At 41.5% G+C, this 288,358-nt stretch overlaps 3 protein-coding genes, 1 long non-coding RNA gene, 2 other non-coding genes and 3 pseudogenes across 10 annotated transcripts; 2 read left to right on the top strand and 7 right to left on the bottom strand.

Annotated features, from left to right (window-relative positions):
* Positions 1 to 14,609: 14,609 nt before the first annotated feature.
* On the bottom strand, positions 14,610 to 17,884 carry LOC117084979 (annotated as a pseudogene). The gene is made up of 3 exons (XR_004437739.1): positions 17,778 to 17,884; positions 17,390 to 17,585; positions 14,610 to 17,303 (listed from the first exon to the last, which is right to left on the bottom strand). The product of XR_004437739.1 is annotated as a translation initiation factor IF-2-like (transcript).
* On the top strand, positions 17,790 to 229,208 carry WWC2 (WW and C2 domain containing 2). Of its 4 annotated transcripts, none has more exons than XM_033215760.1 (24): positions 17,939 to 18,013; positions 95,337 to 95,620; positions 114,710 to 114,819; positions 128,182 to 128,385; positions 129,212 to 129,288; positions 150,248 to 150,327; positions 155,705 to 155,834; positions 158,703 to 158,849; positions 159,908 to 159,981; positions 163,684 to 163,926; positions 169,510 to 169,599; positions 171,178 to 171,797; positions 175,258 to 175,387; positions 175,962 to 176,042; positions 176,139 to 176,225; positions 179,890 to 180,082; positions 182,379 to 182,540; positions 189,250 to 189,374; positions 191,207 to 191,405; positions 192,775 to 192,939; positions 194,512 to 194,604; positions 198,488 to 198,730; positions 222,969 to 223,096; positions 226,277 to 229,208. In XM_033215760.1, exons 2-24 carry the CDS (start codon positions 95,613 to 95,615, stop codon positions 226,341 to 226,343), a joined length of 3,456 nt encoding a protein of 1,151 aa, XP_033071651.1. In that variant the 5' UTR covers positions 17,939 to 18,013; positions 95,337 to 95,612; the 3' UTR covers positions 226,344 to 229,208. The 4 variants fall into 4 exon arrangements, with proteins under 4 accessions (XP_033071650.1, XP_033071651.1, XP_033071653.1 ...); XM_033215762.1 differs by lacking the exon at positions 17,939 to 18,013 and adding an exon at positions 64,999 to 65,126; XM_033215759.1 differs by lacking the exon at positions 95,337 to 95,620 and having other exon boundaries at positions 17,790 to 18,013; positions 226,277 to 229,101.
* LOC117086498 lies at positions 87,689 to 87,757 on the bottom strand (annotated as a pseudogene).
* LOC117086582 lies at positions 95,299 to 95,482 on the bottom strand (annotated as a pseudogene).
* LOC117086176 lies at positions 143,630 to 150,696 on the bottom strand. Its single transcript, XR_004438227.1, has 2 exons — positions 150,586 to 150,696; positions 143,630 to 143,969 (listed from the first exon to the last, which is right to left on the bottom strand). It is a non-coding gene; the product is annotated as an uncharacterized LOC117086176 (long non-coding RNA).
* Positions 185,787 to 185,890, bottom strand: LOC117086542. The gene has a single exon (XR_004438437.1). It is a non-coding gene; the product is annotated as a small nucleolar RNA U13 (small nucleolar RNA).
* A 464-nt stretch (positions 229,209 to 229,672) lies between the features above and the next one.
* CLDN22 (claudin 22) lies at positions 229,673 to 232,468 on the bottom strand. The gene is given in 2 exon segments (XM_033215764.1): positions 229,673 to 230,673; positions 230,676 to 232,468. Coding segments are annotated over 2 exon segments (660 nt in total). The 5' UTR covers positions 230,932 to 232,468; the 3' UTR covers positions 229,673 to 230,269.
* Positions 232,469 to 232,481: 13 nt separating this feature from the next.
* Positions 232,482 to 233,157, bottom strand: LOC117086177 (putative claudin-24). The gene has a single exon (XM_033215765.1). The coding sequence runs from the start codon at positions 233,142 to 233,144 to the stop codon at positions 232,482 to 232,484; it is 663 nt and encodes a 220-aa protein (XP_033071656.1). The 5' UTR covers positions 233,145 to 233,157.
* A 7,213-nt stretch (positions 233,158 to 240,370) lies between these two features.
* On the top strand, positions 240,371 to 240,474 carry LOC117086535. Its single transcript, XR_004438431.1, has one exon. It is a non-coding gene; the product is annotated as a small nucleolar RNA U13 (small nucleolar RNA).
* Positions 240,475 to 288,358: the final 47,884 nt, after the last annotated feature.

Here is a 288,358-nt window from a genome sequence, read left to right on the forward strand (position 1 = left end):
ATTCCAGCACTTGGCCCAGGAGTACAAGACCAGCCTAAGCAACATAGGGAGACCCCATCTCTACAAAAAACTCAAAAATTACCTGGGTGTGGTGGCACATGCCTGTAGTCCTAGCCACTCAAGAGGCTGAGGTGGGAGGATCGCTTGAGTCCAGGAGGTTGAGAGTTGAGGTTGCAGTCACCTGAGATCACACACACGCTCACACTTTAGTGTGAGCGTCAGAGCAAGACCCTGTCAAAAAAAAAAAAAAAAAAAGCCGCTCACAGTGGCTCACGCCTGTAATCCCAACACTTTGGGAGGCTGAGGCAGGTGAACAAAATGATGAAACCCTGTATCTACTAAAAATACAAAAATTAGCCTGGCACAGTGGTACACACATGTAATCCTAGCTACTCTGGAGGCTGAGGCAGGAGAATCGCTTGAACCCGGGAGGCAGAGGTTGCAGTGAGCCGAGATCATGCCACTGCACTCCAGCCTGGGTGACAGAGCGAGAGTGTGTCTCAAAAAAAAAAAAAAAATTTGTCTTCAGTCTACCTGAGCTATTTTTCTGTTAGTTAAGTCTTTACCTTGGAATATTCTGGACTTACAGAAAAGTTGTAGGATGAACCGTTCACATGCACACTTTCTCGAGTCTTCCCTAATGCTAAAATCTTACGAATCTATAGCACATTTGTCAAAGTAAGAAATTAACATTGGTACATTACTGTTTACTAAATTCCACGCTATATTTGGATTTCATCAATGTCTTTTTGTGTTTTAGCATCCAATCCAAATAGCATTTAGTCATCATATCTCCTTAGTCTGCTCTGTTCTGTGACCGTTTCTTAGTCTTTCCTTGTCTTCCATGACTTGTTTTATAGAATGTTCCTCACTCCGGGTCTGTCTAATGTTTTCTGAGGATTAGGCTGGAGTTAGGGATTTGGGGGGAAGCCTGCAGCAGGATGAAATGCCTTTCTCATCACATCATACCAGGGGTACATGCTACCAACATGACTTATCACTAGCAATATCAACCTCATCGCTTAGTTAGGTAGTGTTTGCCAGATTACTCCACTGTAAAGTTATTATTTTTCCCTACTCTATTTTTTTTTTTTTTTTGGAGATGGAGTTTTGCTCTTGTCACCCAGGCTGGAGTGCAGTGGCGCTATCTCGGCTCACTGCCACCTCCGCCTCCCGGATTCAAGCAGTTCTCCTGCCTCAGCCTCCCGAGTACCTGGGATTACAGGCGCCCGCCACCATGCCCAGCTAATTTTTGTATTTTTAGTAGAGACAAGGTTTCACCATGTTGGCCAGGCTGGTCTCGAACTCCTGACCTCAGATGATCCACCTGCCTTGGCCTCCCAAAGTGCTGGGATTACAGGCATGAGCCACTGAGCCCAGTTCCTACTCTATTTTTAAAAAACAGGTCACTAACTCCAGCCCACACCCAAGAGGGAAGGGATCAGGCTTTGTTTCATGGAGGGAGAAGTATCTACATGTGTCATTTAGAACTATGTGAGGAAGATTTGTCCCTTCTCCCCATTTATTTATTTATTCGGTCATTTATCTAATGCGTTTGGACTCATGTACATTTATTTTCTTTTGGGTTATAATCTGTGATGGTTATTATTGAGTGTCAACTTAATTGGACTGAAGGATGCAAAGTACTGATCCTGCGTGTGTCTGTGAGGGTGCTGCCAAAGGAGATTCACATTTGCGTCAGTGGACTAGGAGAGGCAGACCCACCCTCGATCTGGGTGGGCACCATCTAATCAACCGCCAGCACTGTATAATAAAGCAGGCAGGAGAAGGTGGGAGGACTTGACTGGCTGAGTCTTCCACCCTTCATCTTTTTCCCATGCTGGACGCTTCCCACCCTCAAACATCAGACTCTAAGTTCTTCAGCTTTTGGACTCTTGGACCTACACCAGTGATTTGCCAGGGGCTCTTGGGCCTTCAGCCACAGAATCAAGGCTGCACTATTGGCTTCTCTACTTTTGAGGTACAAAAGTTATTTTCTGAATCTATCATTCACACATATGTCATTTGAGTGTTATGGCTACTCTGTTTGTCTGTATCCAGCCTGTACTATTTTCTTTAAAGTTCATGGCTATTGCACTATTTTCTTTAAAGTTTCATGGCTATTGGTCCATAATTAAGCAAAGTTTGTATAGTTGGGCAAAACCAAAATATTGTAGAATGGAAGAGAATATTCAGAGTCAATCAGCGCAGTTTTTTATACATTACATGTATAAAACTCATTTAATCAAAGGAGTAATGTAGAACTTGCTCAAGAGAAGCTCAAGGTCATTGTTAAACACACAGACTCTCACTCCTTCCCCCGGAAAGTCTGAGGTAATAAATCTGAGCCTGGGAATAATTATTCTATTTTATTTTACTTTATTTTATTTTATTTTATTTTATAGAGATGGGGTCTTGTTTTATTGCCCAAGCTGGTCTTAAACTCCTAACCTTAAGCAATCCTCCTGCCTCAGCCTCCCAAAGTGCTGGGATTACAGGTGTGAGCAACTGTGCCTGGCCATGAATCAGAATTTTATTTTTATTTATTTATTTTGAGTCAGGGTCTGTTTCTGTTGCCCATGCTGGAGTGCAGTGGTACGATCACAGCTCACTGCAGCCTCAACCCCCGAGCTCAAGTGATGCTCCCACCTCAGCCTCTCAAATAGCTGGAACCACAGGTGCATGTTCCTACCCCTGGCTAATTTTTTTTTTTTTTTTTTTTTTAAGAGACGGGGTATCACCATGTTGCCCAGGCTGGACTTGAGCTCTTGGGCTCAAGTGATCCACCTTCCTTGACCTCCCAAAGTGCTGGGATTACAGGTGTGAGCCACTGTGCCTGGCCTGAATCAAAATTTTAAACAAGAGTTCCAGGCCGGTCGCGGTGGCTCAAGCCTGTAATCCCAGCACTTTGGGAGGCCGAGACGGGCGGATCACGAGGTCAGGAGATCGAGACCATCCTGGCTAACACGGAGAAACCCCGTCTCTACTAAAAATACAAAAAACTAGCCGGGCGAGGTGGCGGGCGCCTGTAGTTCCAGCTACTCGGGAGGCTGAGGCAGGAGAATGGCGTGAACCCGGGAGGCGGAGCTTGCAGTGAGCTGAGATCCAGCCACAGCACTCCAGCTTGGGTGACAGAGCGAGACTCCGTCTCAAAAAAAAAAAAAAAAAAAAAAAAAGAGTTCCAAGCCGAAAAACTGATTTAATCCAGATCCTGATTATATGAGAACACTGAGGCCCAGAGGAAAGACATTCTACCCCTCCAATGTTCATTAAGCATCTACTTCTATAGGGCATTATGGAAGTACAATGGGAATATATCAAAAGGTTTAGGACAATGCATTGCAGTGCATTTCTGGTGTACTGTAAGTTGGTACAATCTTTTGGGCAGACAGTTGGGCAATACGTATCAAAATATTAAACGTGCTTATCCTTTGATCCAGTAATTCCAGAAGAAAATAGAGTTTTCATTCAGACCACTTGAATCAGAACCACCTAGGGTTCCTGCTGAGGATGTAGATTTCAATGTCTCAGATCAACTGAACTAGAATCTCTGGGAGTGGGACCTGGCATTCTGCATTTTAACAAGCTCATGAAGAAATTCTGGCCGGGTGTGGTGGCTCATCATCGTTATCTCAGCCCTTTGAGAAGTCGAGGTGGGAGAATCTCTTGAGGTCAGGAATTTGAGACAAACCTGGTCAACATAATAACACCCTGCTTTTTTTTAATAAGAAAAATTAGCCGGGCATGGTGGCACATGCTTGTAGTCCCAGCTTCTCTGGAGGCTGAGGCAGGAGGATCACTTGAGCCCAGGAGTTTGAGGATACAGCGAGCAATGATCATGTCACTGCTCTCCAGCCTGGATGATACAGTGAGACCCTGTCCCTAAAAAAAAAAAAGGAAAGAAAGAAAAAGAAACTAAAAGAGAAGCTTATGTTCACTAATTTGTAAGAAATGCTTCCCTTTGTCAGGGAGAGTCCTGAGCTCAAGCGATCTTCCTACTTCAGCTTCCTGAATAGCTGGGACTGTAGGTGTGCACCAACATGCCTAGCTAATTTTTTATTTTTTGTAGAGAAGAGGTCTCACTATGCTGCCCAGGCTGGTTGCAAACTCCTGGGATCCTTCCACCTTGGCCTCCCAAAATAGTGAGATTACAGATGTGAGCCACTGCACCCAGTCTGGATAATTTATAATGAACGAAAACTTATTTGGCTCATAGTTCTGGAGGCTGGAAAGTCCAATATTGGAAGGCTGCATCTGATAAGAGCCTTCCTGCTGCATCATCACATGGCAGAATATATGGCATCACAAGGAAGCATGCACAGGAGACAGAGGGAAACTGGGCTTAAATCCCATGATAATTAACCCACCCCACTATAACGGCACTAATTCATTCATGGAGCAGGGCCCTCATGACCTAATCGCTTCTTAAAGGGCCCATCTCTTAGTACCATTGACATGAGTTTTCGAGGGGACATTTAAACCATAGCACAGGGCAAAAAGAGCTACACAGAGGGGCACCTGGGCATGGGGTATTAGAGCCCAAGAGGGATCTGAAAAATGTCCACAGGGATGGCAAGTAAGACAAGCAGGGTGAAGATGGTGTCCCCATAGAGGAGTGTACCTTGTGTCTGTGTGGGGTGTCAGAGCCCCGGAAGATGAGGAGATCATGCATGTGAGAGGACAGGGGGCCCTCGTATGGGTCCTAAGAGAGGGTGCCTGGGCAAGGGAGTGGCCTGCACAAGGTATGGAAGCCCACTGAGGGTAAGAGGGGGTCGGCCAGGTATGAGGTGTGGAGGCCTGAGGGGACAAGAAGGGCCTCTCTTTGGGGAGGAGACAGTGGCAGCTTCAGGAGATTGGCTACGTTCAGGGTGTTGACTAAATACATAAGTATTTTAAAGTTAAGGAGAGTCAGGTTTCTCACTGTTGGAGAAGGGAGTTCTGAAAATGGAAAGGAAACTGTATTACTTTGTTTTCATGCTGCTGATAAAGACATACCCAAGACTGGGCAATTTACATAAGGAAGAGGCTTATTGAACTTACAGTTCCACCTGGCTGGGGAGGCCTTGCAATCATGACGTAAGGTAAAAGGCACGTCTCACATGGCGGCAGACAAAGGAAGAGCGCTTATGCAGGGAAATTCTTGTTTTTAAAGCCATCAGATCTTGTGAGACTCATTCACTATCACAAGAACGGTACGGAGAAGACCTGCCCCCATAATTCAATCACCTCCCACCAGACTCCTTCCACAACATGTGGGAATTGTGGGAATTATAGTTCAAGATAAGATTTGGGTGGGGACACAGCCAAACCACATCAGAAACAAAACTAGAATGAATGCTGAGATGTTGGATTTGAATGGAAGGAATTTGGCATGAACTCGTGGTTTTCAATAGGTAAATAGATACTATGTACCTAGACAGTGTCTAAACCCTGTCTACTAAGAGGGTGACACTCCAATAGCAATGAGTTCTCCTGGAAGCCCAGATCTAAATACCTTTTCCCACTAAAGGGAACTCAGGCCCTTGGAGAGATGACCTATTCCAGCTCTGGAACAGGGAAATCGTAAGACGGCCAAAACATCTTCTCATGTCAGAAGACAAGGAAGTGCTCGAAGAATGTGGGAGCCATGTTAAAGGACATAGGAGCCAGCTTGTGGCCAAAGGAGTTCCCACTGGCCACATCTGAGACCATTTGAGCATTATTAAACAGTGATAGTGTAGTTCTCACGAACTGGGGAGAGAGAGGAATGCAGTTAGTATTGATAGGTATAGAGTTTCAGTTGCGGAAGATGAGAAAGTTCTGGAAATGGATGGTGATGATCATTGTACAACAATGTGAATGTACTTAATGCCCCTGAATTGTACACTTAAAAATGGTTTAAAAATAATTTTGTTATGCATATTTTATGAGAATTTTTTAAATGATGGCAATAGATTATAACACACTAAACAAAAAAATAATCTATGAGTCCTGCTGTGGACCGAATTGTGTGCCACAACCCTGCAATTTATATGTTGAAGCCATAACCTCCCAGTGTGGCTGTATTTGAAATAAGGAAGTAATTAAGGGTGAATGAGGTCATAACGGTGGGGCACTGATCTGATAGGATTAGTGTCCTTATAAGATAAGACACCAGAGAGCTTTCTTTTTCTTTCTGTCATGTGAAGACACAATGAGAAGGTGGCTGTTTAAAAGCCAGGAAATGAGCCCTCACAGGAGCTAAATCTGCCAGCACCTCAATCTTGGGCTTCCCAGTCTCCAGAACTTCAAGAACATAAATTTCTGTTGTTTAGGCCACCCAGTCAACAGTATTTTGTTATGTCAGTCCAAGCTAAGACAAGCTCCTAATGATTTTTTTGTTTTAAGATGGAGTCTCACTCTGTCATCCAGGCTGGAGTCTGTGGCATGATCTCAGCTCACTGCAACCTCCACCTGCCGGGTTCAAGTGATTCTCCTGCCTCAGCCTCCCAAGTGGCTGAGATTACAGGCATGTGCCACCACATCCTGCTAATTTTTGTATTTTTAGTAAAGATGGGGTTTCTCCATGTTGGCCAGCTGGCCTCGAACTCCTGACCTCAAGTAATCCACCCACATCGGCCTCCCAAAGTGCTGGCATTACAGGCATGAGCCACCATGCCTAGTGCCTCTAATGATTAAAAAAATAGTAATAATGGCAGGAAGGGATAGGAAAAGTCTCCCCACATAAAGATGCTGGCTCATAAATGCAGAAGAAATCCTGCCGTTTTGGAGCTATCAGTGTAATAATTAATTCAAGCATGGATCTTTAATGGATGTCAAATCCAATGAGTGAAAGATTTGATAAGGAAGAGGATATTCATAGTTTTACAGTATCATCCCCACAGACAGTTATTAATTACAGAGGGAAAAGATGCCTTTAAAATGGTGTCAGATATACCTGTCAGGTACCACTTAATGATCAAATTTAGTATCACCAATGAAGATGAGACAAAACTGACATTATGTACTTTTTAATGTGATGAAGGGAGAAGTATACAACCTCACCATAAAGTTTTCTTAACAAAAATTTGAACCTGAATCTAATGAAGAAATACTCTAAAACCAAATTGTGGGATATTGGCCTAGATTCTATGTCGTTGTCATGAAAGACTTTTTTTTTTAAAGGAGGTGAATGATCAAGATTAAAGGAGACTAAAGAGATATGACAACCACACTTAATGTGATGAACTTGACCAGATCCTGTTTTACACAAACAGACAAAAAATAGGCTATAGGGGGTGTCTTGAGGCAATGGAGGAGATTTCAATATGAGTTACATATTAGCCTGTTATCATACTGCTATGAAGAATATATAGCCTGGGTAATTTATAAGGCAAAGAGGTTTAATTGGCTTATGGTTCTGCAGGCTGTATAGGAAGCATGGCTGGGGAGGCCTCAGGAAACTTATTGATTATGGTAGAAGGTGAAGGGGAGGCAGGCATGTCTTACATGGCCAGAACAGAAGAGGGAGAGAAGGGAGGGGTGACACACACCTTTATATGACCAGATCTCATGACGACAGCTCACTCACTATCACCAGAACAGTACCTGGGGAAACGCGCCGCCATGATCCAATCACCTCCTACCAGCCCCCGGTTCCAACACTGGGGATTACAATTCAACATCAGATATGGGCGCGGACACAAATCCAAACCATATTCAGCTATATACTAGATAATATTTACTGTATCAGTTTTAATTTCTTAGGTTTGATAATAATACCATGGTTATAGGCCAGGCACAGTGGCTCATGTTTGTAATCCCAGCACTTTGGGAGGCTGAGGTGGACGGATCACCTGAGGTTAGGAGTTTGAGACCAACCTGGCCATTATGGTGAAACCCCATCTCTACTAAAAATACAAAAATTAGCCTGGCATAGTGGCAGGCGCCTGTAATTCCAGCTACTCAGTAGGCTGAGGCAGGAGAATCACTTGAACCTGGGAGGCAGAGGTTGCAGTGAGCCAAGACTGTGCCATTGCACTCCAGCCTGGGCAACAGAGTAAGACTCCGTCTCAAAAAATAAATAAATAAATAAATAATGATTATATAGGAGAATGGCCTTATTTTCAGGACGGAAGTATTTAGAAGTCAGGTGTCATGATGTCTATAATTTATTTACAAATTGTTGAACAAAAAAACCTACATCTCCATAGACAGAAATAAAAGCAACATGGTAAAATGGCAATCTCTCCTGGTGAATCTGGAACACAGATATATAGGTACTCCTTTTATTATTGTTTAAAATTTTCAGCAATTTTCACATTTTTCAAATGAAAAAGTTAGAGTCTAACTCTCTTGGATGTGTCTCAAGAAATACATAGGTCGGATTTCTTATTTTTTATTTATTTATTCAGAGACAGGTCTCACTGTGTCACCCAGGCTGGAGTGCAGTGCTGTGACCTTAGCGCACAGTAACCTCGAACTCCTGGGCTCAAGCAATCCTCCAGTCTCAAGTTCCCAGATAGTTGGGACTACAGCTTGTGCCACCATATCCGGCTAATTTAAATTTTTTTTTTGTAGGGACGGAGTCTTGCTTTGTTGCCCAGGCTGGTCTCAAACTCCTCATCTCAAGTGATGCTCTTACCCTGGCCTCCCAAAGTGCTGCAGTTATAGACATGAGCCACCGTACCTGGCTCCCTAATTTTAAAATATCAAAATAACAGTATTGGCCAGGTATGGTGGCTCACGCTAGTAATCCCAGCACTTTGGGAGGCTGAAGTGGGCGGATCACTTGAGATGAGTTGTTCGAGACCAGCCTGGCCAACATGGTGAAAACCCGTCTCTACTAAAAATACAAAAATTAGCTGGGCCCAGTAGCATGCGCCTGTAATCTCAGCTACTTGGGAGGCTGAGGCAGGAGAATTGCTTGAACCCGGGAGGTGGAGGTTGCAGTGAGCCGAGATGACGCCACTGCACTCCAGCCTGGGTGACAGAGTGAGACTCCGTTTCCAAAAAAAAAAAGTAACAGTATTATACCAATAAGATTACAGATTTTTAAAGCCATAAAAACAGCACAATATATGCGAATACCAAATTACTGAATCAGTATTACAATCCAGAAGGGAATGTGCTCTTATTCACCAATTAGTCTCCAGAACCCTGTGTGTAATACAGGCTCAGTATATGTGGAATAGGTGAGTGAGGAATTTATTTTATTTTGGGATTTGATGGTTTAAGTAGCTCCTAAAATAGGTAAAAACTAGCTCCTAAAATAGGTAAAAACTGGAATGCACAGTGTAGTTCAGGGAGCCTGGCCCCACTTGTTCCACCCCCCTATCCCCACACCCCACCACCAACACGGGAAGCCAGTAGAATAGCACTGGAGTTCGGAAACTGAGACTGTTAAGTAACTAGCTAGAGCATTTGTTGTGTAGGCTTATTGTGGTGCCGAATCTGTTATGGTTTTAAGAAGTTCTGGGACAGGATAACAACTTGAAGGATATAGCTTTGTTTTACAGAGTTTTCATGATTGGATCATATTTGTATATATGTCCCAAAATAATCTTGTAAGTAAATAAACAAGAGAACTCTTGGTCTATTTTTGAAAGAATACTCTTTAGCGCAGCATTTGCATTTATGTATGAAATGTGCTAATTACAAGTAATATTTTAAATCTATTCATTAAAGCATGTTTCCCAGGTGTTGGGAATTCTTCACACTTCGAGATAAAACTGGAGTATGTCTGTCTGTGGGGGTGTGTGTGTGTGCGTGAGAGAGAGAGAAAGAGACAGAGGGGGAGAAAATGAGGCATACATACAGAAAAGAGTTTACAACATACACACAGGGTTTAACAAATGAATAGCAAACAGGTAAATAAATAGAACGTTATGAGAATCACCCTCACCATATTCCTCTCCCCAAGCTCAAATCATCTCTCCCTTTATAGGTAAGCACTATTTTGACCTTTATGATAATTACTTATTTTTCTTTATACTTTTCATCCTTACATAGACATCCCTAACCAACATGGTTTGGTTTTATCGGTTTTTGTGAACTTTGTATAAATGAAATTATAGCATACAAATCTTTTCGTTTCTTGCTTTCTTTACCCAGTTGTTTGTACCAATTTGTACAAACCATTGTTTGTTGGTGAGAATTCCCAGTGTTCCATGTTCTTGCCAACACTTGAAATAAGTGTATTATTAAACTGTTTTAGTTTTTGCCAATCTAGGGACTATATATGGTACCTTGCTGTGGTTTTAATTTGCATTCTACTGGTAACTAATGATGTTGATTACCTTTCCATATATTTATTAACAAAATATACTTCTTTGAACATGTTTTATTACATAGATCTTCTTCTCCATTTAATTGGACTATACCCAAATCAATTTGGAAGATTATAGTGTAGCTAAATTTCTTCTTTTACTTTTTTCTTTTATTGAGACAGGGTCTTGCTTTGTCGCTCAGGCTGGGGTGTAGTGGTTTGATCATGGCTCACTGTAGCCTCAACCTCCCAGGCTCAGGTGATCCTACTGCCTTAGCCTCCTAAGTACCTGGTGCTACAGATGCACACCACCACACCAGCTAATTTTATTATTTTATTTTATTTATCTATTTATTTTGTTTGTTTGTTTATTTACTTATTTATTTATTTATTTATTTATTTATTGAGATGGAGTTTTGCTCTTGTTGCCCAGGCTGGAGTAGATGGCATGATCTCGACTCACTGCAACCTCCACCTCCCAGGTTCAAGTGATTCTCCTGACTCAGCCTCTCAAGTAGCTGGGATTACAGGTATGCGCCACCATGCCTAGCTAATTTTGAATTTTCAGTAGAGATTGGGTTTCACCATGTTGGCCAGGCTGGTCTTGAACTCCTGACCTAAGGTGATCCACCCACCTTGGCCTCCCAAAGTGCTGGGATTATAAGCATGAGCCACCGCACCCAGCCTAATTTATTTTTTGTAGAGACAAGGTCTTGCCATGTTGCCCTGGCTGGTTTCAAACTCCTGGCCTCAAGCGATCCTCCTGCCTTGGCCTCCCAAAGTGCTGGGAAAATGACAGGCATGAACCTCTGCACCTGTCCTGTAGCTAAATTTCTTAAAGCCACATTTACAGCATTAAGTCAGTATCAGAGAACCAAGAACTGAGGGGGAGAGAGGAGATGAAGTAGGGATAGAGAGATGAACTGACAAATAATAAGTAAAAATAAAAACTTAATGGAAAATTCAGAGAGATGGGAAAGAAGATGTAAAGTTGTTTCTAAAAGATAGGGATGAGGAACACAATCCTTTTTTTTTTTTAGACAAGATATAGCTCCATCTTCCAGGCTGGAGTGCAGTCTTGGCTCACTGCAACTTCCATTTCCTGGGCTCAAGCCATCCTCCCACCTCAGCCACCTGAGTAGCTGGGACTACAGGTGTGCACTACCACACCCAGCTAATTTTTGTATTTTTAGTAGAGATGAGGTTTTACCCTCTTGCCCAGGCTAGACTTGAACTCGTGAGCTCAAGTGATCCACCCACCTTGGCCTTCCAAAGTGCCGGGATTACAGGCATCAGCCACTGTGCCCGGCCCAATCCTGTCTTTTAAAGAAGATATTTTGGCCGGGCGCGGTGGCTCAAGCCTGTAATCCCAGCACTTTGGGAGGCCGAGACGGGCGGATCACGAGGTCAGGAGATCGAGACCATCCTGGCTAACATGGTGAAACCCCGTCTCTACTAAAAAATACAAAAAACTAGCCGGGCGACATGGCGGGCGCCTGTAGTCCCAGCTGCTTGGGAGGCTGAGGCAGGAGAATGGCATAAACCCAGGAGGCGGAGCTTGCAGTGAGCTGAGACCCGGCCACTGCACTCCAGCCTGGGCGGCAGAGCAAGACTCCGTCTCAAAAAAAAAAAAAAAAAAAAAAAGAAGATATTTTTCAGACTATAAAGTTGGAACAGAAAAAAAAAGATGCAAATTAAACATGGCAAAAGGAAAACAGAACTTCATATTATTTCGTTACATAAGAAATAATGTAAGCCAGGTGCGGTGGCTCATACTGTTATCAAAGCACTTTGGGAGGCTGAGACAGGAGGATTGCTTTAGGCAAGAAGTTCGAGACCAGCCTGAGCAACATAGTGAGATCCCCATCTCTATTTTTTATGTAATTTAAAAACTAATAATAAAAGAAAAAATCTACATGAATTAGTCACCCTAAAGCCCTACTCTACGAGAGGTGCCCTCTGAGACCTTCATATGTATAAAAACGTGGTATTTGAGCTTCTGCTTCTTTTCACTAATGAGACAGAGATTTTAAATGTTCACTTTTTTTTTTCTAGCAACCACAAAATTTGCCCAATGTTGGTGTCCTACCCACAGTAAATAAGGTAAAACAGAATCTGTTTGATGTTGCTTATTATTAAATGGGAATGACTTTTTGCCTAAGGTGTTGGTGTAATCATTAACTGCAAGGGAAGTGGTTATGGTCATTGAGGATTCTGGTTTGACCCAGCACTGGGAATTTTTTTTTCTTTTTCTTTTTTTTTTTTTTGAGACAGGGTCTCACTCTGTTGCCCAGACTGGAGTGCAGTGGCGCAATCTCGGCTCACGGCAACGTCCGCCTCCCAGGTTCAAGTGATTCTCCTGCCTCAGCCTCCCGAATAGCTGGGATTACAGGCATGCGCCACCACAACCGGCTAGTTTTTGTATTTTTAGTCGAGGTGGGGTTTCACTATATTGGCCAGGCTAGTCTCGAATTCCTGACCTCAAATGATCTACCCACCTCGGCCTCCCAAAGTGCTGGGATTACACGAGTGAGCCACCGCGCCTGGTCCGCACTGGGAATTTTTAAAGATCACATGCCTTTCTTCTTAAGGACTGTCTAGACAATAAAATTTAGAATTGTGGCTTGGGGTTACCTAATCACAATAATTAGAGATACTTGTTTTAACCAGTTCAGTTGCCAAGAAAAAAATAGTTTGATTAAGAAATAAAGAACGTTCTTTTATTTAGAATTTGAAATTTGTATAATCCCTGATCTCCTTGAAGAAACAAGGGATATTAAAATATTGAAAACCAGTTCATCTTGTCCTACACAGAGCTGATTCACTAGCATAGTGAAGACGTTTTATACACTAACAACTAATTTTCACACACATAACTGAAAATGGAGACCACATTGTACAAAGAAATAAAATTATATCAAATTATGGAAGGCCGAAAATAGGATTATAGATGGCTTACTTAATTCTATTTGACTTGCACTGATGTTTCCCTCCCAAGGTTCACTCCTGTATACTCAGTTCTCTACAGACTTTTAGGTGCTAGATATTCAGCCATATATTTGCAGTCCTGACCTTTGCTTCGAGCTTTAGTCCTGACCTTTAACTTTCTGCTGGGTATCTCTAATTTCTAAAGTCAACTGCATCTCACATCCCCCTTTGGACTTCCTCATTTTTTCCAGCTCTTCAACAGTCTAAAACCTTGGAATCACCTCAGATTCCTCCTTCTAGCCTATTTGCCTCTCTCTTCTTAATCTAATCAGTCGCAAATTCTTGCCAAACCATTTCTTTTCATCCCTCATTGCCTTATGTCTAATCCAGACCTTATCTGTCTCATACCTATACTATCACAACAGCCTCCTAACTGGATGGCTCCAGCCAGTCTTGGGCTCTTTCATGCTAGCTTCATCTTTGAACTTTGCACACCCGTTTCTTTCCTCAAACATGCCCCACCATGCTTGTCCATTTTAGCCTCATGTCTATGCTCATCTCTCCCCATCCTTTTTCTTTAATGATTATTTACCTCATGATACTTCTTTGATGGATCTCCCTGATAGCACTAATCCTCTATAAGAACTTCCTTCCTTTACTATCTGTGTTCTTCCTTTGACAGGAAGGAAGTGTACAAGAGGCTGTGTTCTTTACATTTTATGATTGGCCCCATCTCCAGAACTGACTGGATTGTCACTCCACTGAACTTAGCCAGCCAAGTGTCTTTTTGCACTTTGCTTTTTTCACTTAACATATATTGGAGATCTCTCCTTACCAGCACATATATGTTTACCTAATGCTTTTAAGATGTCTGCTAATTATGGAAAATTCATAATTTATTTAATTAGTCCCTTACTGATGGCTACTGGTGGTTTTTCTGGCTTTATTATCAAACACGCTGCAGTGAATATCCTTGCATATCTTGAGCAACTTTAATGTCACAGGAAAATAATTGTACTGCCATTGCTGGATTAAAGGTGTGTGTCTCTGTGTGTGTGTTTACCTATAAACACTATTTTTAAGAGCTGAGGTCTCCTTATGTTGCCCAGGCTGGAGTGCAGTGGCTGTTCAAAGGCACGATTATAGTGCCTTGAACTCCTGGCAAGTGATCTTCTTGCTTCAGCCTTCTGAGCAGCTGGGACTACAGGCATGCTTGATATATTTTATTTTTATTTCGTTTTTTTGAGATGGAGTCTTGCTCTGTCGCCCAGGCTGGAGTGCAGTGGCACGATCTCGGCCCACTGCAACCTCCACCTCCCAGGTTCAAGCCATTCTCCTGCCTCAGCCTCCGAGTAGCTGGGATTACAGGTGCCTGCCACTACACTTGGCTAATTTTTGTATTTTTTAGTAGAGACGGGGTTTTGCCATGTTGGCAGGGCTGGTCTCGAACCCCTGACCTCAGGTGATCCTCCCACCTCAGCCTCCCAAAGTGCTGGGATTACTGGCGTGAACCACCGCGCCTGGCCCACCTGGTAGATTTTAAATTTGTACATAATAGAATTATCTTTTAAAATAATTTTCACTGTCTACTCCCATTTTTGATATTACTAATTTTCCTGCCACTCAAGGCTTATCTCCACGAATTTAGCGCTGGAGAGAAAACGTAAAGCCAGGAGAAAAGAACATTTTGAAAGCCACAGAATAGGCTCTTCAGCGGCTAGAACACGCTTCCAGACTAGGGCAATATGGCGTCCTGACACCGGATTGCATCTTTCTTTGCCAAGGATCATCTGGAGCCCAAATCAAATCTAAATGTGTCCACCTCTAAAATGGGCATAATCTTCATGTTTCTTTTCCTTTTACAGATATAAATGCAATTTCATTGTCTTGACCATTAGGAATTCTCTGAAGGTCTGTTACTACATAAATTGTGTGAACTCCGAACTGCAGAGTTCAAACTTGATCAGAACAAAAAAGGCTAGAGAGTGGCAACTCTCCTTTCCGTCATTTTAACGGCTTTTGCATGACCAAATGTTTCCTGTGCCAATCAGTGGGGAAGAAGCAGCGAGCTTGTCTCTTATTTGCTTTAGAGTTCTGTTTGTCTATTTAGCGTTTCTTTTTGAAGTCTGAGGATTTATGGAACAATAAACGTCATTTAATGCTGCGTGCTATTTTGGATTCCTCACTGGTTTTAGAATGTGGGTAAAACTACTTAGCTGAAAGTTTAACAAATTTGAAATTACAAATATTGTAGAATAGAAAAGTTCATCTCAGTGACATAAAATTACGGCAGCAGCAAAGTTTGTTACTTTTTTTTTTTAAGTAGTAAGATGTAGACATTTTAGTATAACAAATGTTTTCAACTTGTTTGGGAAAAAATAAACTAGGAAGCAAGGTTTAAATAAGAATTGTTTGGTTTGGTTCTGAATGATGTTGTTAGTACACCACAATGCAGGCGCTGGCTATGCATTTGGGCCAATTTGGAGAAGTCCACAGCAATGCACATTCGCTCAGTAGTGTGAGAGATTAATTGTAGGCAGGTCCCATCTTTTTTATGGTATTCAAACATTCAACTTTAAGACCCCATAAGGGCGTCTCATTCCACCGGGAACTAGAGAAGCTTGACTTAACACAGATCCGGAGGAGGGGGCTTCTCTTCACCAAGCGCAAAGCCTACCTTCCAGAAGGCTGGCTGCACAAGCGGCCGCCCTAAAGGCGGTCAAAGCGGGCGAATTCGCCGTGATGCCTTCCTTCCCTAACTCCGGCCCACTCTGGTTGCTCCTTCCCAGGTGCTCCAAGCTCTCCAGAGTTTCTGGTGGTTTAAAGTTTCCGCTTCACGCCCAGACTGCTCTAAGGGCAAATACCACCCCTTTCCCCTTCTAGGATCCCTCCCGTGAAGTCTGTTCCAACCCTGAGCCTCTTCACCTTCGAGACTGGCCGCAGATACCCCGACGGAATGGCCTGGGGAGCCGAAAGTCGTCCCCAGCCCTGGACAGCTACTGCCCAAGCCGCTCAGGCCAGCCTCGCACAGTAGCGCATCTCCTTCCCGCGACTCCCTCGCCGGCCTGTGAACCCGCAGGGGAGGCGGAGGTCGGTTCAAACCCTGCGAGAGCCACTGCCCAGCGCCGAGTCCTGCACACGGTGGAAAGTCCTTTCGCATTAGCGGGCAGGATTAAACGACTTCACACCACGAGGTGCAAGACTGGGCTTCGGGGCCTTCCTCGGTGTTGCTATTTTAAAAGAAGCTGCTCAGTTACCCAGAAGAAGATGACGGGGAACGGTGGTGTAGACCCGGCTGGAGAGGAGTCCAGGGCCTGGGAGGCGCCCCTCAGACTGAGGGGCTGGGGACCCTGAAGCTGGGCGTCCAGGCCCCGCTAGCGCTGCTCTCGGCATTGTCCCGCCTGGGGCAGGCGTCCGGTCTCTTGGCAGTGCCGGCCAGCACGTAGTAGCTGCTGAATAAATAAATGCCTGTGCAACAGGGAACGTCCCGGCCCACCCGGGCCGGGTCAGGGCCTACGAAGGGCTGACGTCCGGCGCCGCCGTGGGTCCCTCCGGCGTGGCCGCCCATACCTCCTGGCCACGGCGGGGCTTTGGTGGGGGGATATCCTGGGGCGGGCGACTGGACGGAAGGGACTGGACTCGGGGCGCGTCCACGGCCAACTGCCCCGAACCCAGTGGGGGAGGCCAGGGACCGGGAGTCTCCGGGGCCCCGCGCCTGGAGCGCCAGGACGCGAAGGGGCGGCGGGTGGCTCCGGGCGCGGCGCGGGCGACTCCGGGGCGGGACGGGAGTTCCTCCGCTTTCCGCCGCGCGGCCCGCGGTCTCCGCCGAGGTCACCACGGGCCAGGCGCCCTGCGGAGGCCCCTCCGTCCCGGACCCACGGACACGCTCCCGGGGCTTGGCGTTTTCCCACCGCCCCGGACCGCCCTTGGGGTGCCGGAGGGGCTCAGGGCACGGCGTGGGGAGCCTTTGTGCCCTCTCCGCTTGTTGAGGTTTTTTTCTCCCGAGGAGAGGTCCCCCCGCAACCCTTTCCTCTTGAAAGTTTTGTGGTTTCCCTAAAAGACGAAAGTTGAGAAGGTTGCAGAGACTTTTTTGCAATCTTCCCAGTCCAGAAACACTAAAACCTCTAGGCGTTTGGCCCACGGGAGCTATCTGGGGTCAAGGGGAGGGAGCAGGCCGCACATTCCTTCGCCCGCCTCCCTCCCACCGGGAGCCGCGGCCCCGCTGGGCCAGTGCACCCGAGCTGGTGCGGCGGCGCCGGCAGCGGCGGGGTTAAGCTCAGGAATGCGGCGGGAGGAATGCGTATGCAGATGAGGCGGGCGGGCGCATGCTAATCGCATGCAAATGAGGGGCCCGCCGCTGCCGAGGCCGCGCCGCAGCTTCCCGGATCGGAGCCCAGACGGCGGCGGCTCCGGCAGCCTGGGCGCCGCGACCCTCGGCGGCCACAGGGGGACGAGGCGGAGGAGGAGGAAGAGGCGGAGGCAGCGGCGGCGAGGGGGAGGAGGGTTCGCTCGCCGGCTCCGACGCAGACATGGTGGACTGATCCCCAGCGGGGCCGCGAACAGCGTTTCCTGAGGCACCTCCCGCGCCTGGTTCCGCCGCGCCCCGCGCCCCTCAGCCCCTCGCCGGCGCCCGCGTCGCGGGTTGGCGGCCGGGCCGGGCAGCCGCGTTCCCGCCGCGTCCTGCGCCCGGTCCCTATGGAGGCGCCGTTCGCCGGTGAGGCCGCCGACCATGCCTAGGAGGGCCGGGAGCGGTCAGCTGCCGCTGCCCCGGGGCTGGGAGGAGGCCAGGGACTACGACGGCAAGGTCTTCTACATCGACCACAACACCAGGAGGACCAGCTGGATCGACCCCCGGGACAGGTGGGCGCCGGCCGCGGGGGCGCTGGCCCGTTCGGACGCGGCGGCTGTTGTCCCGGAGACCCGGCCGCGCGGGGGGCGGGGGCGGCGCCGGCCCGCGGTGGTGCCCGGAGAAGTCCCCGGAGGGGTGTGGGGCTGGCTGCTCCAGCGGGGCCGAGGAGCCGCCCGTGCCCGGGCCCCTCCGCCCACCGGCTTCCCGACGCCCCTCCGGGGACCCTGCGACACGCCCCGCCCCGAGGCAAGGCTGGAGTCGCTGCCCCCGGCCGACGCCGCACGCCAGGCTAACGGACCCGAGGGGCCACCTGAGCCCTGTTAGGAACTTTCCTAGGCTTCGAGGTGCCCACGTTGAGGCTGCAGGGCACCTTCGGCCTCTGGGCGGCGGGGGTGGGCTAGGGCCTCAGTGCCAGGTGGGGAACGAGCCCTCCGGGCCACCTGTGGCATCCCTCAGGCCGTCTTTGGCGCCCGAGCCTGGACTGCGAGCTCTTGGCGGGGGCGCCCAGCCTGGCCGGAGGTCCCGAGCTGGGAAGGGGCGCCCGCCCCACGCCGGGCCCTGCTAGTGGGTGTGGCTGGCTTTGCCCCTCAGAGTTTAGAAACGCGCTTTTGGGGGTTTCACTGTCTGGCGTTAGTCTTCACCTGAAAACTTGAACCGACTCCCAGATCGTGAACAGGCATATTCTGTTTGGAAGGGAGATGTAGTGAAATGAACGTTGGGTATTGAGGAACTCTGACTTGGGCTTCCCCTGGTTTGTTTTTTGTTTTTTAAATTAGTTCAGGAACTGAAAGTTCACAAATGTTTCTATATCCCATATTTCTTTTTACCGTTAAAATTTCTTAGAATTGTGGTAAGAATAATAGGAGGCATTCCTAATTTTACATTTGTAAATTATCCATTAAGGAGACATTCCTAATTGTACATGTAAATAACGTGTCACCAGGGAGAACTTCGACATTTGGACTTTTGTCATTTCTGAAAATTACAACTTTTTATTGAATGTGGTCTTTGGGCTTTATAACCTTTTTAGGTGCTTCTATTTAACGTGTTCCCTTTTCTCAATTTGAAGCTGAAATACCTAACTACTTTATATTCTCAGTTACTTTTGCCCTAAAAATGTTGTTTTTGAAAGCTACTAAAAAGCAATTACAAGAAAGTCATAAATAACATTATACATTTATGGAACAATCCTTGTTCAATTATCCATGAAGCTATGGGCTTAGGTTTCCCTCCTGAAATGAGAAAAGGCACCTGTGCTGAGGTTCGGTCTTGCCGCAGCCTGGCTGCCTGTTGCTGAAAATTGTGACAGGCATCACACCTTCACAGTCTTTCCAGACATGCTAGTTGTTGTCGTAAACTTCACGCTCCAAGCCAGTTATTTGACTTATGCCATTGCACTTTGAAACTACTTAACAGATAGTAAATGTCAGTGCTGATGGTGTGCACCCAACTGCGGCTTTTAAGGCACCTGTATAAATATTTGACTTTTACAGTCGGGTGGTAATTCTTTCTGCTTTCTGATACTTGGAGTTTCAGGTTATTGAAATAGCAATAAATTCTTGAAATATTTAGGCGTTCTAGGTTTTCTTCTCCTTCAGTTTACATGTTTTACTGTATTATCTCATTTGTGTTTACCAGAAAGGATTACAAGAATATGTAATGCCTGGGTAAAGTAAATAGAAAGTGGAGTGAAATTATATGACTTGGCGTATCCATATTACTACTTTTTTCACAAGTCAAGCATGTTTTTATTTTAAACTCTTAATGGATTAGTAATTATTATGAACTATTTTCAGGAAACTGGGTAAACAATTCATTGGACGGGGACAAATAGTTTTGACTAAGATAGCTTTTGATTTTTCCAATTTTCCTTGCAGCTGTTAGGTCTTAAATATTTAGAGAGATAAATTTGATGACTTACAAATTTCTGGATCTCAGTATTAGAGTTTTAAAAGATACTCTGTGAGATCAGAGTCACCATTATATACTCAGTTTAAATTTAATTATATTTTCTTTTAGGGCAATTAAGTGACTAAATCTTACTACATAGAGTAAGAGATGATGGGAACGTATATTTGGAGTAACTATTAACTCTTGTCAGTTTTGTTGCGCACTTACCAAACATATGGAAAGAGAGATGTTACACAGGCCAATAGAAGTGTGTGGATTCTTCTGCAGCATCAACTTACAAATCCTGAAAGAAAAACAACTTGATATACTATGGGTCTGCAGGACTTTTGAACTATTTAAGCCATTTAATTAGAATGGTCACGATGATTTACCTTGCGTATTTTTTATGTTATTCTGTTAAGGAAAAGAATTTTGTGTTTTTGATAGTCTATCAGAGTTTGTCGAATATTTCTGATTATACAGATAATTATGCTGATTTAGTAGGGGAGGCTAGGGGGGATTTTATAAGAACATAATTTCATTCAACAAGTAGTCATGCCAGAATGCTGAAGCATTATTCTAAAATGCTTTTAAGCTTTTGGAGGTAAATGACATCATGCAAACTTTGCTGGGATGTGATCAAAGCTTTTATTGCTCCACCTCTTACTCTTACTGACTAAGTTTATGTGAGTTTCTGAATCCCTCTAAACCTCCATTTTTCAGCTCTAAAATGAGGATAATATCATCTTCTTCGTAGGGGTGTTTGTGGGCTCACCATTAGGGCCCAGCCTAATTGTATTAGTGTAGTGTTGACATTCTAGTTTAGGAACTGAGTGACCCTGGAAATAGTAGAAATATTAGCACGGACAGTGTTTACTCAGTGTGTATTGTGTGCTAGCCACCCTGCTAAGCTCTTTAACTGTGACCTCATTTCATTCTCCCATTGGTTCTATGAGGTAGGTACTGTTGTCATCTTCCAGTTACAGATGAGGAAACTGAGTCACAGAGAAGTCGCCCTTGTTAAATGTGGAACTAGGATTTAAAGCCAGACAGTTTGACTCTACAGCATGTGTCCTTAATCATTCCTTTAAATTGTCTCGACACTTGGGCATGTTCAGGGCTCTTTGGGTGGAGTGCACAGAGGGGCAGAACCTTTTTGCCACTGTTTATTTTTCAGGCTGATTGACTAGGCTGATCCTGGGGAAATCTCCGTTTGTGATGAATTCCTTGTCCCCCTACCCTGCCTGCATGGGCCCGCTCCCTGAATGTTATTTTTGTAGGTTTACCTCCTCTATTTTTGCTCACCATGGACACCTTTTGACTATACCAGTTGGTGTTTATGGTAGGCCATAGGTCTTGGCCAAATGGCCTGGTGCTTTTTTTTTTTTTTTTTTAATTACATTCAACAAAGGAGAAAAAGGTGGCATGGATTGGCTTCATTGCCTTTTGGAGGAGTAGGGAGCTAAAGTGGGCAGGCCTCAGAGATAGGGTGAGTTGGCTTTACCAACTCCCAGTAGAATTTTGCTCATCTTCTATCCTTGGATTGAATATTACCCAGAGATACATGACTTTGTCTAGTTGAACTGAAAGATTTCACACCATACAGAGTGACTTTCCATTGGATACTCATCTGTGGCTTATGGCTAGGGTCAGATGTTGAGCAACCTGTACCTTCTAATTGAATAGAAATAATCTTGGGGGGTGGGAGGATGGGAAGGGAGGAAGGGGGTGCCAGCTGGGTAGAGCATTGAAGTCACAGTTAACGTTTGGCTCTCCACACCCGTTTGAGGCACATGATTAGGATCTGAGGAACTCTGTATTGTCTTTTTCTTTTTTTTTTTTTTTGAGACAGAGTTTCGCTCTTGTTGTCCAAGTTGGAGAGCAGTGGCAAGATCTCAGCTTACTGCAGCTCCTGGGTTCAAGCGATTCCCCCTGTCTCAGCCTCCCGAGTAGCTGGGATTACAGGCGCCCGCCACCACGTCTGGCTAATTTTTTGTATTTTTAGTAGAAATGGGATTTCACCATGTTGGCCAGGCTGGTCTCAAACTCCTGACCTCAGGTGATCTGCCCGCCTCGGCCTCCCAAAGTGCTGGAATTACAGGCATGAGCCACCGCACCCGGCCTTGTCTTCCTCTTTATTTTCTTTTTCTTTTTCTTTTTTTTTTTTTTTTTTTTGTGCAGTGGCGCGATCTCGGGTCACTGCGACCTCCGCCTCCCGGGTTCAAGTGATTCTCGTGCCTCAGCCTCCCAAGTAGCTGGGATTACAGGCGCTCACCACCATACCCAGCTAATTTTTTTGTATTTTTGGTAGAGGCAGGGTTTCACCATGTTGGCCAGGATGGTCTCCATCTCCTGACCTTGTGATCCGCCCACCTCGGCCTGCCAAAGTGCTGGGATTACAGCTGTGAGTCACTGCGCCCTCAAAGTCTAAGTAATTTCCTTTCTCTCTCTCTTTTTTTTTTTTCTGAGACAGAGTATCTCATTGTCGCCCAGGCTGGAGTGCAGTGTCACGATGTTGGCTCTCTGCAAGCTCTGCCTCCTGGGTTGAAGTGAAGTGATTCTCCTGCCTCAGCCTCCCGAGTAGCTGGGATTACAGGCACCCGCCACCATGCCCAGCTAATTTTTCGTATTTTTTTTAGTAGAGGTGGAGTTTTACCATGTTGGCCAGGCTGGCAAACTAAGTAATTTCTATCAACCCACTGCTAGAGTGTAAACTCCTCCAGTCCCTGTTTGCATATTACTGCGTTTTGAATCCTTTATACATGGTAGATGTTAAATAAATGTTGGTTAATTTAGTTAATGAAGACAGTTTGTTGAATTAATGAAAGAATATTAGTTGAGCTACTCTCTTATTTCCAGTTTCTTACTGTTGGGCTTTCAAAAAATAAACCCATAACCACCAACGGAGACAACTGACCTTCTAGGTAGATTTAAAATAATGAGAGAATTGAGCTGCTACATTTTGAGTAATAGTATAAATATGAGAATTACTCATAAGAGCAAAAAAGACAAAACGAGCCTTGATAGTCTTAATCACAACTGCCATTGTCAGACTGCTGGAATTGTTCCTCTCCAGCAGGCTCTGAGTCTGGGTGCCAAGTGGTTACTGTGAATTATTTGAGTGATTATAGTATTTGAAGTGGGGAGAGGTTGTTAAAAGAGGATTAAAAAAATCACTCTAGGAAGCGCTAATTTAAACTATGCTGTCTTCCAAAAATTCCAAAAGAAATATTCTTTTTAACACAGTTTGGTATAGTGCTTGCTGGAGTGAACAGTACTGTAGTCGCTTAGTATATTTGAAGGACTGAGAGTTCTCCAGTGACATTAATAATCCATAGCTTGCAGTGTAATTTTGTTGGAAGACTCAGGACAGTAATTGCTTTTTAAATAAAATAAATATTTTATTTATTTTTTGAGACAGAGTTCGCTCTGTTACCTAGGCTAGAGTGCAATGGCACGATCTCAGCTCACTGCAGCCTGTGCCTCCTGAGTTCAAGTGATGCTTCTGCTTCAGCCTCCTGAGTAGCTGGGATTACAGGTGCAAGCCACCCTGCACCCAGCTAATTTTTGTATTTTTAGTAGAGATGCGATATTACCATGTTGGCCTGGCTGGTCTCGAACTCCTGACCTCAAGTTACCTGCACGCCTCAGCTTTCCAAAGTGCTGGCATACTATTATCTTTAAATATGTTATTTGTTTTCAGCTGCAAATCCCTAAGCTTCATCTACGTAGTCAGCCATTGTGATATATGGCCTTCAAGCAAGTTGGTATTTAAATTTAGCCAGAGGAAGCCCAGGTACACCAGGAAAAGCATGGAAGTTGTCTGCTGGCCCACACTGCCGGGCCCTGCATTGCCTTGTAAATGGCTTTTGCTTACTTATTTTCAGTAATTGTCTATAGGAAAATGAGGTTATCCTTTTGGAGGGGCATGGCCCGCTTCTTCTTGCTGATGTAGGAATTAGCAGGAAACAGTGTTAGCCCTAATACACTGTGAATTCCTTATGATAGGGCTTGAGTTTGTGTATATGCCCTGGTTCCTATGAACTTGATTGAAATTGGTTGAACTGATCTTGTGTTAGAATTTTGGACTTGTTTCTTCATACATTTCTGAAACTCTTGTTACTGAAAAAGTGACCATAGAATAATGTAGAAGAGGAAAGGGATTTCTTTTTTTTTTTTTTTCTTTTTTTTTTTTAGACAGGAGTTTTACTCTTATTGCCTAGGCTGGAGTGCAGTGGCATGATTTCGGCTCACTGCAATCTCCGCCTCCTGGGTTCAAGCAATTCTCCTGCCTCAGCCTCCCTAGTAGCTGGGATTATAGGCTCTTGCCACCACGCCCAGCTAGTTTTTGTGTTTTTAATAGAGACAGGGTTTCACCATGTTGGCCAGGCTGGTCTTGAACTCCTGACCTCAGGTGATCTGCCCACCTCAGCCTCCCAAAATGCTGGGATTACAGGCGTGAGCCACCGCGCCTGGCTGAGGAAAGGGATTTTTAAAGGCACGGTGTGTATGTAGGTTGTGAGTTACAAATGAGTTCTCAAAATATAGGTTCACAGTGTTTTCAGTGTCTTCAGTGATTTTTCCCAAATATTTTATTTTTATTAGATAAAAAAAATTCCTCAGCATAAAATTAATCATTTTAATCATTTTGAAGACTACACCTGCGTAGTTTTTAGTATATTCATTGTTATGAAACCATAAACAGTGTATAATTCCTGAACATTTTAATCAGTCCCAAAACAAACCACCCCTTACCTATTAAGAACTCACTTCTCATTCATCTCCCATCTCTACAGCCTTTTGCAACAACTGATCTACCTTGTGTCTCTGGATTTGCCTATTCTGGACATTTTATATAAATGGAATAATAAAATTTATATCCCTTTGTATCTGGCTTCTTTTTTTCTTAGTTTCATTCTTTCAAGGTTCATGTTATAGCATTTATTGTGCTACTGTATCCTTTTTCATGACAATAATGTTCAGTTGTGTGGATATACCATATTTTGTACTTTCATTAGCTGATGTGCATTTGGGTTGTTTCTGCTCTTTGGCTGTTATGAATGATCCTGCTATGAATATCCCTGTACCGTTTTTGTATGAATGTGTGTCTTCAGTTCTCTTCAGTATGTACATATCTAGAAGTGGAGTTGCTGGGTCATATGGCAGTTTGATGTTTAACTTTTTGAGGGGACTGCTAGACTGTGTTCCAACATGTTCCATTCCCACCAGCAGGGTGTGAGTGTGCAAATTCCTCCACATCCTCACCAACTTCTCTCTCCTTCTCTTTTTCTCTCCTGCTCTCCTTCTCTTCCTTTCTGTCTCTCTCTTCTCTTCTCTTTTCTTTTTTTCTTTTATTTCTTCGAGACGGAGCCAGTCTCTCTTGCCCAGGCTGGAGTGCAGTGGCGATCTTGGCTCACTGCAGCCTCCACCGCCAGGGTTCAACAGATGCTCCCACGTCAGCCTCCTGAGTAGCTGGGATTATAGGCGCCAGCCACCATACCTGGGTAATTTTTGTACCTTTAGTAGAGACGAGGCTGGGCTGGTCTCAAACTTTTGACCTCAAGTGATCTGCCTACCTTGGCCTCCCAAAGTGCTAGGATTACAGGTGTGAGCCACCACACCTCGCCTCACTTCTTTCTTTTTTTAAAAAAGTTATTCTAGTGGGTGTGAGGTAGGATCTTACTGTGGTGTTGATGTGCATTTCCCTCTTCATAGTGTTTTGATAGGCGTAATTCGACCCAAGCCTTCCCCTTTATTCTAGCCTTTTCTAGCCATTGCTACTCTCCCCCGCCTTTTTGTGTGTGTACTCTCACTCTTGATCAATAAAAAGTTAGGTAAGAGAAAGTAGAAGTTTTTTTTCATCTCACATTGCTCTTCCCTATCTGATTGCTTTGAGTGATTATTTAATACTGACATTGTAGATATACATTAATTAACAGTATTTATTGTATCAACCAGCCAGGTACCCTGGACTCTGGGAGATAAAGATGGATAAGATTTAGTCCTAGCTCAGCTTGCCTGCAATCTAGTATGCATAATCATCATTTAAAAAGTGAAAGAAAATTTTGAGTGTTATTTGTTAAATTTCCTCTATATTCCTATAATTCAGCCTAAGGGTACTTTCTTCCTAAACACTCAGAGGGAAAACAGTTGAAGGAATTAAAAGCAATATATTGGCAAAGTATGTATTAATTTTTTTCTTTATTTCAAATGTGATATGTTTTATGAGGCATTGGTATGAGTCACATAATGAATCATGTGCAGTGTATATACATCAGCTTATTCAAAATTATTTGACATGCAAAGGGTTTTCCTTTTAGCTCGTTACATATGTGAAGAATTAAATTTATTTTTGTCCATCTTTTTTTAAAAAAAGGCAAGAGCAAACCTGACAAGCGCTGCCTCCATCAGGTGATCCCGGGGAACATCCAGGGCACTAAGTCCTGCTGATATACCCTTGATGTGATGTGGCCACAGTGGCATTTTATCTTTGTGGTCTTTCTCCCCCAAAACCATAGTAACCCCAGTCTGATCTTCAGAAAAACACCTACTAGATCCCAGTAGAGTGGCATCCTGTGAAATACCTGGCCAGTACTCCTCAAAACTGTCAGGGTCCTCACAAACAAAGTCCGAGAAACCCTCACAGCCACGAGGAGCGTAAGGAGACACCAAGACTAAATGTGATGTGTCCCAGGGGTGGAGGAGTCTTGGGCTAGAAAAAGGACATTAGGTGGAAACTAAGGAAATCTGAATAAGGTATGGATTTTAGTTAAAAAAAAAATTTTTTTTTTTTTTGAGACACAGTCTCACTCTTTCGCCCAGGCTGGAGTGCAGTGGCGCGATCTTGGCTCACTGCAGCCTCAGCCTCCTGGGTTCAAGCGATTCTCCTGCCTCAGCCTCCCGAGTAGCTGGGATTACAGGCATGTGCCACCACACCCAGCTAATTTTTGTATTTTTAGGGGTTTCACCATATTGGCCAGGCTGGTCTTGAACTCCTGACTTAGTGATCCGCCCATCTCAGCCTCCCAAAGTGCTGGGATTACAGGCGTGAGCCACCGCGCCTGGCCGGATTATAGTTAATTTTATTAATGTTAATAGATGTGCCATACTAACAGGGAAAAGTAAGTGTGGACTATATATGGCAACTCTCCACACTAATTTTATCCTTTTTTCTATACATCTAAGACTGTTCTAGAAAAATAAAGTTTATTTTAAAAGACTTCTTAAATATAACACAAAACAAAGTGATTTTCTTTAATGGAAGTATAACCACGTTTGTTTTTATGAAAATTCTGCTCCATAGGCCTCATTTTAGCCCTCTAGCTAAGAATGGGTTTTAAATCATGAAAGGTTGTAAACAAACAAAAATAAAGAAGAATATGTGACAGAGACTGAATGTGGTTCACAAAGCCTGGAATGTTTACTTTGGCCCTTTACAGAAGAAGTTTGCCATTGTCTTTAAAAATTTTATAGCAATAGGCTGGGCGTGGTGGCTCAAGCCTGTAATCCCAGGAGAGAGGCTGAGGCGGGCGGATTACGAGGTCAGGAGATCGAGACCATCCTGGCTAACACAGTGAAACGTCGTCTCTACTAAAAATACAAAAAAATTAGCCGAGTGTGGTGGCGGGTGCCTGTAGTCCCAGCTACTCGGGAGGCTGAGGCAGGAGAATGGCGTGAACCTGGGAGGCGGGTTTTGCAGTGAGCTGAGATGGCGCCACTACACTCCAGCCTGGGCAACAGAGTGAGACTCCATCTCACAAAAAAAAATGTATAGCAATATTTTTTAAATGTTTCTATAAATCTTAACCTTTTATGATAAAATGGCACATTTATTAGTGATCATTGCACATTCTGTTATGCCAGCAGTCCCCAGCCTTTCAGGTACCAGGGACTGGTTTTGTGGAAGACAATTTTTCCACAGAATGGGATAGGGGAGTTGCGGGGAATGGTTGCAGGATGAAACTTTGGATCTCAGATCATCAGGCATTGGTTAGATTCTCATAGGAGCACACAGCTTGGATCCCTCACACGTGCGGTTCATTATAGGGTTCGCTGTCCTATGACAATCTAATGCCACCACTGATCTGACAGGAGGCAGAGCTCAGGCGGTCATGCTTGCTCACACCACACACCTGCTGTGCGGCGCAGTTCCTAACAGGCCAGTGTACCAGTCTGTGGCCTGGGGTTGGGAACCCCCGGTTTATGCCACAAGGGATTTGGACTCGAGGTGCTATGTGGGACAAAGGTGAGTCAGACATGGGTACTGAATTTGAGGAGTTGTCTTGAATCTCATGTTACCTTTTTTTTTTTTTTTAACAACGAAATGCAGCATATTACCTAGTTTTCCAAACTGGTTCTTTGAAGTAGCTGGACCTAATGGTAGTGGGAATAGGTCTGTTACTCTTAAGGTAAGAATGATTTCACGGGTCCCTGGTCAAATGTAGCAGCCTGTGGATTCGGAATACCTCATGGTTATTTTGATGGAAAGTCAAGAGACATCTTTGGGCACCTGGCTTTGCCATGGCAGGGCCTAAAGTAGAGACTGTTTTTGTGGTGTAGAGACAGCTCAACCCTGGTCACTCAATAAAGTTACTAGATACCAGATGCTGCCATATAATTCTTAAGAAGAATTGTACATAGGACATGAGAAAAACAGGCAAAATGAGTTTCTGGAAATACCATAGTTGTTTGTTTATACTTGACTGTTGTAAGTATATAGTATTATGCTTTGGTAGTTAGAAATACTGACTTTCTTGTGGCATATTGATAATATTTATAAAATTACTAGTGATGATCAAGCAAAAAATTATTCCATATATTGTCCTTACTGTGCAGAGCTGATGCCTGTCACTTTCAAGCGTGTCCCAAAGACTGTTCTGTATAGCTAAATTTTTTTTTTTGCTTTGTCAGTAATTTTTCCTATACTGTTTGCCCTGATGTCAGTAAAGAAATCATGGTTCCAAAATGGAGCCAGCTCAGAAGTGGGGTAATCATGCACTAACAGAGTTATGTATTGGGAGCTGTTTTTTCATTGCTGTAGCTCATGAGGAATTATAGTAGTTCCAACAGAGCATTTGAGTAAAGGTGTACATTTAATGTACTTTGGTTTCACTAGGAGTGGAGGTAGGAAATTTAATTTTAAAGAAGCATAGACATTGTGTTATGAAAATAGTCATTTTAAGTAAGTGTCCCTGGTATTTTTGTGAAAATGAGTATGTCAAGATTTGGAAGGCAAAGAGGCTTTCCTTTGGTATGAACTTTGCTCCTGCTGCATGTGCAGTGTTGTTTTCTGGTGTGGCCTGGGTTGTATTGGTCTCCAGTTCTGAATGTGAACCACAGAAGTAAATGTTGAATTATAGAGATTGGTGCTACAAACCCCTGATTAAAATTCTGACTTACTAATGGACTGTAGAATATATTACATACTTTATTAACAGTTATGCATTTTATAATTGCATAATTGGTATGAAGTGGCAGTGATAGTCAATGAAGTTTAAAATGTGGTAGACAACTTTGCACAAGATTTGAAGAGCATGCAGTTTCATTTAGTGTGAAACTTGAATCTACTCTGCAGTTTTCCTTAGCATTATGGTTTTGAATAGAGGTACATTAGAATTCCAGTCTTTTTTTTTTTCTTTGAAACTATGACAGTGAATGAATGTGTGGAATCTACTTTGTACATAGTATCAGTGGGTTATCAGTTTTGTTGACTTACTGGTCTAGGTGTAATTTTGGGCTGGTCAGTAATTCTGTCCACACCATGTGTTCTTTTCTTATCTGCTGGTTATCAGCGTTTGAGTTTGATAAAAACAGATCATTTACTTTCTGGTTTTTTTTTTTTTTTTTTTTTTTTTGAGACTGGGTCTGACTCTGTTGCCCAGGGTGGAGTGCAGTGGTGCAATCGCGGCTCATTGCAGCCTCAGTCTGCCCGGGCCCAGGTGATCTTCCCACCTCAGCCTACCGAGTAGCTGGGACTACAGGGGTGCAGCACCACACCTGGCTGAGTTTTTTTGTACTTTTTGTAGAGTCACGATTTTGCCATGTTGCCCAGGCTGGTCTCCAACTCCTGGTCTTAAGCAGTTCTCCCATCGTGGCCTCCCAGAGTGCTGGGATTACAGGCGTGAGCCCCCGTGCCCGGCCAGATCATTTACTTTCTTCCCTCTTTGCCTCCCTTCCCCCTTTTCTGCTAAATGACATAGCTAATGATATTTCTCATAGGACAGCATGACTATAAACCAGTATTTAACTTGGCAGAATGTTTAATATAACATCAGTGCCCTGGTTTGCTATTGTAGATCGAAAGACTACAAAACTAACTTGATGGTCTAACTCTGCTTTCGGTCCCTTACCCCTAAAGGTATGCCTGTAGAATGTATGGAGATGCATTCTTGAGAGATTTCCTAATGTCTCATGTATAAGGAGCTTGTGTGTGTTTGCATCACTAATGTTTTCATAAAATTGATTCTAAGTTATTTGAGGATAGAGACCTGCTTTGTGTGTGATCCTTCATGCTCTGTGCTTAGATTGCCTGTACCCTTGGGGACACTTAACACGGTGGAGCCCTGTACCCATAGAAATGAAATATATGCATTTGAAGGACCTTCCCTTCTTCCAGTAACCTCCATAATTTGTCCCCAGCTAACTTTATTGACTTGACCACCTAGTCATTCACTCAGTCACTCATTCGTTCATTCAATCAAACTATTCGTCACACATTTATTGGAAACACTATATGCCTAGCACATATATTTTGGGGACACAGTGTTGAATGAAATAGGTAAGATCTCTGTTGTCATGGATTTTATATTCTACTTTGGGGAAGGCAAACAGATTCTAAAGAGAGTAGTGAATTTGCTTTGATTAAGATAAACAGGGTGAAGTGATAACAGTGTCAGTGGGAGCTGCTTTGGGTTAGGTGGTCAGGAAAGGCCTTTCTGAGGAACTGGCATTTAGCTGAGCTATGAGGATAAGAAGGAGCCATTCATGTGAAGATCTGGGGGGAAGAGCAGCCTAGGCAGAAGAAAAGGCTAAGCAGAAGTGCTAGCCCTGTGCTTTCCACTATGATACCTTCTAGGAGTATGTGGCTATTTACATTTAAACCAGTTACAATTAAGTTAGAAATTTAGTTCCACTGGGCGCGGTGGCTCATGTGTGTAATCCCAGCACTTTGGGAGGCCAAGGCGGGTGGATCACCTGCGGTCAGGAGTTCGAGTCCAGCCTGACCAATGTGTAGTAGAGACGAAACCCCATCTCTACTAAAAATACAAAAAGTAGCCGGGCGTGGGGTGCATACCTGTAATCTCAGCTACTTGAGAGGTTGAGGCAGTAGAATCACTTGAACCTGGAAGGTGGAGGTTGCAGTGAGCTGAGATTGTACCACTGCAAATATAGAACATTTCCATCAGCACAGATTGATGTAGGAACAGAGGGAGGAGGGTCTTATGAAATGAGGCAGAGTAGTATTAGGTTGGTGCAAAAGTAATTGCTTTCAATGGCAAAAACCACAATTACTTTTGCACCAACCTATAGAATGGGGTCCTATCGTGTATGCCTTGTAGACCTTCAAGATTTTAAGATTATTTTGGGAGCTCTTAGAGAGTTTTAAGTTGAATTGAGGTAAGGTGGGGCCCGTGTGTGTGTGTGTGTGTGTGTGTGTGTGTGCGTGCGTGCATGCGTGTGCATGCAACATGATCTTACTCATTTTTGTTTGTAGAGACAGGGCCTCAGCAGGTTGCCAGGCTGGTCTCAAACTCCTGGCTTCAAGCAGTCCTCCCCCTGCAGCCTCCCAGAGTGCTGGAATTTACAGGTGTGAGCCACTGTGCCTGGGCTTGCTTTTTGTTTTGTTTTAAAGATCTTATTTTAAAAAAGAGATCACTGCTCTATGGAGAAGGAATTACATTTTTTTTTTTTTGGTTTGTTTGTTTGTTTGTTTTTTTAGTGAGATAATCTGGGTGAGAAACAGTCAGAGCTTACACTAGAATGATGGCTTTGGCAGTGGGGAGCAGTGAGTGGATTTGTTTTTACCTAAACTATGTTTTTTTGGTAAAAGTGAAAGAACTTGCTCATGATGTGGGTACATGAGGCTTGAGGAAAAGAATAAAAGAGTTACTGTTAGGGAAAGACCGAGGGAGAATGTGGTTGGTTGGTATCCATTTGGATTGCTAATCCAAAGTTCTGTTTCCGTTATATAGGTGTGATAGAGTTTGAATATGCGTCCCCTCTATTGTAATTTGTAATTCCTAATTGTTGGAGGTAGGGCCTGGTAGGAGGTAGGGTAGTGAGTGAGTTCTTGCAGTATCTGGTTGTTGAAGTGTACGGCACCACCTCCCCCCACTGCCACCCTCTGTCTTGTTCCTGCTCTGGCCATGTGACGTGCCTGCTCCTCTTTTGCCTCCCACCATAATTGTAAGCTTCCTGAAGCTCTTCCCAGAAGCTGAGCAGGTGACTGGGACCATGCTTTCTGTATAGCCTGAAGAAGCCATAGGTCCAATTAAACCTCTTTTCCTTATAAATTACCCATTTCAGGTGTTTCTTTATAGCAATGCAAGGAGTACAAGGTGTGAGACCCTGTGAAGGCAATACAGAGAGATCTAGTAGACACCCAGATACAGAATCTGTTGTTCAGGAGACAGCTCAGAGCTAGAGATACTACATTTGGTTTATACATAGGTAGTATTTGAAGTTGTGGGATGAGATGAGATTACTGGAAGAGAGGAAAAGGTGAGGTTCCAGGATTGAGCCTTGAGACATGGCAATATTTTTTGTGAAATCTTGTTTCAGCTAAGATGGTTTATTTGTTTTTACTGGAACATATCTTTGTTTTTTCTTCCAACTTTTATTTCAGGTTCACAGAGTATACACGTGGATTTGTTATGGGGGTAAATAGTGTGTTGCGGGGGTTTGGTGTACAAATTATTTCGTCACTCGGCTAATAAACATAGTACCCGTAGGTTGTTTGTTTATTTTTGAGACAGAGTCTCACTCTGTTGCCTGGGCTAGAGTGCAGTGGCAAGATCTCTGCTCACTGCAACCTCTGCCTCCCAGGTTCAAGCGATTGTCATGCCTCAGCCTCCTAAGTAGCTGGGAATACAGGCGTGCTCCACCACACCCAGCTAATCCCCATAGGTAGTTTTTTGATGCTCACCCTCCTCCCACTTTCCACTCTCAAAAAGACTGTGATGTCTGTTCCCTTTTAGCTTCCATGTGTACTCAATGTTTAGTTCCTACTTATAAGTGAGAGCATGCGGTATTTGGTTTTCTATTCCTGTGTTAATTTGCTTAGGATATGGCCTCCAGTTCCATCCATGTTGTTGCAGAGATCATGATTTCATTCTTTTTTATGGTGCATAGTATTCCATGGTGTATATGTATCACATTTTCTTTATCCAGTCTACACTTGAAGGGCATTTAGGTTGATTCTATGTCTTTGCTATTGTGGATAGTGCTGCAGTGAACATAAATGTGCATGTGTCTTTATGGTAGAATGATTTGTATTCCTGTGGGTATATACCCAGTAAAGGGATTGCTGGGTTGGATGGCAGTTCTGTTTTAAGTTCTTTGAGAAATCTCCAAACTGCTTTCTACAGTGGCTGAACTAGTTTACATTCCTACCAGCAGTGTTTAAGCATTCCCTTTCCTCTGTAACCTGGCCAGCATCTTTTGACTTCTTTCTAATAGCCATTTTGACTGGTGTGAGATGGTATCTCGTTGTGGTTTTTATTTGCATTTCTCTAATGATCAGTGATGTCAAGAATTTTTTCATATGCCTTCTTTTGAGAAATGTCTGTTCATGTCCATTGCCCATTTTTTATGGGGTTGTTTTTTGCTTGTTGATTTTGTTTGTGTTCCTCATAGATTCTGGATATCAGACCTTTGTCGGATGCATAGTTTGCATATATTTTCTCCAATTCTGTAGGTTACTCTGTTGATAATTTATTTTACTGTGCAGAAGCTCTTTAGTTTAATTAGGTCCCTTTTACTGTGCAGAAGCTCTTTAGTTTAATTAGGTCCCATTTGTAGGTTTTCATTTTTGTTGCAGTTGTTTTTGGCATCTTTGTCATGAAATCTTTGCCAGGGCCTACGTCCAGAATGGTATTTCCTAGGTTTTCTTCTAGGGTTTTTATAGTTCTAGGTTTTACATTTAAGTCTTTAATCCAGCTCTAGTTGATTTTTGTATATGGTATAGGAAGGGGTCCAGTTTCAGTCTTCTGCATATGGCTAGCCAGTTAACCTAGCACCTTTTATTGAATAGGGAGTACTCTCCCCATTGTTCATTTTTGTCAACTTTGTCAAAGACCAGATGGTGGTAGGTGTGTGACTTTATTTCTCATTTCTCTGACCTGTTCCATTGGTGTATATGTCTGTTTTTGCACCATTCACTGGAGCATATCTTATACTTTTCACCACTTGCTCAAGATGATGATGATGACAAGTACCATAAGTTATGTGAAGAGCCTTTCATTTATTTATCTCAAGCTTCATGAGGGCAGGTATTGTGTCTGTCTTGTTCACTATTGTATTCCAATGCTCAGCTTTGTCCTAGCTCTTAGTAACTACTGAATAAGAGAAACTTTGATAGTTACCATTATTATTTCCATTTTAGGAAACTGAGACTCAAGAGGTTTAAGTGACTTGTCTAAGGGCACAAAGCTGTTAAGTGGTGGCGGAACTCAAGCGTGTCTGCTTGACTTCCAGGCTGTGCATCTAACAAGGTACTGCCTTTGATTACTGCTAGGAAGGGCCTTTGGCCTCCTCCCTGGGTTTGGAAGATATAGCCTCCTTCAGGATTTAGCTGAAGTTTCATCACTTAAAGTTTGCCTTAACAACTTAGCCACATATACATAATCTTCCAGTGCTTAATTCTTGTGCTACCTGTTTTTAACATCTGTATTAAAACTGCGTGTGTACTGTATTTTGACTCCTTGAATTAAGCTATTACTTTTTCAGAATTTATTTTTTATTTTTCCAAACTAGGTTATAGGCTCTGTTAAGTCATGCACAATATTATTTATTTATCCTGCCTTGCAGGATACCCAGTACAATGTCTTGTAGATATTAGTTACTCAAATAAATCCTAATTTGATTCTGTCATTTCTGCCTTGTTCCAGTGTTTTCAGTTCTTTTAGAGGCTGAGATCTATATGCTGTAAATCCTCTTCATTGCTGTCCTGTCTCTGGTTCTAAAAACGGTTTGATGTTATACCGCAGCTTCTCCCAATCTAGGCTTCTGTGGAACCATCTCCTTTTCAAATGTGCCACTTACACCATCTGCACTTCTGCATATCCCCTCCCTTTTCGTGACAAGTTGAACTGATCATGAAAGATAGAGAATTTTCAAAGTAATAAAGTGGAGTTCCAGCTCTTCCACATTCTTTTCTATAGTGCTCGTTCATTGATTTAAACCGTGGTGGATATCTACTATAATCCAAGAAAGCCTTGATTTTACCACAAACATGTAAATTACAAAACTTTATCTTTTTTTTTTTTAAACAAAGAGACAAGGTCTCATCTCACTATGTTGCCCAGGCTGGTCTCGAACTCTTGTGCATAAGGGATCCTCCTGCTTCAGCCTCCCAAAGTGCTGGGATTACAGGTGTAAGCCACCATGCCCAGCCCGCAGACCTTGATTGGGGATCTTTTATTTTTTTGAGATGGAGTTTCACTCTGTCGCCCAGGCTAGAGTGCCAGGCTGGAGTGCAATGGTGTGATCTGGGCTCACTGCAACCGCCGCTTTGCAGGTTCAAGTGATTCTCCTGCTTCTGCCTCCCAAGTAGCTGGGACTTTAGGCTCGTGCCACCACGCTCAGCTAATTTTTGTATTTTTAGTAGAGACAGGGTTTCACCATGTTGGCCAGGCTGGTCCTGAACTGCTGACCTTGTGATCCACCCACCTTGGCCTCCCACAGTGCTGGGATTACAGAAGTGAGCCACCACGCCTGGCCGGTTATGGATATTTTTTACCTGTACTCTTATAGTTGAGCCTCTGTCTTAGAGGAAAGATAATTTCTTTCAGTCAATGGCCACATTATAGTTTGCTTTAAACTGCTTAGATTTGGATTCAGGGTGAAGAGCCTTCATAAATAGGAAGTGATAGAAATTCAGAGGGCGTGTGGCATGTTTTTGATGTACTTATGCTGTGAAACTTACCTGGAAGTGTACAAGCAGTTATTAAACTATGGTTAAAGAGGAATCTTTTCATTTGTACATTCCTTATCCCTGTTACAGGTTGCTGCACTTTGTTTTTCTGTCTTTACGGTAGCTGGAAATATATTGTATATCTGATTCTGTGTTTTCCTGTGTTTCTACATTTGACTTGGTTTGAGAGCCAAGTTTGTGAATTTTAATTAAACGCCTAGATTATGCATGTGAAAAATCTTTTGTCCTATGTTGCTATGAGCAACAATTGTTAAAATTAACTTTTTTTTTCTTTTTTAGGAAATGTGGACAAATATATGAATCTTAACAGATTTTTAAAAAATCATCGTTTAGCATTGTGAGTGTTCTGCCTATAAAATAAATTGTTACTATGACCATAATTATCATGGTGAAGGGAGGAATGCAGTAGAAGTGAATAATCATCAGACACATTGACAAAACATTCCTAAAATACTATTCAAATGAGGAAAGACATTATGGGGCTGCAGCCGAGTAGCCAAGCGTTGAGTCCTTTTAGCCAGTTGTCTGACCGGGTTTACTATTGTGACCAAAAAGAAGCTGTGTGTAGTGGTTTGCATAGAAGGGCCATGATTTATCTGAAATATCTCAACTTTTTTTTTTTTTTTAATCCTGTCTCTCATCCCTCCCTGACAACACTTTACCTCATTCTTAAAGACTCCTTTCGTCCTGATGGTGATTGTTTCATGGCTTTCCTCCGTACTCCAGTCTCCATTTTACTGACTCCTAGTGATTGCTTAGACTTGCTGTTTGATTCTGTTGTGTGATTTTTGATTATACTCCTTTGTGCTATTTAAACTAGCAGCGTTTACCTAAATTAGTGGTGCTGGTGAAGGACACAGGTTGGCTCATTTGAATGAAAATTAAGAGCATTGCCCTGGCCCTGCTGTTGAGACAGGTTTCCATGAATTCCCTCTCCAGACGGGCAGTAGGAATTTGGCTGGACTGCGGAAGCCACTTCCCCAGTTAAAGGCATGGAGTCTGGGAATGACTTAGTTTAAGGATATATAGTGATAATGTAATTAATTCTCCCACTGAGAATATAGGATGGAGTGAAGAGGTGCCCTTTGTCCTCTTCCTGCATTCTCGCCTCTTCTTCAGCTCACTATTGAGAATGAACCCTGAAGCACTTGTCCTTTACACAGTTAGCAAGAAGAAAGCATGGCTTGCTTCTTAAGATTTTGGAAGAACCTGCTGGGTGCCTCACTTCAAGAGGGGTATAAAGCCCCTCCTCGTATTTGCCTCTCTGTGTAACCATGCACGTTGCCCATGTATGTTGGAAAACAGCGACTTTTTTTAAAAAAATAAAAGTTTTAATTTTAAAAACTTAAATTGGCCTTTTTTGGTTTTGTTTTTGTTAAGATGTCAGTTTTGAAAACACAGGTATAACTTAGGATATTAATTCCAAAAGATACTCTGAATTATGGGTGGGGACTTAAAATGAGCACATAGTATATTTGAGATGGATATTCATGTAACCTATTGGTGAAAGGGTTTATGTGTGAAGCATGGAAGACCATGTCTCTTATGCACTACATTCCTTTTCTTTCCATGATTTTCAGTTCTTCTGTCAGCCTTTAACCCCTGAATTCTTTACTCGGATATACATCCACAGTGGTAATTATATGATTGTTAAACAGTTCATTCACTTAAATTTATTTGTTGTTGGGTTTTTTAAATAGCCACAATGGAAATGGAAATCATTTAAACAACTGATTTCATCAAGATATCAGAAGGGATAGCCTAGCTGTAGATATGAAAAATTAACCTTTACAAGTATAGAAAGGATGTTTTGCTACTTTACGATTAAGTTAATAATTTAGGAAAGCTGGTATCCTTTTTGGCCTTGTAGAGGAAAATGAGGAATCAGTTAGTTGGAAAACCAGTTATTTAAAAATTTTCAATGTGAACTGCCTGAAAGAGAATGTATATAAATTTTATTGAAAAACACCTTTATTTATGTTAATTAAATCATGGCATATAGAATCAAATACTGTGAATTGACAACAAAGAAAGACGTATTAGTGCTCAAATACAAAGATCTCCACTATGATTATGTTTGTGTTAAAACGCATGTACACAGATTGATGCTGACATTTATGAACTGGAACCATTTTGAACAAGGCATCTTTATTAGTGGCTGCTTCTGGGGAGTAAGACTATAGACTAGGAGAACAACTTGGAGTTTATGGAGTTACTTTTTGGTTCACTTGAAATGATTTTGTGTGTACTATACTGTTTTAGAACTTTAATTTAAATGAAAATTCCCTTTATAGAGAAGAAAATGTTTAAATGTTCACATTTGTAACTACAGAGAAAATAGAAGCATTTGTTAAAATCATGATATTCTCTAAATTTCTGTTAATATTTAATATTATTTAATTTTACCTTTAATTTTGGGGAAATTCTCTTAAATTTTGGTATAAGTTGGATGTGAACAATAAAATACATTTATTTAATCAATGACGGGTCTTTGCTTTGTGGCCCAGGCTGGAGTGCAGTGGTGCGATCTTGGCTGACTGCAGCCTTGACCTCCTGGGCTCAGGCAGTTCTCCTGCATTGGCCTCCCAAAGTGCTAGGCTCACAGGCATGAGCCACCATGCCCAGCCAGAACACATTTTAAAAAGTAACATTGTGGCCAGGAGGGGTGGCTCACGCCTATGATCCCAGCACTTTGAGAGGCCAACAGATCGCTTGAGCCCAGGAGTTTGAGACCAGTCTGGGCAACATGTCAAGACCTTGTCTCTGTGAAATTAGCCAGGCATGGTGGTGTGCACCTGTAGTCCAGCTACTTGGGAGGCTGAGGTGGGAGGGTCACTTGACTGTGGGAAGTCAAGGCTGCAGTAAGCTATGATGGTGATCCTGCCACTACACTCCATCCTGGGCAACAGATAGAGACTGTCTAAAAAAAAAAAGTGACATTGTGGAGGAAAATAATTAAATTGTTGACGTGTAATTTTCTGTGATGATTGTTGTGCTAAGAGAGTTTGGGTATTCTTTATCTGAAATGCTTGGGACCAGAAGTGTTTCAGATTTTGGATTTTTTTTTTTTTTTAATTTTGGAATATTTGCATTATATACTTCCCAGCTGAGCATCCCTAAACCAAAAATACAAAATTCATAATGCTCCAGTGAGCAATTTCCTTTGAGTGTTATGTCGGCTTTCAGAAGTTTCAGATTTTGGAGTATTTTGGATTTTGGATTTTCAAATTAGGGATACTCAACCTAATAGAGGTGGGTCAGAGGTATATAAATTTATAGTTTTGATAGATTGTTTCAAATTGCTCTTCATGGAGGTTGTACCAATGTATATTCCCAGTAACCCATGAATTTGTGCCTGTTCCCCACACCTTTGTCAAGCATTATATTTCAAAATAGTTTATATTTTTTATATTTAAGAGAAATGCAAATTATAACTACAATGAAATAGCATTTTTCACCTGTTCTGAGTGAGGTTGAATGGTTTTTCACTTATTAAGAGGCATGTTTTTTCTGTGAACTAGATTTCATATTCTTTACTCTTTATTTTTGTTGGAAAGTTGCTATTTTCTTACTGATTTACAAATGTTATTTATGTATTAGGCAAATAATAAAATCAGTGGGGCAAGAATGGATTATTTAATAAATAGTGCTGGTACAATAGGCCATCTATTAATATATTAAAAATAAAATTCAGATCCCTATGCCTTCCCACACACAAAAATTGTACATCGATTTATGCCTAAAATCAACAAAGGGAAACAGATTTTAAGCTATTAGAAAATTACAGGTGAATGGATATCTGTATTTCATAGTAGTGGACGACAGTAAAATTAAAACTCTGACGTGACAAAAGGCATAAATTAAAGGCAAAGGGGAAATGTTTGCATATAATCAATAAAAAGTTAGTGTCCTGAATGACTAAAGATCTGAATTTTATTTTTATTTTTATTTTTTTGTGACAGAGTCTCACTCTGTTACCCAGGCTGGAGTGCAGGTATGATCTCAGCTCACTGCAGCCTCCGCCTTCCAGACTCAAGCGATTCTTGTGCCTCAGCCTCCTGAGTAGCTGGGATTACAGGCATGCACCACCACCACTGGCTAATTTTGTATTTTTAATAGTGATGGGGTTTCACCATGTTGGCCAGGCTGGTCTTGAACTCCTGTCCTCAAGTGATTCATGCACCTCGGCCCCCCAAAGTGCTGGGATTACAGGCGTGAGCCACCGTGCCTGGCCAAGATCTGTATTTTATTTTATTTTATTTATTTATTTATTTTGAGACGGAGTCTTGCTCTGCCACCCAGGCTGGAGTGCAGTGGCTGGATCTCAGCTCACTGCAAGCTCCGCCTCCTGGGTTTACGCCGTTCTCCTGCCTCAGCCTCCCGAGTAGCTGGGACTACAGACGCCCGCCTCTTGCCCGGCTAGTTTTTTGTATTTTTAAGTAGAGACAGGGTTTCACCGTATTAGCCAGTATGGTCTCGATCTCCTGACCTCGTGATCCGCCCGTCTCGGCCTCCCAAAGTGCTGTGATTACAGGCTTGAGCCACCGCGCCCAGCCCAAGATCTGTATTTTAATAAGTAAATGAGAAAGAAGAAAATGGGGTAAAGGTAGCAACCAGTTCTCAGAAGAGAACAGAATGATCAATGAATATATGGAAAGATCTCAATTTCATTAGAGGTAATAGAAATGCAGATGAAAACTGCAATGAAATACCATTTCATTTCCATGAAATTTACCAAAATTAATAAGCCTGACAACATCAGGTATGGAGAGGATGTAGGGAAATAGGAACTTTCATCATTGTCGATAGGAGTGTGAGTTGATATTACTACTAAGGAGAGCCGTTGGCACAATGTATGTCAGATTAAACATTTGCATCCTGTTCAGCTCAGGATTCCATTTGTATATCCTAGAGAAACCCTTGCATGTGTGTTCAAGTAAGTTCCATTGTAGCTTAATTTGTAAAAGCAAAACATTTTGAACAATACAAATGTCTGTCAGTGGGAGATTGTATTAAACAATTTTTATGGTTTAATTATAGAGTGCTATACAGCTGTTAAACTAACTAGAATCTTGCTACAAATACCAACATAGACAAATCTCAGTGATGGTGTTTAGAGAAACACAGCAAGTTTCAGGGGTGTGTGTGTGTATATATTTCATGTAAAATTTAAAACCCCACAAAACTAAGGTATATAGCATTTATAGATACATACATAGGTGGTCAAGATTTTAAAACAGGAATGCTCTACGCCAGTAGCAGGATAGTGATTGTCTCTGGGGAAGGAAGAGTGTAGGGAGGTCTATCCTGAAAGATATCTACAGTTCTTTATTTTTTAAATCCGAAGGCAAATGTAGCATAATATCATTTCTTAAATCTTGGTGTTATAGACAAACATGTTTATTTGCCTTCATATTTTTTGACATATATTCAATATACATTTTGAATTTTCCACATGCCTTTTCACTATATATAGTTTGTGCTTTATACTATTAATATGATGAATTTTATTAATACATTTAAATTTAAAATATTTCCTAATTTTGATATGAAGCTGGATTCTATTTGTTATTTTTTTTTTAGGATTTTTACATTAATATTTGTGAGAGTAGTCTAGTTTTATTTTCCTCCTCTTTTGATGCCTTGTTTACCAGATTTTGGTTGTAATGTTATGCTGACTTCCTAAAAAAATTTGAAACTTTCATTCTTCTCCATGTTTTGGAACAATTTAAGTATCACTGGAATTAAATATGTTCCTGCAGTTTGGTAGAATTCACATTTATAGATTATGAGATCTTGTACTTTTTCTGGGAGGGGGGTTGTTCTTGTAGATAGTCATATGGATACCCAAACGGTTACCTGTTAGTTATCTGTTTGGTAGCAGATAACTGTTTCGGGATCTATATGGCTGATTTTCTCGTCTTCAGGGGTCAGTTTGGTATTTACATTTCCTGGAAAAAAATCTTCAGTGTTTTCAAATTTTATTAGACAAGATAATCCTTTAATGTTCTTTTCTTTTCTACTGTAACTGCAATCGTTTTCCTGTTCTCATTTATAACTGTGTATTTGTGCTTTTTTTTTTTTTTTTTCCTTTCTCTAGTTTAGGTTACCTAACTTCTCAGTTATTTGGGTATTTTTTTCTTAAAGTAACCAGTTCTTGGACTTACTGATACAAATGACTCTTTTTCTACTTTGGTACTTTATGCTTTTGTCTTTATTTTTTCCTTCTGCTTTGTTTTTCTTTTTTTTTTTCTTTTTTTTTTTTTTGGTTTTTATTTTTTGTTTTGCTGAGATTACAGGCATGAGCCACCATGCCCAGCCTGCAGATCTTTTTTTTTGAGACGGAGTCTTGCTCTGTTGCCCAGGCTGGAGTGCAGTGGCATGATCTTGGCTCACTGCAACCTCCGCCTCCTGGATTCAAGCAATTCTCCCACCTCAGCCTCCCGAGTAGCTGAGATTACAGGTACCCACCACCACGCCCGGCTAATTTTTTGTATTCTTAGTAGAGATGGGGTTTCACCATGTTGGCCAGGCTGGTCTTGAACTCTTGACCTCGTGATCTGCCTGCTATGTTGTGATTTTGTTATCTTGTACTTATCAGTTTTGAATTATTTATTCAGAGCTTATAATCTATGGTAGCTCAAACTCCTCCACAAAAGCATGGAAATGATTAGACACACTACATTTTTCTGATGGAATGTGTAGCCAAAGAAATTGTCCCAAAAGCAGGAAGCATTCCCAGTTCTCACCATTGCCAGGGTGTTTGGAGGGGACCCGAGGCTATGAAGGCTGCGTGTAATGTATGAGACTGATGCAGGGATAACGGCTGGAGTTACAGGCTTTCCTTCAGGACTTCTTCATGTCCACGGTGCCTCAGGGATGGAAACTGTTGTATCAAATAAGGCCTGTTTCCTGGAGCGAAGATACAGGTGCATCCTCGGTTTTTACGGGTTCAATTTGCAGGTGACTCAGTTCAAGGGTACCATGAAATCTGCTTTCAGGTGCTGTGTTCAAATTATCTGACACATATTTCTAGCTATATATAGGTGCTCCCTGACATCTGTTCTGTTTTGGTATTGTAGCTATCATTGCTTGTAGCTTATAGTTATTGTCATACTTTAAGTAAATTATTTATCATTTACAAAAATGAATGTTAAAAAATTTTCAAGAATGCTATTTCTAGCAAAAAACACGAGGGCTCCTTTGCTTCAATTAAATGCTTGTTTGATTTAAGCCAGTTGTCTATGTGTTCCGTTGTGAAAGAAAATGAAAAAGATTTAGATTGGTATTGCATTGTGTAATACTGGGCCTCAAGTTTTATCCTGTTGTCTAGTCTTCTTGCTCCTGCCAGCCCCCATATCACATTAAGCCCTTTGAAAACTTTTCATACTCAACTTAGTATGCTTTTTTAGGAACTGTTTTAATATCCAAGTAGAAAACTCCATACAGTCGTTGAGTCTTTACTTGAGTCTGTAGGTGTTTTATTTATCTTCAGTGTTCCAGAAGAATTCGTGCTCATTCCCATGTTCCTCTCTCCATGGTAGAAGGGAGAAGACATCCCTCACTCCCAGCTGCAGGGCACTGAAGGCCTCTAGGACTGTTTACTGAACACACACAGTTGGTGAAATGAGAAGGACTGGCCTTGTTCATGCCCACGGCTAGACTAGGGTGAGGCAAGGCATCTCACTAAGGAAAGGCCCGGGCTGCAGAATTTAAGGAGGCACTTACTCTGCCATGCATGTAGAGGCGAGGTCAGCATGGCATAACCCTTAGAACAAGTGCCGCTTAATGTTGTGCCTTCGGACCCTGGCTTGCCTCACCCTGGTCCTGGCCCGGTTCAATTCCTCCATGTGTCCACTCTTTCCTCCTTCTGCAGATTCTCTCTTAGCCTGTTTATTCTCAAAGTAACTAGGAAGCCACTGCATTGTTCATTCGGGTATTGAAATACATTTTGTCCACTGCTGACAGAACTGGGTGAGAACAAGTTATTATTATGGATTGTTTGAGAGGTAATGTCAGTGCTTCTCTCCCTGGATTGCGTATTTAAAGACAGTCTTGCTACTGAGTGCTTGTTCCTAAAGCCAGTCCTCTGGGATCCTATTATGGCAGAGAAGGTTATCAGATGCAATGACGTCCTGGTTCTCAACTCAGCAGGCATCATGGGGCTTCTCAAATATCTAATACTTGCCCCCAGATATGACTTGGGTGATAGATATGTGTTCTTTCTATCCACTGTTGTCATTTTTGTGGCAGATAACACTAGGGGGTTCTTAGGAATAGGAGAGGACTCTTGTAGATCAAGTGGCAGCAGAGTTTCCTTAGCATTTTCCAAAACCTACATATTTTACTTTCAGGTCAAAGGATAGATTAGTTTTTACCTCAAACCTAGTAGAGTGAATATGAAGAAGAAGAACTGTGATTTGGAGAGTCTTCTGTGGACTATGTATGCACACACACTGGTTTATTTTATTTTATTTATTTTTTTGAGACAGGGTCTTGCTCTGTCACCTAGACTGCAATCATAGCTCACTGCACCCTCCACCTCCTGGCTCAAGTGATCTTTCTACCTCAGCCTCCTGAGTAACTGGGACTACAGGTGCAAGCCACCATGACCAGCTATTTTTTTTTTCTTTTTAAAGAGAGTCTCACTGTGTTGCCCAGACTGGTCTCAAACTCCTGGGCTCAAGCAATCCTCCTGCCTCAGCCTCCCAAAGTGCTGGGTTTATAAGCATAAGCCACCATGCCTAGCTAGGAAAGAGACCTTTTGATGAAGAAAGGGTCAAAGTCATGAGAATTACAAATGTCACTGGAAAGCAGAATTGGTTTGCAAAGGAAAGGTGAAGAGTTTGGCCTTAAGCATGTTAAATAATAAGGTAATATATTTCTGATGATTCAAATATTAAACGTATAAAATGATTCCTTAAAGAAAGCAAGAAGAAAAATAGATGAATAATCTTCAAACAGAGAAGGCCTTTCTAGGCATTTTATAAAACCCAGAAGCATAAAATACTGGGAAATTTAATTAATAAAAATTCATGTTCATGCCACAACACAGATGGACCTCAAGGACATTATACTAAGTGAAATAAGCCAGACAGAGAAAGAAAAATATTGCATGATCTCACTTATATGTGGAATCTTTAAAAACAAAAAGTCAAATGTATATATGGAAATTGAAACAGTGGTTATCAGGGATGAGCTAGGGGCTAGCAAATGGGGAGATGTAGATTCAAGGATACAAAGTAGAAGATATGGAGGATGAGCATGTCTAGAGACCTAACTACAACATGAGGACTACAGTTAATTATAGTGCATTATATTTGGGATTTTTGCTAAATGAGTAGATTGTAGCTGCTCTCGCCCCCACCAAAAAGGGGGGATAACTATGTGAGGTGATAGATGTGTTCATATGCTTCACCATAGTGACCATTTTACTATCTATATGTTATATACCTTAAATGTATACAATTTTTTAATTCAAAACATGAAACTATAAACACCCATAAAAATCTAAATTGAAAACATATATATATATATAACATATTACAAAGGGCCAACTGTCCTAATTATTTAAGAGCTTTTTACAGATCGTAAGAGGCATCCAATTTAAATATGAGACATTTTCCAAGGAAACTATGAGAACAATCCAATCTAATAAAGAAATGTACATTATACTAAGTGAAATTAGTATAAGGTCTTGGGTCTAGGAGTTCAAGACCAACCTGGGCAACATAATTAGGCCCCCATCTCTGGGGAAGAAAAAAAAAAAAGGCCAGGTGCTGTGGCTCACACCTGTAATCCCAGCCCTTTGGGAGGCTGAGGCGGGCAGATCACGAGGTTAGGAGTTCGAGACCAGCCTGGCCAATATGGTGAAACCCCGTCTCTACTAAAAATACAAAAATTAGCCGAGTGTGGTGGCGCTTGCCTGTAGTGCCAGCTACTCAGGAGGCTGAGGCAGAAGAATTGCTTGAACTTGGGAGGTGGAGGTTGCAGTGAACCAAGACCATACCACTGCACTCTAGCCTTGGTGACAGAGCGAGACTGTCTCAAAGAGAAGAAGAAGAAGAAGAAGAAGAAAATTCACTAGGCATGGTGGTGCATGCCTGTAGTCCCAGCTGCTCGGGAGTCTGAGGTGGGGAGGATTGCTTGAGCCTAGCAAGTGGAGGTGGCAGTGAGTTGTGATTGTGCCTGCATACCAGCCTGGGCAATAGAGCAAGATCCTGTCTTAAAAAAAATCAAAATGTCTCTTTTTGTGGCCCTTCTATAAGACATCCTCCTTGTTCTTCACCTTAATCATTTACTTTCTACTTGTTTTTTGATTGTGTCTTCCAACCCCTTAAAAATGGGTGTTTTTCAGAATTCTGGGTAGGTAGGGGCCATTTATCTTGCTACCGTTATATAATCAGGGCCAGCACAATGCTTGACACATGTGAGAAGCTGTATTTATTGAATGAATGGATGAATGTACCTCTGTTCTTGTCTTCCAACTGTTTTCAGGATTTTCCACATTGGTATTCAGATGTTGCCTCCAAAATAATGTGTCCCAGAACAGTCTTATGCAATAGATATAGTGTATCTGAACAAGGTATTTATAGCATTATTATGAAGAACGTAGTGAAATGTAGCCTTTTAGTTAGGCATACTAGTAATTGAGTGATTTATTGTATAAGTACTATATTGCCTGGTGGACATATAAAGGGAAAGGACTTAAAAGTTTTAATTAATTATTTGGCTCAACATAAGCAGAGTGTGACCTGATTTTTGAAAATGCTAACGTGATTTCATATGATCAGAAGAATTAAGTTTTTTTTACTTGACACTATACCTGAAATATTGTGTTTGGTTTAGGGATAGCAGTTACTTGGAGTTCGTTTACAACTAACGGCTTAAAGAGTGGTGAAGGGACTGGAAATTATGTCACAGGAGGAATGGTTGGTGGAAAGGTGAATACTTAGCCTGAAGAAGGTAATTTTTGGGGGGGGAAGGGTATCTCTTATGACTGGATGATGATGTAATTTATTGTTCAAACCAGGGCTCTTTGAGACTGAAGGTCAGCACTGTCTGTACTTATCCTGGGATGATGGGCATGGACTAGGACTATCTTAGCAAATGGAAACATGGTTACCTACTTATCTTCAAATATTTCAAGGTCTGTCTTGTGAAAGAAAGATCAGACCTCATTTATGGGAGATTTAGGACCAGCGGACACAACTACAAGAAGACCTGCATCTTTTTCCTTAGAACAAGCCATAATCCAGTTCTTCAGTTGTTGAAGAATGGAAGGGCTGCCTTACAGAGTGGTATGTTTCTCATCACTGTTGATGCCAAGAATCCATATAGTTGTTCTGAGTCTTGATAATGTACAGGTTAGATGAATCGATTTGTACCAATCCATCAAATGTTTGGGTATTTTATTCTTTTCAGGTACTATGCAGATGTCCATGTACTTATTACATTTAGTTTAATCATTTGAATACTTCTGGCCTTTTACCAGGGAAAGTTAGAATCCATGTCTTTGATGGCTTTTGTGATAGCTCTACGTCTGCAGTCATTTGATCACTTACGCCAGCTGCACGACTCGTCCATTTTATCTTACAGCACAGCTCCCTCTTTTCTGTTCAGCAGAGTGCAGGGCTGTTGTGTTTTCTTTCTCTGGCCTTTTTCTTCACTTTCAGCATCTGCCCTTCTTTTGCCTGGAAATGTAAGTGTATGCTCTTATTTGGTGTAACACTCTTCTTTATTCCTATCTTTTTTTTTTTTTTTTTTTTTGAGATGGAGTCTCGCTCTGTCACCCAGGCTGGAGTGCAGTGGCGCAATCTCAGCTCACTGCAAGTTCCACCTCCCAGGTTCACGCCATTCTCCCGCCTCAGCCTCCTGAGTAGCTGGGACTACAGGCGCCCGCCACCACATACGGCTAATTTTTTGTATTTTTAGTAGAGACAGGGTTTCGCCATGTTAGCCAGGATGGTCTTGATCTCCTGACCTCATGATCTGCCCGCCTTGGCCTCCCAAAGTGTTGGGATTACAGGTGTGAGCCACTGCGCCCAGCCATTCCTAAGTATCTTTAAAATTAAAAAAAAAAAAAAAAAAATTATGTGTGGCTGGGTTTTTATGCAAAACAAAAGGTGTTTATTTTGATCTTCATGGCAGAGTAGTTAAAGGGATGCAAACTTTGGATCTGTTCAGTTTGTACTGTGAGTGCTGTGGTCTTTCCTTGGCTTCCACAGGGCACTGATTATGTACTTGATTCTTTGGTAGCTTATTTAGTCCTTAACAGCAACTCTAAGAGGTAGACGTGACTATTTCCATTTTTTAAAGAGGGTTGGAAAGGTTAAATAATCTGTCTGAGGTGACCTAGCCAGGAGGTATGTAAGCTGGATGTGAGCCCAGCTTTTTCATTTGTCCGCGTATTTATTCGTTCAGCCACTGTCTGAGTGCTTGCACTGTGCCAGGCGCCATGCCAGGTCCTGTCTGCTTCTCTGAATTCGTACATAACCAGTCACCTTCTTCTTTCCCTGCAAATACACACTCTAGTCACATTGGGCATTTTCCTTTACCTTCTGAAAAAAGACTCAAAATGTACTATTTAAATGTTAAATCTCATCTGAAAAGTACTTTCACAGCAACATTTAGACTAGTGTGTGATCAAATATCCGGGTACTGTGTCCTAGCCAGTTTGACACATAAAGTGAACTGTCACTGCAATCAAGACAGTATGGTATTTGTGAAAGTTAGATATAGATCAGTGAGACATAATAAAAAATCCGGAGATAGACCCACACAATTATGGACATGTGATTTTCAAGAAAGTTCAAATGCTGTTTAATGAAGAAAAGTTACTCCTTTTAACAAATGGTATTGGACATCTATATGCAGAAAACAAACCCCTATGTAAACTTCACATCTTATTTGGAAATTAACTCAAAGCTGATCCTATATATCAATGTAAAATATAAAATTATAATTTTATAAATTTTACAATTTTATAAATTTTAGAAAATACATCAGAAAAAATCTTCATGACTTTCTGTTGGGCAAAGAGTTCTTAGACATGACACTAAAGCATGATTCATGAAAGGAAAAATGGTAATTGAGACTTCATCAAAATTAAATACTTTTGTGAATAATGCTGCTAAGAAAACGAGGTTGAGCATATTTTTGTATGTTTATAGGCCATTTGTTTCCCTTTTCTTTGAAATTCCTGAATGGGGTTTTTGTTTTTTCTTGTTTGTTCATCTTCTTATTGGTTTGTTAATGTTTTATTGATTCTTACAAGTTCCTTAAGTATTTAGGAAGCAAATCTTCGTGAGTTCTGTGTGCTGCAAATATCTTCTCCTACTTTATTGCTTGTTTTTAAACTGTCTTTGTGGAGATTTGGATGAATGGCAGTTCCAAAGTTAATATAGTCAGATTTGTCCATCTTCTTTCTCATTTGTGCTTGTGCATTTTGTTTCTTGTGTATCCTGAGGTCATGATGTCTTATACTACATTATCTTTGCAAAGCTTTAGAGATTTGCCTTTTATATTTGGGGTCTTCAAATCACTAGGATTTGATTTGTGAGTATGGGTTATAGGATGAGACCAATTTCATTTTTTTTCTCCTGTATGTCTAACTTGTCGTCACAGCTCTATGGGTTGAAAAGTCCAGCCTTTCCCACTGAGCAGCCATGATGCCTCTTCCACACCAGTTTCTTCTAGAAATCAAGTCCCCAAGTTTGTGTGGGTCTATTTTTGTGTTGCAGTTCAGTTCCTTTAGTTCCTTTATTCATTCCTTTTGCCAAAATCACATTGTCTTTAATATTATAGTTTTATAATATTGATAACAAATCTTGATATTTGGTAGGGAAAGTCTCCCAGATTATTTATGTGAAGACAGTGATATCATTTACAGATAATGACATTCTTGTTCTTCCTTGCTTATCCTTAATCCTTTTATTTCGTTTTCCTGCCATTTAGTACTAGCTCAGACTCACAGTACAGTGTTGAATTGAAGTAGTAATAATGAGCATCTTTGTCTGGTTCTAAATCCTACAGGGAGTACTTTCAATGTAAATAGATATTTTGTAGACACCCATTATCAGGTTAAGGAAGTTCCCTTCTGTTCCTAGCTTGCTAAGGGGTTTTTGTCTTGAATACATGGGTGTTGAATTTTATAAAAATATTTTCTGCTTCTTTTTAGGTAATCAAGTTATTACTTATTAAATAAGCACAAGTTATTTTAAATACATTAATTTATATTATCACGTCAAGCCAACTTTACATTCCTGGAATTAACCAAAATTGGTCACGAGTGATTGTTATTATTATTGCACTTGCTAGGATTTGACTTATCAATGCTTTATTATTAGCCCCTGTTCCCAAATTTAAAATGCATCCCTATTTCAGGGATATTAAGTTTTCTTTTCTTTCTTTTTCCCTTCCCTTCACTTACCCCTTCCCTTTTTTCCTTTTCTTTTCCTTTCCCTTTTTTCCTTTTCTTTCTCCTTCCCTCTTCCCTTTCCTCTTTTTCCTTCCCTTTTTTTCTTTTCTTCCTTTTTTTTTTTTGTAACCAGGTCTCGCTCTGTTGCCCACACTGGAGCTAGAGCACAGTGGTGTGATCCTAGCTTACTACTGCCTTGAACTCCTGGGCTCAAGCCATTGTCCAGTGTCCGCCTCCCAAGTGGCTGGGACTACAGGAGCACACCCCCTGGCCTGCCTGTTTTCTTTCTTCAAATGGCTAATGATAATTGTAGGATGCCATAGATTAAGATGTATTCTGGTTTTAGAGATTTAAACGTATGCCATAATGCCAGTTAAGTGTTCTGATTTTTTTTTTGTTTTATATCTATGTTCTCAGGTGAGCTTGGTTTACAATTTTACTTTCTCATGTTTTTCTTTTTCTTTTTCTTTTCATTTTTTTTTTGAGACGGAGACTTGCCCTGTCGCCCAGGCTGGAGTGCAATAGCACAATAGCTCACTGCAACCTCTGTCTTCCAGGTTCAAATGATTCTTCTGCCTCAGCCTCCCGAGTAACTAGGATTACAGGCGCCCGCTACCATGCCCAGCTGATTTTTGTGTTTTTAGTAGAGACGGGGTTTCACCATGTTGGCTAGGCTGGTCTTGACCTCGTGATCTGCCCACCTTGGCCTCCCAAAGTGCTAGGATTACAGGTATGAGTCCCCATGCCCGACCTTCTCATGTTTTTCTTGTCAAGTTTTGGCATTTAGATTATGTACCATGATGAAATGAATTGAGAAACGTGCCCACATTTTCTAGACTCTGGAATTGTTGGTGTAATATTTATTTCTTGACTGGTTGAACAAGCCCATACAAGCATATGGATGTGGCATTTAACTAGTGATAGCTTCTTTATTGCTTACAAAACTATTCAGGTTTTTCTATTTCTTCTGGATTCTGTTTTTTTTCAGTTTCATTTTTTAAAGGATTTTGTTCATTTCATGCATATGTCCAAATTTGTTAGCATAAAGTAACTCATAATAAATCAATATATGATTAATCTATATAACATCTATTGTTTCTCTCTTGCTTTTTTTTGGCAATTCTTTTTGTTTGCTTTTGTTAGATGTTTTATTATTATTTCAAAGAACTAAGTTTTGACACTGACATTGTTCATCTTTTTTGTAGTTTGCTTTCTGTTTCATTATTTTCTGTGCCTGTTATTAATATTTCTATACTTCTACTTTGAAGTACTGTTTTACTGTTTTTTTTTTTTGAACCTCTTAAAAGGGATGCTTAGCATCATAGATGTTGGTCTTTTCTCTTTAAAAGTTATGCTTATTAGATAATAAACCTAAGTACATTGTGCTTTACTTGAATCTCATATGTTTTTATATGTGGCGTTTTATTATTTAGTTTTACAAAGTTTGTAATTGTTCATTTTCTTTTACCCCTAACTATTTAGAAGTACCATTCTGGCTTTACAGACAACTGTTCCATATATATGCATCAGATCACACTTGTTAATTTTATTGCTCAGGTGTTTTGTCTTGTTGCCTCTTGTCTGTTTCGTCTCTCTCACCGTGAATTCTAGTTTGTGAATTTTTTTATATAATTCTCATGATTTTTGTTTTATATGATAATTTGTTATTAGGTACTTGCAAACTCAGAACTATTACATCTTCTTGCTGAATTGTCCCTTTTATTGTTATGTAGTAACCTTTATTTCTAAAATGCTTTTGCCTTAGAATCTATTGTTTCTATTATTAATGTAAGTACACTTTTAGTAATTTCCTTATTTCGTTGTTTAGATGTTTCTTTTGAACATGATATATTTACATTTAAAAAAATCTAGTCTAATATGATCTTTATTTATTTATTTTTTTAATTCAAGAGAGAGTCTCACTCTATTGCCCAGGCTGGAGTGCAGTGGTGCGATCTTGGCTCACTGCAGCCTCTACCTCCTGGGTTCAAGCGATTCTCCTGCCTCAGCTTCCCAAGTAGCTGGGACTACAGGTGTATGCCACCACGCCCGGCTAATTTTTTTGTATTTTTAGTTGAGATGGGGTTTCGCCATGTTGGCCAGGCTCGAACTCCTGACCTCAAGTGATCCACCTGCCTCGACCTCCCAAAGTGCTGGGATTACAGGAATGAGCCACCCCATCCGGCTGATCTTTATCTTTTAACTGGATGACTTAGTTTACGTTTATTATAATGATTACTAGGTTCATGTATATTTCTACTGTGTTATTTTAAACTTTTTGTTTCCCCTGCCTTTTCTTCCTATTTAGTTGATTGATTAATTTTTCTCTCTATGAGCTTAGAAGTTTGCTTTTTTTTTTTTTTTGGTGGTTACCCTAGAAATGATGAGGTTCATATTTACCTTTTTCTGATTCTATTAATAATTGGTATTGGTATCTTTATCCTCCTTTAGGACAAGTCTAGAACCTTGTAGTACTTAAAGTATCCTTTCCCAACTTACATGCTACTTTTGTTCAGTATGTTAATTATATATGTATATAGATACATATGTAGAAAGAGTACATGAGAGAGGACAAAAGAGCATTAATGCTTTATATAGTATGTGTTTGTTTAAGTCACTTACGTACCACTTTCTTGTTCTTCATACCTTCTTGCAACTCAAACCTACCAGCTGGGATCACTTTCTTTCCCTAATGCATACATTTTCAAGTGTCTTTTGTCAAAGATCTGCTGGTTGCACATTCAGTTTTTCTTGGAAAGTGTCTTCATTTCATTATCATTTTTGACAGATTTTTTGCTAAATATTGAGTTATATAGGCTGACAGTTATTTTCTCACAGTACACTGTTGATATAATTTCACTGCCTTCAGGCTTTTATTTTTGGTTTTGTAAAATCAGCTAACAGTATGTTATTCCTTTAAATGAATTTTCTGTTCTCTTTTTTTTTCTTCCCTTCCCCTTTTATTTTTTGAGACCAGGTCTCACTCTGTTTAAAACATTTTCTTATTGTCTGTGGTGTTCCTCAGTTTCTGTTTGATGTGTGTAGGTATAGGTATAGACTGCTTTTTATTGATCCTTCTTGAAATCCACTAGGCCTCTTGAATCTGTAGATAGGTGTCCTTTTTATGAATTCTGGAAAGGCTTTACACAGTATCTCTTTACATATTGCCTCTCTCCTATTCTCTCTCTCTCCTTTTTGGAGTTCTATTTAGAAAAATGTTACTTACTCTATGGTCTCTACCTCTTTCATATTTTTCATTTCTTTGGCTTTTGGGGCTTCCTTTTGGGTAGTTACTTCAGTTGCGACTTTCAGTTCACAAATTCTGTCTTTGATTGTGTCTAATCTGCTGTGAAACTTCTTATTTGAAGTTTTAATTTTATGTTATTTCTGGGAGATCTCATTGGTTCATTTTCATTTTCAAATCTGGTCATTCTTTGTTCATTTTTAAGACTCTCCTGGAAACATAGTACATGCTCATTTTATAGTCTGTGCTTGGTAATTCTTACACAGTCGTGCTTTGCTTAATGATGGGGATACGTTCTGAGAAATGTGTTATTAGGCAGTTTCATCATTGGGTGAACATCATAGAGTGAGCTTATCCAACCGTGTGTTGCCCAGGACAGCTTTGAATGCAGCCCAACACGAATTCGTAAACTATCTTAAAGCATTATGAAATTTTTTTGCAAAAATTTTTAAAGCTCATCAGCTGTTGTTAGTGTATTTTATGTGTAGTCCAAGATAGTAGTTCTTCTTCCAGTGTGGCCTGGGGAAACCAAAAGATTGGACACCGCTGTCATAGAGTGTACTGATACAAACCTAGATGTTACAGCCTATTAGGGCTATACCTAAAACCTAGGCCATATGGTAGAGCTTATTCCTCCTGGGTTACAAATCTGTACAGCATGTGATTGTACTGAATACTGTAGGCAGTTGTAACACAATGGTAAGTATTGTGTATCCGCATATCTAAACGTAGAAAAAGTACTGTATAGGGCCCTTAACATGAATGGAGCTTGCAGGACTTCCAGGAAGTTGCACTGGGTGAGTCAGTGAGTGAGTGGTGAGTGAATGTGAAGGAATGTGAAGGCCTTTAACATTACTATACACTACTGTATGCTTTATAAACACTGCATCCTTAGGCTACATTACATTTATTAACAATTTTTTCTTCAATAATTAATGTTAACTTACTGTAACATTTTGACTTTAAAACTTCGAATTTTTTGAACTTTTTGACTTTTTTTAATAACACTTAGCCTAAAACACAACCACATTGTTCACTTGTTCAAAAATATTTTTTCTTTGTGTCCTTGTTCTCTACGCTTTTTTTTGTTTTAAAATATTTAATTTTTTTTCTTTTTAAACTTTTTTGTTAACAGCTAAAACAACACACACATTAGCCTAGGCCCGCATAGGGTCAGGACCATCAAGATATCTCTAGGTGATAGGCATTTCTCAGCATATATATATATATATATATAATATATATATATATATATATATTTTTTTTTTTTTTTTTTTTTTTTTTTTTTTTTTTTGAGACAGGATCTCACTGTTGCCCAGGCTGGAGTGCAGTGGCATGATCTTGGCTCACTGTGACCTCGACCTCTCCAGTTCAAACAATCCTACCACTTCAGGCTCCTAAATAGCTGAAACTATGGATATGCACCACCATACCTGGTTAATTTTTGTATTTTTTGTAGGGACAATATTTTGCCATGTTGCCCAGGCTTGTTTTGAACTCCTGGACTCAAGCGATCTGCCTGCCTTGGCCTCCCAAAATGCTGGGTTTACAGGTGTGAGCCACTGTTCCCGGCCTGTCGTCATGACGCGGTACACGATTGCTTGACTTTTCGTTGTTGCTGTCTGATGATGCAGACTTGTTTCTTTTGATTCTTGTTCTTGCTACCTTTGTTTCCTGGTATGTTTAGCGATTTTTGACTGTGAGCTAAGTTACTTATTTTTAATAGAACTTTGTATGTATTAATCGTTTGAGGCCTGGCGAAAGATAGATTTTTTCAGAAAGGATTTATATTTACTTTTTCTAGGTGCTGAGGGGCTGTGCCAGTCTGGAATCACCTAAATTCCTATCTTTGCTTCGTTTTAGCCACCACACAGGGTAAAATTGGGCTGTAAAACCTATCTGGAAGTTGTATTGATTTTATGAATTCTTGGGGGAGGTAGGCTCCACCCTCCCCCTATAACCTTTGTGCCAGAGTTTCAGACAGGCTCTTTTTTTGCAGTTTCCTGGGGTTCTGGGATGGACGTGAGTATTAATTTACCATTGTAAGAGCATCTAGTCTCTTTGGCATCTGAACTTAATGGTAGGGTTTTGTTTAGTTTCCTCACTTTGGTCAAACTCTTGAGTGCGGTTGTAGATCCTAATTAAGAAAACTCATGCTTAGCTCAGGGGTTTGGACATTGTGGTCTGCAGACCAAGTCTGGCCTGGTGTTTTCTTTTTGTAAATAAAGTTTTAATGGAACACAACAGCATCCATTCTTTTATGTGTTATCTACGGCTGCTTTTGTACTTCAGTGGCAGAGTTGAGTGGTTTCAGCAGGAGACTGGATGGTCCTTTTTTTTTTTTTTTTATTATACTTTAAGTTCTAGGGTACATGTGCATAACGTGCAGGTTTGTTACATATGTATACTTATGCCATGTTGGTGTGCTGCACCCATCAACTCGTCAGCACCCACCAATTCATCATTTATATCATATATAACTCCCCAATGCAATCCCTCCCTCTTCCCCCCTCCCCATGATAGGCCCCAGTGTGTGATGTTCCCCTTCCCGAGTCCAAGTGATCTCATTGTTCAGTTCCCACCTATGAGTGAGAACATGCGGTGTTTGGTTTTCTGTTCTTGTGATAGTTTATATAAAAGTTTGCTGACTCCTGTGCTAACTCACTAACCTGATAGACACCCTATCTAATTAGGGGAAAGTCTTCTTTAGGGCCCCATTTCCTTTTCTGGTTACTGCTTTCCTTCAGTTCCTGGCCTAAACATTCTTTATTTTCTTGGTAGCTCATGGACAAAGGCAAGTTTTTTGTTTTTTGTTTTTTTTTGTTTTTTAAGTAACACATTTAGTTGTCTTAAGCAGGATTGTTGGTCTGGCATCGAGTCCTTCATGTGGCTGGAAATAGTCTCTATATATGTATTTTCATAACACAGCCCCAGTGATTTATTGTCAGACTTGGGATGCACTACAGGTAACAGCTGGATAGACGAGTTTGCAGAGAATGATATCACATGTACTTTGTGCCTTGAATTCTGGTCAAACTTGCAGAAGATGTGGGAATTGGGAGAGTGGCAGTTGACTGTAGTGGAGGTTCGTATCAGTAACATACTACTGATTCTGTCTCTTAGCAGCCAAGAAATTTAGGAGGGACCAGCTGCTTTGTAACCCCAGACTGCAGGATCACAGTGGTAACTCTTCTGCTTCCTTTAATCAAGGTTCAGTTGGGAGTCAGGAGGTAGAAGCTGGAAATCCAGCCATTGTTCCCATTTGTATGGGGTAAGCAGAATGAGGACACTTCCTTGGTGATCTCATCTAGTCATAGGTTTAAATTCTACCTCTGTATGCTCAGAAATCTCCAGTTTACATTGCTGGCCTAAACTTCAGACTCTCTAATGGCCTACTTGACAGGTCTACTTTGATGTCTAGTAGACCCCTCATCCAAAACATGTCCAAAAATGAACTCCCCATCTGTCCCCTGCATTTGGCTCTTTCTTTTCCATCTCAGTAAACGTCAACAACATTCCACCAGTAGGTCAGGCCAAAAACCTTAAAGTCACCACTCTGTACTTCTTTTTTTCCTCTTGCCATTTGCCAAGGTCCGTGAGCAACCCCAAAGAACAGAGCCCACTGTTGACAGATGATGGATATGATAGTGTGAGTGAGAAATAAACTTTGTTGTTTGAGATCTTAAACTTGTTTGTGGTCCTAGAATAACCAGGCCTGTCCTAACTGATACAGTTTAGTATGCTGTAAGCATATACACATATGCATTCACCCCTGCCCCTCTACCCCCCTCATCTGTAACCACAAAATGTTAGTTCTGAGAGCAGGGAATTGTTTTCTGCTTTTGTTTTTGTTTTAAATTGAGACAGAGTCTCATTCTGTCACCCAGGCTGGAGTGTAGTGGTATGATCTTGGCTCACTGCAACCTCCATCTCCCGGGTTCAAGCAGTTCTCCTGCTTCAGCCTCCCAAGTGGGTGGGATTACAGGTGCGCACCATGACGCCCTGCCACTTTTTGTATTTTTATTAGAGACAGGGTTTCACCATGTTGGTCAAACTGGTCTCAGACTTCTGACCTCAGATCCACCTGCCTCCGCCTTACAAAGTCCTGGGGTTATAGGCGTGAGCCACTGCGCCCAGCCTGGGAATTTGTTTTGTTTACTGCTGCATCCCTGGTATATATAGTTGCTCAATAAATACTTGTAAATGAATGAATGAATGTGTACTGTGTTGTAGGGATTGAGAACTGTTCAGGAATGTACAGTGGGGAGGAAGATAGATGTTTAACAAATATTACTCTAAAACAGTGAGTACACTGTGAACTGTGACCTTGGTCCAACGTATATCTGAATCATGTGGGCTGCTGATTAAAAGTGGAGATTCCTGTGGTGCCCTGCCCAAGACCTACTAAGTCAGGATTTCTAGATGTGGGGCTCTGGAAATCTTCCTTTTCAAGCAGTTATTGGCAATGATTCTTTCATACACAAGATTTGAGACCCCTGCTTCAAGGGGAGAGTGGTCTGGTGCTGCCAATAGATAAAGACAAAGCAGATTTGCCCTTGTGTTGTTAATGGGAAGATACTGACTCATGCGGTAGTATAAACTATTAGAACTTTTCTTTTTTTTTTTTTTTTTTTTGAGACGGAGTCTCGCTCTGTCGCCCGGACTGGAGTGCAGTGGCCAGATCTCAGCTCACTGCAAGCTCTGCCTCCTGGATTTACGCCATTCTCCTGCCTCAGCCTCCCGAGTAGCTGGGACTACAGGCGCCAGCCACCTCGCCCGGCTAGTTTTTGTATTTTTAGTAGAGACGGGGTTTCAGCGTATTAGCCAGGATGGTCTCGATCTCCTGACCTCGTGATCCGCCCGTCTCGGCCTCCCAAAGTGCTGGGATTACAGGCTTGAGCCACCGCGCCCGGCCAGAACTTTTCAATACTTTAAAGAATATATTGGGTTTAACAAGTATTTTTTTACTGCGTATAAAAAAGCGTTGTTTTTAATAAGCAGAATTACAGTTTTACTGCTAGATAAAATTATTAGTAAGACCTTACAAGAACAGCATGGAAAAGGAAAAATGTATTACTTTCTTGACTTGTGCCCACTGTTTACTAATTTTATAGTTTTTATAATAAAAGCCACAGCCTTTACTGAATTTTCACTCTAGGCCAGACACTGAATTTAAGAGCGTAGGCTCTAGAGTCAGACCGCCTGATTTCAAATTTTTACCTCTCTGCTTAATAGCTGTGTAACCTCTCTGTGCCTCAGTTTCCTGAAATGAGGGTACTAATCATGCCCACTGCATAGTATTGTTTTGGGAGTAAAATTGGATAATTGTGCTCCGAAGAAGAGTAGCACAGGGTGAGACAGATCCATGGGAAACCACAGGGGAGTGCTGAATAGGCAGAGGAATGAGCTGAAGGATTTCAAGGCTGTTAAGGAGCATCTGATTTCTATTCTCCATGTATCAGTCAGCTCAGGCTGCCATAACAAAATACCATTGACTGAATGGCTTAAATAACAGAAGCTGATGTTTTCCCATTTCTGAAGTCCAAGGTCAAGGGTCAGCAGATGAGGTTTGGGTGAAGGCCCTCCTCCTGGCCTGCAGAGACTGCCTTCCTGCTGTGTCCCCCCATGGCCTTGCTTACTGTGTGTGTGCTTGGGAAGGGGAGAGCGTCAGTTCTCTCTTGTCTCCAATTCTATGGGATCAAAGCCCTCCTCTTATGACCTCATTTGTCCTTAAATACCTCCTAAAGATGCTGTCTCCAAACATAGTCACATTGGAATTAGGCTTCAACATATACATTTGTGGGAACATAACTCAGCCCACAGCACTCTACTGCCACCCCAGGAGGCAAATATGTAGCATTCTCTAAGCCTAGATGGTTTCTCTAGTATCTTCTAATGAGTGTCAGTTAAAATTGTTACCAAGTGGCTAGATTCACCTTTGTATCGCCAAAAGACTTATTTCAAAGTATTTGGCATTTCTGTAGGTGCTGGTGTGTTGCTAAAATAAGGTAAAAACACCCTGGGAGTAGGTCTTTCTGTATACTGAGAGATGTGTCATTATGTAGATTCATAGTTCTGATATCTTCATGAATTATATGTGACAGCTTTATGTTATTTTACATTTCTAACTAAATAGATATTATCTAATAGTCATTTAACAAATGTCTATTTGTCCTACTGTATGCTAGTCACTGCTTATAGCCTTGAATACTACAGCAAAAAGCTTAGCAGAGACAAGGCTCTGCCTTCATGGCATATAGACTATAGCAGGGGACACGTGTTAGTAAGGAGCAAATAAATACATAGCTCAATGTGTATGTGCTGTGAAGAAAACACAGAAAGGTATGGTAATTGTTGAGGAAAGCAGTTTGGTGGGTGGGAGTGCTATTTTAGAAAAGTGATAGAAAAGCATGGGCATTCATCAGGGAAATATTTGAGAAAAGAACCTTTTCTGGACAGAGGGGTGAAATACCAAATACAGAGGCCCCCTACCTGGGATATTCTTGACAAGTAGTATAAGGGTGACACCCCTTGGTTCTGGAATTATATTGCCTGGAAATGTTCAGTATTGCTGTTACTAATGTGAATAAGGTCCAGATTTAGCTGCAATACAAATTTTTCTGTCCCAAATATGCTTTTTTGTGTGAGACTAAGTTGTTACAGGTATTATAGGTCACCACACCTCCCCTTTTAAAATCAAGATAACTGTTAAATTTCTGAGTCAGTTTTCAGTTTGTGCACTCTAATGGAGTAATGTGTTGCTGAGTTTTCAACCCAAGTACAGTACTCTTAATGGAAAGAAGGTTGACCCTGACAAAGAGAGTGTGTGTAGGTCCTTCTAAAAAGAACATTTCTTTGTAATCTTTTCATTTTCTTCTAAAGCTTCGTGTCAATTTTGTATTCTTTTAGAGAATATATTTGTGTCTATTTTAATTTTGGAATAATGTTTTAAATGGTGGTTTGGGGAGCTGTGCCACGTCTGTCTTGTGGATTTGAATACCCTTGCCCCCAGGCACACTCCTGGCTTGCACCAATATGAGAAGCCCTGGACTAGAGCCATGTGGTGTATGTTCTGGCTTACATTCAGCAGCAGGCTAATGTTACCCAAGGGCATTAGGGTGTGGGCTGGGTGGTTTTACTGTTCAGTATCCTGTAAAGCAAAACACAAATGTTCAACTTCCTTCCATAAATTATATATAAAATAAAAACCACAAAAATGCTGTTTTCTTCCCAGAATGAGCAATATAAAGTGAAGCATGAGAAAATCCAATCTCCTGTCAGGAATGAACAGTGAAATTCATCATCCTGCCACTGTCAGAAGAGAATCACCAGATAGAAGGTGTAGCAACAAGCATTGTCCCCACACTATGTTTATTTGGCTTTGGAATTAATAATGAGACACTCATTTTTGCAGGCTAATTTTCTTTTTAAATTATGGTTTATTGAAATAACATTAAAATTAACTTAGCAGTTTCTGCGTATTTATCAATATTGGGTGTAGGTGACTCAAGCATGGCCTTGGGTCAGAAAAAAGCCAAACTCTTTGACATTTTGCCAGAAAAAAACTATCAGTGATGGCATAGGTGTGGCCCCTACACTCTTGACTTGCGTTGCAGTCATGGCATCTGCTTTCTCATAGTCCTTCTCAACAGACTTCCCCAGAAAGTCATTACTAATTGATGAGAACTGCCTAGAGATGAAAGTCATTTGTCAGCTCTCTTCTGTTAAGTATAGATGAACCCTGTTTGGATAATTAGAAATGTGCTATAAAGTAGTGAACTCTGATGATCATTTTCAAAGTTTCATTTGTTCTTAATAATATACCAACATTTCTTTGGCTGGGCCTGGTGACTCATGCCTGTAATCCCAGCACTTTGGGAGGCTGACAATGGTGGATTGCTTGAGCTCACAAGTTCAAATCCAGCCTGGGCAATATGGCAAACCCCGTGTCTATAATAAATATGAAAATTTAGCTGGGCGTGAGGTGGGAGGATTGCTTGAGCTCAGGAGGCAGAGGTTGCAGTGAACTGAGATTGTGCCACTGCACTGTAGCCTGGGCAACAGAGATAGACCCAGTCTCACCTCCTCCCTGCAAAAAAAAAATACACGCAAACATTTTAAGGCAAGAATTATGTTAAGTTTTACTTCTAGAATATTAAGTAAAATATATTTAAAGCTTTTACTAAAATTGAAGATGGGACGTATTTTGAGTTAAGTGATGACTTAATTTAAGTATGGCTTGATGTTCCTAGAATGAGCTCTTTTTTTTTTTTTTTTTTGAGACGGAGTCTTGCTCTGCCGCCCAGGCTGGAGTGCAGTGGCCGGCTCTCAGCTCACTGCAGGCTCCGCCTCCCGGGTTCACGCCATTCTCCTGTCTCAGCCTCCCGAGTAGCTGGGACTACAGGCGCCCGCCTCGTTGCCCGGCTAGTTTTTTGTATTTTTTAGTAGAGACGGGGTTTCGCCGTATTAGCCAGGATGGTCTCGATCTCCTGACCTCGTGATCCGCCCGTCTCGGCCTCCCAAAGTGCTGGGATTACAGGCTTGAGCCACCGCGCCCGGCCAAATGAGCTCTTTTCTAACAGAAAGGCCAAACTACTAGTGAAGATGAAATTAAGATAACGGATACAGAGAAATAAAGAAGGAATATAATAAACTCTTCTGAGTATCTTCTTCAGGTATATGTATTTCAGAAGCCTGTTTAAATGGGAACAGTTGATACGTCACTTGCACATCTTTAGAACTTCTGAATGATTTGTGTCTCCCATTTGAATTACCTAGTATTTGAAAAATAACGAAGTTAGTTTCTTTTAATTGGTGAGTTGATTTTATTAGTTTTTCATTAGTCTGAATTGGGGAGCTTTTCCTTTGCTGTTGGTTGTATCTGTGTTGAAAGGAAGTGGTTGCAGAGATAATGTAAGATTATAGTTTGGTGAAATGTGACCATTTGACTTGAATAAATAATAATTGCTCACTCTGAAACTTTAGTGTCCTATTTTGGAATTTCAATTGCAGATTGAAAAAAATTACAGATTTAGACACGATAGTGCTAAGAGATTAGTACTAAAATATACTATGGTGAAGAAAACTGCTTGGCATTTTATAATTGTGGAGCGCTGCTAAATCATTCTTTTGAAGATTAAAATTAATATTTGAAAGTAATAATTAAGTCCATGGCTGCCAGGACTAATTGAAATTTTTGTAGCGAGAAAATATATGATCCCAAATGTCATGACTTTTTCGCGATATATCTTACTACTAAGAGGTTCTGGGTTCAGTAGTTTTCATACTAATTGTTTATAACAGGTAAGATTTGTTTAATGATGTTTATGGTATACAGAATGTTGTTCATTGTAAATGCACGTTGCATTCTAATTAGAAGATAACGTTGTAAGCAAACATGATTACTTCTAACTAGGGAGAAAGTGTCATGGCAACAGCTAGTGCATTCTTGAATGCACTGTGCTTTTCTTAGTCCTTGTTAGATTTGGTTTTGTTTAGCTGTCGAAATCTGACAAAAATCACACCCTAAGGAAGCATAGCCATAGGTGAGATGCTGTGCTCGTAGAATTCCCCGTGCTGCTTTAGAGTGGTTTGATACCCTGTAGTTAGAGAGAAGGTGTTATCAGTTTAGCAGCTGCAACTGCAACCATGGCTTGTGGTTGTGGCTATGGTTTTCATCTTGGCACTGTAGATTACGGACTTGGTAGCCCTGTGGCAAGTTTCTTTGCCTCTTTCCCTCATAGGGTTATTAAAGAGGTTAAATGTGTGTCATTTGTAACATTTAGAATAACAACTGCCTCATAGTAAGTGAATATAAATGGCATTTAAAAAGAAAATTCCTGGCGATATTTATTTTCAAGCATTTGAAAATATATTTAGAATTATTTTTTCTTTTATTGTTGAAAAGATGATAGAACAGCAGTATTAAAGAAGAGTTTAAAATATCCATATTGTCAATATTTTAAAATAATTTTTGTTTGCTTAATACCTTGTAATTTCAATTTACCTGCATGCATATTTTATGTAACTGAAATCATAATTGTATAGCAAGCTTGCTAGGGAATGGGTTGGGCATAATGGTCACAATATAGCCACATGGGAGAGGGCAGGGCGGTCTTTCCTCAGAAAGAGAGGAGGACTGCTAAGCAGCTGGAGCAACTTCTTCAGGAAGTTGAATGCATAAGGAAGAAGAACTCTTTTCCCCCTTGCAAAACTGACAGGCATAAAAACATCAGTATAGAAGCACTCCTGCATAGCAGTAGTGAGACTGTAAATTGAATTTTTCCAGAGCCAGTAGCAGAGAAACAGAACAGTTGTTTGATCTGAACTTAACTGAAAGGATAATCTCAGATTGATGTTTTTATGTCTCATTAAATATTCTTCTGTAACCCTAGTTTCCCGGTGTAGTTTATGGGGCATGCCTGCCTTATCTCTTATCCTTGTTTGAGATCATTACTCTGACTTCACTGTCAGAGATACTGCAATTCCCTAAGTTTTGAAGTTTGTTGATTAATGTGTCTACTTGAAGGATTTATTATGATGCATGTAGAATAGGCTCTTTAGTTGGGTATCTCATATTGATGGTAGGAAGGTCTGAGTAACAGCTTTTGCTTACCCTGGCTCCACCATTGGAGAAGTTGAGGTGACTTATGTTTTGCAGGCAGTTGCAACAATTCATTGCCAGAATGGTGGTCCCAGTCCTCTCTTCCTCCAGGTCTGAGGGCTCATGCCGAGTGGGGTTCTGATGGAACTGGTGAGCATGTGTTAGTAGAGGCCAGCCGCTTGGGGCCAAACAAATTGGACCATGATTTCATTTTCATCGTTGGCTTTAGTTGTTGGTAGAACTGGACTTTGAGAGGGCACTATTTCAGAGGAAAAAAGAAAGGAGGAATATGGATCGCCAGGACCTGAAGATCAGTTTCTCTCTCTATAGCTGAGGGCAGTAGGGGGTGGACTCAATTATGGTAAACAGAACTGCTTTGTGTGAACCTTTCTTTTTTAAAACCTTTCTTATTTGACCTGTTGGAAAAGCTTTGACAATGAGATGTACGGAATTCAGAGTTTTGGGGAGTTCTTTCATGCCCTAGTAACATAGGTTTGCAGAGTGATGGTTGGAACTTCCTTTTCTGGGACAGGATGGGGAAAGATCACAGGAATTGAGTGTCCACAGGCTGGCCTGCTCATGTGCGCAGTGTACAGCCTGGGTGGACACGAAGCCCTTTTAGATGGTCTGTCTGTATGACAGGGTGGGGCTGGGGCTGGGGAATGTGACAATGACCATGTTGTCAGCAGGAAAAGACTCTGCCAGGAAGGGTAGAAACCAACTGTGGTCTGATAAATGATCCAGTGAAGCCAAAAGTTGAATCTGCACAGCTGGGCAATTGAAGGATCCAGAGTAACCAACAGAGAAGGAGACAGGTAAGCAAGGATCAGAAAATGGGATCCTTAGTTAATCTTGGGAGAGTACTGCATAGATCCATTTTGTTTTTCTAGGTCAGTGGCTCTCCAACTTTAATGTTCTCGAGAAACACTTGGAAAGCTTGTTAAAATAGTTTCCTATACTCATCCCCAGAGATTCTGATTTATTGGGTTGAGCTGAGGCCCAAGCCGTGAATTTGCAGTTCCAACAAGCTCACAGGTGATGTCAATGCTGCTGGTCCTTGGACCACAATTCTGTGTTTACACTGTATCACAGGCAAACTTTTCTTCTCCAGTCTCAACTTTTCTGAAAAGAGAAGGAAATAGGAACTTTTGAGTTCTTGTTCTACCCCAGATGCTTATATATATGTATAGCATCGTTTACTTCTCACAAACATAAAAGTCATACTATCTCTATTTTCTATGAGGCTGTGGAGGCTCAGAGAAGCTAAGTAATTTGCCCAAAGCTACACAGCTAGTCTGTGTTATGACTGTTTTTTTGAGTTAGTGCCAAATCCTTATTGTAACTCTTAGATTGTTTTCTCTACAAGTCGCTGCACAACAGGGTGAAGCTTTAGGCAGCAGATGGAGCCTTCCCTTCAGTCATGGGTGAGAAGCACTCAGATCACTCTGTTGTTATTATAGATTTCTACATTCACCAGGATCTAAAACATGACAGTTATACCAAGTGAATTTCAGAGATCTGTCATTGGTAAAACCCCTTCAACTTTTTGCTTAAAAATGTCATAAAAGAGAATATTGAAAAATAATGACATTTTAAAAGCTTAGGATCAAGCTGAAATGTTACAGAACTTTCTGGCCTTTTTCATTTAGGATTTCAGTTTTAATTTTGTTATGAGAGATTTTGAGTGATGTTAAAACAAAGGATTGTCTGCATTATTTAAGTTCTGTGTTTTGAAATGCCATAAAGACAAAACATGAAAGCATATCAAGGCAGATAGAAGAACAATAAGGTAAAACATGTTTTTCTCTGGTAAGGGATGTATTTGCACATGCTAACATCCTTCGTTCTGTTTCATTGTTCAAAATGAATGGGAACAGCCTTTATAAAATAAATACTTAGAGCAATTGTACTGAATAATCCTTTTGTTTTGAATAGTTAAAAAAAAAAGCAGGTTATAAGAAATCTTAGAACTCGGTGAAATTACAGCTCTGCTGTTAAATGATCTCACTAAAGCCACCCTTAAACTCTGGGTTACCTCTTGAGTACAAAAGGTATATGTAGTGTGTGAGACTGTGGCTCTCTCACAGTACTTTAGGAACGCACGTTTTCCCCTTCATATAAAAATACCTGACTTGGCAAAACTGAGTTTTTTTGGGATATAAAGTACTAATGAAAAATACTGCTAAAAAAAACTATCCAAGGTTTCATCTGGTGATGATATTATTCCTTATTTATATCATTGCTGATGAATAGTGAATTTTAATAAACTTGGACTAGAAAGCCTGCTTAACCTTGTTTAAATTAGATGTGAATCTTAGATTTTAACTAAGTAAATGTATTTATTCTACTGCTTGTATGTCTCCTCCCCATTTTAATATTATGTAAAGAACATTGAGATCCATCTCTGATTTTCTTGTTAAGCTAGCTTAATGTTTACTGAATTCTATCAGTATGTTCCCCACTGCCTTCCCTGTTTCTCTGCTTAAATCAGAAATGGCTTTCCTCCTCTCTAAAGGTGGCCCTATATAAATGACATAAATAGGCTCAGGATTTCAGAAAATGATTGTATGTCTTTGCTTCTTTCTATATATCTTTGCCATAGCTCTCAGCACATAAGGTAATGATCTATGTTCCTATGCAACTTCTGTTCCCAAATTTGAGCTCCTTGCAGCAAGAACTTTCTTATTCAACTAGGAATTTCTGGAAGAAACTGCCTCTTTCTTGTGCCAGGGTGTTCCGAATGAGTTAGAAAAAGCATTTAGTGTAGATGAGCAATTAAGAATGGACCCAGCCGGGCACAGTAGCTCATGCCTGTAATCCTGAGGCGGGAGGATCGGTTTAGGCCAGAATTTTGACTTTTTAAAGTATCAAATCCAAATTTTTTTTGTTTTTAATTGGAGTAGTGGTAGTAGGGAAGGGCCTTATTTACCGATGTTCAAAGTGCCTCAGCACATACTTAGTCAGCTTAATGGATAATCCGGAATTTCCTTTAGAATCTCACTAATCTTATTTAAGTCTTTTTTATTGTAGAAGATAAAACATAGAAATCCACAGGATACAAAGTAGTATGGCTTTAATGAATTGTCATAAAGAGAATACCCTCCTAACACCAACCAGAACACTAGAGCTTTGCCAGCCACCCCAGAAGCCTTTTACAGTCCCCTTCTCATAAAAGTAATTATCCTGACCTTTATGGTAATCATTTCCTTGCTTTTTTTTTTTAGGAATACATGCTTGGGTGACAAAATGACAAATACCATAGGTTGTTGTTTCTTTTCAAAAACAAATCTTTGGCTGGGCACGGTGGCTCATGCCTGTAATCCCAGCACTTTGGGAGGCTGAGGCGGGCAGATCACCTGAGGTCAGGAGTTCGAGACCAGCCTGACCAACATGGAGAAACCCCATCTCTACAGAAAATACAAAATTAGCTGGGTGTGGCACATGCCTGTAATCCTAGCTACTCAGGAGGCAGGAGAATTGCTTGAACCTGGGAGGTGGAGGTTGCAGTGAGCCAAGATTGCCCCATTGCACTCCAGGCTGGGCAACAAGAGCGAAACTCCATCTCAAAAAAAAAAAAAAAAAAATCTTTAAGTATTTTTTTAATCCATAGCTTCTCTTTTGTTTTTTGGCTGATAGAATCCCCATTGTGCAAGTTCGTATTTTTTGTAAATTGATAGTGGATCTAGAGATTTGCTCACGTTCAGAATATATGTATATGAACATTTTGAAAGCACACAGTGTCTGAGATGTTAGCAGCCGCTGATATCTACTGTCTAGATCCATGAATTAATATGGGGTTGCAAAACAATGATCTCATTCAGTCATTTCTTTTTCATTTGTTAGCTCAAACATTTCTTTAAACTGGGATTTCTCTTCATCTGCTTCTTTGTTACCCAGTAGTACAGGGTACCCAGGAGGCTTCTGGGATGCTGGGATTTACTAGCTATGGGGTTCTCCTGGGACGTCTTTGAGGCTGAGAAACTGAACATACCTAGAAAGGGCCATTTGACAGGCGTAGGTCCAGTGACAGTGTCTTGGTTCTTAGGTTGGACAGGGAGTGAGAGGTCCTGGCCTGCAAGCCTGTTGCTGCCATTGAGTACTTCAGAAGAATGGACTCTGTACCTCCCCAGTTAAGCTGCCCATGTTTTTGGATCTATTCACGGTTGTTAACAGACTTAAAACCTTATTTTGCTATATGAAACTACTAAGTATCATCTGGTCCTATCGCTTGCCATCAGTAGTTCAGGTGAAGAGATTTCCATCTTACAGAGAGTTCAGGTCATCAGAGGCCAAGTTCGTAGATTTTAGTCTCAAAATCAAAGTCTAAGTTAGATTTGCATCTTAAGCAGAGTTCGCGGTCATCACAGAAGCCAAGTTCATCAATTTTAATCTCAAAATCAGAGTTTTACATTGTACATTGATGTCATTATATAGTATTAGGTTTTTTGTTTTTTTAAAAAAAGATTTTAAGTCTAAACTTTTTTTATTATTATACTTTAAGTTCTAGGGTACATGTGCACAGCATGCAGGTTTGTGTGCTGTGTTGGTGTGCTGCACCCACTAGCTTGTCATTTACATTAGGTATTTCTCCTAATGCTATCCCTCCACCACCACCCCACCCCACGACAGGCCCAGGTGTGTGATGTTCCCCGCCCTGTCTCCAAATATGCTCATTGTTCAGTTCCCACCTATGAGTGAGAATATGCGGTGTTTGGTTTTCTGTCCTTGCGATAGTTTGTTCAGAATGATGGTTTTCAAAAACAAATCTTTGGCTGGGCACGGTGGCTCATGCCTGTAATCCCAGCACTTTGGGAGGCTGAGGCGGGTTTCCAGCTTCATCCGTGTCGCTACAATGAACTCATCCTTTTTTATGGCTGCATAGTATTCCATGGTGTATATGTGCCACATTTTCTTAATCTAGTCTGTCATTGATGGACATTTGGGTTGGTTCCAGGTCTTTACTATTGTGAATAGTGCTGCAATAAACATACTTGTGCATGTGTCTTTATGGTAGCATGATTTATAATTCTTTGGGCATATACCCAGTAATGGGATTGCTGGGTCAAATGGTATTTCTAGTTCTAGATCCTTGATGAATCACCGCACTGTCTTCCATAGTGGTTGAACAAATTTACACTCCCACCAACAGTGTAAAAGTGTTCCTGTTTCTTCACATGCTCTCCAGCACCTGTTGTTTCGTGACTTTTTAATGATCGCCATTCTAACTGGTGTGAGATGATATCTCATTGTGGTTTTGATTTGCATTTCTCTGATGAACAGTGATGATGAGCATTTTTTCATGTGTCTGTTGGCTGCATAAATGTCTTCTTTTGAGAAGTGTCTGTTCATATCCTTTGCCCACTTTTTGATGGGGTTGATTTTTTCTTGTAAATTTGTTTGAGTTCTTTGTAGGTTCTGGATATTAGCCCTTTGTCAAATGGGTAGATTGCAAAAATTTTCTCCCATTCTGTAGGTTGCCTTTTCACTCTGATGGTAGTTTCTTTTGCTGTGCAGAAGCTCTTTAGTTTAATTAGATCCCATTTGTCTTTTTTGGCTTTTGTTGCCATTGCTTTTGGTGTTTTAGTCATGAAGTCCTTGCCCATGCCTGTGTCCTGAATGGTATTGCCTAGGTTTTCTTCTAGGATTTTTATGGTTTTAGGTCTAATATTCAAGTCTTTAATCCATCTTGAATTAATTTTTGTATAAGGTGTAAGGAAGGGATCCAGTTTCAGCTTTCTACATATGGCTACCCAGTTTTCCCAGCACCATTAAATAGGGAATCCTTTCCCCATTTCTTGTTTTTGTCAGGGTTGTCAAAGATCAGATGGTTGTAGATGTGTGGTGTTACTTCTGAGGCCTCTGTTCTGTTGTATTGGTGTATATATCTGTCTTGGTACCAGTACCATGCTGAAAAACTAAACAATTTTAAAAATTAAATTTTGATTAAACACTTTGTATAAGCCTCCATATACATTGGAATCTAGAATTGGGATTTGTTAACCTCAGAGTTTCATAACTGAAAGTGGGTATGGAGAAACATTGCTTGTCTCTTGGATTCTGGAAAGTATCAGTGTAGTGTGGACTTACAGATGCACAGAGACAATGTATCTGTCCTTGTTTCTCATAAGAAAGAAAAGGATTTAACATTTATTAAGTTCTTCCTTTGGGTCTGGTGTTCTATGTATATTTGAAAAATATATAGCCTGCCATGGTGGTTCACGCCTGTAATCCCAGCACTTTGGGAGGCTGAGGAGGGATGGATGCTTGAGCTCAGGGGTTTGAAACCAGCCTGGGTAACATAGTGAGACCTGTCTCTACAAAAAATGAAAAAAGTTAGCTTGGCGTGATGGTGTGCGCTTGTACTTCCAGCTACTTGGGAGGCAGAGGTGGGAGGATCACTTGAACCCAGGAGGCGGAGGTTGCAGTGAGCTGAGATCATGCCGCTGCACTCCAGCCTGGGCAACAGTGCAAGACCCTGCCTCTTAAAAAAAAAAAAAGCGAAGAAGTAAAACTTAAAAAAAAAAAAAACACATACGTGTGTGCACATGTACATATAGTTTTGTTCTCAAGAGTTGGGGTCTTGACTGGGCGTGGTGGCTCACGCCTGTAATCCCAGCACTTCGAGAGGCCAGGGCGGCAGATCACCTGAGTCAGGAGTTCAAGACCAGCCTGGCCAACATGGTGAAACCCTGTCTACTAAAAATACAAAAAATTAGCCAGGTGTGGTGGCAGGTGCCTGTAATCCCAGCTACTTGGGAGGCTGAGGCAAGAGAGTCACTTGAACCCAGGAGGCAGGAGAATTGCTTGAACCCAGGAGGCAGAGGTTGCAGTGAGCCATAATTGTGCCACTGCACTCCAGCCTGGGTGACAGAATGAGATAATAAAAAATAAATAAAAATAAGAGTTGGGTTCTTGCTCTGTCACCTTGGCTGGAGTACAGTGGTGTGAACACAGCTTACTGCAGCCCTGAATCCCTGGGCTCAAGTGATCCTCCTGCCTCAGCCTCTGCAGTAGCTGAGATTATAGGTATATCACACTACACCAAGCTAACTAAAAAAATATATATAGTTGGCCGGGTGCGGTGGCTTAAGCCTGTAATCCCAGCACTTTGGGAGGCCGAGACGGGCGGATCACGAGGTCAGGAGATCGAGACCATCCTGGCTAACACAGTGAAACCCCGTCTCTACTAAAAAATACAAAAAATTAGCCGGGCGAGGTGGCGGGCGCCTGTAGTCCCAGCTACTCGGGAGGCTGAGACAGGAGAATGGCGTGAACCCGGGAGGCGGAGCTTGCAGTGAGCTGAGATCCAGCCACTACACTCCAGCCTGGGGTACAGAGCGAGACTCCGTCTCAAAAAAAGAAAAAAAAAAAAAAATATATATATATATATATATATATATAGTTTTTGTAGAGACAGAGTTTCTTTATGTTGCCTCAGCTAGTCTTGAACTCCTGGCCTCAAGCTATCCTCTTGCCTTGGCCTTCCAAAGTGCTGGCATTACAGGTGTGAGCCACTGCACATGGTCTTATATGTTTTTATTTTTAGGACTTTCAGGCTGTTGATGTTATTTGTACCCATTTAATAACTGAGTGAACAAAAGCTCAGAGAGGTTAAATACCTTATCTGTGATTACAGAACAGGAGATTCAAGTAGGGTTTCAAAGCCTGGACTTAGTCCTCTTTGCTTCACTGCCTCTCAGGTGAAGGAATGTGAAGACTGTGTCACTTATCAGATACATTTGGTAATCTGACTAAAATGTTCTAAATATTTAATTTGTGTTTACTTCATTTTGGTTTGAAAAGCCACTATAATTCATACGTGTAACTAAAATAGTTAAATATTTAAAATGTGTGCCATTTAAAAAATATTGTTATTAAAGAAAAATATTCATACCGTACTAATGTGTTATTTTAACTAACAATTGAAATGTCAGTTTTTAGTAATTATTATTGCCCTAGAAGTAGTCTTTTTCTGTTTGTTTGTTTGTTTATTTTGGTAAGACATGGTTTTTCTCTGTCACCCAGGTTGGAGTGCAGTGGCGCAATCATGGCTCACTGCAGTCTTGAACTCCTGGGCTCAAGTGATCTTTCCACCTCAGGCTGCTGAGTAATTGGGACCACAGGTGTGCGCCATCATGCCCAGCTAATTTTGTATTATTTATAGAGATGGGGTTTCGCCGTGTTCCCCAGGCTTGTCTTAAACTCCTGAGCTCAAGCAGTCACCCACCTCAGCCTCCCAAAGTGCTGAGATTACAGGCATGAACCACTGTGCCTGGCCCAAATAGTCATGATTAGTGGACTTGCTCTTTTAACAATGAATTGCAAGCTTTAAAAAGCAAACAAACAAACAAACAAAAAAAACCACAAACAATCCCCAAATTTAATTCATCATTTAGTTCCTTTTAAATTAGGCTGCATTTAAGAAACTGCAATTAAAATATTATACTTCTGGGTTAATTTTTAGAATGCATAACTTTTTTGATCTTTTTAAGCACATTTGTATTTTTGTAGTCATTGAGTTCATCGTGGACTCTGGAGACAGACAGACAGACTGCCTACATTTGAATCCTGGCTCTGCCTTTCACTGACTGTGTGATTTCAGACAAGTTACTTAATCTCTCTGGGCCTCAGTTTCCTTATCTGTACAGTAGGGGTTATAGAAGGACCTTAGTCAAAGGCTTATTATGAGGATCCAGTGATACCTGCTCAAAATGTGTTACTGTGATCACCTTGAATTGTGAAAACTGTATTTGGGTTATGTGCCATTCCTGAAGGTCATGGTCCCCAGGGAATATCTCGTGATGACCCTGAAGTCCTTGTCCTGAATGAGGAGGGAAGGGTCAGGCACAACCTTGTGATTTCTTGGTGTTGGATTTCTGCGTTCACCAGCAGGATCTCCATTTCTATAACCAGATGGCTACATCTTGCATAGATTCCCCACCACTGTGTCTGAAGGTGTGGCAACATTTCACAGATTTGGATTTATCTCATTATAAATTTTAATAATTTGAACTGGATTAAGATGAAGCTCGTTCTTCTGTCTACGGTAGCATTATTTGCTAACGTTCACCCTCTTGCAGCCATCCCCCGCATTCCCCTACCTGCAGTTGTGGAGCCTAGGAGAAGAGCAGATACGTCGTATAGCCAGTGACAGTATGCTGCAAGCACAATGCCCGTCTGTGGGTTGGACTCAGAACCGCTCTGCTGCCTAACCCGGACTCTGGCCCCTCTCTCAGACCGCAGATATCAATCCTTCCGTGCTGGTTTTGCTTTCATGCTTCTTTAAGCACTAAATTCCTTTGACACTGCCTTGTTCTCGCAGCTATTCTGTCCCGTTGTATTATAGAATAAGCACATGCCAGCGCACCTACAAAGCAGGAGCAATAAAAACAATGAGAGGAAGGAGGGACATTGTGGGCGCAAGTTAGATAATTGACATTCAAACATGAAGGAAAAAGTTAGAAAAGTTAGAACTTGGTAGGGCGGTCTTACTACTTATTTATTTGCATCTAGTTCTAATGACTTCATCTTCTGAGGGAAGAGAGAGAGAGAGAGAGTTGAGGTGGTGAGGACAGGCTTCTTGCAGTCAGCTGGCCTCACCTTTGGCTTTGAGGATTGGCAGGCAAAGTGCTAGGGGTCAGCAGAGACGTGGTGGCCAGTTTTGGCAGAAGGGAGATGAGAGAAGAAGTTTGGAAAAGAAGCTGAAGACTAAATGATATGATGCCTTGGATATTGAGAGTAAGAAACTTGAACCTGATGCTTTATGTTATAAATATCTTTTGAAGGGTTTTGCTAAAGGAGTGTGACGTGGAAGGGGTGTTTTAGAATGAAGAATCTGAAAGAGTATTGCTGGAGAGGTTGAAAGGCAGCGTTACTGGAGGGAGGAGACGAATTTGGACAATACTATAATGGTATAGGGGTGAAAATGGTGCCTGTGTAGAGTGCTGGTATTGGAATGAGATTATGTTAAGAGTCACTCCATTATTCTCCCTGTTAGCAGTTGGTTGGACTACATGTACTTTAAAGTCATAAGATGTACTTTAAGAAAATGTCATATACAGTAATGCTGACTTTTCACTTAGTCCTTTTCTGTATGTGAGTGCCTTATGCTAATAGAGAATCCATTCAGAGTCATTGAGCCAAGATGCCCTATAAGAAGAAGCGGTAGTGCCTTTTTCCAGTTCTATCTGTCAAGGTTGGTGTTTTAAATCGGGATTTTTCAGTCTGTATTATGGAGCCTGATTACTTTACAAGTTTATAATATTTTTAAAGTTTTCTGAATTGAGATTTTAAGATGATGTGATGATGTCACTTGTGATTTTCCAATTCCATTGTATTTTTTTTTTTCTTTTTCTTTCTTTCTTATTTTTGTTTTTTGATACGGAATCTTGCTTTGCTGCCCAGGTTGGAGTGCAGTGGTGCGATCTCGGCCCACTGCAACCTCCACTTCCCAGGTTCAAGCTCTTCCCCTGCCTCAGCCTCTTGAGTAGCTGGGATTACAGGTGTCAGCTACCACACCCATCTAATTTTTGTATTTTTAGTAGACGGGTTTTGCCATGTTGGCCAGGTTGGCCTCGAACTCGACCTCAGGTGATCCACCCACCTCGGCCTCCCAAAGTGTTGGGATTATAGGCATGAGCCACTGCACCTGGCCCTTTGTTCTTTTTTTTTTTTGAGACGTAGTCCCACTATGTCGCTCAGGCTGTAGTGCAGTGGCGTGATCTCGACTGCAGCCTCCTCCTCCTGGGTTCAAGTGATTCTCCTGCCTCAGCCTCCCAAGTAGCTGGGATTACAGGCGTGTGCCACCAGGCCTGGCTAGTTTTTGTATTTTTGGTAGAAACGGGGTTTCACCATGTTGGCCAGGCTGTTCTCGAACTCCTGACCTCAGGGGATCCACCTGCCTTGGCCTCCCAAACTGCTGGGATTACAGGCGTGAGCCACCGCACCTGGCACCTTTGTTCTTTATTCTCCTACCTACTCTGCAGTGGCCTCACTGTTCTCAGTGAATGAATTAAGGACTTGACTGGAAAGTACACATTGGAAGGCTAAGTACAATTTATCTTTTGCTCTTTTTTCTTATTTGGAAATAATTTCATACTTACAGTATAGTTGCAAAAAGAGTGCAAAGAATTCTCATTTACCCTTTACCCAGATTCTTCAAATGTTAATATTTTACCATGTTGACATTGTCATTCTCTCTCTCGCCCTCTTTCCTTCCCGCCCTTTATACACAAAATGTTCCCTTATACTCATTAATTTTTGTTCTGAACTGTGTTAGAGTAAATTGCAGATATGATACCCTTCACCTCAAAACAATGGCATTCACTTACGTGATCACACTCTAATGATCTATATATTTATTCAAATTGGACAAGATTGTTCCCTACTGTCCTTTATAGGACCTTCTTTCCCCTGGTCTACATCCAATTCAGGCTTACCTGTTTTATGTAGTTGTGATGTCTTTTTGTTAACCTTTAATCTGGATGATTTTCTCAGTGTTTGTTTTTCATAAATTTGACATTTTTGAAGAACACAGATCATTTATTTGGTTCCTTAGTTCGTGTTTGTCTGATATTTAAACATTAGATCCAGGTCATGCATTTTTGGGAGGCGGACCCTGGACGTGATTTTGTGTCCTTCCCAACATATCGTGTCAGGGGGTACGTGATGACATCTCTTGGTTCCCTTCCCCGTGGTGCAAACTGTGGTCTCCTGTTGAGGGATGTCTGCCAGGTTTCTGGCAGTGTCCTCTAGTGGTTGCTTTACTGGATGCTTTAGAGAAATGGGAAGGGGAAAGGATTTGTGTGTCACTCGGTTTTTATTTATTTATTTATTTATTTTGAGATAGAGTCTTGCTCTGTCGCCCAGGCTGGAGTGCAGTGGCGCAATCTCAGCTCACTGCAAGCTCCGCCTCCCGGGTTCCTGCCATTCTCCTGCCTCAGCCTCCTGAGTAGCTGGGACTACAGTCGTCCGCCACCATGCCTGGCTAATTTTTTGTGTTTTTAGTAAAGACGGGGTTTCGCCGTGTTCGCCATGATAGTCTGGATCTCCTGACCTCGTGATTCGCCCGCCTCTGCCTCTCAAAGTGCTGAGTTGACAGGAGTGAGCCACCGCACCCGGCTGTGTCACTTAAATTTTTTTTTTTTCCAATGTCTTCTGAATTTCCCCTTTTCTTCTTTTCTCTTTACCATGCAGTTTTCAAAGAAGGTCTCCTTTTCTGACTACTTTGTTTTCCCCCAAACAGTTGCCTTTCCAAGGGACTGTCTCCTAGAGGCCCAAGGTTTATTTTTAAGTTCCTTTTCTGTAGTTTGCAGTGATGCACCTTCCCCCCTTTCCTCCATCTCACCATAGTATTTTCACATTTAGATGGACTTTGTCTTTTAGGGAGTGATTTTAGATCAATCTTAGCACCTCATGTAACACCCCCTTATTTCTTCCCTTCCATTTTTCTCTCTCTACTCTTGTTCCTGTTAGGGCTTATAGCAGAAACTTGAGATATACAGTCAGTTCTGTTATAATGCAGCATATGCATTCTTGAAAATCATTGTGCTATGCAAAATTGCACAGTGAAAACCATAGCACTTATGGGAAAAATGAGGTTTGGGGTGTGTATTAGTTTGTAGGGCTGCCATAACAAAGTAGCACTGACTGGGTGGCTTAGACAACAGAGATGTATCTTGCCACAGTTCTGGAGGCTGGAGGTCTGAGACCAGGGTGTCGGCAGGGTTGGTTTCTTCTGAGACTTCTCTCCTGGGCTTGCAGATGCTGTCTTCTCCTTGTGTCTTCACATGGTCTTTCCTCTCTGTGAGTCCGTGTCCTGATCTCCTTTTCCAACAGGAACGCTAGTCGATCTGGGTTAGGCCTACCTGTAGCATCTCATTTGACCTTCGTTATGTCTTTAAGGGCCCCATTTCCAAACACAGTTAAACCTCAGGTTATCGTGTTGGGGGTTAGGACTTGTGCATGAATTTTGGGGGACACAAGTCAGCTCGTAACAAGTCGCAACACTCAAAGCATCAATGACACATTAAAAAAATACAGAAACCTAGTAAAAACTGTAGTACCATTTTACCCATGTTAAATCATTAGAAATACATAAACATTCCAGTAAACATGGCACTCTACCTTGGAAAAGATGGGAAGTTTGCTTGTGGGAGTGGGCACAGGAAGGAGACTGTAGCGTGTGATTTATTTTGAAATGATGCAGGCAGGTTTATCTTATGTCAGATGGAAAGTTAGAACCAGATGGATGGGTGTGGCTCACAATGCCTGTGGCAAGCCAAGGTGGCTGGCAGATGCTCCAGGTGTGCCGTGTGCATGTGCCTGTGTGTGTTTTGTGTATTATTCCTGCCAGCTTGGTTCTGCTGGGTGCAGTTTTCTGCATTCACCTAGTATCTCAGCAGATGAAAATACCCATAAAGAAATGCAAAATTCTCATTATGTTAAAATTGTTCTCTAATATATCAATCACATTTGAACACCAAATTTTGTGTTTTTAAAACAGATATTACAGCAAAACTGATAGTGTTTCACTAGAATTTGGTGTTCACTTTTTTTCTTACAGGTAATTTGAAATTACCCTTGTTTTCTGACTAGGCATGGATTTATGTAGTCCCACTTGTTCTTGCTTTTTAAAATTGTCTTTATATTTTTGGAGAAGGTATTGGGAGATTTGACTTTGCACAGCTGCCATTACTGCTGCTACTCAAATTCTTCTCTCAGAATTTCTTTCTTGCTTATTTATTTATTTATTTGAGACAGGGTCTCACTCTGTCACTCAGTCTGGAGTACAGTGGCGAGATTTTGGCTCACTGCAGACTCTACTTCCCGAGCTCAGGTGATCCTCCCACCTCAGGCTTTGAGTAGCTGGAACCACAGGCATGCGCCACAACACCTGGGTAATTTTTTGTATTTTCAGTAGAGACCAGTTTTCGTCATGTTGCCCAGCCTTGTCTTGAACTCCTGGCTCAGGTAAGCCATCTGCCTCAGCTTCCCAAAGTGCTGGGATTACAGGCATGAGACACTGCACCTGACTGAACTTATCTTTTTAAAAAAAATTTTGATCACAACACATTAATTTTATGGAGTAATGTGTTTCAAAGCAAAAATTTGTAACTCCTTTTCCTCCTTCCATGTGCCTTATTTGTATAATGAATTTGTCCATATTTGATCACAGTGTAGGGATCTACTTTCCCTAAAGTTTCGTTGTTTCAATAAAAATGGAAAATCTTTAGCTCCAATTGGCCTAAACTGACTTTTGAGCAGGTATTGGAATGAAATAAGGCACCCTCACTGTGCCTGGTTCGATGTGCACGTGTCAGCTGTGATGCTTTACGCCAGTGACTGAAGTTTCACCCTCCCCGGTTTATTAACTGCATACAGTGCAAACTCTGCTTTTGGCCCTTCAGTCCACACATCCTGCATAAGTATCAAATGTGCAGCACGATCAGTGACAAATCTCATTTCTTTTTCGACTCTGTCAGTAATTTGTCACCGTTCATCTGTTACTCAGTTCAGACGCAGACAGCAAAGTATGTAGTTGTATTGCCTCTTTGCATCACCCACTGATAAGCCCACGTAACATTTTATAAGAATGAATAGTTGAAAGACGAATTGGCCAACAAAGATGAAAGTGCAGCAAAGAAATGAAAAGTGATAAATGCTGAAAGTGAGATTGGAAGTGATTAGAAGATTTGAAAATATGGATAGCAAAGCAAATACGGGATGAGAGGTAGGCCTGCATGAAGAAGTGGTATGAACCATATTGCTGACATCAGTCCTATGAATCTAAAAAACTGTAAAATCATGTACTATGTTTTAGTTTAAATTTTACCAGGAATAGAAAACTGCTTATGGCTAAAATGGAGTATTACTTTTACTTTGGATTGAAGACTGTATAAAAAAAATCCCAATCAGTTTGGTTAGCATTAAGGTCAAAGTAGTGAAGTTAGTTGCCACGTTGAAAGAAAATAGTAATTACACTGAGATTGAGGAAATTCTGCCAGTAAAGACTAGCTTCATCATTCAGAAGTTGGCGTGAATTGATTAATCTGTTAGGTGAAGCTGTAGCACAGAGAAAGATGCTGGTGGGAAATTTGCATCCAGATTCCAAGGATTATTTACGGCGGGTGATGATAACGATCATCAAATAGTTAATATTGATGAGGTAAGTTGTAATGCAACTCCATCAGGAACTTGTGCCACAGAAGATGTAAGATCGAGAAGTAGCTTTAAGGAGTTAAAGATAGAGCAGCTCTTTTATTAGGAGACAACACAAAAGGTAACTTTAAAATAAAACCTATGCTTATCTGTCTGAGAATCCTAGAGCATTAAAAAAAAATCCTTAATCATGAAACAGGCATCTCAGCCAGTCATTTGGCATGCACATGAAAGGTCGTGGGTTACAGCACCATTGCTCCAAGTCTTGTTTCCGTTGTTTTTGTCCAGAGGTTGGCAAAATAATTTTGACTTTCAGAGCACAGCTACTACTGTTGGATAATGTTGCAAGTCACCCCAGTTCTCTTGAGTACTTGAAAGAAAATGTGAAAATTTGCTTTTTACTACAATCAGAAACTTCATTAATCCAGCCAGTGAACCAAGGAGTTATTTGGGCTTTTAAGGCCTGTTATCGTAGATGGAGTTTCAGACAGGTTATTGATGCTACAAGTAGAGATTATGCATTTCTGTAGCTGAATTTTGGAAGAAATATGACATAAAGCATGCATTAGAAAACAGTTAAGCATCATAGCAGGAAGTAACAGTGAGTAATGTGTGTGCTGTATGGCAGAACATTTACCACACTGTGCAAATAACCTTGCAGAATTCGAATTGAACATAGAATTACAGAAGAAACACAGTCACACGCTGCATAAGGACATTTTAGTCAGGACGGACTGCATGTACAACAGTGGTCCCATAATGTTAGAAAATGATATTTTTACATACCTTTTCTATGTTTAGATACACAAATACCATTGTGTTACAGTTGCCTATGGTATTCTATACAGTATCATGCTGTATATGTTTGCAGGCTAGGAGCAAAAGGCCTTACCGTATGACCTAGGTGTGTAGTAGGCTATACCTCTAGGTTTGTGTAAGTGCACCCTACGAGGTTCACACAGTGAAATCACCTAACCACACATTTCTCAACATGTATCTCTGTCATTAAGCAGCACATAAGTGTAGTTGACTTTGTGAATATTCCACCATTTGAGAGACTTAAGATATGTACTCCTAGGAACTTAGTGAGGGCAAATTTTTCAGCATAAATGAGGAAGGATGGAGATGTCTCAGGGGAGGTGATGCTACCAAATGTCTTCACTTTAAAAGAGATAATACATGACATTGAAAGTACAAAGAATAAAATTGTTGATAGTGAATCCAAACTTAGGAAAGAGTATTGCAACTTGTTAAGATATAGAAAAGATACTTGCTCTGTATTGTACGTTATACAACAAAGAAAGCAAACCCTGTTCAAACTACCCCTGATTAGTTTTTTACAAAGAAATAAACCCTAATTCTCAATGTTTCTAATGTTTTAAATTGCAGTGTACCAAATACTATTTTTACTATATTTTTCATTTGCCTATACACTTATAGAGAATTTTAAATGTTTTGATAAAAATTCTCAAAGGTCATAGAATAATTATACTCTTTTCTCATGATTATTAAAATTACTTTGCATGAGTTCAGCTTGCAAGGTAGTTTTTATGGTGCAGCAGTACCACGCAAAGCAAGGACTGCCTTTCCAAAAAGTAAATGCTCTTTGCCTCTTCCTGCCATCACTTTCCTTCAGCAAACATCACCAGCGTTTTATTGTCTTTATTGAATTCTTCCTAGACTCTTAGTAGTATTCCCTATTAACAATGAAGTCTACCTTTTACTCTGTGGCACCTTGTACTCCAGCTGCTCCTTAACTGACATTTCTTCATCTTCCCTCTTTTCTGATCTGCATCTTGACAGCTGTTTTTTTGGAGGAATTTTAGGTTGTCTGACTCATGAGAAATTACCATTATAGTATCATTCAACTGTTCTTCTCGCCCCATTCCTTCTTCCCACAGAGGCCCCTCTTCCCCTTCCAGCATCGTCATCATCATTTCCCCCTTGTCTAGTTAATCTAGGTTAGTGGTTATTTGGTTAGTCTAGAGCATGTAGTTAGGGTCTCATCCACGATCCCAAGGCCTTATCAAGGGCTTTGCGTTTTCTAATGTATTCATCTTTCTTTTGTGTTCCAAGAAGCATCTTTATTTCCTGGTGTTCCATTTTTGTTCTTGTCACTAGTGCCTTGGTGAGATGAGATGACTTCAAAGGAAGGAACCCTTTTACATGAGTGCCTAGTAGTAAAAAGCTTTGAGATAAAACAGCGATTTCCATTAGGGACAAAAAGAGGGTAGAGCAAAGCTATAAGACTTTCTTCAGTGAACCCATAAAGGGGAAAAACTGAAACTATTAAAAAGTGGCAACAGGAAAAGGAAAGCAGGCAGACCCGTTCATGTGGCCACAGAGAGATTAGAAAATAAGTGTTGTGGGAGATGTGTAGTACTTGAAGTGTGCCAAGGTGATGTTGACTGCCAGTAGCTCCTCACTCTTTCTAGTCCGCACCCCACACTGCCAGCTCATCCCTGCCCTCGGCTGCCGGAATAGCCATCCATCAGTGGAGTGCAGCTGGAAGCTGAGAAATCTGTTCTTTCACCACTAGAAGAGAAGCCCAGAGCCCATAACCACAGGGGATAGCAAGAACAGAACAACAGATCAGTCCAGTAAACAAACTGGTCATGTGGTAGGGAGGATGCAGAGAACTTTATTTAGATAAGCTGTGAGGTTGAGACTTCTGTGGTCTGATTTGGGGGCATCACCAAATGAATAACCTGAGTGTGAAACAGCTGACTACCAATGAGTGTTTGGGGCATAACCTCAGTGTAATTTAGGATCCGTCTCTATTTCCTTTATGTTTCATTTTGGTTGTTTGACTTGACCTACGTTACAGGTCATTGCTAAATTACTTTGAAGTACCCTTTGTCTTGATTGTGTTATTGTATGTGGATGGTGCTCAAAATTATTAAATTTAATTTAGAAGTTTCAATTTTGTGAAGAGATGGTGGTATTTTCTAGGTCATAATACAAAAGCGATTTGTGGTCTAACTATTGGGTGCCTTAAATTGTATAACATAATTATAGATAGAATTGAATCATCAAATAAGGTGGCAAGATTAATGGGAGTGGCTAGCTTTAATGTTCCAGGTTATATTAATTTTAGATAAAATGAAATTAGTATTCCTATGGACAATTGAGTCAAGTTCTTGAATTACTCTATTCAGTTGGGATTGACTCAATTTAACAAAATGGTACTATTAGAGTTTTTGAGGATAATGAGAAAATGGAACTGAAATTAAAATTCTCTCTTGCACTTTGGACAAAATAATTTCTGTGAGCAGCAGTTAAGAAGGTCCATGTAAGAGATTCGCCTTCTGCTCTGATTTCATTTAGGAAGTTTGCACGATCTTAAGCTCCCTGATATTTTACTTGGAAAATGTTATGACTTAACGTAGGTCAGTGTCCCCTGCATTATGTGATTTGGTGTGCATATATATATTTTAAAGTAGTGGCACAGAAAAGAGATTAAGAGTTGATCTTCAAAAGGCAGAGAAAGTTAGAACTAAGGAATTCCTACTTTTTTTAAAAAAAAGCTAAAAATAATTTTGGGAAGCTCTTTAGACAGTTTACACTATTGGAGGAAAACTTTGTGATATGAATAGCTTTGAAACCAGCAGCAGCGAAGTAAGTCCTTTCTTGTGGGTATGGGTCCTGGAATGAATTGGGTTCAGGCCTACTTGACTCACCTGTTATGAGGATGCTCCTTGTGGAGCCCGGCCTTGTGGGTATTTGTGGGCAGTGCTTGACTTCTGAGAACATGGGCACATGTTTTCAAGAGGCCAGGCAAAATATAGTTGGCTGGGTGCCAATTCCATGTGGCAGCCTCCAGTTAAGTGACATCCACATTCTGGTTACCATAAGGTAACCAGACCAATGGTATACTGTAGAAAAGGTACGTTTTAGGCATTTGGTAAACTAGAGGTATTGATAAGTAATAATAACTAATAGTAATAAGTACTGCTGCAGAGGTACTAATAACTAATAGTAAATGTTAGACTCATTTAAGAGCTGGATTAACAATCATTGCCTCTAGCGTAACACAAACATTCTGGTTTGAGAGTAGGACAGGGAGTAGGGGGTTAGAGAGGGTAGACAAGGTACAAGGGCCTCTTCTGACTTGATGTGTCAGGGACACATTCATGTCAGGGCTTTGGAAGGGCCTGTTGACTGGGGTTTGGTGTGTGGAGAATGGAGAACTGAGTTGGGAAGCCTTTTCTTTGCTCCTAAATTCCACGCTGATAACAACAGAAAAGCATTTTTGGCCTCTAGGACATGAAAATATTTGAGCATTAAGGGTCAGGTGCTAGGCTTGGGAAGCTATTTAAGCCAGGCTAAATACAACTTTAGTGGAGATGTGCTGAGAAATAGGTACACTGTTTCTTTTAGTAACCAGTGTTTAATTTTTAGAGAACACAGCAGGCCTTTTGAAGGCAGTTTAAGGAATGGGTGTGGAAGGGGGTGTGGGGGAAGGAAATCTCAGCAGAATGCTTTTAGATATTTCCTGTTATATAAATGCTACATACTTCTCATGCCTTCAGACTCGTAGCAAATAGGACTGAAGCCCATTGAGGCTTGGATTTAATTACTGTTACAAAGAATGTAGAAACTATATAGGTAATCAAAGAACCTTTAAAACTGTCACCAAATGCAACTTTTTCTTTTTCATCCAAATCTTATATTGTGGAATTCGAATGTGGTGTGATGAAATACACTTGGACAAAAAATCAGAGTGTTTGATTTTTAAAAAATGCTTTTGTTTAATTCATAAGATTTTCTGTTGTAGTAAGAGTCTATCTTCAGGTAGACATTCCAGATGACAAAGTATCTCATTTATGGAGTCCCCAAAATAACTCGATACTTTTATCTAGCTGTATTTTAATGTGTGCTTGTGATGAAGAGTGCTACACTGATATAGTACTTTTAGTATCTACATGTAATTTAATAAATTGAGATCTTGTGTTAGTAATGAGAACTTAAAAATTAAATCTTTCTACTTCTAATTTTGTCCTACATTCTTTTTTTCTCTCATTTGTGTTCCTCCCTCCCCCAGATATAGCCAGGTTTATCTGTACTAGTGGCTGAAAGACACAGCTAATGAAAGCTTTTTTTTTTTCTCTTCTTTGATTTCAGGGAAATTGATAGAATTGGGTAAGGCATTTGGGGCATTTGTCCACCGTAGCCTGTGGCATTCATGGATGAGAATAGCCATTGAACTTGTAAATGTTTTCTTTATATACATGCCATATCTGTCAGGTTCATTGCAGTGCTCCTATGTGGGCAGAATGTCTCGATTTCAGAACTGGCTGTCACTTTGCTGCTCATTCTGGACGGGACTCCTCGCTTTTGTGAACCATATCGTTTTGTAAAGTGGAGCCTCATTATATCTATCTCACAGGATTTTTTTACATATAAAGGAGTTGGAATACATGAGTGAAGCAGGCCTGAGTTCATGTATGTTTGAAACATGCTTCAGCAGGACCATGAGAAGTCTTTCTTAGTTGGTGAACAATCGTGAGTCATTTACTCATTTGTTTTTAAAATTAATTCAACCAGTATTTGTTGAGTATGTATGATGTCTGTTACTCTGTGTACTCTGAAGTATACAAAGATCAGTGATTACAGCCCTGGACCCTCAGGTGTCTAGAGTATATAACTAGAAGGTAGTCAATATCATAAGAAAGGTAAGATCGAATACTTTGGGATCCAGGTTCGTCAAAACCTTGTTGGATAAAGAGGTAATCTCTCAGCTCTGTGTCCTGAGAGCTAAAGCTCTTCTAAGTTGAAACAATGCTTTTCGTGAACTATCTTCTCACAAATTAGAAGCACAGAGTTCTGTAGATCTTGCACCAGAGCTTAGACATGTAGTTGTTACCAAGGCACCAAGTGGTTGGGCAATATGGTTTCTGTCCCAGCCTGTATGACGTCATATATGGATTTGTCATTTGCACCATGGAAGTTTCACATCAGGACAAACCACCATGGTTTGTGAACATGGGACATCTCTAAGGAAGACAGAACTTTCATGTGGCCACGGAGTGTGTTTCTTCTCTGTGTGAACTCGGGTGTTGATTTGTAAAAGGCACGCGCTGATTCGAGGAAACCTAATTTTATATACTGGAGTTAGACATACCTAGGAAATAATTTGCCCATTAGACATTTGTTGAGAACCTACTGTATGCTACACATTATGGGGATAATGATGACTCAAGCTAGTTAGGGAGAATAAAGCCTTTTGTACACATAGTTTGAATACACGCAGAAATGATAAGTGAGAAGAGATACACGTGAAAAGTGTGGCAGAGATTTACGGGAGAGAGGGGTTATTTCTGATAGATGTGCCTTTGAGTTGGGCTTTGTGTGGAGCTATCATATCTCCCAGTCTGCTTGCGTCAGCCCCAGTTTGCTCTGGATGTCCTAATGTCCCATCCAATTAACATCTTTCTGGTCAAAATTATTCCAGTTTGTGTGATAAATTATATGGATGGTCCCCCTAGCTTTGATAATCAGGTAAGACTTGGCTTAGTGGAGATAGAGAACAGTCTAGGTAAAGATAAATGGCATAAACAAAAAACATGGGTGATGGAACACTTTGGTGCACTTAGAAAAAACATGTTTAGTTTGACTGTAGCTTTGGGAACAGGAAAAGGAATCACTGGGAAAGAAGGTTGGGAGGTGAGTTGAGGTCAAATTTTGAGTATCCTGAATGCCAGACTAGATACCTTGATTTTATGTAGTTGGCCATGGAAACCTGTGATTTTTTCTTTCTTTTTCTTTTTTTTTTTGAGACGATGTCTCACTTTGTGGTGCGATCTCAGCTCACTGCAGCCTCTGCCTCCTGGGTTCAAGCAATTCTCCTGCCTCAGCCTCCCAAGTAGCTGGGACTACAGGCATGTGCCACCACGTCCAGCTAATTTTTTTGTACTTTTAGTAGAGACAGGGTTTCGTTTCTCCATGTTGGCCAGGATAGTCTCAATCTATCGACCTCGTGATGCATCTACCTCGGCCTCCCAAAGTGCTGGGATTATAGGCATGAGCCACCGTGCATGGCTGACTTTTTTTTTTTTTTTTAAGATTTAGAAAGATCCTTGTATCTACTGCCAGATATACAAAAGGGCTCTTTTGGATAACAGGGATTTAAAACAAAATTCTTAGGACCCATTGCCAATTAAGGATCATTTGGATATTTTTCTAAATTAGTGGGAAAATAAGATATAAATTACTACAGTGTACCATGAAATGTCACAAAACCTAAAAAAATCATTAAGTTTTAGAGCATGAATTGACCTTGGATCTTTGAGTCAACATTATCATTTTATAGAAGAAACTTGGCAATCAGACAGATTGTTAAATGTCAAAACTCTCCCAGCAAGCTATTCGTAGAAATGGGGTTAGAACCTAGATGCTCTGATTTCTTGTGCAGCGGGTATTTAACTTTACTATAGAGCTTTATTTTGGAGACTCCATTATTACTTTTGTTGGGGTCACATCAATGTCTGTGTCTTGACTTAGTTGTGATGGAACTACTCATTCCATCCCTGGGTGTCATTGCCACTGTGTGCACTGGCTGTGGTAGAAACTGTTAAGTATAAAAATGAAACAGTGAGGACAACAGATACCATTCTCATTCAGTGAAGTAGGATTTTAAATTATGGCATGTGAATACAAGAGTTTAAAAGACTGTCTTTAAATATGAAATGTCATTTTATGGCATAGAGTATTATAATTTTTTTTTTTCTTTTTTTTTTGAGACAGAGTTTCGCTTTTGTTGCCCAGGCTACAGTGCACTGGCACGATCTCGGGTCACTGCATCCTCCGCCTCCCAGGTTCAAGCAGTTCTTCTGGCTCAGCCTTCTGAGTAGCTGGGATTTCAGGCACACGCCACCACGCCCGGCTAATTTTGTATTTTTAGTAGAGATGGGGTTTCTCCATATTGGTCAGGCTGGTCTTGAACTCCCGACCTCAGATTGTCTGCCCGCCTGAGCCTCCCAAAGTGCTGGGATTACAGGTAGGAGCCACCTCGCCCAGCCTCTAAAATTTATATGTGCATATTTAAAAAACATTCAGAAGTTGTAAAATCAACAGAATTGATCAGTTAAGTATAAACTTACAAATCATTGGCACATGAAACTTTTAATTTTACTTAATCATTATTGATGCTCCTTGAAATTTTATGTGTTGCTATAAAGCTGTTAAAAGTTGAGGAAGGACTGACAAGTATGCTTCATGTGGTTTTTACACATTTATCGAAGACTGGAAAACCTGCTAGAAGAATTCTAAAAGAGCTGTAACACGGACTCAGAGCTTCTAGAAGAAAAAAATGTTTTTTTCGTAGAGGTGGCGTCACACTATGTTGCCAGACTATTCTTGACCTCCTGGCCTCAAGTGATTCGCCTGCCATGGCCTCCTAAAGTCCTGGGATTACATGTGTGAGCCACTGCACCTGACCATGTTTTTCTTAATCATTATATTTTTGGGTGGCCATCAGAGAGACCCTGTAAAAAATATCATTTTGGTATGACCATGGTATACCTAAATAATAGGATGAATATCTTTATGCATATAAGCCTAATTTGTTTATATAATATAGTATTTATGTTAAAGGAAGCAAGTAATTTTGGAGATTTAAGACTGTGCATAAAAAAGCATTAAATAAAGTGCTACAAGTTCCTCTCAAACCAGTGAATTACTAAATTTCTAATAATTATATTATCAAATAAGTATTCATGTAAAATTATGTTTTCATTGCAGGAACACTTTTAACTAAGTAGAGAAGCTGCTATAAATCAATACTTTCTCATGGATACTAATTTGAGCTTCGAAAGAACAGTGTAATTCAAAGGATGCTTTTATTTGGAAAGTAGGTTTTCAAGTTACTTGAAGGATAGTTAGTTTGTTGGGAAAAGTGAACAGAAAGCTATAGCAGAAATAATGCTGAGACGATTAGTATTCCAGATGCTTATTAACTTAAAAAGGCACAAGCATTAGATTAACAGTTTCTGGGCCCTTTGCCAGAGATCTGTTTCCACTGTAGAAAATGGTGGGTCATGCTTGATCCATTATCTGTCTTAAAACAGATTCAGGAGGCAGACACCTAGAGTCATAGTGAGGAGTTCAGCTAACCAGTTCGGCCTCACGGAGGCTCGAAGTGTATAAACTAAAACATTCCATAGCCTTGCACGAACATGCTCTTCAGACACCTGGCGACAGTTTCAGGGGCTTCCTTGGACAAACTTTCCAGCTCTCAAGTCCTGGAGTCAGTTATTAGGATGCCTGTGGGGTACGTGGACAGTGGGCGGGGTAAAGAGAAGAGCACTTTTGAGGAGAGCAGGTTTGGGAACATGTATTGCAAAGGGTTGGCACAGAGAGAGGTAAAAGTCCTGAAGGTGAAAGCTGGGAAGCCTGGGATGCTGAGATGCACTTTTGTGACATGGTTTTGCGTTTCTATTGATTTTCGTACTATTTATCAAGAGCATGGTAGAAATAACAGGGAAGAGAAATAAATGGTCATCATGTTGTGATTTGTTTATGTATATTTTTTTAAAGTGACAGGGTCTCGCTCTGCCAGCCAGACTGGAGTGCAGTAGCACGGTCATAGCTTACTGTAACCTTGAACTCCTCAAATGATCCTTCTGCCTCAGCCTCCTGAGTAGCTGGGACTACACCAGCTAATTAATTTTTTTTTTTTCAATAGAGACAGTCTCGCTATATTTCCTAGGCTGCTCTTGAACTCTTGGCCTCAAGTGATCCTCCTCTCTCAGTCTCCTATTATGACATTTAGAAAAAGTAATTTCTTCAAATCAATTTGCTTTTCCACTTTGTAAAATGAAGAGAGAAGGCTGGGTGCGGTGGCTCATGCCTGTAATCCCAGCACTTTGGGAGGCCGAGGCGGGCAGATCACAAGGTCAGGAGATTGAGACCATCCTGGCTAACACGGTGAAACCCCGTCTCTACTGAAAATACAAAGAAATTAGCCGGGCGTGGTGACGGGCGCTTGTCGTCCCAGCTACTGGGGAGGCTGAGGCAGGAGAATGGTGTGAACCCAGGAGGTGGAGCTTGCAGTGAGCCAGGATCGCCCACTGCATTCCAACCTGGGCGACAGAGCGAGACTCCGTCCCAAAAAAAAAAAAAAAAAAAGAAAAAATGAAGAGAGAAGGTAACTGATGAGAGCTTACAGTGACATCCATTATTTCAGATGCAACCATAAGGAAGCTTTTCTAATCAACGGCCTTCGTTTCTTCTTCGTACTGTTTACAGGGTTCTTAACACAAATTGCCTTAGGTTATAAACATTTCTGCATGTGCCTTATCTTTCTAATTAGACTCAATCTTTCCAATTAGCCTCATTGAGAGCAGGGTTAAGGGTTAAAAAATAAAAGTGAAAACATTTATGGTGTGATTTAACTCTGTATCGAATACTTTTCATATATATTATTTGGTGTGTTTTAACAATATATTGACTGGGATTTCCAAATGAAAGCTAGAAGAACAAGGTATAGTATTTATGTTTCAAAATTTGATTTAAGATTCACTAGAGTTTAGTTATACTAAAAGTCTATATTGGTAATAGCTTCATATTTTTATATTGTGTATTTTGGAGTACCGAAAAATATACTTTACATAATCTCTGAGCAAATGTAACTAAAATTTTAAGAGATTTCTTTAGAGGTAAATTTGAAATCCTTAAATAAACATGGTAGGGAAAGTTTTCTGACTTTTAAAATTAAAATTGGAAACTTAGTGGAAGATTTTAAAACTTTACGTTAATCAAAGTTGTATCTGTAAATGATTAGCAAACACTCAACTAGGTTCCCAAAGCAAAGACAGGCGTCCTGTGACCCACTACTCTCCCCCACACCTGATTGACTCTCTCTAGAGTCAACCACATTTACGTATTTAAAAGTTTCTTTTGGTATTTGCTGCTGTGTTTTTAAATAACTTCATCTATCTTGACATTTCAGCTTTGGATTTTGAGAACTGACTTCCCGCCCTGGTTGAGGACTCAGCTTTCTTACTGTTGCCTTCCTCATGCACATGTGCTTCCCTCCGCTCATCCTCTTGGTGTTTTCTATCACCTTGTAAAGAAATCAGTAGTCTATGTTTACATTTTTATGACTATGTAAATATTATTCATGGATGACGTATCTGGTGTACTATGATTGCATTTCCTTTTGTTTTCTCTGTAGTTAATAATCATCTCTTTTTTCCATTGGCTTACTTCTCTATATTCCTGTTACCAATTTGCGGCCAGAATTATAAATCTCCTTTCAGTACATTCCAACATGCTATGTATTCTATGGTTTGGAACCTCCTGCACCTTCTGTTCTTAATCTCCAGTTTGTCCTGGTTAATCACTGTAACTGCTGCACACTGTCATCCAATGGCCTCCTTTACTGTCATCTTGCAGGTTTCATTTGTCATTTTCCTGTGTTGAGTGCTCTTTTTCTGGTGTCGTGTCTTCCAGTTTTCTTGGTTTATTCTCTGTTTTGGTGGAGCTGCGTTGGAAAGGGAGCATAGATTTGCTGAGGCTTTGCATCTCCACAAATGCCATTATTCTCTCATATGTGATTACTATTTTAGCTAGGGATGTAATTCCAGGTTGGAAGTAATTTGGAGTAAAAATTTGATGGTACTGCTTTACTGACTTGTAGCTTCCAATGTTGTGTTTGAGAAGTCTGATGCTTTTTGTTGTTGTTGGTATTTGTTTGTTCCCTCATTGTGACCTGATTCCTCTCTGAAGATTTTAGGTTTTGTTTTTGCCCCTACGTTCTAAAATTTCACAGTGTTGCCGTTGATGTAGGCCTTTTGTAACCATTGTGCTAGGTGGGTCATATATGATCAAGAAACTGGTGTCATTCAGATTCAGTTTAGGGAAATTTTCTTGCACTAGTACTTTGATAATATTTTTCTCTTTGTATTTACTTCGTTCTCTCTCTCGGGAACTCATGCAAGTCAGTTATTAGACCTCCTAGATCGGTTGTTCACTTTCCCTATCTTTTCTCTTCTTATTCTTTGGGAAAATTTTTAAACTTGATCTTTTAATTTGTCAGTAGATCGTTTCTGCCATCATATTGTTCATTTCCAGGAATTTTTAAATTCTTTCCTCCAAATATTTATGTATGTATTTATTTACCTCCCCTCCCCTCCCCTCCTCATCTCACAGGGTGCTCTGTCACCCAGGCTGGAGTGCAGTGGTGCAGTCACAGCTCACTGCAGCCCTGACCTCCCAGGCTGAAGTGATCCTCCCCCCTCATCCTCCTAAGTAGCTGGGACCACAAGCATGCACGACCATGCCTGCCTAATTTTTAAATTTCTTTGTTTTTGTGGAGGTGGGGTCTTGTCATGTTGCCCAGGCGGGTCTCAAACTCTCAGGCTTCAGCCATCTTCCTGCCTTGGCCTCCCAAAGTGTTGGGATTGCACGCGCGAGCCACCTGCCTGGCCGTGTAGTTCTGTTTTGATGGTGACCTGTTCTGTCTCTCTGAAGATGCGAATTGAAGTTTTCTTCAGTATCTCTGAAGAAATGAATTCTTCAGTTTTTTCAGTGTTATTTTAGTTTCTGCTTTCATTTTGGGGGACTAGTATTCTTAGCTTTTGCATTTGAGATAAGTAATACCAACCATTCTGGTTCTTCACTCCTTCCAGACACAGCAGACAGGATTAACTTCCCTGCCTCCATGTGACTTGTTTTGGCCAGTGGATTGCAAACAGAAGTGATGTGCACATCTCCCCTACTTGGGTGATTGATGCTTATGTCGAGATTGGAGATGCCACAAGCACCCAAGATGCTGTCTGGAATGCTCCACACTGTGGGGGCCAGCTGCCCGGGGATTCATCCAGAGCCACTTTGGACTTGGCTTGAATGGGAAGTAAATGTTTGTTGTTTTTAACCACTGAGACTTTGGTATTATTTTTTATTGCAGCGTTATCTAGCCTGCCCTGACTGAGACAGCCCTCAGTCATATTTAAGAATGAGGCACAAAAAGCTGTTTGGAAGCTCTCTACTAGTGGGTGGGGTAGTCATGTGGCAGTGATCTGGCTCAGTGTTTCCGTTAAGGCACTCCCAGATGTTAATGTCAGTAGCTCTTTTCTCTTGGTCTGGTTAGTTTTCCCAGGAAAACCCTCCAGTTCTCCGGCCTGACATAGGTAAGCCCAGCTCCTGGGCTCTGCAAACTGAGTAATGGAAGTAGGGCTTGGGACGCTTGCTGTTCAGTGTGTGCACACTCTCTTATGCTCCCTCTTTTTAATAAGATACTCCTTTCAGCAGTCCCAGCCACCTGGAAGTCCACAGCCCATCTGATTAAGTCTTTCTAGAGAATAAACCTTCTGTTTCTGTGCAGGTTGGGCAAAGGCAGGCGGGGGGTCTGACTGCTTCTTAACAGACTTCTGGCGAGTCCTCCATGGTCACACCCTCTGTCTGAAGTCTTTGGTGCTGGAATTCCTGAGCCATTTCAGGCTTTTGCAGTATGAATTGATCTGCTGCTGGGCTTTCTCTGTTACTAACCTAGGCTTTCTGTTTTTCACATCTGCTGAATCACTTACTACACTGCAGTTTGCTCCCCACTGTCCCAAATTTTGTTGTTCTCATCCACCGACTTTCCCATTGTCCTTCTGTGTTTATGCCTTTTTAAAAATCCCCTTTCTGCTATTTTCTAGAGGGAATGTAGGTAAGCACATATATTAAATCTACATAGTGTTTACTGGGAGTTCTTTAATAACGAATTTTATCCTCCCCAATTTTTATTTTGAAAATTTTTATACATAAGAAAAAATGAAAACAGTAGAATGGACACCAATATATATATCCTGCTCTTAGATCTGACAATTAACTTTTTGCCAATTTTATCTCCTTTTCCTCTTCCTCCTCCTCCTCCTCTTTCTCCTCCTCCTCCTCTCTCTCTCTCTCTCGTGCTGTCTTTCTCTCTCTCTGTAATATTCTACAAGTATATATGGTATATGTAAGATAAATATATCTATGTCTATTTTCTCTCTTGCTGTAACATTTGAAGGTAAGGTACAGATATTATGACCCTTCACTCCTAAGTAGTTTGGCATACATTTCCCAGTATAGATGGTATATGTAAGGTAAATATTATTTATGTCTGTATTTTCTCTCTTAGTGTAACATTTGACAGTAAGGTACAGACAGCTATTATGACCCTTCACTCCTAAATAGTTCAGCATACATTTCCCAGGAACAAAAATATTCTCTTATAGGACTATAATTATCATACCTGTGGAAATTTAAAAAAATAGTTCCATAACATCATCTAACATCTAGCATATCTAATATCATCTAACATCTAGCATAAATTGTGTAGTTTCAAAATTTCTTATTTATTTATTTATTTATGTTTTTGTTTTTGTTTTTGAAACAGTGTCTCTGTTGCCCAGGCTGGAGTGCAGTGGTGTGATCTTGGCTCACCGTAGCCATGATCTCTTGGGCTCAGGTGATCCTCCCACCTCAGCCTCCCAAGTAGCTAGAATCACAGGCACACGCCACCACACCCGGTTAATTTTTTGTATTTTTTGTAGAGATGAGGTTTTGTCATGTTGTCCAGGCTGATCCCAAACTCGTGAGCTCAAATGATCTGCCCATGTCAGCCTCCCAAAGTGCTGGGTTTTCAGGTGTGAGCCACCATGCCTGGCCTCAAAAATTCTTTTGTAACTTTTTTTCCCTTAAAAATTGCGATCCCATTGTGGTAAACATGCTGCAACTGGTTCTCTTTTGGACTAGAACAATTCCTCAAAGCATCGTTTTTGTACTTGATTTTTTGCTTTTAATTAATCTTGAACAGACCTAGCACCTATAGAAAAGGATAAAGAAAGATGAGCCCCTGGTAAGGAGGTGTTTGTGAAAGCACTGGGAAACAGCACGCTTTGTTTTTTAATGGTTTGTTTTTCTAACCCAGGTGCTACTAATCTAAAACTTAGCCAAGCAATGCTTTGCACATTCAGTTAAAATAAAGAAGCAGTATTTGTCTTCACTGTGATGAGGAACTATATTTAGAGTTTTCCCAGCCCACCCCACTTCACCTTGCATACTTTGCCAGCATTCAGCCTCATGACTTATGTTTGCTTCAAATTGAATTTGAGTCTAAGCTCAAAGGGCATGCGTTTTTGTTTATGACTAAGTTGATCTCTGAAGTTAGTATAGTTATCAAACATTCCTCACATTCCATATGTCTGATTTTTAGTGCTTGGAGGATCTGGTGCTATGCCAGAGGAATATAGAGGCTAGAGAGCACACGGAAATACCACCGAAGAAAGTATCCGTGTAAGCTATAAAAATTCAATCGTATGTTTAAATAGCAAAGCAAATAGTAGGTATGGGATTGATTTGTGGCATGTTAGTACCATTCTTTAGGCTGCTTAGGAACATTTCTTAGTTTTCTGTTGATTCTTGAAATTCCAGCCCTAGAACTTAAAAAAATCTGTGATTCTTTCAGTTTGTCTTTTAATTGTACTCAGGGACAGGATGAGGAGTTTTTTTTTTATTTTTTATTTTTATTTATTTTTTTTTAGACACAGTCTCACTCTGTCACCCAGGCTAGAGTGCAGTGGCGCCATCTCGGCTCACTACAACCTCCACCTCCCAGGTTCAAGCGATTCTCCTGCCTCAGCCTCCTGAGTAGCTGGGATTACAGGCACCAGCCACCACGCCCGGCTTATTTTTGTAGTTTTAGTAGCGACGGGGTTTCACCATGTTGGCCAGGCTGGTCTTAAACTCCTGACCTCAGGTGATCCACCCACCTCGGTTCACCAAAGTGCTAGGGTTACAGCCGTGAGTCACCAGGCCCAGCCCTTTTATTTTTATTTTTGTACTTTTTAATTTTTTTGAACCACTCAGACTTCATCCTTTCCTTCTTAGTCTCACAGGGGAAGAGAAGAATGATCATCAGTGGCAAATGGCAGCTGCAGCCAAGCAACACCAGCCTCACACTCAGGGCAGAACGCCGTGCCCTCCTCGTGGAGGACTTTTTCAATGCTGCAAAACAAGTACTTGCAAAAGCTAAGCGTGACTTAGTGTATGGTCGAAGGGGTCACCATTGCAGATGTGGTGGTCACCAGAAGATAGGTTCATTGAACACATGATGAATGAGCAGCAGTCGCTGTTCTAGCCACTAAGGACTACAGTGGTGGACAAAATAAGTCATGGGGAGGTAGGAAGGAGGACTAGAGCAATAAAGGAGATCAATTCAGACATGGTAATAGCATTAAAGAGAGAAACTGTATGACATGATAGAGAGTGAGTACTTTAGATAGACTCATGCATTGGTCAGCTCTGCTGGGGTAATAAGCAACCTATAAGTATGTGACTTCCACGAGTGTCTCCTTCTAGCTCGTGTTATGTCGTCAACTAGAGAATAAAGTGAAATAATCATGTAAGTCAAAAATCTCAAGGCTGAGTGAGGATCATGAATGATCTGTGAAATCGTTTGGTCACTAAAAATGTGTTTAGAAAAAAATTCAAATTGGTCTTGGTGAAATATATGCATAACACAAAAGAGTCAGATTATGACAATAAAAATAGAACCTTTGTAAATTTAATAGAAAACAATTGAATACAAAGAAATCAAAGAAGGAAATTGTAGGACCTTTGGTCAGAAGCTCCTTTGGTGTTTAACAAGGTTCAACAGTAAATAAGGATGTTTCCTTTTCTTAATAAAGATATTATATATAAAAAAGTGGAAACAGACTGTAATAAAAACTTGAATCTGAGTTTAAAATGCCTTACTTAGATGATGTTAGGAAAAAAAGAGTCGCATTTATGACCATGGGATACATTTTTTGGATGTCTGTAAATAGCCATCTTTGAATTGTTAAGCATGCTTTCTGGTGTGTGCTTTTTCTCTGGCCTAGAAAGCTACAGGGGCACCGAGATTGACTGACTGACTCATTTACCTTCCTAATGCTTTTTTAGGAAGCAGTTAGACTTGGTTTAATTGTCCAGTAATCTGGCCAGATGCCTCCGTGATCTTCACATTCTGGAAGGCCCGTGCTTAACTGAATTTCTTCTTCACTTTAGGACCCTGGAAGATCACTGAGAGTCAGTGCTGGGTAACTCCATTTAGGTCAATTATGTAGAGATCCCTTAGTTAAAGACCAGGCCCTACTAACAGCATCACTATAGCATTAGGACATTTGTTCAGTTAAATCCCACAGAACCTCAATGTTCATGTGGCCAAACTAACTTACTTTCTTCTTGGCATTTATCCAGGCAAGATTAAGAGTTGAGATATACTGAAGTAACACCAACTTCACATTATGAACATTTTGAAATTTATTGTGAAATTCATTTATTTTGTCTCTAAATGTAACAATAGCTGTAGACTACAAAAAAAGCTAAAATCAGGGCCAGACATAGTGGCTGATGCCTGTAATTTCAACTCTTTGGGATGCCGGTGTGGGAGGATCATTTGAGCCCAGGAGTTTGAGACCAGCCTGGGCAACACAGTGAGACCCCGTTTCTTAAAAAAAAAAAAAAAAATTTTAAAAATTGGCCCAGCATAGTGGCACATACCTGTAATTCCTAGCTTACTCTTGAAGCTGAGGCAGGAGGATCATTTGAGCCCAGGAGTTTGAGGCTGCAGCAAGCTATGATTATGCCACTGCACTCCAACCTGGGCAGTAGAGCAAGACCCTAAAGTCCCTGAAGTCTTCCTGTGCTGCCCAGAATCTCTTAAAAAAAAAAAAAAAAAAAAAAAAAAAGGTAAAAATCAGAGGATGGAACTGAAGCACCAGATACTTCCCCACAAGCTATTAAGGCTGAGTTAGTTCTTATAACTCTCCCCTGACAGCAGCTGTGCCAGGGCGCTTGCTGCATGGAAGCTAGGACTCAGTCTGATCTAGCTGAGCCCTCCCTTCGGAAGCAGCAGGCTGCAGGGCACATAACCGAGAACAACAGGTTAAGGCGAAGGCACCATGGCCTGAAGTCCCCTTAATGCAGGAGCTGCATAGCAGGCGGTGCCTTCCGAGGTTAACTTTATGAATCTGTGTCTGAGTAAAATACTTGTCAGTATCTAAGTTAGGGCTCCTTCAAGGATATTCAATACAGTGTTGTTTTGGATACAATTAAAATGGCTATCATCAGTACCAGACTATACTGGAAAGGCTAAACTGTGTTCTAAGCATGTTATAAAAGATGCGCCCGTGACAGAAAATAAAATTTAAAAAAAAAAAAACTTACTATAAAAAATGAGGTAGCAACATGAAAAGTCTCATAAATTATGTTGCTGAATGAGAAAAATGAACTTCAGAACGTTGTGCACAGTGTATTGTGTTTTCTAGGCTGTATGTAGAGAAGGGCCTGCAAGAACACGTACTGCCCTGGTGGTTGTGGACTCTTCTGAAGAGAGGAGTGTGAGAACTGGAATGAGAGCTGGTGCTCAAAGAGACTTAGCATTATCCACTGTATTTTAATATTTTACAAGCAGGGTATAGTCATGTATTTTTTTTTAACTAAAATCTTGTATTAAAAGTAAGATTTTTTAAAATACTTTATGTTCTAGGGTACATTTGCACAACGTGCAGGTTTGTTACGTATGTATACATGTGCCATGTTGGTGTGCTGCACCCATTAACTCATCATTTACATTAGGTATATATCCTAATGCTATCCCTCCCCCCACCCCACAACAGACCCCGGTGTGTGATGTTCCCCTTCCTGTGTCCAAGTGATCCCATTGTTCAGTTCCCACCTATGAGTGAGAACATGTGGTGTTTGATTTTCTGTTCTTGCCGTAGTTTGCTGAGAATGATGGTTTCCAGCTGCATCCATGTCCCTACAAAGGACATGAACTCATCCTTTTTTATGGCTGCATAGTATTCCATGGTTTATATGTGCCACATTTTCTTAATCCAGTCTGTCATTGATGGACATTTGGGTTGGTTCCAAGTCTTTGCTATTGTGAATAGTGCTGCAGTAAACGTACGTGTGCATGTGTCTTTATAGCAGCATGGTTTATAATCCTTTGGATATATACCCAGTAATGGGATGGCTGGGTCAAATGGTATTTCTAGTTCTAGATCCTTGAGGAATCACCACACTCTCTTCCACAATGGTTGAACTAGTTTACAGTCCCACCAACAGTGTAAAAGTGTTCCTATTTCTCCACATCCTCTCCAACACCTGTTGTTTCCTGACTTTTTAATGATCACCATTCTAACTGGTGTAAGATGGTATCTCATTGTGGTTTTGATTTGCATTTCTCTGATGGCGAATGATGATGAGCATTTTTTCATGTGTCTGTTGGCTGTATGTATGTCTTCTTTTGAGAAGTGTCTGTTCATATCCTTTGCCCACTTTTTGATGGGGCTGTTTGTTTTTTTCTTGTAAATTTGTTTGAGTTCTTTGTAGGTTCTGGATATTAGCCCTTTGTCAGATGAGTAGACCGCAAAAATTTTGTCCCATTCTGTAGGTTGCCTGTTCACTCTGATGGTAGTTTCTTTTTCTGGGCAGAAGCTCTTTAGTTTAATTAGATCCCATTTGTCAATTTTGGCTTGTGTTGCCCTTGCTTTTGGTGTTTTAGACATGAAGTCCTTGCCCATGCCTATGTCCTGAATGGTATTGCCTAGGGTTTCTTCTAGGGTTTTTATGGTTTTAGGTCTAACATTTAAGTGTCTAATCCATCTTGAGTTAATTTTTGTATAAGGTGTAAGGAAGGGATCCAGCTTCAGCTTTCTACTTATGGCTAGCCAGTTTTCCCGGCACCATATGTTAAATAGGAAATCCTTTCCCCATTTCTTGTTTTTGTCAGGTTTGTCAAAGATCAGAGGGTTGTAGATGTGTGTTATTATTTCTGAGGGCTCTGTTCTGTTCCATTGGTCTATATCTCTGTTTTGGTACTAGTACCATGCTGTTTTGGTTACTGTAGCCTTGTAGTATAGTTTGAAGTCAGGTAGTGTGATGCCTCCAGCTTTGTTCTTTTGGCTTAGGATTGTCTTGGCAATGCAGGCTCTTTTTTGGTTCCATATGAACTTTAAAGTAGTTTTTTCCAATTCTGTGAAGAAAGTCATTGGTAGCTAAATGGGGATGGCATTGAATCTATAAATTACCTTGAGCAGTATGGCCATTTTCACGATATTGATTCTTCCTATCCAGGAGCATGGAATGTTCTTCCATTTGGTTGTGTCCTCTTTTATTTCACTGAGCAGTGGTTTGTAGTTCTCCTTGAAGACGTCCTTCACATCCCTTGTAAGTTGGATTCCTAGGTATTTTATTCTCTTTGAAGCAATTGTGAATGGGAGTTCATTCATTATTTGGCTCTCTGTTTTTCTCTTATTGGTGTATAAGAATGCTTGTGATTTTTGCACATTGATTTTGAATCCTCCCTAACTCATTTTATGAGGCCAACATCATCCTGATACCAAAGCCTGGCAGAGACACAACAAGTAAAGAGAATTTTAGACCAATATCCCTGATGAACATCGATGCAAAAATCCTCAATAAAATACTGGCAAACCAAATCCAGCAGCACATCAAAAAGCTTATCCACCATGATCAAGTGGGCTTCATCCCTGGGATGCAAGTCTGGTTCAACATACAAAAATCAATAAACGTAATCCAGCATATAAACAGAACCAAAGACAAAAACCACATGATTATCTCAATAGATGCAGAAAAGGCCTTTGACAAAATTCAGCAGCCCTTCGTGCTAAAAACTCTCAATAAATTTGGTATTGATGGAACGTATCTCAAAATAATAAGAGCTATTTATGACAAACCCACAGCCAATATCATACTGAATGGGCAAAAACTGGAAGCATTCCCCTTGAAAACTAGCACAAGACAGAGATGCCTTCTCTCACCACTCCTGTTCAACATAGTGTTGGAAGTTCTGGCCAGGGCAATCAGGCAAGAGAAGGAAATAAAGGGTATTCAATTAGGAAGAGAGGAAGTCAAATTGTCCCTGTTTGCAGGTGACATGATTGTATATTTAGAAAACCCCATCGTCTCAGCCCAAAATCTCCTTAAGCTGATAAGTAACTTCAGCAAAAGTAAGATTTTAAAAATTATTTTCAAAAGACTGCCAGCTGCTGTATGGAGAATGGGTTATAGAGGGATGAGAGTGGAAATGTAACAACTAGTTAGGAAGTTAATCCGGGCAAGAGAAGCTAATAGGTTGGATTAGAGAGGTGGCGGTGGAGAAAAATGTTGTAAATGAGGCGGTGTTCTGGAGGGTGAACCTGCAGGATGTTGATGGAGAGGGAGGCATCAAGGATGACCTCCTCCCGGGTTGTGATGTGAGCATCTGGGTTGATGATGGTACCATTTTCCAAACCAAGGTAATTTGGGGGAGGAATGGGACTGGGGAAGTGGTCGTGAGGGGGAAGTTAAGAGTTGTTTCTTATGAGTTGTTTGATATGGCCATTAGATACATTGCTGTAGAATGATCAAGGAGATGCTCTCTGATAAATCTGGACCTCTAAGGGAATGTCTGTCTGGAAATCACTCACTCACTGTTTTCTCTAACAAACATTGAACACTATGTACCATGTATGTGCTTGGCATGCAGAGATGAATAAACCACTAGGAACCCGGTGAACTGAACAGAGAAGTCAACTAAAAAATGTAAACAGTGTGAACTATTTGAATAGGAAAATACTTCCAAAGCTTAACAGTGTCACTAAATAGTGACAGCTTTGGGAACGTGATGTCTTGCCCAAGAAGATGATGTTTGAATTAATTTTTAAGGACATTGAATCTTAGAAGAAGACAACTGTTGAAGTGTAAAACTGTAAAAGGGGCAGAATGGTGGAAAAGTGGAGGGAGAGAAGATGTTCCAGGTGGAGGGAACTGCACGTATAAAAGATATTTTTACTACCTGTGTATCAGGCCTGCTGGCTTCTTCTTGACCTCTCCTGGGCTTCTTTTGGTAGATTTTTTAGTAGTTGGTGTCATAGGCATCTGCAACGCAGATGTCCTGCCTCTGAACTGTGAATTAGTACTTCTACGCTTTGCCATCTTCTCTCATGATTTCCTTGTATTCATGAAGAAATGTAACAAGATGTTGTTGGTACTAGCTGACATTTCTTTCTTCTTAGATGTTTAGTACTCGTAGAATACTGTGCCTATAACTCATGCCAACCATGTTCTGAAACCTGGCCAGTCCCACCAAGCTTGAAGTCTATTTATTTATTTATTTATTTTGCCTCTCAAAAGCTAGACTGGGATGCAAACATTTATAGCAACATCATTCATACTAGCTAGAAGTGGAAACAATCCATATATCTATCTGTAAACTGGTAAATGGATAAACAAAATGTGGTATCTGTGCAGTGGAATACCAGTCAGCAATAAAAAGAATGAATTCTTGGCCGGGCGCGGTGGCTCAAGCCTGTAATCCCAGCACTTTGGGAGGCCGAGACGGGCGGATCACGAGGTCAGGAGATCGAGACCATCCTGGCTAACACCGTGAAACCCCGTCTCTACTAAAAAATACAAAAAACTAGCTGGGCGAGGTGGCGGGCGCCTATAGTCCCAGCTACTCGGGAGGCTGAGGCAGGAGAATGGCGTAAACCCCAGAGGCGGAGCTTGCAGTGAGCTGAGATCCGGCGACTGCACTCCAGCCTGGGCGATAGAGCGAGACTCCGTCTCAAAAAAAAAAAAAAAAAAAAAAAAGAATTCTTAATGCATGCTATATAATAACATTATATATCTTGAAAACATTTTGCCAAATGATAGAAGCTAGACACAAGAAACCACAAATTGTATGATGTTATGTGCAATTCCAGAAAGGGCAGATCTGTAGGGACAGGAAGTAGATGAGTGGCTGCCTGGGGCTGGGACAGGGAGATTTCCCACAACTTGAAAAGACTTACATGAACTACATAGTCTACAAATGTTGAAAAATATTAAGAAAAACCTATGGCACGAACGCATAAAATATATGTAGATACTAGACTGTTTTATTGTGTACTGCCATAAAATATACACACCATTATAAGACATTAAAATTTATCAGAACTTATGAATACATTACAGACTGTACATGATGCCATTTGCAGTTGAGAGAAATGTAAACAAATGTGAAGAGGCAGTGTTAAATCATAACTGCATATAATTAACTATAGTATATACAATACTACTGTAATGATTGCATAGCCACCTTCTGTTGTTGTGGTGAGCTCAAACGTTGGGAGCATCTGCTTAAAGTGCCCTGTGATGCTAATCATCTCTGTGTGAGCAGTTCCTCTCTCTGGTAAATTGCATATCACAGTAAAAAGTGATTTCTCACGGTTCTCAAGTATTTTTCATTGTATTTAGTGCAGTCCCGCAAACCTTGAGTACACCATGGGATCCATACAAAGTGCCACTTGTGAAGCTGGAAGTGCTCCCAAGAAGTGGAAAAAAGTAATGACCTTACAAGAAAACGTTGAATTGCTTGATATCTATGGTAGATTGAGGACTGCAGCTTAGGTTTCCACCATTTCAGATGGACAATTCATAGTGTATAAACAGATAACCTAAACTTAAAACATCAATAAATACAGTACTGTAAATGTATTTCTTTTTCTTTATGGTTTTCTTCATGACTTTTTCTTTATGGTTTTCTTCATGACTTTTTCTTTTCGCCAGCTTAATTTGTTGTAAGGATACGGTATATAATACAGTGTACAAAATATGTTACTTGACTGTTTCTGTATCGGTGAGGCTTCTGGTCAACAGCAGGCAATTAGTAATTAAGTTTAGAGGGAGTCAAAAATTATACGAGGATTTTCAACTGTGCAAGGAGTTGGCATCTCTGAACCCCTGCATTGTTCATAAGTCAACTGTACGTAAGTTTATACATGGACTGAAAAAATACCAAAGTATTGGAATAGATGTCACTCTACAGGAAAGTGAAGCAAGGACTTTAATAACAGTTTATTTTGTTATTTTCTGTATTCTTCACAATGAGAATCTAATAGCTGTATAAAATGTGTATTTTTAAGTCAACATTGAAAATTATAGTATATGTAGAGTTTATTTAGTTTGATAACAAAATATGGTGTATATTTTGTACATAGTATTATATCTACATGTGTATATATTTACTTAAAAAACATAGCCTAGAGTGAAACACATCATATTGTTAACTGGGATTACTCCTATGTAGAGAGGTTATAGAGATTTTTTAAAGTCCTCTCAGTTTCTTAAGTTTTGATAAAAGTAGTATAGGTATATTTTAATCATTTAACCTCTTCAAAAGGGAAGTTGTGACCCTTCAGAAAGGTGTGTGCCATGTGGCATTTCTTTGTTTTCCTGACTGGAGCTCATTCTCCAGACTGAATACTTAAGCCTCTTCTAGTCTTCGTCCACGAGCAATTATTGTCCACCATGAAATTTACTGGCTGTGTGCTGAACTACAGGTAGGGAATTGAGGCAGCCTTGGTGGATTTCTGTTATTTGTTTGGACAATAACCCTTTTTAAGTTCTCTGCCTCTCTCAAACACTCCTACCTTCTTTGCTGGCATAGCCACTTAAAATTTCAGACTATTTTTCAAAACCAGATAATCTGACAAGCAAACATTACTTGGCACTTAGGAGAGAAAAAGAGATTCAGGTTAAAGTGTTTGACCACTTTGTTTTCTTCCATGGCATAAAAATACTTTAAAAACTTGCTGAATTATTGAAACACGTGAGATAAATTCTGTTATGTCTTTGTCACTTAAGTCTGTTTTCTGTTGAGATATTCATTGTGATACATAATGTAATGATAACAAAAATAAATCACAAGACCAAATATTTTGATGCAGCATTGAAAGATTTTCTTGTGTCTTGTTCTGTTGTCAGGAAACATATGTATCAACTAACACCTTAATACCAGCCTTCATATTGTTATTTGAATAAATGCACATACTATCACTTCTGTGTAAATAGAACATTTTTGAAAGAATAAATTACAACCCTTTCATGATATAGTGGATGTTTTCTTTCTGCCTGCCTTCCTGCTCTTCTTCCATTCCGTCAACATTTATCATGTGTCGACTGGATATGAGATAAGCATTAGGCATTGTGCTAGAGAGCGAGAAGAAGGCAGGGTCCTTGTCTTTGAGTAGCTCATAGTTTAGGCTAGAGACTGAGTCTGAGTGTAGTAACATGCCTTGGGTGGCAGCTGATCCCTGTGGATGTGGGACAAGATTCTTGCAACACAGTCAAGAATAGTATTTCTAGGTTAAATGGAATTAACATTTTAAAAAATTTAAATATCTTTATTCCAAGTTCCGGGGTACATGTGCGGTAATGTCCAGGTTTGTCACATAGGTAAATGTGTGCCATGATGGCTTGCTGCACCTGTCACCTCATCACCTAGGTATTAAGCACAGCAGGCATTAGCTGTTTTCCCTAACGGTCTCCCTTCTCCCACCGGGAATCAACATTTTAATGGTTTTTTAACACTGCCACGTTGTTTCTTAAAAGGACTGTATCAAGTTACAAAGTCACCAGCAATGAATGAAAGTAGCTGATGCCCCACATCCTCACCAGAGTGAGTTTCATCACTAAGACAAAGCAAAACAGCCGGAAGCCATGACTCATACCTGTAATCTCCACACTTTGGGAGGCCAACGAGGGCAGATCACTTGAGCTCAGGAGTTTGAGACCATCCTGGGCATCAGACCTCATGTCTACAAAGGAGAAAAAAGAAATTTAGCCAGGGGTGTTGGTGTGTACCTATAGTTCCAGCTCCTTGGGAGGCTGAGGTTTTAGAATGGCTTCAGCCTGAGAGGTTGAGGCTGTAGTGAGCTGAGCCATGATCACCCCACTGCACTCCAGCCTGGGTGTCAGTGAGACCCTGTCTCAAAAAAAAAAAAAGACATAAACTTGATATTTTAATAGGCTTAAATTTTAGCCTCATTGTTTTATTGTATTTGGCATTTGTTTTTATTATTATTGATGTCTAACATTTTCCCATGTGTTTTACTATCTTGTGAAAATATTCACTTAAAGTCTTGACATTATTACATACTTGCTACTCCTTTTGAAAACCAACTTACTGAAGTGAAATTCACCTAATGTAAGTTAACCATTTAAAATGATCAATTCAATGGCATTAAGTACATTCACAATGTTGTGCAACCAACCCCTATATGTAATTTCAGAACATTTTCATCACTCCTCCAAGGTACCCACTAAGCAGTTTCTATTTGCCCCTTTCCTTGTCACCTGTCAACCACTAACCTACTTTCTGTTTTTATGCGTTTGTGAACTATTTCATATAGTGGAATCATACAATATGTGATGTTTTGTGCCTGGCTTCTTTCACTTAGCGTAATGTTTTGGAGGTTCATCCATATTGTAGCGTATGTACTTCATTCCTTTTTGTGACTGAATAACATTCCATTTCATGTGTATACCACAATTTTTTATCCATTCACCTGTCGATGGGAATTTGGGCTCTTTCCACCTTTTGGCTGTTATGGGTAATGCTGCTGTTATCATGCACACACTTATTTATTCGAGTACCTGTTTTCACTTCCTTTAGAAGTAGACCTAGAAGTCGTAGTGTGGGATCATATGGTAATTCCGTTTTAACTTTTTGAGGAATTGCTAAACCATTTTCTACGGAGACTGCACCATTTTATGTTCCCACCCACAATGTACAGGGTTCCCGTTTCTCCACATCCTTGTCAATACTCATGTCTTGTGTGTGTGTGTTTTTCATAATAGCCGTCATAGTGGGTGTGAACTGGTGCTTCACTGTGGTTTTGATCTGCATTTCCAAAATAACTAATGATGTTGAGTACTGTTACTATTTGTATGTAAGTGAGAAAATAAAGGGAAAAGAAAGCCTTGCTCTTGAAGTTATTTTCAAATTAGTTAAGTATGCTTTGAAGAAAGGAAATGTTTACTTAAAATTAAATGAAGTGTCCTACTATTCCGAATAGGAGGGCTGTTAAGCCATTAATTCTGTTTAAATATTTCATCGTTTTCATAACAGAGATACTTGTAAAGCCTCCAGGTTTGTTTTTAACTTGAGCTTGTTTTCCATTTTTCCGTCACCTGGTTGGGTTAGGGATCCAACCTGATTTATGCCTTTTAAACAATAGCAGTCAGGGTGAACTTCTGGTCCCTGAAGTTTACCGATCAGTATTACCTCAGAACTTAGAGATGTAAATCCTCAGGTCCTTCCCAAATCTCCTGAGTCGGAAACTTTGAGGGCGACCCCAACAGTCTGTGTTTTCATACGCCTTTCAGTTGAGTCATATCCGATGCACGCATAGGTTTCAGAACCGCTACTGTAAACCAACATTCTCAGGTGGATTCTGTGATAAACAGCTCTTGTGGGAGGTGTAATCCACAATGTTGGTCTCATTAGCACCAACTTTTTTTAGCTTAAGTAGTCAGACAATGTGAACAATTAACTTGGAATCATATTATAGCCTCCTATTTAAGAAAGCATAAAGCATACAGTTCTACCTAGAAATTGCAATTCAGTTTACAAATCATGTGAAAAAGAGGAAAGTATTTTTCAAAAGTGACTTTTGATCTTTGGCCAAATACTGAAGTAATTTAAGAGGCACATACCCGTGATGTATATTTTTCCTGTTATTTGTAATTTTTCAATTTTTTGGCTCTGCTTTTCATGAGCTATATTTCCTTTTGTTTGTGACTAGACTTTATTTTTTACTTATTCAGAGCCAACATTGTGAAGGTTTTTAGTGTGAAGGCTTATGCAGCAGAGCTTACAACCACCACTGCCCTATAGTACAAATGTTGACTGGAGGGAGACGTGTGTGTGACCCAAACACATGCTTATTTGAAGAGGAGTGTTTATTTTTTTCCCTGCACAGGCTATTCAAATGGAAAAAGTATATCTACTTTGCAGAGTTTTATGAGGATTTAACTCACACATTTATGTATATTAGAGCATGTGTGGTACATGATAAGCATTCAGTAAGTGTTTTATATTGTTAGTATAATTGCTATATGTAAAATTTGACCTTTTCTTTAACATAGAATATTGTAAGCATTGAAGCTTTTGCACATACCATGTCTGGATCCCAAAACCCAACAGCCTGAGCCATGTGCTTTTTCAAAGGCAAATCACCCAAAAATACTGTCTTTCAAGAGTGTATTCATGAAGTAACTGTAGGATTAAGTGTTAGGTGGCAGAAGGGAAATTCTATGATAGGGCCTTCTAAAGTCCTCCTGTTTACAGCCTCTCGGTTAGGATGAGGGGATGGTTAAGAATGGTTAGTAAGTGAATGTCAATAGAAGAGTCAGAAAGTTTGACGAAAAGTTTTTTAGGGTAGTGGGGATTGAATGTATTTATAGACTGAAGGAGAAAAAATTAACCATATAAGAAGAGATAAATATCAGATAATAAGAGATGGAATGAGACTGCAGAGTGGAGAGGTGTGGCTGGGGTAAGGGCAGGAGACTGGCAGGCTAGCCTGGAGAGGGGATGTGAAACATGTAGAGAGGAGTGGGGTGTGTGGGTCTGGGGGAGCAGACCTGGGAGACAACACAGTTGTGTTCAGATATTCGAAAGTCTGTCATGTGGAGGAGGTATCAAACCAGTTCTCCTTGGTACCAGGCGACAAAACTCATGCCAGCTGTAGGAGGACCAGACCTAGGACCAATAGAGGGGAGAATGTCTGAGGACCCAAGCAGGTGCAGACATGACATGAACTAATCTGAAGAAATGATCCTGTTTAGGCTACCTCGTTATGTTTCCTGCCAGCTCTGTAGCACTGGGTGAATCAGTTAAATCTTGGAGCAACAGTCTCCTTCCTAACCTGTTGCACCAGGCTAAGGGCCTTCCTGGCCAAGTCCTAGTGTGACAAATTAGTTATCTGCTTGGCTGTCCTTACCTTGGCTCCCCAGGGCAAGGACCAAGTCCTTTCCTTGTTATATCCCCCCACTGCACACAGACAGGATCTAAAACACAGGACTCTGTGACACATGTTTTATGTTTCACATAAAACACAAAATTCTGGATGTATCACATACAGAATTAAGTCTGTAAAAAATGGGAATGGGGCTGGGCGCAGTGGTTCACGTCTGTAATCTCAGCACTTTGGGAGGCCAAGGCGGGTGGATTACCTGAGGTCAGGAGTTTGAGACCAGCCTGGCCAAAATGGTGAAACCCTGTCTCTGCTAAAAATACAAAAATTAGCTGGGCATGGTGGCGTGCGCCTGTAGTCCCAACTATGTAGGAGGCTGAGCAGGAGAATTGCTTGAACCTGGGAGGCAGAGGTTGCAGTGAGCCGAGATTCTGCCACTGCACTCTAGCCTGGGTGACAGAACGAGACTCTGTCTCAAAATAATAGTAATAATAATAGGCCCGGTGCGGTAGCTCACACCTGTAATCCCAGCACTTTGGGAGGCCAAGGTGGGCGGATCATCTGAGGTCAGGAGTTTGAGACCAGCCTGACCAACATGGAGAAACCCCGTCTCTACTAAAAATACAAAAAAATTAGCTGGGCATGGTAGTGCATACCTGTAATCTTAGCTACCTGGGAGACTGAGGCAGGAGAATCACTTGAACCCGGGAGGCAGAGGTTGCAGTGAGCCAAGATCGTGCCATTGCACTCCAGCCTGGGCAACAAGAGTGAAACTCTGTCTCAATAAATAAATAAATAAATAAATATTTAAAAAATAAATACTAGAAAGACCCATTTTGAAGAACTGTTGTTAGGGCTAAATGAGATAACATATGAAACAACCTTGCATAAATCTTGGAACATAATAGACAACTAATAAAATTAGTTTCTTTCCTTTCTGAAATAATTAATATGTCACAAAATGATCTTCAAAATATTGAGTAACTGTTCTAATAAACAATAATATAAGTTGCCAGACACCTAAAAGGGCTCATGGCAGGAAGAATAGGGGAGTGAGGCTAGACTGGAGCCTCCAGATGTTGCCCAGTCTATTTTTTTGTCTTTAGGTAAAGTGATTTTAGGAAGAGATGATTCTCCCCATTGTGACTTGTTCTTTTGTTTTGTTTTTGAGACAGTCTCGCTCTGTCACCCAGGCTGGAGTGCAGTGGTGTAATCTTGGCTCACTGCAACCTTCACCTCCCAGGTTCAAGCAGTTATCCTGCCTCAGCCTCCCGAGTAGCTGGGATTACAGATGCCCACCACCATGCCTGGCTAATTTTTGTAATTTTAGTAGCGATGGGTTTTCACCATGTTGACCAGGCTGGTCTTGAACTCCTGACCTCAAGTGAACTGCCTGTCTTGGCATCCCAAAATGCTGGGATTACAGGTATTAGCCACTGCACCTGGCCCATTGTGACCTGTTCTAATATCTGTTTATGTTCTAGAAAGTCTATGTAATATGACTTCTTTCTTTTTTTGTTTTTGTTTTTGAGATGAAGTCTCGCTCTTGTCCCCAGGCTGGAGTGCAATAGCCCGATTTTGGCTCACTGCAACCTCCACCTCCTGGGTTCAAGCGATTCTTCTGCCTCAGCCTCCTGAGTAGCTGGGATTACAGGCGTGTGCCACTATGCCTAGCTAATTTTTGTATTTTTAGTAGAGACGGGGTTTCGCCAAGTTGGCCAGGCTGGTCTCGAACTCCCAACCTCAGGTGATCCGCCCACCTTGGCCTCCCAAAGTGCTGGGATTACAGGCATGAGCCACCGCACCTGGCCTTCTAATATGACTTCTTTCTAATAATTTAAGGTACTTTCCTCACACACAGGGAACTAATCTCATTATTATCTTCCAAAGTGGTTTTTCTTAAAAGCTATTTTTTTCTTGTTGCCTCTATCCACTATTTTCTACTATTCTCCTTTGTCTGTTTCTTTGTGTTGTTAGTTTCCCTATCTAGTGATAGATAGAAGTTGTTGGCCAGGTGTGGTGGCTCATGCCTGTAATCCCAGCACTTTGGGAGGCTGAGGGAAGTGGATTGCCTGAGATCAGGAGTTTAAGACCAGTCAGGCCAACATGGTGAAACCCCATCTCCACTAAAAATACAAAAAAATTAGCCGGGCGTGGTGGCGGGCGCCTGTAATCCCAGCTACTGGAAAGGCTGAGGTAGGGGAATTGCTTGAACCAGGGAGATGGAGGTTGCCTTGAGCCGAGATCACGCTACTGCACTCCGGCCTGGTTGACAGAGCGAGACTCAGTCTCAGAAAAAAAAAAAAAAAAAGAAAGAACAAAAAAGTTGTTTTGAGGGAACTAATTGACATCATTATAAATGAAGATTCTTTTAGGACAGTGGAAAGATTTCTAGTGCTTTATCCTTGCTTTAAAATTCAAGTTGTGAAACACATCTTACTTCCTCTCTGTTCTCTTAGAGCAATTCAGTAATGTTCCTGTGAGCAGATTCTGTAGTAATCTTAAGCAGTTAACAGTATGAGCTCTGCTTTGTGTTAGCTAAACAATGAGAACAACAGATGCTACAAAGTAAAAATAACTGTTAAGACCTTTAATGTTTGTGCTAAACTATACATTTGGGATGCTCTGAATTGTGGCAAGAGTTTTAGTAACCTGAAATGTTTTTTTCAAGTGCTTATTCATTTAGTGCAATTAGTACAAACTCAGTTTTTTTTTGGAGTTGTACTTGTACTCACACGGTATTCACCATCATGTAATTGTGAAGTAAACAAATACATCACTGTATGGCATCTCATGTCATAGGACACGTATTTGAGTTGACAATAAATATTAAATGAGTGTGAAAGAATGATATAATGCCAGCAAGGAGGGGAAATACCATGCAGAGTTAAAATTTGCATATAAACATTGGCGAAGCGCTACAGTAAATTACCGTTTTCTTCATAATATGAAATTCCTTTGCACAGTGCAAAGGAAGACCTTTTTAAGCAAACAGTAATCTCTGGAATTCAGCATAAAGACTCTAGTTAATTTCAGGATTTTGTTGTTGTTGTTGTTGCTTGTTGTTTTTCCTTTGCAGGGAACCAACCAAAAACAAACTCCATCCATTTTTACTTACTTAACTCAAAGAAAGCTTGAATGTGTAAGAAATTCCTTATGTACAACAAGAAGAAGAAATTTAAAAGTTAATTAACATTTCAGTTCACTGTATTTGTTTTAATTTATATTGATTGTGATTTTGGAATACATCTGTTAGTTCTTTTTGCTTTGTGTTAAACTTCTTAGTACATCATAGTAATATTTTCTTTTTATCAGGATAGCACCACAATTGGGTCCTTAATTTGTTTGGAACCTGATAATGTTGTCTATTTATATTTTATAATTTGCATAAGAATTCAATCCTAAAATTTTAATATTTGCAAATATCTATGTAATGCTTTTACTTATTGATAGAGTGCAGAGAAAATATATATTTTATCCATATATAGAAAATATAGTATTAAATTGATATTTGAAGGAACTCTGCAAAGAAATTTTTATATTAAAAATTTTAGGAGTGGAATCTTCTGAATTTTTCAGAGTTCACAATTACATGTATACCTACAGATGTAATTGTAGTCTTAGAACAGTGATAATTAAATGTTTATCTGCTAACCAGTTAGTGGAACAAACTGGATTATTTCCAATTATAATCAAGTTACTACTAACTTGTAATGTGAGAGCACATGCTCTCAAGCTTTTATAACTTCTTATTCTTAAAGTAATAAGTATATTCCTGCCATACTCATGCTTAAGCACATCGAATTGGTGTCTGGATAATACTGGTCTAATATTTCTGTTTTGTCACTTAAACTTATCATTCTCATGTTTCCTCCTTTTTCATTTCTTTAAGATGCATGTGCCTTTTAGACAGCATTGATAATGGAGTTAGTGAAAGAGAATCATCAAACAATGATATAGAGGATGACCTGGCACAGGTGCTCTATCTGGTTGCTTTATTGAGATAATCAAAGAGACCATGTAGGTAGACAAGGAGGTGTCCTAGGGTATAGGGATTTTTGATATGGTATCTCACTCTTTGTCAAAAGAAAAATCAGTTTTCTGGGGCAGTTTTGATATAAGATAGAATTTGAGCACAATTCTAAGAATAAATTGTTTTGCATTTGAACTCAGATTGAGTTCAAATATACTCCATGTTTACAAAGTGAATATGGCAAGTTGCCACATTTGGGCATATTGCTTAACGTGTTTGAGATTCATTTTACTCATCTAACATATATTGAAGCTTACCATTTCTCAGGTGTTAATACTGTTTAGTTCTCATCTAAACTTAATCTTTCCTCCTATTCCCTTAAAAAAAAATACATTAGGAAACTAGGGCTTTTAAGGCTAATAACTTGCTCTAGGTTGTATAGTGAGTAAGTGGCAGAATAAAGATTTGAGCCCAGATCTCTTTGATACCAAATTTCAAGCTCTTGACTTCTATGCCCGTGGTTCCCACACTTTAGTGTGGAGCAGAAGTACCTGGAAAGCATACATTGCTGGGACCTAGAGTTTCTGATTCTACAATAGGGCTCAAGAATTTGTATTTCTATTATTTTTTAAAAACCATTTTAGTTTTTTTTAGAGACAGGGTCTTGCTCTGTTGCCTAAGCTGGAATTCAGTGATCATGGCTCACTGCAGCCTTGAACTCCTGGGCTCAAGTGATGCTCCCGCTTTGGCTTCCCAGAGTGTGGAGATTACAGGCATGAGCCACCATGCCTGGCTAATTTTTTATTTTTTGTAGAGACAGGGTCTCACTGTGTTGCCCAGGCTGGTCTTGAACTCCTGGTCTCACCCATCCTCCTGCCTCAGCCTCCCATAGTGTTGGAATTACAAGTGTGAGCCATGGTGCCCAACTAGAATTTGTGTTTGTAACAAGGTCCCAGATGTTGACGCTGCTGGTTCTGGGAACTGTATTCTGAGAACTACAGTTCTGTGCTGTGCTGCCTGACTTGATTCCTCGGAGGGATAAATGAGAGAGTTCACATGTGCTTGTGTTAATAATCACTGACACTTTGACTGCTTATAACGTCCTGGATGCTCTTCCAAGTTAATTCCTTTTTATCCTGAGTTTAATTTTAGGAGCTAGTTAAATTGCAGGGAGAGTATGTGAGGGTGTAATCACCACTTAAAAGAGAAGGAAACTGAGGTAGGAAGAGGTGCCCAGTAAGTGGTCTCACAGTGAGTCAGTGGTAGGGCGGGTTACCCTCATTATTGCTTCTGTCTGCTGAGCTGATTTGGAAGGCCAGTGTTGTCTTTGGAGCTATCTCTAGAAGGAGAGATTTCATGCTATAGGAAGGTTGAGAGGAAAATAGATCCTTCCTTTTGTCCATTGCTGTTTTGTGTCCTTGGATGACTATTGTAGAGTAGGCCTGGAAAAAAAGAATTTTCCTCCTTTTTGTATCATTCTTCAGCATTCTGAAGGGTGGATGATGTACTTTGTTATTCTGATGAATGATATAATTCTGAAAATGACCTATATTTCAGTTGAACATGAGATCTTTGATAGTCATTAGCATGGATAAAAGGGATTCCAGGAGATTTTGTATGTAAGAACCATGCTAGTGGTGCCAGTGCATTAAGTTAGAAAATGTGTTGACTGATGGTGGCCACACTCCAGCAAGGCATCTGTGGTGTTAACCTGCCCATGGCTGCTCCAGTGGCCAGGGAAAATCTCAAAAGCAAAATGCAAGAGAGTGAGAAAAAAAATCTATTGTAATTAAGTCTGAAACCTGGCTTAGGAAACTGTAGTTTCTTCATTAGTTTTAAAGAGAAAAACTCCTACAGAGAAAGTGTCTTAAGGAAAAAATGGTCTTGAGAGAGTATAAAGCAATTTCAAAAGGTGAGATCACATTGATATACGAATGAATACTTTATGTGTTTGGTTCGGTTCAAAATTTTGTTGAGTGACTGTTATGTACAAGATACTTATAAAAAAAATTGTCCTTCCTCTCAAGGAGAACTTATAGTAGACTTCACAGTTGAGTGTTTAGTTAATTTATGTATGAACATCCAGTCTGAAATTGATGTAACCTGATGCGGACCTTGTCTCGAAACTACTGATAGTATTTTCATGATACCAGTATTTGAATCCTGGGACACATTTTTCTTTTTAATGGGGTATCTGTTTCACTGCAGAGCTAGAGCTAGATCCCAGGCTTCCTCACTCTCAGCCTGGCGTTCTCCCTGATTTAGGATGTCTTTATTTATTTATTGTATATATTTATCTCCAAATATTAAGCAGTGAACTTTCAAAAGGGTACTGTGACTTGTCCTACTTTTTTGGATATACACATCTGTATTTTATCCTTGTTTTTTTTTTTTTTTTCTTCAAGATTTTAAATGCAACCTAGACGCTTGTGGTTAGGGTGCTGAATTTTGACATATGCGGTTTGACAGAAAGAATCACTGGTGTGTCTGTTCTGGTTTGTTGTAGGTTAACGAAGCCCTTGTCATTTGCTGATTGTGTTGGGGATGAGCTGCCGTGGGGATGGGAAGCAGGGTTTGACCCTCAGATTGGTGTCTACTACATCGATCACATCAACAGTAAGTTTTCCTTTTTGATAAAAGCAAATATATCAGAAAAGTAATCCCCCAAAACCTACAGGCACACAAAAGGATAAACATGTTACAAAGTGAATTTCCAAAACCCCATTTTCTTAGTGGCTAACATTTAACTGAAATGCCTCTCTTGGTATTTGGGGCATGTACATAGAGTTGTCCTTATGGGGACGGAGAGGGAGAAAGAAAGGGTGTGCCTGCCTGCCTGCCTATCTGCTGGGAATGAGGATTCTCCTTCAGCACACGTCTGGGAACCTGTGGGGATCAGAGCCACTGGGCTCCTCTTTCCATGGCCACTGCACCTTCTGACAGGGCTGCTCCTTTCCGTGTGCTTTTTGCCACAGAAAGAGTTGGGCCTTGGCACAGTGTGGTTTGTAGGCTGAGATTGGGGAGGGGTTGGCCCTCATCAGTGGCTCTGGAAGGCATAGCATAGCTGGGAAAGGTCCTGAACCTCTTCCTTTTCTGTTTCCTGATTTCTTTGTTGTTGGAAGGGAAAAACCTCTCATTTTAACAGCTTTTAAATCTCTCACATCTCTGACGTGGTGAGTCTAGCACAGAGGATTACCGTGACCATGAATGACTTTCAAAAACACATACTTTGAAATATTTTTATATATTTGTATATGTGTGTGTGTGTTTATATGAATATCTAGCTCTCTATCTACTCCTTTAAAAATTTATTCAGATGGTAGCATATAATAGTCATTTTGCTTATTCACTTAAAAATAATTATTTTATTTTTATAGATTTTGGGGAATATATAATGAATTTATTCCTCATTGTCTTCTTTCTTCTAGTTCTATTCTTATATTTAAAATTTGTATATGCAGTACCCTGTAGTGTCTTTAGGAACAGTATCACTGTAGCAAAGTGTTTCATTTGATGCTCACTCATTAGTGATGGCTTGCAGTTGCCCTTGTGTAGGTAGATGATATATTTCTCAGGGGGCCAAAAAAGCCTGTATTGTTAGCTGCGAGGCACCATCTTCCAGGCGGGTGAGGTGGAGGGGCGGAAAAGAGCATAAGCACTCTGATGTCTGGTGAGCACATACGGTTAGTGATCTGTTTCAGCAGAACACCTGTCATACACAGTTTGGGAACCAGCTTTCATATATACTGTACATTATTAGTTCAACACAAATACAAATAATAGTTTCTACAAGTTGTTGCCTCAGCCTCTTTTATATGACCAGAAGAAATGTGACTTTTTTGTAGAGATACTCTTTCTCTCTCCCTGAAAGTTTCTAAAAGTTCTACGTAGAATTAATGATTGTGTTTTTAAGTTAGCTTTTAATTTTGTGTTTTCTAATAAATGTTTATTGATATACTGTATTAGTATATACCAGGTTTTGTTGTGTATCAGTCACTGACAACCAAATGTCGTCTGTAAGGGTGAAATGAACTAATTTTGGTAAAATTAAGTTCATTTTAAGCACTGTGTGTCACCCTTATGTCATTGCAAATAAACAAGTCAGTGAAATATCTGAAATGTATTAACTATTTAACTCTCACTTTTATGCTTATTTTAGATGAATAATTATATAGCTTTCTTTCCTTAAAGTAGTATTTGGGAAACCAGAAACCAACCTCGCCATCCTAGGTCACCAAAAATAAGCTCTGTTGGTACCATAATGAGAAAAGGAATCCTCTCAGCCTCCTTCTCAACACCTACAAACTCTTTGGTACCTAAACCCACCTTCAGGGCTTCCTCCTCTTTCTCAGTGAAAGAGGCATTCCTCTGGACACCTCCACCCCTACAGATACCTCTTAATAACTTTCCTATTCCATCCTTCTCTCCTGTTTGGTATCTTTATTAGTTATTTCCTGATTTTAAAATGTTCTCCTACCATTTCTATTAATAAATGATTCTTTTGTCTTAATATATAAACACTGGAAACTCTCAAAACGAAACCAAAACTGCAAAAGAAATACAAACAGATGGCATTAAACTCCCTCTCCTCACCCTCTCAAAACCATCCTTCAACCAGAATCCATTGCCATCTGTGGTTACCTCCTCTTCCCTTCACAGCCAGCAAGAACTCCACTTCCTCCATTGTTCTCCATCATCTCGTCGAACCTGTTCTTGCTGAGGGCACCTGAGACCCCACGATGTAGTTTGGATATTCGTCCCATCTAAATCTCATGTTGAAATGTAATCTCCAGTGCTGGAGATAGGACCTGACCGGAGGTGACTGGATCATGGGAGTGGATTTCTCATGATGGTTTAGCGCCATCCCCTTGGTGCTGTCTTTGCTGTAATGAGTTTTCACAAGATCTGGCTGTTTGAGGTGTGAAGCCTCTTCCACTTGTTCTCTTGCTTCCTCTCTCACCACATAATGTACCAGCTCCCGCTTTGCCTTCCGCCATGAGTTAAAGCTCCCTGAGGCCTCCCCAGGAGCCCAGCAGATGCTCGGGCCATGCTTGTACATCCTGCAGAACCATGAGGCAATTAAGCCTCTTTTCTTTTCTTTTCTTTTCTTTTCTTTTCTTTTCTTTTCTTTTCTTTTCTTTTCTTTTCTTTTCTTTTCTTTTCTTTTCTTTTCTTTTCTTTATAAATGACTCAGTCTCAGGTATTCCTTTATAGCAAGGCAAGAAGGGTCTAATACACCCCACAAACTGTCAAATTCAAACAAGACTGTAGTCTCATCTCTGTGACTTGTCACCGTGAGTTATTCCCTCCTGCTCTCTACTCTTTGGATTTTGTGACATACTGTTCACATATCTGACTGCACCTGCCCAGCTTTCTTTTGCCTGTTTCTTCTTCACTGGGGCCTGCTGTCAGGATTTCTGTAACAGTCTTCTGTTGTGTGCATGCTGCAGACTTCCTTGGGTGATGACTTCAGTTACTTCCTTCAGGCTGCTGGCTGCCACATCTGTCTAAGTCTTTCTCAGAGTCCAGATGCATATGTTCTTTCCTTGCTAGAAGGCTCTTCCCAGTCTGCTTGCATCGGCCTCTCCTTTTTCATCTCCTGCCCTGCCTGGCACTGGAGACCTCTAGGAGTACCCTGTGCCTCCTGGGCTGGCTGCCTTTCTTTGCATCTGTGGAGTGGAGCCTGAGCACTCTCTGCACAACCCCTAGGCCCTCCTTTTGACTGAAGGCCACATCCTTCTAGAGGCGTTCTGCTCAGGTGCCACTGCTTCCCATAGGCCTTCTCTGATACCCACCCCTCCCTCACAGGTCTCTGTCCCATTCTGGTCGAATGCCCCATCCAGATACTTCTGGAGGACCAAGTGCATAGGGATTTTTTAAAAAGCGTTGTCATATTGCATTTATACTATTTTTTGTATGTTTTCCTCACTAAATTATGAGCTTCTTGAGGGAGGGCAGTGACTGTATCTTTTGTTTTCATCGCTGGGCAACTAGTATAATGATAAACACTTAAAATGTTAAAAAGAAGAGCTTTATTGCTTAACTCAGCAATCAAAAGCTTTCTGTTCTTATTTAAAGGAATTAAAGTACATTTCAAGTATAAATTATGTGTCAAAAAACACCATTTTGAATATTTTAAAACTTCACTATTAGAATATAAAATTTTAAGTCTGCTATTTTGCTTTAATGGTAATGGTATTCTAGCGGTCAGATGTACCCAAATTACCAACAGCAAACAGTTCACCCACTGAAAACGATCTGGTCCATTGTCTCATTAATCTTCAAGACATTCCTGTGAAGTAGTTTAGGAAACAAACGGTATTATCTTCTCAAACAGCTGTTCCACACATATGTTGTGTTCTGATATTGTATAGTTTCAGCATAATTTTCTCATTATTTAAAGAAAAAATTAAATAAGAAATGTTTGGCTGTTTAACACGTTTCTAACAAACACTATTGAGTATTTAGAAGTAGAAGATTTGACCTTGACAGTAAAAGTTATTTTAGGCCATAAGTGTTTTATGATCACATTCACCTTTCGGTGGGTATGTGTGGAGTGGGGGTATAGATATCAACGAGGGATGTTTGTAACTAACTAGAAGGTAAATGAGGAGGTATGGTTTGTAAGGTTTTGATATTATTAATACAACCAGAAGTAAATCACTTTTTGGTAGAGTCTGAGTTGTACTATAACTTTTTTTTCTTTCTTTTAGTAATTGAGGTTTCATTTACATACACAAAAATGCACAGATTTTAAGCATGTATTTTGGGTGGACTTTGATGTATGTATAATCCTTTGTAACTTGCCCCTGCATCAAGGTACAAACTTCTTCAGTCACTCTAGTAAGTTCTGTCCTGTCCCTTTCCAGTCAGCCCTCCCTACTGCTGCAGACATTGTTCTGATTTCTATCACCATAGCTTAATTTTGTCTGTTCTGGAACTTCATATAAAAGGATTTGTTCAGTTTTGGGAATAGATTCTTTCAACATGTTTTGCAGTTTGCACCTGTAGTCCCACCTACTTGGGAGGCAGTTTACACCTGTGGTCGCACCTACTTGGGAGGCTGAGGTGGGCAGATTGCTGGAGCCTAGGAGTTCAAGGCTGCAATGTGCTATGATCACACCACTGCACTCCAGCCTGGTTGACAGTGAGACCCTGTCTCAAAAACAAACAAACGAAAAGTAATCGTGTATAGGAGAAAAGTAAAAAGATAGATAAATGAAAAGAAGAAAAATTATGTTCATACAACCCAGAGTTAACTAAGTATTCTAAATCTTTTGATGTGTATCCTTCCAGACTTGATACACACATGCACATATACACAGTTTTTTAAAAATTTATATTTGTTTTTATTTTTTTGGGGTAGAGATGTCATCTCTCTGTGTTGCCCAGACTGGCCTTAAATCTGACCGCAAGGAATGGAATGCTCCTGCCTCATACAGAGCTTTAAATGTATTTTACATCTCAAATGGGATTATATTATATGTACTGTTTTATAAACTTTTTCATTTAATGTATAATTTTCATCAAAAAATTTTTTTCTCCATCATATCAATTGATAATAGAACCTCACATTTCTGTCAGATGATTTTCGTAGAATATAGTCAAGATTCTTTGAAGCTGAGCATGGTGGCTCTTGCTTGTAGTCCCAGCTACTCAGGAGGGTGAGGTGGGAAGATCACTAGAGCCTAAGAGTTCAAGGCCAGTCTTGGTAACGTGCAAGACCTCATCTCTTTAAAAAAAAAAAAAAAAGGATCCTTTTGTGCTCTTGCATAAAACCCTTCTGTGGCACATTATTGCTTACAAAATGAGTTTCATATTCATTTACTGGACATTCAAGACATCATAGGCTAGTCCTTCTTGGAGTATTGGTAAAGAAATGAGAGCATATAGTGAATAAGGAAAGGACCACCACCGTGCTAGGAGAACATGGGGAAGCACGAAGAAGCAGCCTTTCCATCCTAAAGAGTGTAGCTGTGGCTACTTGGAGAAAGTGCTTTAAGCTGACACCCAAGAGATGACTGAGTTAACCAGGGTGGAGGAAAAGGGGGTGGGGAAGAAGGAGGACGGCAAGTCGATTCCAAGGACTCAAGAGGCTAGAGAAAGCAAGACTTGAGGAAAGACATGCAGGAAATGCAGTGCAGCTGAAGGCTGGTGTAACTGGGGTAACTGGGGGTTTTGGCTGGGGCAGGGAACGGGCCAGGTGCTTTTGTCAGGAATCTTTCAAAGCCCTTTTTACTGCCTGTTCCATGGAACTGTACTCTTTTTCAGCTAGAAGAAACCCATTTGTCTCTAAACTGCCATGGCACTTAGCCATTCTCCGCTCGAGGCACTAATCGTGTTCTACATATATGTATGTCACTATTTCTACGTTTTGCAAGTTTCTCGGAAGGAGGGTTCATGCCTGAATACCTTATTTTCCCTGTAGTAGATGGTCAATAATTGTCTGTAGGAATTAATGAACAAATAGTAAATATAGCAGATACTTTATAAAAAGGAAGATAAGGAAAGTTACTTATATTCATTTGATTTATTCTTCCTGAGCACAATAGGAAGAATATAAATATGCATTATAGACAAAAATGATCTTCTTTGAAGAATCTAACATTATCTTCCATGATAAGCTCTTGTAACTCACATGTGTTCTCTGCCTATAAAGTTTCACATCTGTAAAACTGATGGAATGTGAATTCCCTTGAAGTACAGGGCATTTTAACAGTATTATATATTGCTTCTTTAATATAGTAGAAAACAGCAAATTATATTGTAATGCCATGAGCTCCCAAGGCCACTAGGTCTTAATAAAAAATACCACATTTGTATAATATACTTGAGTATTTACATTTAAAAAATGATCTTCACAAATCTGTTCTGCAAATACAATGATGGAGATGAAGCACAATCCTGCTTTATGAAGCCTTCTTCTAAGGTGCCTTTGGGAACCGTCTTTTGCAGTTCATATTTGAATTGTGCAAAATTTCGGAAATGAGAATGCTTCCCACTGACTCTCTTGTAATGTGCAGTGTTTAAACCAGTCTGCCGGAGTGTTTTTCCTGACCTATCCAAGACAAATGCTGATAGTTTATTATCATCATCATTATTGCACTTTATTCACTGAAGTGTCAGTCAGTGTTTTGTGGCGTTTTAGCCAATGACAAATATTTTATTGAAATACTCTGTGTCCCCAACATGGGGGAAATGTGATTGGCTGAAACCTCAAAAGATTGAAAGAGAACTGAGAGTACATATCTTATAATTATTATAACTTAAGAACTTTTCAGATTTTTAACATACATTTTTAATTTTTATTATCTCTTTATTTCATTCGTTTATTAATTATGTATCTCATCATCACAAATTCTCCCAAAACTTACTGGTTTAGAATAGTATTTATTATCTCATGGCTTCTGTGGGCCATGAATCTAGGCAAGACTTAGCTGGATCCTCCAGCTCAAGGTCTCTGTGGTGGTTTGCAGTCCAGGTGTCAGCCAGGCTGCAGTCATCTCAAGGCTGCCTGGAGAAAGACTTGCTTCCAAGCCACTCGTACAGTTATTGGCAGGATTCACTTCCTTGTTGGCTGCTGGCCACGGGCCTCCCTCGTTCCATGCCACGTGGGCCTCTCCACAGGACAGCTCACAACGGGGCAGCTTACTTTGTTAGAGTCAAAAAGCCAAGAAAAATCAGGGAGAGAGAGAGGGAGCAAGACAACAGCACAGTCTTTTGTAACCTAATCTCAGAAGTAATATCTTGTCACTTATTTTATGTTCTGTTCATTAGAAGCAAGCCATCAGATCTATCCCATACTCAAGAGGCATAAATGACTAGGAGATGAGGATTATTGGGAGTCATCCACAGTTCTGAAAACTTTTCAAGACCATACATGTATGTTTGTTAGAGGATGAGTTCTATACTTTGAGGCAGGTTAAGAAGTTTTATTACAGTTCTCAAGGGAAGGGGGCGTAGTACACCATTCCGGGCCATATGGTGGAGAAGTGCTTGGGCTGGTTGGGAGGCAGAAGGAGCAGAGGAGAAATCATGGCCCAGAGCCTGTATTGTGGTTTCCTTGGGAAGGAATGAGTGAGATAGGGTACGCAAGTCTGAACAAGTTTAGGATTGGCTAGATTGAATAATTTCGGCAGACTCTGGGTTATGGGAATGGTCTCTAGTTGTCCAGTGTCTTCTCCTGGAGGGTGATGTAGGGCAGGGGAAATACTGGTTTGGAGTGTGAGTTAGATAAAAGAGGAGGTTAGGGATATGGGCTTTGGACTGTTGGTTTACATGTGAAGGATGGGCTCATGGGAGTCATTTGCTATCTTAAGAATTAAGTTAGCCCTGGGAGGGGCAGTCTCTTCCCAGACAGCAAGGCCCCTGAGACATCAAAGCATCACAAAACATACAAAATTTTTAAAAAATGATCAATATGTCATCCACTGACAAATGGAAAGTGCAACGTTGTGTGTCATACTAAGAAACTTTGAGAAGCAATATTTTGTTGATTGTTTTTCAGTCTCATCTGCTGATCTGCCCCTGACATCTTGTATAAATACGTATGTGGTGGAATGTGCAAATTCCACTAAGGGAAGAGGAAGCAGAGTGGATATAATTTTATAATTTATTAAGTTACAAGACTCCTTTTCCCCCAGTGTTGCTGCCACGTGCACAGATTGAGGGGAAGTGTTGAGCATATGTATATATAATTCATTTGTTACAGCTGACTCTATCCCATTTTCATCAGCTGGTTCAAGCCAGGGTAGGTTAACATGAGTGCAGAGTGATCTGTGGAGCCTTAGTTCTAGACACAGATGCTTTCTGGAGTCAAGGCTGGGGTAAGCATTGTGACTTTATAATTTCTTTGCTTTTGCAGTCTGAGTATCAGAGACAGTGTTATAGCTTACTAGCATTAAAGGCTTTTTGTATTTTGCAGTATCTCATTTAATCCTCCAAACAGCCCCCTGAATTAGCTCCATTTTGTAAAGGAGGAAATTGAACCCTGGAGAGGTTTAAGAACATGCTCAAGGTCACACAGTTTGTAAATGACACACCTGGATTTGAACCCAGTTAGACTGAATACAGAGTTTATGATCTTAGCTTCTGGGATATTACATCTCAGTTCTTTTTTCCAGTATTCATATTCTTAAAACTTCCTCAGGACTCAAATGATTCATGTGCTTCTTTTTTTTTTTAACCTTACTTCATTATGACCTGAGTCTCAGTATTCTCAATGTACATTCCAATGTGGAATCATTTTAATTATTCAGGTATTAGGAGGAAGGAAGAATTATCCCTCCTTTTCCTGTTTAGTTTTTCACAATCCATGTACCTCAGCCTTTCTGCCACCCAGGTTAATGCTACCATATCTTTTTTTCTTTTTCTTCTTCCTCCTGCACCTCGGTACCTCCTCATCTCCTTCCAGTAATAAATGCTGAGGTTCTTGTTGGAACACTTCCCTTTTATATGTTCCATAGTCCTTCTGTATCCACACCTTTCGTTTCCAGTGTGGTCTGGGCTAACTAACGTACACTCTCTACACCCCTAGGAAAGGGGTTGTGGAACTCTGAGTGGGCTGTGGAAGTATTTTCAGGTATGACATGACATCAAGGGCTTAAAATCTAAGAGTACTGTTAGTAATGGTGCACAAAAATGATTTTATTGAGGCAATTAGGCTGTGCGTTAATCTAATTTTATGTTTTACAATAACCAGAGCAGCTTATTTATTCAGTTCTCTAGTAGAATCTTAGAAAACGATTGCTAGAACTTGCTATCACATTTCTCTTTTAATGACAAGTTTATTTTCCTTTTTTATTTTCGAGAGTGAATCTTCCTCTCATTTCTCCCCTGCCTTGCCCGTACACACAGTGTTACTAAGAGCCCTCACAGGAGGATATGAGAAGTACAGTCCGAGACCAAACTTCTTTCATTTCCATTTGCATAGATTATACAAGGGTACTTTGGGTTGAGTTCTCTCAGAAGCAAGCCCTAAGCCAAGAATTTAAGTGAACGTGGTTTATGAAGGAAATCCCAGGATAAACCATTAAGGAAATGAGGAAAGAAAGAAAGTGAGGGAAAAAAACAAATGAAGGTTTTATTTCTGTGAAGTCTCTGACTCCACTTGATTGTGGTGACTCTAAAGTACAATTTCTACCTCAGAGTTTGCTCTACCTGGGAGTTCTTTCTGTCTTCTTCACTAGTCAGTCATTGGCTGCAGGTGAGTTAGCGAAGTGCTCTAGAGCAGTCAGACATCCATCAACAGCAAAGAGCAGACCATGGCAGAAAGACCCGAGAATACCAGGTTAGGACACCAACAGTGTCCGCTACAAAGGCTACATCAGAAAATATTCGTCCATATTTCACCGTCTTTGTACATTCAAGAGACGTGAGAGTAAGAGAGGTAAAATATTTCTCCTAGAGTCTCACATCTGACTAGTTGGATATGGAATCCACACAGCCTTACTCCCTAACCAGTGCTCTTTTCAACAGCTGATAGTGGCAAAGGATTTTTATTGCTGTTCTGATAGCATCCGTTTGTCCGCCTATAGCATCCCTTTGTCCTTTATAACTGAGGTATTGTTATATCTCAGTTCTCTTTAACATTCATCAGTCATCATCAGTCATTCATTTGAACCTTGTAAAGCATATTTTAATAATAAACTGTAAATCAGCTTTATTATTATATACAAATACATAAATTGCATCTGTTTTCACTATACAGTTCATGAGTTTTTGACAAGTGTACAGCATGTAACCACAATAATCAAGATAGAGAACATTTCCATCCGCTCAAAAAGAGCTTTCTTCTTGCTCTGTTGTAACAAGTACTTCTCAGTACTGCTGGGCCCAGGCAACCACTTTCTGTCATTGGATTAGCTTTACTTTTGCCCACATTTCATATAAATGGAATCATACAGCATGTGCTCTTTTGTGTCTGGCGTCTTTTCACTCAGCTTGTGTTTAAGAGTCTTATATATTGCTGTTGAGTATTTTGTTTCATTTTATTGCTGAGTAGTATTTTATTGTATGGATATACTACAATTTGCTTAGCCATTACCTGTAATAGTTTTGTCTCTTATGAATAAAGCTGTTAATGAGCATTTGTTTAGAGGTCTTTTTGTATATACATATTTTTGGATCTAAATAACAAGTTGTAGGATTGCTGGGTTGCATGGTAATTGCTAAGTTGTTCTCCAAAGTGATTGCCCTGTTTTAGATTCCCAGTGGCAATGAATGAGAATTCCAGTTGCCCCACATTCTCTTCAACACTTGACATGGTCAGTTTTCAAATTCTAGCCATTTTATATAGTGAGCAGTGGTATCCCATTATCGTTTTGACTTGTATTTCCCTGATGATTGGTGATGTTGAGTCTCCTTTCATCTGCTTACTGACTGTTTGCACAATAGTCAGTAGATGTGTGGGTTTATTTTTGGACTCTATTCTGTTGCAACATAACTGTTTTATCTAGATTATGCCTATTCCATCATTTCTACATTTCCAGATCTGTTTCTGTTGACTGATTTTTCTCCTGATTATGGACCATATTTTTGTGCTTTTTGTTATGTTTAGTAACATTATAGTGGATGCTAGACATTATAAAGTTGGTTTTGTTGTTGTTGGTTTCATTGAGTGCTAGGTTTTGTGCCTTTTAGGGAGTTTTGTACTTTTTTTCTTCTGACTGGCAGTTAAGTTACTTGCTGACCAGTTTGGTCCTTTAGGTTAGGTTCAGAGTAGCCTTACTCTATGTCTTATTTAGCTCTGTTGTTAAGGTGTAACTTTGCTGTGGTCTCCACTGGATTCCCTAGATGTTCATTGTGGCCTTTCTGCTCTGGCTGGTCATAATTGGAAACTGTCACAGCCCTGTGTGAGCTCAGGGAATTGTCTGCCTATAGCACCCCAGTTGTCCTTTGCCTGGCGTTGTGCACTTCCCCCTTGTGCATCTTAGCATTCACCCAGAGACTTCTTGTGACCCCTGTGCAAATTTCTGGAACTTCTCCAGTCTCTGGAACTTCTGTGCTTTGCTTTACAAATTCCACCTCTCATGGCTTCCATGAAGTCTGCTTCCCTCTCGCTTCAATTCAGCAGTGCCTCCTTTCTCTGCTTCAGTTACCCCTCTTTGCACTGCTGTCCAAAAAGTGCTTTCAGACAGAAATGTAGGATAATCATGGGGTTCATTTCCCTTCTTTCAGAGATCACAATTCGTACTACCTGTTGTCCAACATCTGAAAACCATTGTTCATATATTTTGTCTTCTAGTTATTTACTGTGGCCCTGTTATTCCACCATGGCCTTCTTTGTGTTCTGCTTTGCTTTTAAAAAATCTCTATTAATCTTTTGTGTATCAAGCTTCATGTGTTTTCTGTATTAAAGCCATACTTCTGTTTGTCCCAAATTATCCCCTGTTTGTGTTTGCTGTTGTTGGGAGTGGGATCCACTTAGATACAATGTCCTGCTAAAGACAAGATCGTAAGTCACAATACCATAGTTTTTACGCCTTTGAACTATTCTACTTTTATTTTAACACATTGTATTACTGAATACAACATACAGAAAAGTGCATAGACTGAAATAACAAAAGTTTAACAAATATTTTAGAAGTGAATTATGTAATTTCGATGGGTGAAAGAAATAGAACATCAGTATCCAGGAAGCCTCTTTTATTTACTCTGTCCCATTCTCAACCCCTTCCTCTACTGGCACATGGCCACTCTCCTTTCTTTCACAGCAGAGGGATCCAATACATGTCTGCAGACACAGGGGGATGTCTCTTAACCAACCTGCACTAACCATCACCAAAACTATCCGTTCTCTTATATACATCATGGTACCCCAATGCTGGACACCAGTACACTCCAACTCCTTGGCCCAACATGTGGTCAAAAAATATGTCAGTTTTTAAATATGAGAACATAAAGTGTTTATGGTAATCTGATTCTTTTGTTTTTGTTTTTCTTCACGTTTTGTGGCCCCTACTGTAGCTTCACCACACAGTAAAGAATGTGTTTGGAGTTTATAAACTGAGCATAAGCTGCCGTGGAAGGCAGAGGATAAGGGCTGACCTGCAGATGAGGTGGCTGGGGCACCTTCTGGAGGAGGCAGCGTGTGAATGCTGTTGCAGAGCGCTGGTTCTTGGGCTCGGCTGCTCACTGGAATCACCTGAACAGCTTTCGAATTGACAGTGCTTGGGTTCCACCCACAGAAACTCTAACTGGTCTGGGTTGTTTTTTTTAAAAAAGGGTCTCTGGTTGATTGTAGTTTGCAGAAGTGCAGAAGCAAGAACCAGGGCCTTAGGCTAGAGCATCCTGTGTAAACAGGACCAGGGTTTTGTTTGTTTGTTTATTTCTAAATTTCAGATCCACTGTGGACTCACTGATATTTTTGTAAACTACAAGAAAAAGTGAATTACTGGAAAAGTGAAAATGTATACACACAAAGAAATGCAAAATGTTTATCAACAGATAAACAATAACTGACTAAAATTGCTATAATGATTACAAAATGTTTTCTGTCTATTTCTGTCCTTACTGTTGTGGACATGACTGCGTTCATGGACTGGTTCTGGTCTGCAGAGTAGACCAGCTTTGATTAGAGCTGATGCAGAGGGCAGTGTGGCTAGAGTCCTGTATTAGGTGAACGAAGGTAGGTTGGATCCAGATTATGCGGGACCTTGAGTGCTGGAATGAATAGCTTAGCTTTTATTCTGTAGGCACTGGGGAGCCACAGAATTCTTGAAAGGAATGATCTGATTGACAACATCGTGTGTGGTAGATTTATGGTGAGAATACGTTGTTGATGAGAACCTGAAAGAGGAAGGAAATTGATGGGACTGGGTAAAATAAAACTATAAAATTTCTGGAGAAGTCACTCCAGCACAGCTAAATAGACTCCTTAGAGGATACAAGAACTTAAGCTAGCCTACTCCCTAAAGTTTAAACAATCTGGAAAACAAAGTTAAATTCTAAAAAATACCCTCTACGTAATATTTTCAGAAACCACACAGATAGAAGATCCAAGAAAACAATGGAGGGGGGAACAGGAGAAGATGCTCAAGGACTACCTCTCTGTGGCGCAGGATGCCCTCCGGACCCAGAAGGAGCTGTACCATGTGAAGGAGCAGAGGCTGGCGCTGGCCCTGGATGAATACGTGCGATTAAATGATGCCTATAAGGAAAAGTCAAGTTCTCGCACAAGCTGTAAGTACAGTGTGTCTATTCAGACTTTAGAAGTGGAGACCGAATCGTAGTAACAGAAGACCACTTACATTTCTATGGAGTTAAATTTTGAGTCCTTTTCCCTCCTAAGCAGGAAGAGTCTCTCAAAACCGTGAGAGGTGAGGGCACACCCCAGATTTTCTCACCCCCACTCCAGATAGAGTAATCCCCGTTTGGGGGTTGTGCCTTCTGTTTCTGCACTTGCCTCTGCCAGCTTGCCTTTTATGCATTTACGAGTTAATTTTTACCTTTTCAGAACAATGCAAGTAATTTGGCCCTTTTTGCTACTTTTGTACAATATTTTTAGTGGGGAGGAACTGCAGCTATTACCTACAGTGTAATTTCTGTTGACCATCTGAGTTGATTTACCGCTCGCTCATCTCACAGATTGATTATTTGGAGCTGACTTTGTTTAAAGAAGCAGCTGTGATGAGCTCAGAAGTTCTGCTTAAATTATAAATTCCTTGATAATGCAAAACTCTGAAGTACTGTTGCAGTATAGTCCTCTAAGGACATAGTGTATATGAAATCCAGAAGAAAATTAAGCACCAAGGTCTTAATGATGTTTCTCTTTACAGAGTTTAAAAATATGGTAGAGGTTTGAAGATTACTTTTTATATTTAGGTGTCTGATAAATGACAATAAAGGAATTATAAAAAGAAAGCAAGTAGTCACAGAAGCACATAAATCTTGTTTTTAGCTTCAGTAAATTCTTTTTTTCCCCCTGTGTACAGCTTCAGTAAATTCTAAGCTGAGAACTAGTTATGCAACTTGTAAATAATTAGTTTTTCTTTTTTCTCTATAAAAGTATTCTCAGGATCTTCATCCAGTACTAAATATGATCCCGATATTTTGAAAGCTGAGATCTCCACTACGAGATTAAGGGTAAGAGGTTTAAATTGTGGTTCTGTGCTGACCCATATGCATAGAGTCTGAAGGCTGTGGAAGCGGCTCCAGCGATCAGGTCTCACCCCGTGTGGTGTGGAAAACTCTGCTCACCCCTGATGAGTGGTCCTTCTGCCTTGATGTGAGCAAGTTCGGAGCGTGGAATAGTCTTTATTATTGAGACAGTGCGTTCCATTATTGGGCAGATTTTTGTTTGTTTGTTTTGTGAGATGAAGTCTCACTCTGTCCCCCAGGCTGGCTCACCACAATCTCCACCTTCCGGATTCAAGTGATTCTCCTGCCTCAGCCTCCTGAGTAGCTGGGATTACAGGCATGCGCCACCATGCACAACGAATTTGAATATTTTTAGTACAGATGGGGTTTCACCATATTGGCCAGGCTGGTCATACTGGTCTTGAACTCCTGACTGCAAGTGATCTGCCCGCCTTGGCCTCCCAAAGTGCTGGGATTATAGGTGTGAGTCACTGCGCCTGGCCTATCGGGCAGTTTTATTGTTAGCAGTTAGAATATTGAATCAAAATTTGAGTCTTGTAACGTGCTTTCCCTCATTGTGCTGAGTTTTGTCCTCCAGAGTGAAGCCAAGCTGCTCTTTTGTTGGATAGCCCAGTATTTCAGGATGCCCACAACTGAAGTCAGACTTTACTAGGTCCTCGTAATGCCTCATGGAAAGGTGTTTCCTGAATCTTGGCCTGAATCTTTTTAACTGAACTGATCTTAAGGCCAGAGCTTGTTTATCCTTGATTTTTGGAATATTAAAGTCTGATTAAAGTCTGTTCACCGAGTAAATAAACTCATGTAACCAATACCCAGGTCCTGAACTGGGTTATTACCAAGATTTCTCCTCATTATTTCCCTTCTCCCTAAAGGTGGTACCATGGCCTCATGAGCACTGAGGGTTAATTTTTCACCTGCTTTGAACTTCCTAAGACTGGATAGCATATGTATTAATTTGATGGCTTGCCTTGCTCAATAGCATTTCAAGATCTATATTCATTTTTATTGCTATATAGTGCTCCAGTTTTGTGTACATACCATAAATTCTTTATCTCATGTAATATTGATGTACATTAAAGCTTATTTCAATTTCTGATTATTAAAAATTATGCCTTAATGTACATGTCTATTATACATGCATTCTATGTGGAACACTTCTATGTTGACTCTTGAAAAGAAGATCAAATATACAGAGATAGAGACTAGAACAGTGGTTACCGTGGACTTGGGGGTGGGGCGGAAGTGAGGGGAGATGAAATGGCGAGATGTGGTTCAAAGGATAAAAGGTGCAGATATGTAGGATGAACAAGTCTAGAGATGTAATGTACAACATGAGGATTACAGGGAATAACATTGTATTGTATTAGGGATTCTTGTTAATAAGTTAAATAAGTAGATTTTGTGACAAAAAATGGTAACTCTGTGAGTTGATAGATATGCTAATTTGCTTCACTGTAGTAATCATTTCACTATCCCCATGTATCCCATAACATCATGTTGTAAGCCTCAAATATACTCAAAAAAGTTTATTTTAAAAAATACAACCGTGGCTCACTTAACAATGGGCATACATTGTGAGAAGTGTATTGTTGGACAATTCCCTTGTCCTGTGAACATCACAGAGGATACTAGTACAAGCCCATATGACAGGGCTACTACACCTCTAGGCTATATGCCATAGCCTATTGCTTCTAGGCTACAAACCTGTACCGTATGATACTGTACTTAGTACTGTAAGTACATATTGTAAGTACATTCAGTACCTAGAATTATAACACATGGTGGTATTTGTGTATCTAAACTTATCCAACGGTAGAAAAGGCAGTGTGAGACATACCGTCTTATATGCAGGGAAATGTGGACATGTGGCACCTGTCGACCGTACATATCTCAGTGGATACTGCCGAACAGTTTCAGCCCTTCTTACCTTCTCATGTCTGCACTAAGTCTCTAAGTTACTTTATGCACAGGCTTTTGCCTACATCTCACAAGTTTTGAATTTTATATTTCCATTGTTATTCAGATCAAAATATTTTCTAACTTCCTTTATGATTTCTCATATGAGTGCATTGCTTAATTTTCAAACAATTGGAGCTTTTCTTTTATTATTGACTTCAACTTAAATACACTATATTTTTCAGTTCAAAAACTTACATTTGAAGCTGGGTGCAATGGCTCACACCTGTAATCCCAGCACTTTGGGATCCCAAGGTGGGAAGATTGCTTGAGGCCAGGTGTTCAAGACCAGCCTGGGCATCATAATGAGACACAATCTCTATTAAAAATTAAAAAAAAAGTTTTAATCTCAGAATTTCTATTTGATTATTTTTCAGTTGTTTTTAGTTACTTGCCCAAATTCTGCACATTAATATGTAATTTTTGAACACTTTGTCATCCTAGAGAGGATTTAGTTTTGTTTCTTCTAGGTAGTCAGGCCAGGGGCAGGTAATTTTAATGTAACCATAATTTGAGCTGACTGCAGCCTGGGCTTCAATCCTTCTCTAAGGGCGGGTCAGTTTCCAGTTTCCCTTTTCTTTTAGGGCAAAGCTCTTCAGAATCCCAGTTGAACTCCTGAGGGGTTTTAGCAGGGCCCCTTATGTTGGATAGAGGCTGAACTTCGCGTCTCTTCCCTATGCCTGAGCTCTGTGGGGCTGCCAGCCCTTCTCTGTGTCTCAGGTGCTCAGTCACTGCATGCTCCCAGCCTTTCACTTTCCTGTTGTGTGGGCAAATACCTCAAAAGCAGAAACAGTGCCATGTTTGGATTATGAGACTGAGCTTCCCTTATCTTTTGGTTTATTTATTTATTTATTTATTTATTTATTTATTTTGACGGAGTCTTGCTCTGTTTCCCAGGCTGGAGTGCAGTGGTGCCATCTCAGCTCACTGCAACCTCTACCTCCCAGGTTGAAGGGATTCTCCCACCTCAGCCTTCTGAGTAGCTGGGACTACAGGCGCCCGCCGCCACGCCTGGCTAATTTTTTGTATTTTTAGTAGAGGCGGGGTTTTACCATGTTGGCCGGGCTGGTTTCGAACACCTGACCTCGTGATCTGCCTGCCTCAGCCTCCCAAAGTGCTGGGATTACAGGCGTGAGCTCCTTCAAGATGTAAGGGAATAAAATTGTGTGATTTGAGACTCGTCAATTGGATGACAGTTTTAGATGTGTCTTTAGAGAGAAGGTGATGTTGGTGAAATAGGCTCAACAAGAAGACATTTTGCCTAAAATTCAGGCTGTCAAAATCGTGTGAATATATTTTAAAAGATCCAGCTTACTTCTGTTTCTGCCCATGAAAGATTAACTACTACAAGAATTGCCCTCTAACAGCAGGTAATTAGAGAACTGGACAAAATCTAGGAAACAGCTGTTTTCAGACTTCAGGTAACAGTAGAAGACTGTAATTCTTAACCGAAAGGAAACAGATGAAGTGAGCCCTGGGATTGCACTGTTTGCAGTACGAGGAGAAGGACCCAAATATAGTCTAGTGACGTGCATGAGTTGATGAGACAGAAGAGAAAAGTTCATTGGCGGGGAAGTGACTAGAATATATAGGAAATACCAGAGAGGAGGGAGCTACAGAGATAGAAGGGAGCAAGAGCAGGCAAGTGCCAGTCTAGAGATTTCTAGTAGGGTCTCCTCAAATCTTTGATTTGAATACTGATTAAGTATCCATGGTACAAATACCATAAGACTGGAGAAAGAAAGTGATAGGACAGACAGTTCTCAGAGCTCACATAGGGCTGGGAATAGTTTGTGTTTCCGTCAGCCAGCATAGAGACATAGAGCCTTGAAAAGACACGTCAGAAGGGTAATGCCATAGTAGTGGGACCAAATTAGTCTGAGGCTAAGGCTGCATTGGACTTATTCTAACAAAAATTGAAAGCAAACATTGAAAGGATCAAATTGATTTCAAATAATTTATTTGTGTGCTAGAACAAAGTCCAGGATCCTTTAAGATGATACAATAAAATCCAGCACCAAGAATGTAAAATTCACGATGGCCAGTATCTAGTCAGAATTTTTCATGTGTGTTGGGGATGAGAGTAGTGTGGAGGGGCAAAAGAGAGTTTACCAAGAGGGCATCAGGAAGCCTTCGAGAGTGTTAGATATATTCTAGAAGTGTATTGACAGTTACATGTGTATATACATGTGTCAACACTTATCAAAGTATGTACTTTAAACATATTCACTTTATTGCATGCTAGTTATACATCAATAAAGCTGTTAAAAATGACCAGGTATGCAAAGAAGCAAGAAAATATGGTCCACAACAAAAAGAAGAAATGACAGGTACAATTTAATTAGCAGACAAACATGTTAAAACATGTTATACATATGCTCAAGAATGTAAAGGAAAATGTGAAAATGGGGAGAAAAAATATATTAAACAAAATGGAACTTCTATAGATTAAAAATACAATATCAGAAATAAAATAACTGTATGGGAGTAACAGTTGATTATGTATTACCAAATACAAGATCAGTGAAGTTAAAGACACAGGAATAGAAAATACCCAAAATGAATTACACAGGGAAAACAAAGTCTGGTAAAAATTTAACAGCATATCTGTATCCTGTGGTTCAGTATCAAATAGTTTGACATGTGTAGTTAAAGTCTCCTAGAAACAGCAGGGAAGGAAATCACAAAAACTATTTGCAGAAACTGAAATTATTAATCCATCAATATAGGAAATTCAACAAACCCAAGGCAGAATAAAAAAAAAAATACCAAAGCACGTCATAATCATCTTGCCAGAAATCAATGATAAAGAGAAAATCTTAAAAGTAGCCATAGAAAAAGACATAATGTACAGTGGAGTAAAGACAAGAATTACAACAGACTCCTCATCAGAAATAATACAAACTACAAGACAATGGAATATTTCAAGAGTACCAATACTAAAAAACTGTCAACCTAGATTTCTATACCTAGTGAAAATATCTTTTAAATTGAAGGCAAAACAACCAGTATAAAAATGGGCAAGAGACTTCAATAGACATTTCTCCAAAAGATACACAAATGGCCAGCCAATAAACATATGAAGAGATGATAAACATCACTAGCCATGAGGGAGATTCAAATCAAAATTACAATGAGATATCACTTCACACCTACTAGGAAAGCTATTACTTAAAAGCAAAACTGACTCACACAGGTTGGACATTGGTATACAAGTATCTGTTTGAGTCACTGCTTTCAGTTCTTTGGGGTATATATCCAGAAGTGGAATTGTTTGATCACAAGGTAATTCTAAATTTAACTTTTTGATACATGTCTATATAGATTTTGATACATACCTTCTAATCTAGGAAGAGATTTGTTAAAAAGAATTGGCTCACACAATTATGGAAACTGGCGAGTCCAGATTTGCAGTGTGGACTGACGAACTGGAGGCACAGGAGAGCCAGTACAGTTCCAGTCCAAAGACCAGCAGCCTGGAGACCCAGGAAAGCTGATGATGGGGATGAAGTCTGAAGACTGGCAGGCAGAGACCCAGGAAAGCTTGCAGTGCAGATGAAGTCCAAAGGCAGTCTGTTGAATTCCTACCTGCTTAAGAGAGGTCAGTTTTTTTTATTCTGATCAGGACTTCAACTGATTGGATGAGGTATACTCACATTATGGAGGGCAGTCTGTATACTCAGAGTTCACCAGTTTAAAAATTAATCTTAACCAAAAATATCCTCCAGATTGACACATGAAATTAACTGTTACATGCCTACAACCTGTGTGTCCATCACAGGTGAATGTCAGCAACATATGGCATATACATAAAATGCAATATTATTAAGCTTTAAAATATAATGAAATTCTGATACATGCTACAACATGGATGAACCTTAAAAATGTTATGCTAAGTGAAATAAGTCAGACACAAAAGAACAAATAGGATTCATCTTATATAAGGTACTTAGAATAAGCAATTTCATAGACACAGAAAATAGAATAGTGGTTACCAGGGGCTGAGGAAGAAGAGAAAGGGGAGTTACTACTGTTTAATAGGTACAGAGTTTCAGTAAGACAATGAAAAAGTTCAGGAAATGACCAGTGATGATGGTTGCACTTGATACCACGGAATTGTATACGTAAACGGTAAATCTTACATGTGTATTTTACCACAAAATTAAAGAATAAAATAATTTTTCAGACAAACAGGAGAACTGATTGCCTGCAGAACTGTAATATATTAGATGTTAAAGGTAATCTCTTCAAGCAGAGGGAAAATGATACCACATGGAAATTTGGAACTAAATAAAATAATGAAAAATGTTAGAGATCTTACATATTCAAATACAAGACTTTTTAAATAATTTGAAGCCTCTTTAAATAAAAATGCCTAAACAAAGATAATAAAATATGTTGTGAGGTTTATAAAATATTTAAAAGCAAAATATAAGACAACATATCACAAAGAATAGGGGAGAATGGAAAGATGCTGTCATAAGGCACTTTGACTAGTCCTAAAGCAGTGACTTTTATCGGCAGTAGGCTGCGTGTTTTATACACTAGAGCACACTTTTCCTATAAAGATCCAAATAGTAAATATTTTAGATGTTGCAGGTATAGTAAGCAGAATTCTAAATATCTTCCAGTCCTCCAAGATGTTCCCCTCCCCCACCTTTCCTAGTATACATGACTTTCATAATTTCCAGGCGGAATATGATTCATTATTTAATATGGCAGAGTTAACTTAAAGATAGAGAAATTATCCTGGGGGGCAGAGAAATTATTCTGGGGGATTGGAGGTAACACACAAGCCCTTTAAAGAGAGTTTCTCTGGCTGGTTGTAGAGGAGGACATTAGATGTCAAAGCACAAGAGGGTTTAAATGTACCATTGCTGGATTACAGAGGGAGAGGCCAACATGAGAAGAAACTGAGAGTGACCTTGGCTGATAGCCAGCAAGGAATTCAAGTCTCAGTCCTAGAGCCACAAGGAACTGAATGTTGCCAACAGTGAGAATGAAGTTAGGAGTGGGTTTTTCTGCAAAGCCCCAGATGACAACTCAGCCTGGCTAACACCCTGATTGCAGCTTTGTGATAATTTGACCAGAGAGCCCAGAGAACCTCGTGAGATATTAAATAGCTGTAATTAATTTTAAGCTGCTAATTCTGTGGTGATTTGTCCTGCAGCATCAGTAAACTCATATAGCAGACCATGTGTGGTATCTAGTGCAGATTTTTGCTCTTTTTTTTCTACTTTTCTTGGATAATAGTTAAAAATTTGCAAACCTTTATTAACTTGTGGCCCATAAAACAAAAACAAAAAACAGGCCACAAGATGAGCTGGCATTTGCTGATTCCTGCCCTAGAGTATTCACTTAAAAAAAAAAAAAATAAGAGGTATCACTTTTAAGCCAATAAGGGAGATAAAATTAAATCATTAGAAAACATTTAGTTAACCCAAAAGAAGGCAAGAATAGAGGAAGAAAATACGACAATAAGAAAGCTAATATACTAATTGTATTAATAAATGGCCTAAATGCTCCAATTAAAAGGCAGAGATTATTAGAATGGTTAAAACGAGACCCAATTTCATGATGGCTGCAACAGACCTACTTCAAATATAAAGGCCTAGATAATTAAAATATTCAAGATGATATATCATGAAAATACAAATCCAAAGACTGTTGCAGTTGTCCTGTTAATATCAAACTAAACTTCAGAACAAGGACTATTACTAGAGGTTTTATAATTATAAATGGATCAGTTCATCAAAGGACATAAAAATCTTAAAGATGTATGCGCATACTAACAGAGCTTCTAACAGAGCTCTAACAGAGCATACTAACCTGGAATAAAGACCAATACAACTGCAAGGTGAAGGACAAATCTCCAATTATAGTTGGACATGATAGAATATGTAGTCAGATAATCAGCAATGCTGTCAAAAGATGTAAGCAATACCGTAGACCAACTTGATCCAATTAACATTTATAAAATAGAACACACCATTTAAAAACAGCAGAAGGGCACATGGAACATCACAAAGGTCATCCTTACTCTAGAATATGAAAAGAAGTCCCAGTACATTTAAGGGGACTCAGATTCATGCAGAATGTAACGATAGTGGGATTAACCTAGACAACATAAACAGAAATATATCTGGAAACGTTGTCAAATACTTGGAAAATATTAGCGTACTTCTCAATAATTCATTGGCCAAGGAAGAAAGCACATGAGGAACATTAAAAAATATTTTGAACTAAACAAAAGGGAAAAGACACTGTATAAACATTGATTGGGTATAGCCACAGCAGTGTAATGGGAAGCCATTAGGAAGTGGAAGCCTCGTGCGTTGCTATGGAAGTGCAAAATGGTACAACCCTTTTGGGAAGCAGGTTACTGATTTCTTACAAAGTTAAACATGTATTTAACATACTGTCTAGCAATCCCACTTACAGGTATTTACCCAATATAAATGAAAGCATATACCCACACAAAGACTTTAGTGTAAATATTTATGAGAGCTTTACGCTTGTTAGCCTAAACTGGGAACCAGCCTAAATGTCCATTAATAGATAAATGGATAAACAAATTGTGATATATCCATAAAATGTCATTTAAAAGGAACAAGTTACGGACACAACATGGATGAATTTCAAAAACAGTGAAAGTTTAGTGGTTGCTAGGGGCCAGGTAGGGATAGACTATAAAGAGGCGTGAGGAAATATTCTGGTGGTTGTCCTAGTGGTACATGATTATATGTACTTGTCTAAACTCATCATATTGTACATTTAAAATTTGTGCTGTTTATTATAAATTGGGTAAAATACCATTTTTTATGTGGGAGGAAAAGATTCAGATGAATAATTATTAGAACTAATAAGTAGAATCTATATGTATTTATATGTATGTAAAATCTTTTAACATATCTATGATAGCCATTCATAATATATAAAATCACATTCACAATAGCAAACCCAAATCATAAAATATCTAGAATTAACTTTTATCAAGAAATACAGTGGCCCTATCTAGAGAAAATTATAAAACATTTTTGAGAGATATAAATGAAAATTTTAACAAATGAAAGACAGATATTTTAAAAAATAGAAACAATATAAGAATGCAATATCAAAATCCTAATTTGGGAGTGTATGAGGGGGAACAGGATAGAAATTTTCAGAATATCATCTGGACATGTTACTAGAGCAAATTTACCCTACATTTAAAAATATATTTATGTGGCCAGGCATGTTGGCTCACACATGTAATCCTAGCACTTTGGGAGGCTGAGGCGGGCAGATCACTTGAGGCCAGGAGTTCGAGACCAGACTGGCCAATGTGGTGAAAACCCATCTCTACTATTAATAAAAATATAAAAATTAGCCACGTGTGGTGGTGCACACCTGTAGTCCCAGCTACTCGGGAGGCTGAGGCACGAGAATCGCTTGAACCTGGGAGGTGGAGGGTGCAGCGAGCCAAGATTGTGCCACTGTACTCCAGCCTGGGTAACAGACCGAGATGCTGTCTCAAAAAATAAAATAATAATAAAAATATAGTTATGTGCCAAATAAATGACACTGCAGTCAATGACAAACCATATACATATGATGGTAGTCCCATGAGATTATAATGCCATGTTTTTACTGTACCTTTTCTAGATATGTTTAGATATACAAATGTTTACAGTTATGTTACAGTTGCCTGGGGTTTTCAGTACAGTAGCATGCTGTGCAGGTTTGTAGCCTAGGACAATAGGCTATGCCAAATGGCCTAGGTGTGTAGCAGGCTATGCTATATGGTTCTGTGTAAGTGTACTCTGTGATGTTCACATGATAGCAGAATTGCCCAACATCATATTTCTTTTTTTTTTTTTTTTTTTTTGAGACGGAGTCTCGCTCTGTCGCCCGGGCTGGAGTGCAGTGGCGGATCTCAGCTCACTGCAAGCTCCACCTCCCGGGTTCCCGCCATTCTCCTGCCTCAGCCTCCCGAGTAGCTGGGACTACAGGCGCCCGCCACCTCGCCCGGCTAGTATTTTTTTTTTTTTTTTTTGTATTTTTTAGTAGAGACGGGGTTTCACGGTGTTAGCCAGGGTGGTCTCGATCTCCTGACCTTGTGATCCGCCCGTCTCAGCCTCCCAAAGTGCTGGGATTACAGGCTTGAGCCACTGCACCCAGCCCCAGCATCATATTTCTAAGAATGTAACCTGATGAAGTCACACATGAGTATACTTTATGGTGGGAAATACTAAGCAATATACATCAGTAGAGAGAATAGTATAATTTTCTCCCATATTTCCATCACATCTCATCCATTTTTTCTTTTACTTTCACCCTACCCCCGAATTATTTTGATGACAATTTGAAATAGTGTATCATTCACCTGTAAACATTTCAGCATGTATTTTTAAAGCTAAGAAGGAAGAACAATGCCATTATTATTTTTGAAAAGTTAACTAGAATTCTTTTGCCTAAGCCAATCTTAAACCCCTGGGATCAGGCAATCTTCCCTCCTCAGCCTCTCAGATTAGACTGGGATTAGAAGCACGAGCCACCACACCCAGCCTCCTGTTGTTTTTTTTTTTTTTTTTTTTTTTTTTGAGACGGAGTCTTGCTCTGCCACCCAAGCTGGAGTGCAGTGGCCGGATCTCAGCTCACTGCAAGCTCCGCCTCCCGGGTTTATGCCATTCTCCTGCCTCAGCCTCCCGAGTAGCTGGGACTACAGGCGCCCGCCTCGTCGCCCGGCTAGTTTTTGTATTTTTAAGTAGAGACAGGGTTTCACCGTATTAGCCAGGATGGTCTCGATCTCCTGACCTCGTGATCCGCCCGTCTCGGCCTCCCAAAGTGCTGGGATTACAGGCTTGAGCCACCGCGCCCGGCCCTGTTGTTTTTTTTAAGAGTGGCAGGGTCTTGCTATAGTACCTAGGCTGGACCTGAATAAAAAAGGACAATAGTGAAAAAATCTGGGGAAATTTTAAAAGTCTGTAGTTTAGTTAATAGTTTAGAATAAATGTTGGAGACAAACTTAAAGCTTTAAATGCTTATAGAAGAAAGTCTTAAAATTAATGAACAATGTAGTCAACCTAAGAACAGAATAAGCCAAAGCCAGTAGAAGAAGATAAATAAAATTAAAAGTAAAAATTACCAGCTATGCACGGTGGCTCACACCTGTAATCCCAGCACTTTGGGAGGTCAAAGTAGATGGATCACTTGAATTCAGGAGTTCGAGACCGGCCTGACCAACATGGTGAAACCCCGTCTCTACTAAAAATAAAAAAATTAGCCGGGCACGGTGGCGCACGCCTGTAATCCCAGCTACTCCGGAGACTGAGGCAGGCGAATCGCTTGAACCTGGGAGGCAGAGATGGAAGTGAGCCGAGATCGTGCCATTGCACCCAGCCTGCGCTACTGTCAAGAGCGAAACTCCGTCTCAAAAAGAAAAAAAAAAAAAGTAAAAATTACCGAAATAGAAAACATGGCCATAGAAGAAAGGATCAACAAAAGCAAATTTTGGTTTTTTAAAGAATGATAAAATTGACATATCTCTCAGGACTGACTCAAAATTAAGAAGAGAAAATGAACAAAAATTTTGTACAGGGAATGAAAACATGCTTAAGAAATAAAGAGGCATGAGAAAATTTATACTATTACATATGAATTTTGAAGTGAAATGACTAACTTTGTATTGAAATATTATTAACCAAAACTAATTCGAGATGATGGAAAAAATCTGAATGGCCCTGTTACCATGATTGAAATTCCAGAGAAACCCTCAAGATTAGCCTAGCACAACTTTGACATCAAATTCTGACAAGATTGTATGAACAAAATATAAGCCAACCATATTCATAAGCAAAGAAGCAAAATTCCAAAACAAAATATTGTAAACTAAATACAGCAACATTTTAAAATTATATATAATGGTCAAGGTGGGTTTATCCTAGGAATATACAATTTAGGATTTGAAAATTATTCACTGTATAACAGAGTGAAGGGAAATTATTAATTATTCCAATAGATACAGTGGAAGCTTTTTTTTTCTTGAGACAGAGCCTCGCTGTGTCACCCAGGCTGAAATGCAGTGGCACGATCTCAGCTCCCTGCAACCTCTGCCTCCTGTGTTCAAGCGATTCTTGTACCTCAGCCTCCCAAGTAGCTGGGATTACAGGCGTGTACTACCACACTCAACTAATTTTTGTATTTTTAGTAGAGACGGTGTTTCAGAATGTTGGCCAGGCTGATCTTGAACTCCCGACCTCAAGTGATCCACCCGCCTTGGCCTCCCAAAGTGCTGGGATTACAGGCGTGAGCCACCATACCCGGCCCAGAGAAAGCATTTTGATAAATTCAGCTTTTATTCATGTTTTAAAAATTGATTCAACGAGGAATGAGTGCTATAGAACAGGACATGGGGAATGAAGGAGAGCTGGTTGCAGGATTTTTGTTATTATTGTTTTGGTTTTTTGTTTAAGAGACAGCAAAAAAAAAAAAAAAAAAAAAAAAGAGACAGCAGTGTTGTCCAGCTTGGACTCAAATTCCTGGGCGCAAGTGATCATCCTGCCTCAGCCTCCCAAGTAACTGGGACTACAGGTACACACCACCACACTCAGTTTGGTTGCAGTTCTGAATAGGTGTTCAGGAGAAGTCTCATTGAGAAGGCAAAATTTAAGCAAAGATTGGACAGAAGTGATGAAGAAATTAGGTGGGGAAGAATCAGCATACATACAGGTCTTGACACAGGAGAACTTGTGGGATCTTCCAGAAGCAATTTGAAGTCAAATGTGGCCTCAATAGAGAGGAAAAGGGAAGAGTAATGAGGGAGAAAGGAAGAGAGTTAATCCAGGTCATGGAATGAAGACAGAAGAGCCTGTTGGCCTGACACACCACTGGAAAGGTTGTGGATGCGCATCTGAAATAGGAAACCATTTGACCATATTTTTATTATTTGTATTTCATGTTTGCTAGTTTAATTGGTATGTAATGATACAATGCTTTTCTATTTTTTCTTTATTAGTAGGTGATTTTTTTTTAATGATGTTTTACCATGTGTATTTCCATTTGCTAGTTTATTTTTTTAATTTAACAGCTTTATTAAGAAACCATACAATTCACCCATTTAAAATGTACATTTTAATGGGTTTTAGTACATTCATAGTTACATACCCATTATTACAATCTAACTGTAGGACATTTTTCCCTTCGCCCAGAGGGAAACTTGTGCCTATTAGCGGTTCTTCCCATTCCCCACACCTCTCTTCTCCATCCTCCGAGCCCTGAACAACCACTGTTTCTTGTCTTTCCCGATGTGCCTGTTACAAATATTTCATATAAATGGCGTCTATACTGTGTGATCATTTATGACTGGCTTCTTTCACTTAGCATTTGTTTTGAAGGTTCGTTCATGTTGTAGCATGTATTAGAACTTCATCCCTTGTATTGCCAAATAATATTCCACTATATGAATACACTTTTATTTTATTTCATTTTTATTTTATTATTTTTTAGACAGAGTTTCTCTGTGTCGCCGAGGCTGGAGTGCAGTGGCGCGATCTTGGCTCACTGCACCACCCTCTGCCTCCCAGGTTCAAGTGATTCTCCTGCCTCAGCTTCCCGAATAGCTGGGATTACAGGTGCATGCCACCACGCCCAGCTAATTTTTGTATTTTTAGTAAAGATGGGGTTTTGCTGTGTTGGTCAGGCTGGTCTCGAACTCCTGACCTCAAGCAGTCCCCCTCCTTGGCCTCTGAAAGTGCTGGGATTGTAGGCGTGATCCACTGTACTCGGCCATATTTTATTTATCCAGTCATCAGTTGGCAGATATTTGGGTTTTTGCCACTTTTTGTCTATTATGGATAATGCTGCTGTGAACCTACAGGTACAAGTGTTTGTATGGACATAGGTTTCCATTTATCTTGGGTATATGCCTTGAAGCAGAATTGTTGGGTCATGTGGTAATTTACTGGTTTTTTTTTTTCTTTTTAAACTTTTTTATTTGAGAGAAGTCTCTTGTCCCCTAGGTTTGAGTGCAATGGCTTGATCTCAGTTCACTGCAACCTCTGCCTCCTGGGTTCAGGCGATTCTCCTGCCTCTGCCTCCCAAGTAGCTGGGATTAAGGCGCCTGCCACCACGCCCAGCTAATTTTTGTATTTTTTAGTAGAGACGGGGTTTCACCATGCTGGCCAGGCTGGTCTTGAACTCCCGACCTCAGGTGATCTGCCCACCTCGGCCTCCCGCAGTGCTGGGATTATAGGCGTGAGCCACCACGCCTAGCCTTACTGGTTTAATTTGTGGAAATCTAGCATTGAACGTCTATGTATTAATATTTATCTGTTATTTGTATCTTGAGATAGTATTTTCATAAATGTTTTATGTAATTTTTCTCATTGGCTTTTATTTTATTTCCTTTTTATTGTTGTTAAACAAAAGATTTTTAAAAAATATGTTGTGTGTAGCCATCTTGTTTCTGATGACAAATTCCATTTATGAGCCATCATACATGGTTCTAGCAGCATCTGGGATTCTGCTTTCCTCTATGCTTTATGAAAGTTAAACATGTTTTATTCTGAATTCTTTGTCTCTCTGGAGTTGGCTTCTTATTTTCTTTGAAGGTGACTTCAGAGATGAGGTGGGTGATGAGGATTTTCCGTAAAGATGGAGGTGGTAGGGAGAAGGGTTTCCAGAAGGAGCAAGCTGACAGTTGCCCTTCATCGGCTTGCTTAAGGAGCTCCCTGCAAGACAGTGGAGAAAATGGCGAAAAGGGAAGGTAGTCATTAGTAAAATACCATTTTGCTCGTTAGAGCTTTAATGTTGCAAGATTCACTTTTAGGGCAAACTTTTGAAACCTCTCTGTCTTGTGATCTTTCTAAGGTCTATAGGTTTCCAGAGTTTACTTTTCCTTCATTGTCATCTTCTTTCCCCTTCTTTTAAAATAAAACCTATGACTCTAGGGTTATAGGAAGTGGTAGGAAGCTCTGTGATTTTCAGTTATACTTATCACGTTTAATCACAGTGTCTTCCTGGTTTTCAGAAATAACTGAAATCAATGTAAAATATCAGTTGCTTTAGCGTAGTCAGTGTAGACAGTGGGAAATATGCAGAAATCATGGGCTCTTGCTTCCAATTTAGTACTCTGGGTTGTGAGATTTGGCTCCTTAGAAATAAAATTAGGTGGTTAGCTACAGCTGTAGTTAAGTTCAGTAATGTGAGAGAAAACACAGACACTGGGGATTGTGGACTTTTCATGTCTTCATTTCCAGTGGGATACAGGAATAATGAAGTTTCTAAGGCAGAATAAGGGTCACAGATTTTATTTAGGTCATTTTGCTACAATTCTAGTTTCTTTCTTTTTACATGTATTATGCCATTAATAACAAAACTTTTTAAATTGTATTTTTAGAAGTTCTCCTGGGTTCTAGATAGACTGTGATAGCAGTGTAATCTTTAGCAGGTTACTTACCTTTCCTCTTTAGGTTCCAGGTTCTTTACCAATAAAATGAGAATGAAGACTGTATCTAGTAGAGTAGTTGGAGGATTGAAAATGGGTATTTATATTTAGCACAGTGACTGGAATACATTAAAAGCACTTAGAAATTTAGCTCTCATTATTGCTTCCTAGTTGAGTCTACATTGTGCTAAGCTGGTAGGTCAGCATTAGCTTAATCTTCTAGTTATCATCTAAGGACATTAGTTTTTACATTCTGTGTTCCACATTTGAGGCTGCGTTAGAGAACGGAAGCGTGAAAACAGTGATCCTCCAGTAGCTAGAATGATGCCAAGTGGTTCGAAAGATGAAAGGTTGTTGAACTACTAATTAACACCATACTGATAAAACCAAAACAACTAGAAATAATGTCTAGTTGGAAATACTCATTTGACTTATGGGAGCAAACTTTTTGATAGTTCATAAAATGCCATCTTGGTATTTGGGAGCTAAGAATCATTCTGGTTGTCCATTAAGAAGACTCCCCAGTATAAAAACAGTAGCGTATAGCCAACTTTAGGTAAACTAAATAATGTGGGAAACAAAGAAAGCACAGGTTAGCTTCCTATGTGATTGTCACCCAACACAGAATAAAATTTCACTCATATCGCCTAAACAGAGGAGAGTCCAAGTTTGTCAGGTCAATTTTAGACTTTTTTTGAATTTCAATTTTTATTGTAGTAATAATACTTAACATGAGATCTGCCCTCTTAACAGAATTTTTAAGTGTATAGTATATTCAACTATAAAAACAATGTTGCACCGCAGAGTTCTAGACTAATTTTCATGTTGCATAACTGAAACTTTATTTCCTGTAGCAACTCTGCCTTTTCTGTACACCTCATCACCTGGCAACCACCATTTTGCTGCTGCTTCTATGAGCCTGTTTTAGATACTTTACATAAGTGGAATCATACAGTATTTGTCCCTCTGTGACTTGCTGATTTCACTTGGCATAATGTCCTCAAGGTTCATTCATATTGTCACATATTGCAGACTTTCCTTCTTTTTAAAGGCTGAATAATATTCCATTGTGTATACACACTTATGTTTTTTTAATCCATTCATCTGTCAATGAACTTTTAGATTATTTCTGTATCTTGGCTATTGTGAATCATACTGCAGCGAACATGGTGGTACTAATAGCTCTTCAAGATAAAGAATGTCTTAAATAATTTTTTTAAAAATTTAAATTGGCCTATCATCATAATCCAAATGACTTTTTTGTATAATATTTATCTCATGCAATCCAATGATTTTAAGACTTCTATTTTTTGTCAATAAGATACAGTAATTGTTTTAATTCATTATTTCCAAATGGGTTCAATATCACCATTGTTTTAATCAAATGTTTTCACTTGATTTTTGTATATGGAGAGAGATGGGGTCTAGTTTCATTCTTCTGCATGTGGATATTTGGTTTTCCCAGCACCATTTATTGAAGGGACTGTCCTTTCCCCAATATGTGTTCTTGACACCATTGTCAAAAATGAGTTCACTGTAAATTTGTGGATTTGTTTCCTGGTTCTCTATATCTGTGTGTCTGTTTTTATGACAATTGTGTGCTGTTTTGGTTACTATACCTCTGTTGTATAATTTTGAAAAAAGAAAAACTTCAGCCGAATTAAATTTAAAGGAGTTTAATTGAGCAATGAACGATTTGTGAATTGGACAGCCCCCAGATTCACAGCAGACTCACAGAGACTCTGGGAGTGCCTTGTGGTCAGAACAAATGTATAGACAAAAAACATACAGTGACGTACAGGAATTGGAAGTGAGGTACAGGAACAGTGAGATTGGTTATAGCTTGGCATTTGCCTTGTTTGAACACAGTTTGAACATTCAGCAGTCTGTGAGTGGTTGAAGTACGGTCACTGGGATTGGCCAACACTCAGTTATTGTTACAGGTATATACTGTTAGGTTTTCAGTTTTGTCTGACTGTTAAGCTAGGTTACAGTTCATCCACGAGATCTCAATTATAGAAGTATGAAGTCCTTCTCAGGCCATATTTAGTTTGCTTTAACAGTTTGAAGTCAGGTAATGTGATTCTCTCAGTTTGGTTGTTTTTGCTCAGGATATTCTGGGTCTTTTTTGGTTCTATATAAATCTTAGGATTGTTTTTTCTATATCTATGAAAGGATTTTGATATTTTGATAAGGATTGCATTGAATCTGTAGATTACTTGGGGTGGTATGGACATTTTAATAATATTGATTCGTCCAATCCATGAACATGGTCTATCTTACCTTTGTGTGTGCTCTTCCATTTCTTTAATCATTGTTTTATAGCAGCGTTGTTCAATCTTTTGGCTTCCCTGGGCCACAGTGAAAGAATAAGAATTGTCTTGGGCTGCACGTAAAATACACTAACATTAACAACAGCAGATAAGATAAAAAATAATAATAAAAAAAAGCAAATATCTTCATAATGTTTTAAGAAAGTTTACGAACTTGTGTTGAGCTGCATTCAAAGCTATCGTGGGTTGAGCAAGCTTGTTTTATAGTTTTCATTGTAGAAATCTTTCACTTCTTTGGTTAAGTTAATTCCTAGGTATTTTATTTTATTTGTTGCTGTTGTAACGAACCGTATTTTCAAAGGTAAAGACAGGTTTTAGCTCAGATATTTAAGTGCTATCAATTTTTGGACTGATTTTTTTTTTTTCCAAAAGATGAAAGTGTTGCTGTCTTTTTGGCAAAAAGCGCTTGAGAATGCTGTCCTAAATAGAAATACATGTAGAATGAGCTACTGATTGCTGTGGTTCTTTTGATATGATAATAGTTTAATATTAAAACTGAAATGTTTTTGTGATATACTGTGAATGAGCTCATTGCTGTTAATTCACATTACAGCACCTTTAAAATCCAGTTCAGGTAGCCTTCTCAAGGAGTTCCACCCTCATCCCCAAGCCATAAGTAATCCTTTCTTCCTTTGAGTTCCAGTAGCACTGTTTATAACTCTTTGTAGTTATAAATTGGGCCTTGAAACATAATTACTGTATTTCTTTTCCCTAATATAAGTACGTAAGGGCACAAACTGATAAACCTTCAGGTAAACTCAACAGATGCGTTATTGAATATCTGCTTTGTCCAAAGCAGTATGCCTAAAGGTATGCAAACATGAGTATGCCACCGCTTCTGTCTTTGTCGTGGTGTTCCTCGTAGTGCCCGGTCTCTCTCTTGACATTGTTCTCCTGTATTCTAGGATGCCCTTTTTTTTCCTCTTACATCTCTTGCCACTACTTCACAGTGTATTTTGTCTCTCCCTCTAGCAGATATGTGGATAATGAAGATGCCCAAGGCTTGTTCTTGAACGCTCTTCTCTTTTCAATACACACCCCCTTTAGGTAATCTTTTTTATTCTTATGCACCTAAAATATCATCTTTATGCCAATGACTCTCAATTATCTATCTCTAGTCCAGACACTTTTGAACATCAAGTCCACATATTCTAGTTGCCACTGAAGTCTCCTGGGCATCACAGAAATAAATGTCTTAAAGAAGATCCTTCCTCTTTTCTTCCACATTTTGTCCTGCTCTCCAGGAAAGCACCTTCATTCACCCAGCTGTCAAGCCAAAATCCTGATGTGCTTTTGGTCACATGCTCTCCCCTACCCTCCACGTTGAGTCCATCACCAAGTCCTGTTGATTCTGCCTCTGAAGTATCTTCCTCCTCTGGCTCTTGCCCACGTGCCAGCCCACAGTGCTGGCATGATGGACCCTTGTGGCACTTCTGGTCAGTCCCCACAGCGTTGTCACAGTGACTGTTTAAAATCATAAAGCAGGTCATGCTTTAATCTCCTTGATTCTCGTTCTTAGAGTAAGATTGAGAGATTCTCAATGTGGCGTGTATGTATCAGTCCTTTTCCAGTTCCATCTTTTGCCACCCCCACTCTCTGTAATCCAGCCACGTGGCATTCTTTAAATTCCAGAGGTTGGCTGAATACCCCCTCACCCCGCTGTCCCTTTAGGGTTTTGCACAAGCTCTTCCTGTTGAGGACCCCTTCTACCAAGTGAGTCCCCACTAACCCTCTCAGTTGAAACATTGTTTCTTCAGACAGGCTCCACCTAAGCCCTCAGACTAAATGAGGTTCTGTTCTCTTGGCATATCTAAGTATCCTGGACTTAGAGCACCTTTGTAACTACTAAGATTTCTTTTGTTGGCTGATTATTTGCTCAATATATGACTGCTCCATTGTCTGTAAGATCCTTGAGGGCAGGGATCATGTCTGTTTTGTTCACACTCAGGCCCGGCACCGGACACATAGTAGAGAGTCAATACCTATTTGTGGAATGAGTAAAATAAATCAACATAAAAGTTTAAAAGCACACTAAAATATTGCACAACAGAATATGTTTAAAACTTAAGGCTCTGGCTGGGCATGGTGGCTCACGCCTGTAATCCCAGCACTTTGGGAGGCCGACACAGGTGGATCGCTTGAGCCCTGGAGTTCAAGACCAGCCTGGGCAACATGGTCAAACCCCGTCTTTACTAAAAAACAAAAAATCTAGCTGGGTGTGGTGGCGGGCACCTGTAGTCCCAGCTACTCTGGAGGCTGAGGCACGAGAATTGCTTGAACCTGGGAGGCAGAAGTTGCAGTGAGCCGAGATCGCACCACTGCACTCCAGCCTGGGTGACAGAGTGAGACTCTGTCTCAAACAAACAAACAACAACAACAAAAAACTTAAGGCTCTAACTTAATACATGGAAGTTTCTAGCCCTCGTGTGAAGACCTTTATTAGTTTGTGACTAAACCAGGCGTATGCTGCTTTTGTGATCTGTCAAATTTTAGAATTGCTATTACCAAAGTATGTATTTGACAACAGGAAAAATTTATTTTATCAGTTTGACAACAAATATTTATTGATCATCTGCTGTTTGCTTGGCATGGTCTGCTTGGCATGGTTGTAGATCTCAGGATACAGCTGGGGGATTGCAGCTTACTTTCCCATGTAGGACAGACAGTGTGCATGGAGAATTTCAGCTCCTGAAAAATACTGTGGTCTAAATAAAACAGAGTCGTGGCAGGGACAGGGAGCTAGAGGAGTCCTATTTGAAAAGGTAACATTTCAGCTAGCATTGAGGGGACAGGGAGTCAACTGCTGGAGATCTGGGGAGAGCTTTCCAGGCAGAGGGAACTGCCAGGACATCCGAAGAATAGAGAGGTGGGCAGTGACCCTTGTCACAGTGAGAAGGAGAAACACACACTTTTATAGAGATGCCGTGACTTGGAGTTCTTATTGTGCCCATTTCGGCTGGAGACAATGATGATGTCCAGCTCATAAGAATGTTGCTAAGCAAGGCAGTGAAGGTAAATAGTAGTAATAATACACATCACTGATAGTTGTAAGCATTATTCATATGCCTTCCACAGAATTTATATGAAGGAGAAACTGGTAAAGTAAATGTTACTTTAACTAATGGCTTTGTTTATGTGTTTAATCGTTTACTAATTTATTATCTTTTAAAACAATAGGCTATGTGGCTAATTATTTGCAAACAATATTTATGTTGATTTCTCTTTCAAGGTTAAAAAGCTAAAGAGAGAACTCTCACAGATGAAGCAAGAACTGCTCTATAAAGAACAAGGCTTTGAAACATTGCAGCAGTGAGTATGAAAATACTGAATCGACTTTAGAATAAGCTTCCTAACTAATATTAAAACAAAGAAAATAGAAATACAGATTACATAAGAGATTTTTCAGAGAAACATAAAGTAAAAAGTTCAGAGCTCTACACCAAAAGGAAACAAAGCAATCAACTAACAGTTAAAAACTTGGGAAAGATCTATACACTTGAAAAGATCCAAAGTTTTTATTAATCACTGGAGATCCAAAGAAACCAAAGTGAAAAGCCTTTGTCTTACCTTGATCTCCTGGACCCTTGCTGGCCTCCTCTGAGATTGTGGTACAGAGCTAAGAGACTAGGCGCAAGAAATTCCTCTCCACATTCGGCTGGGCTGGCTCTACTTGACTCCTATGTGAGCCTGCAGCTGCCCTGGGCCCTCGGGTGGAGGCCTGTCTGTCTCTCTCTGTCAGCCCCAGGGATGACCTGGAGTCTAACCCTGACAGATGGCAGGGGAGTAAGAGCAAGTCAGGATTATTAGCAAAGGAGCGGGAGTGCATGCCTCACTTCCTGCTTTCCTCTACTTTTCCCATTTGCTACTGAAGTCGGCTGGGCCATTAGCAGAGCCCTAAGCTGGGCCAGGTTAAGTGGAAATGGAGGTGACAGAGGGTCACAGGATCAGGATATCCCTTCCCCATTCCTGGCCCCTGAAAGCCACTGTTCTCCCTGCTGCTGAGGCCTAGCCTGTCCAAACCGTGACAGGCACACCTGAGACTTTCTAATCCTGCAGACTCCACTCCACAGGGTCTCTCATGGGAGAGAAGCAGTCCGTGGTTTTCACAGCCACATGACCACAGAGCGGAGGTTAAACTTCCCTCCTGCTTGGTGTCTCCAAGTGTGGTGCAGTCTTTCTAGGGATGTCCCTGGTCAGTTTCCTGTTCAGGCAGGTTTCATGTTCTTCCCAGCATCTCCCTTGGTAGCACCTCAGGAATGCCAGGCTGGTCTCAGGTGCCGCCTCTTTGGAAAGTACCCAGCTGTGTTCCTTTTCCCTGTGGAATCTTACTTTGCCTTCTGCTCTTAGGAAATTTGGGATGCTCCAAGCAGCAAGGGGTGACCCCCTTTAAAGATCCTGTGTGTCACTGGCCAGACAAACAAACTGGTTGTTCTTGTTTGGGTGACTAGTCATATCTTGGGATACCTGGGCACTGCTCTTGACCACCAGTCAGACGTGTGACTAATTTCACACGTGCTGTTACCGCTCAGACTCCCTTTTTCCTGCTCACCACATGTAATCATGACCCTGATACTCCTTCAGATGCTCCCATCCCAGTGGTTCTTAAACCTGACTGCATATTAGAATAATCTGGAGAGTGCTTAGAAAAATAATGTTTCTAGTCTCTATTATCAGGCATATTTTATGAGATCCCAAGTGCTTCTAAAGTCCAGCCATGTTGTAAGAACCTCAGCTGGTTGCAGAGCTCCCTGAAAAACCAAGCAGAACTCGAATGACATAAATGCGTTATTTAGTAATTGTTTATCAGCATAAAGCAGGGCTTTGTGGTGGGGGTGGGGAGAAAAAACAGACTTTGAAGAGTGCCATGAAGTGTTTAGCCATATGTTCCACATTTTTAAGGCACATGAAATTATAACTCGCGTCACCATTTGGGATTAAAGGTTAGCCAAACTTGCTGTCTTTGTTGTACTGATGTAACAATGCTGTATTGTTTAAAAGCAGTTTGCTTGCAAGCAATTTTTATAGGAATCTAAGGCATGTTTAAGAATCTGTCAATAACATTCCACAAGAAAACAATAGACATTTGTTGTAGAAATTCAGACATTCTCCTGCAATGATTCTAATCCCTTGAACCGAGAGCGGAAAGATATGGTATCTAACATCAGAGACCTCTCCTGTGTACCTTCACTATAGACCAAATGAAGCTGTTTTTATTCCAATGTTAACCACCCTACCACTAAAACACTGAATGAGCAACAATCAAACCCAGCAGCCAGACTTTTTAAGAAACCACATTCTTGATACTATAAAGGGATTTATATTTGTGGCTATGACAGAAAATATATTTCAGGAAAAGATTTAAATAGAATCTTATTGTAGGCTTTTGTAGCTTTTATTTACAATAGAATGGAATGTATTTGTTGAATCTGGAATTATAATGTAATTTAAACTTGAGCTTTCATTTTACTTGGTACAATAGTTTTATGTTGGGTAGACAAATATGGCATTGTTCTCTACGTTATTCATTTCAGTTTGTGGTCCCAGATTTGACTTTGGCGTAAGCAGCGGTGTAGTATATGTGTAAATTGATACCAGGAAGATGCCTATTTCCATTTGCTGCCTCCAGTGTGCATTCAGAATTGGAAGATAGACTAGTGATGAAACAGCAAGTCACAGGCATATACAGATTCTGTGAAAATTTGGTTCTCAGGGTATACACTTTCCAGAGAAGGAATGCAAATGAACATCTTTTCTCTTTCAGAAGAGACTAATATATTGAGTGAAAATGAGTTATAGGGCACACTCAAGTCAAGAACTTCCAAAAGAAATTTTAAGAAAAAAAATGGCACTTCTCATATTAAGAACAAAAAGCATGATACTTTAAGTCAGCAAACGATGCTTCTATTTCGGTTAATTTTATGGCAAGTTAGGGTCAAAAGAGAAAAGGTGGGAAATGAAAAGTAGAGGAGAAAAACAAGAAACAGTGAAATAAAGGAAAAAGGCAGCACGTAAAGTAGAGAAGTTCAAAGGAGGCAAAAGAAAATGAGCAAAAAGCATTCCATGATGAAAGCTGAGCTGTGTTCTTCATATTTAGCATTCTGTTGAGCAGTGGACAGCCAAGAGATGTTCATGTGGTCAAAGGTCTCTGAAATTTAAATTAGCAGTCTTGAACCAGTCCTGCTTTTATTTTTTAAATGTTAGGGTTTATTTCTGAAAACAGCTTACCTGCTTTTATTTTCACATGATAAAGTTTATATTTATTTCTGAATCAGAGATTTGTTTTATCATTAAATTCTGAAGGCTTTACACTAACAGGAAGAAATTGAGTTTTAGAAGTTCACTTTGACGCAGTTTCAGATACCCCTATTACCACCTATTTTATGAAATCCCACATTTTAGTTTTTATTTTTAGTTAAAAAGTGCTACATTTGAAAATGCCAAAATGCTATATTTGGAAATATCATTTGTTTTATTTAATAAGCCATTTCCTCAGCTAAGTTGGTGGATATAATACTTAAGAGAGTCAGAAATTCCATTGATAAATCTCTTCCCAAATAAATGGAATTAGCTCATACTCAAAGTACTTCACTAGTCCCATCAGATATTCTAAATGTGTTAGTCATAAGGGCCCCAGTTCTGAATCTGTCATTTTAGGATAGTTCCCCTACTAGCTAAGTGTCTGTGCAATTTGGAGTATAAATTTGCATCAGCTTTCTCCCTTGGCTTCTTCATTTGGAAGAAATGTGTCTAGGGCATCTTTAGGGGCCCTTCCCATTCTAAACACTGTGTGTGTCTGTGTGTGTGTGTGCATGCGTGCGCATGTGCATGCACACGTGCATGTGTTTAATCTGTGATTTGATTGGTTGTACTTTATTATTAGATGATCTTATGATCAAGTTTATTTTATTTTCTTGGGTTCTTTAAGTCTTTAATTGCTTGTTCAGCAGCATAAGGTAGTGACTAAAACAGTACTTGGGGAAATACGTTATCTACAAACTGCACTTGTTTGAGTGGACTTTGTTTGGAAGAGTGATTAAGATGACATTGCTTTATCTTTTTCGGATTATACCTTTCACATTGCAAATAAGTATTAATTATTAAATGTTTTAAACCAAATGAGCTCAGAGTCTGTTTTCTCTGATTCAGTAGGTGTTGTTTCTCTAGAGACTCTGGATAAGACCAAAACTATGTCTAAGAACGTGCATAGAGTTGTTGGCTAGGGCAGAGGCATAGCCATATGTCCCACAAGGAGAACTCGTGCTGAATTCATAGTGAATCCCAGACAGCACAGGTAGCTGGGGAAGACCAGAAGAGTGATCATGAATTGTATTCATAAGGAAACCCAGCATAGGCAGCTGGGAAGGACCGGGAGAATGATCGTGAATTGTATTCATAACGAATCCCGGACAGCACAGGTAGCTGGGGAAGACCAGAAGAGTGATCATGAATTGTATTCATAAGGAAACCCAGCATAGGCAGCTGGGAAGGACCGGGAGAATGATCGTGAATTGTATTCATAACGAATCCCGGACAGCACAGGTAGCTGGGGAAGACCAGGAGAGTGATCATGAAGAGTACATGAAACTATTTTTTAAAAAAGAATTAGGTACTTTTATTAGGCCCTTCAAACACAAAGAATTAGGTTACGTGAAATCCTCCAGCCTAAAGTGATGATGTAAACTGTAAGGACACTTGGTAAGCAGCTCTGCAGGGATAATAAATTAGCTCATTGAAGAGCTGTTTATTCAATATGAGTTGAGAAATGACTACTGCCCTTCTGCCATTTTCCTAAGTTTGAACTCATTCAGCAAGTCAAGCAATTTTATCTTGACTCATAACTTTCATAAAAGCAGAATAAATACTATATTATATATGGGGGGGGGAAATAAGAAACTAACCACACAATCCAAACATTATAGGATACTCACTAATATAAATAATTTATGTATTAACCATTTATTAAAGGCCTCCCAAGCTGCAGGCCGTGTGCCAGGTTTTGCACAGACGTTACAGCAAAACATTATGTAAAAGTAGGTGGCAGTTTACTTGCCTCTGTGTTCTTCTGCTAAAGCATTTGCCCATGTCTTTTACCTTTCTTGGGTGAAGATCTGAATCAGCACTTGATAAGATTTGGGTTCAGCCAGCAGTGGGATCATTCAAACAGGTTGAAGGCAAAAAGACATGCATTTATTTGAGCCTGAAAGTGATTAGAAATGGACTGGGTTTGAAGTGAGGGATGGGAGAAATCTTAGCCGCCTGTGATTAAAAGAGAAAGGAGGGGCCGAGGCGTGCAGATCACAAGGTCAGGAGTTCAAGCCTGGCCAACACGGTGAAACTCTGTCATTATCAAAAGTACAAAAATTAGCCGGGCATCGTGGCAGGCGCCTATAATCTAGCTACTTGGGAGGTTGAGGCAGGAGAATTACTTGAACCCAGGAGGCGTAGGTTGCAGTGAGCCAAGATCGCACACCTGCACTCCTGCCTGGGCAACAGAACAAGACTTCATCTCAAAAAAAAAAAAAAAAGAAATGAGGAGAAACCGCCTGAAAAGATGATTGCTGGTATATGAGAGTCAGAAGTGAAATAATCATCCAACTTAGACAATTCCGAAACCAGTTCCTACTGTCTGTTTAACTTATATGCTATCATTCTTTGATATTTTTCCTTTCTTTTTCTCTTTTCACAGAATTGATAAAAAAATGTCTGGAGGCCAGAGCGGGTATGAACTCAGTGAAGCCAAAGCCATTCTAACAGAACTAAAATCTATCAGAAAAGCCATCAGCTCAGGAGAAAAAGAAAAACAAGATCTGATGCAGGTACATTGTAAAACATTTTGTTAAGCCAAACTTCTACCTTCTGAGGCCCCCAGAAACTTACTGGGGCAGAAGTGCTCCCTGAGAGTCTGGGTGACCCTTCCACCTCAGCCACATTTGTGCAGAATGGGTCCTGTGGAGATGGTTGCAGGCACAAAGGGAGCCTGCTGCCTTGGAGGAGAGCAGAGTGACTCCAAGTGACTGTACGCTTTGTTGTAAGCAGCCTTTGGATGGCCTTTGAGATAGTGGGTGGTGGGGCCTGGAGCTCATGTAAGGAGATTAACATCTTGGTGCACCCTGAAACTCACTGAAAACTTCCTGTGGGCCCCTGATAAGCAGAATTCTCAGCCCAGGATATACACAAGGGATATGTCATTTGCCATCAGTAAGTAGAAGGCTTGCCTTTTGGGGATGAGACTATGTGAGGAGCTTAGAAAAGTTTTCCGACCCAGTTGATTCTGGGGTGCCAGCTGAGAGGTGGGGAGTGCTGACCCAGCTGGGGGATGCCTATACAGTTACCCTTGGAAAGCTGCCCATGGTCGTAGATCCCCTGACTAAACCCGTTCACTTCTTAGCCTGTGGGTCTTCACTCCCAGTGATCCAGCAGCATGTGTAGAAAAAACAAAATAGCCATTAAGTGATCAGTATTCTGAATATCTGTACTTATCAAATACAGTCAAGTGTTTTTTTAAGGGTGTCTCTCTTCCTCTCCTTCCCTCCATCCCATAATGATCACAAACACTAAGAATTCTTATTTCATGTATTTGGAGTTCTTACTTAGCTGAGGAATAATTCAGTCCGCATCTTTGTGAAAATGTTAGAGTCACTGATGATGTTTACATTCTCAATAGAACATCTACATTTAAATACCATATTTAACTACTTGATGTTGGTTTTCAAAATATGAATTGAATATAGACAAATATTCTTGGATCCATATAATTTTGCATTACTTGCAAGAAGAAATCTAATAGCAAAGACAACAATAATAACAGCAAATACTTATAAATACTGACTTTGTGCCAGGCATTCTTCTAACTGCCTTGCATATAAATAATTCCCTTGATCCTCACAACAGCCACTAAAGGTAGGCACTATTGTTATTCTCAGCTTACAGATGAGGAAATCACAGCACAGAAAAATTAAAGTTTCTTTAAAGTCATACAGCTGGTAAGTAGCAAGACTGTGGTTCAAGCCCAGGCAGGCTGGGTTAATGTGGTTTTACCATATATATAACACGTGCAGGGCTTCACTGGTGTGTATTTTGGTTTTGTTCTGCAGTTGTCTTGCTGATTAAGTCAGTAATTCCAGAAATGCATGTCATAGGTCCTTTAAAAAAAAAAAAAGTTAATAGAACTGGAGCAAATTTACATTGGAACCTTCTAATTCAACAATTTTAGGTCATCTTTCATTTTTCCTATGAACTTTGGATTCATCTGCAGGCCCGATTAAATTAAAAGATTAGATTCCTTTTTAGTTACTAAAGTACATAGAATAATTAATTAGTAGATGCAGAGATTGACAATAGAGTTAGAAGGGACTTTCGATATCTTCTGTGACTTTCAAACCTCTTTGACCACAGTAAGAAATAGATTTTACATCAAAACCCAGTAACACACAATTGTGTGTACCTATAGATACACAGGTGTGCACGCGCGTGCACACACACATACACACTCAAAATGAATTTCACAGAAATATGCGTATTCTTAATGCTGGTGATGTACTCCGATTTTATTTTCTAGTATCTTCTATTTCTTTTAAAAAAAATACTAGTAACAACCTGCTAAATTGATTGAATGCATTGCCATCACAGATAAGTTTGAAGAACACTGACTTTTTTTCACTGTATAGATGGAAAAATGGAAAAGACTTGCACAAGGTCACTAAAAGGTTTTTTTGTTCTTTTCTATATTATTTGATGTGACCATTTATGTTTTATTCTCATATATATATATATATATATAGTATTAATATCCCTTTGAAAGAAAATAGAGAAAGTTAGGTAAAAAATTCCTGATCTCTGATATTTCTAATTCCTCCTAATCATGAAAATTTTAAATGTCAGGATTAAATACAGGTTCTTTTGTTGATAATAATCATTTCTTATCATTTTATTAGTATTACTGTAGGGTTTCCATTTTACTGTTTTAAGTGATTCAGATTAGTCTTTCCTTTTCAATACTTTCACTTGTTCATATCCTCCCTCTAAAGTAAACACAGTGTATTAAACCTGAGTGCCCACAGCAGGCACATTTGCTTTTGATTATTCTCTTTACCAAGCCAAACATGTCGCCACAGGCAGTGCCATGCAGTAGACACACAGATGGGCTTGTTTGATGCCTGTGCCATTCATTAGCAACTTCTGAGCCTCAGTTTCCTAATTCCTAACGTTGATGTGAGCTAAGTAATCTCTTGGGTCCTGTCCAGATGTACAATGGCATAACTGAAGAAGTCTTCAAAGTAGGAAATTCTCTTACTGTATCTAAAATGAGAGATTACATTATAGATATTGTGCTTCCAGAATTTCAGTTGCATAAAGTGAGTGGGTTCCTATTGAAACAGAGGCAACTTCTTAATGAAATTTTTAAAAATAAGACATGCATGTATTTTAAAGATACCATTCATAGGAAAATGCTATCTTGGGAAAGATGAGACAACTGGTTTAATACAATCTCGCTTCCGAAGTCACACATATGTAGGTGCAAAATTATATCCTACTATTGTTTTTTCAATTATATAAAGTGGTAAGTACCTACTAAATAAAGTAGTTGTTTTTTTCCATTGAGATTATCTCTTTCCTTTTAATTTCACCTGGTAGGGAAGTTTTGCTCTCTTACATTTATGAAAAACTTTGTGTTTTCTGAACAGAGTCTTGCTAAGCTGCAGGAGCGGTTTCATTTGGATCAGAACATTGGCAGATCTGAGCCAGATTTGAGATCTAGTCCTGTGAACTCTCATTTATCTCTCTCCAGACAGACCCTTGATGCTGGGTCACAAACAAGCATTTCCGGAGATGTAAGTTATCTGTGTTGAAGAGTTGGCCCAGTGTTGTCCTTGATGGGCCTTACTTGCAATGTGGATGGTGAACTGGAACCAGAAGTATATGTGACTTGGATTCTGGCTGTGTGCATTCAGTGTTTCATTCTCATAAGATTAATTTTAAAAATCATAGCCTCATCTTTTCTATCTAGGTGCCAAGCATGTCAGGATTTGCCCATATGAATAGCTTTGTTCAAACTTTCTCATGCTATATTCCTTTAAAGACACATTAAAAGGCTAGAGGCATGTGAGAATTTAACTTTTTCCTATTACGTTTAGAGTCTTGGAAATTTAGATTCTTTCAAATAAACATTAGGCCAATGAGAAACAGAAAAACATGCCTTTTAAGATTAATAAGAAAACTTGTTTTTGTAAATCTTGATTGATTATATTAAAATGTTTAATCTGTGATTTATATCTGCCATTTAAATATTTAATGTGGCTTGGCTATTGTTAACTATTTTACCTTCTCCATTTTGGGATGCCATTAGCAAGTATTTACTTCTCAATACATTCCCATTTATTTTCATATTCTTTTATGCTGCTTTGAAATATGTGCTATGAAAGTAAAACAGAGATCAACAATAGGGCTTACCTATTTGAAAATTAATTTTTGAACTTAGTTTATATTTTGTACAGTTGAAAGCTAAATGCCAGAAATTAGGCTCATAAAGGCAAAGAAATTAGTTCCAGTTCATAAATTTTATTGACCTGTACACCCTTCATAAACTCTAAGATACCAGACACATTTACCTTGGTATTTACAATATCAGGATATTTTTTATCTCGAATTTAACGTGTAGAGAAAATAATGTTAGAGTCTTTGAAAAACAGATGAGCTTGAATTGAAAGAAATGTTTTGCCCCTACTGAGACAATAAAATAAGTGTCTTTTTAAATTGGTGTTTCCCAGTTTCAGTACCATCTTCTTTAACTTTTCAATTACACATACTTCCTAGAAACAAAAGCAATTTATTTCATTCATTAGCAGAGTTAATTGACTTTTTTCCTTTTTTTTTTTTTTTTTTCCACTAGATTGGAGTGAGAAGTAGATCAAATTTAGCTGAAAAGGTCAGGCTAAGCCTACAGTATGAAGAAGCCAAAAGAAGGTAATGACAGAGAAGCTGTTTTGTGCATGGCTCAAACATTTTCTTTTCCAGAATTAATCTTTACTCCTGTGGTGACATCTGCTGGGCACTCCCCATACATTCTTACCAAGGCCATCCTTGGGTTTTTAGCATGTAAGGGCTGCTTCCTCTCTGGTCTACGTTTTCTTCCCCCTCCGGCTCTCCCCACCACCAAAGGCTAAAGAACAGGGAGAATTAATGAGAAGTGTGGAAATGAAATTACCCCCTTCTCTTCTGAGAAAAAAGAAGCTTTGAGTTGGTACAATACTTAACTCTCAATTAAAAGTGAGACGATTGGTTGCTTTGATGGAAATATGATACGGTGGTTCAGGTATAGGACTAAATAGCTGTTGAGGAGTTCTAAGGCAAGTAAGTATGTTCCTTTGGTTTGAAGGGAAGTCTTACTGCTAATATCCTTGAAGGTGCTGAGGTGTCAGTTCCAATCGACTTACTTTAGGGAAAAGGAAGAGAGATTATTTCTCTCTTTTACCTCATAAACTTTTCTTAATCCCTGTGCTATCTTTTTCTTATTTTGTGATTCTGCTGGAGTGAGACATAAGAAACTTCCGTCTCAAAAAAAAAACAACAAAAAAAGAGACTTCACCATCCTTATCTAGTAGATAGACTCAAATATTTTTTATAATATAGAACTCCTTATTATGAGGGAAAGGATTATACTGATACATTTGATTTCATTATTTTCCTCATAAGAGCTTTAAAATGCTATTGGGTTATTATTTAGGAGGACATTGGGAAAAACTGCATTGTCGTCCTGCAAGAAACAGGAATTTATCATGTTTCTCCCCATGATCATGAAAAGCTCAGCTGAGAACCAGATATTGAAGCATATTCGTTATTATTGGTGATGATGTAAAAGCAATTAGCCGTAGTCCTTAGAGGTTATCTGGCTTTAACAAAGTAAAATAAATACACTATTCACCTCTATGTAACCTGTATTCTTAATATTACTTGGTTCCTCATTTCCTGAAAGAAAGCTAAACTTCATTCCACAAATTATTAACCTTGTGAGCCTGAACAAGTCACTTAGTCAATCTGAACAGCAGTTTACTCAGCTAATTTTAATGCCTTTAAATTTTCTCTGGCAGATTCTAAATTTCTTCAGGTTAGGAAAAATGTTTAGGCTTTATCCCCTTCTCAGTGCCCAGATTAGTGCCTTCCCTTCAATAAGTATTGAGGATCAACTTCTGGTTTTGGGGCCCAGTGATGTGCCAGCTTTTGGTAGATGGTGCCTGTGGTCCTCTTGTTTGTCCACCTGGGCTGGACTGTGGACAAATCCATGATTTAGGTCTGCTTTTCTGAAAGAGAATGGCCATTACTCAGAAGCAGTCTTGGAGAAGTGGGCCTTATGCCCCTGCATTCTGTCGGGCTTGACTCTGCTTCCCATGAATCAACTTCAGCTTTCACCCCTCCTTTGACTCTAAGTTGATTTTATCTGGAGCTCACATCACATTTCTCTTCCTAGGTGCTTCTAGAAGTCTTCTTCATATTCTGCTCCCCAAATTTGGCACATCCCTTCTAAAATAAAATTTAAGACCTGCCTAATGTCTGATCACACAAATAATAAAAAGGTGCCTCTTTTTCCTGTATTCTGTTGTTGTTCTTGGTTCCGTTGGTTAATTCAATCACATCAAAACTTCAGACATTAGTTTTTCCCCACTTGGTTGCATTGCCATGCCATTTAGGGTTTTGTTTTAAAGTTGCTAGTGATGCTGATGAGAAGGTAAATCTCAAGCGCTTATGCGTATGTTGAAAATGCTTTTTCCTCCTCAATTTTGAATAAGTAAAGAGGCAGGCTGTGTTTCTCTGAAATCTGTTTTCTCCTCCAGCCCTTGTTTTATGTGCTTAATGAAGCTAATAATATCATGCTTATTTAGCATTTTGATGATTAATTTTCTAGTATGTTGAGACAGTTGTTTATGGTTTTGTGGTTAAAGCTGAAGAATAGCTGATGTTCCATCTATCATAAGTGCAGACAGTGGGAGAAAATCAGAAGTACACTGCATACCCAGTGCCAGTTTAAGATGGCAATTTTATTTTTAATTAGAACAAGAAACGTATGACACAAAGGTATGGATCTACTTCCATCTTTGCTCTTGATTATGTTTTTCATTCACCTTTTCTCTTGTCTTCTACAAGTTCTCCCATGAAAATGGGAAAAAATTATTTTTCTATTTTTCATATTCTGGCGTATACTATAACAATATCCAAAGTAATCATCCAACATTTTTCTGTAGAAACATAAATTCCTTGTGCAAACATCAGTGGAGTTCATAGTTCACTGAGCTCTTGTCCTTATGGTCGAAAGAACCATGTCCTGATTGTCTTCACAGTGCCACGTAGCAAGTTATTTGACTCGGGTGGTTAGGACATTCGTACTGAGTCAGGAGTAATGTTAACTCTACCAAGTGTTATATGAAGCTCTCAACATAAGAGAAAGCTGGGGTCGGGCAGAATTATGGAACCAGTGAGGTTTGCCTTTGGTGCATTTCCTCCTCCTTCTCCTGTCCCTGTCCGCATCACTTCAGCACCTGTTGTCGCTCCCGTGGTGTCACAGCAGCTGCCTGTACTAGTGAAGGTCCACCGTATGCTGCCTGCAAATAGCTGTGTACAGAGGAACCACAGGGCTAGCACAATAATGTATAAAGTGTCAGTGCAGTGACTGCTCAGTAAATGGCTTGTACACCAGCCGGGGCACTGATGGGGAGGAGACTCACGTGCAACTTAAGGAGAATGTGAACGGGAGAAGGCCAAGCCCTGCCCCTTCTTTTTGGTGATGGGGGAGCCTTGATGGATCAACCCCTGACTCCCAGAGTCCTGCTCTGTCACCCAGGCAGGAGTGCAGTGGCACAGTTATGGCTCACTGCAGCCTCAAACTCCTGGGCTCAAGTGATCTCACCTTAACCTCCCGAGGAGCTGGGACCACAGGCACACACATCACCACACCTGGCTAATTTTTAAAATTTAAAAAACATTTTTGGTAGAGACAGGCTCTTGCTATGTTGCCAAGGCTGGTCTTGAACTCCTGGCCTCCCATGATCCTCCTGCTTGTTGGATTATGGGCATGAGCCACTGCACCGGCCCAACTGCTTTCATACCAGTTGGCCACACCACTGCTCTCTTTGATGCCCTCTCCTTCCCTGACTTACTAATGCCTTAGTCTCTGTCCAGCCTGGCCTGGGGTTCCCATTTTACTAGCGGACAGCATCTAAACACTTTGGAATAAAATGTATAGTGATGGCATCTCAGATATCATTCACCTCAGTTTTTTTAAAGGGAACTCCCCCACCCCAGTCTTCTTTCCTGTCACCTACGCAGGCAGTCACATGTCAGGGCTGGCCTCTCTTGTGGCCCCCAGAGCACTCACCTTTTGAAGCCTCGGTGTACTTGGCCTTCACCCTTTTGTCAGACAACGGGGTGTGCTCACTCACATTTTAAAGATGGGGGAAAGAAGTGGGTGACAGCTGAGTGTGGAGTTAGGCCCAGAGACTGGCATGCAAGGCTGCTGCTCCCACTCTGGCCTCTCACCAGTAGACCACACCCCTTTCTGGTAAGATCAAGTTAGGAAAATCTGGACAGCGTGTCAAACCCAAATTTGGCTTAGGCTGTGTTTACCTTTCTCGGGAGTTTTAAGTGTGTGCATACCTCTTATCTTTTTTTTTCCAGTATGGCCAACTTAAAAATTGAACTGTCAAAATTGGACAGTGAGGCCTGGCCTGGGGCACTGGATATTGAGAAGGAAAAACTGATGCTGATTAATGAAAAAGAAGAACTTTTGAAAGAGCTTCAGTTCGTCACCCCACAGAAACGTACCCAAGATGAATTGGAACACCTAGAAGCCGAAAGGCAGCGGCTGGAGGAAGAGTTGCTGTCCGTGAGGGGAGCACCAAGCAGAGCTCTCGCCGAGAGGTTCGTTTTCCTTCTGGAAATAGGGCAGCTTAACTCTTGTGGGAGTGTCTTAACTGGATACTATTTCCCCTGGGTTTGGAAATCTCAATTGCATCTGTTCTTAGTGGACTGAGAAACAGCACAAATGGACTTTCTGTAGAGCAATAAAGCGCGCCATCCTAATGCCCCACAGGATAAGTTCTGTGTTTGTTAGGAACGTGCAAAACCTGTGACAGATGTTGAATAACTAAGGAATGCTGACATAAAACCAGGAGTGTACATCATTGATGAAGTCTGATAACAATAGCTATGAACTATTGCACTCTGATAAGAAAAATAATCTAGACTGTTAGAGCAACTGAAGCATCCTATTCTGGGTTTTATTACTCACAAGAATGCAAAAGTTTATTGCTATTCATTTCACAAGGAAAAGACACATATCCCTGTGATATCCTAACAGGTCACAACGTACTCACTTGCATTTTGTTTGTCAGTTGCAGCCCTCCTGTGAAGCAGGTGAAACTGTAAAGGAAAATACTCTAGGCAATTTTCCCATCTTTCTGTGGGAAGGTGTGAGTTGATTATTTCATCTTAAAAAATGCAGTTCTGTAAACAGATGAGCTGGAATGTTAAGTGAGGGGACCTCTGTGTGTCAGTTTGACATGAACGCATCTGCCTAGGAGCCTGTGTCCAGGCCTTGATGGCAGAAAGGGTTGGATGCCTGTTGTAGGACAGACCAGAGAGCCCTTGAGAACCGCTGCATATACATCCTTTAGGCCAGCCAGTAAAGAGCAGTGCCTGTTTCAGAGTAATGGGAACAAAATTGACATTGATATAATTTCAGGTGACCTGGAAGTAAGTTTAAAACACCCAGTCGATCCAATTGTTTAAAAAAAAATTACTGGCTTCCTGCCTTCTAATTCCTTGTCCTCAATAAATGTTTAGGGTTGCATGTCTACATAGTATCAAAACATTTGAAAAGCATGGGGAGGGAGAGAGGAGAAAGTCTCTGACATTCCCAGTTAGGTGTTAGCATGGGGACTCTCCCATCCCAAGGTTAACCATTTTAGTGGCGTTGACTTCTGTGGGTTAAAATGTTGATCAAGGTAACATGCAGCCTCAGTGTCGTAGCTGTAGGGAACATGAAAACCTATCAAAAGGAAAAGCCTCTGAACTATAATCTTCTACCCTCTTAATAATTCTCATCTTTGCCTCCATTTCCCCTTCTTTTCTTCCCTTCCTGTTCTGGCTTTTCTGTCTAATTTTGCTGACCGAAGGGTCAGCCTGAGGGAAGTATCAGCCAGGCCGGCAAAGCAAGGCCCATCTGACAAAGACCAAAAGGAACAAAAGAAGTAAGAAGGCAAGGAGAATTAAATTGGTTTGTTGTTGTTGTTGTTTTTCTGACTTACCCTGATATGTCTAAATTTGTATACCTAAAGTTTCTAGCTACTGATTATTGGTAGCTATGATGAAACGGGTAGCCTTTTTTTGTGGCCCGTTTATAAAAGCAATGATGTTTCATACTACTACATAGCACTTAATAAAATTTTATATAATCATACGTGTCTAATGTGCCACGTCTATCTCAGCTGTTCTACTTTGTAGTAGGTGAATCTAAGAAGGACTTACAAACAGATTTGTTCTGGCAGAGAAAGAAAACATATTTGTTTGTCTCAATCAGCTTTTATTGAAGTGGCGTCTTGCTTGCCTTTTTTATTAGGAGTAGAGCTTCCAAAAAATGACTAATGATATAGTATTAAAAAATAACACTTTGTTCCTAAGAAGCTAAACTTTGACTTTTTCCTAAGTACCATTTGCACACACATAGTAACTCAAAATTCCAGCAGAAATAGTAGGCTTTTTCCTTTTTTTTTTTTTTTTTTTAACGAAAAGCCCAAACCTCACCAGAGATAGTAGGCTTGAACTCATTAGGAAGAGGAGCTATAAGATACTTATATAAAAAATTGTCTATTTAGTGAGATCTATTTAGTGAGACACTGGGTTTGTGTCATCTGGGGAGTAAGTGGCTTGGCCCTGTCTCCCATGATTGGATGTTGGCAGGAAGGGAAACATGGAATTTATATATGCAGTATGTTGACTTTCTGAGTTACCTGGAAGAGCCAGGCCATTTAGTATTGCAAATAAGTGGATACTAGTTTCCTTATCAGTGTCTATGTCCAAAGGCAAATCCTCATACTTACTTTGCCATCGAAGGTTGCAGGACTCAGACGTTCTCGCTTGATCAACTTAAAGCTTTCTAACTCCTATCCTGGGATGCTCAAAGTGACTTAGTATTTCACGTGTCCGAAAGAGCAGAACCTCCCGCCGTTGGGAACACTGAATCCTTTCTTTCCCCAATAGATACAACCTCATCTGGCTTTGGGTTTTGTTGTTGCTGTTCACGGTTTTGCTTTCTATTCTGCCATGCTCTGGCATTTTTTCTTACAGCTTCACCCTTTCATGTCTTCCTACTGTGTGTGTGGGCTTCTGCTCTGCTCACTGCTGCTGTGGCACTGACTCCGGGAGTTTAAGAGGGAGGAGAATGCCCTTGCCAGCAGTGTCTCCTCGTGTCAAAGCAGGGTTGGCCGGAGCTTCTTTTAGGAAGTAGGATTTGCTGGGTGAAACTCAGTTTCATCATAGAACAGATTGTGTGCCACCAACCCCAGATCCTTCCTTTTCTTCTTGGCACCTACATGACTGTCAAAGAAAGCTACCTGCCGTATCCCCCAACATTTTCCTGTTTGCCACTTATATTTGGAGTTCCCCATTGTTTCAGGGGTGACCTCTGGCAAGATTCTGAGTCATTGCTGAACGTTGGTCTCTGAAGGAGCTAGATGCACGTGAATTTTCAGTCTCTGAGTGTTATCCTACAGCCCCCGGACCGGCTCTGTTCCTGCCCCTGCAGGGCTGCAGTGTCGCCCACTGGGCCTGATGGCAGCGACCGTGCTCGCCACCTGGTGGTGGGAAAGAGGTGCTCATGGTGGAGGATCGCTAGGCCGAAAGAGAAACTGCTCGCAAATGAAAAAAACCATGCGGGGAAGGTGTTTCTATGCATCTTTCATATGCTTTCTGCACAGTTATTGAAATTCCTTAAACTCTGTGCTTTTCTATAGCTGGTAAGATCTTAACATTGCTCCTTGTTTGCTCACAAATGTTGGGGATTTGCCTTGTAATTGCCAAAACGTTTTAATGGTTTCTTAATTATTTGAATGATTTTGCCACTGCTTCTGAAAAAATTTTTAAAGCTAGTAGGTGGGGACATGAGTGTCATTTAGTTTTGAATGGAAAAGGTACTTCCTACTTCTATAGATGACATGAAATTTTCCCTAGGTGCAGAATTCTGAGTTCAGGAGAAACCAGGCTGTGCTTCACTCAGGGTATAGACAGGCAGGTGTGAAGGCCCATACTTCACAAAGGGCAGCTTGAAAGGGGATGTGGAACAGCTGGGCCAGGGGGAGGAATCTTTTAAGGGCCAAGTAGAGGAAACCCTTTCTCATCCAGCAGACCAACAGGCAGGAGTTGGAGAAGAACTCAGAGAGGCAGGTGTGCACCCTTTTGAGAGGGCTGATGTCTGCAATTTCTTCTAACCCCTGGTTATGAGGAAGTTGGGGAGGGCGTTTCACATGAAATACACCTGGATTCTGAGGAAGACTTTGGGCTGTCACTAGGAGAGGCTTTGATGATAACATCAGAGACAAACTGCGGCCCACTAGGAGGGTTTCTGTGCCTCTCCCCAGTGCCTTCCTCATGCTTCTCCCGGGGAAGGTTTCATCTCAGCACCAGCAAGAACGGAGGGACTGGCCAGTGCACCCTGCACTGCAGGGAGAAAGGGCTGATGTCTGCCTTCTGGGATTGTAGGAGCCAAGTGGGAAATATGAACAAGAACACAAAGACAGGCACCTGTAGTTCAAAGCAGACATTAAAGGGCTGAAAGAGCAGCTGCTGAGCATCACCTGGAGAAGGCTGAGGACGCTCCCTAGTGATGGGGGAGGGGCAGCACTGAAAGTATGGCTCAGGGTCACATTCTGACGTCATCCTAGTACCCCCTGAAAGCACTAGGAAAAGGCTTCATTTTAATAAAAGCAATATTGAGTTTTAAAACTTACTTCCAAAGTGTTCCTCTTGTTTCAGAAGACATGGATTTTAGTAGAGTGTGGGGCTTTCTTCAGACCTTTGTGCACCTTTTAATTCAGTTAGTCTACTTCATATTACTTTTTTCCTTGTTGAGTTTTTATCTGTATTTGAAAGATTTTTAAAATGACTGCTGCTTTTAAAAATACACCTTTGAAAGCCATGAATTAAGAATTTATTACGCTTTTGAAGTATTAAAGAAAATGGCAAGAATTACTTTTTTAGTGTAACATACAATGGAATAGCGTTGTTGACACATCAAAGGGATAGATAGCTATAAACAAAATACAGGCATGTTTCCTTACTGCCGGAAACATACATCACATTTCAAAGAGATTCGAAATTAAGGAAATTTTATTTTTCTCCAAAGAAAAGTGGCTAATTTTTATATCACCACTTTGCAGGGCATGAGGAGGCTTTAAACAAGTCAGATTTGTTTTTCTTCTCTGTCGAGTACTTTCCCATACATCCCTTTAACAGGCTTACCAGGGAGACACAGGGGAATTATAGTCACCGTTTTACAGATTAGAAAAGGAAGACCCTTGATTCAGTGACTTACCCAAGGATATGCAGCTAGTAAGCTGCAAATCAAGATTAGAAACCCAGATGCCCTTTTCCTCAATTCCATTCTGCTGCTCACTACTCTGAACTAGTGTATTTCAATGATGTCTAAAGACCTTCATATGACATAGGCTATCCTTACACAGACTCTTAGTTGCATAAATCCCTGGGTACTTAGTATATTTTAAAATGACTTACTATTCGGGTATACAGTTCTATAATGCTGTATTCTAATTAAAAAAAAAAAACTTTTGCAGTTGCGTGTGGGTGAAATTTTATGATAATCTGACACAGATAATGAGATGTGCTATGGGTTGGAAGGGAAATCACTTTTAGCTCATCCTCTTCCTTAAACAGTTGAGCCCAAGTTAGCCCACAGTGGTAATATGGACTAAAATTGTTTGTTAATTGCTGAAATTCTTATCAAATTAGGGTTGGGAATGTTATCACCAAATATTATGTTGGAACAAGCGTTACTAAATTCGGTATTTAGGGTGACCTTTACTATTGCTGTGAAATGTTTTAGGAAAGGGTTCCCAAGTCACAGATCCGTGTCAGGATTCTTAGTCTTTGTTTAGTTTTTTTGTTTTCATGGTTGTTTCCTCCTCACTCTTCTTCCCCAACTCAAAGGACCATATTATTTACCCATTTAAAAAGATTCTAGACTACCAGCAATTTTAAATTCTCAGTGACATTGGCGATTGGGCATGACGCTCCCTCCCCATCCTTCAGCTTGGCTGCGTGCAGCTCTGCCTCCGACACTCCTTGCTGGGTGTCCTGTTTTCTGTCTGTGGAGCCCATTCACATTTTCCCCTTGTGATCTGTAATGCTTATACGATAAGAATCTTTCTTTCTTTCTTTCAGTTTTTGTATTTTATTATAATCATTCGAAAATAATTTTTTTCTTCCTAGATTGAGATTGGAAGAGAGAAGAAAAGAGCTGCTACAGAAACTTGAAGAAACTACTAAGTTAACTACTTATTTGCATTCACAACTTAAAAGGTGAGCTTAGCAGATTTCTGAGGGGAAACCTTTTCTCTGAATACATTCAGGCATGTTCTTGTTCATCTTTGATTACTTTTCACTTTGTTTCTAACTACTTAAAAGTAAATAAAATCATTTTACTAGTACAGTTCATATTTGAGTGATCAGATTTAAAGTCACATTTTCTTTTTCATGAACCCAGTGTCATATTTGAAATACATTTAAAATATGTTATAGAAAGAAAATACGTTTTAGCTGTTAATACACTTAGGAAAATAATGCATTTTTCCCATTGCCCCATTTTTTAAAAAGGGAAAATGGGGGAGTTTTGCCTTAAAATAGCCATAGATTTCCTTGTATTGATGAGGAAAATATTCACTCCTCACATTCACACACAAAGAGGAAAGGTGAGCGAACCCAAGGGTCTTCTGTGTGATTTCTTTTTATTAGCTTGCCTTGTTTTCTCTAAAAATGAAAAGATTTTTTTAAAAAAAATAAAAAACTACATTAACGTTTTTGCCCTGTTTCTCTTTTTTTTCCTTTCAATATTTTTTAATCACAAAGTGGCTTCTAGATGTCTGTGCAAATAAACTTATCAGCAGGTATTTGATTCCTTTTATTTTTGCAAAAGGAGGATAATGTTTAATAATACTACTACGTGCTACTTAAAGAGTGTTTGGAGAGCAAGGCTGAAAAGGTTAGTGAAGAAGCATAGACATGGTATACAGTTACGTGCCACATGATGACTTCTTGTCAAGGGCAGACTGCATATATGATGGTGGTCCCATAAGATTCTAATACTGTGTGTTTACTGTGCTTTTTCTAGTTTAGCTATGTTTAGATACACAAATACTACCATTGTGTTATAATTGTCTACAGTATTCAGAACAGCAACTACTGTGCATGTTCGTAGCCTGAGAGCAATAGGCTACACCCTATAGCTTGGGTGTGCAGAGGGCTGTACCATCTAGGTTTGTGTAAGTACACTCTGTGATGTTTGCACACACAGCCTGGGAGCAATAGGCTACACCCTATAGCTTGGGTGTGCAGAGGGCTGTACCGTCTAGGTTTGTGTAAGTACACTCTGTGATGTTTGCACACACAGCCTGGGAGCAATAGGCTACACCCTATAGCTTGGGTGTGCAGAGGGCTGTACCGTCTAGGTTTGTGTAAGTACACTCTGTGATGTTTGCACACACAGCCTGGAGCAATAGGCTACACCCTATAGCTTGGGTGTGCAGAGGGCTGTACCGTCTAGGTTTGTGTAAGTACACTCTGTGATGTTTGCACACACAGCCTGGGAGCAATAGGCTACACCCTATAGCTTGGGTGTGCAGAGGGCTGTACCGTCTAGGTTTGTGTAAGTACACTCTGTGATGTTTGCACAGTGATGAAATCACCTAACATGCATTTCTCAGAACTCGACCTGGTTGTTAACTGACACGTGGCTGTGATAGGGAATTCCTCTGTCCCTGGCCATTGATTCCATTCTTTCGCAGGTTTCTTCCCTCTGCAGATCTGAAGGAGCCAGTAGGAATTGTGATTAGGTTTTCCATTTTGTAACAGATTTTATGGTGTGTGCTTTTCATCTTTCAGCCTCTCTGCCAGCACCCTATCCATGTCATCTGGGAGCAGCCTGGGTTCCCTGGCATCAAGTCGGGGCTCTCTGAACACCTCCAGCAGAGGGTCACTCAACTCCCTCAGTTCCACTGAACTCTATTACAGCAGTCAAAGTGATCAGATAGATGTGGATTATCAGTATAAACTGGACTTCCTTCTGCAAGAGAAAAGCGGTTACATTCCTTCCGGACCCATTACCACCATCCATGAAAATGAGGTGGTCAAGTCCCCCAGCCAGCCTGGCCAGAGTGGACTCTGTGGGGTGGCAGCTGCAGCAACAGGCCACACTCCTCCGCTGGCTGAGGCCCCCAAGTCTGTGGCCTCCCTGTCCTCGAGGTCCTCCCTTTCTTCCTTGTCTCCTCCAGGCTCTCCCTTGGTTTTGGAAGGCACGTTTCCCTTGTCTTCTCATGATGCCTCTCTCCATCAGTTCTCTGCTGACTTTGAAGACTGTGAATTGAGTAGCCATTTTGCAGATATCAGCCTCGTTGAAAATCAGATTTTGCTGGATTCTGATTCAGGAGGAGCCTCCCAGTCTCTTTCAGAGGATAAAGACCTTAATGAATGTGCTGGTGAGCCATTATATGAAGGAACTGCAGGTAAGTGCAGCCCTTTGCTTTCTTATATTCCCTCTTAGTGATTTTAAGGAGGATGATTGGAGGGTTATTTTTCCATATAAACAAAAGGGTATGATTCCCCTTCTCTTTCTTTTGAGTAATCGTTTTGGCTTCATTTAAGAAGGAGTTTTTACTTATATACCTAGATATTTTTCAATATCAAAATAAAAATCACCTTCCCTATTTAATAGACTTAATCATTTAGTACCTGTTCAGTTGTCCAGAGACACTCTGTGTGTGGTAGCTGACGAGGAGCGTGTTTTGTGAACCCATTTCATATTTCCAAATAGATTCTGGTTCTGAAATAACAAGGCAAAGAGGATTTTCTTTCAAAAGTTGGCCTAAAACAGATTAAAACCAAGGCAATTAACATACTAGCTAATTAGTACCAAGGTTCAGTGTTTAGATTGTTCAGGGAATTCTATATAAATACAGTTTTTGTTTGAAGCTAGACTCTCCTTTTCTGGCAAAAGTTAATTTGGAGCAGCAGGTTGCAGTGTATGGTATTACCCTGCCACCTTCCGGCCAGGTTAACTGTTGCGGCCCCGGGAAGCGATGACTAGAGACTGGAGTTCTTAGGCCTGCATCTATATTCAAAAAGACAGAAACAGGAAAAATACACTGTTTTGTTTGTTTGTTTTCCTTTGCAAGGCAGGAACTTTGAATATGTTAGATGTGATTGTAAAAAGCACACGATGGTACTCTTGTTGGCAGATGATCACTGTTGGTCTGAGGAGGATGGTCTGTTCCAGAGCTAGCTTGAGACAGAAGGTGAAATAAAAGCCCCCGTGCTAGTCTGCAGGAGTCCTGTTCATAGCTACATGTTTTACTGACCACACAAAAGAGGGCGGGGCTCTTTAGAAGTGCTCTTTTCCTGTTCCTAGAAGCATTTTTATTTGTATGTATGGTCCTAAGAACTCTAAGTAATCGATTGGCCAATTCAGATGTTTAAAGACATTGACAAATCCACCTTGTTTCTGTGGTTTCAAATACTGAAGATCCAAGTGCTGTGCCCTGCCAGTGGCCTGGGGCAGAGAGGAGGGCCCATGAGACATTTGTGTGGTTTGTGCGCCCCCTCCTGGGCAGATGTCAAAGCTACAAGTAACAGGTTGTGGAAATAACCACAAAGAAAATAACTAGGGGAATGGTGCGTACATAATGGCCCCAAAGAAACAGAAAGCTGTGTGGGGCCTTCACCACTGCTTCTGGGAAGGAGTACGTTGTGTGTGTGTGTGGTGTGTGTGTGTGTGTGTGTGTGTGTGTTAGGGGGTGCATACCACTCCTGGAACCAGCCAAGCCTCCACTCACACTTTAGTCACCAACATATTTGGGTAAGCACACTACCCAGTCTCTCAGGATTATGGTTCCTTATCTGCAAAATGGGGTTGCTGCAGTAATCCTTGTGTCAGGCTGAAGGATTAATGCAGTGATACATGTGAAGCACCTAACCGTGTCTGGCAATCAGCACACAGTTCATGATAATTATTAGTACTCTGTGACAGTGATGATGATAAGTAATAAACTCTGGCTAAACACAATTCTTACCATAAACTATGGAAAGCTATGAGAAGAAGAAAGAGAAGAAAGTGGAATGTTCTCTGTGCCAACGTTCCTTCCTGTGCTTTGAACTTACATCTCTTGACCCTTCAAGCTAGTTTTACTCTTCCTGTATTTGGAGTGGTATCTAGTGACCGCTTCTAGTGTTCAATCAGTTTGGAGGGGCAGTAAGTGAGGCTGGATGCTGGAGAAGAGGGGAGAGAGTGATGAGGGAAAAAGTTGCCTAAAGTCTGTCACCCACCCAGTAATCCTGAGGTCTGGGAGTCCTGTCTTGCAAGTGTCTCTGGTTGGCCCATGCCTTGCTCCTGACACTTGGGTCTTGCTGTGTCTGAAAAGTTTGTGGCTGGAGACAGTTATCTCTGAATCATTTGTGGAACAGTTTTTAACTTTTTAAATGCATATATTAGAAAACCGCTGTTAAAAAGTTACCCTAAGAGAAAATACATCTAAGAGCTTTGATTGCAGATAATATTCAGTTGCATGTCCAAAAACAAGTGACAGCATGCATTTAACCATAACGACTAATTCTCATAAATTAGCTGGGCATGATGGTGGACACCCTGTAGTCCCAGGAGGCTGAGGCAGGAGGATGTCAAGGCTGCAACAAGCTGAGACTGCACCACTGCACTCCAGCCTAGGCAACAGGAGTGAGACTTTGTCTCAAAAAAAAAAAAGAAGGATGAATTATCTTCAGGTCACCAGCACTTTTTTTCAGGGGACATCTGCCCTGCATGTGGTGGGGGGGTGGCTCCCTATCAGGGACGTTTGTCATCTCCCTCAGTGCTCTAGAGGCTTAGGCAGGTAAAGTCAAGTCCCTTTTATGTAAACTTTGCTCTCTAGGGCCAATCCCTGCTACATGACACCAACCACGTTGGGATAACTACGAAGGCCTTCCACAGTTCAGTCCCTGTCATTGTCAAAGTCAATTTCAGGCTGCTATGGTTATTCCTGGGGGTAATCAATAAATCATGTCATCACCTTCACCCCTCACAAAGGGGGGTGGGCAGAGAGAAGGCACTTCATCATCAAGGAAAAAGCATTCCCACTGCCAGAAATAAAAGGGAAAATGCAGCAATCAATCCTGTAATCTGAAGCCTTAAAACTTAAACATCTTAACAAGATGTAAAGTCACGACTCAGAAGGGGGCCGAAATGCATACCAATACAGATCCCTGCACTCACTCTCGCTCACTGGAGGATGAAAGAGCACACAGGCTTGCAGCTCATTACAGTACAGAGCACAGCCTTAAATGAATGCTCCTTGCTCACTGCAGGATGCTAGTGTGTGAATATGAGTTCAAGATAAAAGTTAAGTGACCATTGGTGCTAAAGATTCAGTAGCACAGAACGTTTTTTCATGGTATTGGCTGGTGAGGAGTTCCTGTAAGTCAAAGACATTTTCTCTTAATTTCTGTTGGAATAGTAGCACAGGAGATATAGAATATGGCATGTGGAGAGAAGGGGAGAGCAAAGGAGGTGGAAACGTATCCATTGAGTAGCTGGAAGCTCTCTGTGATAGAAATGTCACCTTGAGGGACATAGATCATTTCCTATTCCTGAATCTATGAAAGCTGCAGTGAGTGCTTGAAAGAAAGAGACTAAGGACTGATGAGAATTTGTGTCATTCATCCCTTCCCTTAAAATATTTCAGGACAAAGAAAAACCATATTCTCTTCCAAGTAATGACTGAAATAACTGGCGTCCCAGGAATCTTATAAGTCATAGTGCCTTGAATTGTTTACATCTGTAGATCTGAGTATTCACATCCTTGACTCCCAGAAGGATATCTTATTTTGAATTGCTCATGACCAAACCGTGTATGTATTTAATCCTTAACTTTTCCAAATAAGACATTCTGATCAGAGCTCTCACCCTCCCCTCCACAGATGTGGAAAAATCATTACCAAAAAGAAGAGTGATCCACTTGCTTGGGGAGAAAACCACTTGTGTGTCGGCTGCTGTATCTGATGAGTCTGTGGCTGGAGACAGTGGGGTCTATGAAGCTTTTGTGAAACAGTAAGGATTCAGCAGGGGTGCTTTTAGCTCCAGCAAATCTCCTTCGCCGTGGATGTGGGTTGTATGCTGTAAATGGACTGCTACCATTAGTCCACTCTTTGGCTTAGTAAGGACTTTAGCCATTAAAGAAGTGGTGTGGCTGAAAATTTCAGTCTATCAAAAATGACTTAGCCATGGAAATGATAAACAGATTGGTGTACCCAGAGGCAGATGACCCTCTTTAAAATTTAAAAACCTTGATTTTAATGGGAATATTGGAAGAATTCACCAGACTCTGTTTGGCACACGAAGCTTCTCATGTGTATTTCTGAAAGCCGGGAATGTCTCGAGGGTGTGGTATATTTCTAGTAATAAGGAAAGTAGTCATCAGACAGGCTTTGCCCTAAAGCCCAGAGGCGAACTCTTCTTGAAAAGAGCCTCTAAAACAGTAAGCTTTCACTGGGATCAGTTCCACTGGGAGGGCATAGGAGTGCTGTTCATTCGGATTTTCATTCAGAACGCTAAGTGGCAAATGGTAACCATAACAATCAGTAACCCCATTAATTAACTGTTCATCTACTCCCTGTCCATATAGGCCTAGTGAAATTGAAGATGTCACATACAGTGAAGAGGACATAGCCATTGTAGAGACCGCCCAGGTTCAGATAGGACTCAGGTAAGGAACGTGTGTGGGAAAGGAGCAGTTCTGACATCTGTGCCCGGCAAACGGCCTGTGGTGATTCCTGACTTCATTTAGCCTCTCTTTTGACAGATACAATGCAAAAAGTTCAAGTTTCATGGTGATTATAGCACAGCTCCGAAACCTTCATGCCTTCTTGATACCTCATACTTCAAAAGTGTAAGTAAAATCGGCGAAGATCAAATTGAGGAACTTAAAAATTTCCGTGTAAGAGAATGTTACACTGTAATCATGCAGTTCATCAAAATGAAGATATGGAAAAGACATAGCAGGGCTGATCATGTCTAAATGAATGGCAGACAAAGCTAAAAAGGAAAATGTGAGGAAGACATATTGAGTTTTAATTCTTATTCAGCTGATTCTTTTTAACAGTAGAAGCCAAGACTTTTAATCTCTTTTTTGTAACTAGAAATACTATTTTATGCTGTTTTGGAATTTGATTGAAATAGGAGTAAAACTTTTGTTATTGTGGAATTGTTACTACTGTTGTTTAAGGAATTTTCTAATCTTTTACATTAAAATGTAGTGATTAAATTTAATGTATCAGTACAACATTGCCAGTCAAACATTTTGTCATGCTACATGTATGTTTTTATCATCAAGCATTTACTTCCCTGTGACCAGTGAGTTCTTAAAGTTATTTCATTTCATCAAACCAAGAATCCCAACAAATTGATGATATAATTCTACATAGTCCATTGCTTAGAGACTGTTTCCTGACAGATAAGCCTAAAAATCTTATGACAGATAAGTCTGGAAGTCTTAGACGCCACCATTAACATTTTCTGACATCAGAGTTTCAGTAACTCTGAAGGGCTCATGGCTGGACAGTACCAGGAAGAATCCAGATTTCGACTTAGCACCTCAGACATAGAATCCAGAATATACATGTCCACTCTGCATTGAAACTTCCTGTAAGAGGTGGATTTTAATAATATTTTGAATATGCATTGTAAGGCTTTGGAAATTTAAAAAGAGCTGTTGAGGGATGATCCCCAAGACTCTATACCCAGCCAGGTGAATGTTTTCCTTAATGATAGAGTATATCCCTTAGTGATAGGACTTTTAATAGAATAAATTTAAGAGTCCTTCATGTTTTTCCTACAGAGTTACTTGTAAATTCACCTCCTAACATTCCAATAATCATCAGAAAGAAGAAACTGTATCTAAGAGAAAAAGAACTAGAGATTATGTAGTCGACAACAGAAGAATAGAGATAGTGGATTTCTTTCTTTCTTTTTTTTTTTTTTGTAAACATGGGGTCTCACTGGGTTGCCCAGGCTAGTCTTGAACTCCTTGGGCTCTCCCACCTTGGCCTCCCAAAGTGCTGGGATTACGGGCGTGAGCCACCGAGCCCAGGTGAGACAGTAGATTTTAATGTGTTGACAAGCATCAAAGTTGGAGGTAGGATAGGATTCCAAGAAGAGAGTGAGCTTAGAGAACTTCCTGAATCAAGGCATGGGCTGTCCACATCATTAGTGAGACCAGTGAGGAGAGCAGGCATCACGTAGAAGTGCCTAGATCAACACAGAGAGCCTGCTTCCCAGGCCTGAGATGAAAAACACCAGTCAGCAGTGTCCAGGAAGACTGGCTTGATATAATCTGTGACTTCTCCCTACCAGTAAATAACTTGTGATGTTAGAGCATGCCACTGATGGCCTTTTAGTAAAGCAGATCACGGAGAAGACAAGTCTACCAGAGACTGAAACAATAAACAGTAAGAAACAATGCACAGCTTTAGGAGAAAACTACAGAACACCCCAAGAACACACACCTTCTTTAAACTCACTGTAAGGGTACACCTACAATATGCTCTACTTCAACTAAACCAATCACGGTCATTCTCACTTACCTCATAGGGTGTCACCAAGTTCCCTCTGCAGGCATGGTGATACCTGCGTGGTGTAGGACCAGTGAGATACTCAGCCCAGCCAATGAGCAGACAGTTGCTCTTCGGCTCCCCAGCTGGTGTGCAGGCACGTGTTTAGTTGGTGCGAACCTTCCTGACACGTATAGCAATCTTTCCTTAAACCCATATGTAAAACCTTGGCGTAAAAATGACACTGCTAAACATGACAGCTAGTATGAGATAGTCTTAAAATTGTTTTTTTTTTTCCCAACTTCAAAAGTTAATTTTTTTGATTATTGTGACAAACAGAGTTTATGCTTCCTCTGGTTGACAACAGCCATGGTATTTTTGTGAGTCGCTTGCTGGACTCCAGGTTGTAGAGATATGCGCCCCCCCTCCACACCCACCCCTACAACAGAATGAGAGGGAGCATACCCTTGCCTTCTTTCCCTTGTATATTTGGCTCTTAACTGTGTAAAGTCTCACTTTTAAAATATGGAAACATTTTTAGGCCGGGCGCGGTGGCTCAAGCCTGTAATCCCAGCACTTTGGGAGGCCGAGACGGGCGGATCACGAGGTCAGGAGATCGAGACCATCCTGGCTAACACGGTGAAACCCCGTCTCTACTAAAAAATACAGAAAACTAGCCGGGCGAGGTGGCGGGCGCCTGTAGTCCCAGCTACTCGGGAGGCTGAGGCAGGAGAATGGCGTGAACCCGGGAGGCGGAGCTTGCAGTGAGCTGAGATCCGGCCACTGCACTCCAGCCCGAGCAACAGAGCAAGACTCCGTCTCAAAAAAATAAAATAAAATAAAATATGGAAACATTTTTAAATCACTTAAGTGGTTAGGCCACTGGTACGGAAGGTTTCACTGGTATGATGGCTGGAGAAACAGAAGATCCCTTCCCTCCATTGCCACTCTAATACACTTCTTCTTTATTACTTTTCCATGAAAGTAGAGAAAAGATTTTCTTCTGCTGAATCTTCAGCCTCCCAGGGACAGTGAGCTGTGTCTTAGTAAGGCTCTTTAATCAACAGCAGTGGGCCTCAGGCCCACTAGGTCTTCAATGTGGAATCTCCATAATTAGTATTGATATGAAATACAAAATAATATGACATTCCTCAGTTCTGCATTTGAATTACAGTTTTTCTAATGGAGAAAGACATGTTTTAGAATATAGATTAGACAAGCCTGGAAATGGTGGTGGAGGGATAGACTTAGCGGTATTCTTTTTCTGGGATTTAAAGGAAGTTACCTCATGCTGTTTCTAAGAATTGTGGGTCCTCATATAATGTGTGCTCAGAAAAGTCACTTTAAAGTAGTATTAGAAGTTAATGTTTTTCTGTAACTCTTCCTCTGAATTTTGCAAGGCAAGAGACTCTTTTAAAACAGTTTGTCGTATCTCAGACTTTGGAGATGCTAGACAGTGATATTTTTGAACTGTTATTTCATCTGTTTTAAATTTTCTTAACAATATGCTACTTAGCCTTTCTTTTTCTCTAGTAGGATAATGTATTCCATTCCTGGGAAGTGATCATCAGCATCTCTTGTTTAATACTCAGGATGAGGATTCTGTGGGATAAAGTCACCAGTATCTACTTAGTGTGTTCCTACCTTCCCAGGCTCAGAAATAACTTATTTTGGAATTGGCTGTACATGGGGCAGGTGGGACGTTAAATTCGTCTGCCCTGTGGATTTTCTTCCTCTTCACTTTCCTATCATGTGCCTTTGCTGCAGTCTCGTGGTGAGTGGAGGCTGGGCCGTTGCATGCTCAGGGGCGTAGTCAGCTTGGGTGGGTTAAGAACAGAGCATCTATGCAGCTGAGCACAGACCCGTGATAGCAGCAACACTTTAGATTGATCATGAACTCCATGATCCCTCATTTTCTTTCTTTGCAGATAATTTCAAATGATAGCTGTGCAAATGGTAAAATTAAAGTACCTATGAAATCTGTTTTATTCTTGTTCTTTGCAGGTATTTTAGGGTTGCCGTTCTTCCTTCCTCAACTGATGTCAGCTGTCTGTTTCGCACAAAAGTTCATCCGCCCACAGAATCCATTTTATTCAACGATGTGTTCAGAGTCGCCATTTCCCAAACAGCTTTACAACAGAAGACACTGAGAGTAGATCTTTGCTCTGTCAGCAGACACCGAAGGGAAGAATGCCTGGTAGGATTCTTCATAATTCCCGTTATCAAATAACACTTATGATCAGGTGGTCTGAGAATATATTTTGTAGTTGCTGTTTTGCCAGCCCTAGAAATCACTACAGACCTGCCCAACATCTTGGGACACAGCTAATGTTTTTTCATTTTTTTCTGAAATAGTGGTTTCTGTTTATTCTCTTATTCCAGACCTTTAAAAACTGCTTATAAATTGCGATTTTCTATAAAAGCTGCTTTCTATTTCTAGCTTTTAACCACAGAAGCACTTTACTTTTGTGACAGCTATCACTCATAGAGTGTGCTTACCACTCCCAGTGCCAATGTCAAGCTTTATGTGAGTGCTGCGTGTATATTATCTCATTTAATCCTCATGACAACCTGATGAAAGATTGATTATGAAATGGATGATTATCCCCTATTTTCAGATAAGGAGCTGTTTGAGAGGTAATATATTTTACGGTCACACAACTATAAACGATGAAGCCAGATATCAAAAAGACATCCCCACATAATTCACTGTTACATATTAAAATTAAGCAAGACCACTGAATACTATATAGTACCTTTATTCACCTCACTCTCCCCCACCACAGTATTGGAGCTTTTGGGAAGATGTGGTGTTACTGTTTAGAGCAATACGATATTTAATGCTACAGCAGAAGACTTCACACTTAACTGATTGTGAGTTTAACACACTGTTGTGCATAATAATCAGAAAACCATTACGTCCCAGTAAAGTTACATAAGCGTTCAAATGCAGGCATCTGGAGATGTGCCCATGTGTTCAGAAAACCATTACATCCCAGTAAAGTTACATAAGTGTTCAAATGCAGGCATCTAGAGATGTGCCCATGTGTTCAGAAAACAATGTGAGTCTGCAGTTGAGCTTTTCTCTGCAGTCCAGTGGGAAGCACAGAAATACACATGTTTCATGATGAACAAAGTTTAAGAGGGTAGGTTTCTTCTTAATTTTTCTTCTTGTTTTCTTTACTTGAGAAAAATGTCTGATAATATCTGACAATGAAGTTAGAAAGCAGCAAAGATAACAGACTTGTTAGGCTATCGGAAAGGCTTTAGTATCATAGATGTCATATTTAGTATATAGATGTCAGAGGCTCCAACAAAGTTCATAAACGTGTTAATTGATAGCCTTAAAGAAGAGTGTAATTTAATTTAGATTTTGTCTGTGTGTGATTTGGTGGAATATGAAAGCCTTTATCCTTTACTTTTTTTTGCCATTCTACTAACTTATGTATCTAGAGAAAACTGTTGCTATCTGATGTCTTATTCAAGAACCAAAGTAGAGTTTTTATTTTTTTTTCAGTGGATAATGGGTTGTTGGTGAGTAATAATCAAGTCACCTTTACAGCATATTATAAGAAGTACTATGAAGCCAGGCACGGTGGGTCTTGCCTGTAATCCTAGCACTTTGGGAGGCTGAGGCAGGCAGATCACCTGAGGTCAGGAGTTCGAGACCAGTCTGGCCAACATGGTGAAACCCCGTCTGTACTAAAAATACAAAAATTAGCTGGGTGTCGTGGCATGCGCCTGTAATCCCAGCTACTCAGGAGGCTGAGGGAGGAGAATCGCTTGAACCCAGGAGGTGGAGGTTGCAGTGAGCTGAGATCACACCACTGCACTCCAGCCTGGGAGGCAGAGCAAGACTCTGTCTCAAAAATAATAATAATAATTTCACATTTACATAAAGGGCATGCTTAGTCATTAGGTCTTTGCAAAATGGTATCTCGCAAACTAATCCCAGGATTAACTTTTAGGTGGGGGGTTATTATTTAGTCACAGCTGAAAATATAACATATCCCCATGTTTTAAAAAATCCAGCAATGCTTTATGTCAGGAGAATTGCATTTTTTTAACCCTAAAACAAGCTCATTCAGTAATCTTTATCAGAACAAATACTAATTTAAACATTTTGGCCAGGCGCGGTGGCTCACGCCTGTAATCCCAGCACTTTGGGAGGCCGAGGCGGGTGGATCACGAGGTCAGGAGATCGAGATCATCCTGGCTCACACGGTGAAACCCCGTCTCTACTAAAAATACAAAAAAAATTAGCCGGGCGTGGTGGAAGACGCCTGTAGTCCCAGCTACTCAGGAGGCTGAGGCAGGAGAATGGCGGGAACCCGGGAGGCGGAGCTTGCAGTGAGCTGAGATTGCACCACTGCACTCCAGCCCGGGCGACAGAGCGAGACTCCGTCTCAATAAAAAAAAAAAGAAAAAAGAAAAGAAACATTTTATTTTCTCTCTTCTTTATTTTTCTTCTTTGTTTTCTTTCGCTTACATAGGCTGGAAGTCAGATCAGCCTGGCAGATTTACCATGTTCCAGTGAGGTCTTCACTCTGTGGTATAACTTGCTTCCTTCCAAGCAAATGCCTTGCAAAAAGAGTGAAGGAAATGAGGACTCTGTATTTCAGCCAAGCCAGCCATTAGGAGATTCTGTAGACTTGGTGAGTCAAAATGAGAGAGTAATACGAAAGTAATGTGAAATACATATATAATATGAAAGTAATATGAAATATGGAATGCTACGAGACCAACATGCTTTTATCACGTTCACTATCCTTCCTTTTCTCCTTTCACAACTTTGCTTTTCTCAGCTTCCTAAAAAAAAAGAAAGTTAATTTCCAGCTTTGGCTTTGTTTCAAATATGGTTTGTAAAAGGAGCACTCTTTTCTGCTCACACTTCCTTATAAAAATAAACTTTGACATAGAGGCTTCACTGGTTTTCAGTGATCATGGAAAAAAACCTTTTAATTTAAATATGTAATTTCCATGCATCATGTTCACATGGTTTGATTCCACTGTCAGGTTATACATTTGGCACTTTTATATTTTGCAAATTTGAAATTATTAAGCCAAAACAGTGTGTTAGCTTTTCATTTTTAACATCAATAGCCATAAATATTTTCTATTAAATACTTTTGTAAGGACCAGGCATGGTGGCTCAGGCCTGTAATCCCAGCACTTTGGGAGGCTGAGACAGGTGAATTGCTCAGGAGTTCAAGACCAGCATGGGCAATATGGCGAGATCCTGTCTCTACAAAAATAACAAAAAAATTAGCTGGGTGCAGTGGTGCACGCCTGAAGTCCTAGCTCCTGGGGAAGGTGAGGTGGGTGGATCGATTGACCCTCGGAAGTTGAAGCTGGAGTAAGCCATGGTCACGCCACTGTACTCCAGCCTGGAAGACAGAAAGAGACCCTGTCTCAAAAAAATGGGGGGTGAGTTGTAGTGAGCAACCATACTTCAATACAGTACTTCAAAAAAATTTACAAAGGGGCCTTTTGTGAGGCCGTTCATCACGAATTTGGCATTTGTGGATATTGTTATTGAATTCAAGTTTATTTTAGATTATGAGGAAGGCATTTCCTAAGCAAAAGTCAGATAAACAACAGTGTTTTATTGATCATCTACTGTGTGTGAGACACTATAGTAGACACTGTAGTGGGGGGTGAAAGGGAAACAGACATCATGGTACATCTTAGATCACATGCCCAGGCTTGTGGTGGACACTAAACAACGCATACAAGATGGCGAAATAGAGTTTTTATCCTTAAGAATGCTTTTATAATGGTCACACTTTATGTAGGTTCTTAAAAATAGCTTTATTACGATATAATTCATATGTCATACATTTCACCCATTTAAAGTGTGACAGTTTATCCATTTGAAGCACCCAATTCAGTGGTTTTTAGGATATTCACAGAGTTGTGCGTGCAACCAACATTACAGTCTGATATTAGAACATTGACATCATCACCAAAGAAGCCCTGTGTGCACGAGCAGAGACTCCCAGTTCTCCCGAACCTCTTTCCCCCAAGGCAACCACTAATCTCTGCTACAAGGCAACCACTAATCTCTGCTACAAGGCAACCACTAATCCCTGTCTCTGAATTTGCTGCTTCTGGACATTTCCTGTAAGTGGAAGAATACAATATTTATTCTCTTGTGTCATCTTTCACTTAGCATAATATTTTCAAGGTACCTCCATGGTGTTGCAGTATTAGTATTTTATTCCTTTTTATTCACACGTAATATTCTGTTGTGGATGTACCACATTTTATCTGTCCATCAGCTGATGGGCATTTGGGTTGTTTCCACTTTTTGGCTATTACGAAAAATGCAGCTATGAACATTTGTATACAAGTGTTTTTGTGGACGTATGTTTTCATTTCTTCTGGGTATGTACATGTGAGTAGAATTGTTGGGTTGTATAGTCACTCTGTGTGTACTATTTTGAGGAATGGCCAAACTGTTCCTAGGTGTTTGCACCATTTTGCATTCCCACTAGCAGTGTATGAGGCTTCCACTTCCTGCCTTGCCCTGTGTTATCTGTCTTTCTGATTCTGGCCATTCTTGTGGATGTGAAGTGGCGTTTCACTGTGGCTTTGATTGACATTTCCCTCATGACTAATGATGGTGAGCATCATAGGCTTATTGGCCATTAGTATATCTTTTTTTTTTTGAGAAATGTCTTTTCAGAATCTTTGTCTGTTTTTAAAAGATATTGTTTATTTATTTATTTTTAATTTATTGTTATTTTCTTTTGAGATGGAGTTTTGTTCTTATCGCCCAGGCTGGAGTACAATGGCACAATCTCGGCTAACCACAACCACCCCCTCCCAGGTTCAAGTTATTCTCCTGCCTCAGCCTCCCGAGTAGCTGGGATTAGCTGGGATTACAGGCATGCACCACCATGCCTAGCTAATTTTGTATTTTTAGTAGAGATGGTGTTTCTCCATGTTGGTCAGGCTGGTCTTGAACTCCCGACCTCAGGTGATCTGCCCACCTCGCCTCCCAAAGTGCTGGGATTACAGACATGAGCCACCGCGTCCAGCCTGTTTATCTCTTTATTATTGAGTTATAAGAGTTCCTTACCTATTCTTGATACAAACCCCTTATCAGATAAATGATTTGCAGATATTTTCTCTCATTCTGTGGATTGTCTTCTCACTTTCTTGATGGTTTTATTTATGGCACAAAAGTTTTTAATTTTCCTAAAAGTCCAATTTATCAATTTTTAAAAATCCTTGTACTTTTGGTATCATAGCTAAGACTGCTTTGCCTAAACTAATACCACAAAGATTTACTCCTGGGTCTTTTTCTAAGAGTTTTAAGTCCTATATTTAGGTCTCTGATTCATTTGAGTTGTTAATGTGGATCCAGTTTTGTCTTTTTGTATGTGGATATGCAGTTGTCCCAGCACCATTTATTGCAAAAACTGTTCTTTCCCCTTGAATTATCTTGGCACCCTTGTTGAAAATCAAGTGTGAGGGTTTATATTTCTGGACTCTCAATCCTGTCCATTAATCCGTATGTTTGTACTTAAGCTAGTACCACACTGTCTTGATTACTGTAGCGTTGTAGTCATTTTGAGATCAGGAAGTGTGGGTCTTCCAACTTTGTTTTTCTTTTTAAAGATTATTTTGGCTATTCAGAGTCCCTTGCATTTCCATAAGAGTTTTAGTATCAGTTTACTAATTTCTGCAAAAAAAGATAGCCAGGATTTTCATAGGGGTAGAATTGGACCTGGAGGTCAGTTTGGAAGATACTGTCATCATAACAGTTCTTAGTCTTCTGATCCATGAACATAGAACATATTTCCATTTATTTAGGTCTTTAATTTCTTTCAATAATATTTCATAGTTTTCAGAGTCAAAGTTTGCATTTCTTTCATTTTTCTTTTTTATTTTTATGTCAGATGGGTAATGTGCTGATGTCCTAATGATATTTGAAGGAGACATATGTCACACGTGAGCATGAAAACCTAATCATCACACTTAGGAACTACAAAAGGATCAGTGTGCGACTTCTTTTGTTCAATTTATTTCTAAGTATTTTATTCTTTCTGATGCTATTGTGAATGGAACCAGGCTTTTAAAAGTTTTGTTCATCATGGCCCCGTACAACAACATAAAAAAGATCTATACATGACCAAGTGAGATTTGTCCTAGGAATGCAAGGTTGGTTTAACACTTGAAAATCAATAAATTATATCAGATATTTCATCATTTAAATGTTCTAATCATTTAAAACAAAGTTTGAGGACCCACTGAAAGAGTGTGATGTTTCAGTACATGTATTCATTATATAATGATCAAATCAGGGTAAATTAACAAATCCATCACCTGAAACTTTTATCATTTCTTTGTGATGAGACCATTCAAAATCCTTTCTTGTAGCTGTTTTGAAGTATATAATACAATGTTGTTAATTACAGTCACCTAACTGGACATTATGAACAGCAGAACTTACTCTGCCTCTCTAAATGTAACTTGATGTTCCCATTGAATAACCTTTCCCTTTTCCTCCTCACCCTCCCTGCTCTCCCCAGCCACTGTGGAACTGTTTTCTCGGTTGCATTTTTAATTGTTGCACAGTTGATTTTATTTGTCTTGTATCCTGCAACCTTACTGAACTCATTTATTAATTCTAATAGTTTTTTTAGTGGATTCCATTAGATTTTCTATAAGATCATATTGTTTGCAAATAGAGGTGATTTTACTTCTTCCTTTCCAGTCATATGCCTTTTATTTCTTTTCTTTTTTTTTTTTTTTTTTTTTTTTTGCCTATTTGCCCTGGCTAGAACTTCCCAAACATATTGAAAGAAGTAGCAAGAGCAGACATCCTTGTCTCGGTCCTCATCTTAGTGGAAAAGCTTTCAGCCTTTCACCATTAAGTATGAATTTGGCCATGGCTTTTTCATAGATGTCCTTTATCAGAATGAGGAAAAGTTCTTCTTTTCCAAGTTTGGTGACTGCTTTTCATCATTAAAGGCTGTTGGATTTGTAAAATGCGTTTGTTGCATCTCTTGAGATGGTCATGTGGTTTTTGTTCTTTATTCAATTGATTTTTAAGTGGTAAAACAACCCTGCATTCCTAGGATAAATCTCATTTGGTCATAGTGTAGATCCTTTGTATGTTGTTGGACTCAATTAGCTAGTATTCCATTGAGGATTTTTGTGTCTGTATTCATAGTTTTCTTGTGATAGCTTTGGTTTTTATCAGGCTAATTCTGGCCTCATAGTATGAGTTAGAAAGCATTCTACCTTTTGGAAGAGTTTGAGAATAATTTGTATTAATTATTCTGTAAATGTTTCATAGAATTCACAGGTGAAGCCATCCAGTCCTGTACTTTTTTGTGTGTAAGTTTTTGTTTTCAAATTCTGTCTCTGTACTTAAGTCTATTTAGATGTGTAAGTATTGCTTTTTGAGTCTGTTATTAGGTAAAGTAAATTTAGCATTTACCTTTAGCATTGCATTGCATCTTTCTGTTCAACTGAACCTTTTATCATTATGAAATGTTCCTTTTTATGTCTAGCAATACCTCTTGTTTTAAAATTACTTTGTCTGGTGTTAGTAAAGCTACATATCAGCCTTCTTGGGTTAGTGTTTGCATCGTTGATCTTTTTTCATCCTTTTACTTTCAACCTTTCTGAAATATTATATTTAAAGTATTCTACTTATAAGCAGTATGTAGTTGGTTTTGATTATCCAGTCTTAAAATCTTCATCTTTTAATTGAAATATTTAGCTCACTTACTTTTAATGCTGTTATTGATATATTTGGGTTTGATCCTATTATCTTCCTATTTGTTTTCTTTTAATTTCATCTTTACTCTTTTTCTTTCCTTGTTCTGAATTAATTATTTTTAAATTTTCATTTTCCCCTCTACTAGATCTGCAGTCTTTTATTTTTTGCAGTTTCCCTGGAGATTATAGCATGAGTTCTTAACTTATTAAAAACTACCATGAATCAATTCCTTTACTTTTTCCCAGACAATGCAAAGATTTTCAAAGACTTTAAACTCCATTTTATTCCCTTTTCTCCTTCTCTGCTATTATTATCATATATTTTGAATCTCACAAGATATTATTATTGTTTCATTGACAATTAGTATTCATTCAGATTTCTTCACATTTTTACCCTTTTGTTATGTTTTATTTCCTTCTGCATTATTGTGCTTCCATTTGAGACATTTTGCTTCTGCTCAAAGAATTCCCTTTAATATTTCTTTTAGTATAGACCTGTTAGTATCTATTTTGACTTCATTTGTGAAGGATAGTTTTTTTGCTGCATATTCAGAATTCTAGGTCTGCAGTTATTTCTTTGAACATGTTAAAAATATCATTTTATTGTCGTCTAGCTTCCATTGATTCTGTTGAGCTTTTGGAGGACAACTTAATTGTTGGGTCATATAGCATTATTTCTTTTACTGCTTGTAAGATTCTTCAGCAGTTTCACTCTGATATGCTAATGTGATTTTCTTTTTGCTTATACCACTGAAATTCTTCTTCATTTCATTCAGTTTTTTGAGCATATTATTCATGAAAACTTAAATTTTTTTCTCAGTGCCTGTAGTGTATGGATCATCTGTGGGTCTCGCCTTATTTGGCTATCGTTTCTCTTGACTTTCACTCTTTAGGTCCTAATGAAATACTGGATATTATGTATGAGGATAACTGACTGATATCTTCCTCCAGAGAGGATTTTATATTCTTCTGAAAAGCAAATGACAATATGGGTAGCTTACCTGAATTATGTGGGGACCTGAATTCCAGTTTTGCTCTCCATAAGACTGTATGGCACAATGGAAATATCTGCTTACTATTTTAGCCTGATAGCAGCTGTTTTTTTGCTTTGTTTCTCAGCTTCTTGCTCTGCATATAGGCAGCTTAGGAATGGCAAATGCCATGACAGGAATATCATGCAGAATATTGAGCTCACTTTACAGTTCATTTTCTCTAACCTCTTGTGAGTTGACTGCCTTGGTAGTCCTGAACTCAATTTTAGTCTTCCCATCCTACTGACATTGCCACTGTTCTAGGCAGCCACAGTCTGTTTAGCCTGTGTACCTCACCACTAGAATTGACAAATACCCTAAGGGAAAAGAGTGGCAATGGCTCACCTTATTATATTTCTGTTCTGCCTGGGATCTTGGCCCTCTAGTCCTGATTGCCTTTGTTGCTCTTCATTGCTTTAAAACAGCTGAGAGGTTTTGCTTGTTTTGGGTTCTGTTTTATTCAGCTTTCATATTTGTTTTCAGCAGGAGAGTTGAGTCTTCTTTACAGATAGTAGTGTAAATTCTCATCTGATGAGTTTTTAAATCATTTCTTCAAGGATATGATGTTAATTGCCATATGCTTTACATTCTCCAGGATGCAGTGTCAGCCTTACTTGCAAGAACATCAGCTGAGTTGTTAGCTGTGGAACAAGAATTAGCACAAGAAGAAGAAGAAGAAGAATCAGGACAAGAAGAGCAAAGGGGCCCAGATGGAGACTGGTGAAACACTTATTTCCTTTTGCTATTGGGAACTCAAAGATGATGCGTTTACATATCTTACAATGAAACCTTTGTAGGCTCATGTTTTATTCCAGAATTATGGAATGCACTGCACCTTCAGGAAGCTATGCTAGGAAAAGTCTTTCCTTGGTCATTAGAGAGTTAAGGAAGTAACGGCAAGATTGTGGGCAAAGTTAAAACACTAGCCAGGTTCTTTGTTCTTGTTTCGAGTAATTTTAAAACACGATTTTCTGAGCTTTTTTTTTTTTTAAGTCTAAACTTGATTTTGATAGATATGGTAGCTTATTGTAGAGTTATAGATAATGTTAAAAGTGACTCTATTTTTCTTTTATCTACCTGGAAGTACCATTTAGGCTCTAGGAAGACAAAGCAGGTATTTTAAAAACAACTTCTGAGTACTCATTTCTCTGTTTGTTACCACTCTCACCTTCTTTTTCTGTGTCCTTCCCTGTATCCATACCCAATCCTTTAAAAGGGGGGCAGAGAGGGAAGTTATTACAGTTTTTGTCCAGGTTCATATATATATAAAGAGCTATCCTTCCTGGATTGTACTGTTTTCTCTTAAAACAAATTTTAGTGAATATTTCACTCTTTAAATATATATGTAAATCGCTTGAGTTAATTTTTAGACTATTACGTTTGGTTGAACTACTGTTAACACATGTGCATATACATATATAGCATGCATTTGTATGTGTGTATATAGAAAACTTTTTAGAAACTTAGAGTGACAAGATATATCATAAATAACGCAGTCATGGACATTTGGAAGGAATAGCTTCTACTGTGATGTAAAAAGATATAGATATACTTTGTCCTTATCAAAAGTCCTTCATAGTGAATAAAAGTCACAGCACTGCAAAACAAACAAATATGAGAGTGATTATAAGGTTCATTATAGTATCTTTAAATAGTAATTCTCGTATATGTAAAATACAATTTGTTTCACACATATTTCCAAACAGTACACTTACTATGTAAACCAAGGAATTTATAACTCATAGTAGTCATTAATGGTTCGTTCCCCTTATGTTCACTTCATGGTTAGACATTTATTAACTAGTCTGTGCCAGTTTGTCATATGTCACCAGTCAAATTAAAGTTGAACATTTAGTTATCAATGGAAAGAATGTTTGCGTTCGGAGAACATGAAACTCAACAGAGTTTGAGATGTTCTAAACCATCCTAGTGCTCCTGCTTTATATATTCCATATAAGCTGTATTTATCTTCTGGAGCACCACTTATACCACTTATAATGCCACTTCAGCCTATGCCAGGGCTTTTGTTAAAAATGAGTCTTCTGCTAGTTTAGAAGAAAAACTTCCTTAACATAGGATTCTCCTCGCTAGACCGTGAGCACACTCAATAAAATGAGTATTTAAAATCCTTACTTGTTTATTCACTCTTAGCTGAGAGTAACTCCATTCTATTATATGATTAATTTTACAATAAACGAACAATGAACACCAAGTTATTTTATAGTGAGTGTCAATATTTTTAAATGCTAACATTAAACTCTATATGTGATTTTCAGAATATGTCTATTTTAATATCTAGAAATTAGGTTAAATTTCATGAGTTTAACTTTTTAATACCACATTATGGTGATTTTGCTACAGGTTACTAGAGGGTGAAGTGAGGATTTTATTTCTTATGAGACATTTAGTTAAAAACCCCAGCGAAAGAAATGGCTTGGTTCATTATGTGTGAGTCTGTTTGTTTCCCAGATAACAACTTAGCATGCGCAGGCTGCGTGTTCATTGAGCATGCCTGCCTACCAAAAGTGTGTTTTGTTTTTGTTTTACCATAGGCTAACAATGCTGAGAGAGGCCTCTAACGAAATTGTGGCTAAAAAAGAGGCTGAAGTTAAATTGCCAGAGGACAGTAACTGTACAGAAGATTTAAGTTCACGCACTAGTGTGCCTGAGATGAACGAAGACGGGAACAGGAAAGAAAACAACTGTGCCAAAGACCTCAGAAGTCAGCCACCTGCTGGAACACCAACACTGGTGACTATTCCACTGTTCTGTCTTAAAACTGATGCCTTACGGGCACCATGTGGACTAGGGAGATGCGTGCCTGTCTCCTTAGGTGTAAATCCCATGTCAGGATTTTGTGCCAAAAGCTGATTGTGAAAGGCGTGTGTGGGAATAGGCTCTGAGAAGCATCATAAATGCTTTAAAGTTTTAAAATGGGCCCAAAATATTCTCCACTTATATTTGGAGAATATGTAAGAAGAGAAATAGTTCTAGCTACTTTAAATCTCTATAAATATTCTGTGAATATTAAAAGTATTTTCTGAATTCCTTGGATAATAACAGGATGTCTTGTGTCAAGTTCTGTATATGTAGTAAGCTTTATTTCCATTTCAAACATGAAGTAAACATTTAAAGTTCATTTTGGTTAGGCGATGCCCTGATTGGAAAGGTGACAGGTGACTTAGTTTAGGCACAAGTGCCGGCCAAGTTATTAAACAGGTAACTTCGCTAGTTAAGTGAGAGATGTACTGAGACTGTCAACCTCATATGGGGAAAATATTTTCAAGCTTTGAGGATGCCCGCACACTGGGGATATTGGTAATAGAATTTAGAAAATTATAATTTTGTATTCCTGAGAAAATAATATTATGCCCTGAGAACTTCCTTTCTCAAAGGAGCAAACTTTCATCAAGAGGCAGGTTTAGAATCAAATTATACCTATAAGATAAAAAACAGACATCTGCCTATGCCTACTGAGTTTGTATTTTGAGAAACTTCCATTTTTACTTAAGTTTTATTTTTGTTACATTTTTAAAGATCCAGTAAAAATACAACTCAGCTTCACAACAGTTTATATACCACAAACATGTTTATACATGTATAATTGCGTATTCTATTTAAACCTACATGTTTGTGGTATATTTCATTTTCTTATATTTAATTATCTTTATCATTTATTTGGAAAATAGTGTAATCAGAAAGTTGAATAAAGTTTAATGATGATATATACCCAAATAGGATTCTTTATAAAATCATTTTAAATTTAAACCTTCATTTTAATGTTCGACCTTGTGGAGGCAGCACCTCTATTTATGGTGCTTGTTGGACAGATACCACAGTGCCTGCCATGCAGAGCTTCCCAAGAACCCACACTGCCCGCTGTGCAGAACTTCCTAAGAACTTAGCAGAAAGCCACTCTTGGTAGAAAACTGAAGAGAAATTCTCCCCAGAAGTACGTCAGAAGTACTAGAGTCTGTAATGCAAAGCCTTTCTCTTAGGAGTGGCCATAGTGCTCCATGAGTCTCTGTTGTAACCTTAGATATTTTTTCTTTCTTAGAAGAAAGGAACATAATGTTTACACATCTTTCAGCTCCTGACAAGTTGTTAACTTCTCTTATAGGTTGACAAAGAGACAAACACTGATGAAGCCGCTAATGACAATATGACAGTTCGCCCCAAAGAGCGCAGCAGCCTGAGCTCTAGACAGCATCCCTTTGTGAGGAGCAGCGTGATAGTGCGCTCACAGACCTTTTCTCCCGGAGAGCGGAGCCAGTACATCTGCAGGGTAAGGTGGCGGCGCTCGCCGCGAGGCTCTGGGACTGCAGCTTCTTCCCTGCTGGTAGGGAATGGCCTGTAAAGGAGAAGACTGTGCACTGGGAGTCTTCACATGACAACTACAAATGCTAGAAATGCTATAAAATAGATGTAGAATATCACATGCTTATGGTTCTTTTCCATTTGTTTGTTTTTCCGTCAAATTTAATGTCTCCTTGGTTGCAATGTGATTTATTTGGCAAGTAAGCAAAGTTTACGGATCGTAGTGCTAAGTGTTCATATGTTATTTGGACTTCAGTCTGTATTTAGAAACATAAAGTGGTTTTTTGAGATATATGTGGTCTGTATATTTCTATTCTATATCTTATGTCCTTCAAACCATGTTAGTCTTGTTGAACTGAGAATTGTGAATTGCATTTTAGAGCAAAAATCCTCTTTTAATAATGCTTATAAACACTGATCACATCCATAGTTCTGTGAAGAAAATGATGAGATTTGTATCAATTTGCCAAATTCTACTTCTAGAAGTATTTCTGATTTATCTGGTAAGACAGACATAATATTATAAACTGGGTTAGAAATACTTTTTAAATTCTAAATTTATTCATTCAGTTCAACACGTTTTTATTAAGCACCTGCTTTTAAGCACTTTCCTAGATACTTGGGATTCATTTAGAAACAAGAGACTCAGAGCCCTGCCATTGTAGAGTTTACGTTCCTGTGAATCGAGCCAGACCACAAGCAGTAAATATGATGAACAAGCTATAAAGTATCTTGGAAGGGAATCAATGCTATGGACAACAGTAGTGCAGGGGGTTGGGGGTAATACGCAGGATTCAGAGCAGGCTGCATTTCAGTAAAGATTTGAAGCAGAGGAGACAGTGGGCATGGGCTATCTGGGCTGAGAGCATTCTAGATAGCACAGACTGTCTCAGCTCTGACCTTGAGCTCAGTGCTTTATGCAGACATTTCTTTAAAGAAATAAATATCATGTATTAGCTAAAAATACAAAGGATAATTTTATTTAAAAAAAATATAAGTAGCTTAAACATATGATTTTTGATAGCCACTACCAAAAGGCAGCTATTTAAATTATTTCCAGGCATGGTGGCTCATGACTGTAATCCCAACACTTTGGGAGCCTGAGGGGAGCGAATCACCTGAGGTCAGAAGTTCAAGACCAGCCTGGCCAACATGGTGAAACCTCATCCCTACTAAAAATACAAAAATTAGCTGGGCATGGTGGCGTGCACCTGTAATCCCAGTTACTAGGGAGGCTGAGGCAGGAGAATTGTGTTAACCTGGGTGGCAGAGGTTACAGTGAGCCGAGATCATGCCACTGCACTCCAGCCTGGGTGACAGAGTGAGACTCTGTCTCAAAAATATATATATAAATAAATAATTTAAGAAAATGAAGTTATTTAACAAAACAGAACAGGAAAAACTTATTTGAGGGGATTTTTTAAAAAAAAATAAACTCTTAACTATCACTACCTGCTTTACTTGGTAAATGTCTCAGTCCCAAACTTCCACTTGCACTCTGATATGCAGTGATTTTTTTTTTTTAATCTTTTGTTGCCAGTTAAATCGGAGTGACAGTGACAGTTCAACCCTGGCTAAAAAATCACTGTTCGTGAGAAACTCCACCGAACGCCGCAGTTTGAGGGTCAAAAGGGTATGTATTCCCTCAACCACGTCCCACTGTCCCTGGACCAGTCCAGAATTGTGACTTGTGCACCACAAACTCCAGAACCACGAAATGAATGTCAGTGCTCCATGCACTTGGCCTACTGAATGCAGCCACTGAGATACACAGAGACGCAGATGCCATGGCTGCTATGGAGATGGAGGGTTGTGAGGGCATTTATTCATCATTGGTGTGGAACCTGTGATGGTTAAGACTGGAAATGCAATTTCAGTATCTCTGGAGTAGGGGCCTGCTGAGCCTGCAGGGGTATCAGACAATGGTAGAACACATTTCTGATGATGCTGCATACCATTTCCAGGTCTTGAGCGATTGTGGGAAGGGGTCTAAGACCTGGTACCTTTTCTGAAGGACACACACGCTGGTAAAGGAGGAACACACAGTTTTCGTAACTTGCTTAAACAGATATCTTTAGAAAGTTCACACTAATGTGGGTGGGCAGCTTAGGTGGCATTTTCCTGGAGGTCATGGGTCTCTGCATGAGCTTTAAGGATAAGTCTAAGAGAATAAGTGAATTAACAGGTTGGACTGTTCGGGTAGTTCAGAAATGCCTGTTTACTTGCCAACAGCTGAAATACTAAAGGAAAATATTTGTTTACTGTGATCATTTTGGCTTAAAATGTGTGGTTTGGTGAGTACAGACCACCACATGTGCTGAGCTCTGTTGATGGTGAAGAGCTTGCACCCTCAGGAGTCCATGGTCTAGAGGAGGACGCAGCACACACAGGACTGTCACAGCTGTGCCGGGTACGATAGGGAATGAGCCCATCTAATTGAGACAGTCAGAAAGACTCAGTTGGCCAGGGGTGGGGGGTCTCGACACTTGAATAAAACTTCAGAAGAAAATGGTAGCTTTGGGGCAGGGTGGGGGTGTGATGGATACTGGGTGCTGTGAGTAGGTGGCATAAAATGATACTGGAGCAGGGACACACAGGGCATGAGGATCGTCAGGTTCTGCTAACAGCCTTGGCACTGTGGATAGGAGGATCAGGCCTGAAGCCTGGGAAGATCAATCAGAAGCATTGTCATCACCAGGGCCACTCTGGTCTCACGCCGCCGTGTGCAGAGTAAAGAGATGCCTGGCCAGGCAGCAGTGGGGGCCCCTGGTTTAACTTCCTGGTTACTTGAAAGGCATAAAAGCATATTTCATTTTTCTAGAGGCAGATGAGATGTACTGGCATTTATTCAGCATTCATCATTTTCAGGAAATTCTGAGATGTCGATTTTTCAGATTACCAAACTTTATGCTTTAAAAGCACCTAAATTTTTATCATCTTGTGTGAAAAGTCTTCTCAACTCCTTTCTGAGTCGCTTGCCTTCTTAAGCAGCACATAGTTTCAGGGATAGTTTCACTCTTCAGATAAATATTAACCTAAAGTGTTTATGAATCAAGGAGCTGAGAAACGGTTGGGTTACTGATAAACTTAGTTATCAGGACTACTTGACACAGACAAAGGTTAATCCTGAAGCGTGTGTAGAAGATGGTTTTAAATGGTTTTTAAAAGTAGACAGATATGGTTTGATAGGAACAAGTGAGGAATGGTATTCTGCTTTAAGAATTACAGCATGAGGTCAGGAGATCGAGACCATCCTGGCTAACATGGTGAAACCCCGTCTCTACTAAAAAATACAAAAAACTAGCCGGGCGAGGTGGCGGGCGCTGTAGTCCAGCTACTCCGGAGGCTGAGGCAGGAGAATGGCGTAAACCCGGGAGGCGGAGCTTGCAGTGAGCTGAGATCCGGCCACTGCACTCCAGCCCGGGCTAGAGCGAGACTCCGTCTCAAAAAAAAAAAAGAATTACAGCATGAGCGGCCGGGCGCGGTGGCTCAAGCCTGTAATCCCAGCACTTTGGGAGGCCGAGACGGGCGGATCACGAGGTCAGGAGATCGAGACCATCCTGGCTAACACTGTGAAACCCCGTCTCTACTAAAAAATACAAAAAACTAGTCGGGCAAGGTGGCGGGCGCCTGTAGTCCCAGCTACTCGGGAGGCTGAGGCAGGAGAATGGCGTAAACCCGAGAGGCAGAGCTTGCAGTGAGCCGAGATCCGGCCACTGCACTCCAGCCCCGGTGACAGAGCGAGACTCTGTCGCAAAAAAAAAAAAAAAAAGAATTACAGCATGAGCAAGGTATAGAGGTGTATGAGGACAAAAGTATCTGCAAAGATGAGTAAAAGGTTCGCCTGAATAGAAGAGCAAAGCGCCAAGTGTGTGAGTGATGAGGTTAGAGGGGCACCCACTGGCAGCGGTGTGCTGCACCCTCCCCACGTTGGCTCACAAGAGTCAATTGTGCTCGTCTCTTGCCAGTTAAATCGGAGTGACAGTGACACATCACAGTCAGAGCTTGAAAATGGTGATGGTAGGAGTATTTGCCACATCGAAACTGGCAAACCCTGCAAATCAGTGCTTTCTTCTCTCCTAGAGAGAGCCAGTTATTAAACATTTACCAGCAGACTCTTGTATATGGAGTCCTTAGGCTCTGTGTGCATGACAGCTAGGAAGGATTTCTGATTCTGAACAGTAAGTAATACAGTCAAAAATGATGTGTGTCTAGATGATTCTTACTGTGTAATGCATTTGTAGAGAGGAGAGGGTAGAGGTTGAATAAAGGGAACCTAAAAATAAGAATGTTACACAAGACCATGCAATATGTACTGGATGTGGAGGAAGAACAGGAGGACGCAGTAAGAGTGATTCTGACTTGGGCTAAGGCTCTGAAATCAGAATAGGGACAGACAGGCCCCCTCCCTTCCATCTGGCATGAGCACTACCATTATTCCAGATCTTCACACTAGAGTACTTGTCAAATTTGAGTCCCTCCTCACTCATATCAAATAGTAACAGTTCTTATTAGCAATCGCTTATTTTGCATTCTGTCTGCCAGTAATCTAGGCAAAAAATACCTCCTTGCTCCCCTCTGCTGGTACAATCTCACCTCTCACCCAGCCTTGTTTAAAATCTCCTCCTCAAGTGAATGGGCCCTGACCCTGAGTGATCCATCCCCTTCCCTGACTCCCTGTGCACTCCTGCGCTCACTCACAGCTTCCTCTCTCTTAAGGTCTCATGTCATTCTGCAGTCAAAGTCTTCAAGGGCAGAGATTGTGTCTTCTCTTCCTAGTACTTTGCCTGCACAACCCCAGCAGACGTTTATTCATATATGTTCAATAATTATTGCTTGATGAATGGGTTAAGATTGCCCCTGAGAAGAGCCATGGTGATTCAGTGGTGAAAGTAAGTAGCACACAATGGGAAATCAAGGAAGGCAACTCAATTTAAGCATTCTAATTAGAGGAGAGAGTCAAAACCTAGCAACATTGTCCAGCTATATTCAGGCTGACTGTGATAAGAGTTGTATGTCCTGAAATGGAGGAAACAGAAGTGTCTTGCAATGTATTTATTTATTACACAAGGCAGGCTTCATGTAATCAATTGGTCAGGCTAAGTAAGCCAGGCTGTACTATGGTAACAACTTTAAAAATCTCTGCGGTATAAAACAATAAAGGTTTATTTCTTGCCCAGCTACTGGTTCACTGCAGGTTGGCAGGAGGCCCTGCCCCATGTTGCTCTCACCCAGGGCCCATGCTGATGGAGCCTCCCTCTGTGGTTCTTTGCTCTCCCTCCAGCAGGGGACGGAAATGTGCGCCTCTCACACTGGCTTTGACAGGCTTCTGCCGGAAGTAAGGCACGTCTCTCCAACTCACCTGCCATGGGCCCGAGCAAGTTGCTCCTGCCCCTTAGGCCCTGGCTTCTAGGGCGCAAGGAAGCACCATCCATCATGCGCTGGGAAGGAGGGAAAGCAGGGTAACCACTGCCTGTATAACCAGGGTGTTCATCATTCTGTTTCTAACTATCCAGACGGTTTGCCAGTCAGTCCTTAGAAGAACAGCACAAGAATGCCCAGTACGGACATCTCTAGACTTAGAACTGGACCTTCAGGCATCCCTGACCCGGCAGAGCCGCCTCAATGATGAGCTGCAGGCACTGAGGGACTTGCGGCAGAAGCTGGAGGAACTGAAAGCTCAGGGAGAGACTGACCTTCCACCAGGCGTGCTGGAGGACGAGAGGTTCCAGAAGCTTCTGAAGCAAGCGGAGAAGCAGGTACACAGCTCAGGGTCTGTCATCTCGGAGGGGCTTACATCTTTTTTAAAGCATGCCACGTAGAAGGTACCCAACGTACGCTTCTTTTTTGCGCATAAGTCTTTGGATGTTTTACTACAGCTTGGAAAACATTTGGAACACATTTTTCCCACTGCTATAGGCCCTTTTTTTTTTTTTCCCAAACTGAAAATGTTGAAGGAACAAGGAAGCTGGGAAAGTGGGTGTGGCAGCAGGGGATGGATGTGGCCAGTAAGAGTGAGGGCGTGGCCAAGGGGGAAGTGGGAAGTAGTCATAATTTCTCCTCCAGATTTTTCTCAATGTCAACGTAAGACTTGGCAAATAAATACAGTATAACTTTTGGCATAAGTGAGACATTTTGTTTGGCTTTTCTATGGATGTCTTTTTAAGATTCATTAACCACATCAATTGTGAAATACATTGCTAATTTTAATGCTACTAAATTTTCACTTTCATTCTTATCTTAAGGAAAAATTACACTTTGTTTATTGACATTCTCCCTTACCTTTCACACTACAAATAGCTATACCAAAAAAAGATGAAATCACTTATTAAAAAATAGAGTATTTTTGGCCGGGTGCAGTGGCTCACGCCTGTAATCCCAGCACTTTGGGAGGCTGAGGTGGGTGGATCATGAGGTTAGGAGTTCAAGACCATCCTGGCCAAGATGCTGAAACCTAGTCTCTACTAAAAATATAAAAAAATTAGCTGGGCGTGGTGGCACGCACCTGTAATCCCAGCTATTCGGGAGACTGAGACAGAGAATTTCTTAAACCTGGGAGGCAGAGGGTGCAGTGAGCCGAGATCACACCACTACACTTCAGCCTGGGCGACAGAGTGAGACTCCGTCTCAAAAAAAAAAAAAAAAAACACACAGGAGTGTTTTTAAAGAAACTATTTCCATTATTTTGACACCTAAATATTACTGAGATTTTCAAGAATCTGCATACATATGAAATTGATTGACTTTCTCGAGAGTAGAATTTATATTTTGGTTTCGAAGTGTGTATTCATATCCATATGTAGTAACAAATAGAATTTTCCATATAGCTGAAATACTAATATTACAAATGCCAAAACGTTGTTTTCTTTCAGTCCCCTTGGATGGGGATGTAAAATAGATTAGACACTTCCTGAAACTAACAGAAAATCTTATCTATGATATAAACTGCTCTTTTTGACCCAGAGTTGTTATTTGATCATATCGTGTATAGTACTATCAGGAAAGTTTGAATCGTTCAGCTGACTGGAACTGCTGATCCTAGATGGAACTCAGAAACTAAATGAATGAATTTCAAGAATCAAACTGACACCAGTGATCTTTAAAGAAACTTTAAGCAACAAAACGTATTTCCTATCTGTATCTTATCCCACCTGATAGAAGGAAACCTTCACATTCAGTAGGACCTCAGTGTTTGCTTAATGCGAAGTTCAATGGTAGGCCTTACACTTGCCACAGCAGTGGATACAGGATAATTAGACATTGCCCTGGTTTCATAAAGGAGATGAGCCAGACACTCCAGGTCCATGGGAGCAGTGCTTCCTGGAGAGGTCAGGAGGGGTTTCATGGAGGAGGTGGCACTTGAACTGGCTTTTAAAGTGGGAAGTGGAGCTTCATAGGGATGAGAGGCCCAGGACTGTCCATTAATAAAGGTCCAGATGGGCTCCAGACAGTGGAGGGCTGTGGGCAGGAGCCTGCAGGAGAGTAGGGCCACAGCATGTGGAAGGTAGTCTTATGAAATGGAAGATTGAATTATAAGCAGAAATGACCTGAGCTTATGTTTGTAACCTCAGTAACCATCATTTTTACTCTCGAGTTTTTAACTCAACATTAGCAATAATTTCAAACTCTTGGTTGACTTTGACCTACTTTAATGTCATGGAGAAGCATCACAGTGTTTGACTTTTATGGGTCAAAGCCTTCGAAAGCTGAATTGGAGTTTTACAACTATAGATGCAAACAGAACTTTGTGTCTTTGGTTGGTTGTTCATTTCTAGCGTGTCATGATATGAAATTCTAAACCTCTAGGTATCAATAATTACTAAAACTGGGGGACTTAAGTTTTTTACTTAATATCATAATGCAAAGGTTCATCCATAAATTGCTTGTTACCGTATTTCATTTTTCTTGACTTATCTAATCTCCATTGTATAGAGAGAAGCTCAGTAGAGCAAAAAACAAAAGGAAAAACAGACAAAGCTCTGGCAAAATTAATGAAGAGAATATACAAATAAAGAATATTACAAAAGTAATGAGGGACAGAACTACAGGTAATTGTGAGATTTAAAAAATAATTACAGCTGAGGTGGGAGAATCACTTGACCCCAGGAGTTGGAGACCAGCCTGGGCAATATAGGGAGACCTTGCTTCTACAAAAAAGTTAAAAAAAAAATTCACTAGGCATGGTAGCATGCACCAATTACTTGGTCCCAATTACTTGTAAGGCTGAGGTGGGAGGATCACTTTAGCCCAGGAGGTAGAGGCTGCAGTGAGTTGTGATTGCAGCACTGCACTCCAGCCTAGATGACAGGGTGATACCCTGTCAATCAGTTATGAAAAATAAAAAAATAAATGCATACACACACACGCACACGCTGATGCACTCCCAGTGCTTTGGGAAACCAGAGTGGGAGGACAGCTTGAGGCCAAGAGTTTGAGACCAGCCTGAGTGACATAACAAGATCCCATGGGGAAAAAAAAAAGTTAAGTTAGCTGAGCATGGTGGCACATACCTATGTAGTCTTGGCTATTCTGGTGACTGAGGCAAGAGGATCACCAGAGGTTTGAGGTTGAAGTGAGCTGTGATCACCCCACTGAACTTTAGCCTGACTGACAGGAAAAAATAATTGAATACTATCAACAGTATATGCCTACAATTTGGACATACGTCTAGGAAAATATACTAGAATGGATGTTTGGAAAGAATAAAAAGGATGGAAAATCCTATAACTCTGTTAAAAAAGTAGAAGTAGTGATTAAAAATCTATCCACAAAGAAAATGTAAGTTCTGGATGCTTTATAAGCAAATTCCACCACACTTTCAAAGAAGAAATTATCTCAATTTTATACAAACTCTTCCAGACACTAGAAAAAGAGGGAACACTTCTGCAACTAATTTTATGTAATCAACATCCCTAAAGCCAACACTAGACAAAGATACTTTCAAAAGGAAAATCACAGGCCAGGCCAGTTTCATTTATGAATGTAGATGCCAGAATCCTGACTAACAAATGTTAGTAAATAGAATCCAACACCGTATTAAAAAGATAATACATGTTGACCATGTTGAATTGTACAAAAGTTCTCTTTGGTTTGGTTTGGTTTGGTTTTTTGAGACGGTGTTTTGCTCTGTTACCAAGGCTGGAGTGCGGTGGCATGGTCTTGGCTCACTGCAACCTCTGCCTCCCAGGTTCAAGCAATTCTCCTGCCTCAGCTTCCCAAGTAACTGGGGCTACAGGTGCGCACCACCACTTTTTTGTAGTTTTGGTAGAGACAGGGTTTCGCCATGTTGGCCAGGCTGGTCTCAAACTCCTGACGTCAGGTGATCCACCCGCCTCAGCTTCCCAAAGTACTGGGATTACAGGCATAAGCCACTGCGCCTGGCAGGTTTTTTAATATTGGAAAACAATGAATTAAAAAAATATATGTTGACCCTGTCGAAATGTCTAAGAATATTTTTAGTGCTAGGAAATCTATTTATATAATTCATTACTTTAACAGATTAAGGAGAAAAATCATTTGGCCAACTCAGTAGATTCAGAAAAATATTGAGAAAAGTCAGTGTTCTTTCATGTTTAAAAATCCCAGTAAGTTAGAGGCAGGAACTTCCTCAACTTGATAAAGAATAACTTAAAGTAAGTGTGATCATAAATAGATAAACATTAGAATCATTTTCTTTAAAATCAAACACAAGGCATTCACTATCCTTCTGTTCAACATTGTATTAGGAGTTCCTAAACAGTGCCATAAGGCAAGAAAAAAAGTAGAAGCAAAAAGATTGGAAAGAAATAAAGCTGCCGTTATTTACAGGTGACATTGCATACATTAAAAAATTTGTAAGTTATTACAAATAGTAGGAGTTTAGCAAGATGGGTGAGTAGTATGATATCCAAAAGTCTGTTGCATTTCTTTACACCAACCAGAAACACCTAGAACATTTAATTAAGATAATTACAACAGTATCAAAGAATATCAAATACCAAGAAATAAACTTAACAAAAATAAACAGTACAGTACAAAGAAAATTACAAAACCTACTGAGAAGAAATGTAAAAGCAGATTCATGGAGAATTTATTACATCCATGTAGAGCAGGGGTCAGTAAGCTTTTCCTATAAATGACCATATATTACATATTATATCAAATTATACTACAATATCATGTAACTGTATTATAACTAAATATTAACAATGTTAAATATTCCCTGTTGCCATATGGTCCCTGTTGCCGCTATTCAGTTCTGCCATAGATAAAATGTAGTTAAGTGATGTATTTGCGTTCCAATAAAACTTTATTTACAAAAAGAGGTGGCAGGCCATAGTTTGCCAATTGCTGATATAGAGGAAGAATTAATACTGTGGAGACGGCCAGTTCTTTCTAAAATGTACCATAGAGTCAATGTAATTCCAAGCAGAATACCCACATGGTTCTTCATGGATACTGATGCAGTTAATGAAAAAGTAAAGGTCAAAGAATAGCCAAGGTACTTTGGAAAAGAGTAATAAGGAGAGGGACTCGCCCTACAAATTTATTAAGCTGCTAAAATAGCAGGAATTTGTGGAGGAATTAAGAGATTGGTCATGGCATGAATACAGAGCTCAGTAGCAGACACATCTGTATGGAGTGTTGCTGTGTGATGAGGATGTATCTGTGTGGAGCACTGATGTGTGATACATAAGTAATAGGGGGACCGTGAAGTTTCTAAAGTGTTCTCTGGAAAGACAGTGTGGCAGTAGTGTAAGTGACCACGGCTAGAGCCAGAGGCTCCTTCCCAGTCCCCAGCGCCAGACATTTTCTCATGAGATAGTGAGAGAGACTCTGGCAGATCCAAAGAGTAAATCTAATACTGATTGAAAAAGAAGATTAAGACCTTCTTTTAAAAGTAAAAGCATCATAAATATACTGTTTTCCTGACTGTTTTTTGTTTTTTTTTAATTGTCTTTCATTGTAGAATTCTGCTAAGATTCTTACTGTTGCTGATTCAAGATTTGAGGACTGATAGGGTGACCTTTGTTTTCCTTCTACACTAAAGAAATCTTTGCATTTGCTCTAAGTAAAGTAGATATAAAGTAGAGAGTCTAGAACCCAACAACCCAAGGAAATCATCAGGGCAGACACACTGCTCAGAGTCTCTGAAAACTGGCAGCCAAGTCAGAGTTGATATTTGAGGCACACATGTTCATTTTAATGATTTGTCCCTTAATGAGGCAGTCAAAAATGTGTGTTTGTTTCCAACTGAAGAAAAAATTAAGAAGGAGTTCCTTGGGAAACTTGAGCAGACATATTTTCTGTAAAAACACAAACACACCTCCTAATGCAAATCCTTCCTCTCCAACTCCTATGCTGCCTTCGACCTAGAGTGTCAACTCCCCAGGGAAGCAGTGAGGCTCCTTTTGCTTCTTTGGTATTACAGTGCCTTAGTAGATGTCCCATCCAACCTTGGCAGAAGTCTCCTTTGCCTCATTCAAGCTGCTCATCTTGTTGACCAGCCATGATTTTAGCCCTCTTTGAGTTTTGCTTGCCTCCTGCTCACCACTAGCATAGAGGATTTCACCCTGGGGCTTACTGGTGAATAGAACAATACAGCCTGAAAACGTGATGAGAATCTGACTGGTGCACACTGTCTGTGGCCTTAGCGTAGCTTGGCCATGTGAGGGCCTCTGCCCTGTCCTCAGGGAGCCCTTGGTCCAGTTGTGCCTTGGTGATGCTGGGACCAAGTTTCAGGAATATCAGGGTCTATGGATATTACCAGATCAAATCAATATCTCTTAGAGACCTTATGTACAACACAGTTTTGAAATCAACCCTCAACGCTTTTGACAGACTGTTCTGAAACAGTTTTCTGCTGTTTTTGTTCCCACCATCTCATACGATGTTCACAGCCATGATCTAGGAAAAGAATGACAGTGCGAGGGGAAAAGTGTCCAATTCATTCTTCCTGGGGTGCCGAGATCCCTGACACCCCTTGTTTGTTTGTTTTCATCCCTATCATACCGACCTATCATTCTGTTCTCAGTGACAGAAATAGTGATAGGAATATGAGACGTGCTTCTCAGACACATGATAAAGTTGAACTAAATTGCCTTGGAAATGACCTCTTTGGGAGCTGTCATCTCTGTCATTCAGTGCAACCATGTGTGTGACACGGGTGGTATTTTTCACTTTCATCTCCGAATTGTCAGCATTTAATTATTCCTATTGCAGGGCATCGCCTAAAAATGATGCTGGCTAACAAACCTGACGGGTGCCGTCCCTTCCTGTGCCTGCCTTAGAGCCAGTGTCTTCATAAAGGTGCTGCCGCAGCTGTGTGCGGGTTTTGATTCTTTAAAATGTCAACACAACCCAACATACTTGAGTACAAAGCCGGGTGGAGTTGCCCTTGCCAGTAGAGGTAACATTAATGCCACGTTGGATGTATTTTGCTCACAAAACAGGCCTTCTGTTACCCACGTGGCAGTACTCTCTTAAATGGTATGAAAACTGGTCGCTGGGCTCAGAACAGCCCAGGATTAATCTGAAGATCATGGGACTGTTCAATTTGGATCAAGAGTGCAAAGATTTGAGAGAGCCAGGATCTCCTTTGTTTTGCCCAGTGAAGGATACAGGCAGGCCTTGTTCCAGTTGGAAACTGTCTGAAAAAGAATGACACTTTAGAACTCTCCTTTGTAAAATAGTGCTTTATTTTATATTAATTTACAGTTGTTTAATCACTAAATGATACCTGTGCATAATTCTGGCCTCATAATACGTTTCTGATGATGATTAGAATCATCCTTACATAGGTTGCATTGATGATTTTGCTTAGAAATTATTCTTAAGGCCGGGCACAGTGGCTCACGCCTCTAATCCCAGCGCTTTGGGAGGCCGAGGCTGGTGGATCACGAGGTCAGGAGATCGAGACCATCCTGGCTAACACAGTGAAACCCCCTCTCTACTAAAAACACAAAAAAATTAGCCGAGCGTGGTGGCGGGCGCCTGTAGTTACTTCCCAGCTACTCGGGAAGCTGAGGCAGGAGAATGGCATGAACCCAGGAGGCAGAGCTTACAGTGAGCCGAGATTGTGCCACTGCACTGCAGCCTCAGTGACAGAGCAAGACTCCGTCTCAAAAAAAAAAAAGAGAAAGGAATTATTTCTTAATAGAAGAGTCTTTTTGAGACAGGTCCTCTCTCTGTTACCCAGGCTGGAGTGCAGTAGTGTGACCACAGCCTACTACAGCCTCGACCTCCCAGGTTCAAGCAGTCCTTCCACCTTGGTGGTTGGGACCACAGGCACACACCACCACGTGGACTCAGCTAATTTTTTTTTTTTGTAGAAACCAGGTTTCACTGTATTGCCCAAGCTGGTCTCGAACTCCTGGGCTTAAGCAAGCCTCCCTCCTTGGCCTCCCAAAGTGCTGGGATTGCAGGTGTGAGCCACCATACCTAGCCTAGAGGATTTCTGATCTTTATTATCTGATGAACCAGCACTTAGTTGGTTTTAAAATTAGTTTGCATACCAGGATAATGAGGGAAAAGAAGATCCCAAGGATCTTTCTCTTATGATTATGGTAGAGCCTGAGATAAACACTTTTTTTTTTTGTCTTGGAGGTTCACTCTTGTCATCCAGGGTGAAGTGCAGTGGCACAATCTCAGCTCACTGCAACCTCCACCTCCCGGATTCAAGCCATTCTTCCGCATCAGCCTCCCAAGTAGCTGGGACTACAGGTGCACACCACCACTCCCAGCTAATTTTTGTATTTTTAGTAGAGATGGAGTTTCACTATGTTGGCCAGGCTGGTCTTGAACTCCTGACCTCAGGTGATCTGCCCACCTTGGCCTCCCAAAGTGCTGGGATTATAGGCGTGAGTCATCGCGCTCGGCCTGGGATGAACACTTCTGTTCTACTGTGTCACCAAGAGGGTGCAGCCCGGGGAGCTGAAGAGAGACAACGGAGGAGATGGCCGCTAGTGTCCTGCCTGCTTGCTCCCTTGGGACCAGCACCCACAGGCCATGCTAACCACATCTCACAGTCATCCCTCAGAGGAGAAATGAGGAAGAATCATTCTACCCATGTGCACATATGACTGCCAAACAATCTCATGGCACACGTTGGCTTCAACAGAGAAGCCATGGCAGGGGCCAGAGAAAGGGCATAAGGGGAGACACTAGTTATCCCTTCCTGAAGTCCACCAGACCCCTCAGAGAGTTGATGACTGCAAGGGCATTGGGAAAGGCCAAGAGGATTTGAGCTGACATGTTAGAGGTCTCTTATTCAGAATGAGAATGTGTTTTCTAGTTCTTGTCAAGAAAATTTCAGCTTAACAAAATGTGAAGATACATCTAAAAAATTAAGGGCTAGTAAAAGCTGACAGTCTTAATAATTTGTATTCAGCTTTCTCTATGCCATTGCTATTGTTTTTCTAGATCACTACGGTGAACATCTTAGGGATGCCGTTAACAGTTCAGTATAAAACTCCTTTGTCAGAGGAGTTGAACCTCATATACAAAATGCTGTCTTTTTATACACATGATAGGGCCAAAACTCTTTAGCTAGCCTGATGTTACCCAGGGAAAGAGCCATTGGTATATACCTGAGGTCCCTGTTTAGGGTCCAAGTGAAAAGAGACTATAACAGCAAGGCCAGGAGACCGATGAGTGCTTGTGGTGTCAGAGTCAGATCTTCTTGGATGCTGCTGTGGCTTTGCTTTCTCATTACCCTTCCCCATTGCTTTCCTTTACAACTCCTTTCTTCTTCCCAACAAAACATAGGTAAATGAAAACAAACCAGCCTTATAAAAATATGCATACCTGTGGCTTATGTTTTTCCCATGCACTAACAGGATTTTATATACTTACGTATGAATTAAGAGGATTGAAGTAGATAGCCACCAAGATCCCTTCTAGTTATAGAATTTTGTGATCTATTTGAGATCAAGTCTAATGTGCTTTCAGTATAAATAGGGATTCAGAGAGATTTGTGGAAATTGAAGTCTGCATGGCCTAAGGGAACTAAACCTTGAGGGTACATGCAGTACTTTGATAATTCTGAAGTCCCAGGTGAAATGTGATTCCTGAAAGCTTTTTCGTATCAGGATACTCAGAGTGCAGTCTTACACAGGTTATGCAGAGTGGATTTTTTATCACACTGTAAGAAACTATGCTGTCTTAGTCCATTTTGTGCTGTTATAACGAAATGCCACAGACTGGGTAATTTATAAAGAACATAAATTTATTTCTCACAGTTCGGGAGGCTGGAAAGTCCAAGATCCAGAGGCTGCAGCTGGCAAGGGCCTTCTTGCTGTGATATCCCATGGTGGAGGGTAGGAGGCAGGAGCGAGAGTCCACTCCCAAAAAAGCCCTTTGATTGGGGCATTAAACCCACACATGAGGGCGGAGCCCTCAGGCCTTCTCACCTCTCAAAGGTGCCACCTTTCAATACCGTTACAATGGCAGTTGAATTTCAGCATGAGTTTTGGAGAGACAAACATTCAACCCATAGCAGATGCCAAGCCCGCTGCCCCACCATTTTTGCTTCCTTCTACTACTGGCAGTTTCACATCAAGCAACAGTGAAAAAAGCTCACAAAACAAGGTGCATTTATCCTGCTTTCAAAATGATTTGATTCTCCCTAGTGCAGAAGGGTTTTTGTCGTTATTTTTACCAACTCTGTGGATATAAACTGTTTGAGTTGTGTACTTTTCTCACCACTGAAATTTGCAAAAACCAGTTTTGTGAAAATACAAACTTTCCATTGTGTGCCTTCCGTTATAGCCACAGAAGCTCATGATAACCATTGACTTCCCTCACCTGCTTCTTCCTCACTTCCACAGCCATTTGTTAACATACACATGGGTACACCAGCACCTGCACACACACACACACTAACTCTGCCACACTCACACATTGCCCTTTCATCTCCATCATTTCCCTGTGGTATTGGGGATTTGTGAGGTTTTCAGCAAGATGACCATAAAGTGCCTAACGATGAGCAAAGAGTCTGCCAGTTGCCATAAAAAATATGGCTCCTAGAAAAGCAGTGAATCAAAGCCAGCAGCAGATCCTGGATCTGCCTCCCTTGTCAGTGAAAACTGTCAGGTCTCAGGGTTACACTCCATAACCTTCCTCCTTTGTGATCCAACGTCTGTTTTGTAGCTCAGAATAAAAAACAGAATCTTATTTAGTGTCCTCGTGTATTGTAAAACCCCCTTAGGAAGCAGAGCAAGAAGCTCAGGACTGTAACTGAAGACCGGATGGTGCTTTTTATTCCATTAGGCTTCTTAACACAACTATGAAGAAACCACTGGGCCTCTCTGCAGGTTGGGCCCCCATCATGTAAACTGGAGGTGGATCACACCTTCTGGAGTCTGCAGCATGCGAAGTGGCTCCCAGGCCTCGTGAGCCAGGCGTCTTATCGTGACTCCTTGGGGTGAGGGGAAGCATGCCGAGAGAGGACTGGGGTTCTTCCAGAGGAGCCTCATGGTCCTTACGAAGCAGGAATTTCTTTCTTTTCTTTTTTTTTAAATTTTTTCCATAGAGTGTTTCCCTGTCAAAATGCCAGAATTCTGGTGCTAGACTGCAGAACTGCTAGACTTTTTGTAAAGCTTAAAATAATGCAAATGTTAACACTCGTAAAAGTTAGATGTGTTGGCCGGGCGCGGTGGCTCAAGCCTGTAATCCCAGCACTTTGGGAGGCCGAGACGGGCGGATCACGAGGTCAGGAGATCGAGACCATCCTGGCTAACACGGTGAAACCCCGTCTCTACTAAAAATACAAAAAATTAGCCGGGTGAGGTGGCGGGCACCTGTAGTCCCAGCTACTCGGGAGGCTGAGGCAGGAGAATGGCGTAAACCCGGAGGCGGAGCTTGCAGTGAGCTGAGATCCGGCCACAGCACTCCAGCCTGGGCGACAGAGCGAGACTCCGTCTCAAAAAAAAAAAAAAAAAAAAAAAGTTAGATGTGTTGTAAAAATTATGCCAAGTATATTAATACACTGCATTCAACAAAATCTTAATGATTACAGTAAAGTATTCAGCAATGAGATTTAACTGCCTACAAAGTTGTTTGGTATTGATCATTAGCAGCTAATAATAATTCTGTATGTTTTGCCACCTAATTTTTGGAGAAGGATATAGGTATAGATACAGATAAAAATATAAAAACATAGAGACAAATACAGTCTTCAGTAAAGTATATTTTTATTCAGCAGGGAAGGAAATATCTTCCTATGTTCCCTGGTCAGCTTTATTTTTTTGTAAGACAAAGGCAAGTTTCAAAGTAATTTTGTAGTCACCATAGAAATGCTGGAAGTTGAAAATGTCAGCAGCCATTACACCACGTAGAGGGACTGCCAAAAAGGTTCTCTGCAAGGGGTAGGAGACCTCTGCGTTCCGTTCACGTGGAAGGTAGCAAAGATGGAACAGGATGCTATGAGCCTGTCCTATTTCCTATCTGATAAAATCACTTCTAGGTAAGAAAAGTAGGTTAGATTTTCTTACCTATGTATGATTCAGTTCCTTCCCTGACTTTTCCTGATATGTCTCTTGTGAAATCAGTCAACAGATGTCTGTTTGAAGAGTGATTTTTTTTCTTATGGTATTTCACAAAGAATTTGAATAGCAGCAAAATGTTTAGTCTATTTACTAATTTAGTAATTTGATATACCATAGCAAGGTAGAAGTCATTTCTCAGTGTATACTAAGTCAACAGTTCCTTATCTGGGACCTAATGAAAAATTACCCATTTACTAAAGATAGGACTTCACAAAGTAACTATCACATTTGTCACCCTTGTATTTGAATCACATAAATTCACAAGCTCCAACTCGCAACTAAATTATCTCATCAATTACAAAGTAATCAAGAGACAACTGTTACTTAACAAATATAGGCTGCTTTTATAGACAAAATCTTTCAAAACAGGGTGAGGAATTGGGGGGGCAGTAAAAAATACCTGGAAAAAGACACAGTGTGATGAAAAAAATCAAAACTTATTGCAGTAGATGATTATTAGCAAAGTACTAAGGATGCCCCATTGTGGATTATTTAGCTTTCCATAAAGTAGTTTCAGTATAATTTACTCTTTATAAGTATTTGCTGAATAAAGAGTTTTTGTAAAATCTCATCTTTCCTCAAAGTGCCACAGTATTTTTATTTGCAGATTTAAAGTGAGTTTAGGATATTTTTGCTTTGAGAATATTTTAATTTTTTTTAAATGTTTAAGTAACACGTGGTTATTAAAACAAATTTAGGTGATGCAGAACTATATAAAGCAAAAACTAGAAGTCCTTCTTGGAGTTGTACTTCCCAGAGGTTACCACTGTTGACAATTTGGTGTATGTCCTTCTAGCTATTTTTTATGCAATGTGTGTGTGTTAGTGTCATTTGAAAGAGTTATACAAAAATGGGGTCATAAAGATAGGTCGTTCTGAAATTTGCTTCTTTCCCTCACTTCATTCTAATACTATGTGATGAATAGCTTTCCATATTAGTAAATGGTACTGTAACTCATTATTTTAATACATTCATTTGTATAGCTGTATCAGTTATTTAATTATTCTAATAACAATTTCCCAAATGTTCTATTATAAACAGTGTGGAAACACACATTTTATGCATATTTTTTGCACCTTTCTGGCCACGCTAGTATTCCTAAAGCATAAATTCTTAGTAAGAGAATTGCTGATAGTATCAGTGTGGCTGTGACACATAGTCAAAGATCTTGTCTTTGTCGTGTCTCTTAAGCCTGAAGACCTTGTTTGATTTCCTGGCCTTAAAGGCGTCTGAAACAGTGGATGCACGTGGGATGACAAGGTCCTTAATTGCCCTTTTTGCCAGCACCAGTCTTATTTCCTTCTAATGTTTCTAACTGCTTAGTTTATAACAGAAGCAGTTGGCTTCTCAAGTCTGGAAGGGTCCCAATTATGGGACTGTCCATCAACTTAGATTGCAGGCGCAGGCTACCCACCACCTTCAGACCTTTACCTAAGCTGTTTTCTCTTCTCCCTCTGTATGTCAACTGCATAGTTCTGACCTGAGTTGATGTCGATCTCTCTCTCTCTGTCTCTGTCAGGTACAGCAAGAGGCAGCTTCTCAAATCATTGTTGGTTAGCTAGTTTCCGCAACCTCCCCAGTGAGAATTGGGAGGGAAAGTGAACAGGAAAGTTACCGTGTATTCACACCAGAGATTTTGCTTAGAATATGCCTTCTCCTAAAGCAGCTTTCCAAAAAATTGACGGAAGCCAACTCACTTATTTATAAGGCCCCACTGTCCCTCAAGACACAAATCAACTAAATTAAATTAGATTTGTTTATCTGTCAGATAGCAGCTGGGTGCAGTGGCTCATGCCTGTAATCCCAGCACTGTGGGAGGCCGAGGCAGGCAGATCACTTGAGGTCAGGAGTTCAAGACCAGCCTGGCCAACATGGTAAAACCCCATTTCTACTAAAGATATAAAACTTAGCTGGGCATGGTGGCAGGCGCCTGTAGTCCTAGCTATTCTGGAGGCAGAGGCAGGAGAATTGCTTGAGCCCAGGAGGTGGGGAGGTTGCAGTGAGCTGAGATCCTGCCATTGCACTCCAGCCTAGGTGACAGAGCGAGATTCCCTCTCAAAAAACAAAAACAAACAAACAAAAAAAAGGATTTGTGTATCTGTCAGATGGAGATAACAACTGTTTTTAAGTATGTATTGGCAAGACTGATTTAAGACGAGACCACTCCCCCTCGTTAAATGTATACGTATTATATAATGAAGTCTCCAGCCATTTGATTTAATTAATTCCTTTTGTAAGACAACGTTGCAAGTAACTTCTGCAAATATAGGCAGTTGTCAGAAATAAACTACTGGTTCCAAAATTGTATTGAGCACTTGAGCCTTTATGAATTATGTTAAACAGGCACATCCTTTGCCCTCCTGAAGCTTTTGGGCCCAGTCTAAACATCTCAGCCACCAAGGCAAACCTTGAGCCATATCCTAAGTGAATAACTAGGCAGCCTCTTAGCATACCTACAAGAGGGAGTCAGTGCCTTGGGTGAAGGACAGCAAATGGGGAACAGAGTCATCATGGCCCTTTTACCCCATGACGACAGTCCTCACTGTGAATTACATGACTTTCTAATATGAATGTAGGAGGAGTAACAAGTCACACATTCATATTTAAGCCTTATTTTCTATTTCACAGTTTGTTTACATAGCTAAAGAATTGTCTTTTTAATACTTACTAATAAATAAATGTAAGTTTGGATTTTATATCAGGGAAGCTTTATTCAGTATTTTACAATATTAGGTGTTTTTAAAACTCAAAGTACAAATTAACACTAGTTTTTCCCTGATAATGGAGTAATATAAACAGTTATATGAATATACTGATGTAGGCTTATTGTGGAGAGTTTTTTAAACTATGTAATATATGCCTGCATTTATCTGTCTCCAAATCTAATATAGCCACATGTTCACTTACCAAGATTTTTAAATGTCAAATCCCACTTGAATGAACACTGCAGCCTAGAAATAATTTAAATAGGTAATTGTAGAGGGTTCGTTAAGATAATTAAGCTGTAGCTACTAAGTGGAATGTTATGAAATCATTAAAAGTTACAGGCTTCTGGTTTCTGGTCCAACATATAAGGAGTTTGAAGTCTTCAATCTAACAGCAAGTAAAAAATTGAACAAAATGAAAAATCAATTCTTCTTAGATCAGTCAGAGAGGTGAGGTCATAGGGCAAACTACTATCCCCAGAATTGGAGAGACAGGCAAGCAGAACGAAGAATCACAACTTACTGGAGCAAGAACCTAAGAGCAGTGACCTCTGCAGGAACCAATACTAGGGTAAGAAAACCTAAACTGTAATGAACATACTGCTGGAGGCTCACTACAGAGAAGTGTGAGAGTTAAAAACTGCAGGAGTACCCAGTCATGAGAAGTCAGGGGCTCTCCACGCTTGTGTTAGTTTTACTTCCGGGAGCTTGGCTGGGTCCTCACAATGGATGTCGAAGAAAAGTCTTCTACTGATTCTGGCAGAGGAAGGAAAAAAGTAGCCAATTGAAACATGCAAAAGCATTCTGTTCTTCTTAGCAAGGCCTGTCCTCAGGAGAAACCATGTTCTCAGAACTTAACTGACTTAGATGAGGGAAATACTCAACTCTAGCCCCCTCTAGTCTTCCATGTGGAAGAAGGGGAATACCCAACTCCAGCCCATCCTAGATACTCTGTTCCACCTCAGGAGGGGAAAGACGGAGAAGCACTTGTGAAGCTCATAGTCCCGGAGCACAGGCCTACTCAAAGACTGAAACCTGTTCACAGAGCTATAGAACACTTTCCTTCTTTACCCCCATCTTGCCACCACAACACTAAAGGCTGTTGACCAGAATTTCTTTCACCTAGTATATTACGCCTGGGTTTGAACTGAAAATTACAGGGCATACTAACAGGCAAAAAACAGAGTTTAAAAGGCAAAACAAGCATCAGAACCAGACTCACATATGGCGGGGATGCTGGACTTATCAGACCAGGAATTTAAAATAACTGTGATTAATATGCTAAGGGCTGTAAGGGAAAAAGTAGGCAATATGCAAGAACAGATGGACATCATAAGGAGAGAGATGGAAATTCTAAGCAAGAATCAAAAAGAAGTTCTAGAGATCAAAAACACTGTAACAGACATGAAAAATAACTTTGATGGGCTCACTAGTAGACTGGACATGACTAAAGAAAGAATATCTGAACTCTTGAGGATATGTCAATAGAAACTTCCAAAACTGCATAGCAAAGAAAAAAGAGACTGGATAAAAAAGAAGGAACAGAACATCCAAGAACTGTGAGACAACTACAGAAGATGTAGCATGTGTGTAATAGGAATACCAGAAGAAAGAGAAGGGAACAGAAGAAACATTGGAAGGAATAATGACTGAGACTTTCTCCAAATTAATGTCAAACATTAAACTACAGAGCCAGAAAGCTCATAAAACACCAAGCAAAATAAATATACACACACAGAGAACATTACACCTAAGCATATCCAAACTGCAGAAAATTAAAAGATTTAAAAATTTTGAAAGAAGCCAGAGGGGAAAAACTTCCTTATAGAAGAACAAAGGTAAGTGTTATATCTGACTTTTCCTGAGAAATCATCGTACAAGCAAGAAGAGAGTGGGATGCAATAATTTAAATTGTTAAGAGGAAAAAGAAATCAACCTAGAATTCTGTACCCAAACACAAAATTATTCTTCAAAAGTGAAGGTGAAATAAATATTTTCTCAGACAAGCAAAAATTAAGGACATTTGTGCTCAGTAGACCTGCCTAGCAAGAAATGGTAAAAGTTCTTTAGAGAAAAGGAAAATGATATGTTAGCAACATGAATCTATATAAACAAAGGAAGAGTATTGAAAAGGAATAAGTTAAGATAAATAAGACTTTTTTCTTATTCTTAATCACATAATTTGTTCTAAGTAATAGCAACAGTGTATTCAGTTACATACACTTATGTGTGTGTATTATATAAGTGAAATGAGTGGCAGCAATGATGCAAGGCACAAGAGGGAAGAATGAGGGATATTTTGTTATTATAAGGTCCTCGTACTACTCGTGAATTGGTATAATGTTATTTGGAAGTGGATTTGGATAGTATAATACAAACTCCAGAGCAACCACTAGAAAAAGTAAGAGAGAAATATAAATGACATGCTAAGAAAGAAGAGAAAATTGGCATTATATAAAGTCCTCAAAACCACAAAAGGCAGTGAAAGAGTAGAAGACAAACATAGGAACAAACAACAAGGGTAGCAAATAGAAAACAGTAACAAATATGGTAGATATTATTCCAGCTATTTCATTAATCACTGTAAACATCAGTGGTCTGAATACACCAATTAAAAAACAGTTTGTCAGAGTTGATCAAAAAAGAATCAACTGTATTTTGTATACAGGAAGCCCACTTTAAACATAAAACACATATAGACTGAAAGTAGACAATGCTAATACTAATCAAAAGAAAGTGGGAATAGCTATATTCATTTCAGATGGAGCAGACTTCAGAGCAAGAAAAGTTACCCAGTTTAAAAAAAAAAAAAGAGCATGACATAATGAATAATAAAGAGATTATCCAAGAAGGGATAACAATTTTGTTTTTGTTTGTTTGTTTTGGAGATGGAGTCTCGCTCTGTCACCCAGTCTCCCAGGTTCAAGTGATTCTCCTACCTCAACCTTCTGAGTAGCTGGGATTACAGGCGCCCGCCACCACACCCAGTTAATTTTTGTATTTTAGTAGAGACGAGGTTTCCCCATGTTGGGTAGGCTGGTCTCAATCTCCTGACCTCTGATGATCCATCTACCTCAGCCTCCCAAAGTGCTGGGATTACAGGCGTGAGCCACTGTGCCCGACCAGAATAACAATTCTTTTTTTTTTTTTTTTTTTTTTGAGATGGAGTCTCACTCTGTCGCCCAGGCTGGAGTGCAGTGGCCGGATCTCAGCTCACTGCAAGCTCCACCTCCCAGGTTTACGCCATTCTCCTGCCTCAGCCTCCCGAGTAGCTGGGACTACAGGCGCCTGCCACCTCGCCCGGCTAATTTTTTATTTTTTATTTTTTAGTAGAGACGGGGTTTCACCGGGTTAGTCAGGATGGTCTCGATCTCCTGAGATCCGCCCGTCTCGGCCTCCCAAAGTACTGGGATTACAGGCTTGAGCCACCGCGCCCGGCCAACAATTCTTAAATATCTGTGTGACTAACAGCACAAAATATATGAGGCAAAAAAAGAAATAGGAGGAGAAGTGAATGAATTCATTATTATCCTCTGTCAGAAATAAACAGACCCAGCAGGCAGAAAATCAGTAGACATAGTTGAACTCAACAGCACTATTACTTAACTGGATATAATTGACATCTATAGACTACTCATTTAATGACAACAGATGACACACTCTTCTTAAGCTCCCTTGGAACATTCACCAAGATACAGACCACAGTCCAGGCCATAAGATATATATTTACACTGTCTGCTTTTACCACAGTGGAATTAAACTAGAAATCAATAACAAAAGTAGCTGGAAAATTCCAAAATACTTGGAGATTAAACAGCATACTTCTAAATAACAAGTGGGTCAAAGGAGAAATCTTAAGAACAATTAAAAGATATTTTGAGCCAAATGAAAAAACAATCAAAATTTGTAGGATTTTGGAGGACAGCCACTGAGTCTGTGGACACTGCCCCAGAAGCAGGAACTATAGCATCCTCTCCTCTTCCACTTCTCATTACAACCAGTAAAGGCTGTTCCTATCATAAGAAAAAAAAATTGGGGGATGCAGCAAACACAGTGCTTAGCAAGAAATTTATAGCATTGAATGCATATACTAGAAAAAAGGAAAGAACTAAAATCAATCAACTAAGTTTGCATCTTAGGAAACTAGAAAAAAAAGAGCAGACTAAGGGTAAGAAAAGAAATCATAACCATTGGAACAGAAATGAATGGAATTAGAAACAGGAAGTCAGTAAGCTGTGTCTTTCAAATGATCAATAAAATTGGTAGACTGGGCTGAGCACGGTGGCTCACACCTGTAATTCCAGCACTTTGGGAGGCCGAGGCGGGTGGATCACGAGGTTAGGAGTTTGAGGCCAGCCTGGCCAATATGGTGAAACCCCATCTCTACTAAAAATACAAAAGTTAGCCAGGTGTGGTGGCATGCACTTGTAGTCCCAGCTACTTGGGAGGCTGAGGCAGGAGAATTACTTGAACCTGGGAGGTGGAGGTTGTGGTGAGCCAAGATTGTGTCACTGCACTCCAGCCCTGGGTGACAGAGCGAGACTCCATCTCAGGAAAAAAAAAAAAAAAAAGTAAACTGCTAACTAGGGTAAGGAAAAAGGGAGAAGACACAAATTCTATTACATCAGAAATGAAAAAGGAGACATCACTACAGGTCCTGTGAACATGAAAAGCATAATAAAGAAATACTGTGAACAACTCTATGCTCTCAACTCTGATAACCAAGATGAAATGGATCAATTCCTTGAAAGATAGTCTGCCAGGAAATAGTCTGAATGGGCCTATCTATATTATAGAAATGGAATCAATAATAGCCTTCCCAAATAGAAAGCATGAGGCATAGATGGATTTACTAATAGAGTCTACCCAATTTTTTTTTTTTTTTGAGACAGTGTCTTGCACTGTCGCCCAGGGTTGAGTGCAGTGTCATGATCTCAGCTCACTGCAACCTCCGCCTCCCAGGTTCAAGAGATTCTTATGCCTCAGCCTCCAAAGTAGCTGGAATTACAGGTGCTCACCACTACACCTGGCTAATTTTTGTATTTTTAGTAGAGACGGGGTTTCACCACATTGGCCAGAGTGGTCTCAAACGCGTGACCTCAGGTGATCTGCCCTCCTCGGCCTCCCAAAGTGCTGGGATTACAGGTGTGAGCCACAGTGCCCGGCCTCTACCAAACATTTAAGGAAACAACTTTATCAATTCTCTGCAATCTCTTTTGGAGAACAGAAGCAAAGAGAATGCTTCTCAGCTTATTCTGTGAGGCCAGCATTATCCTAATACCAAAACCAGGCAAAGACAAGGAAACTACAGACCCATACCTCTTGTGAACATAGATGCAGAAATCTTTAACAAAATATTAGCAGATCATACCTAACTCACTGTTTAGAAAAAGAATTATATACCATGACCAAGGGAGATTTATCCCAGGTGTGCAAGGCTGATTTAACAAATTCAAAATCAATTGTTGAAATTAATGACATCAACACCTGCTCATGCTAAAAATAACTCCCAGCAAACTAGGAATAGAAGAGACCTTAAAGAACATGTAAAAAACTCTACAACTAACATCAAACTTAATGCTGAAAAACTAGAAGCTTTCCTGCTAAGACTAGGAACAGGGTAAAAATGTCCCCTCTCACATCTTCTTTTCTGTATCACACTAGAAATCTCAGCTAATGCAATAAGAAAAGAAAAAACAAAAAGAGGCATACCGCTTGGGAAGGAAGTCAAAATTGTCTTTGTTTGTTTTTGTTTACACATAAGATGGTTGTCCATGTAGATAACCTGAGAGATTTGACCAAAAACAAAACAAACAGAAACAACTCTTGGAACTAATAAGTGATTATAACAAGGTTGTACGATACAAGGTTACTATACAAAAGTTAATCACTTTTTTATATACCAGCAATGCACTAGTGGAATTGGAAGTTAAAAACAATGCCATTTACATTAGTATCCAAAAAGTGAAATACTTGTAAATCCTAACAAAATATATATAAAATCTATAGAGGAAAACTACGTAACAATGATGAAAGAAAATTTAAAAGAAGCTAAATAAATGGGAAAATATTCCATGTTTATAGGAAGACTCAATATTGTCAAGATGTTGGTACTTCCAAAATCAATCTATAGAGTTAATGCAATTCCACTCAAAATCCCATCAAGTTATTATGTACTAGTCAAACTGATTCTAAAGTTTATATGGAGAGGCAAAAGACCCAGAATAGCCAACACGGTATTGAAGGAGAAGAATGAAGTTAGAGGACTGATACTACCTGACTTCAAGACACTATAAAGCTATGGTAATCAAAGCAGTGTGGTATTAGTGAAAAAATAGACAAATCAAAATAGAGAGCCTAGAAATAGATCGACTCTCTTCAATGTGCAGTCATCCTTCAACATCCATAGTGGGGATTGGTTCCAGGACTCCCCATGGACACAGATGCTCAAGTCCCTTATATAATATGATATAGTATTGGCATATAACCCACATCCTCCCATATACTTTAAATCATTTCCAGATAACTTATAATACCTATTATAATTTAAATACTATGTAAATAATTGTTATACTGTATTTAATGACAGTAGTAATACAGTATAATGTAGTAATAATAATGTCATTAATGGAATAATGATAAGGAAAAACAATGTCAGTACAGATGCAACCATCCATTTTTTCCCAAATATTTTTTAATTCATGATTGGTCGAATCCATGGATGTGGAACCCACAGATACAGAGGGCTGACTATATTCAACTGACCTTTGACAGAGGAACAAAGAAAATAAAAAAGATCCTCTTTTCAACAAATGATGCTGGAACAACTGGATATCTATTCACATGCAAAAAAACATGAATCTGGATATAGATCCTTCTACACCCTTCACAAATATTAACTCAAAATGATCACAGACCTAAATGTAGAATGTAAACTATAAAACTCCTAGAAGTTACCCTAGTTTGAGAAAATCTAGATGACCTTGGGTATGGCAATGACTTTTCATATACAACACATCAGAGGCGTGATCCGTGAAAGAAATAACTGATAAGCTGGACTCTGTTATAATTTAAAACTTCTCTGTGAAAGACACCGTCAAGAAAAAGAGAAAACAAGCCACACATTGGGAGAAATATTTGTAAAAGTTATATCTGATAAAGGACTGTTATCTAAGTTACAAAAAACTCTTAAAACTCAACAATACAAAACAAACACCCAGTTTAAAAATCAGCAAAAGACCTGAACAGACACCTCACCAAAGCAGATAACAAATAAGCACATGAAAAGATATTTAACATCATATGTCAATAAGAAATTGCAGAGTAAAACAACAATGAGATACCTCTACACACCTGTTAGAGTGGCCAAAATCCAAAACACAGACAACACCAAATGCTGACAAGGATGTGGAGCAACAGGAACTCTCAGTCATTGCTGATAGAAATGCAAAATCATACAGGCACTTTTGAAGACAGTTGTAGATTTCTAATAAAATTAAGCAGATTCTTACATACTATTCAGCATTTGTGCTCCTTGGCATGAGTTGAAAACTTATGTCCACATGAAAACGTTTGCATGAATATTTACAGCAGCCTTATTCATAATAGCCAAAACTTGAAAGCAGTCAAGATGTCCTTCAGTAGGTGAATGGTTAAATAAACTAGTATATTCAGACAATGGAATACTCTTCAGCACTAAAGAGAAATGAGCTATCTATCAAGCCATGAAAAAGACATGGAGGAAACTTAAATGCATAACACCAAGAGGGAGGAATAGGCAGAGCACAGGGGAATTTTAAAGCAATGAAACTCCTCTGTATGATATTGTAATGGTGGGTACATGTCGTTACACTTTTGCCAAAACCCATTGAATGTACACCACCAAGAGTAAAGCTTAATATAAACTATGGATTTGGGGTGATAATGAAGTGTCAATATGAGTTCACTGATTAACAGATGTACCATGCTAGCGGAGGATGCTGGTAGTGGGAGAGGTTATACATGAGTAGGGGCAGGGAGTAAATGAGAACTCTACTTTCCAACCCATTTTGCTATAAACCTAAAACTGCTCTAATAAATAGACTGTGTTTTTTAATGTTATGTGAGGAAGGTTTAACTTGAGAAAATACAATATATGGTTGATTTTTAATAATTATTAAACAATTTCTGTTCTTTGCTGTTGTTTTTCTCTGCCACTGGTCTTCACCTGTTTTTCTGTTTGTTTTGGTTTTTGAAACAGTGTCTTGCTCTGTCATGAAGGCTGTAGTGCAGTGGTAGATCATAGCTCACTGCAGCCTCAAACTCCCAGGCTCAAGTGATCCTTTCACCTCAGGCTCTTGAGTAGTTGGGACCACAGGCACATGCTACCGCGCCTAGTTAATTTTTTTTTTTTTTGTAGAGCCCTATGTTGTCCAGGCTGGTCTCAAACTCCTGGCCTTAAGCAATCTTCCCACCTTGGCCTCCCAGCCTGGACTTCACCTGTTTTGTTCACAACTATAACCCTGCCACCTACTACAGAACCTGGCATATTGTTTAAAAAAAAAAAAAGCAACAGTAATAGCTTCATTCTGAAATAGTATATTCAATGATGTGTTGGATACTGCTCTAAGTACTTTACATGTATATGTACTCATTTAAACTTCACAACTTTGAAGTAAGTACTTATTCCCAGTTTACAAGTGGAAAAACTAAGACACCAGGAGGTCAAGCAACTTGCCCAGATTTTCATTGCTAGTAAGTGGTAGAAATGAAATTTGACCCCAAGCCATATATCTGAGTGTTTGCTCTTCACCCACTTATACCACCTTTCCTTAAAAGGCAGTCCACAAATATTTGTTGATTGAGTGAATGAATGAGTGAATGAATATGAGTGAAAGAATGAAATGAAAAGGCAACTTTTAATGTAGTATCATTAGTACATTTTTATTTTAAAACATGTTCATGCACAGTACCCAAATGTTCATTATTACTAACAGATTATACATTGTAGTAAAGTCATATGGTGGAGAATTATACAGCAGTGAGGAAAGTGAGTTACAACTACATATAACAGTGTGTATGATTCTCGTGAACATAATGTTGAGCAAAAGAAGCCAGACCCTAAAGAGTATCTGTTTACTGTTCCATCTGTACCAAGGACAGAAGAGGCACGTTAGAAGTCAGAATGCTGGCAACCCTGGGCAGAGCTGGAAGGGCACCAAGGGGGGCTTCTTGGAAACAGGAGTGTCCTCCCCTTCATCCGGTGCTGGTTACATGGATGTGTTCAGTTTGTAAAAGTTATTTGAGCTATACACGTATATGTGCACATTTTTTGATTGGTAAATTCTACTTTAATAAACAGCTTTTTAAATGGCTAAGTTAGAAAAAAGGATCAAAAAGATAAATAAGAGGTTGAAAGTGTATTTGCCCAAAACACTCTTTAACTGTAGGTGTTTTTTTGGAAACAGTGCTATGAGTAATTTTCAGTTTCATTTTTAAGAGTTCTTAGGTTTTTCAGATGTAATAAAATTGCCACATATTACCTGTGTAATTCCATTTCTAAAACGTGATTAAAATGGACTTACCCCAAAATCCACATATGCTCCCACTCAGCATGAGTTGGTCGTGTGGGTGTTGGCCCCTGACGCGTGATGTGAAGGACACCAGCCCACTGGCTGTCCTGCTTGCCCTCCTGACTTTAGTCACAATCTTTCAAGCCTCATAGGATGTCTCCAGGGATTTCTAATCAGTGTTTTGTGTTTTTCTTACATTTTTATTCCCTTTTCCAGGCTGAACAGTCCAAAGAAGAGCAGAAGCAAGGTTTGAATGCAGAGAAGTTGATGAGGCAAGTCTCCAAGGATGTGTGTCGGCTCCGGGAGCAGAGCCAGAAGGTGCCTCGGCAGGTGCAGTCCTTCAGGTGAATGGCCCCATCCAGGACAGCTTTTGGGTTGCCCTCATGTGGTCTGATTGTGTAGGAATTCACCTCAGTGCAGTGAAAGTTAATACTAGGATCTGAGACAGAAATCCTGTGTTCCCTGCCTTGAATATGTAATTTCCCATTTGCACCTGAGGTGATAAATGTGACTGGCAGAGTTAAAGGCTGATGAGAGCCTAACTCCCCTCAAGAACCCAGGGTGTCCCCAGCTCTTAGTAGCTGTTAGCACATCTCATTGGACTATTCTGACCCAGGATACAAAGGTACAGAAAACTCGGGGTTTTATTCACTCATTTCACAGACATTCCTTGGGCAGCCCCAGAAACCTTGCACTTTGTCAGGCCCTGAGATGCGGAGGCTAAGAACATGTGTGTTCTGCTCTTCTCGGGGGCTCTAGGCTGTGGTGGGGACAGGCAGGTAACCAGGTCATTGCAGTGCATGTGGAAAGAGCTCACTAAAGGTATGGATAGGGACCTGTGAGAGATGTAGGAGGAGCCTCAATCCGTATGGGGCAGGTGCTGGGGCTGCGGGCACCAGCGGAGGAGATTATAAGAGAACTCATCATGGAAGGATGGCTGCAAGCTCCTTAGGCACCTAGGGGTGGCAGTTTTGAGTGGGACATTGAGGCAGGAAGAACAGCACGGACAGAGGCACAGACCTTAGAAGTCAGTGCCAAGCTCTGGCGCATGGGGAGTTGCCAGTGGTGAGCCTGTCTGGGAGAACTGGGCTCAAACTGCACAGGCCTTGGAAGCTGTGCAGAAGAGGCTTCCACCCGCGGTTTCTGATGGGGCAGCCAGCAGGGCTCGCCATGCACAAAACCAAATGATGGGAATGGGTTCTATGTGGGGCAGATATCAGGCATTGCGGAGAGTGGGCTGGGGAGAAACGGGTAAGGGTGGCCTGTGAGGTTCATGGGAGGTTCATGGGGGGCAGTGGCTGTCCTGTGGTGCCAGTGCTTGAGATGGAGAACACTGGGGAGCAGGGGTGTGGGGAGGATGCTGACCTCTGCCATGGCACACCAGGCAATGCCAGCAGGCCAGCAAGGTAACCATGACCAGCAGATAAGTGAAAACAAAAATCTAAAGCCAGGGTTAGGGGTCAGGATGGAGATGAAAAAATGGGAGTGCTCATCTTCAAGGCACTGGTCTCATCACTGGAAATGGATCAGACATCCCAGAAAATGTGAGGTGACTGGGAAAGGAGGCCTGGTGGGCACCAGTCACTGAAAGGCTCACCCCAAAAGAGATACTAGAAGGAATGGCTGAGAGGTCAGAGGAGAACCAGGAGCCTGGGGCTGGAGGATGGGGAGAGGAGATTGATGGAGAGAACTGGAAAGTACAGCTGGGATCCCTGGTGAGCACAGCAGATGTTTTCAGCCCCGTCGGAGGGAGCTCAGCAGGAAGGTTTGCTCCTATTGGGTTTTTATTTGGTTTTGGTTGAGGTTTTGTATAGACGAGTCTTTGGAAAGCGTTTAGGTGTAAAGGGGAGAAGCCTGGAAGAAGCCAGTGTTTTTGAAGTGTGGGGAAGCCAGGTCACGTGGTGGAGCAGGGACAGCTATGGCACGCGGGGGTCTAGTGCCAGGCGGGAGGGCAGGGCCACGCACCATGTGGCAGCAGCAGTGTGCCTTAGTGGGCTCACAGCTCCTTCATTTTTATGCAGCATCTTGTAGTGGAGAAGTTTTTCCGCCCTCTTTTCTGCTAAATAATCACATTTGTGACTTTCAGGGAGTGCCACTCCTTGGGTTTTAGAACTGCAGGTGAGGGGAGTCCATCCATGCCCCTAGTGCTGTGGTCACTTAGAGAGTAAGCAGCATTGCCTGGCATGGAAAGTCACACAACTAGCAGTTGTTGCTGAAGCCCGAAGCAAAGAATCCATGAACATTCCCAGCTTCCCTTAAGATACAAAGCCATTATATCACCAGGCGCAAGTGATGAGAATGATGAGATGGACAGAGTGAGACAGACCGCGCTGGAAACGTGGGATTTGCACGGCTGCCAGTGCCTGGCCTGGGGTGGTGAGATCGGGCAGCGGTGGGGCCTGGGGCGTTCTGCCCAGCACCACCCCAGCTGCTTATTTCACCTGGAATCAGGAGCCTGATGGTCCCTGGCCTTCTAATTTTTCAAGAGAAGTTAGAAATCAACAATTTTATGTGAAATATCTCAAATGCAGGCACTGGCAACTAGTTCGGGTATTTTTAAACACCGCAGTTACCAACTGCGCCTTACGGCCTCTACTGACACCACGCCCACACTCGGGCGTTTTTCGTTCTTGTTTCCCTCTTTTGGAGGTGAACAGATGTAAAGGACACTGCTCGCAGCAGTAGCTCGCTCCAGTGTCCAGGGTTTCCACTCCTCCTCTTCTCCTCTGTCCTTCCTTAGTTTTCAGAACATCCTCACCTCAGCTCTGGGTTCTAGCCCGCACCTCCTCCCCCATCTAGACTGTTCTTTCACAAAGGAGGGCCAGTGCTTGATGCTTCAGCTACCAGTGTGCCCCTTGCACGTCGTATGCCCTCAAGAAGTGTGCACTGACGGCATAAATGTACGGTGTGAAGTTCTGTAGGAAAATAGACGTACTGTTTGTCTCTTTTTTTTAAGTACTCTCCTCACCTGAAAACCACTCTGCCCTGTCTCAGCCTCTCTGCTGCTTCGGGACCAGGGCAGTTACTGCCTTTCAGATAGTGAGTCCCTCCTTCTCCTTTCATTTGAGTCGTGGTGTCACTCATCAGGTTGTCCCTGCCTCAGCACGGTATCGATTTTAAAGACTTCCTGGTATTATGTACTTTTCTGTGAGGTTACTGAGAAGTTTCCACGTAGGATTTTGGGCCTTTTGAGTCTTCCACTGCCTAGTTTGCAAACACCCATCCTAGACCAGACCCTACTAGTTTAAAAACTGTCTTCTGTTGGAAGTTCCCTGAAGGGAACTTACTGGCTTGGTCTATAGGTGACTTCCGTGAGCCAGAGCTGCTGTTCTCCTTGATACCGTCCCTTTAGCAGGCAGAGACTCTCTTGGTTTTAAATGGATGGAGTTCTGCTTAAGGAAAAGAGCTTCTGCCTGTGCTTGTAGAGACATCACTGCCACTGCAGGTCCTGGGGACTGTTTTAATGGTCCCAGAGTATTTTTAGCATCATATTTAAGTCCATTTATTTCTCACCCCAACTCTAGGGAGAAGATTGCCTACTTCACCAGAGCAAAGATAAGCATCCCGTCCCTGCCGGCGGATGACGTGTGATTACATGGTTTAAGAAATTATTTTGTCATCTGTTCACCTTTTTAAGGAGGGTAAAAGACTGAAGATTTGTTTTTTTGTTTTGGTGTTTGGTTTTTGGTAACCTAACTGTCAACTCTTGAAGAACTTTTATTTCACATCAGATTTTCAACATTTTAATTTGTAAAGTATCTTGAGTGTAATTTTTATGTGCTTAAACAAGAAAAAATCAGATTAAGAAAAATGGGATAATCTGGTACACAAATGTTGCCCAGAATGTGCGCATTGCCAGTGGGCTTTATTTTGTAAAAACGGAATGGAGGCAGTACTACCCCACGTGGGTGCTGTTGAGCCGACTGTTGAGAGACAACTTGGTTCAGCAGGTGGCCTTGCTTCTCCTTTGTGTTCCTGTGAGTAGGCCGTGCCGATGGCAGCAGCGCCACGTGGTATCTGTGCGCTGGCGAGGAGAAGAGCGCTTTCCATTTGGAGGCAGTGTGAGCAGTCGCTGGGGTGCAGCATTCCAAAGTCCACCCAAAATGGATGCTGCGTTCGTGGCCATCACCTGTGCGGGAACACCTGGTTTCCTTAAAACAATTTCCTTTTTGTCCTTTTATATTTTTCTAAAGAAAACAAAAATATAAACTACCAAGTGCTCTTAAGAATAAGAATACAAAGGAGCACTGCTCTTGGCTACACTAAAGATCTTGGGATTCGTGACACTGAGGGCAGGAGAAGAACACCAGCCCTGTAGAGATACAAATAAGCTCATCAAATGAGCAGCTGGTTTGTCTCATTCAGCCTGAATTTGCATAAGTGTTCAAATGTGAGTTTCTGGCTTGCACCAGTGTTTTGCCCTAAATCTAAGGATGGTGCTAAGTGGTGGCCCTGTGTTCTAAGGACAGAGAAAGCTGGAGGTGTGGAGAGAAACGCATTGGCACTCATTTGGTATAACCAAGAAGAGGGGAAAAGATGTCTTGATAGAATGAAAGTTGCCAAAAACAAACGAGTTTATCAAGAGATTTCTAACATTTAGTAGAAATTACTTCATAGCTCTCATTTTTAGGGGATTCTATCTATAATTTATGGTAAATAGTTTGGAGGCAAAGGGAAGAATGTGACTGGGGAGATTATTAATTTGAAGTATAAGCTAAATTGTTTATAAAATGACTTTTGGATGAACAAGTTTAGAGAGAGAAACTGACTAATGTGTCCTCCAGTTTAGAATTTCACCTTACCCAACCCAGGCACGTCTTAAAAAAACATATCCTCAGTGCAGCTCTGCCAGCATCAAGCTTTTAAAATATCTAGTATTTAGACCATTTAAACCATACTTATTACTCAGAAACAATTTGGGGTTAGCCATCTAATATAGCAAATAAAATAGATTTTTTTTACAGAAATCCAAAATTGTCTTAAAGGAACCCCTTAAAGGACAAAAAAGTTGTGTTCCTAAGTTAGAATGCTCACTAGCAAGAATTTTTATTTTCTTGAAAGCAATTGTATATATTTTGGAAAGTTCATGTTATTGGAATCGAAGTTCAAATTAAGCAACTTCTGAGCCTAGAACTTTATTTTTTCCTAAATGTCCCACCACTTAACATACACATTTCTTTGAAGACATAACTGGACATGGCAGACACTGCTTTGAACAAAAACCAGCCTAGTGAATTGACTGAGTACAGTCCTTTAAGACTGCCCAGTTCATTCTATTAGATGACTAAGGAAAACTAGAAAAAGAATACAGTTCACCCTTGTCAAGGTCAAATGTGAAAGACAGAAGTTTATTTAACGTAGAGGTAAATGAAGGTGAGCTGTTTTCAGCGTCTTAGTTTGACCATGAAAATGTCTATAGAATTATGTGTAGTTGTTCTGTACGATTTTATTTTCTTCATTTATTTATTTACAGTCTTATTTATGTTCTGTTTAATATATAGTTTGATTCTGGCCATTTTAAATATTTGACACAGAAGAGACTATATTGGAATATTTACAGCTTTATAAGTCTTTCATCAGATTAGCTGTTGACTTTTTGTAATACAAAAAGTTTCAGACAAGTATTAAAGAGTAAAATCTGTCTCAGGCTGGTAGTTAGCAGTTGTGACCAAGATGCTTTTGGTTGTTGTATTTCACAAAATTTCCTCATTTCTAACATGAGAGATGAACTTATTTTAATATAATCCTTTTTCTACACTTTAAAAGTCAGCAATAGTGTTATGTATTTATAGGCAGCTTTTAATAATCTTGTCATATTTGTACTAACCCAAATGATTCACAGTGACAAAACATTTTAATAACTTGATCACAAAACCATATGGACAAATACGAATTTTAATATTATAAATACTATTTTTAAAAGGTAGAATTTATTCGCACAGGGTAAAAAGAATGTAATATTTAGTTCTCAAGTTTGAATTATCATTATATTATTACAATTTTGTATATCAGAATCTTAAGTGTTACAGGTACAAAAAGGATATTGCTAGCCAAATGAACAAAGTTTAGTTAAATCTCTGTAGCATGCAAATCAAATAAATTAAAATTTTTTGCTATTGCTTTATCTATATTGTATTAAATATCAAAAGCTCAGGACTGAACTTAATATTTAATCAGGTTAAATTCTGAACATGTTTCTGTTTTAATTTGTCTTGTTTGTAAACGTATGCAAATACATCACATAGATTAACTTTGGTTTCTGCACTTTCCATGTGTTTGTGGGTGGAAAAAAATTCAGTCGGTTTTTAAAAAAACAAAAACAAAAAACAAAGCTACCTATTGCCTAATAGTTTATTTCAGTGTCGTTTATTGTTCAATTTATTTCCCTCATTGGCACAAACACACGAGTTTCCTGGAACCATGTACCAAGCAAATACAAAATATTTCACGAAGAAATCCCCAAGCCAGCAGTTTGTGATGAATAGTTCTTGTTGGAACTATATGTATTGCTGATAAAAAGGGATGAAGTCTTATCACTGTGCAAATAAAATGAAGGGCTCCAGAATATGTGCTCTGTGGTCGTTCTGCCTGGGCTGGCAGGTGTGCTCCACGGAGAGGCAGCCATCCCAGGTGGTTCTCTACACACACACAGCAGTCCTGCCCTGCCATGCCCCCCCAGACTGCTCAGTGCCAGGGAAGCCAGAAACGCTGCGCATGAAGTACAGAGCACGGGATGCAGAAGCACATTTGCGTGCTGGAGTCTACGTGAACCATCCGAAACACACACAGGATCACCCTCCTGCTTCGGACACAGTTGAGAAGACATGACTGAATGGAGTCTACGTGAACCATCCGAAACACACACAGGATCACCCTCCTGCTTCGGACACAGTTGAGAAGACATGACTGAATGGAGTCTACGTGAACCATCCGAAACACACACAGGATCACCCTCCTGCTTCTGACACAGTTGAGAAGACATGACTGAATGTGGCTGCCTTTTGAAAAAAGGTTCCATAGAGACACTGAGGTCTCTGATTCAGGAGATGATGTGTCTTCACCTCGAAAACTTTTAAAGAGCTAATCATTATTTTATATAATAAGACGTCATGCATTTTAAATAAATATGCAGCTCAGGCTTATTATACTAGGTTATCTTAAACACCTGAAAGAAATCAATGATCTGCCAAATGATTCTGCGCCATATGAATAACACCTTCAAAGACACATACAGATTAATGTTTTATTTACCACTTCTATGCAATCACTATTTTAAAATTGAGAACACTCATCCACAGTAATGGGTGTCATTACTATTAAGTCTTGATTGGTTTTGATCTCAGAGTAGAAGATAAAAATAGTTTACCAGTCTTGGAAAGAAACTATAGTTTAATAGCCACAGGAAAAAATGCATTTTCGAAAATCAGAAGCACAGTGAGATGACTAGAGCGGGACCTCCTACCAAATCCAGTGTTGAGCAAGCGTCTCCTGAACAGCAGACGCTTGTCCTTTCGGGCTTAGTTTTTCAGGTTGGTGTTTCTCGTCTCCAGTTGATGATGATGATCTTGCATTTGCGCCACTGCATAGTGGCCCGAAGCTAGGGGAGCGTGGCTGAAGCAGGCTGCACAGTTGAGCAGACACCCTCCCAGTAGAAGAGAAAGTCCAGCAAACCAGCCCAGAAAGAGGGCCTCCCCAAACTCCCACCTGGGGACAAAGTCTGGGACGTTCTCATCCCAGAACTCCTGAACCGTCTTGTGGGCAACCCAAGAGACAGGAACCAGGGCTGTGATTCCCGAGGCCCAGGACAGAACTCCTCCCAGGATCAGCAGTCGCCTCTTGAGATCTCTCTGACCCTCTCCAATTCTCAAACAGTCCAGACCAAACCCAGAGACCAGCAGGCCCAGAAATCCCAGCCCGTTTACAGAAACATTAAGATCCTGGAGACCCTGAGTTCAGCAGGCAAAGCCAGGAAGGAGTCAAAGTCCTTGCATTGCAGCCCCACTTCCTCTCGGGTGACACAGGTTTGCCAGAGTCCCATGGTCCAGTTTTCCATTTCATTTAAGTCCAGGTTGAGGTTCTTCCAGTATGGCAGGTAGTTTGTAAGACAGGATAAAACCCATCCCAGCAAAGATAATGAAACTCCAGCTAGTTGAGCCACAGTTCTAAATACTAAAGCCATTATAATGTCCTGAGAGCTTTAACCAAACTAACTCCTGTCCTTCGGTTGCTGTGAAAAGAAGTGTGACACTTGTGTTATAACTTATGAAGCTCAGAAATATTTCTTCATTGTGTATATAGGAGGATTCTTGCCAGAGTTGCTATTGTTTGATTCCATGTTGAATGGGTTTCAGAAAAGGATAGGGAAATAGTGCCGCAAACCAGTAATGCCAAGGTGTGGCCAAGATCGTGTTTGTGTCCTGTGGGCTGGATTTTGCAGAAAGCAGTTTGTCACTGAAATATAATTAAGTGGTAATAATCCTCCCTTCATTGTTAAGGTCTAAATGGCTTTCATGTTATTCCCAACCTTTCTAACAAAGATTTAAGTCTGAATGCAAAATGTTTAACTGATGGTTTTGGTTCAATTCCTCCTGCTTTGTATTTCACTAATTGCGCCTGTCAGATTTTCATCTCTTATAGTTCTCACATTTCAAATGTGCATGTTACGGTAATACTGAGTGTTACTTTTAAAAAATAGGTTCAAGAAAAGTATTTCTTAACCAAATAAATCAATCTTATCAGAAATATCTCTACACCTTAACTCAGGCCTGTGTTTCAGAAATTTCTCAGGCTACATATACCACACGGCATTTGAAGCAATACCAAACTACATATCTAGTTTATTTAACTGCATGCCTTTCTGTCAAATTTACGCTTGTGTGCATAAACACTTTTTTTCTTATATATACTTTCTAAGTCGAGGAAAGAGTTCAGCATTAGGACTCTATAGGTTGGAGTCAGCATTTCTGCTTTTTCACCACTAAAGTATATATCCCCATGTTAGTGATTTTTCATTGAACAAAGGAAAGTTTTTATTCAAATGACCTGATAATATCTGGATATCAAGAAAAATGTCTTTGGAATTGTTTTTCTTTTTTAATACGAAGGTTTTGAGGGAAAGGACAAGAGAAGAGATTGGCCAGTATTTTAAATCTGAGAGTATCACGAGGTGCTGAAAACTCTTCAGCCTCATAAAATCTTGTCGCACTGAGTGCCTGGTAATACCCTAAACACAAACCACTTCTGTTCAAAGAGGAAAAAAGTCGTTGCTGTGGAAATAACACTTTGGGGTTGGCTTAGCATGTGGCTTTGCTAAAGTAGAACACTTAAAATTTTCAGATTGTTAGTTTTTTTCTTTAGGAAACAGAAACTAATGATCATTTCTAACTACCAACAACAAAAAAAAAAAAAAAGGAAAAAAACCTTTCTAATACGAAATTTACACATTAAAGCTTGAAACTGACTATATTGGACAGCCACCACATTCTTTAAATAACCAGATCAATGAAGCTTGTTTCACTTCTACCTATATAATGCTTACCATAATCATTTTCTTTTAGATGAAATATTTTTCCTTCATTATTCTCTAGATTTTAGAGGGAAGTGGGTCTGCCTACTGTAGAGAAATAGTTACTGAATGAGAAAACGTGAGCATCACAGATTTAGCTACAAAACAAAGAGATCTTTGTCATCACAGTTGATATAGGATACATCTCTGGCCTCGTCGGAGTCTTACACTTGAGGATCTGCCATCCCGTCTTCCAGGTAGGGACACTGAGTTTGTATTTGCGCCACTGCATAGTGGCCCGAAGCTAGGGGAGCATGGCTGAAGCAGGCTGCACAGTTGAGCAGACACCCTCCCAGTAGAAGAGAAAGTCCAGCAAACCAGCCCAGAAAGAGGGCCTCCCCAAACTCCCACCTGGGGACAAAGTCTGGGACGTTCTCATCCCAGAACTCCTGAACTGTCTTGTGGGCAACCCAAGAGACAGGAATCAGGGCTGCGATTCCCGAGGCCCAGGACAGAACTCCTCCCAGGATCAGCAGTCGCCTCTTGAGATCTCTCTGACCCTCTCCAATTCTCAGACAGTCCAGGCCAAACCCAGAGACCAGCAGGCCCAGAAATCCCAGCCCGTTTGACAGAAACATTAAGATCCTGGAGACCCTGAGTTCAGCAGGCAAAGCCAGGAAGGAGTCAAAGTCCTTGCATTGCATCCCCACTTCCTCTTGGGTGACACAGGTTTGCCAGAGTCCCATGGTCCAGTTTTCCATTTCATTTAAGTCCAGGTTGAGGTTCTTCCAGTGTGGCAAATAAGTTGTAATAATGGATAAAATCCATCCCAGGAAAGATAGTAAAAGTCCAACAGATTGCATCACTGTTCTAAAGATTAAAGCCATTGCAACAAGTCTTAGGACTTTGCCACCCCTATAGGATCTGCCGTCTTTTGTGGTTGACGGTAATGTGACGATCTTGGTTCTATGCTGCCTGGAATATAAGCTGTGGTCATTAACCCTTTGGGCACTCTGAAATGCGTTTTTGTTCTTCTTGAATATAATGTTTCATGTAAAGGACGAAGGACTCTGTTAAAACTATGAGTTAGGCTTTCTGATAAGGACTTGATCTGTTACCTTCCAATTTGGTAAAATTATATCCCCAGTGCCTGATGATTATAAGTCTAAGGATGAACAAAGAAGGCTCTATGACCCCTCACCCTAAAATACAACAGAAATCTTTGTGCTTCAATATGGATTAATTAGATTTTAAGTGGTGATAAAAGGCCAGCTCTTTCTACAACAGGACTTCATTGTAAGAGCTGAATCTGAGATTTCAGGGATGCAAAACAAGGCCTTGTAAAGAAAGGTAGACTGTTTCCTATAATCTCTATTCCTCTCAGACTTCCTCAACCTACACAAGAGCCTGGCCCACATCCTCCAGTGTGGCAGGAGCTCAGTGGGACTTGGCAGGAAGGTTCCTCGGATTCCTTTGAAAGGTAGAGGCTGGCTTATGGGACTGATTAAAATGAAAAGGACTGAGACTGATGCGGGGGGTACTGGGTGGGGAAGGGAACGTCCCGGGAAGTTCCAGCATTCGCTCTGTGGTTTTCTCCATCCTCGTTAAGGACTTGGAGGTAAAGCGTGATGTCTCGGCATCCAAGGAGGTGTTTTTTGTCCAGAGCTGAGCTGTCACCTTGTTGTTTCAGCAGCCTACGCAACACCAGGCTTCAAGACTCCTGCTGGCTCCCAGACAAAAGTCTCTGGTACAAACACAATAGCCACAATGGAGCTGAACTTGGAGGCTTCATCTTTTTGTTTTTTTGGTTGAGGCCACACCTTGAGAGCATAATTCTGCAGAGGGTGACCCCTCAGAGAACACAGGGCCGGCCTCACAGGCCAGGACAAGAGGTCACCTGCCCCAGATTCCCAGGGCTGCACCGTCTCCTCCCTGCGTGGCCCCTAGGTATCCTGCACCTGCTCAGAGGAGATAAAATCAGATGGGCCCACGGGACATAAAGGTTCCTAAAGGTGGAGCCACTCCCCTGATAGGTTCTAACCTGGAGAAACAGAACCACTGCCCATCGTGTTGCAACAGTGGAGTGTAGCCCAGGATCAGAGATGATCTTTTATGGTGTCTCTAAATAGGAGATCGGAGAGACAGAACCTGGATCCCGAGGTATCCAAATTATTTTGGATAAGATTGCATAAGATTTAGATTTGAGGTGGTACTTTCTTCAGCTTTTCCCATCATCTTAAGTTTAAAAAGAAAAAACAATGCCACCAGATGAACTCTTCCTTCATTTTTACAAATTTTCAGAATTCCTGAGGATATATTGGTGCCCATCATCCTGAAATAAGTCATTTCAGGGTGCATAAATATACCTGGATCCAGAGGGCCAGAGACCCGTCTGAGGCCTCATCACCAGTGCACAGGATACAGCAAGCTTGAGCTCTCTTCCGGGAGGCAGTCGGGGTGATGAAGACCTGGAGAGCAGGCGTGAACGATCATAGGGAGATGATTCTTAACATCACAGTGAAACGCTTTTTAAAAACCTAACAGAATAGGCTGCTCTGTGACGTAGTGAGCTCTCCCTGCTACAGGCGTCTAAGCCAAAGGTTATCACCTGCCAGGGTTATCACGGAGGGGGTTTCTGCTGTGGTGGGCACCGGACCTGCAGAACCTCTGAGCACCCTCCCAATTCATTTATTCTTCCAGCATTAAAGAATATGTTGTGGGCCAGGCACGGTGGCTCACGCCGGTAATCCCAACACTTTTGGAGGCCGAGGCGGGCGGAACACGAGGTCAGGAGTTTCAGACCAGCCTGACCAACACAGTGAAACCCCGTTTCCACTAAAAATACAAAAATTAGCCAGGCACGGTGGCGCGTGCCTGTAATCCCAGCTGCTCAGGAGACTGAGGCAGGAGAATCGCTTGAACTGGGAGGCAGAGGTTGCCGTGAGCTGAGACGTGCCACTGCCCTCCAGCCTGGGCGACAGAGGGAGACTGTTTAAAAAAAACAGACCTGGGAGGCAGAGGCGCGGGCCTCCCCGGCACTTTGATAAATAGATGAAGATGAGGGGTTCCTCTGGCTAAACACGGTTTTATCTGATTAAAAGAAAATCTATGGTTTATTTTTTCTTGATTTTTCTTTCTTTCTTTCTTTCTTTTTTCTTGGAGATAAGAGTTTTGCTCTTGTTGCCCAGGCTGCAGTGCAGATCTCGGCTCACTGCAACCTCCGCCTCTAGGGTTCAAGCGATTCTCATGCCTTAGCCTCCCGTTTTCTTAATATTTCTTTCCCTACTAAATAGTAATTCACGCTATTAATACTATTGACCTTATTATTAAGGACAAGACACGCTGTTACCCTCACAACCCCCACAGCACAATACCTTGTATCTACTATGTGTTCAACAAATATTTGTCTAATAAATTGATTAGAATGATCCTTCTAAATGATAATAAAGTAAATATAGAACGCCAACACTATAGATGCCATTCCCATTGCCAGTGCCCTTTCATCATGGTGACAAAACCAGCTGTCCTGGAGCGTCTGAGCATGAGGAGTGGGAGAGGAAATATTGCTGAAGCCTCACGAGTTGGTGAACAAGAGCATCCCCTTCCAGAAGGGGATCAAGAATGACATCTCTTAGGTGCAGGAAAAAGACTAGCAGGCTAAAGGCCCCCCAAAATATTCACCACGTGCTAGAAATGGATACTTTTTCGTTTCCTTGTTTTGATTATTTTTATTTTCTAAATTTTCTACAAAGACTGTGCAGGACCCTCATAAGAAAAAAAAAGGCCGGGCACGGTGGCTCAAGCCTGTAATCCCAGCACTTTGGGAGGCCGAGACGGGCGGATCACGAGGTGAGGAGATCAAGACCATCCTGTCTAACACAGTGAAACCCCGTCTCTACTAAAAAATACAAAAAACTAGCCAGGCGTGGTGGCGGCGCCTGTAGTCCCAGCTACTGGGGAGGCTGAGGCAGGAGAATGGCGTAAACCCGGGAGGCGGAGCTTGCAGTGAGCTGAGATCCGGCCACTGCACTCCAGCCTGGGCAACAGAGCGAGACTCCGTCTCAAAACAAAAAAAACGATGTAAAAGAAAAAAAGATGATCTACTGGAAAAAATTAACTTTCTTTTGTCAGATCATAATAATAGGTAACAATTATCTAGAGCCTTCTACATACCGGGCACTGTTCTGAGACTTTAACATGGATTATCTCATTGAATCCTCACGATCACACAATGGGGGAAGATACTAGGTGCATCACTGTTTTACAGACGATAGGGCTAAGCACAGTGGGGCAAGTAACTTGCCCAAGGTCATGGGGTCATTTACAGAGCCATGAAGGCAGCACCTCAGTTCCTTTCCCAGTGATATGGTTTGGCTGTGTCCCCACCCGGATCTCGTCTTGAATTCCCACGTGTTGTGGGAGGGGCCTGGTGGGAGGTCATTGAGTCATGGGGGCAGATCTTTCCCGTGCTGTTCTCGTGATAGTGAACAAGTCTCACGAGATCCTGTGGTTCTATAAGGGGGAGTTTCCCTGCACAAGCTCTCACTCTCTTTGCCTGCTGCCATCCATGTAAGATGTGACTTGCTCTTCCCTTGCCTTCTGCCATGATTGTGAGGCCTCCCCAGCCACATGGAACTGTAAGTCCATTAGACCTCTCTCTTTTGTAAATTGCTCAGTCTGAGGTATGTCTTTATCAGCAGCATGAAAACGGACTAATACACCCAGAGCACAGAGGTACCTGGGCCTGGACCTCTGAGTCTATACTGCACAGTGTTGTTCCAAGCAGAGCTTCTGCATTGAAACCACCTGAGGAGCTTATCCAGCTCGACTTTCGGGTTCCCCCCTCCCCTGCCTGCAATGTGCTGCTAAATGTTTAACAGCGACTCTTAGGTTGGTAGCCCTGGAATACAACCTCTGCCAATTTCCATGATGGAAATACTCTACCATGGCCAATTCCAGGCTACCAGTGTGGAATCACTGAGTATGCAGTGATTTAGGAAGAGATAACACAGTCATATAATGGTGACTATAGCAATGGGGACACATGCTGAGAAATGAGTCATTAGGGAATTTCTGTCATTGTGCAAACGTCACAGAGTGGACTTACACAAACCTAGATGCTCTAGCCTCCTCCACCCGAGGCTGTATGTATGGCCTACCACTCCTAGGCTGCAAACCTATACAGCGGATTACTATACTGAGGACTGCAGGCAGTCATAACACAATAGGGATTTGCATATCTAAACATAGAAAAGATGCAGTGGAGGCCAGTTGTGGTGGCTCACACCTGTAATTTCAGCACTTTGTGAGGCCGAGGTGGGTGGATCACCTGAGGTCAGAAGTTCAAGATCAGCCTGGCCAACATGGTGAGACTCCATCTCTACTAAAAATACAAAAATTTTAGCCATGCATGGTGGTGCATGCCTGTAATCTCAGCTACTCGGGAGGCTGAGGCAGGAGAATCACTTGAACCTGAGAGGCAGAGGTTGCAATGAGCTGAGGTTGCACCACTACACTCCAGCCTGGGTGACAGAGCCAGACTCTTGTCTCAAAAAAATAAAAGAAAAAGAAAAAAGATGCAGTGGAAATGCAGTATTAAACTCTTACTGCACTGCCGTATACACAGTCGGCGCTTGACTGAAACGTCAATATATTACGTGAGGCTATCTAGATACAATAGCTGTAGGTAACCTCAAGAACATAGATAATAGCAAAATAACGAGGAAGGGATATGTTTGGAGTATTCATTTGTTTGTCATATCGTTTATACGTTTATATAATTCAATTTTCAGTGATGGCTGTGTTTAACAACCAACTCCCAGAATTCCTGAAAAGTTGACAGCCTCTGGAGCCCGTGTGACACAGGTCCTGCAAATCCCTGGGACAAGCATAGACATTGCACATCCCGGCAAGGGTCCCGGGAGCTGGGAGCAGGATTCTGCAGGTCAGCAAGCTCCTCCAGCACTTCTCTCACACGCTGAGGCTTGTGAGTTTGAGAACTGGACCATCTGGCTTTGCTGCCTGGAGCACAGGTCTGAGACCCCTCGGAATCCTCAGCCAAGCCCAGTCACACCGCAGATGCCCAGCCACACCGCTGATACCCAGTCACACCGCAGATGCCCAGCCACACCGCAGATACCCAGTCACACCACAGATGCCCAGCCACACCACAGATGCCCAGCCACACCGCTGATACCCAGGCACACCGCTGATGCCCAGCCACACCGCTGATACCCAGGCACACCGCTGATACCCAGCCACACCGCAGATGCCCAGGCACACCGCAGATGCCCAGCCACACCGCAGATGCCCAGGCACACCGCAGATGCCCAGGCACACCGCAGATGTCCAGTCACACCGCTGATGTCCAGGCACACCGCTGATACCCAGCCACACCGCAGATACCCAGCCACACCGCAGATGCCCAGGCACACCGCAGATGCCCAGGCACACCGCTGATGCCCAGTCACACTGCTGATACCCAGGCACACTGCTGATGCCCAGCCACACCGCTGATGCCCAGCCACACCGCTGATACCCAGTCACACCGCAGATACCCAGGCACACCGCAGATACCCAGTCACACCACAGATACCCAGTCACACCGCTGATGCCCAGCCACACCGCTGATGCCCAGCAACACCGCAGATGCCCAGCCACACCGCTGATACCATCACACCGCAGATACCCAGTCACACCGCTGATGCCCAGCCACACTGCTGATGCCCAGTCACACCGCAGATGCCCAGCCACACCACTGATGCCCAGCCACACCGCAGATGCCCAGCCACACCACTGATGCCCAGCCACACCGCAGATGCCCAGCCACACCGCTGATGCCCAGCCACACTGCTGATACCCAGCCACACCACTGATGCCCAGGCACACCGCTGATGCCCAGCCACACCGCTGATACCCAGGCACACCGCTGATGCTCAGCCTTCAGGCCATGGAGGAGGCAGAAGAGCAGGCTGGTCTGGATTTTGCCAACCCACCTCCGGTGGTGCCTACCTCTTGATTTTTGTTGTGTCACTCGAGTGACTTGTCTGAAATATAGAGCAGTCCCTCATGTCTTTCTGTTCCAGTCCTCCAAACACCACCAGCTTGGCCTGCAGACATTAATGATGTGGTGGTTAAAAATATATATTGCCTTTAGATTTATAGCACTTACTGGTTACTTGAATTGATGCATTTAATTTTGTCATTACCAGCCAATCTATTAGTTGAATGCTCCTGAAGCTTTCATCAAAGCATTTGGGGAAAGAAGAAAGAATTTTTAAAAAGTCCAAGTTCTTGCCCATTGGAGATAAAAAAAAAAAAAAAAGCCAACCAGAGACTCTAAGGAATAAATATATAAACAAGTATAAACTCGTACTTATCTGGAAACTGGGACTTTAAACTTGCAGGCAGTAGTAGCTTCCTACATCAGAGGATCTTTAGGGAACCACCAGCAGAAAGTTCCTCCCCGTGGCCTGACACATTTTGCCCAGGACATTCAGGGGGTGAATGGAATGGAAGAAGGTGGTGGAAGGGGTTCCGCCCAGCAGACCATCGCCAGGACAGATCTGGAGGGGTGTGTGCAGACCCCTCCAGAAGGCCCCATTGCTGCTGCCCAATAGCTCCCAGTCCAGAGGGTGGGAGTCTGAAGACATAAGGTGGATGTGTTGCCTCCACATAGTTACTCTGCTGTGAGTGACTCTGGGATGCCCTCAGTCCGATTCAGGTGATGGCATTTAAGAGAGGAAGGGGGAGAACCCTAGTCAATATTCACTTGATCTCTGCTTGTGTGTACACTGGCAAGGAGGAATGTGTGGATTTCCAGCAGCAGGAAACAAACCCTTTTCATAGCTGAGCGGGTGGGGGTGGAGGGTTTCTGAAAGCCTAGTTATCTCGTGTCTCTGTCTTCTGAGGCCCTAACTGAGATTTTATGCCAAACTGTCAAGGTACTAATGCCTAAGAAATAATAGGAGACATCGGCTCTTGGTAGTGAAGGGAACACCCTGTCGTGCAACAACCAAGGGACCGAGGCCAGAATAACGCGTCTCAGTCTGTTCTGCGCTACTATAATGGAATACTTAAGACTAGGTGATTTACCGGAAATGTATTTGGCATGATCCTTTTGTAGTTTGTGAGCATGATGATTGGGTGTTCACACACATGTGTGAGATGTGGCACCCTCAAACCTTGTTACAATGTCAGCACATTAACCGTCTGATCTGAAAAAAAAAAGAAAAAGAAATGTATTTGGCTCACAGTTCTGGAGGCTGGCAAGTCCAAGAGCATGGCACTGGCATCTGGTGAGGGCCTCAGTGCTGCGTCATGCCATGGCTCAAGGCAGAAGGGCAAGAAAGGATGAGAGTGAGGGGGCAAGAGGGACCCAAACTCGCTTTTTTAACCACCCACTCTCAAGCTCACTCACTCCCAAGACAAAAGCATTAAGTCCTCCCTGAGTACAGAGCCCTTTTGACCTAATACCTCTTATAAGGCCCCACCGCTAAACACTATTGCATTGAGGATTATATTTCCAACATATGAACTTTAGTGGACACATTCAAACCGTAGCAAAAGCATAATAATAATAACCAGTATTTATTAAGCACTTACTGCTTGCTAGGCATTAGGTTAAGAGCTTTAACTACGTTATCGTATTCTCACAAGAACTCTCTGATATAGACACCATTTTTATCTCCATTTAACAGAAAGGGAATCTGAGGCTTAAGTAAACCAATTAGTTTGCCAAACAATAGTTGAAAGGATGAAGACTGTCTTACACCAAAGTCCAGCCTTTAACCTTTTTGCTATAAAGAGTGATCTGAGGCCGGGCGCGGTGGCTCAAGCCTGTAATCCCAGCACTTTGGGAGGCCGAGACGGGCGGATCACGAGGTCAGGAGATCGAGACCCTCCTGGCTAACATGGTGAAACCCCGTCTCTACTAAAAATACAAAAAAAAACTAGCCGGGCGAGGTGGCGGGCGCCTGTAGTCCCAGCTACTCGGGAGGCTGAGGCAGGAGAATGGCGGGAACCCGGGAGGCGGAGCTTGCAGTGAGCTGAGATCCGGCCACTGCACTCCAGCCTGGGTGGCAGAGCAAGACTCCGCCTCAAAAAAAAAAAAGAGTGATCTGAGACCACTGTCATGGTTGCCTCTCCATTTCGTCCTGAAGTGTTGCTTGCGAAAGTTGGCACTCACTTGGCAAGCACTGTGCGTCCTCCTCGGGCCAGAGTCAGAACCTGAATCCATCCGCCAGCAGTGGGGGCCGAAGCCGTGGGAAGCACATGCTGGCTTTGTGACTGTGAAGTTAGAAACTACGACAGCAGAGGGGCTTTACAGGGAAGGTTGTGGGAACTGTCCTAGCCAGGGACTCCGTCTCCACCCACTACGCAAATAGAAATGAAAAGACCTCTATCTTAGGATTAACTGGGTTCTTTTCTTTGTAAATCCTTTCTAAATATTAATCTAAGCTCCCAACCCTCATGGCTAACATTTCCTTTAAGTTTCCAGTTAACACATGGGAAAATCATTGCAAATCAGTGACAGCGTTGGCACCTCCTCTTGAAGAGGTGGGTGTCTGAGACTCACGGAACCCTAGAGGCAGCCAACACCTCAGGCATCACAGTGCCTTCATTTTCTAGTGAGCTGAGGATCAGTGTCAAGACTCTGACCCGGCCTCCAGACTCAGATTCCAGGGCTCCTTCCCCTCGGCTGCGCTGCTGGGTTTTAGCAGGAATCCACAGCCCCAGCTGGTGCCCCAGCCATCAGAATATCTGTCCTTTTCTCCAGGAGAGAGACTGAACTCCATGCAAACATTAGCCAAACACCAGCCATGTCTGCTGAGAGCTGGCAGAGAGGGGAAGGTGTGAGATGGAAACGCCTGGCCCTGGGTGGATACAGCAGGAGCACAGGCAGGGCCATGGGTGGGTCCAATCTGGGGACCCCTGCAGGGAGCCCTGGACTTCATGAACAGGAGGACTCTGGTCCTGCTTCTGAGAATGACCTTAAAGAAACATCAACCTGAAGACTTTGGGACCATCCCAGGCCCAGCCAGGAGCAGAGACATGAGGACTTTCTGGGCACAAAAGTTAAAACTTGAACTTGCACCATTGTCTGAGTCAGCTTTGCTGTGTGCCTTTCTATCTGGAGCACTGATGTTGCACAACTCCATGGAACAGCATTTACATAGAACACAGTGTCAATCCCATTGCTTTCATTCTTTCTCTTTAAACAGAAAGACCAACTGTAGAAAAGCTAAGGTGTTGGCCACTCATTCCACAAGCGTTTGTTGGGCATCTAGTGCCAGCCTCGGGGCCAGGCCCTGGGTATACAGTTAACAAAGCAGTCATGGTCCCTGCCGTCATGGAGCTTGAAGTGTAATAGAGTTTGGCAGAAAATACATATTCAATGCCTAAATGAAACCGACTATGGGAAAGACATCAATCGAATACCCATAAGCATCCATGCCCTGGGCTTCCGGGACCTGCAGCCCCCAGCCTGGCAGAGTCACTACCCTCAGACACTCGACAGGGAGAAGTGGGAAATCCCTCCTGAGCTGGGAAAGGGAAAACTCTGCTTCGGTCAGACCTGCCCCCTGAACCTCAAGGAGCTCAGGTCACATGCTTACAGACCTTTCCAGAACAGTGAGCCTTCCTGGGAACCCATCTAAGCAGCTGACCGCGTCCCAGAGACTTTAGTGCTGCCTGGAGCTCTGGAGGATGTGAAGTCACAACTCGAAGCAGCGCAGGATGTCCGGCACCAGCATGGCTAAGTTTGGGGTGTGGCAGGGGCTATGGAGGGGAGGCCTGCCTTGGGTCTCCCACTGACACACACCTGCTGCTGCCAGGCTCCCGTGTGCCGCAAACGCAGGAGCTCTTTGCTCTCTCAACAGGTTGTTCCATTCAGGTTTTTTGAAAACAGTGCACTAACCGGATCTCAAGGAAGATTCTCTCTGAAATTCCCCTGCAAAGGAAATTATGGGATTTGCCGTGAGACTTGGTGTCATGGCCTCCTCTTTCATAAAATCCTTGTTGTCGGCCGGGCACGGTGGCTCACGCCTGTAATCCCAGCACTTTGGGAGGCTGAGGCGGGCGGATCACGAGGTCAGGAGATCGAGACCATCCTGGCTTACACGGTGAAACCCCATCTCTATTAAAAATATACAAAAAAATTAGCCGGGCGTGGTGGCAGCGCCTGTAGTCCCAGGTGTTTGGGAGGCTGAGGCAGGAGAATGGTGTGAACTCGGGAGGCGGAGCTTGCAGTGAGCTGAGATCGCGTCACTGCACTCCAGCCTGGGAGACAGCGAGACTCCGTCTCGAAAAAATATATGTGTGTATATATATATGTATATCTCTTTGTTGTCTGTAATACTCCTGTTTCCAGTTCAGAGGCTGCTCCCAAAACCAACAGATTTCCCCACACCTGCACAGAGCCCACGGGTGAAACTCCTTCAGAGGAGACACTATTTTACCCAGTCCAGGTAAAAGGGCCTTTGAAAGTCCAGATGGTCTTATTTCAGAATTATTACATGGATTTCTCCCCCAGGAGGATGAAACTTTTCCTTAATTAAAGATTAATTTAATGCAAATGGAAGAGCTTGGGCTCTGAGATTAGAAAGACCAGGGTTCAAATTCTGACTCTGCTCCTGAAATCTGTGTGGCCTCAGGCAACTTGACTTCTCTGAGCCTGTCACCTCGTCTGTAAAATGGTGAGAGTAACTGTGCCAGCATTCACATGGTGAGATTGGGGATAGCATAGGAAAGTCTCACAACCCATAGTAGGCTCTCAATACATGAGAGTTGCTATTTTTATTTTGTATTTGGTTTTTCAACCCATCTTCAGAGGCAGGTGTGAAAGTGCATTTCATCTGCGGGTGGGTGGTTTGTTGTGGTACACCGGCGGAAACAGACGCCCTTTTCCAGTCTTTATACAACTGGATACTTCTAAAATTGTTTTTTGTGCCACGGAAAAGTCTTGCCGCCCATGGATCCCACTCTTCCTCCTCCTCCAACATGATCGAGTGCTTCGTGCTTCTCTCTCTGGGCCGCTCCCTCCCATGCTGTCATCCATGGCATTTGTGCTGAGGTCTCACTTTCCTTCAGACTGAGAGGATCAGATACCCTGGTCAGCGACCGTGGTTCTGGCCCACCTGCTCGACCTGGGGCTGCGGCTGGGAGGCTGGATCCAGAGGCAGTGTTTCTTGCCAAGTTTCCCTCAGATCCTGCTATGGGAGAAGAGCTGTGGGTATTATCAGCACAAAGATTCCCACCAACCTTTGCTGGAAGAAAAATATCATTTCTAAGAGGAGAAACACTGAATAAAGAGATTGTACATGTGAAATGCTTTGCACCTGTATCTGAATCTTTTCATCCATCCATCCATCCATCCATCATCCATCCATCCATCCATCTGCCTATTCATCCATCCATCTGCCTATTCGTCCATCCATCCATCCCCCTCTTCATCCATCCATCCACCTATTCATCCATCCATCCATCCGTCTATTCATCCATCCATCTGTCCTCCCATCCATCCATCCGTGTGCTCATCCATCCTTCTGTTCATCCAACTATCTGTCCATCCATCCATCCATCCATCGATCCATCCATCCATCCATCTGCTCATGTGTCCATCCATCCATTCTTCCTGCATTACGTATCCTTGTGTTGAATGGATATCCTTTTGATGTGCCTGTAATAAGCACATCACACATGGGGGATCAGGGATGGAGAAGAGTGGTATTCTCTATCAAGTAGCTCACAGACCATTCAGGGAGGCAGATAAGCAAAGAGGTAACTGCAATGCCATGTGACAAGTGTGAGGTGAGGGAGGAGGGAGTGGGAGAAGAGACTGAGCACTTGGCTAGAACACATATCCTGTGCGGCACCACCAGTGAGGCTTCCCAAAGTTGGTGATGTTTCATGTCTATGCAAAGCATGATGGGAGCCATCGGAATTTAATGCCAAGCAGAGAGGAGGGAACGGACCACACAGGGCAAAGGAACAGCATGTGTGAGGCCCAGAGGCCACAGCAGAGTCCCAGGCTGGGGAGGCCAGTGGCGGCCACAAGGCAAGGGCTGGGCTCAGGGCTTCTCATTCTTTTTTGAGCCATCAACCCCTTGTGCAACTCTGTGAGGTTTATGAGTCTCTTTTCAGAATCATGTTTTTAAATGCATAAATTAAATACTCAGGATGACAAAGGCAACCAATGACATTGAAATACAGTAATCACAACATTTACAAAATAGTAATAGATGTCCTCTATTAACACATTAAATAACAAGATCTAGCAAAGGGTATCCAAGTACCATGGTGTCTCAGTGGTGAAATGTGTAAATGTTTCAAGATATTGTCAACAACTGCCATATAATATGAAAATATCTGTAGTTTCCATTGGTGTCAAAATACCAGTGCTCCTAGACCACATGGTTTGTTGCCCACATTCATAATTAAAGAAAAATGCTAAATTTCAGTTTGAAGTTAGTAGAGAATGTAATTCCTCCTCCCCACCATTTCCTATTCCCAAGAAGCCCTTTCTTGGCTTTCATGGACTCCAGCTTCACAAACCCCCGGTCCTAACTCAGTTAGCTCCTCTTGCCGCAGCTCCTCAGTCACTCTGGATTCCATGACCTCAACAATCCAAAATGTGATCATTGACACATTTGTGTCATTGTCCTTCTCATTGTGGGCAGGAATTGCATCTGTCCTTTCACCTCTGTGAATCCAGAGCCCATCAGAGCAAGTCTGCACACATTAGATACTCAGGAAACGTTAAATGAATGAATGAGTCATGTCACACCAAGGATTGTGGACTTTGGACAGGGATTTGGGGGTAGAGATTGGAGTGGCATGATGAGATTTACTATGAATTTCAGAGCATGAAAAAATCAAATCTCTGAGGTGTCCCATGGCTACTGCATCTATTGTGGCTCAGGTAAGGCAACTGCAAGACAAATTGGAAAAGATAAATAAATCTTTATAATAAGGAAAAGATAAATGTATTTTATTTCACTTGTGGAATTCATGCAACTCCTACTTGAATCTTTAATAACAATGGAAAAAAGTCATGATCCTGTGGGAAAGAAAAGAAAAAAAATCCTTCCTGGCCAATTTTAAGACCTGCTGTGGAAAAACAAAAGTGCTTTAAGAAATAAACATAGAAGTAAATCTTTAACAACCAGAGAGTTAATTTAATGCCGTGCAGATACTACAAAATATGAGATACAGCTTTAATGTGTCATTAGTTTTGAAGCTCAAAAAAAAAAAAACAAGAATGGACTTTGAATGATAAGAATATGTATTAGTGTTCTTGAACTTAAAGAATGTACAGAGAAATAGTTTTTAGGTTTTTCAGAATACGCTCATGAACCCCAGCTTGAGAAAACACTGACTTAAGAAACTTAAAATCTTTTTTATGAAAATATTAAATATAAATTACCATTGTAAGTTTTCTCATTATATTCTTAGAATTGCTAATTTTAAAAAAACTAAAATAAAAAATATAAAATTAAAATCTTGCAGCTGTCCAGGCATCTATGATTCCAGTGTGAAGAACTTTGTATTTTAGAAAATTATAATTATAGTAAATAGAATATCTAGTTGCCTGAGAAATAGGTAGTTGCCATTTTCTTTGATGTTGTGGTATATTGACAAAACTTATATTTTAATTGTAAGTGGCTGCAACTTAAGGGAAAAAGAAAATAGTAGAATCAAAAGATTCTATTTTTACTATTAATTTATAATTTATATCTCCCCTAACCTATTCCTCTAAATAATCTGAAATTGACTAAAACAATTATAAACTCTGCAAAACAACGTTGTTGCAAGAACTTTTAGTTTATTGATTCACCTCTTCTCCACAGAGTATGTGCAACTTTAAAATTTTGAATATTAAATTAAAAGTGATTTTTGCAACCATCTTTAATATCAAAGGCATGATAAGTAAACTCTTACTTAAGTGAAGACTAATATGCATCTTGTCTAAATTATTAAATAGAAAGATATTGTCAATGTATGTGTCATCATTGTAAGCAGTTAAGTGGTTATGGACAGGAAAATCATATCTGTTCTTACCAGTTCATTCTTGGTACTATGACTCATGGCTGATTATACGTCTGCTGTCCCTGCTTCCCGTTGGAGGAAGTTCTTGAAGGAAATAGCCATATTCTCTTCCTTTCTGGAAAGTTCTTTCCATTCCTGACATAGTTGGCTTTTCTGAGACCATTTTGCAGTGACCACTGTCAAAATAAGGCTTTGACAGTGCAGCTTCCTACTGCCTGGCAGCACCCACACCTCTTCCTCTCTTCTGCTGCTAACTAAATGCTTGACAGCTTTGGCCTGGGCCACCCACTGTCTTCCCCTTCTTGCTCTTAGACCTAGCATTCAGCACAGTTCCCAGCTCGGATCACTTTTTGTTTGTTTTTTGCATTTCCTGTGATTGTTTCAGGTTAGAATTTCTGCACCCACCCCTAACCCAAGAAACCCCACCCTTGGCTCCCCATGTGTCCAGAATCTAGGAGCTACTCATCACTGTGTGTGAATTAAACTGAATGAAGCGTGGTGATGAGAAGATTCGGGGACCTAAAATGCATTGTGATACATGGATATTTTGTAAGGGTGTTTTAGACTGACGTAGAAAAAAAGAAAATTTGCTTCCTCACAAAGTTTTGATTTATCATTTTTGTTTATTTTTAATTTTCTAGCCTCATTCCATAAGGGGATGCTGAGGTTGCTGGAAAAAACAACTAGAGCCTGACGTATGTTAGGAAGAAATGATTCTAATTTTACTAAAGCCAAAAGATAATTGTAGAGCTGCCAGGTCCCAGAGCATCTCCCTTCTCCCCACTTGGGAGTCAGTTTCAGCCATCTCCATGGTGCGGTTCTGGAGTAAAGAGAGCCTGATGGCTCATGTGTCTTAGAGATTTCACAAAGAGCTGGTTCAACTCAGGATTGCTACAAACTATAGGCCCTGGTGGCCACTGTAAATATCAGGGTTAATTAATTCGCCCTTTCATCCCGTGACATATTCATCCATTCTCTCAACAAACTGAGCCATACCCCGGGCACTGTACTAAGGCAGATACCGAGATAGGTCAAACGTGGTTCCAACCACCGATCCAGGATAACAGGTATGAAGAAGAGGAAGGGCAGGGTGCTATGGGAGCCCAGAAGGCAGCTCCTAACCCAGAAGGGGAGGTCAGGAGTGAGCTTCCTGCAAAAGCTGATGTTAAAATTAGAGGATTTAACAAGAAGAATGAGATGGAAGAGGCACCCAGGCAGAGAAACAGCAGGTCTGAAGGCTGGGAGGTGAGAACCCCACAGAGAAACAGCAGGTCTGAAGGCTGGGAGGTGAGAACCCCACAGAGAAACAGCAGGTCTGAAGGCTGGGAGGTGAGAACCCCCAACAGTGGATCTACGACTCTCCCGTCAGGATCATCTTCCATTGACCCCGAGAATATCTGCTATCAAAAAGGTGCATGGAACTGAGGCCACCTCCTGTCTGGGGGCGCCCAGCTGGGAATCCTGTGGCTTAAAACCTCCCTCCGCACAGACCTCCTGGGACTCAGGCAGCTCGCCTGTGTCTGGGTGGGAGGTCATTGCTGTAGGGGAGATGTTGCTGGAAGTACAAGGGGCTTAGCCTCAGCGCACATCCTGAGTGGGAGAAGGAGGGGCAGAGCCAAGCTCCCAGTCCCTACATAGCTTCCCAGAGTACCCCCATAAGACCAACAGAGCCCCATGCTAACCCACTCTTCCATAAAATCAAGCTAGGCCTACCACCCTCAACCTCCTTCCAGAAAGTACAGAGGATCTTACTGTTTGTACCCCCAGACCAACAGAAAGAATTATTGGAGTCTCCCCCCAGGGACCAAACATGTGGAGTCCGCATTCAATGAGCATCACGCGTGTGTCACACGTGAGGTACCAGGCTCCCTGCAGTGAGTCTCATGGTGTTGGGAAACTGCAGCCGGACACTGGCTGGCTTGCCTCTTAGTTGACTCCTTTATTCTCCTCTGGGTGTGGTTTGTTGCATTCTTTCGGGCTGAGATCCCAAAACAGACCTGTGGACATCTGGGCCCACGCCAAGTTGGTGTATTTCAAACCCCCAGCAATGACAGAAATGTCATTTAAAACAATCTCCCGTCTGTTAAGGTTAGCACAATTTTTTTTGAAGAATAAATCACAATACTGGCAGGACTTTCAGGAAAGAAGCACACCCATGTGTGATGGCTTCTTATGGTGTTTCTCTCTCTCTCTTTCTTTCCTTCTTTCTTTCTTTCTTTCTTTATTTTTCTGTCTTTCTTTCCTTCTTTCTTTCTCTCTCTCTCTCTTTCTTTTTCTTGAGAAAGATCAGACAATAATGGAAAAAGAGCTATGAAACTGGCCCGATAATCCCACTTTTGGGAATATACTACAAGAAAATAATTTCAAAGAAAAAAGCTAATATGTACAAATAAATACACAGCAGCTGCAACCGCACATGGTATAAAACTGGAAACAAACCAGACAACAATAGGGAAACAGCTAAACAAATTATGGAGTGCCATGAAATACTTTATGGCCATTGAAAATGACAAGGACAGGGCTGGATGCGGTGGCTCACCCTGTAATCCCAGCACTTTGGGAGGCCGAGGCAGGCGAATCGCCTAAGGTCAGGAGTCCGAGACCAGTCTGGCCAACCTGGTGAAACCCTGTCTCTACTAAAAATACTGAAATTAGCCAGACATGGTGGCGGGCGCCTGAAATCCCAGCTACTCGAGAGGCTGAGGCAGGAGAATTGCTTGAACCCACGAAGTGGAGGTTGCGGTAAGCTTAGATCACACCATTGCACTCCAGCCTGGACAACAAGCGTGAAACTCCATCTCAAAAAAAAAAAGAAAAAAGAAAAAAGAGGAAAGAAAATGACAAGGAAAGGACCTTTTTGATGCATCAAGATTGGAATATTTAAGCAATGATAGAATGTAAAAGCAGCACACGTATGCTGCATTTAACTATATATTTTTAAATGCTTAAGTGTTCCACAAACACTACAAGATAGCCTAAAAGGAAATAAGTTGAATTTAAATGTTCACTAGGTCCTTTCTTTGCGTTACTCAAGTTCATCATTTACAAAGCACAGTTTTCAAAAGCAGATGTGTGTCTCTTTAGAAGGACAACAACCCAAATGATGGGATCCCTGGGACGTGGCCAGGGATGCGTGCTGTCAGAGCATTCGTTTGCCAGGTCACTTTGTCTCTGGTACATCATGTTTGCACACCTCCCTCAGCCAGAATGCACGCTCCTCTGCTCTCCAAGCACGGCAGTCCAGATGAATGCAAAGAAAGTGGCTTTTCTCATCTCTGCTGCACGTAGTACCAGGCAGGAATTGACAACAAGGAGGCAGGAAATTTTCCATTTCAATTAGAAGGCTAAGATGTCCCCTACTTTCTCTCGGACAACTGGTCTGCCTGGGCTGGCATTTGCTGTGTGGAATAGAAAGGAGTTATGCTGGAGGAAGTGAGTGAGCAACAACCTCATATTTGGGATGTTTAAGGTCTGACAGCTGAGAAGCTCATTAGCAACAATCCTGCTGCAAGTTGGGGGCTTCTGGAAACAGAGATCACCCATTCTCCTTTCCCCATTGTATTATGATTAGGTCCCCATCAAAAGACTATTTGGGCCGGGCACAGTGGCTCACGCCTGTAATCCTGACACTTTGGGACGCTGAGGCAGCAGGATCACCTGAGGTCAGGAGTTCAAGACCAGCCTGGCCAACATGGTGAAACCCTGTCTCTATTAAAAATACAAAAATTAGCCGGGCGTGGTGGCACATGCCTGTAATTCCAGCTCCTCGGAGGCTGAGGCAGGAGAATTGCTTGAACCTGGGAGGTGGAGGTTGCAGTGAGCTGAGATCGCACCGAGATCGCACCACTGCACTCCAGCCTGGGTGACAGAGCAAGACTCTGTCTCAAAAAAAAAAAAAAAAAAAAAAGGAAAGAAAGAAAGACTATTTGGGAACAGCTTTATTGAGTTCTAATTCATATATCATACGGTTCATCCATTTGAAGTGTTCGATTCAATGGCTTTTACATATCACAAAGCTGTGCAATCATCACCACAACCAATTTTAAAACATTTCCATCGCCCTTCAAAGAAACCCAGACCCTTTAGCCCTCACTCCCTCATCCTCTTCCCATTACCCCCACATCTAGGCAACCATGAATCCACTTTCTGTCTCTATAGATTTTCCTGTTCTGGATATTACATATAAATGGAATGGTACAATACGTGATCTTTGTACTTCTTTCACTTAGCGTCATGTTTTCAAGGTTCATCCAGGTTGCAGCCTGTAACAGTGCTCCATTCCTTGTTATGGCAAAATAATACCAGGTTATATGAGGAGACCACATTGTATTAATCCGCTCATCAGTTGCTGATCTTTTGAACGGTGTCCATTTTTCGGCTCGTATTCAGAATGCTGCTATGAAGCTTTATGTACACGTTTTCGGGTGGACGCATGTTTTCATTTCTCTTAGATGTATACCTAGGAGTGGAACTTCTGGCTCATATGGGAGCTCTACGTTTAGCCTTTGGAGGAACCACTAAGTTGTTTTCCAAAGTGACCGCACCATTTTGCATTCCAGCCAGAGTGTATGCGGGTTTCCATTTCCCCCGTTCTCACTAGTACTTGTTATTATGTGTCTTCTTTCTTCTAGCCGTCCTCGTCACTGTGCGCTGGTCTCTCACGGCAGTTTTGATGTACATTTCCCTGAGGATGTATGATGTTGAGGATTTTTTCATACGCTTGTTGGCCATTTGTACATCTTCTCTGGGGAAATATCTATTCAGATCCTTTGCCCATTTTTAAATTCGGTTGTCTTTTTATTATTGAGTTGGAATAATTATTCATACATAATTTAAATGCAACCCCGTATCAGATATGTGATTTGCAAACATTTGCTACCAGTTAGTTTCTTTTCACTGTTTTCATGGTGTCCTTTGAAGCACAAAAGGTTTTGATGATGTCCAACTTATCTATTTTTTCTTTGATTGATTATATGCCAAAGACTCTTGCCAAACCTGGCCCTATGCAAACATTCTGTGCTGGGTTTTTGAGGAAATTTAATTTAATATAAAACGTAATTTAACTTAAAACTCCTATATTGCTATCATATTATAAATCCAGTTTGGGATTTAGAAATGTGTAAACTCTGTAAATATGCCACTTGTAATTCTTTAGACTTTTAACTTAACAATGCTCCAGTTCTTGGAGAGGAACATTGGGAATACTGGAGAGTACTTCCTTTCCCCACAGCAGCCCCAGGCCTGACCCTCCACCATCGCTTCTCTTAATAACTTCCCAAAGCCTCCACCAGTATCAAAAGATGTCCCAAGTACCTCTCAGAATTTAATATACATATCATTTGTTCCCACAATTTCCACTTCTAGAAATTGATTCTGAAGACATTCTTACAAAGATCACTATTCAAGGATGTTCACTGCAGAATTACTTTGTAAAAGGGAAAACATAAGCCTCATCTAAACCTCCATCCATAAAGGACTGATGAGATTAAAATTGTATCATAGAAGTCCCTGGAACAGTTTTAAAAGGTGATGGATCTGTAAGTGTTGGCTTCGACGAATATCCACAATATATTGTTTACTTTAAAAAAGTAGAGATAAGGTATGTAAAGTATACACTTATTTTTGTAAAAAAAAGCTAATTTGTTGGGCATTCACAGCTTTTACTTTATTTATTTTATTTATTTATTTATTTTGAGGTAGTCTCACTCTGTTGCCCAGTGCAGTAGCACAACTAGCTCACTGAAACCTCCGCCTCCCGGGTTCAAGCCATTCTCCTGCCTCAGCCTCCCAAGTAGCTGGGATTACAGGTATCCGCCACCACACCCGGCTAATTTTTGTATTTTTAGTAGAGACATGGTTTCACCATGTTGGCCAGGCTGGTCTCGAACTCCTGACCTCAAGTGATCAGCCCGCCTCAGCTTCCCAAAGTGCTAGGATTACAGGCGTGAGCCACCGCGCCCGGCCCACATGTCGGTATTAATAGCAGCTAACCAAAATGTGTAAAGGAAATATGGCTTTGTCTCTATTTTCGTAATTGACCCAGTCTTCTTTAGGCCCTCCCAAGGAACAGAACTTGTATTACCCGGATAACAACTTTTCACTTTGCTCCAGTTTTAAAGTCTCTCTCAGTGTAAACCGGTCTCTATCCAGTAAGTACTCAGTCAATTCCAGCTTCAGGTGCCCAGGAGGGGTTTCCTCCGCTCCTTTCCTCCTGCCGGGAGCAGGGGCGAGCTCCTGGTCCTCAGGGCTCCGTGGGCCCCAGGCCAGGGTGGGTCCCTGTCCTCCTCCCGGGCGGCAGAGCAGGCGGTTCTGTCCCTGGACGCGCTGCTGCTTTCCCCTGAGGGAGATCAGCCGCTCCTGTCCCCAGACGCCCTGGCCTCTGCACCTGGCACCTGGGTGTGGGGCTTCATGGTTGTTTCCCTGAGATGCTCAGGGCTTGGAAGCTCCCCCGGCCTCACAGGCCCCCTTCGCCTCTCACTGGTGTTCCCGCTGCACCGCCAGGTCTGGTTGCACCCGGAGGATCGAGAACCTCACCCGGCCCTGCCCCGGAGCCCACCCTGCTCGCGTGGCTACGCCCCCGCTTCTCCCACGGCCACCACCTTCTCCCCGCGCCCCCCTATCTGGTGGTGGCCTCGCGCGTGGCTTTCATTCCTCTTTTCCTCCCCTGGAGGGGCCGCGCGCAACCCCCACCCAGGCCCTGGGCTCCCGCCCTCCCTCCTGCAGGGCCCTCAGCACAGCTGTGCTGCTTCCAGCGTTGTTTGTTTGAAGCTCTTGGCGCCCTGGAGGCGTCAGTAGGAGTCGGCCCTGGTCCTGACTCTATCTAGCAGGGGACTTCTGCTCTGGGGCACACGGCTGACTACAGCCCCCTGACCCCCAGCCCCTATGTCCTGACGGCCCCTCCTCTCTCCCCTCCACAGTCTCCCACCACCAGAGCCACCCACTCACCCCGCCAGTCTTGAGGATGGACACTTCTCCAGGCCTCCTTGTTCCTCCTCCAGCCACTGAGGCAGTAACATTTCTACACGGAATGCCTCTTCCTCTGGCCCCCGCCGGGTTGCTCACAGATTTGGGGCCACAGCTGACCACAGTCAAACAGAACCTTCTCCAGCAGAGGTTTGGGAGTGTGGCTGCTGCCACAGCCCTTCAAGGTTACTTGACAGGCACAAACCCATTTTCTTTTTTTTCTTTTTGAGACAGTCTCCCTCTGTCACCCAGGCTGGATTGCAGTGGCACGATTTCAGCTCACTGCAACCTCCACCTCCCAGGTTCAAGCGATTCTCATCAGCCTCCTGAGTAGCTGGGATTACAGGTGTACACCATCATGCCTGGCTACTTTTTTTTTTTTTTTTTTTTGTATTTTTAGTAGAAACAGGATTTCGCCATGTTGGCCAGGCTGGTCTTGAACTCCTGACCTCAGGTGACCCACCTGCCTCAGCCTCCCAAAGTGCTGGGATTACAGGCGTGAGCCACCGTACCTGGCCACAAACCCCATTTTCTGTGTGAGAAATCAGACCCAGCTTCATTCTGTTCCCTCCTCCAGTTCTCCCACTGTGTCTGTGCCTCTCTCCAGGCAACGTGTGGTTCCCCGGCCATGCTGGGTCTTGTGCTACGCATTGGCAGGCGGACTGGACCGTGAGGGCAAGGTCTGGGACACAGCCTGTGGGTCCCCAGCCTCGCGCAGGAGCTGGCTGGGGAGGAGGAGAAATCGACCCATTTCGCTAGAGTGTATCCTTTGCAGAAGTTGCATTTGTGAAGTAAGCATTGTATATTTTTATTTTTTTAAAACAGTTTTCACCTTAAATCACTATTCACTTTGCCCTCTTTCCACACACGTTGTTTGTTTTGCCAATCTGCAGCGTCCACTACACTGAAGTCCTTCAGTGTCTGCAGTTGAGACAGGATGCCATACATAATCCTTTTTTTTCTTTCTTTCGTTTAATTTGAGACAGTCTCACTGTGTCACCCAGGCTGGAGTGCAGTGACACAATCACAGCTCACTGCAGCCTCTCCTGCAGGGTCTGGAAGCCCTCAAACTCCTGGGCTCAAGCCATTCTCCCACCTCAGCCTCCCAAGTAGCTGGGACTACAGGTACGCACCACCATGCCTAGCTAATGTTTTTGTTTTGTTTTGTTTTGTTTTGTTTTTTGAGATGGAGTCTTGCTATGTTGTCCAGGCTGGCCTCAAACTCCTCACCTCAGACAATCCTCCTGAGTGGGCCTTGCAAAGTGCGGGATTACAGGTGCACTGCACCAAACCATGCCATGTGCAATACTAAAATAACATCACTCATGGCCATCACAGAACTCATGCAGGGTACACACAACACGTGTGGGGACATGTGTGTTGCCTGTCCAGGGCCCATTGCCCCTTAAGGCCTCCCAAAAAATTCTCTATCCCCACCCCAACCTCATTGTAATCCACACTCCCCGAATATGTGCCCCCAGGGAGGCCAACAAACCTCACCCCAGTCAGGCTGGGCCCGTCTAGCCTGAGAGAAGCCTACTCTCCGTCTTCTGGTGATGGGTTCCAGAATGGACAGGGACCTAGTTCTGTCCAACAGGAAATGAGAACGCCCAGGGCTTCAGGGAAATGTCTCATCAGGTCTAGAAGGATCCCTGAGAAAAGACAGCCCCTTTCTTGGCCTGGATGTGATACACACAACTGCCCCAGCCATCCTGCTCCCAAGGAGGAGGTCAGCTCTGGGGACGGCAGAGTGGCGAGGTGGAGAGAAGTGGGTTCCTGACGAAACTGCACCTCACAGAGCCAGCCACCCTGAAGGCTCCGGGGACATAGATTTGCGGATTTCGCAGCCCTCTTGTGTCAGCATTTCTGGTGCAGGCAGTTCAAAATGTCCTCCTTGATATTCATGGGCAGGGCCCACTTTCTTGGAATTTATTTCCAGCAATAATGATACGTAAGTGAAGTTTTTATGCTTTAAGAAATTTCTTTATGACTTTTACAATTTTATTACAGGATAGGAAGTGAGCATTTCAAACCATCTGGATCAACGCCTGAGGCCTGAGAGAAAAACTGTAATATGTGTTTGAGTCACTGGGGACACAGAGGGTGGGAGCACCAGGTCCTGCTGTCCCTTCCAGGGCAGAGGCCATTGTGTCTCAGCATGTCTGTCCCTCGTGCAGGGCCCAGTGTCACCGCACACAGCTGTGCAGCTCTGATTTCAGTCTCTCTGAGCCTCTGCTCACAGTAAATGGAGACAGATCTCTCGGAGGGTTGTTGTGGGATTAGATGAAATAGGCATGTAAGGCCTCTGGCACATATAAGGTGTTCCACGGTGGTAGTCTATTGTGTGTTCGCTGGGTAGCTAATGCCACATTTGTTTTAATTCATGCTGTAATTGATCCTCAGTGTGAAAAAGAATTATCATGTGAACTCTAAGCAGCTCAGACGTCATGAATCAACTGGGCTCATGAGAACGTCCCAACAGAATGGTGTGCAGAGGAGTTTGCAAAGCAGCAGTCCACCTGTGACGCGGGCCTTGTTTGCTTTGTCCAGTTTTACCTTTAATAATCGAGCCGGCCGGGCGCGGTGGCTCAAGCCTATAATCCCAGCACTTTGGGAGGCCGAGACGGGCGGATCACGAGGTCAGGAGATCGAGACCATCCTGGCTAACACAGTGAAACCCCCTCTCTACTAAAAATACAAAAACTGGCCGGGCGAGTTGGTGGGCGCCTGTAGTCCCAGCTACTCGGGAGGCTGAGGCAGGAGAATGGCGTAAACCCGGGAGGCGGAGTTTGCAGTGAGCTGAGATCTGGCCACTGCACTCCAGTCTGGGCCACAGAGCAAGACTTCGCCTCAAAAAAAAAAAAAAAAAAAAAAAAAAAATAATCGAGCCAACATTTAAAATTGTGGAGAATTCACATTAAAACAAATAAAACAACAGCAACAACAAAAGCCAGGTGAGCCGATTTCTGGCTCCCGTGGAAGATTCCGAGCTGTTATGATAGCAGGGGCCACCTGCCCGGTGGCTGCCACCCATAGCAGTGGAGGAGTCCAGTCCAGCTGCCTGCTGCTGCATGTGGAAGCTCCCCACAGTGCCTGTCACTGCACCTTGACTGACGTCAAACCCTTACGCTGCGTCTACTGAGCCCTTTATTTCAACTAGATGCAGTCACACTTAATAGTTCTACTTAGTTCTTTGTTTTTTCTTTTTTTGTTGTTGTTTTTTTTTTGAGACAGAGTCTCGCTCTGTCGCCCAGGCTGGAGTACAGTGGCTCGATCTCGGCTCACTGCAAGCTCCGCCTCCCGGGTTCACACCATTCTCCTGCCTCGGCCTCCGAGTAGCTGGGACTATAGGCCCCCACCACCATGCCCAGCTAGATTTTTGTATTTTGAATAGAGATGGGGTTTCACCATGTTAGCCAGGATGGTCTCGATCTTCTGATCTCGTGATCCGCCCCCCTTGGCCTCCCAAAGTGCTGGGATTATAGGCTTGAGCTGCTGCGCCCAACCCTTAGTTCTTTCAAAATTATGGCTTATAGCCGGGTGTGGCGGTGGACGCCTGTAGTCCCAGCTGCTCCAGAGGGTGAGGCAGGACACCCACTTGAACCCAGGAGGCGGACGTTGCAGTGAGCCGAGATAGCACTACTGCACTCCAGCCTGGGCGATGGAGTAAGACTCCATCTCAAAAATAAAATAAAATAATAATAAATAATGACTTATTGTTTCTGTTTTATGTGATTAATACCTTCCTTTTCTATTAAAATAAATGCAAATAATAAATACTTTAAAGTCCTAGTCAGCCTGTTCCAGTAATTCTGCTTTAGATGGTATATGTTGTTCCACTTTCTGGCTTTTCTTTTATGAGAATGTACCCCAGGGTGCCTAGTTACTTTGGTCTCTAAGCTTATGTTTCCCGGAGGCTCTGGCCACTCTGTCAGGGGCCGCCCGTTCCGGCTGAGGGACAGATCCTAGTGGAAGTGGCTCTTGGGAAGCTAAGGAGCAGGGCAGGGAGACACAGGGACCACGGAGCTCCTGATTGACCACCCCTGTGTGCTGCTGTGATGGTTAATTTTATATGTCAACTTGGCTGTGCTAAGGGATGCCCAGAGAGCTGGTGAAATATTATTTCTGGGCGTGTCTGCGAGAGTGTCTGCAGCAGAGATTGGCATTTGCCTCGGTGGACTGAGTAAAGAAGACCCCCCTCTCCAATGTGGATGAGCATCACGCAATCTCCTGAGGGCCCGGATAGAACACAAAGGCAGAAGAAAAGTGAATTCTCTCTCTCTCTTCCCCCTTAAACTGAGACATCCATCTTCTTCTGTCCCTGGACATCAGAGCTCCTGGTTCTAGGGCTGGACTGTGGGACTTGTATTAGAGTCCCTTCTGGGTTCTCAGGGCTTCAGCCTCAATCGAAATTGCACCACCAAGGGCCGGGCGCGGTGGCTCAAGCCTGTAATCCCAGCACTTTGGGAGGCCGAGACGGGTGGATCATGAGGTCAGGAGATCGAGACCATCCTGGCTAACACGGTGAAACCCCGTCTCTACTAAAAATACAAAAAAAAAAACTAGCCGGGCGAGGTGACGGGCGCCTGTAGTCCCAGCTACTCCGGAGGCTGAGGCAGGAGAATGGCATAAACCCGGGAGGCGGAGCTTGCAGTGAGCTGAGATCCAGCCACTGCACTCCAGCCTGGGCGACAGAGCAAGACTCCATCTCAAAAAAAAAAAGAAAAAGAAAAAGAAATTGCACCACCGGCAGCCTCCTTCTTATAACCCCATGAGCCAAACAGTAGATGGCCTCATCTCTATACACAGATAGCCTGGGGTTCTGTTTCTCTAGAGGACCCTAACACAGCTGCCATTCCACCAGACAACGCCTTTCCTCTTGTCTAGCCTTTAGGCTCTTGGAAATAAGTGACAGGGAGGAGACAGTCTCCCCGTGGAGCTGAAGAGGGTGCAGGAGTGGCACAACACCCAGCACAGCGGTCGAGCCCATCTGCTTTCCTCTGCCTCCATCCCTTTCCTCTCCTGACCCTGTCCTGCCCCGACATCGGTGTCCCAGGCACTGACGCCAATGGCCTGGGCTGCTGCTGCAGATTTCTGTGGTGGATGGGGACAAGCAATAATTATTCCACACCACCTTGAAAAATGGGAAAAAACAGAACGTGCTATTTTCGTTAGTTCCTCTAATCCACACTTCTCTGCGTGGTCGGTCTGGAGGCAGAGGGCCAGAAACCTATGGGAGTCCACGGTCTTGCTGGACGCCTTAGCCAATTTTCTTATGGCAGGAAACCATCTCTTTGTGCCAGAGGCAGACTTGCGTGATGCTAATGTAAGTAAGCTCCAGGGCCCTGCACCTGCAGGAGTCCATTCCAGACCCTGGGAGGGGCCCTAGAAATCTGCTCATAAATTGGTCATGTTTTTTGTAAAATTGGCGAGTAGGATACTTTGCAATCAGTCATGGCTACTCTCTCTTCCCTCCCTATCTTTCCCCTCACCCTCCTTCCCCTCATGGGGGTCAGCATTAGAGCATCTGCTTTTGGGGGATTTGACTAAGGAGAAATTGAATGGGGCTACATTTAGTTGAGGTTAGGGGCAACGTCTCTGTGGTTGACAGTTATTTCCATGCATCAGGTTTTTGCTCACCCTCCCACTCCCTACCTTGCTGATGTGCCCAGCATCACGGCCTGCCTGATGACGCTGGGTGTGGTGCAATGGCAAGGTGAATGTGGCCACAGGGGCTGGCCCCAGAACTCCACAAGCAGTGCTGTCAAAGGCACTTGAACCACAGCGACTCCATCTTAAATAGGGAGTGGGTAAAATGAGGCTGAGACCTGCATTCCCAGGAGGTGAGGCATTCTTAGTCACGGGATGAGATAAGAGGTCAGCACAAGAGACAGGTCACAAAGACCCTGCTGATGAAACAGCATGTGGCAAAGAAGCTGGTCAGAGTCCACCAAACCACAGTGGTGACAACAGTAACCTCTGGTTGTCCTCACTGCCGTTATATGCTAATTATAGTGCATTGGCATGCTGAAAGACACGCCCACCAGCGTCATGACAGTTTAGAGACGCCATGGCAATGTGAGGAAGTTGCCCTATAGGGTCTACGAGGGGAGGGACCCTCAGTTCCACGAATAGCTCATCCTTTTCCCAGAAAACTCATGAATAATCAACCCCTTATCTAGCATATAACAAGAAATAACTGTAAGTGTAATCAGTGGGCAGCTCAAGCCGCTGCTCTGTCCATGGAGTAGCCATTCTCATTCCTTTACTTTTTAAATAAACTTGCTTTCACTTTACTCTGTGGACTCACCCAGAATTCTTTCTTGTGCGAGGTCTAAGAACCTTCTCTTGGGGTCTGGATTGGGACCCCTTTCTGGTAACAGTGTGACAGACACGAGGTTTGAAGTGTGCAGAACCAGAACCAGATGCTGGCCTGTGGAAAATCTTCCAACCTCAGATATATAAAACTGTAAGCAGAAGATTCCATTCTCATTAACACCTCATCAAGATGGAAGGTCTCGCCCGTTTGAAATATCCTTCAGAATGCATAGTACACCATAGTAAATGGACCATATTTCTTTTTTATGGGAAACAGTGTGAAATAGAACTTATCAAAATCCCCGTGTTTGAGGGCACAAATCTCAGCAGCACTTCGAATGGGAGGTGCACCTGTGCGTGAAATTGCACATGCTCTATGCATCTGAAGTCTCGGATCCGGCCTTAGTGTAGCTGATGCATCTGTTGTCCAGATGAAGTCTGGCAGTTCTGGATAGAACAGCACGCAAAATTATCCCAACACGGTGAAATAACCCAGAGAAACAAGTATTTCCAGGAACAAAACTGCACATATTCATCAGTGAATTTCACCCAAGAGTTATTTGATTTCTCACCTGTGCGGCTCAGCACAAGCCCGAACAGTTTAAATGCACTTGAACGGCTTGGAGGAAGCTTGAATACTGCATTTCTTTCTTTTCTTTTTTCTTTCTTTTTTTTTTTTTTTTTTGAGATGGAGTCTTGCTCTGTTGCATAGGCTGTGGCTCAGGCTGGAGTGCAGTGGTGCCATCTTGGTTCGCTGCAAGCTCCACCTCCCAGGTTCAAGTGATTCTCCTGCCTCAGTCTCATGAGTAGCTGGGATTACAGGTGCCCACCACCATGCCCGGCTAATTTTTGTATTTTTAGTAGAGATGGGGTTTCATCATGTTGGTCAGGCTGGTCTCGAACTCCTGACCTTGTGATCCGCCCACCTCAGCCTCCCAAAGTGCTGAGATTACAGGTGTTAGCCACCGTGCCCAGCCAATACTGCATTTCTTTTCTTAAAGTACACCCTGAAATTGTGACTGCTGCAGGCCCCGCAAAACCTGGATCTGCCCTGGCTTAGCACCCATGTCTTGAGGCAAAGTAGAAAAACAAAAGATATGTGGGAGAAGCACATTTTTTGATTTAAACACACACACACACACACACACAGAAAAAAGTATATTGACATGTAGGCATCAAGAGTATTCCTACACACTTAAAATGAAAGGAAAGTGTGTCTGGATTCATTTTTCTCTTTGCTGCCCCACTTGACTCATTCCTGGTACCTGCCTGGCCCCTGTAAGCATCTAAGTTTGTGATCTCAGTGTCAAAAATTATGTGGGCTTGACTCCGAGGCAAGTGACAGCCAAGGATGGTTAAAGGATGCGGTGAGCCCATGGCAACTGCTGAGGTGTGCGATTCCCGTTCCAAAGGGAGACAAGGTGTGAATGACTTCCGAGTGGAAAGAAGCCCTCTATCAGGCAAGATCGGCGTTGATAGTCATTTAATGGAAATGGTCTCTTACAGTACAGAGTCAAGGAAAATGATACACGTTCACCTTAATCATATTGTTTTCCTTTCAAAGAGATCCACGAATCTTGTGAAGTCGGACCAGGCATGTTCTTTGAGAATGGGGCCTCCCGCTGGAGCACCACCTCCTCTTTTGTGTGGGAACCACTCCTCAACACAGCATCCGCCCCGCTCCACTCTGGGCTCCTTTGAAGTGGAGTCAGACTTAAGGCACTGGCGTGAGTTCGGTGCAGAACACGTCAAGATTCTTAGGATTTCCCCCAGCCTTTCCTCATTGTCTCACTGACACCTAATGGAGGAGCGGCTTTGAACTGCTCATCTTCATCTAGTTTTTCTAAAGCATCCAAAAGAGTTTCATAGAAACAACTCTTTATTCCCCTTCCTATTGAACCAGTTTATGTGATATTTAACTAAGTTACAAATCAATCCCAAAGAAAAAATAAGCAAATAGATTTGGAATCCAACACCTCTGACTCTGGATGAGTGCGCAGCTCAGCGGGTGGGAGCTGGTGCAGGGAGCAGCCTGAGGCTCGGAGCTTGCTGCCTGCCGCAAGCCGGCTGGGGGCTTCCCAAAGGACTAGAGTGTCCGATCACCAGGATAGTGGGTTCTGGGAGGGCTTCAGCTGAGCATCTTCGTTTCGTGGGGACAAGGCAAGGTGGTGCAGTGTGCAAAGCCGCATACTGAGCAAAAGAAAGCGAGAACTTCAATGGAGCTCCTTCCTAACCCTGTGACTTAGGGAATCTTGCACTTCTCCCTCCACCCATCTTTGGGCTGCTGAAGAATCCCAGGCCTTTGCTCCCTCATCCACTGCGAGCAGGGGGCAGTTGGAAGAGAGTAGAAAGAAGCCCTCTAGCACTACCCCTCCCAACACGTGTGCCTCCTGGCCCCATCTATAGTCAATAGACCGTCTTCAGGCTCTGCTGACCCTCCTGGCCCCATCTATAGTCAATAGACCGTCTTCAGGCTCTGCTGGCCTCCTGGCCCCATCTATAGTCAATAGACCGTCTTCAGGCTCTGCTGGCCCTCCTGGCCCCATCTATAGTCAATAGACCGTCTTCAGGCTCTGCTGGCCCTCCTGGCCCCATCTATAGTCAATAGACCGTCTTCAGGCTCTGCTGGCCCTCCTGGCCCCATCTATAGTCAATAGACCGTCTTCAGGCTCTGCTGGCCCTCCTGGCCCATCTATAGTCAATAGACGTCTTCAGGCTCTGCTGGCCCTCCTGGCCCCATCTATAGTCAATAGACCGTCTTCAGGCTCTGCTGGCCTCCTGGCCCCATCTATAGTCAATAGACCGTCTTCAGGCTCTGCTGGCCCTCTGGCCCCATCTATAGTCAATAGACCGTCTTCAGGCTCTGCTGGCCCTCCTGGCCCCATCTATAGTCAATAGACCGTCTTCAGGCTCTGCTGGCCCTCCTGGCCCATCTATAGTCAATAGACCGTCTTCAGGCTCTGCTGGCCCTCCTGGCCCCATCTATAGTCAATAGACCGTCTTCAGGCTCTGCTGGCCCTCCTGGCCCCATCTATAGTCAATAGACCGTCTTCAGGCTCCTGTTAGGGTGATGGGACTGTGGCTGCCCTTTCTTTTCTTTTCTTTCTTTCTTTCTTTTTTTTAAAATAGAGTCTTGCTCTGTCGCCCAGGCTGGAGTGCAGTGTTGTGATCTCGGCTCACAGCAAGCTCTGCCTCCCAGGTTAGCTGGGACTACAGGCACACGCCACCATGCCTGGCTAATTTTTGTATTTTTAGTAGAGATGGGGTTTCACCATATTGGTCAGGCTGGTCTCGAACTCCTGACCTCGTGATCCACCTGCCTCGGCCTCCCAAAGTGCTGGGATTACAAACATGAGCCACCGCGCCCAGCCTGTGGTTGCCTGTTTCTAAACCATCCCTTCCTTGAGCACAGATCCTCTCCCCTCAGCAATTCTCCCCCTTCTCTCTGGCATCCTCCACTCTCCGCTCTGTTCTGGCTCTCACCTGTCAGCGTGGGCTGAGGGTCCTCCCTGAAACAACAAACGCCCTCTTGGCGCTATGTCTTGCTCCGGCCACTACCTATTTTTCTCCCTCTCTTCACAGCAACTCCTAAAACAACTTTTCTGTATTTGCAGTTCCCAATTTCTCTTCTCCATTTCCCTCAGGAACTTGTGCCCATCAGGTTTGTGTCTGATGGGTCCCTTGAAATGGGTCATTTCAGCTCTCTCCTTAGTTAACCCAGCGGCAGCACTCCAGCCACTTTCTTCACTTACATTTCAGCCCAGAGCATTTCTCTGGCAGCTGCATCTCAGTCTCTGTTCCGGAGTGAACCGTGTCCCCTCAGAAAGCTCTGTTAAAGTCCATCACGCCACTTCCTTGGATGGTGACCTTATTTGGAAATAGGGTCATTGCAGATGGAATCAGTTACAATGAGGGCACACTGGAGCACATGTGTGTGTCCTTATGAGAAGACAGCCAGGTGCAGACTCAAAGAGAAGACGCAGGGAGGCTGCCAGAGCCGGCAAAGGCTGGGGCTGGAGAGGCATCTATGAGACAAGGAACGCAGAGGCTTGCCGGCCCTTGCCAGAAGCTGCAGAGAGGCTCAAACAGAACCTCCTCACAGCCCTGAGGAAGAAGCAACCTGCTGACTCCTGATTTCAGATTCTAGCCTCCCAGCTTGTGAGACAAGACATACGTGTTGTTTTAAGTCACCCACTTTGTGGCATTTTATTATGGCAATCCCAGGAAAATATTAAGAGTCTCCTGGCTGGGCGCAGTGGCTCACGCCTATAATTCTAGTACTTTGGGAGGCCAAGGTGGGCAGATTGCCTGAGCTCAGGAGTTCGAGACCAGCCTGGGCAGCATGGTGAAACCCTATCTCTGCTAAAATACAAAAAATTAGGCTGGCGTGGTGGCGTGTCCCAGCTACTCTGGAGGCTGAGGCAGGAGAATTGCTTGAACCTGGGAGGCAGAGTTTGCAGTGAGCTGAGATCCCACCATTGCACTCCAGCCTGGGTGACAGAGTAAGACTCCGTCTCAAAAACAAAACAAAAAAAAATAGAGTCTCTTTTGCTGGTTCCTTCTCTTATAATACTAGAATGTCCCGGGTTCAATCCTCGGCCCTGTTGCCCACACTTGGTAATCAGATCCAATCTCGTGGTTTTACATGGCCACTTGTATTCTGACCATGCTCAAATTTGTATCTCCAGCTGGGTTTTCTCTCTTGAAGTCTAGACTCATTTATCCAGCTGGCTCTCCAAGGTCTCCTGTTTTCGTGGCCAAGAAGTACCTGGAAGTTAAAAAGCCCCCCAACAGCCAAAGCAAACTTGAGAAGGAAAAACAAAGTTGGAGGCATCACACCTCCTGATTTCCATCTATATTACAAAGTTACAGTAATCATAATGAGATGGTACTGGCATAAAAATAAACACATAGGCCACACCTGCAATCCCAGCACTTCAAGAGGCCGAGGTGGGTGGAACACTTGAAGTCAAGAGTTCAAGACCAGCCTGACCAACACGGTGAAACTCCATCTCTATTAAAAATACAAAAATTAGCCAGGTATGGTGGCTCATGTAATCCAAGCTACTCGGGAGGCTGAGGCAGGAGAATCGCTTGAACCTAGGAAGCAGAGTTTGCAGTGAGCTGAAAGCCAGTCACTGTACTCAAGCCTGGATAACAGAGAAAGACTGTCTCAAAAAAAAAAAAAAAAGAAGACAGAAATACACACATAGACCAATGGAACAGAATTGTCCAAAAATGGAGAAGGGGTAGGTTCCAAGATGGTCAAATAGGAGCAACTCCAGTCTACAGCTCCCAGCATGAGCAACACAGAAAACAGGTGATTTCTACGTTTCAAACTGAGGTACCAGGTTCATCTCACTGGGGCTTGTCAGACAGTGGGTGCAGCCCATGGAACGTGAGCTGAAGCAGGGCGGGGCATTGCCTCACCCAGGAAGTGGAAGGGGTGAGGGAATTCCCTTTCCTAGTTAAGGGAAACCGTGACAGATTGTACCTGGAAAATCAGGATGCTCCCACCCTAATATTGCGCTTTTCCAATGATGTTAGCAAATGGCACACCAGGAGATTATATCCCGCCCCTGGCTGGGAGGGTCCGACGCCCACAGAGCCTCACTCACTGCTAGCACAGCAGTCTGAGATTGAACTGCAAGGCAGCAGCAAGGCTGGGGGAGGGGCATCTGCCATTGCTGAGGCTTGAGTAGGTAAACAAAGAGGCCGGGAAGCTTGAACTGTGTGGAACCCACCACAGCTCAAGGAGGCCTGCCTGCCTCTGGAGACTCCATCTCTGCGGGCAGGGCATAACTGAATAAAAGGCAGCAGAAACTTCTGCAGACTTAAACATCCCTGTCTGACAGCTTTGAAGAGGGTAGTGGTTCTCCCAGCACGGAGTTTAGGATCTGAGAACGGACAGACTGCCTCCTCAAGTGGGTCCCTGACCCCCGAGTAGCCTAACTGGGAGACTAGGGGTAGACTGACACCTCATACAGCCGGGTGCCCCTCTGAGATGAAGCTTCCAGAGGAAGGATCAGGCAGCAACATTTGCTGTTCTGCAATATTTGCTGTTCTGCAGCCTCCACTGGTGATACCCAGGCAAACAGGGTCTGCAGTGGACCTCCAGCAAACTTCAGCAGACCTGCAGCTGAGGGTCCTGACTGTTAGAAGGAAAACTAACAAACAGAAAGAACATCCGCACCAAAACCCCATCTGTACATCACCATCATCAAAGACCAAAGGTAGATAAAACCACAAAGATGGGGAGAAACCAGAGCAGAAAAGCTGAAAATTCTAAAAATCAGAGCGCCTCTTCTCCTACAAAGGAATGCAGCTCCTTGCCAGCAACAGAACAAAGCTGGATGGAGAATGACTTTGACGAGTTGAGAGAAGAAGGCTTCAGACGATGGGTAATAACAAACTTCTCCAAGCTAAAAGAGGATGTTTGAACCCGTCGCAAAGAAGATGAAAAATATTTTACAATCTTGAAAAAAGATTAGGCTGGGCATAGTGGCTCAAGCCTGTAATCCCAGCACTTTGGGAGGCCAAGACAGGAGGATCACGAGGTCAGGAGATCGAGACCATCCTGGCTAACATGGTGAAACCCCATCTCTACTAAAAAAATACAAAAAATTAGCCGGGCGAGATGGCGGGCGCCTGTAGTCCCAGCTACTCGGGAGGCTGAGGCGAGAGAATGGCGTAAACCCGGGAGGCGGAGCTTGCAGTGAGCTGAGATCCAGCCACTGCACTCCAGCCTGGGCGACAGAGTGAGACTCCGTCTCAAAAAAAAAAAAAAAAAAGAAAAAAGAAAAAAGATTAGACGAATGGCAAACTAGAAAAAACAGCATAGAGAAGACCTTAAATACCTGATGGAGCTGAAAACCATGGCACGAGAACTACGTGACGCATGCACAAGCTTCAGTAGCCGATTCAATCAAGTGGAAGAAAGGGTATCAGTGACTGAAGATCAAATGAATGAAATGAAGTGAGAAGAGAAGTTTAGAGTAAAAAGAAATGAACAAAGCCTCCAAGAAATATGGGACTATGTGAAAAGACCAAATCTATGTCCGATTCATGTGCCTGAAAGTGACAGGGAGAATGGAACCAAGTTGGAAAACACTCTGCAGGATATTATCCAGGAGAACTTCCCCAACCTAGCAAGGCAGACCAACATGCAAATTCAGGAAATACATAGAAATAGTAATCAAGATACTCCTCGAGAAGAGCAACTCTAAGACACATAATTGTCAGATTCACCAAAGTTGAAATGAAGGAAAAAATGTTAAGGGCAGCCAGAGAGAAAGGTCAGGTTACCCACAAAGGGAGACCCATCAGACTAACAGCGGATCTCTCAGCAGAAAGTCTATAAGCCAGAAGAGAGGGGGTCCAATATTCAACATTCTTAAATAAAAGAATTTTCAACCCAGAATTTCATATCCAGCCAAACGAAGCTTCATAAGTGAAGGAGAAATAAATCCTTTACAGACAAGCAAATGCTGAGAGATTTTGTCACCACCAGGCCTGCCTTACAAGAGCTCCTGAAGGAAGCACTAAACTTGGGAAGGAACAACCAGTACCAGCCACTGCAAAAACGTGCCAAATTATAAAGAACATTGATGCTAGGAAGAAACTGCATCAACTAATGAGCAAAATAACCAACTACCATCATAATCACAGGGTCACATTCACACAGAACAATAATAACCTTAAATGTAAATGGGCTAAATTTAATGGGTTTAAATGTAAATGGGCTAAATGCTCCAATTAAAAGACATAGACTGGCAAATTGGATAAAGAGTCAAAACCCATCAGTGTGCTGTATTCAGGAGGCCCAGCTCACGTGCAGAGACACACATAGGCTCAAAATAAAGGGATGGAGGAAGATCTTCCAAGCAAATGGAAAACAAAAAAAAAGCAGGGGATGCAATCCTAGTCTCTGATAAAACAGACTTTAAACCAACAAAGATCAAAAGAGACAAAGAAGGCCATTACATAATGGTAAAGAGATCAATTCAACAAGAAGAGCTAATTATCCTAAATATATATACACCCAATACAGGAGCACCCAGATTCATAAAACAAGTCCTTAGAGACCTACAAAGAGACTTAGACTCCCACACAATAATAATGGGAGACTTTAACACCCCACTATCAACACTAGACAGATCAACAAGACAGAAAGTTAACAAAGATATCCAGGAATTGAACTCAACTCTGCACCAAGTGGACCTAATAGATATCTACAGAACTCTCCACCCCAAATCAACAGAATATATATTCTTCTCAGCACCACATCACACTTATTCCAAAATTGACCACATAGTTGGAAACAAAGCACTCCTCAGCAAATGTAAAACAACAGAAATTATAACAAACTGTCTCTCAGACCACAGTGCAATCAAACTAGAACTCAGGATTAAGAAATTCACTCAAGGGCCAGGCACGGTGGCTCATGCCTGTAATCCCAGCACTTTGGGAGGCCAAGGCGAGCGGATCACGAGGTCAGGAGATCGAGACCATCCTGGCAAACACGGTGAAACCCCGTCTCTACTAAAAATACAAGAAAAAAAAAATTAGCCGGGCATGGTGGCGGATGTCTGTAGTCCCAGCTACTCAGGAGGCTGAGGCAGGAGAATGGCGTGAACCTGGGAGGCAGAGCTTGCAGTGAGCCGAGTTCATGCCACTGCACTCCAGCCTGGGCAACAGAGCAAGACTCTGTCTCAAAAAAAAAAAAAAACAGAAACTCACTCAAAACCACTCAACTACATGGAAACGCAACAACCTGCTCCTGAATGACTACTGGGTACATAACAAAATGAAGGCAGAAATAAAGATGTTCTTTGAAACCAATGAGAACAAAGACACAACATACCAGAATCTCTGGGACACATTTAAAGCAGTGTCTAGAGGGAAATTTATAGCACTAAATGCCCACAAGAGAAAGCAGGAAAGATCTAAAATTGACACCCTAACATCACAATTAAAACAACTAGAGAAGCAAGAGCAAACACATTCAAAAGCTAGCAGAAGGTAAGAAATAACTAAGATCAGAGCAGAACTGAAGGAGATAGAGACACAAAAAACCCTCCAAAAAAATCAATGAATCCAGGAGCTGGTTTTTTTGAAAAGATCAACAAAATTGATAGACTGCTAGCATGACTAATAAAGAAGAAAAGAGAGAAGAATCAAATAGATGCAATAAAAAATGATAAAGGGGATATCACCACCAATCCCACAGAAATACAAACTACCATCAGAGAATACTATAAACACCTCTACGCAAATAAACTAGAAAATCTAGAAGAAATGGATAATTTCCTGGACACTTACACTCTCCCAAGAATAAACCAGGAAGAAGTTGAATCCCTGAATAGACCAATAACAGACTCTGAAATTGAGGCAATAATTAATAGCCTACCAACCAAAAAAAGTCCAGGGCCAGATGGATTCACAGCTGAATTCTACCAGAGGTGCAAAGAGGAGCTGGTACCATTCCTTCTGAAACTATTCCAAACAATAGAAAAAGAGGAAATCCTCCCTGACTCATTTTATGAGGCCAACATCATCCTGATACCAAAGCCTGGCAGAGACACAACAAAAAAAGAGAATTTTAGACCAATATCCCTGATGAACATTGATGCGAAAATCCTCAATAAAATACTGGCAAACCAAATCCAGCAGCACATCAAAAAGTTTATCCACCATGATCAAGTTGGCTTCATTCCGGGGATGCAAGTCTGGTTCGGTTCAACATATGCAAGTAAATAAACATAATCCAGCATATAAACAGAACTAAAGACAAAAAACGCATGATTATCTCAATAGATGCAGAAAAGGCCTTTGACAAAATTCAACAGCCCTTCATGCTAAAAACTCTCAATAAACTAGGTATTGATGGGACATATCTCAAAATAATAAGAGCTATTTATGACAACCCACAGCCAATATCATACGGAATGGGCAAAAACTGGAAGCATTTCCTTTGAAAACTGGCACAAGACAGGGATGCCCTCTCTCACCACTCCTATTCAACATAGTGTTGGAAGTTCTGGCTAGGGCAATCAGTCAGGAGAAAGAAATAAAGGGTATTCAATTAGGAAAAGAGGAAGTCAAATTGTCCCTGTTTGCAGATGACATGATTGTATATTTAGAAAACCCCATTACCTCAGCCCCAAATCTCCTTAAGTTGATAAGCAACTTCAGTAAAGTCTCAGGATACAAAATCGATGTGCAAAAATCACACGCATTCCTATACACCAATAACAGACAGAGAGCCAAATCACGAGTGATCTCCCATTTACAATTGCTTCAAAGAGAATAAAATACCTAGGAATCCAACTTACAAGGGATGTGAAGGACCTCTTCAAGGAGAACTGCAAACCACTGCTCAATGAAATAAAAGAGGACACAAACAAATGGAAGAACATTCCATGCTCATGGATAGGAAGAATCAGCATCATGAAATGGCCATACTGCCCAACGTAATTTATAGATTCAATGCCATCCCCATCAAGCTACCAATGACTTTCTTCACAGAATTGGAAAAAGCTACTTTAAAGTTCATATAGAACCAAAAAAGAGCCCACATTGCCAAGACAATCCTAAGCCAAAAGAACAAAGCAGGAGACATCATACTACCTTACTTCAAACTCTACTACAAGGCTATAGTAACCAAAACAGCATGGTACTGGTACCAAAACAGAGATATAGACCAATGGAACAGAACAGAGCCCTCAGAAATAAAACCACACATCTACAGTCATCTGATCTTTGACAAACCTGACAAAAACAAGAAATGGGGAAAGGATTCCCTATTTAATAAATGGTGCTGGGAAAATTGGCTAGCCATAAGTAGAAAGCTAAAACTGCATCTTTTCCTTACTCCTTATAAGAAAATTAATTCAATATGGATTAGACACTTAAATGTTAGACCTAAAACCATAAAAACCCTAGAAGAAAACCTAGGCAATACCATTCAGGACATAGGCATGGGCAAGGACTTCATGTCTAAAACACCAAAAGCAATGGCAACAAAAGCCAAAATTGACAAATGGGATCTAATTAAACTAAAGAGCTCCTGCACAGCAAAAGAAACTACCATCAGAGTGAACAGACAACCTACAGAATGAGAGAAAATTTTTGCAATCTACTCATCTGACAAAGGGCTAATATCCAGAACCTACAAAGAACTCAAACAAATTTATGAGAAAAAAACAACCCCATCAAAAAGTGGGCAAAGCATATGAATAGACACTTCTCAAAAGAAGACATTTATGCAGCCAACAGACACATGAAAAAATGCTCATCATCACTCGCCATCAGAGAAATGCAAATCAAAACCACAATGAGATACCATCTCACACCAGTTAGAATGGCAATCATTAAAAAAATCAGGAAACAACAGGTGCTGGAGAGGATGTGGAGAAATAGGAACACTTTTACACTGTTGGTGGTACTGTAAACTAGTTCAACCATTGTGGAAAACAGTGTGACGATTCCTCAAGGATCTAGAACTAGAAATACCATTTGACCCAGCCATCCCATTACTGGGGATATACCCAAAGGATTATAAATCATGCTGCTATAAAGATACATGCACACGTATGTTTATTGCAGCACCATCCACAATAGCAAAGACTTGGAATCAACCTAAATGTCCATCAGTGACAGACTGGATTAAGAAAATGTGGCACATATACACCATGGAATACTATGCAGCCATAAAAGAGGATGAGTTAGTGTCCTTTGTAGGGACATGGATGCAGCTGGAAACCATCATTCTCAGCAAACTACCACAAGAACAGAAAACCAAACACCACATGTTCTCACTCATAGGTGGGAATTGAACAATGAGATCACTTGGACACAGGAAGGGGAACATCACACACCGGGGCCTGTTGTGGGGTGGGGGGAGGGGGGAGGGATAGCATTAGGAGATATACCTAATATAAATGACGAGTTAATGGGTGCAGCACACCAACATGTCACATGTATACATATGTAACAAACCTGCACATTGTGCACATGTATCGTAGAACTTAAAGTATAATAATAAAAAACAAAAACAAAAATGAAAAAGAAATCGTGGCATATATACACCATGGAATACTATGCAGCCATAAAAAGTTTATGTCCTTTGTAGGGACATGAATGAAGCTGGAAACCATCATTCTGAGCAAACTGTCACAAGGACAAAAAAACAAACACTGCATGTTCTCACTCATAGGTGGGAATTGAACAATGAGAACACTTGGACACAGGATGGGGAACATCACATGCCAGGGCCTTTTGTGGGGCGGGGGGAGGGGGGAGGAATAGTATTAGGAGATACACCTAATGTAAATGATGAGTTAATGGCTGCAGCACACCAACATGGCACATATATACATATGTAACAAACCTGCACGCTGTGCACATGTACCCTAGAACTTAAAGTATAAAAAAAAAAGCCCAAAAACAAACCTGCACATATGTGGTCAACTAATCTTTGACAAGGCTGCTCAGAATGCACAATCAGGAAATGGTATTTCTTCAATAAATGGTATTGAGGAAACAGGATACCCATATACAAAAGAATGAAATTGGGCCATATACAAAAACAACTTGAGATGGACTAAAGACTTAAATGTCTGTTTTTAACTGAATTTTTTTAGTTTGTCATTTACTGAGCTTTTTGATCACATCTTCTTTGTGACTTGCTTCTACTATACGAAATGAACTGAAACATGTGAAATATGCTCTATGTCTAGTGGCAATGGGAATCAGAAGTCCTAAGACTCAGGTACTACTCCTGCCTTTGTTGCTTCCTAGTTATGAGGACAACCTTTTTCTTTTTTTGAGACAGAGTCTCACTCTGTCACCCAGACTGGTGCAATCTCGGCTCACCACAACCTCCACCTCCTGGGTTCAAGCGATTCTCCTGCCTCAGCCTGCCAAGTAGCTAGGATTACAGGCACATGCCACCATGCCTGGATAATTTTTGTATTTTTGGTAGAGATGGGGTTTCACCATGTTGGCCAGACTGGTCTCGAACTCCTGACCTCAGGTGATCCACCCATCTCGGCCTCCCAAAGTGCTGGGATTACAGGCGTGAGCCACCGTGCCCACCCGAGGACAAAATTTAATTTGCAAGAAATTGAACAATCAGAATGTCATTGGCAACTTCAGCTCAGGAGTCAGGGCTCTCTGAAGCACAAGTTACAGAAACAACAGGAATTACTATAATTAAAAAACAGGCATTGGCTGGATGTAGGAGCTGATGCCTGTAATCCCAGCACTTTGGGAGGCTGAGGGGGGAGAATCACTTGAGCTCAGGAGTTTGAGACCCACCCAGGCAACGTAGCCTGACCTCGTCTCTACAAAAAGATAAACAAAGGACATGAATTGATACATAACTGGGCAGAGCCAGACTGGTGCTACCTGTAGAGTGGACTAGATCCGTGACTGAAGCACACTGTGAAGTCTCCCCTCCCTCTTGTCTCTCATACTCTGGTTTGCCTCTTCGTCTGAGTTACCTCTCCTCCAGCAGGCTGAGGTTGAACGGCCCTCTCTGCTCTTTCTGTGTTCTTTGACGAAGTGACAAGCATGCAAAACCCTGCTGAACCGTGTGAGATAATAGAAAATCCATCCCGGTGGTGACACTGGAAGTGTTACCTCCAAATCCATAGGAATCAGTGTGGAGAAGTGCTGCTAAGCTTCTTAGGAGAGGGACCCCAGCTCCCTGCACGTTGAGAACATTCAAGAAAATAGCACAGTGCTCACTTGGGTTTTAGGAGAAGGGTAAAATATGGACGAGGAGGCCAGTCATGGGATTGCGGGTAAAAGCAGGGCTCCTGGGTAGCTGGGTGGATAGAAGCACAGTGCCTGTCCCCTCCCCTCACCTCTGCTGTTTAGGGAGTTCTCCGGGGGTCAAAAGTCAGGGTGCTACAGAAATGTGGAAAGTGCACAGAGAGGAAATGGGAGAAAGAAACTGAGATTCAGAAATTTGAAAGGAAAAAAATCATTGAACAGGCAAATTTGAGGAACTGAAATGCATTTGAGGACACACATTCCCAAAACAGCTACCCTTTTTTTTTTTTTAATGAAAAAGGGCTCTGTGGAATGATAGGCAGGTATCAATTCACTGTTTCCAACGCTACCCGGTGACCAGAGGGCTGACGAGGATGGATTTTGAGTAAAGACAAGGTGTGCTCATGTCCTAGATCTGCTGTAAGAAGTCTGCTGTGGGCCGGGCGGGGTGGCTCACACCTGTAATTCCGGCAGTTTGGGAGGCTGAGGCGGGTGGATTACCTGAGGTCAAGAGTTCAAGACCAGCTTGGCCAACATGGTGAAACCCCATCTCTATTAAAAATACAAAAATTAACAGGGTGTGGTGGTGTGCGCCTGTAGTCCCAGCTACTCAGTAGGCTGAGGAAGGAGAATTGTTTGAATCCGGGAGCCAGAGGTTGCAGTGAGCCAAGATCGTGCCATTGCACTCCAACCTGGGCAACAGCACAAAAACTCAAAAAAAAAAAAAGAAAAAGAAAGAAAGAAAAGAAATCTTATGTGGCTTACAACAATAAGAATTTACTCTCTTACAGTTCTGGGGGCCAGAACCCCAAATCAAAGTGCTGGTGGGGCTGTGTTCCCTCAGTGGGCTTGGGGGGACTCTTTCCCTTGCCTCATCCAGCTTCTAGTGGCAGCTGTGTCATCCCAGTCTCTGCCTCTGACTTCATTCACGTGGCCTTCTTGGGTGTTCTGTCTTCTGCCTGTGTCTTCCCCTATTTCTATAAGGATACTTGTCACTGGACTTGGGACCCGCCAGATAATCCAGGATGATCTCATCTCAAGATCCATAACTTAATTTGCAAAGACCCTTTTTTCAAATAAGATCACATTCACAAGTTCCAAGTGGACATATTTTGTAGGGGTCACCATTCAACCCACAGCACACGGACTTGCAGGCAGTGAGGTACAAGACATTTCTGCTCAGGCAGACAACAATTTCAAGCTTTTTCTCTTTCTATTTATACATGGTGGTGGAAAAATAAGCGTTTGAAGACTGAAATAACTTTTAAATGCCTTCCTCTTCTAATGGGTATTGAAATAAGTTTATCCATTAAGACATGGTTTTTGGCCCGATGCAGTGGCTCACACCTGTAATCTCAGCATTTTGGGAGGTCGAGGTGAGCAGATTGCTTGAGCCCGGGAGTTCAAGACCAGCCTGGGAAACATGGCAAAACCCTATCTCTATGAAAACTTTTTTAAAGTTAGCTAGGTGTGGTGGCACACACCTGTAGTCCCAGCTACTCAAGTGGCTGAGGCGGGAGAGTCACTTGAGCCCAGGAGGTCAAGGCTGCAGTAAGCTATGATTGTGCCTGGGTGACAGAGTGAGACCTCGTAAAAATAAAAATAAAAATAAAAATAAATAAAAATTAAAAAGAGAGAGAGAGATGGGCTTGGAGCAGTGGCTCATGCCTGTAATCCCAGCACTTTGGGAGACCAAGGCAGGTGGATCACCTGAGGTCAGGAGTTCGAGACCATCCTGGCCAACATGGTGAAACTCTGCCTCTAGTAAAAATACAAAAATTAGCCAGGCGTGGTGGCAGGCACCTGTAATCCCAGATACTTGGGAGGCTGAGGCAGGAGAATTGCCTGAATCTGGGAGACTGAATCAGAGGTTGCAGGGAGCTGAGATCGTGCCATCGCACTTCAGCCTAGGCGACAGAGTGAGACTGTCACAAAAACAAAACAAACAAACACAAAAAACATGGTTTTTAATAATTTTCGCACAGCCACATGTGTAAAGCACACCTTGGGAGAGGAGGATCCCTGCTGGTGGTGGTGTGGACCACTGCAGGCTGCCATGTCGATAAAACAGATGGCAGGAGATTGCAAGTTCCCACCACAGCTCCATACTCCACCCTCTTTCCTGTGGCTCAGACACTCCAGCTTTGGGAGCCCTCATGTTTGTTTCTATTTCTTTAGTGCATAAGGTGCCCCAGCTTCCCCCGTTTCCAAAGCCATGCAGGAGTATGAAAACCTTCCCCCGACCTTCTTGCAAGTTATGGTTAGAATAACAACCTCACCAATCCCCGGGGTGGAAGAAATGAGACGCAGAAATGTTTCATCGGTCTAGCACACCTATACGAAGATTGCATGCCTACAGATATGCTGATAAATTTTGAAGGAACACCAAAGGGAGTAGAAGATCCAGTCTTGCTTAGAAGAAATTATTTAAGGAGTAGAGCTTCTTTGAGGCCACGAGTGAGCAGGTTAAGACAGTGCCAGGAGCCCTTAGGGACTCCCATCAACCCCTGCATCAGAACCTCCTTCGCAGGATGTGGACGTGAGTGTGAGAAGTTTTTACTCTGTCGTGATCAAAGGCCAGGTGTATTTCAACCCCTGAAGGCATGGTGATTCTCAAGCCCGGACTGGCTCATGTAAGCAAATATAATTAAATCAGTTCTGTCAAAGCCAGCACGTGGTCTGTTTTCCTTGTTGTGATGGGACAGAAATCAAGGACCAAAGATCCCATAGAACCCAGTAAGATTGCTTACGGGCTCTGAAAGCATGAAACATAAATGCCCTTTCCCTCCATGTTTTCAGGGGAGAGGCATGGGTCAAATTACAGCGCATACAAATAGACCACATTTGAGGACTTTTACACTTATAGATTTACTTTTTACGCCAGGTATCAATCAATCATTCAGCCTTTTTTTCCTTTTTCCTTCTCACTCCCTCTTTCTTTTCCTGCTCTCTTTCCTTTTTCTTTCCCCTTCCTCTTTTTTTGTGGCTGTTGTTTGCTTTTTTGTATTACAAAAGTAATATGGCAGCATCCTTTTTGCATGTAGAAAGTAGAAATAAAACAAAGAAAAGTCATCTGCAAACTTACCGCGGAGGGAGAGATTCTGAGTATTCCTGGGTGTGTTTTTAAGCATATTGTCCATGTGAGTTTTTAAGCATAAAAAAGAAATTTCTTGAAATACATTTATTTGGATAAATAATTTAGAACTATCACTTAATAATTTATTTAATGTTGTTCGTTAATAGTAATGGCTAATTACTTAATATTAATATTTTATTGATGATTTTGTTCTAAAGCTTTTGCTACATACTATAAAATTGCTCTCCAGAAATGTTCTATCCCCTTTCACTCCCACTGGGAATGTAGCACACCTGCCTCCTCGCGCCAGCTCTCACCAACCTTGTTGGATAAATAAGTAGACCCAAAGATCTGGTGGTCTCAGGTTTTGTTACTAAATGCGAAGCTGCTCATTGTAAACATAGGAGAAAAGAAATCTTTCTGAGTGGTGACTGGAGCTTTCCGGAGTGGAAAGGCCTCATAAATGAAAGAAAGACAGCTGCCACCTCTACTCCAGGATTATCGAGAGCTTGTCTGAAATACTTTGTAATGAATGATTTAGGTCAATGAGAGGGTGATGCCAGTGAAGGAATTTCAGTATCGAGAAGGCATCTGCGGGTGAGAGTAAGTGAATGGCTGTTATTGTCTGGGATTAAAGCAGCAAACCCTTCAAATAGAGAACGCATTGTGTGCAAGAGCTGATTAAGAACACGGCTGAAAGTCAACATCAGTGTACATGGGAGGATTGTTCTAACTATAGAGTTTGTGATTTACTCCATGACATAGACCTTATCTTGAGTGAGTTATGATATTTTCTGGGTCTTGGCCATGAGCCTCCAATGAGCTGACCTTATTGTGGTAAAATAATCAGAGTTCAGGTTAGTCATCACCATCTATCTGGGCATGCCGAGGAAAAATAATAAATGGGCAACTGTGTAATGCTTAGATTTAATCTCATTAGGAGGCCTTTGTGGTAAAATTGTGGGAACTGAATTACAGTGAACTAATTCTGGAACCTATGCTGTAATGTCAGAATCATTCTCTTCTATTCAAAAAGCAATTAAGCCTAAAATTAAAACATAACTGTTGTCAACTAGCTTCATGTTTCAAGCAGCAACCAAGGAGTTCTGAACCACGAGATGCTGAGTGAGTAAACACAAGTTGGCACTAAGGTCAAGGGGTCTGCCGCTGAGCCCCTAGGCCACTGGGAGGGCCGTTCAGGATCCACTGGGGCAACTAGTCTGTCCATCAAATCCAAGGCCTGCGGACAGGAAAATTAACATGTATCCAAGGCCTTACAAAATCAAACTATGGGAAAGAGGAAATGTTAAAAAAAAAAAGTTGAAAATGAAACTCACCATTCTAAACATGACACCTACCCTCAGATGTGAGCCCGCCTTGAGTTAACCATGGCTGGTGGCTCTTCTTCCCTCATGCCTAAGCCACACCTCTTCAAAACTTCAGTCTGCGTATCCTCCGAGTCTAAGTTCCCTCCCACATCTTCCCTTTCCTTCTTTCTTCCTTCCCTTCTTCCTTTCTGCCTCCCTCCCTTCTTCCCCCCAGCCTTTTTTCCTTCCTCCCTCCCTCCTTTCTCCCCGCCTTCCCTTACCTTCCACAGGCAAACACAGGCCCCCCTCAGCCCCAAGCCCCATTCCAGGCTGCAGCACTAGACAAGTCTAACAGGCGCGGTTTGCAGCTTGCCTGGGCGTCCAGCAGCCATGCTCTCTCTGGACAACCAAAGGAAAGTTCTGCTGGAGCCTGACTGCCAGCTCAGTCCCCTCCTGGGTTGGTTCCCACCGTTCCTCTTGATCACCTCTCCCTCCCTCCCGACCTGGCTCTAAGGGATGGGTTGTCAGGCCCCGGAAGCGGGCAGCTGTGGAGCCGCTGCCTCTGGTGATTTGTGCTGACACCCCGTGCAAGCGGGAGGCCCGCGGTGGGGTTGCAGTCTGAAGATCTGGAGGGAGGAAACATTTTTTCTAAGATGCTAATGTTTGAGTAGCAGTGATAAGGACAAGTAGGGCGTATTGTTTACAGTTGAAGACTATAAATAGTCCATGTCTCCTCCTCTAATCTGTGACTATTACCCCTGACAGCAAGGAGCTGACAAGATGTCCATGAGGCAAGAAGACATGGAAGGGGAGGAGCAGCGTCTCCCTCCCACTCTCCTGCCCCGCCCCGGCCTGCCCTGCCGGCACCAAACACAGGCATCAGGCTCACCCAAGCCCCCGTGTGCGTGACCAAGAACCCTACGGGCTCCTCTCTACCCTCCACTCTCAGGAAATAACAGGAAAGATGTCTCCCTGGCATGCCTGGACTCGTGTGTTTATTCACTCAGCCCAGGAGTCCAGGTGCCCTGGTGCAGGCCTGGCCCCAGCACTTACTGGCCACATGCCTGACCTTGGGGAGGTTACTGAAGCTTTCTATGCCTAGCTCCCTGACTTGAAAAGTGTGGCTATTCCTAGTCCCCACCCCCTAAGGCTGGTAGGAGGACTGGGAGATAAGGCAGGTGAAGGGCTTGGCACGCTGTAGGAGCCAACTGCATGCTGTCTCTTGTTGGAGAGATGGCCATCAAACGCCTGCTATGATCCAGCACACGGAGGTGGCCCCTCCTCCCAGCTGGAGGATAGGCAAGAAAACTACACAAGACAACCCATGCCGCCGTCAGGGTCTGGAGGAGTGAGGTGGATGGACATCCGATCAGGCTGGGGTAGGAGAAGGCACTCAACGGAGATTTTACAGAGGGAATGACCAGTGGATTGAATCCCTAATGATAAATGAGGCTTCACCAGGTGAGGAGAGATGGGGCTGGGAAAGGGGAGAAAACTCTAAGTCACAAGAGTCACTAGCCGGTGGTTTTCTAAGGTTAGAATAGATCACAAAAACTTCCTGTGGCAAAGAGGATGCGGTGGAACCAGGAAGTGTCTCTTCTGCCATGGGAAGAAATTTGAACTTTATCCTGAAAGCCAAGGGAAGACTCGAAAGGATCTTAAACAACCTGATCCCCTAAAGAAGTAACAAACCGGCATCCGATTGTCCACCCTCATCCTTATCATGTATCTGAAAGAAAACACAGGGGGTTTTTTTTGTTTTATTTTCTGGTCTTCTCAAAAATATTTGTCATAACACATGTCTGGGAGGTGAATTGTGGCCAATTTTTCCTGAAGCAGTAGCTATGATTTTGTAGAGGCAACTGGCTAGATATTAAATGCTTGCTCCTGTGAGATTTTTCGTCCCTATCTCTTTTCTCATGTTGTACAATCATTTCCGAAAAGGACCCGCCAATTGCATTTTTTTATCCGAGGCCCTCCACATGGATGGATTCGCGGTAGGGCCTTTTGCAACATTTAGGGCAAACCACTTGGCTGAGCTGTCAAGTCAGCGCGTGGGTAATCAGCAGATTTATTCGAGGAAATGTATTTATGGTCCTGAATGGCTGTTAAATGGAGCCATTATCTGGCCTTCTCGCTGTTGCTACAAATGTCCCTCCAGAGTGTGGGTACCCACACTAAGTCCATCATGCTTCCAGGGCATGACTTCAAGATGGTATTTATGCTGCCTCCAGTCAATGCACACTCATGTGCTGGGGTCATTTCAGTCGCGCTTCTGGAACGCTGAGGCACAAACTCAGTGCCAGCTGCTTTATTAAACGTTCCCAGGGCAATCAAAGGCAGAACGAGGGGGAAAGAGGATTTGTTGAACAGCCAGTGGAGACGAGGGGTTGAAATGCCGCCCTAAATTATTCATGGCTTGCTCCGAGCTGAGGAGGAATCATAATAAGCATCCTGGGGCCATTGTAGAGGACATCATCTTTCTTCTGGGCCCAGGGGTGCCCTCTCCACAAGAGTTTAATGAGAAAAGGCCCAGCTGAGCAGGGAGCCTGGACCACTGGACCATCTGCAAGGAACAGCAGGGCTGGAGCTCTCAGGTTGTGCTTTCTGAAGACCTGGCACAGCTGCAACGTGACCAAAATGGAAACTGTTGGTTCCCATGTTCTAGTCCCCACTCTGCAAATAACACTTTAAGACATCAATGCTTTGAAATTTCTTACAAAATGTCTGTGCCAAACCCCAAAATACCTTTTCCATATGTTCTTGTTTTGCTTCCACACTTCTAAAGCTTGTGCAACAGAAATGGGAACAGATTCTTAAAGAACGTACCCATTTTTATTTATTTAAAGAACTAATTTTGTATGTATAGACATAGGCATGTGTGTACAGAAATACAGAAGTGTTGCAAGTATCAGCAAATTAGATGCCTCCAAAGTCTGATATATGTGCACTTTTCATGAGGAGAGATTACTATTTCAAAAATGAAGTTCTTACAGAATTTTGGCAATCTAGGGGAAAAGGCATTGTTCAAAGTAGCGGGTGGCCGGTCGTGTTGACTCACACCTGTAATCCCAGCACTTTGGGAGGCCAAGGCAGGCAGATCGCTTGAGCTCAGGAGTTCCAGACCAGCCTGGACAACATGACGAAATGTGGTCTCAACAAAATAAATAAATAAAAATAGTTGGGTGTGGTGGTGTGTGCTTGTAGTCCCAGCTACGTGGGAGACTGAGGTGGGAGGATAACCTGAGTCCAGAAGGTGGGGCTGCAGTAAGCCAAGATTGTGCTACTGTACTGTCACCTGTGTGACAGAGCCAGACCCTGTCTCCAAAAAAAAAAAAACGTAGGTGGCACATAGGCTTAAGAAAACATTTATGGGCCTTTTGGTCAGGAAAGATGAAGGCCCCATCCAGTAGTCTGGGTGGCTTGGGATTAGGCAGAGGAGAGTGGGAAATGAGAGAATTAAATGGCTCAGTTCAGCAAAGTAATGGAAACTTGGGTGTTCTGGCAGTTCTAGGGGGAAAAGACTCTGTGGGCCTAGAGGATGAGAAGAGGAACAGAAGGGTGTAGAAATGGAGCGTAGGCCTCAGAAACCATAGCAGCAGGCACTGCCAGAATGAGAAGGCCCTGGGCAGAAACAGCTGATATTTAGTTGCAAGTCATTGCCTAATCTAAGCAGCACATAGGACTCCTCTTGGGCCCTAAACTTTCATTAAATCCTTGTGCTGTTGGTGCCTTGGGAAATGAAGAGAGAGGAACTGAAGCCACCAAGGAATACAGGCCACCAAGATTCAGGAAAAGCAGGAATTTGTAACAAGAGATAATAGCGGGAACATAAGGCTCTATCCCCCACCCCCAAATCTGGGTGAGTCTCCAGAAGGCTTGGTGAGACCTTAAACCTTCTGTATCTAGAGCATGCTGGAGAGCCTCCAGCAAGTCACATGAAGATGGCAGGAAAAGGGCATTCCAGGGGCTGGAGGACGTTAGGAGCATCCAGGCAGCTGACCCCAGATCCCAATCACGCATAGTTTTGTGTCAGTATCAGAAAAGGAAGAAGAGAAGTACTTGTGAGTCGTCATCTCCTGATTCGCTGTTCTGAGTCTCCACTGGGCACCAAATCAACACCTCTGGTTCCCGTTATAGACTCAATTGTGTCCCCCTAGAATTCAAACGTTGAAACCCTAACCTCCAATATGATTTGGAGAGTGAGCCTTTAAGAAGTATTATCTTTAAGGTTAAATGAGGTGATAAGAATGAGGTTCTAATCTAGTAAGGCTGGTGACTGTGTAAGAAAAGGAAGAGAGACCAGAGACCTCTCTCGCTGCAAGCACAGAGGAGAGACTGTGGGAGGGTACAGTGAGAAGGCAGATAGCTGTAAGCCAAGGAAAGAGGCCTCACCAGAAACCAATCCTGACAGCGTTTTGATCTGGGATTCTCAGCCTCCAGAACCGTGAGAAGATACATTTCTGTCATTTAAGGCACCTGTCTGTGGTATTTCACGGTGGCCGCCCAAACAGACTCACACAGCTCCTGATGCACTTTTCTTTCCTTGGCTATTTTTTTAAATGTTGCTATAGGCCGGAAGCAGTGACTCACACCTGTAATCCCAGCACTTTGGGAGGCTGAAGCAGGTGGATCACCAGAGACCAGGAGTTCGAAGCCAGCCTGGCCAACATGGTGAAACCCCGTCTCTACTAAAAATACAAAAATTAGCTGGACATGGTGATGGGCACCTGTAATCTCAGCTACTCGGGAGGCCGAGGCAGGAGAATTGCTTGAGCCTGGGAGGCGGGGTTTGCAGTGAGCTGAGACTATGCCATTGCACTCCAGCCAGGGAGACAGAGCAAGACTCTGTCAAAAAGAAAAAAAAAAAAAATGTGTTGCTATAGTTTGAATGTTCTGTACCCTCCAAAACATATGCTGAAATGCAATCCCCAATGCAACAGTATTGAGAGGTGTGGCATTTGGGAGGTGATTGAGGCATGAGGGCTCTGCCATCATGAATGAGATTAGGTGCTCTTATAAAAGGGCTTGATGGAGGAAGTTCAATTCTGTTGCCTTCCTCCCCTCTCGAGGAGGTAGCATGAAGGCGCCATCTTGGAAGCAGAGACTAGACTCTCAGCAGACACGGAGTGCCAGCACCTTGTCTTGGACTTCTCAGTCTCCAGAACTGTGAGAAATACATGTCTGTTTTTACTATAATTATCCAGTCTTAGGTATTTCGTTATAGCAGCACAACATGGACTAAGTAAATGCCTTTTCAGTTTTTCTGTTTGATACAAAGAAGAGAGCTCCAGCAGGCACAGTTCCTTCTTTTTAATTTCTTCAATTAATGAGGTGCTAGTTTCCCGTTTCTCTAATTGAAACCATTTTTCTACCTTTCACTAGTGTAACACATAATTGCCTCACATTTGAAGAATGGCTAGATGGGAACAAACAATTACAATATTTTTTTCAAAACGTAAATGATTTTACTGGATTTTCATACTATAAGAGGAAATTTTTTAAGAAATATATTATATGTTTATTGCTTTTTTATTTTAAAAATCAGATAATACAGAAACCTAGAGAAGGAAATAAAAATACATTTTCTACTACACAGCTTTTTTACTTTCTAAAAATGCAGTGGTAGGTTGTGTGCAGTTGTATAGGTGGCTTTAGTGTGTTATAGCTCTATATGGTGAATATCTTTCCAAGTCATTAAATATGGAGCATTATTTTAAATGGTTGCATAGTATTCTATTTTATAAATTCTCATAATTCATGTAACCAATCTGTCATTTTTACACACTTTAGAAGCTGTGAAGTCAAATGACCTTTGACTGACATTTCTGCACACTTAGCCAACTGTTTCCTGGGACGTATTCATCCTAGAAGAGGGATGCGTTCAATAACCCTTTAACACATGTGTTGGCTTCTAACGCACAGCTGGAATGAACACTGGAGACAGAACAATGATCTCAAAGACAGACATGGTCCCTCCTCGAGGTTTTGAGTCCAGTGGTATGAAACAAGGTGCTAAAGTGTGATGAGTGTTTTCTGGGGAAATACAGAGCATTTTGGTTAAAAGGAAATGTAGTTTTTTTTTCTTTAGAGACAAAGTCTCCATCATAGTGCACCATAACCTCAGCTCCTGGGCTCAAGCAATCCTCCCATCTCAGCCTCCAGAGTAGCTGGGTCTACAAGCATGTGCTACCATGTCAGCTAACTTTTTTTATTTTTTAAATTTTTTGTTGAAATGGAGTCTGGCTATGTTGCCTGGGCCTGTCTCAAACTCCTGGCCTCAAGCAATCCTCCTGCCTCAGCCTTCCAAAGTGCCGGGATTACAGGCATGAGCCACTGCGCCTGGCCAGTGCACTTTTAAAAAGGCTCTTGCAGGTGGGGCACAGTGGCCCATGCCTGTAATCCCAGCGCTTTGGGAGGCTGAGGCAGGAGGATCACTTGAGCTCAGGAGTTTGAGTCCAGCCTGGGCAAGGTGGTGAGACCCCGACTCTATAAGAAAATAAATAAATAATGCTTTTCCTTGTTCTTAGCTAGTTGTTCCTCCAGAAACTTTGTGTTCATATGTGTACTCCCTCCAGCCACTATGGAAGCACCCGTGCCCTAGGTCTTTTTTTTTTTTGAGACGGAGTCTCGCTCTGTCGCCCAGGCTGGAGTGCAGTGGCCAGATCTCAGCTCACTGCAAGCTCCGCCTCCCGGGTTTATGCCATTCTCCTGCCTCAGCCTCCCGAGTAGCTGGGACTACAGGCGCCCACCACCTCGCCCGGCTAGTTTTTTTTTTTTTTTTTTTTTGTATTTTTTAGTAGAGACGGGGTTTCACCGTGTTAGTTAGGATGGTCTTGATCTCCTGACCTCGTGATCCGCCCGTCTCGGCCTCCCAAAGTGCTGGGATTACAGGCTTGAGCCACCGCGCCCGGCCTCCTTGCCCCAGGTCTTTAGGCAACCTGCGAACTTACGTTGTTTCATCTTCTGGCCAATCCAAAAGCCAGCATTCTCATTGCGGTGTAATAGCATCTCATTATTCAGCTACGTAAGGTTATTTTTCTATTGCCCTGAGCATTTGTAAGAAAACCCTAATTGCATTCCAAAATGCAGTTCACTTTCTGAAATCATACACAAGACTTCACTTGTGTATGATTTTCAAATCACGTGAAGACTTGTGTATGATTTCAAAATGCTAATTGCTTAATTTCCCAAAGGTATGCTTAAATGTCATACCCCCAGCAAATTGTTCAGCAGCTGAAATTGGTCCCTGGTAGCCTTTGTCTAAACCTCCCTGATTTCACTATGCTCCATGGCATCCAGCCCTCATGTTTCCTCCCACCCATGCAGGGACTGCTTCCTGTGCTACTCCCGCTGCGTACTTCCCATCCCTGCATCTGAGAGTTTGCAGAGGTCTCTGCTGCGCCCCGGACCTCTTCTCACGAAGGATAGCCATTCTTTACTTTCTGTACAAAGTGCGTCCCTGTGGAAGGCTCTGGGTGGGTGGAAAAATGGAATGAAAAGGATAAAGGGCTTTTTTTGTTTGTTTGATTTTTGAGATGGAATATCACTCTTGTTGCCCAGGCTAGAGTGCAATGGCATAATCTTGACTCACTGCAACCTCCACCTCCCAGGTTCAAGCGATTCTCCTGCCTCAGCCTCCCGCGTAGCTGGGATTACAGTCATGCACCACCATGCCCAGTTAATTCTGTATTTTTAGTAGAGACGGAGTTTCTTCATGTTGGTCAGGCTCGTGTCCAACTCCTGACCTCAGGTGATCCACCCACCTCGGCCTGTCAAAGTGCTGGGATTACAGGCGTGAGCCACCGCGCCCAGCGGTAAAAGGTTTAAGTAGTGATCCAGTCTGGGAGAACCTGGGAAAGCTGGCAAATCCCACACCAGGTGGATGGATCCATGGCTACAGGCATATCCATCACGCAACCCTGGAAATTAGTCTCAGAAAGGAAGTGCCATTCATTCATACAATTAATATTTTTTGAGCTCCTAATCTGTGTGAGGCCTAGTATCTGAGGATATGACATGTGTTTATAGGTCTATGAAGATCATAAATTATGTATTTCAGTTATTGTTATACTAGGGGACCTGCAGACCTGGAAAGCCATTCCCAGGAGAGGGCATTGGTAGGTCCCATGAAAAGGTGAAGAAGTTCATTGCATCAGTCCTCAGGGTGACCCCCATGTGGGAAACCAGAACTGAGGGGAAGAGCACTAGGAGGTGGGGCTTTCCTTGGAATCAAGGAGACAGATGGAGGACTGACCTGAGATGACCCTGTCACCTACCTATCACCCGCTGCACGAGGCCGGCCCCTGCGCCTGTGAGGCTGCACTGTGCCACGGAGCGAGAATTTCCCCGTGGTGGGATCAGACCTCTGTCTCTGGGAAATCTGACTTTTGTATGCTATCAATATCTTTCTGTAACTATTTCCTCTTTGTTTTTCTTTGTCAATGCCCTTTTGAAAATGCCAACTTGTCTCCTTTGTACTAAAAGACACCAAGGAAAAGAACTGTGTGCGTGCTCAGGTTGGGCAGTCCGCTGGGGACAGTGGATTAGCAGAGGAATCAACACCTGTGGACGATGAGGGGTTTCATCTTTCTCACAATACCATCCATCCCTCTTCCTCCTCTTTCTCTTCCTCTTCTTCCTGCTTCCTCCTCCTCCTCTTTCTGTTTATTTTTATCTCTGGCCACCCCTTTCCAGTCCCTGTCTAGCTCAGTGACAAGCTGAGAAAGAGCCAGACCTCCTGAGACCCCATGAAGAAACAATACTGCACAGGAAGTTTGATGATGACCCCCAGGGCTGCCGCCAGGGGGAATCGACCTCCCAAAGCACAGAAGGGCTTACCGCAGCCCTTCCTGAATTCTTACACTTCCATGGGAGAATAATGTCACCCTTTGATTTAATTATAGTAGAGCTTTGTTCTTTCCATGCAAGGAGCCCTTAGCGATAGGGCCCAGTGAGAAAATATAGAGGCTGTTCTCAGTAGACCTGATAAATCCTAAGCCACATCGGAAGAACAGTGTCTCAGGTTTTTGATTCATTTCAACACAGTTCCTGTATTACTGTATTTTCCTTGTGATTTTGTGTTTTTTTTCACGGATGGTTGGGATGCTCACTCTGACAGGGAAGATTTGGGTCTTTGTCTCCATAGGAACCACACAGCATCCCGAGCCTGATATATTTATCAACGCAAAGATAAACCCATCCTGAGCAGGTGGTTTACAAGGGCAGTGCTGATGGCCGGACACATGCATTCAGGGTGCAGAGCGGGGACAAATCAAACCACGACCCCAGCGCTTGTTGTCAGCTTGGCTACACATTATTGGAATTCAGAAAAGATTCAATCATGTGCAAATTATTGTAGCTTGACAATCCCCATTATTTGTTTATGGACTTTTATTTTTAGACTTTAAAAGCGTTCCCAATGTTAACCCCTCCTGGCAGATGTATGGTAGCAATACAGTTACATGACCAGCAAGCTGACAACAGCCAGCCAGCTCCTGAAATGGTTTAAAACCCATCTCTGCTGTCACCTTCTCTCAGATCAAACCCAGAGTAAATATCCGTAGTCTTTGCTGTCTGTCACTAAAGGTCAGAACAGATACCAGATGTG

The sequence above is a fragment of the Trachypithecus francoisi genome, unplaced genomic scaffold (genome assembly GCF_009764315.1).
Source record: "Trachypithecus francoisi isolate TF-2019V2 unplaced genomic scaffold, Tfra_2.0 Lachesis_group1, whole genome shotgun sequence".
NCBI lineage: Eukaryota > Metazoa > Chordata > Mammalia > Primates > Cercopithecidae > Trachypithecus > Trachypithecus francoisi.

What these genes read in the sequence shown, in the direction of transcription:
- WWC2 (XM_033215759.1), top strand. Translation starts at nt 17,883, where the DNA reads ATGCCTAGGAGGGCCGGGAGCGGTCAGCTGCCGCTGCCCCGGGGCTGG. An exon ending in TTGCATTCACAACTTAAAAG is followed by an intron (nt 169,600 to 171,177) that starts GTGAGCTTAGCA and finishes TTCATCTTTCAG; the next exon opens with CCTCTCTGCCAGCACCCTAT. An exon ending in GCAGTTTGAGGGTCAAAAGG is followed by an intron (nt 194,605 to 198,487) that starts GTATGTATTCCC and finishes CTAACTATCCAG; the next exon opens with ACGGTTTGCCAGTCAGTCCT.
- LOC117086177 (XM_033215765.1), bottom strand. Translation starts at nt 233,144, where the DNA reads ATGGCTTTAATCTTTAGAACAGTGATGCAATCTGTTGGACTTTTACTA.